The sequence below is a fragment of the Rutilus rutilus genome, assembly GCF_951802725.1.
Source record: "Rutilus rutilus genome assembly, chromosome: 13".
NCBI lineage: Eukaryota > Metazoa > Chordata > Actinopteri > Cypriniformes > Leuciscidae > Rutilus > Rutilus rutilus.
The window spans coordinates 21,304,825-21,593,182 of NC_140218.1; the positions used below are offsets into that span (position 1 = coordinate 21,304,825).

At 39.4% G+C, this 288,358-nt stretch overlaps 6 protein-coding genes and 1 long non-coding RNA gene across 14 annotated transcripts in view; 2 read left to right on the top strand and 5 right to left on the bottom strand.

The window, feature by feature from the left end:
* Positions 1-7,236, bottom strand: part of samd11 (sterile alpha motif domain containing 11) — a 59,197-nt gene extending 51,961 nt beyond the window's left edge. Inside the window, exons 1-2 of one of the 2 annotated variants that reach the window (XM_084428349.1) lie at positions 6,049-7,236; positions 4,653-4,744 (exon numbers count right to left, since the gene is read on the bottom strand). In XM_084428349.1, coding sequence (XP_084284475.1) covers positions 4,653-4,744; positions 6,049-6,505 — 549 coding nt within the window. In that variant the 5' untranslated portion in view covers positions 6,506-7,236. Of the gene's footprint in view, positions 1-4,652; positions 4,745-5,809 lie in introns of both variants that reach the window. The other variant, XM_084428350.1, reaches the window with a different exon arrangement.
* Positions 7,237-69,627: 62,391 nt separating this feature from the next.
* On the bottom strand, positions 69,628-178,565 carry rerea (arginine-glutamic acid dipeptide (RE) repeats a). 4 transcript variants are annotated; one of them, XM_084428748.1, is made up of 22 exons: positions 177,950-178,565; positions 152,307-152,778; positions 139,567-139,637; positions 113,729-113,834; positions 112,774-112,870; positions 110,930-111,034; positions 103,913-103,961; positions 102,254-102,378; positions 102,063-102,162; positions 94,782-94,880; positions 87,687-87,767; positions 79,076-79,238; positions 78,659-78,751; positions 77,497-77,696; positions 77,228-77,389; positions 77,019-77,132; positions 74,956-76,340; positions 73,847-74,069; positions 73,015-73,735; positions 72,135-72,275; positions 71,881-72,049; positions 69,628-71,788 (listed from the first exon to the last, which is right to left on the bottom strand). In XM_084428748.1, exons 2-22 carry the CDS (start codon positions 152,632-152,634, stop codon positions 71,755-71,757), a joined length of 4,566 nt encoding a protein of 1,521 aa, XP_084284874.1. In that variant the 5' UTR covers positions 152,635-152,778; positions 177,950-178,565; the 3' UTR covers positions 69,628-71,754. The 4 variants fall into 4 exon arrangements, with proteins under 4 accessions (XP_084284874.1, XP_084284873.1, XP_084284876.1 ...); XM_084428747.1 differs by having other exon boundaries at positions 72,135-72,305; XM_084428750.1 differs by lacking the exons at positions 110,930-111,034; positions 112,774-112,870; positions 113,729-113,834; ... (1 more) ...; positions 152,307-152,778; positions 177,950-178,565 and adding an exon at positions 106,823-107,049.
* LOC311302723 lies at positions 91,604-97,198 on the top strand. The gene is made up of 3 exons (XR_014629658.1): positions 91,604-92,195; positions 94,389-94,447; positions 94,621-97,198. It is a non-coding gene; the product is annotated as an uncharacterized lncRNA (long non-coding RNA).
* A 58,001-nt stretch (positions 178,566-236,566) lies between the features above and the next one.
* On the bottom strand, positions 236,567-247,199 carry eno1a (enolase 1a, (alpha)). 2 transcript variants are annotated; one of them, XM_084428034.1, is made up of 12 exons: positions 247,069-247,199; positions 245,143-245,237; positions 243,126-243,221; positions 242,084-242,142; positions 241,662-241,731; positions 241,372-241,505; positions 240,260-240,482; positions 239,096-239,293; positions 237,910-238,111; positions 237,682-237,790; positions 237,535-237,593; positions 236,567-237,042 (listed from the first exon to the last, which is right to left on the bottom strand). In XM_084428034.1, exons 2-12 carry the CDS (start codon positions 245,225-245,227, stop codon positions 236,979-236,981), a joined length of 1,299 nt encoding a protein of 432 aa, XP_084284160.1. In that variant the 5' UTR covers positions 245,228-245,237; positions 247,069-247,199; the 3' UTR covers positions 236,567-236,978. The 2 variants fall into 2 exon arrangements, with proteins under 2 accessions (XP_084284160.1, XP_084284161.1); XM_084428035.1 differs by lacking the exon at positions 242,084-242,142 and adding an exon at positions 242,384-242,442.
* Positions 247,200-251,868: 4,669 nt separating this feature from the next.
* Positions 251,869-257,440, top strand: ca6 (carbonic anhydrase VI). Of its 3 annotated transcripts, none has more exons than XM_084428057.1 (10): positions 252,031-252,213; positions 252,513-252,692; positions 252,969-253,117; positions 253,493-253,588; positions 255,004-255,070; positions 255,182-255,339; positions 255,417-255,543; positions 255,646-255,735; positions 256,612-256,632; positions 256,768-257,440. In XM_084428057.1, the coding sequence occupies exons 1-10, from the start codon at positions 252,129-252,131 to the stop codon at positions 257,379-257,381; spliced, it is 1,587 nt and encodes a 528-aa protein (XP_084284183.1). In that variant the 5' UTR covers positions 252,031-252,128; the 3' UTR covers positions 257,382-257,440. The 3 variants fall into 3 exon arrangements, with proteins under 3 accessions (XP_084284185.1, XP_084284183.1, XP_084284184.1); XM_084428058.1 differs by having other exon boundaries at positions 255,646-255,727; positions 256,610-256,632; XM_084428059.1 differs by lacking the exon at positions 256,612-256,632 and having other exon boundaries at positions 251,869-252,213.
* slc2a5 (solute carrier family 2 member 5) lies at positions 256,131-269,167 on the bottom strand. Its single transcript, XM_084428060.1, has 13 exons — positions 269,107-269,167; positions 267,087-267,219; positions 266,769-266,867; positions 266,518-266,675; positions 266,297-266,421; positions 266,063-266,215; positions 265,785-265,910; positions 262,041-262,228; positions 260,933-261,043; positions 260,732-260,833; positions 259,622-259,697; positions 259,178-259,305; positions 256,131-259,029 (listed from the first exon to the last, which is right to left on the bottom strand). Exons 2-13 carry the CDS (start codon positions 267,114-267,116, stop codon positions 258,802-258,804), a joined length of 1,524 nt encoding a protein of 507 aa, XP_084284186.1. The 5' UTR covers positions 267,117-267,219; positions 269,107-269,167; the 3' UTR covers positions 256,131-258,801.
* Positions 269,168-276,730: 7,563 nt separating this feature from the next.
* gpr157 (G protein-coupled receptor 157) lies at positions 276,731-281,626 on the bottom strand. Its single transcript, XM_084428064.1, has 4 exons — positions 280,629-281,626; positions 279,300-279,513; positions 277,969-278,163; positions 276,731-277,791 (listed from the first exon to the last, which is right to left on the bottom strand). Exons 1-4 carry the CDS (start codon positions 281,003-281,005, stop codon positions 277,573-277,575), a joined length of 1,005 nt encoding a protein of 334 aa, XP_084284190.1. The 5' UTR covers positions 281,006-281,626; the 3' UTR covers positions 276,731-277,572.
* Positions 281,627-288,358: the final 6,732 nt, after the last annotated feature.

The window sequence follows — 288,358 nt, forward strand, 5'->3', positions numbered from 1 at the left end:
GAGTGGAAGATCTGGAATAGAAGAACAAAACTTAAATAAAGGGTTATAGGTCACTTAAACTGGACAATCCTGTCATTATGTACTCACTCTCATGCTGTTCTAAACCTGTAGGACTTTTTCTCTTCTATGGAACACAAAAGAAGATATTTTGAGAAATGGTTCAGTTTTTAATTTTTTTCATCTGGACGTTAATGGTAACCAAAGCTGTTAAATTCTTCAAATCTTCTTCTTTTGTGGTTCGCAGAAGAATGTATGTCATACTCATTAAAAACGACATGAGGGTGAGTAAATGATGACAGAATTTAAATTTCTTTAAAGACGTATGCCAAACTTCTCCCATCATTTAGTCCACTTAAACCCCATCCCTCCATAATCAACTAAAAGCTCGCATTCATGTTTGAGTGCAAAGGCCACATCTCACAATCCAATCAACAACCGATGCATAGAACCAAGTTCCTGTCCTACATTTTTTCTTTTCCGACAATCTGTTAAACTCAGATGTACTGTATGTCAAAACGCAGAAGAAAAGGTCTGTCACTACTTTCGTTTCATTGCGACTTTAAGCCGTTTTTTTCAGTACAACGCTCCAAAAATGTTAATATACAAGCCTCATCAGACAGGAAGATTATCCACGAATAACGACTTAAATTTCAGTCTGTTTCGGTCTGTTCAGTTTCACATAAAACTATAGGAACACGTTTTCCATGTTTATAACACTTTTATATAGAAACAATAAAGAAAAAAACAATCGGTGAAATTAGATACTAGTAACCCTTCCGTGGATATTCCATATCATAGCAAGCAAAGCGTCTCAACTAAAAAAAAGTTGTGCTGCCAAAAACGCTCTCAAGCGCCCACAGCTAGGCGTTTTCTGCAGAGCGACTAGCGTTTTCAGCTGCCTAAAAATGCTTGGGCGAACACGCGGCCTAAATATGAAAGAATAACATAATTAACATTTTTGGGTGGACTATTCCTTTCATGTTCAGTTACAGTACTTCTTGCCTCAGAAGGCTGTGTACTAGGAGTGCAATAAATGCATCAATAACTGCTAAGATTGTTCTCTTTGAAGAACCAACTCTGAAAGGTTTAGACTGCGACATCACTGTCCTCCATGTTTTTTTAACCAGCCTTGTTCCCAACCCCCCAGTGACAACTTTTTCTTGACCCGGGACGCAGCCGGGAGAAGCTCAGATTCTAAGAGATATTTACGAGACGGAGCGGAGTGTAATTTCCTGCCAGCATCCACTAGTTCCGCTGACAAAACAGGGGAAAGGAAGCACATTTCTCCTGGGAGACAACAGCCAGGCCAACTGAATGACTCTGTCTCTTAAAGCAACAACAACACGTGACCATCCATCCGTCTGCACAGAAACATGCAAACAATGGTTCTATGTCAGCGAGCACACTTCATTAGGACATATCTACACATAATTTATTAGCAGGAGGACAATAAACCACAACAACTCAAAGGTCTACGACCTACATATCGCACCTAAGCTAACTGTTATGATGAACTTATGAACTTGAAGAGAAAACTTTTCACCGCAGTGCAGGTCTTGCCTCTGATATGGCCATTGAGGGTAGAAAAAAACGGTTAAATATGCGGTTACCGAGTAATTAAAGTAATGAATGGAACTGAGCTGTTTAGAATGACTCCACCATGATTCAAAGGATCAGTCATAAAACAATGTAATGAAGAAAACTGTCATCCTCTCAGAGACCATGAACGCCAGCACAGAGCATGTTGCCATATTCATTTGCATCAAGCTTGACAGGACCTGTTGTTTTGTACATGTTCTTGTCTTTACATTTAATCGTGCGGGAGCTGTGGATGCCAATTCACAAAAGCTTCTTTCAAACAGAAGCGCGCATGTGCTAAATACGGTTCATACACAGTTCAGTTATGAAAGTGACTGTATTCTATAGTCAAAGTGATTGTCCATCTTCAGGGCTTACAGCTGAATTGAGAGCAAATTTGGTTGATGCGTGCAACAGCAACCATGTCATCAATCATTGATATATGTATATGGCATGAGGCATGCACTTCACAAAACTTGTTCTTTTCTGTCAACTAAAAGCCATCATGTTAGCATATAGTTGACAATCTCAAAAACGTATGTAAAGACACTAAAAACCAATATACTATTGTACTTAAACAAAAAAACAACATGAGAAACATAAGATATAATAAGCAGGTCAACCATTTGAGAGCACTTTAGAAGTAATCCAACTGCTGTTAGAAAGCATGACGAGTTCTTGACAGTCTTTGAGTACAGTGGAAGAGAGAGTGTGTGTTACATTCAAAAACGAGAGTGAACAAAACTAATATAGAGGTGTTAATTGTATTCTCAACATTTAGTATTTCTTTCATATGAAAGCATTAACATGTGTGAAGATTTATATCATGTGTGAAAGTGAGTGTTTTATGATAAAGTGTGTATGTACTGTGTCACTATTTGACTGGTTGTAGAGTGAAGGAGTTGTGGCTACTTTCTCATTTCCCAACTACTACACAATCTGTAAAGTCTCTGAAAAGTGTTAATACTCTGGTTCTTTTAATGTTGTTCTGTTTATTTGAGCGATTCAACACAGCAGCATTGACTCCAACCAGTGGGGTGAGTTTGGGGCATGGCTACCTATTTGACAGACCGATGGCAGTGTTTGGGAAAGCTTTTTCCTTATAAGCTGAAGTGTGTCATTTTTGCACCACTAATGGCACCAAAACGAATTTGGTGCTGCTAAACAGAATTTTGCAATTCTGTTTGGTGCCACTAGTGGTGCTAAACTTGCACATTTCAGCTTTAAGGGAAAAACAGAAGAGAGGCCAGAATGTCCACATCTTCAAAAAGCAGTAGCATCAAAATGAGGAATGAATCGACATGGAACATTTTAACAACTTCAACGATAAATGAATGAATGAACTGCAATGCCGGATATTACTCAAACAGCATACAAAAGTGGGTGACCAGATTTGAAGATAACTGTGACAGTTCTTCATCACATACATGGTGTATCAAAAAAAAAGGTTGAGTAAATAGTGCACACCAAAGATCAAGTATAACAGTCATCTTCCAAGTAGTAAGATCCAAAAATCTTCAGATGAAATCACATCACTTAAAAGAAAATGTATATGTGTGATTCAAAACAATCAGATGGAAGCTGGTTAAACCAATTAAAAAGCAAGACCATTTTAGTCAGGGTCTGATTCATCTGAACACTATCAGATGATACAGCACCACAGAACCCTTCCACTTGGGGAATGATAAGACAACAATCAGATATTGCCAGTCACAAGCCTACTCGACTTCATCTTCAAAATCAGCCTCCATGAGATTCTAACGCCCTCAGTGAGAGGTAATATAAGGGCCCAAAACAACTAAGCCATTAAGTTTTTATCTCCTCTGGCTCTGGCTCTGGCTCTGGCTCAGGCCCTCCTCAGTAGTTTACCTGCATCACTCAAACACCTCCAGCTTATCTGAAGCGCCTTCGCTTTGCGTGCCGCAGCCTCAGTAATCACCGGTAGCTACGTTCAGTAGCTCAGTAAGCTTCTTATGCCCTTCCCCTCCAGATTAACCGTTAGAGGCGGCAACAGACGCGCTCAGTTCAGATAAAACACAGCACCTGTGTGGACAAATACTGCAAGCAGCCAATCACTAGCCAGCTTGGTGCATGCACACACACGCTCACACACACAATGCACAAAGCAGCACAGAGGTGGGAGATATCACAGAGTGAGAATAAAGAGATATGAAAGTCCATACATCAGCTATTAATATTACTGATTAACTTCAAGATATGATCGCTGTCCGTGACATTGCCATGTCACAGAAACAGAGCAAAAAATCTGTAAAAATACCTTCTAGAGAGATGAATCTTTCAACTACTCCCAATTTCTTTCTGACCTTCATGAACACACTGAACTAGTTTTGTCGTCTACATGATCGATGAAGCATCCTAGAAAAGTGAAAGGAGCGTGTGGCATATTTTGCTCGAACATCTGCTACAGACAATCTGTGACCTTACATTGCCGCTCGGAGTCCAACAAACCAAAACAATCAATTCCAACCATTTCACATTTCCTTGTACTTGGTCTTTATTTACTTTCTGAGAAACAACCGTGACAGCACTAACAGCAAGTCACTGTCCTTAACATCTCTAATGCAATTCAGAGAAAAATGCATCAAACTGTGTAGGCTAATTCAGCAGCAGCAGCGTCATCCACCGCTTAACATTTCACTGAATAACGTTTGCTTTATGCTTTGCATGCGGGACCATTTCAATATGCGATAGCATACAATGTACAAACTTGGTCTTCCTGTAATGTTAATGAAACCTTTAAAGTGATAGTTCATCCAAAAGTGATAGTTTTATTATCATTTAGTCTCTCTTGTTAGATCTTATGCACAGTCTCAGTCACCACTGACTTTCACTGTATGGAAAAATGAAGCAATGAAAGTGAATGGTGACTGAGCTGCTAACATCTCCTTTTGAAAGAGAGAAAGTCATACAGATATGGAACAACATGACTGAATAAAAGACAGAATTTTCATTTCTGAGTGAACTATACCTTTATATATATAAGAACAAGTTATATCAATATGTTTAAAATACACATTAATGCCAAAATAGACCAAATTGAATTGCAAACTTACCACAGGAGATGAAATTCTACAGCCAGGGCAGTCGCAGATTGGAGGATGTACCTGTAAGATTCCTTTGGACATAAGTGTCTTCAGACTTTTCCCTAAAAAATAAAACCCCAATCAGTAACCTTTTAGATTCCTGCAAATGTATGCCTGCATGGAGTACGAAACAATTCACTCACTTGTTCATTCGACAAAATCATTTTTTTAAATCGTCATTCAGAAATGGACCTGCATCGTATCACTGTATCAAACTGTATCAAATGCCATACATCTGTCAAGCTCATTTGTGACTCACTATCACTGTGCCCCAAAAGTGTCTTAAAAAGACATTCATTTAATTTAGTGACCAATAGTGATACCAAGAGTGCACATGTATAAAATTAGTCTGTTAACCAAAATAAACTGTTGTCTGAAAGGAGACCTGAAAATAAACTCAAGTAACCATATAAAATACTTCAGATGAGCAGGTACATCATCACAAAGTTATTGCACATACTGTAACATATCAAAATATGGTGTTTTTCTACTTTAAATCTTTGTAAACACAAGCTGTTTGTATAATAATGTGCCGCTGTATCCTAATCCTGATGTACTGCACTTAATAAAAAAATAATAAAAAAACTCAATATGTACTTCACTACCTGAACAATATATTGACAATGATTATAAAATAAAAACTATAATGTAGCAACCCATTAAAACTGAAAAGCTTCATATCAGACTTAAAAATGGTTAAGTAAAATCAGTGATAACCTAAAGAGTTAAGTTCATTGCACTTTTCGACCACAAACTGATAAAGAAAAATTGCGTTGAAACACTGTAAAATAGGCTAAATAGAAATGACAAATGAACGTGGCAAACTGAACGGATGCAAATAAACATGTTATTACGACACAATGAAGAAGAAAAAAAGAAAAAAACGAAACAAAACACTTTAGATGAGCAGCTAGTACAGAGTAACTACACATATAACATCTTTTAAGTTTGGTTTGTTATACCTCAGAAAAGTCTACCGGTTAAAATCTTAGTAAACAAGTTGCTTAATCCATAACTGTTTGATAATGTACCACGGTGTCATAATCCTGATCTACTCTACTTTATGTAGACGTGCACTTCAGTTTGAAAAGTTTTAAAATCCAAGTAAAAATCTATTTCGTCAATACCTGTTCAATCCACGTGCGTAAAAAAGACCTTTCTCCTTTTTTCCCAAAAGTGCGAATCCAAAGCCGTTCGACTCAAAGCACAGCGCGCTCTTCTCAGTGCAATAAAGTAGTTACTGTTAAGTAACCCATATTTTTTATCCCCCCAAAAGCGGTTCTGTTAATTCAAGAACACGATGGAGGCTAAATGAACCCGTATTCCAAAAGTAATATCCACTCGGCTGCACACGCCATTGACTTACCTTTGTGCCTAATACTCCGTTTCCAGTCTTTGGCTGTCTCTCTTCCACTCACGAACTGGAACTCGTTTGGGGTGAGCCACTCAGCCCGGTATTTGATGGAGGGCCCTTTGCTGCCCTGGCACAGTTTGTTAATGTATAGTAGTGCTTTGTTTTCCCCGCATTCCACTTCGATACAAGGCTCCCCGTTGTCGAAAAACGGCTGAAAGTCCGGGATAGACGAGAAGCTCTCTAGCATGAAGTCGTCCGGGTGGTGGTGAAGGTGCTGCTGATGCAGCGCGGTGTCGCGAAAGCCCAAGTACGCGCGCTGATGATGGGCGAAAATGTGATCGTACGGCGGCGGATGAGGGGTCACCACGGGGATAGCGGTGGCATTTAAAGGGGCCAGGTATTCGGGCTGGTTGAAGGCGGCTAATGCCATGTCTTCTCCATCCAGTCTCTCCTTTTTGATGGCAGGCATGTTACCCGAAGCGGAGCGCCGGTAACGTGTGATTAGCAGTTCATGCGTCCCAACTTGTGTCCCTCTTCGTGGAGTTCCAGGCGCACCGGTGTGTTTACGCACGACTCCCGCGTCGCTGGCTGACAGCAGAGCGCTTAAGTTCAGCCATTCACCACTTCACTCTTCTCCTCAGTGCACTGCTCGCATGACGGGTCTCCCCGCGCTCCTGCCCACCACATCTAATCGGACTAATGCCTGACATCTCCGCCAGATATTAACGCTGAGCGTGCTCAGTGCCTAATGATTGTTTATCCCGCGTTTCCTTTAAAATAATCACTATGGCAACTTCGCTATGCTTATTTCCTGCATCAACTCCAGTGATAAGTTTATTTTCGTCCTGAAAGTAATGAGGACACCATACACCTACGATGTTTTAACGCATTATAAGGCGTGTATATGTAGTGCAGATCACGTAAAAGTTCAGTAGTACATGCACAGTGGGTGAGCCAAACTGGCTCGGAGCATTTTCATATCTGACGAGGATAGAAATAATTAAGCTATCTATGCGCGCCTTTTCGATTGCAAATGATGCCTGGCGCTAATGGGACTTTAGTGGGGGTTTTTTTTCTCTCTATCTCTCTCCCTCGTTCTTTCTTTTAACCCCTAATACGTCGCTGAAGTCACGCTTTAGTTCACAGACCCAGACCAAACAAGATTTGCACTCTCCGCCGCTTCTCAAACTTGGCCCATTTAAACAGCGGAGGCAGCGCGAGCGCACTGAAGGGGGTCCGCGACGGCCGAGGTTGCGTCACGGTTTCCAGTCACTGCATAAAGTTCACAGAAATCATTTGATTTAGGTTTTATTTTCCATTGTCAAACAGCAATGTGGTTACCTTTAATCTGTTATGGTGAATTTTTGATTTACCAAAAGACGACTTGTTGACTCTAAATAGCCTACAATATACCATAGCCTATACATACAAAGGAAAATAATGTTAATATGCAACAGAAAAAAAGATTACTGTAAGTTATTGAACATGCAGTGTTCAGTAAAAAAAAAGTACTTTAAAAATACAATATATTTTAAAATAAACATAATTTTAATGTTGTTTATTTTTTGTCAGTTTAGCCTATATACAGTGGAGTGTTGTTTTGCATGTTATTTACCGTTTACTGCATTATTTCAGTCTTATATGTCAACTTGTTTTTCTCTGGGTGACATTTTGTTTTTATTGGTGACAGTTGCTGGAAATGCCAAGTTTGAGTCTTTAATCTGATATAATCTTGAACTTTAAGTCATCAGGCCTTGTTGCAAAATAATTGAGGCAGTGGTTGCCAGAACTCTACAGAAAAAATACATCGACAAAGTTACAGAAGTAACAGTGTGGCTGTAAAAATTTTTACTGCTGGAACAGTCAGTGTATTTTTATTCTAATGTAAATTTAACAAAAATAAACTGCCACTTAAGCTGAAGTTTTCTATTTTCTTTGAGAGATTAGTAGATTCAGCTTTCAGTGGCACTTTATTTTTGTTAAATTCACACACACACACACACACACACACACGCAAATCAAAAGGACTTTTTTATTGTTGATAAATATATATACATATCAAAAAGACTAGTAATTACTTTTATTGGCTATGACATCCAACATGGCCATTTATTTACTAAAATGTACAATCTGAAAAAAGTAAAGTGTAAAATGAATACATATCCAACAACAAATTATCTAATAATCATTGTGACACTATTTTGTTCAGGTTTATGGCCTTTGTGCATTGTGATATGTAAACAATGCTTGATATGTAAACAATGCTCAAAAGTAGCTATAGTTATGAATATATATATACATATATTATATATATATATATATATAATCAGATTACAAACAAAAATCAAAAAGACTAATCTTACAGTTATTGACTATTACATACAATATTTCTGTTTATTTACACATTTACAACATTTTTTTTGTTTTGGCCTAATTGTTATAGATAGAAGTTTATATGTACAAGTCTATCAAATTATTCTCTAGGTGTTGTCGAATACAGTCCAGGTGGCTGTTAAATTCTGTAGCAGTCTTTGTTATTTAACACAAATAAATAATGTCACAAAGCTGCCACTGAATGCTTTAGCAGCAACAACCTGTTAAAAACATTTTTTGCATCCAGTCTAATCTCTCAAACAAAATGATTCTCTTGGTGTTGTTGAATACTGTACTCTCCAGCCCGGAGGTGCACAAGCAGATCCTGGTTTCAGTGTTAGAAGAACAACAGTCAATAATAATAAAAACATATTTTAAAATGTAATTTCTATTTATTTTAAACTGCCTAAATATTTGAAGGAAAAGATCATCATTATTGTTATTGTTGATAAATCTGCTCAGTCTTCGTGAAAACAAACAAAGCTTATTGGAATAAAAGAAGCTTGATTACTAATCACAAAGTGTTTTATAAACACTGTTGTTTGACTATATAGCCTGGGAGACTTTAGACTTTCTATGCACCATTTAGACCCACAAAGACATATCACAAGAAAACTGGAAACAATCTAAAGGTCAAAGGTTCTCAAGAGACCTCAGGAGATCCCTGAAACCCCAAGTGTGAGGATCCCCCACGGGGATACCCTGCCCCCTCACCCCCACCCCCACTCTCTTCTTCATTATAACCACTGATGACTCATGAGGGACTCACAGTGCACTATTTATGAAGGAGGGGTTCCCCTAACTTTACAGATGACAACCTATATAGGATCTGCCCACAGTTTGGGTTCAGGACGGCTTCCCCTGAACTTTCAGCCCCCACATTATCGACAGTTCAGCAGAACAAGTCCTGTGGCATCCTCTTCTTGCTCATCAAAATGAAAGTGCCACCCACTCACACAGTGCATGAAATGGTTTCACATTTCACAACACGCACCAAGCAACTTCTCTGTTTTTTTATTGTATAAAGTTTACATAAAATCTCACACATGCTTATGACTACAGAGTAATAAAATGTACAAGCTGAAAAAAGTAAAGTGTAAAATGAATACATATTCAACAACAAATGATCTAATATTCATTGTGACACTATTTTGTTCAAGTTTATGGCCTTTGTGCATTGTGATATGTAAACAATGCTTGATATGTAAACAATGCTCAAAAGTAGCTATAGTTATGAATAAGGTGGGAGTTGTTTATCCAGTTGATATTACAAATATTGGTAAACAAGTAATTAATAACTTTTCCATTCATCTATTCTTTAGCTTTTCAAACTATAAACTCCAAGTTATATTTAGGAGGCCTTAATATTGCTATAAGACTATTGTTTAATACTTCCTCAAATCATTTCACATTTTATAAATGACAACATACATACACACAGTAGGCCCATCTTTAATGCAGATCTGACCTTAACACTGTTTGAAACTTAAGTATATGCAGTAGACATTTGGTACATGAACAAAAAAACTAAATAAAGCAAGAACATGCGAATATCTAAAAAATATTTACATTTACTAATTAAAAGCTGTTTTACTTCCAGTAAAATGCTGATTTTTCTGTTGGTCTGCTTATTATTAAACCGATTCCTCAGTGTAATACATGTCAATAACTTTGTTTTCTCCGTATTCTCTCAGTGTATGTCGATGCCCAGAGTCCTGTCGGATGTAGAGAACCCCCTTGCAGTCGTCCCCGCCTCCGCGCCGTTGTTGGCAGCGGCCCCGGAGCCACAGCGCTGCCGGCGGGGGAGAGAGGTAATAAATAACCCGGGGAGAGGAGCGGAGACCGCCGGGCGGTGCACAGTCTGACCTGACAAATACTCACTGGAAAACCATCAGAGAGCTAGAGCCCACCCCTAATGCTTGGAGCCAGCCTTTCAGACATGAGCAGAAAAATATATAGGCCTGCCCATATTGGAAAAAAACAGCGTCTCTCTTCCCCATCACCATTAAAACAGTGAAAAATGCTGTGAGAGTAATTAAAGGTTTACTCAATATAATTCTCATTAAAAATGTCTTACAAATAAAGAAATAACAGCGCTTTTGAGAAATACCATTAAATGATGTACGTTTACATGAGATGAAGACTAAATACAAGTTTTCTACATGTAGCAGGTTTCCCACTCTAGATGTTTCATGCAATTGACTGAGCTACTACAAATCAATCAATCAATCAAGAATGAGATGAGAAAACTTTGTTGTGAAGCAGCAGCTACTAAATACATTTCATGCATCCAGGCCAACAAGTGTCAGGATAAAGTCTGAAACAACTGGGTACTGAATTATTTACACATTTTACATAAGATTATTAGTATTACACCAAGTTATATCATCTGTCAAAATAGTATTCTGTCAACTATATACCGTAGCCTAATGTTTTTCCTTCATTTGCTTTTTCTACAGGTTCTCATAAAACTTCTATTGGATATTAAATGGACTCTCCAGAGGGACTTTCGGGATCACAGTTGCCAGCTCATGCAGCGCCGGTAAAGTGATGCTGTGTAATGTAAAACCCTGAGCGTCTCCTCAGGTTTGTGCTGTGGTGCCGGCGCCCTCCGCTGCTCTCTGGAGATCTAGAAGCCATGGAGGCAGTCTGTGATCCCAGCCGGCAGCCCAAGCTACCACATGGGATTTATTTCCTAGCTGAGTGGGTGGGCGGCCAGGGAGGATACTGATTTTAGCCCAGTATCTAAAGCTGTCAACACCATCAGAAGCAACGAAACCTCATCTCTTTTCCTTCCCTGAACACTACACTTTACCTTTACAAATATGCATCCATACACTACAGTTCAAAAGACTGGGATCTGTAAGATTTTTGTGCTCAGCTCACCCATGCTGTATTTATTTGATAAAAAATACAGTAAAAACAGTAACAAAAGTTTGTTACAATTTAAAAGAACTATTTTAAAATGTAATTTATTCTTGTGATGAAAAAGCTGAATTTTTATCATCATTCCTCCAGTCTTCAGTGTCATAAGATCCTTCATAAATCATTCTAATATGTTGATTTTCTGCTCAAGAAACATTTCTTATTAATATCAATGTTGAAAACAGTTTTATTTTTTGATTTTAACAATTTTATATTTGATTAAATGCTGATCCTTTCAACTTTCTATTTATCAAAAAAAAAATTAAATAGAATTTTACATAGATATTATCTTTTATAGCATTATAAATGTCTTAACTGTTACTTTATACATCCTTGCTGAAATATAAATATCTTACTGATTATTGAACGGCATTGTACATATACATACCAAACACCAGTTTTGTTTTCAAGGATGCTAGGACTATTATTGTCTAATTCTACCATTGCTCTATGCATGACATCACATTATACACATGGTCTGTACTTGTGACTTATTTAAACTGTAAATACTCACAGATAATGTCATGACTTTGATTCCAAAGCTAGTAGGTCAGTGATAGTCAAATATTCAGCTGCATAGCTTGAATACATCCCTGCCATGATAATCATGCTGTAAATAGAAAGAAAAAAAGAGTTTGCGTTATTGACAACAGTGCCATACTGTTTATGCCAAGCTGTGGAAGGAACATAAATTATTCCTTATCTCATCTGCAATCCATTTTACAAAAGGTCCAACAATATGTGGAGGGCATCAAAGAAAGCTAACAGTTAGCCCTCCACAAAATTGCATTTATAGGCCATTTGTTTAGGCCACACCAACAGCTGAAATGTGCAGGATTATTTTGAGATAACCAGTGGAATAAGATTTAAGATAAATCTGCTGTTTCATATAACACACAAAAGAATTGCAGGAATAATACAGTATATACTATTATGATTTATAATGATATTTAAGATTTATATTCTGCAAAACAGAAATATTTCTTGAATGAAGATCTAAAAAGTCTCTGTATTGCTCAGATAGGACTATTATTTTGCCGGTTAGCCTATCTGTATGCTGTATACAGCAAGAGTTAAACCTGCAAAGAGTAGTTCCTGATCTCTCAGGCCGTATTGATTTTTCCCTCCATGATCTGAAACCAGCAATCAGCATTGTGGTTTGAAATAGCCCTGAAACAAGAGCCAAGACGTCAATGAGTCGCCGACACGTTTCAATTAGCGCGCCGCCCAGGCCGATTTGTCCCCCGGGGCACATTGGCTCCACAGGCTGGTCACGCCAGGAGAGATGTTCCATAGAGTTACGTGATATTGGGAAATTATTATATCAGTAAGGGGCAATGCAGGTAAATCTGTGCATTAACTCACAATGTGTACGAGATGTTTTGGTCTTGCCACACAGATGACAGTGAGGTAATTCGGTTTCTAGTCAACTCAATCACTTCTCCCTCTTTAATTAAATTGCTGAAGAGGGTAATGGAGGAATAGCAGACTCCACAATACAGAGTCCTAACGTCTGGAGTCTGGACATAAGGTCTATCACACATAGTGACTTCATAACTGAATATCTATCATATTAATGCAATGCTCAATGTGTTAGAGCATCTGCACAAACTAAGGGATGCACAATATAACAGTACTATATCGGTCACTGGACAATATTAGAGTTTTTATCGGTCTTGATTAGTATTGAATTGCAGTATTAATCAGCATTTAATTATACATGGTAATTTCCTTTATTTTTACATTAAAATTGGCATGAATGTAATCTTTAGCTCTCAAAATTAAATTGTTTTTACAATGATTTTACCATTTATCTTAATTGTACATTGACGTCAAAGACTGCGAGCCCCAATCTTTCTAGTCTTAAACGTAAACTAACATCTATACTAACTTTAAAGATTCTTCTAAAATGTAAAAGAACTATGTTATGTTTTTGATTGGGGAATTAAGTCATTATGTTACAATTCACAAAACTAGGACAGTATCATTGACCTGTGAAGAGAGGTGAAATTCATCAAAACAAACATTAGCCTATTCTGGATAATAGTTTTAACTCATGCTCAGTGGTCCGTCACATATTTTGGACCATTTAACTAGTCTTGCCTGTGAACTTGTGAAATAAAGTGACTCATATTTCAAGACTTTTACCCAACTTGGGTTCTAGCTAGTCTGTGTTTTGAGTATGTGGGCACAGCATCCCTAAAGTCAGCGGTTTCTCTGACCTTCAGCCACTAAGCTCCGCTCCAACAGTTCTCATCAGCAACACTACACTGCACACTCTGAAGCCCTGTGGAAGTAGACTATAGTGGTAGAGAGAGAGAGAGAGAAGAGGGGGTTTGATGCCCCCCAGATCCCTCCTCATCTGCCCTTAGAGGTCCTAAGAACCCCTCCAGTTCTCCTCTCACTCTTCAGCAGCTCAGCCTCACTTCCACCGCAGGTCATCCTCCCCCCAGAACCCGATCGATAGCGCTCTTCTGCTTTCATCGGACCAGCATTGTGGAGAAGCTGCACTTCCTGAAGAAACACCAATCCAGCCTTGAGTGAGCTGCATACGGATCTCTCACAGACAGGCCGGCTGCCCGCCAGACTCCACTCATTAGAGGCAGTCTGCTTTTTTTGGCTGCTTTAATAGATGCAGATAAAGAATGACACAAAATGAGGAAATGTCACTTATTTGAACTTGAGTTGCCTGCGTGAACAGCACAGATCCATGTGTTAGAGAATCTGCGCAAATCACTGAGAAATGCACAATATATCTTTATACTACGGGGCAGTTGAATGGTGGAATCTGATTGGTTTACAAACATTCTAAGGTGACCAATTATTTTCAGGGAAACGCACGGCTAAAGTAGTTAAAGGCAGGTCTTGACCGCATTACAGTTCTACCAATAAGACTCGGGAGGATTCTCGTATGAATGAATTGTATTTAGTAAATAAATAAGTAAACCCTCCACAAGCTCCGTCTCAAAGTTCTTTGGCGTAGGCCCCGTCCTTCGTCCAGGTCTTGAAGTTAACTGGTAGGTCCTGCCTGATGATAGAGGCAGGGGCGGAGCCTACCCCCGGACGAGTGGACGGGAGCCATCCTGGTTGTGGTGGGGAGGATGGAGGGGAACTTCGCTACGACACCTACAGGCAGCAAAATAGGAGGGTAAGATCTGTCTTTTTATATTTGATGTCAAGCTGTGATTGGCTGCGCAAGATTATAAATGAATGACGTGGCAGTGGAGTCTTTCTGTAGAACTTACGCTTTCATTTCCATATCACTTCGCCAAATGATTCCAGTTATTTACAACAGCAAAATAACCTAAACCCACCGAGACACCGACCAAGCAAATAAATATAGTAAACAATAGGATAAAAATGACAAATTATTTCCATGTTTTTTTTGCCACAAAATTACGTTTTATTATGTATTATGTATGTATTATTTATTAAAGAAAAGCACATATTCTTTCTCCCGCTCTCTCTCCCCAGTCAAATGCACACACATACAGTACGGACACACACTTGCACAGAAACATGTTGTCAGCGATGCTCTGACGATTTTATAAATAAAATAGTTTAACGACTTAAAAGCTACATGACATTTCTCACTAGCGAGGTAATAACGGCGCTGTTCTTGAAGCAGATAAACTTACAGTAGATACACTGCTGCCAAACACTGTTGAGAGACGCACAAACTCACGTAATTCACACACACCTAATCTCTCTCTCTCTCTAATAACTGCATTAGTCTGCTATCAATGGCTCTAGCCTCCATTACAAGCTCTAAAATGACGTTTTGGAATTAGCAACGGAGGCATGGGATGAGATGCGTAAGAAATTAGTCCTTAGAGATTAGAAATTAGAAATTCGAGATTTTTAAGGACAAAAACCTGACAAACGTAATGAAGTACATAACCATAGTATAAGTGGAATAATTGACGCCGGGCCCTTGAATTATTGAAAAATAATTTTCAATAATTGCCCATCGTCAATTTTTCCTTATGTACTATATTGGTTACCGGCCGATATTAAAGATTTTTTTTTTTTTTTTATCGGTATTGATCAGTAGTGAATATTTAATTGTGAATGCGCATTTTCTTCATTTTTTCAATGCTTAGTTAATCTTTAAACACTAATAATTTGATAACACTTCAAATATTTAACAAATATCAAATTGAAAATCCACTTTTTATATTGTACATTATAATGTTGTAGCATTTACAACACTTGATTAGTTTCTGTGGGCTTTATTTTTAATGTATTTAGACAAAACATTTTATAATTGTAATATCTGCCATTTATCTTTTATTGGCAATAATATGAAAATAATTATCAGCTTATTGATATCATTTAATAACCCTTTAATGTTGTTGTTGGCATCCTTCTGTCTCTAGAGACAATGGAGTCTGCACCTTAGTTGAGAAGTGTTTACTGAGTTGTGGAGCTGCATCGCCGGCTGTGGCTGAATAATCCAATGCGGGAGCTGCAGTTCCTACCACACTTGCTACAAGTGTGGTCATTGGTAGGGGCCATAGGGGAAGCAGTCGCAGGCTGGGTATTCTGCTGTTTACAGCTCTTCCTTTCCCTACGCTTGATCTCTCTCTTCTCCTCGGCCTGCTTAATGCCAGTTTTGACATCTGCACGCCAGCTAGAGCGGTCGGAGGTTGCTGTCGCAAGATCTGCTGGGTTAATGCTGCATGACTTCAAATCCCTCTTGCAGACATCCTTGTAGCGCAGGGCAGGTCGTCCGTTTGACCGTGTTCCTGTGGCTAGCTCGCCATAGAGGATATCCTTTGGGATGCGGCCATCGTCCATCCTGCATACGTGTCCAAGCCAGCGCAGGCGCCTCTGGGTGAGGATGGCGAACATGCTTAACATGCCTGCCTGGGCCAAAACGCCTGCGTTGGAGACGCGATCCTGCCAGGTGATGCCGAGGAGTCGTCTGAGGTTGCGCATGTGGAAGGCGTTCAGTCTTCGCTCTTGGTGCGTGAACAGGGTCCAAGCCTCACTGCCGTACAGAAGGGTGCTCAGCACGCACGCTTGGTACGCCTTCATCTTTGTGTTGAGGGTCAACATGGGGTTGTCCCACACACGCTTCGCTAGGCGGGCCATGGCGGTTGCTGCTTTGCCTATCCTTACGTTAAGCTCGGCGTCAAAGGATAGGTTGCTGGAGACTGTGGAGCCGAGGTATGTGAACTTGTCCACCACCTCCAGGATGTGGTCGCCAATGGTAATTGTGGGAGTGGTGCTGACATCCTGTCCCATGATGATGGTCTTCTTGAGGCTGATGGTAAGGCCAAACTCTGTGCATGCCTCAGCGAAACGAGTGATGAGTCGCTGAAGGGCAGCTTCAGTGTGAGCAGTGAGGGCGGCATCATCAGCAAAGAGCATTTCCCGTATGAGGACCTTGCGCACCTTGGTCTTCGCTCTGAGGCGAGCGAGATTAAAGAGGTTCCCGTCACTCCGTGTGTGGAGGAAGATGCCATCTTCGGACTCGCTGAATGCGTAGCGCAGGAGCAGGGAGAAGAATATGCCGAACAGTGTCGGGGCCAGGACACACCCTTGTTTCACGCCGCTCTTGATTGGGAAGGGGTCCGATGCTGATCCGTCGTACTGTACTGTGCCAGACATGTTGTCGTGGAACGACTCGACCAACTTCAGAAGCTTGGGGGGGCATCCAATCTTGTGGAGGAGGGCGAAGAGGCCAGACCGACTGACTAAGTCAAACGCCTTGGTCAGGTCGATGAAGGCGAGGAACAAGGGACGTCGCTGTTCACGGCACTTTTCCTGCAGCTGCCTGAGGGAGAACACCATGTCGATGGTTGAGCGCTTGGCCCGGAACCCACACTGCGACTCAGGATACACACGGTCAGCAATCGCCTGCAGGCGGTTGAGGACTACCCTGGCGAAGGCTTTTCCCACGGTGCTGAGGAGAGAGATCCCGCGATAGTTGTTGCAATCGCTCCGGTTGCCCTTGTTCTTGTAGAGCGTGACGATCTTCGCATCCCGCATGTCTTGGGGTATTGTTCCCTCTTTCCAGCACTGGAGCAAAAGCTCATGGAGATGTCCAAGGAGAGAGCTCTCTTTTACTGCCTTCACAACCTCTGATGGGATTCCGTCGCTGCCTGGTGCTTTCCCACAGGACAGCGAGTCAATGGCCTTGCTGAGCTCCTCGATGGTGGGTGGGGAGTCGAGTTTTTCCATGGTGGGTAGTAGGGTGGTGTTTTCCATGGCTGTGTCGGTGACGACGTTCTCCCTGGAGTACAGCTCCCCATAGTGCTCAACCCATCTCTCCATCTGCTCGCCACGGTCCTTGATGATATTGCCGGAGGTGGACTTGAGGGGTGCGATCTTGGTGACACTTGGTCCAAATGCTTTCTTCATCCCCTCGTACATGACGCGGGTGTTTCCGCAGTCCGCAGAGGTCTGGATGTCGCTGCAAAGCTTCAGCCAGTAATCATTGGCGCACCTGCGGGCGACCCTCTTGGCGTTATTGCGGGCTTCTCTGTAGGCGACCAGTGTCTTCTTGGAGGGCTTCCTCTTGTACTCCAGAAGCGCAGCACCCTTGGCGGTTATGGCAGGCTCCATCTCTTCAATCCCAGCCTCAAACCAGTCCTCGTTTTTCCTGACTCTCCTCCCGAAGGTGTCTGAAGCGGCTTGGTATATGGCATCGCGGATGAAGTCCCAGCGAGCTGTGGCGCAGTCTGTGGGGCAGTCTTTCAGGGCTTTGTCGATGGCCTCAGCGAAGCATTCACGCAGCTCAGGTTTTGAAGTTCTGGCTGTATCGATGCGGGGCCGGCCCTTCTGCTTAGAGCGGTGGGTCTGCCTGGGTCGGAGACGTACCATGCTGCCGACCAGAGAATGGTCGGTGTCGCAGTCGGCGCTATGATAGCTGCGCGTGCGGAGCACGTGGTTCAGCATGGGTCTCCTGGTGATGACGAGGTCCAGCTGGTGCCAGTGCTTTGACCTGGGATGTCGCCAGGACACTCTATGGTGGGGCTTGGTGGGGTAGAAGGTGTTGGTGATAGCGAGGTCATGGAGGGAGCAGAGCTCAAGTAGCCGCTGACCGTTCTCATTCAATTTGCCAACTCCAAAGTGACCGATGCAACGTGGCCAGGAGGTGTGGGTTGTGCCTACCCGTGCGTTGAAGTCTCCGAGCAGGAACAGGTTGTCCTTCGCTGGGATCTCTCTGATCCTTGCCTCGAGCTCCTCATAGAATGCATCTTTAGCCTCGGCTGTGGAGCTGAGTGTGGGGGCGTAGACACTAAGGATGTGTGTAGGTCCCGAGGAGGTAGTGAGGCGGAGTGAGAGGATGCGCTCAGTTCCCTGAGAAGGAGGTTCGACTGTCGATAGGAGGATGTTGCGGACTGCAAAGCCAACGCCATGGAGTCGGCGCTCGTCTGACTCCAGGCCTTGCCAGAAGAACGTGTAATCCTTCTCCTTGAGACTGCCACTGGAGGCGAGGCGTGTCTCCTGGAGGGCCGCGATGTCAATGTTCCGCTTGGCCAGCTCGCGGTCGATGATGGCAGTTTTCCTGGCGTCGTCAACTTGCTTGAGGTCGTCAGAGAGGCCAGGGCACATTGTTCTGACGTTCCAGGTAGCCAGCCGTAGGGCTGGCGGTTTCTGTTCCTTTTTCTTTCTGTGTTTGCCTGGTGCTCGATTTTACAACAAGCCTGTCGATTTTGTCTAAGCTTCACGCACCCGATGAAGCAAGCAAGTTGTGGCGGGGTAGTACCTTATTGCCCGGGGGCTGCCCGGGTTGGGGCGGGCGGTAACTTCCCAATGGAGTCAGGGGACTCCTCCCACCGTCGAGAGCAACCCCTAGCGCCCGGCTCTACGCCAAACGAGCCTGGGCTTATCACTGGTGTCTGCTGCTCCCCGTGTTGGATCAACGCTGAGACAGCGAAGCTGGAGTGACCTCTCCAGGTGCAGGCCTGGGCAGGTGGTAAGAAGGTCCTGGAGTGCCCAGTGCCAGGACCCCCTCTCGGCGTTGCTGGCAGAGTCCGGCGGAAAGGCAAGCCGATACGGCCGGTGCCAGCGCAGCTGCAGGAGATGCCAGAAGGCATCGCAGAGCTCAGCCAACTGCCTACGGGTCTCCGTACCGGATTTTTTATCTGGGTTTACTTCCCATAGCCTTTGGCCAGCCAAGGCCAACCTGCAAGGCAGCAGGAAACTCGTGGAGGGCGGGGTCGTTCATTTCCCGTGCAGATGCAAAGCATCCGCCCACTGCCCACAACCCTTTAATAAATGTAATCTATTTAATCTATATCAGGCATTACATACAAATAAATAAATAAATAAATAAATAAAGCATCATTTCACCCTGCATTATTTTTTTACGTGAAACGAAAACAGCACAGGAGTCTGAGAGAGACAATCACCAAGGATGAAGAGACATGATCATAACATCCTAAAATACTGGATAATAATCTTTACCGTATAACATAGACTACAGAAAGACAAACATTGTTTGAGACGTTTAGCTCAGATTTAGACATATCTTATTCACTCAGGTGACAGCTGATCCAACTGTACATTTTCCATCATCTTCAGCCAAAGTAAAAAAAAACAGGTGTCCGTAACTAAAAGTTCACTGGAATCTATTTTGTTGATTTAAGATGACAAGGAAGTAATATATCGGAAAAGAAGAGGCAGTTTGGCAAGTTAGTTAACAGTTCCTTCCAGGAAGACATTCTTTTGAGTATTTACCATTTAACTTAATTTTGGAAGATGATCCAAGGTCTTTGTAACCATAAATCGAATGAGCTTCTCTTTCTCCTGCCTGCGAATAGGCAAACGTTAGCACGCTAGAATTAACCTTTAAGGATTCTCAAAACTTTATCCGGGGTAAATCTGTCCTGTGACAAATTACTCCAGTTACGCTTTTAATGTGTAGTTTCCAGTGTTGGTTGAAACCCAATCCGTTTCCCACAACACCCAAAACAGGACAATCAAAATGTCGTCCAAACAGACTTTCAATCTGTCCAGGCTGAACCACAGCATCTCGTTTTATTGGAGGCCTGAATCACAGCCTTTTCTGGAAACTGTCGGGGTGCCGGCAAACGTGTACGTATTTTCCACTCTTCACGTGACGTTTGAGACAGGATGACCGCGGGAGAGCACGGCAGGATCCGGCGGCAGCTGCCAAGCCAAGGGGACAAATCTGAACTGCGCAAACACAGTCATGTCAGCGGCAGCCCAGCTACGCTTGCCCTGGAATGGCACCCTTTCACATATTTAGACAACGTCTGAGCCTCTGACTCACCCTGAAATACAGAGGAGGAAGCACTGACAAAACGAGAGACAGTGTCTTTAACATTTCCAGACGATCCAAAATAGATACAGATTTTACCAGACTGATTGTAACTAAATGGTGAATTGAGAGAGGGTAGCACTTCGCAGAACACTTTCAGTCTTGTGTCTCTAAAATAACACGATCTATACAGTATTTATGAGGAAACGAAAATGGCCAAACCTCATAAATATATGTAATGAGGTTGTTTACTGGATGGCTGTTGAATTGGGAATGGGAATTTTGTGTGTGTCTCATGAGACATTTGTGAATGAATATGAATAGTAACAGTGAATGTACATGTAACAACCAACCATTTGAAGCAATACATTTAGTTTGTGTCAATAACAATGCATTTGTTTTGGAGCTATTTATTAACATTTTAAAAGATATATATTTAAAAAATGCAATTCATACATAAAACCAGAAATTATATAATAGAAAGGACACTTGCAGATCCTCATGATTGTGTGTCAAGGTCAATAAGGCTCTTAAAACATCTGATAATAAAAATAAATAAAAATTGTCAAGATTAGATCCAATTGTAAAATGTCATGTGGTAATATTTATAAAAAATAATAATTCAAAACGTAAAAATTAGGATGTGTGGACTCGCATGTATTCAAGGTCATAAGGTGTAAGGAATCTTTTAATGATGGTCAAGCCACGTGACATTTTTGGAGTCTTAAATGTAGCCTACACTTTTGTAAATAAAAGTTTTTCAAAACCATATGAAACCAACATGAAAACAAAGAGTACATACTAAGAACTTGACACAGGTTTTAAACTAGATTTTTAAAAGATTACTTTACTTTGTCATCTTATATGTCATTAACTCATTTTTAAGAATGAGTTCATCAAGATCTACTGAGTGAGTAACGAGAGAAGCAAAGAACTACGTCACGTTAGCATTCCTGTAAGTTAGCATTGTTGAGAGTAAATGTGGAAAGATGGAGTGTGAATTAAGGACACTAATATTCCCTGTGGTCTCTGATGGGGGGTGAGGCGGAGGAATGCTCGGCGGAGCAATCCCGCTTGGCAGGTAGATGAACTGCAGATCATACGGGCAGGCAAGTGGTGATTAATGGGAGCGGGAAGGCGCTGGAAGGAAAACAACGCCATAAATCAACGTCGCGACGATGGTAATTGTAATTGAAATGAATTTGTCTGCCAGGAGCCAGGCATTGCAATTGATATTGACCAAAGCCCTGGTGGTCCATAGAAAATGAAATTGAGAAAATGTATTCAGAGTATCCACAGTAAGATCTATACATCACAGTATGAAACAATAACTGTAGGCCAATAAGAAGAGGGAGAAAAGCTAAAGCCGGTGTGCGTGTCAGATGCTACTGAGCCATCGTATCCGCAAGGTGGATGTTGTAGATTTATGAGAAAATCTTGAATGTGATGTCAATGAAAAATACTAGGGCTGGGACAATACACCTATATCTCCCGATTCGATACTTGGGTGCCGATACGATATATAATGCGATTTCTTTTAAGAATTGCGATTCTACAAGTATTGCGATTCGATATTGATATTTTTTTTAACACTAGACCATAGGGAAAAGTCAACACAGCTTTGAATGTTGCGATATGACTTTGTCAAAGTTTAATAGACAGACGAATTGAAAGATCGCGTGGGTGTTTGAATCGAGATCAGTCTTTTAAAGATGAATCATGCAGCTCTATTGTCTTATCTCTCTCTCAGCATATGAGTAGCGCGAGGGCTTTTCAGTGCTTTCAGTCTCACGTCTCTTCCACGCGTCCACTTGGGATATTACGTCACTCAACACTCATAGACAAAGACACATTTCATCCTCTGTTGGAACGAAAGTGGCTAACTTCTGGCAACCTCATCTACAAGCAAGGACAAAAATAAAGCAATTGAATTTGAATTAATATCGAATCTGAAAAAAAATCATCTATTTTAGAATCGTTAAAAACAATTGTTGTCCTATTGTTAGTTTAACTGCTGCTATTGTTCTCATTTGCAAGTCACTTTGGATAAAAGTGTCTGCTAAATGAATAAATGTAAATGTAAATGCAATATGATTTTAAATATAATTACAATTTAAAAAAAAAATCTTATTTTAAATTGTAATTTATTCCTGTGAAGGGAAAGCAGCCATTACTCCAGTCTTCAGTGTCACATGATCCTTTATTCTAATATGTTGATTTGGTGATCAAGAAACATTTCTTATTATCAATATTGAAAATGTTGTGCTGCTTAATATTTTTGTGGAAATCTTACTGACCCCAAACTTTTCAACGTTAGTGTAGATATAATAGCCTTAAACTTTTTGTTTGCCAAGTCTCATTAAATACTTTCTTAATTTTTAAAATGTTGAAATGGTAAATTGCCCCATTATGCTATTTTAAAGGTTCCTTGTTTTGTTTCCGAGGTATCCCACAATAGCTTTACATGCATCTAGTGCCTATAACTTTTCACAGTACTGTAGTTTTGCAGGTAGGTTTCTTCAAGCATCTTGGATATGTTTTTCTGGATTTAGTCTGTCTCAGACATGAAAAAAAATAGAAAAACTGAGACAGACTAAATCCAGAAAAAGTTAATGTAATCACAGACTCGATGATGGTGAGATCAGAACTCCGTGTGGAGCAGACTGGCTGTTGTCAGACTGATATAAACTGAAATATATTTATATAAATAGATATAAACCATTTTTTGGGTGAAAATACTAGCGTGCCTAAGACTTTTTCACAGTGTCTAAAACGGTCCAGTCTCTCTAAACCCCTCATTTTTGCGAGCCTACTCTGCTCTGATTGGTCTGATGGCCCAGTCTGTTGTGATTGGTAAACCACCAACAGCGGGTGTCGGAAACAAAATAGTAAATTCCATATATATGAAATTCAGCTCCGGAGGCTTCCTCAACACTTGTATACACAGTGATATGAACAGTAACGATGCCGCTTTTTCCATATCATTTCAAGCGCGAGTCCTCATCCATCCTCATCCAATGTGGTTTTGCAGCGCAGAAAACAGCGTCTTCTCGACATATAGACAACACAAACCAAACTCTTCCAGGCCTACAACTACAGTGTTTGGAGGGCGGGTCATAGTAGACATTGTTGAGGGCAGCTAATGAACACCATGGGCTAGCTTTATGCAAATTTGTTACAAACCTACGTAGGTTCGAGCAGGTAGTGATACTGGAAATACTGTTGACTCGTTTCAGGCAGTTCAGAATCGGTTCTTTCTATTGGGAGACAATAACATTTATCATGAATTTTTATCTTTGAAACGTTGCAAATATTTTACATTCAAAAACAGCTATTTAACACACTACATGAAAGGTAATATATGAACAAGCATAATAGGGGCACTTTAAATTTGATGGAATTTCTCTATGCTTTGATATGATATGATATGATATATGTATAAAAAGTGGGGGGGAAAGAGAAAAATGTCACTTTTTGCACTTTTTTCAAAGAACTTTAAATTTTTGTGTATAATTTGTACTTTTTTGTACAGTGACTGTACTAACAGTGTTTGGCGTCATGCAGGAGCATTTGTAGCCAAACTACGTTGGCTTCTGGAGAGTTTGCTTTACCAGCACATTACATTGGCGTACTGTAATTCGAACAGAGCCAGTGGTGATTCAGTTCCCAGGTCTACGGAGAGGCTCGGAGGAATATCTCGGCTGGAGGGGCCCATGCAGGAAGAACACACAGCTGAACACAATGTGGGATCGGCTACGAGCTAATTGTACCACTTAAAAAACCCTGACGCTACTTTACAATAAAGTCTGTATTGTTTCGGTTTTGCAATCTTGCCCTTCTGTTAAGCAGAATTATGAGCAAGCAAAGTGCATAATGCAGGGCCGCTTGTTTTCTAACCTCAGACTAATAGTTCCGGGAGGTTTTCATGTGCACTTTTTGCACAGATATAGAAGAAATCTATATTTCATAAGTGTGCTGTGTAGCTACAGCACCCAATTATCAGCAGATAAGACGGAGGGAAGCCCCGGAGCATCAAGACAGATATTTAGACCAAGGGAATCAGGCTTGCAGGGACCAAAACCCCAGGGGCACTACAGCCTCACCAAGCTTTTCCCCCCTCTTTTTCTTTCCTTCGACTACCTCCCTCCATCATTACTTCACCTACGGGGTTCAATTAGTGGTGACAGCAGCTCGCACCATGAGCCTGTAGCAGGAAACAGGGCGAGTCTAAATCACCACACCACACTAGAGAGGCCTACAGCACACACACAAACATGACAAAACACTCATCCGCTCACATCACTGGTGCTCGGGTCCTAACAAATGTCGTTGAACTGCCAGAAAAACACTGATTTTTTTCCCCCAGTTGTTCGGCTTAGCACCATAACATGCAGCGTTCTGTGGGTAAGCACACTCACTATACTCCACCAGTCAGAATTAGTGCACTTTTACCCACACAAACATGTATTGTTACACTGACCTCAGCCAACAAATACTGTTCTGCACCATCTATGTAATCGATACAGCTTCAACACACGGTAAGGTCACTTACAGGTCAAGCATAACTCATGGTAGGCAGATGAATATTGATCTAGAGGGACCAGGGACTGTTCACAGGGCAGGCGGCCCACAGATCAGCCTTGGGCAGAGGAAACAGAGGTCACGGGCTAGAGCGAGCACAGTTCATACACACTGAACTTTTAACACCTCAGAAAACTCTATAGGGTTAGCCACTTGATGACCAAAATTTTACTATACACTAACTAGTATACAGTAAAGCTGTACACACCGCCCACAATGCACAAATGTCAGTATAATTATTTACAGTAGAGGAGTCTTTGGAAATGCCCTTTATAAATGAATAAATACAGAACCATATTACAACAAAATACAGTTACTGCTGTTTATAAAAACTTTTTTTATATATCCTTTGATAATCCTTTAGGAAAACCCTTAGAAAATAAAACAAAAATATTTTTTATATTTATAATAAAAAAATTATATTTAAAAAAATAAAATAAAATAAATATAATACACATAATTACCACATTCTACAACAAAATATACAAATAGTTATTGCAGTTTATATATATAAGCTAATATTGGATCATAATAATACAAAAAGGTTTTTTTTTTAGTTTTTTTTTTTATGGTGGCTAACACCAAATTATAATTAAACCCCCATGAAATCACATTTTATGTCCTGTGTTTACAATTTCTAAATAAGAAGTTAGAACAAAATATGAACGTCTCTTTAAATGGCAAACATGCTATTTATATCACAGCCATGAAGCATGATTTGCTACTTGCTAATCTGTAAAAAGTTTATTGAAATGTATTTTTTTTTAAAGGTGATTAAAAAAATAAAAGTTGGTATTAGTGGGAAAGACATTTTACAGTGTTTTTAATGTTTTAACAAATGTAGTAACTATACTATCTTGTTGGTAACTATGGTCACCATGGTAAATTCTTGAATGATTAGCGTAATTTAAGATTGTATAGTAATATTCTATTAAAACTTGCCTCGTCTAAATTTTACATATTGCCTCAACATTTAATCATGGCTGTGCCGAAATGCAAAGCTTCCTGGTGGCCTTAATTCTGAGAAACTGCATTGCAGGACATTAGAGAAGCTAAGGGAGGTTGGCAGCATGGAGAGGCTGAAAGCAAGGACACAGTTGGCAGCATGCCTGTGCTCGGCTGTGCATGCAGTCAGGCGGAGTGGAGGCAGGCCATGCCTTGGGGCATTGAGAGGAGGCCAATTCACTGCACAACTAGCCAGGCCCACAGAGAGAGAAAGCGATAGAGAAATTAAAACTGGAAGAATATGTAGAAACATCCAAAAATGACCAAAAAGGAAATGGCAGTGTTGAGTAAACTGAATTATCATTAAAAATCAGAAACACTCTCAAAAGTGGGGGAGGGGCAAACTATAAACCTTATCAGCACATGTCTTGAATATTAATTAGGACGCAAAAGCATTTATGGGTAAGTGGGTGTAGCCATTTTAAGATTACCGTTTGCCGATTACACAAACTTTACATCCCTTAATTAATATTCATAAGCCAGGTTGATAAGGTTTAGAATTCTATCAACTGAATTCTATCGACAGGTTGGAAGAAGCTTCTGCTTGGCCCTAAAAATGTTGTTTGACATAGCCCACAGCACTACATTTAGTTTCTTCACTCTCTCACAAAAACACTTATTAAATGATTACATGCTTAAAGTGTCCTTATTATGGTTTTTCAAATGTTCCCATTCATGCAGTGTGTAATATAGCTGTTTGTAAATGTAAACATTCTGCAAAGTTGTAAGTGGAAAGTCGAAAGTGCATGATAAATAAAGTTATTGTCTCCCAAAAGAAAAAATCGACTCTGAACCGCCTAAACGAAATGATTCGTTTTTCATTCGAATCCCACTACTTTACGGTTATACGTCACTAGAATACACATTTGCATAACGCCCGCCTATGTTGTACTTTGTCCGCCTGCGAACAACTTGACCCGCCCTCAAACACCTCATTTTACTGACAATAGGCTCGATGCACGTTCGCTTCCGCGTTTTGTTCCCAGTTACATCCGGTGCTGCGTCGGAAGCCGTTTTTGCATTCGGTGGAGATAATGGCAAATTACACTCGCTGTTTACAAGAACTTCCAGCGGTTAACGTGAATGATGTTAACAATATTGTGAGGCAGTTAGCTGTCACACCTAAGAGTAAGAAAGAGAAGGGCGTTAAATGATATATTTCGAGCTACATCGACAACTTTGAGGGTGAGTATTCTATCATATCATGCGAAACCCGACTATCGAATCGGTTTCTAAAATCGTTGTATCCGTTTCTGAGAAAATGAATTTTATGAACGTTTTGCCGCTAGTACACTTCGCTATAGAACGCGCTATGCGGAAGTAAAGACGCTGGCTGAGATTCTACTGGAAATACGTCAGCAGCGTTCGTGCATAGAGCGTATTGCTTCTCAAATCTCGGAGTTCAATGTGGGATTCGCAAAATGCTTGCTCGTGAAAGGTGGGTCAGTACCTAGTTTATTTGGACCAGCTTGCTCCTCAGAATCACAACCTGTAAGTATAGTTAACATCAATAATAATTATGACCGCCGCTAGCGTAGCTAGCGAAAGCGGTCATATAGGGATTGTCAAAGTTTTTTTTTTTTTTTTTTTTCGTCACCTTACTGAATTTTTCGTCAACGATACCAGGGACACCGAAGCACCGGGGAACATGAAATTTGGTGGGCATGTAGCCCCACTAGACTTCTAAGGAAAAATTTCGTTTGGTCCCCGGGGGCCACTCCCCCCCCGCGCTGGGCCCCCCCAAACCCCCCAAAATGCAGTTTTTCCTAAATAACTACCTGAACCGTGGCACCGAGGATGAAGACATTTTTATGGTATGTTGGTCTACTAGACTTTTACGGAAAAATTTCGTTTGGTCCGCGGGGGCCACTTCCCCCCCCTAGCTGGGCCCCCGTAAATTTTTCGTCAACGATACCAGGGACACCGAAGCACCGGGGAACATGAAATTTGGTGGGCATGTAGCCCCACTAGACTTCTACGGAAAAATTTCGTTTGGTCCCCGGGGGCCACTCCCCCCCCGCGCTGGGCCCCCCCAAACCCAAAAAAATGCAGTTTTTCCTAAATAACTACCTGAACCGTGGCACCGAGGATGAAGAAATTTTTATGGTATGTTGGTCTACTAGACTTTTACGGAAAAATTTCGTTTGGTCCCCGGAGGCCACTTCCCCCCCCCCGCGCTGGGGCCCCCGCAAATTTTTCGTCAACGATACCAGGGACACCGAAACACCGGGGAACATGAAATTTGGTGGGCATGTAGCCCCACTAGACCCCCCCCCCCCCCACGCTGGGCCCCCCCAAACCCAAAAAAATGCAGTTTTTCATAAATAACTACCTGAACCGTGGCACAGAGGATGAAGAAATTTTTATGGTATGTTGCTCTTAAGGGCCCACATCAACCTAGCCCATAATCACTCATTTGTGATTTGCGCCCCTCCCATAAAAAATGAAAATGCAATATTATTCTGCTTTAATCGCCCCTATCTTCAGTGGAGATGTTCAGAACTGCACCATATTTCATGTGTATGATTAACTTGACATCCTCTGGGGGTATCCTCTGCTAAGTTTTGTAGAATTTCATCCATGGGGGGGTATAAAATAAATTCATTTATGTGCACATTTAGTGACTGTACACTCATCGGCCTGTAGATGGTGCTGTTGAGCGAAGGGTTGCTGGTTTAGGATGATACTGTCACACACACACATGCAGGAATACAAACAAACGCAAGCATGCACACACACTGACATCCACACGCACAGACACACACCCATACACACACATACAAATCCACATGCACAGACACACACACACAAACACACACGCGCACACATGTACGCACACATACATACACGCACAGACACACACACACACACACACACACAGACACACACATACACAAACACACACACATACACACACACACACACACAGACAGACATGCACATACTATTACTTTTTTTAGGTATATACATAAACACGCAATACAGCCAAATTACTCCACGTCATTTATTTTTGTGGAAAGCCAGTGCAGGCCTGAGCGGCGGTCATATTTTGTCCCGCGATGCGGTACATCTAGTTGTAATACGTAGTTTTTTATATCGTGTAAGTTTCCGGCCTAACTCACGTTATTACTGTCTAACTGAAATACTTCTGCTGATCAGCTGTGGGCCACTATTACCTAAAACTGTGTCTATTAATGCAGATTGTCTGTTGTTCTTACTACTTTGAGTAAAGAAGAGGATGGAGCAAGATTTGTCAGTCATTCACGTTAGTGCTCAGCTAACATATGCACTGTTATTGATACAGTTCCCACATGTTCACCGCAATAAATTAGAAATACACATCGGTATGTTGAAGAACAAACACTTGTTAAAACTGATGGTGAGAAATTGCAGTTGCAACATCTCATAATGTACCTCAAACTGAGTAGTGTATCACAAAGAAATGTCCTGCTCAAGTCATCCTTGCGATGGAGGTTCGGGTTGAATATCTAGTTCCAATGTTTAATCTTCAGACTCGCGCTCAGATTGATATGGTAAAATCAACGTCATCGTTCGTTACTGTCTTTAGTTTACAGGGTTTACAATCGCAGAGCTGTAGGAAGTCTCCGGATGGAGCTGAAGTTATTATGGTAATGGCCGTTTTTGTTTCTGACAGGTGCTGTAAGACTGGGCCATCACAACAGACTGCGCCATCTGGCCAATCAGAGCAGAGTAGCTCGCGGAAAGAAGGGATTTACAGAGACTGATTCATCCATCGAGTTCTTTGAGTATCACTGAAAAATGTGGTGATGTGCAGTGCAATGTATATTATGAGGAAATGAAACCATGTAAACCTGTTGTAGGAGACCTCCAAAACAAAATTAGGAGACTTTAAAATAGCATAATAGGGGCACTTTAAAGATTTGAGTGGATGAACTTGTACAGGTATGAGTTTAATGATTGCTCTGTCCCTGTTAAAAAATAATAAATCATGCCTGATGTATTTCTCCTGCTGTCCCCGCTCACCTTCTCCTGCCTGGTGTGTCTACAAATGATACAAGTAAATAATTTAAATCAAGTGTCAGGTGCTTGGTGCCCATGGTCCATTAGGAGCCAGGCACATTAGTTTCCGAGTTAACAAAGTTAAGGTACTTTAACAGTCTGTTCCTGGTTTGGTTCTCCCTTACCCCATCTTGCTTTATCTCTCTACTTCCTGCTGAATCTAGATGTGGTAGTGTCTGTCAACTTCTAGTGATCAATCAGCACCCAAACAAGCAGGGTCTTTGATGCTTGCAGAGAAAAAAAGAAAAGAAATAGAGAGCGAGAGAGAGAGAGAGGAGGAGAGAAAAGTTTCCTTTTGACGAGCATGTTCCATTGTGAGAATCCCCAACAGCCTCTGACATCTGGTTCCAGTTAGCACCATGACGCGTTTCCTGCCCGCCTGGGCCACGGTTCACAAGTCAAACGCCACACTGAAGATTGAGGAGAAAAACAGACACGCACGGTTACTCCAATATTATCTACATGTGTGTGGAAGTCCTGAACCACCTGTGAAGATTCATCTTGTTAATTCTCATTAAATGTATTAACTATATTAAAAATATGTATTTTATTTTTACATATTTTTTATTATTACATATTTTATTTTCTATAAAATGATACATAGCCTATATATAAAAATATGTATACATTTTTAATATAGCTGCATTTTTAATATATACATATATTAGTGAATCTCCTTACATTTATGTTATGGCAATACATTTTACATACTATGAGCATTTCAAATGTTTCATACTGAAGTAAAATGGCTTTTATTATGTGTTTAACTAGTAGTGAATGTGAAGCCACTTTTCATATCCCTCTTCTTATATGAATGCAAGTGCATTTGCTCTGGTTGTTGCAACTACAGTTGTCATTGAGCAATCACGCTTCTGTGCGAAGAGGTACCCGAGCGATAAGCAATGGAAAAGTGTGACCCTCGAGACCGTGGGGCGTGGAATGCAAAATGTGCGCTTCACCTACACACACTCTGGAGGGAAACCCTAGTCTGTGGGTGCATTTACAGACACAAAAACATGCATACACACACACATACATGCATGCACCATGACTGGGGCTTGTGGGTAACGAAAGTGAGAATGAGGAGGAGCGATGAGCGTAAAAGTGAAAATGTCAGGAGTGTAGATATAGAACACGAGCCGACCACAGAAGGGCTTGCCTGCGTCGGTGGCGACGCTAAACGCCCCCATGTATGTGCTGCACTCGGCTTTGATCGCTCAGGAGCCAGTTTTCTGCCTGGCTCAAGCGAGCAGTCGTTTTATCATACACACAGAGATCTTCATCGGTACATGGAAAATCAGGTTGCAACCCACACCTACGTCGTAAAGGACAAAACAAAGAATACAAACACTCAGAAATGACTCAATGGCCACACAGACCACTCCTCCCACAGATCCACATGATTTCCACAATCAATATTTTTTATTTTATTTGCCATAGACCGCTATTCAAAAAGCACTCCGTGGGCCGCATACGACCCTCGTGTTTTTTCTGAGGCCTGTGTGATGTTGTCATCATCTTGGCAACCAGAAACTGCAATAAACACAATTATTCTACTTACCAATTTTATATTAAAAAAATGATTATCATGTAATCATTTTAATCAACCGGTATAGATCCTGCTATGCTGCTTACACTACAGAATATTGGCACACATATGTCAGATTGATCTCACCAGCGTAATTTATAGAGTGAACCTAATCCAAATTGAGTAGCAATCCAAACTCTTATACAGACTCCCTCAGATGAAGATGTTGTTGTGTAAAGCAAAAGAAACCTTTCTAAAGACAACTTTGAAATCTTAGCATGGCTGAGTTAGCACCTGCTGGTGGAGACTACTGTTCAAAAGTCAGTAAGGAATTTTTTTTAAAGTCAATTTTTTTTAAGTTTACTCTTTTAAAAGGCTGCATTTATTTATTTCAAATCACTTTTCTATTTTAAAGTCACCATGAAATCAAAATGGACCATTTTTATTTTTTATGGAATATTGCAGTACTTATTATAAATGATTTATCCGTGCATTTTCTTTTAAATTCATGTTCCCTCATAATGTTTAATCAAAATAACTTCTCCCTCCCTCTTGCTGCAACATCTCTTCTCTTCATTGATGACATGTTTACTGGCGCGAGTAATAGCAAACCACAACGATCCAATCAATGTCCGATAGACAAAATCAAGCCCCGCCCTATATTTCTTCTTGTTGGAGGAGCCGTTTCTCCTTGGATATGTCAGAGTAGGGAAGAAAAAGTATATATAGATATAGATTTACGATATATATATATATATATATATATATATATATATATATATATATATATATATATATTTATATATACATATTATATATACATACATACATATATATATATATACACACATACATATATGCACACACATATATATATACATATATATATACACATATATACATACACACATATATATATACACACATATATACATACATATATATATATATACACATATATATATACACATATATATATACACATATATGTGTATATGTGTATATATATGTATATATATATATATATATATATATATACACACACATATATATATGTACATATATACATATATATACATATATATATATATATATATATATATATATATATATATATATATATATATAAATGTTTATTAAAACGTTTCACACAAAAATATACCTTTTGTGTGCCAGTGCAACAAGAGACTGTTTCAAAAACATTTTTTGTTGTAGTACAAGTTACAGCAGATGTACAAGCGTCAACAAATAGTTTTTTGTTCATGTTTTTGCCATTATCAGTTCCAATGATGAAAATAAATCAAGCCTTTGCTTTCCTCCTTCCCCAGAAAGAAGGCAGAAAACAGGCAAACAGGGAACCATGAAAATTTAAGCTGGGGTTATTGATTGGTGGGGTAGTCAGGGAAAGGTCAACCCCATCTGAACATCAACAAGCAGAACGCTGCAAGCAGCTCCGTAGCACCAATCCTCACCCAACCTGCAGCCTTACAGCGCTCTGTCTGATCTCCGGCTGTAGTACCACTACTCTCTGCCACGCATTCTGCTCCAACACATTAACATCTACTAACCTAAATATGACGTGTCAACCATCAAGTTAACAGCATAAGCCTTACTTTTCTTGGTGCTGCTTCTCTATCTCTTATTCCTCAGACAAATACACATGCGCACACGCAGGAATGGCACAAGGTAGTAACCCCCCTCCAGCGATGTTCATATCCTGCAGGAGCCCTCGGGTTCTAACCTGTCAATATCGTGCGGAGTGGCAGGGCGGCTCTCCTCCCCTCAGTGGATCAGTTAACCTCCTCACTGGCTGGGACAGCACTGCAGATCCTGCTCCACACACACTTGACCTTCAGCACAGTGTGAGAGACACGGCTTAATGCATTCTCTGAATACATATTCATTCAAATGCTTTTAATCATGTTTATTTAGCCACTTCATGGTCTGATAAGACGTTATGTAGAATCAGATACCGTGTATAGGGAGGAACCAGTCCACTCATAGAAAAACGAATGCAGGAAATACTTGCATAAGTGCTGAACACTGAATCAGACAGCATTGCTTTCAGATTTGTCACAGTAAGATATGTTATTGTAATTTAATTATGAATAATTCATATTTAATTAATGAATTAATTTATTATTATTTATTAAAATATTTATCTTTTTTTTAAATATAATTTCCAGCCTTTCCCACTTCAACAGATACACTTGCATACTAGAAACAGAAAGAAACTGCAAAGGTGCATTGATCAGATGTTCACCGAGTGAACTGACTTACTTCAAAAGGTCGTTTGTTATACAATATTTTATTCCCCTTAGACCCCAAAGTGAATCCATTGGTTGAACCTTCTCTTTTTGTAATGGGTACTCTATTTGTTGATACATGCAGCCTTGGTCTTCTTTGAAAGTGTCCTTTCAAATATATATATATTTTTTTTTTTATCACACAGACCCCAAACTATGGAACGGTAGTGTATTTGGTACTGTGCATGCTGTAGCGATGATTTCTTGTCTTAAATGATACATGTAAGAGTGAACATGCCCAGGCACGGCACGCACAGATGCTCTTACTGCGAGACGCTGGCAGCATATACTTATATCTCTGGTTTCTCCTGTGTATGCATGTGTGTGGCGGACTATATTAAATCCCTCTCGCAGTGGAGGTGTCATGTTGCGGCTGCTGCTTTATAGCTGGTGCCGGGGCAGACTGGTGGTGAGGAGTGCCGGCATTATCCGCATGCTGAGGAATGTCTCATCCCCCACCATTCCCAGCAACTTCAGGTACAGCAGCATTTAAAACCCCAGCGAGGTGCTAAACCACCTGCGATACACACCTCTAGGGCAATTACAACTTATTACGGGTCTGGCACCATATTGTGTTGCTTTGGCCTATGCTCACCCATGATCACCCATGAAGTTGTATTTCCACTTGTGGTGTAAACTAAATTGTCAAAAAAAGAGAAATAAAGACTACTGGTTATGCGTTTGAGTTCACATTGAAGCCTCACCCCAGATTTAACAAACAAAATTAGCCTTTTTGTGGAAAATAAGTTGTCCTAGAGCAGATTTGGGGTGAGGAACGTTGTCATTGAATTTTAGGGCTACAATTAGGATGTAAAACAATTAAATTCATGTTAACAGTCATTATTTTGTAGTAACCTACTGGGTGTCCAATCAAATTACATTTTATGTACAGTCAAAGTTGGGGTCATTGACAGATGAGCGCCCCCGCAGGTAGGTGACAGAAAAACAACAAATGGTGACAAAGACTGGCACACAACATACATGTATGAATGATTAACATTGACATCTGCCACTACTAAATTATAGATAGACCCAAGTCAAACATATGGGCACAGACTCCCATGTGTTAGAGGTACAAAATGCCTCTTGTTATGGCATTAACTGAAAACTCACTGACCATGTTTACATGCACATCATTTTTCAAATAAGGTCCATATTCTGGTTAAGGCTTTAATCTGAAAAAAATAAGGGTGCCATGAATTAAAGCATGTCCAGTAGGTCATGAAACTCTTACAATTAAAGACCATGTTTCTTTTATTTCACTCAGAAATGAAAATTCAGTCATTATTTATTCATTATTCATCCTCATGTCATTCTAGACCGGTATGACTTTTTCATTTGAAGAACACCAAGTAATATATTTTAAAGAATGTGTCTTGCATACAACACAAGTCAACAACACAGAATCCCATTGACTTTCAATATATAGACAAAGAAAAAAGCCAGTCAAACAGGTTTGGAATGACTTGAGCGTCAGAAAATGGTCACAGAAAGAATGTTCTGTTACAGTGGATATTCCAAATATGACCCAAAATTCTGACTATACAACATAGTCTTATTTACATTTCTAGAAACTGGAATATTGGCCAAATCTGGTTATGGCGATCAGAATATTTTATTAGTTACATTACATTTAGTTAATACTGATATGACTGGAGTCTTAATCTCATGTGAGTGTACATGATTTTGAACATATTTTTAAAAAGTAATAATTATTGTGTGTAAAACTTCTTGTTAACACAGACAAAAGATACAGAGCAAACCTTAAAGGATCCAGCCGCCCTCATATTATCTCAGGCTGTTAAAGGCTGCCTCTGTGCCATTTCTCTAAATCCTACTCTTTTGGAGGAGAGAATGTACTTCCAGCTGAGCGTATGGAGAACAGTTCGATCTCAGCCTTACTTCAGAGGATTAGCCTCTTATCAAGCTCCTAAAAGCTGCTGTAAGGACTGTCTCTAATTACCCTATCTTTAATTAACCAACACGTCAGCCCAGCCACCCAGGAGCTGCCGGCTCCTCACCGATACAGTGCCTGCCTTCAATTCACCTGATATAATAGAAAGTGTGTTATTTCTGTATTTATTCAGGCCTCTAATGCTGCTAAGGTAAGTTACCAAGACCAGACTAACTGGACTTCTGAATTGAAGAGGAAAAGCTCTGCATTTTTTAGTCTATTGTTTATTACAAACTACTGTAAGTCAAAACCTCTCATTAAGTTTATGCATTGGTTTACATTGCTTCAAATATAATAATACAATAATCATAGATCACAGTCACAGATATAGAGGTGGTCACTAAAAACCTGCTTATTTAAGTTTCATTTCATGTTTTGAAGGGATAGTTCACCAAAAGAATTACGCTCATGTCATTACAAACCCGTATGAATTTCTTCAGAACACAAAATATATTTTGAAGAATGTTGGTAGCCAAACAGTTTTGGTTACCATTAGTGATTTAATAAAAATTTAGACATATCTCAAATTTGTCTGTAACAGGCAAAAAAATGTGGGCAAAAGACTCCCTCTGAAGCTTTATATCCTGGTTTCGCTATTGGAGTGCGTTATTTCAGGAAAAAATATTTGATCTCATATTTTGAAGTATTTGTTTTGTTTTGTTTTATTTTTGCACTGTCGATAATTCCTCATTCTACTGCACTGAAACAAGCACCGCCTCCTCTGAGAAAATGCCCCTGGCCCAAACCCACCATGGCAAATCTCAGAGGGAACCCTCCCACGGCCCAAACACAGTCCACACCTACTGCTTTTCCATGCTTTTGCAAACTGCTGATAATCATCTGCAATGGAAAGTGTGTGGGGGCTTGCAGGAAACCCTTCAACTACTGTGCCAGGTAGCCTAAACCTGAAACACACACATTAAAAACTGCACAAAGCAATTAGTCAACGCTTAAACAAAAAGACCCCTGCAAATGCATAAAGAAACATGACAGTTAAGAGCATGAGATGCTGCGTTTATCTCATGAATAGAAATCAAATCGGTCAGGTGGCAGTGGGGAACGCCGGTGTCTCGCTATGTTCCTGCCATCGAAATGAAGGGGTGAGGATCGCGGAGCCCTGCAGTCACACCACCTCGGTTCTCCTCAAGCCAGCCGGAGGTCGGCCAGAGTGCACATACATTAATGGCCTTCCACACTAATTGCTTCTCACTTAGACAAATCTCTGCAAATCACGGGGCGAGCCGGCAGCGCTGCTGATGCCCCCCGGGAGAGGAGACGGCAGGCAGGCGGGCGGGAGAGAGCAAGGGGCGAGGGGGAGGAGGGAAGCGCCGCCAGGAGCGTGTGCGGTGTGGGCGCCTCTGAAAGGCGAGGGGGGGGAAGCGATCCCTTGAGGGAGAGGGAGTAAGAAACAGAGAGAGAGAAAGAGAATAGATACATACATTGGCCTGTACGCACACACACACACACATTTGCTCGGAGAGATTGGTCCAGGCTAGGCAGACCTTGCCAGCCTCAGCCCCCCCGATCCCCTGCAAACATGCTCAGATCTCCCCCCGCCTCCTCCAGCTCCCTATCTCGACGCTCAAACACCAGCCAAGGGAGGGGAAAGATGAAAAAAAGAAAAATCAATAGCACAGATGGATAGCCGGATAACAGGGTCCGGCATGCTCCGGCAGTGAGGCAATCCAGAGGGTGCCCTCACAACTTCCACAAGCAAAAAGAAGAACAACATGAGCCCGTTCGAGATAGAAATGGGGGGAGAGAGAGAGAGAGAGAGAGAGAGAGAGAGAGAGAGAGAGAGAGAGAGAGAGAGAGAGAGAGAGAGAGAGAGAGAGAGAGAGAGAATTTGCCCTGAGAGCCTAATCACACCCCCACACCTGTGTTCAGCCCTCATTTATCCAGCCTTCCCACACACACCAACTAAAACACTCGTTTATTTTCCGACCTCTGTCCTCCCTTCCTGTGTTTTTTACTTATCTTCATTAGGCCTTCAACACTAAACTTCAGGAAATCAGATCATCTGTAGAGCTGACCAGGTTCATCAACATCAATAACTTAAAGTTTAGTACAGTCCAAATATTCATTGATGCTCATCAGAAGAACACATTTAATAACAATTTACTAATGATATGATGTTTGGGTGATTGAGTTGCTTTAAAGCATTTCACAATTTTTGGAGCTAAAGACTTATATATATATATATAGGGTATTAACAATATTATCAATATTATTATTAGTAATATATAATAATTAAATTTGTATTTTGATTAAGATGAGTAAATTAACCTTTAATAAAAAATTAACTTTTATCATTGGTAGTAGTACGAATCAGATAGATAGATAGATAGATAGATAGAAATTTTGGATTTTACAATAAAACACTACACTACCCATAATCCTGAAGAATCATGCCCATGAAAACAGGAGTCTGTCTCCCGCACTTAAAAAAAAAAAAAAAAAAAAGGAGCAGTAGCATTTAACTATGGAGTTTTTGTATATTTCCTAATAAACGTCTTTATTAATAGTTATACTTGAAGTAGTACTACCGACTTACAGTCAGTATTTTTTAATAGTGTACCATCAACATTGGTAACATTTTACCATCACAAAATTCAGGAATTTTCCACAGACCCCAATTTGAGAAACACTATGGATTGAACTGTTGTAAGTAAAAAAGTTCACTACTGTATATCAGAACCAAACTGGTAACAGCTTGTCATCTTGTAGATATATGGCAAAGGACTGCACTTGTTAGATATTGTATAGTCCAGGAAACACACTTCACAAGGTCCTCACCTCAGCACTACTACAACCATTTCCTGCATGAACATAACAATTAATGTCAAGGACCGTCATGACTGTACTGATGTCTGGCAAATTATCAGCTGTAATGAGTTAAATGAACACTAAGTGTTGTAATCAGAGAAAAGAGAGCCAGCATCATTTAGACACTGATGTGTGTCATTCATAATAATGTCACATTGATGAAGCTCTTTGTAGATTGGGAGACAATGCATGCATCTTTAGCACCACCTAGCGATAAAAGTTATGATATAATTTTGTGGTTAAGAAAGGCCAACTTTGACTGACAGAACAACAAGTCTTTATACAGACATACAAATGTTTAAAAAAAATCAAAAAAAAAATCACATTTGTATAACTAAAAAATATATTTTTTATTAAACTGGGAATAAAAAGAACTGTGTCCTGAATGGTCACATAAAAAAAAAAAAAAAAAGTGTATATATATATATATATATATATATTACACTATCCCCCAGTTTCACAGACAAGGCTTAAGCCTAGTCCTGGTATAAAATGCACGTTTGAGCTGTTTTAACTGAAAGCAACTTATATATCTTAAAATATGTTAGTCAGTTCGATTGTTTTGTCTCAAGATGCACACCAGTAATATTTTTTATTAAGGCACATTGATTAAAGCTACCTAGATTTCCTAATTAAACTAAGGCCTAATCCTGGTTTAATCTAAGCCCTGTCTGTTAACCCTCTGAGGTCGGCAAACGCGCCCGCGCGTTTTGCTGGATTTTCTTCACATCGTAGCACTTTAAACTTAAATTACTCCGTCATTTATGGTCATACAGAAAAAATAAATATAAAAAAAGAATCTGTGATATTTCTACTTTTGTATGTGTCCACTTACAATCAAATCAAAACATTGTGCTTTTGAAAAATAAAGAAAATAAACAGGGTGTGCGTTCTGCCTCTCCGTCGCGGTGAACTTTTTTTTCTTGAGCACGTCTATAAACTGAAACAAAACTCAGCGAATACTTGTCACACATTTATGAGCCATATACCTTTATAAACATTTAAGTGTGTACTTTTAAATGATCGGATTCAAACTGAAAACAAATATTCTGTTTAAGTAATTTGTATAAAACCAACAAGATGTCCAGCTTCTCAAACGCTTCCTAATTAGTTTTAATTTGACCACGCCTACTCGCGCAAAAGATATTCACATGCAAATCTCCACATGGAATGCAAACATAATGTTGTCCCAGTACTTATTACTTATTACTATCACACCAGGCCTAAAGTGATAGTAATAAGTAATAAGTACTGGGACAACATTATACTCCAAATGCACAAGACTCTTGGTAAGAAAAGTGAGAGGAAGTGGAGAGTGAGTGCAGGTCAGAGTGCAGATGAGGACAGCAGCACATTTGCGGTCAACAGAAGTTGTCTCTGAGGTGAGGTGAGGTGAGGTGAGGTGAACACCTCTGACAGATATTTCCTCTGCTACTCTTTGGATATGATGCCTTCTGGTGGTCATACTGGGGCATAACAGACAAACAAAACCAGCTCCCTACTTAGAAGGGAACATGCAGAACATGCAAAACCAGCAATAACGACTTTATGAGAGAGAAAGGGAGTTGCTATGAAAAGATGAACATTTTCTTTTTCATAATATAAACAGAACTGTATAGGTATACAAATGAAATCCAAAACACAGTTGATTTCACGCTCCATTGACTTCTATTCATAATCATGTGAACAAAGGCGATTGGAAACTAAAGTTTGAAAATTTGTCTTCCACTTTCCAAAGTTCAGGTTTTTTAAAACTATGGCCTACAAATCCACAAAAAAAAAAAAAAAAAAAAAAATCTGGCCAATAGAGGATCTAGCTCATAAAAAAGATTATTCAGCTAGTTTATATTTAAATCAGCTGAGATAGGGAGTTATGTTAGAAATACTACAACATTGTGTAATTCATTTGTTGGGCAGGTCGGTGAAAAAAACAATAACAAACTGTAATGGTTTCACGCAATTTACTATATTTGATAGTTAATAGCCTACTTTTTTCATTATTTGTGACGGGAAATTAAAATCATAATAATTTTCGATTTAGAGCCATTTTAACAGTAAGAAATAAAAATCAAATATGGTTATAAATATAGAAATACTAAGAAAAAAAACCTCTCATTATAAAGTAAATATCTTCCAGACCATATTTTAAATAGTTTTAGCTTTAGTACAGCAACAATATTAAATTTAAAAATATATTAGTATTATAAAAGTTTAAATTATTATCATTGATATTATTAACAATAATAATAATAATATAAACAACAACAACAGCAAAAGCAATAATAGTTAAAGATACACTGGATACACTATGTAACTTTTGGCCCTCTAGCGGTTAAAAACCAAACTGCATGCATTTTGTGGAAGAACATTGTTTTGGTTGTGCTTTGGCTCTGTGTGTCTCTGTGCTGATGAATATGGTTCTTTCACAAGAAGAGAGATTATCCTACTGCTCATAAAACATTCACTATAGGCTTAAGATATTCAACCAGTTTAGATGGAAAGGATCTACTAGCTGAATACGTTACACCCATTAACAGACACTGTACTTCCTTGAAAATAAATTCCAGCACAGCTCTTCAACAACCCATAATGAAATGACCCTTGGCCTTCACAATAGATAATGCTTTACAAAGAACTCTGTTAGAGAGCTAAGCCAGCATATGGCAATTTTTCTGTTCAATATTAGGCTACTCACCTATTGAGTAATAAAAACGCCATCTCTGCTTTGCCATTTCAAATCCCCCAGTTCTCGCTATCTCAGCTGATGTTGATTCTCGTTTTATTTTGTGCTGTGAATGTTGCGTTCGCTTCTTGCCAGCAGACTCTCCTCTGTTCAGCGATTTTTTTATCGAGTGATCCCTCGAAGGTTCGCAATTTCGCGTGCTCCATGTCTTCAGAGAAACACGTGATCAATGAAAAACGATCGCCTCACTTTCTTTCCAGTCACGTGAATGCTTCACTTTGCATGTCGGAATGTTTGAATCCAGACCACTACTCTACCGTTTTTTTTTATAAATATGCTACATGATCATATATTCTGCCATAAAAACAGCAACGAAATGACAACCATTTACTTGCATCAAGCTGGTAAGTCCCGCCCCCTTCGCTAACCCCGCTGGACCTCTAGGTTGAAAAATCGTCAATGCAAGTGAATGGGAGAAAATAATTATTTTCTGGTCCCGTTTGAATTGTGCCATGAATGTGAACATATGTTGTCTGTGAATTTTTTATATAATCTTTCGTGTGAAGAATGCTACAATTTAGCGGGTAGAAGTTTGATGCGGTTAGACTTTGTGTGAGAGCACTTTGTGGACTACAACTTTTAGTTGCTTTCGACGCGCTTGGAACGTCACCACCATTCGCACACGGACACTAGCTCACGGATCCCGCTAAACATGACTGTGTCTTTGGTGCACTTCACCGCCTTCTTTCAGGGAGAGGACAAAATCGTTGAGGTTGGCGAAAACCACGGGTAAGTCAACTTTATGGGGTGACGTCACATAGGCGACATGTAGTCTTTCTCGTTATGTCTTTTCCACAACTGCTAGCCGAAGAATCATACCATATACTGTCAAACTCGTAACATGAAAGATTATATAAAAAATTCACAGACAACATATGTTCACATTCATGGCACAATTCAAACGGGACCAGAAAATAATTATTTTCTCCCATTCACTTGCATTGACGATTTTTCAACCTAGAGGTCCAGCGGGGTTTTACGGAAGGGGCGGGACTTACCAGCTCGTATTAATATATAGCCTAATTGTTACATTTAATTTATTGCCACACTTTAATATGTGAATTATATTATCAGAAAACTGAACACTTAGCGTTGTCAGGCTTTTATTTGTGCTTAATAGATGACGCTGATAAAATAGATAAAACAAAGACGCTGGCTGCTGTAAATTTGACCTGCCACAAGATGGCGCTGTTTTCAATACTCTTAATGCTTCGAATCTTCACCACACCAGAACAATTAGGGGAAAGCCTCAGGAGTGCTTCATGGACTTCATTTGCCCATCCCAGAGCTCCCTAATGTAATGTCAACCATTCATGCTAGTTGTGTGCATAGACAGTAAAAGAAATGGACACAGCAACCCCATTGGATTCAACGGAGAAAAGTGAAGTCAATCAGAAGATCTCACTTCCTGATGGATGAGCGTACTGCGCAGACTCAAACTGAGCTTGACGACGTAGATGTGACGTGAGCAAACCGTCTGTCTTCTAGTAGCTGTGCCAAGAGAAATCTGAATCATTCCCTTCCGAAACTTGCAGAGACGGAGAGTGTGAGTAGGAGGTGTCCATGAGCTAGGAGCAGGAGAAACTGTTGCTAAGTATTCTGATTAATTATTTAGTCATTTTGCCTCCACGTCCCCCCGATTGCATGCAAGCTTCTCCTCCTATCCATACGGTAATTTCTCTACTGTGCGACAGAGAGTCGCGTGGTTATGACGCAATCGTTAGCCTATTTTTACAAAAACTGCTTCTACGGGGCCATAACGTAAGATACAAGGTAATGGGGCCTTTTATACATTTTCGTGTTTCTTTAGAAATAAATAATGGACAAATGGAGTCTTTAAACGCCTCAGATGTGAAGTTATTCGCTGTCAAAGTGACGCCAAAATGAATGGGAGTCAATGGAATGCTAACAGCAGGTGATGGTCTGCTAATCAATGGCGGCCCCCGGGGAAGCTTCCGTTTTTTTCTGAAAGATTACCCCCTTGGTTGTGTGTGACATACATGCGCCAAAGCAGCTTGAGCAACTTTTCTCTATTTACGGATATGACGACGAGAAACGCGCGGGCAAGTGACGTATGTGTAGTGGGTTTGTATATACGCAATTTCCCCCGAAAAACATAATAATAATATGAACACTAATTACCAGGGTAAGACTATAAATAAAACACTTTTAAAGAAGAATTGATGATATATTAACTCATTAATTAAATTTAGTTAATTTTGAATAAAAGGTTGCATAGTGTAGCCTACCTTTAATAATGTAATAAATTATAATATCCTGATTATTATTAGTAGTATTATACACACACACATTTTCTTTCATATTCAGGAGATCATTGGGGGTCTGTGGCATTAAAAAGTTTGAAAATAAACATATGCCTTCAGCCAAAGGCCCAAAATCCTCACTGCCTCTATTTATACAGACAAAACACAGTCAAGCAGAATCTCCTCCAGCATATATCTATATAGCCAATCTAAATGAAACAGCCTTATATGTCGACCATAAAAACATAAAGCCCATGTCCCTCCACTCCACAGCTAGAGTCATCATCACAGCACATACGGATGAACGGGCTGTCATACACACGGAGAGACAGTGAGGCAGGGAGGATTGTGGCACAGCAGGAATCGGTTCCTCTCCGGGTTTTGCAGGGAGTCGTGTCGTCTAGGGAACGCAGGGAGCACAGGCCTCATTAAATGTGCTGAAGAGACCCATCAGGAGCAGTTTTACAGAGCCGACCCATACCACTTTCTCATTACAAACCCTATCCTCCCCCAAGCACTCTGCTCACACAGCACAAACCCTCCAATATCAAATCAAATCAGCCAGCCAGGGAAATAACCCAGTAAAAACACACTCACGTCACACATTCACACACTCCCACTGACACACAAACACACACACAGACACACACGGGGACATACAGCATGTGAAGCACGTCCTATCTTCTTTTCCCTGGCTGAGACTCAATGTAAACACACAGAGTGGCACAGAGATATGCACATAAACAAAATCATACCACATATACTGTATAACGCAAAGATAAATATATTACACCTTATGGAAAGCAAGTAAATGTGCATGTGCATCTTTTTTTTCTTCCGGTAAGAACGTCTCATTCAAAATGGAGGACTGTTTTCCTTAACCTCCCACATAGAGATGTGCTGAGCAGAGGTAAATGATGACTGACCACAGAGTACACACATCTCCACTCTGTTTGCTCAATGTCTAGTCGGCCGAGAAGCCATTATCAGTGTTTACACAAGCAGCTTTAAACGGTCTGATTCAGCAACATGAGCTTCATCTCTTATGTTTCTATAGAGGTTTAATGTGTTTGTGAATGCATAGTATTTTTGTTAGCAAATGACACGTGTTTGTTTGTTGCAGAACTAGAGAAAACAATATGGTATTCTTTTGAGTGGAAAACTATTGTCTTCAGTTCCTGTGGTACGGGGAGAAAACAGCTAAAGCAAATTCCTCTGCAGCCTTTGTTCATTCAATATTGACACACCTGCCTTCAAAGACTAGATGTAACGTGAGTGAGTTGGATTAATACTGTTTACACAGTGCTAACGTCCACACAAAATCTTGAAAGGCACATTCTGAACCAGGTCCTTCCAAAAACACATATATGAAAGTGCTTTACACCATCCCTGCTGTGCAATAAGATGATAAAACAAAACATCAATAAGAAATGTATTTTGAAATAAAATAAAATGTAAAAGATAAAAATTGTAAGATTAAAAAATATCAAAGGAAATTGAATAAAACATAATATAATAAAAAAATGAAAAAAGTTAAATTTAAAAGTTAACCCAATTCAAAATAGCTAAATTAAATAAGATTTTAATTAAATAAAATACCATTTTATTGGGTGACCAGATAAAACAAAACCAGTTAACGTAATGATCTCTATGTCAGTTGTATTGTTATCCACTAGAGGGCGTACTCAGTCCAATTTCAATCCAGTCACGTGACGTGTCTAAAAGAATGGAGTCATATCACGTTACAAACACATTACAGGAGACTCTTGATTCAAAAGGGGGGCATAAACCAAATGGCAGCATTTATGCCACTTTGTAGATTAAATGAGTAGGCCTACTGCTACTCTAATATGTTAAGTTTTCTGTCAGGGATATTGTGTGGTACGCGCTCATATTTCAGCAGACAAAAGAAGTGTCAATTCACATTCCTCACAGTCGTTAAGCGCATTAAACAGGAAGAGATCAATTTTAACACGTGACATAGGTCCTCGAGCGGCCTCCAGAGGGCGCTGAAATCAATACTTCGGTTCTATGGTCTGAACCGAACACCAAAGCTGTAACTTTCCAGACATCGATTTGAAAGGAAAATTCTGTCATCACTCGATCAACAACCATGTTGTTCATGTCTTTATTTGAACACAAAATGTGTCAGGTAGAATAACAGTCCCAGTCACCATTCATTTTTACAGTATAGGAAAAAATATATAAGATTTAAAAAACGCAAATTATGATCATTTTGGCATTTAAATTTGTTGTTGTTTGGTGGGGTGTTAACTAAAACTGAAACTGTTTCACAGTTATGGCTGCTATAGTAAAACCCTGGTAAATTGGTGAGGGTTGGAGAGCTACACTGCAGATTATCCTGATTCTTGATTATTGTGGCCTTTGTTATCTCATTACCCGTCTCTCCATGATAGGAAATCTGCTCCTGAGTGGATTTCATCTGAATCATCTCAGTAAGAAATGATATTCTCTGCAGGCTGTACACAGCTCAGTTCATATGAAAAGCAGACGTTTCCTCTCTCTTTATGCACACAGAGGAAAGCTGTGGAGATTTGACTCGCATGTCTTCTGGGGTTTTCAGTGCGGTGCGGCCACATATCCGCTATACTGAGGCAGTGAAAAAACCCTCATCTAAGGGATTAAACATCACATCTGATCACTATAACACTGTCATCTCTAATCCAAGGATATGGTTATTAAACTGGAATACTGTCTTGCATTAGAGAGCACTTGCAGTATTAAGTGTTGTTAGCTGATATCACATATGGCCTAATAATATTTCTGAAAGAGTGAGATTACATGCCAAAACCACCTACTCTGAAATGAAATGAAGCACTTCTATGAGCTTACAGTAACTATATGTGAACACATATCTTATAAATAAATATTTCCAAACTGCATAATTCCATAACACTAAGCATTCACAGCGCCCATTTCGATTTTACTTGAAGACAGCTGGTGGCCTTTGGCTCAATCTACCAGATCATCACTGACAGGCTAACACACATCTGTGACCCAGGTGGTCTATAATACCTGTATATGTTAGAATTCCCATTCATCTCAAATTCAGCTGCTATCACAGAACCATTTTGCTTTGTTCATGGATGCTCAGATCTTCAGCCGATCACCTAAGCTGCAAATGCTGTGCAATTAATCAATCTGGAGCCAAAGGACAATGTAAACAACGTGCCTCCAAATAATTGTATTCTGTCAGAAGACATGGCTTTTTTCGATGTATGTCACATGATAAAGATGTTTTTTTTTTTTCATGATGACATCCAAGAGAAGGGCTAACCAGTAAAAAAAAAAAAAAAAGAAGAAAAGAAAAAAACGTAAAAAAATGTCGCTCATGCTCTCTGCAAGAAAATACACTTGACTATGATTAAAAAAACATCACAGTTTGCAAAATATATCCAAAATGTACACTATTGTCAACATTTTGGGGTCAGTAATATTTTTATTTTTGAAAGAAGACATTTATGTTACAAATTTTTTTTATTTCGAATAATGCTGTTCTTTTGAACATTCTATTCATTAAAGAATAAAAAAACAAAACAAAAAAAAAAAAATTTAAAATCAGCATATTAGAATGATTTAGAAGGATCATGTGACACTGAAGAAGAGTAATGATCCTGAAATTTCAGCATTGCATAACAGGAATAGAATACATTTTAATATATATTTATAGATAACAGTTATTTTAAATTGTAATAATATTTCACAATATTCTCTTATTTCAAACTTCTTCTATACATCTTGAAATGTCACTCTCATTTTTTAGCATGCAACAGAAACAAGCAAAAATAAAAAATAAAAAAAAATAACTGCTTCATACAAACTTTTCAAGGATTCTCTTACATACAGTACACTGCACACAAAGACAAGAGTCCCAGTGAAAACCACCCGTCCAACTGCTGAGCAACAAGTGCTTCTGAGGAAGTTTTTTGTGTGTGTGTGCGTGTTTATTAAAAGTTTAAACAACATATCCTTGAGCTTAATTGTATGTTCTGCTTTATCTTAAGAGTTATGTCCATGAAAACATCTGTGGCCTACTTATTGTATGGGCAGAAATCCAGAACCCAAGGTCAACGCATATTTTTTTTCTACCAATTTCTTTAGTGTTGCCTTCACAACCTTCACAACAAGTCCGTTTATCTATTTGGTATTACTAATTTCTGCTTTATCGAATGTCAGGTAAAAAAAAAAAAAAAAAAAACCTTCAACCCCCATCAACCATTGCTTGATAAACATTGAGCTCCGCCCAAAATCTTATGACATTGGTTGAGGCGGAGGTTGACATGACGCTCAAAGAAACAGCTAGCCGCAAAGTTTACACGCTTCTGTAACATCAACCTTTTCTAATGTTTTACAGTTGAATCGGCACAAGGCTTAGTAACTTTAAATATTCCACGTAATTCAATTTAAAGTACGACCCAAAAATATTGATAAATGAATGGAGAGCCCCATTCAATCTAACATCTACTCACCTACGTGCAACGAAACGCATCCTCCATTCTTTTATTATTGATTGAGAACCCTTCATAATTCAGATTTCACCTACATTTTTTGACTGAAAATCTTTGAATGAAAGTTACTCTGCATTTGTTGTGTTAACAACAAACAAGACAGCGCAGTTAAGACTGGACCGACTTAATATTTGGGCCTCAAAGGTAGGCTAAAAACACGACAGGATCCCAGCAATATGCTGTAGGCTACTTATAAAATGATGTTTTTTTGTTTGTTTTTTACTTTTATTGTGTAATTTAATGTTTTATTGCCATGTTTCAACTTATTTAAAAAAAGAAGTGGGCTTCATTTGTTTTCCACCCTGCAGCCAACATCATGCTCAAGAATTTTGGAGTGGAAAAATAAAATAAAAGTATTTAAATTTGTTTATGCATTTGTTTTTGTATTTAGCCAAAATTATTTTTGAAAGGATTTAGAAATACATATTAACAGAAATGGGGTGTTTGATAATCAGTCAAAAATCTGAAATCCGTCTTTGATGTGCTTTTTTATTTTCAAAATGACATTCAATGCATTATCCGATTATTTGTTTTATTAGGAAAATACCATATATACTACATAAAAAGAGGTGGGCTCTTTGCAAACCAGATGTCTTATATTTTATAAATAACTTTAAATTGTATTTCCATTTGAAAAAAGTCTAAAAACAAAAAAAGTGCTGAGAACACGTAAAGTCATCAAAGTTAATTTTATCATTTCAGATGTTGCGTTTATTTAGAGTTAATTTTCGAGGAGACTCAGCCTCCCATTACATCCTGATTTTATGAAGCTTGCCTTTTTATGAAGCAAGAAATCATGGCTTAAGTTCCACAGTTTGTTGCCACTGTTAATGCAAAACATGCAATTGGCAATTCAGCAGATCAACATTCCTTTTTTAAATCAATGATGCAAGATTACTGCTGGTGAAATTCTAGCTTTAAAATATTTTGAAACCAAAATGAACCTTTCTCAGTGGAGCATAGATAAATAATACCCTGGGCTTTGTCCAGAATACAAGGTGAAAAAAGCCAACAGAGCTATGCATTTTAACATCTTCTTTCTTATTTCAGCAGGCCGTGGTGTATTTACCCCTGGCGTGTGAGTTTATCACCTACCGGCTCGAGAGGTGTCTGCTATGCTGGAGTCAGACATGGAGATGGACTCGGAGAAGATTAATTGCACTGTGGAGGTGTGAAGAAAAACAAAGAACAATCTATCTGTGTCTGGGAAATCGGACAGCCCCACAGAGAGGCGAGTGAGCGCATTGGCACAGCGATCTATCACAGGACGCTCATTACACACAAGGTCAGGGTGCTCCCTGTCTCTATGGCCCCAGAGAACACCTAGTTCCTGCATGTGGTTTCACCTGAAGCCCTCTGGGCAACCACAGGCCAACATCTTAACAGTATGGGTTTAACATCTGAGTGTGCTTTCATTAGGGGCATGATGAACATGAAGAGCTTACGTATTCATATTCAAGCTGTGTCGCTGTGCATCTCAAAATGTTCAGCACACCTTAGAGCAATCAGTTCTGTTGGAAGCAGATAATTACTGTCTCTCTCAAGTTGAAATAATGACCCAGCACTAATTCACACAGGCTTTTAGTAAGATTACGGTTTCATCAAGAAAATTAGAAGAAACACATCCACACTTACTCTAAGTTTCCAAATTCCCTCCCCAGTACAAGTCAAGTGTAAAAACATAAGACAGATGAATACATCATCACATTTATATGAAGCAATGCCTGTTTGGTGTTTAGATACCTGGCCTATAGGTATTATGTAAGGAAGATGTAGGATATATCTGACAAAAGAAACTGACAAAACTCACAAGTAAGCCAGTTGCAATCTAAATTATTAAATGTATTGCAAATCATGTTATTGGCCAAATTTTCAGACTTTCAGCTGTTTTCAATGAACAAATCAAACAAAAGCAATTGAAATAGCTCAACACAACAAATGTTTCAAGTGATTTCCCCAAATTCAACTAAAAATGCAACTTTTAATGACTTCTGGAGTCTCAAAATTATACAACCCCTTCATGGCAAGCATCTTTAGTACTTAGAACACCCTTTTTCTGTCATGACCCGCTGCAAACGAGATGTATAACCAGACACCAGCTTCTAGCAGCGTTTCTGAGGAAACTTAACCCATTCCACATGAGCAATGGCCTTCAGTTCAGTAATATTCTTGGGTTTGTGTGCAGCAACCGCCGCCTTCAAATCCCACCAGAGATTTTCTATGGGGTTCAAGTCAGTGACTGTGTGACTGTGGTGGCCACTGTAGAATCTTCCAGGACTTCTTCTGCAACCAAACCTTGGTGGAATTTGAGGTATGCTTGGGATCATTGTCCTGTTAGAAGGTCCCATGACGCCCAAGCTTCAGTTTCCTCACTGAGGGCATGACGTTTTCTAGTAGGATTTCCTGATTTATTTCAATGAATCCATCTTGCCTTCCACACTCTGCAGGTTTCCAGAGCCAGAGGATGCAAAGCAGCCACAGAGCATCACCGAGCACCACCATCAGGGTCCGAAATTAACACCCGCCAAGCGCCAAATGCAGGTAGATTTTCCGTTTTGCGAGTAAATCTTAAAAGGCAATCCGCCACACTGGCGGGTGAATGTTCATACCAAAATATGAAATATTCAGCGCGCCCTTTTCAGCGCGCACGCGCTCTTCTGCTCTTCACGCTCTTCTACGCTCTCATCTGTTGACGGCGCTGAGGAAAAAGGATATGTGAAGCTCCCACCACTGGAAGAAGCGGTCGCTGCCCATTTGTGTCCTCTCTGCTGCTGGCAGTTGGAGAGCAAAGGAGAGCAAAGGTCGCACACCCATCTAGCCGTGCAGAACGTCTTCAGCACTCACGGATCGGGCATACTCCGCCGCTGGCCAGGCTGCTTCACACCATGGCCGTTCTTTTCTCGAGAAAAGGAGTTTTCTCATAGCGTTTGCAATGCAATACTCGTTACCTTATCTCTCAGGGAACCGAGGTTACGTAAGTAACCGAGTACGTTCTGCCTTCCCTTCCACATGAGTCAGGTAACAAAACTGACAAAAAATTTTTTATTTCACCCCAATGATAGTAATATTTCATATATTTCTCTCATTTTTATCAATATATAGATTTTTTTTATTATACATTTCAAATTTTTGCTCTGGACAATTTTTTATGTTTGTATTCAACATAATACCTTATTACCTCAATTAAATGTACTGAAATGAATGTATATGTGACAAAAAAAGGCTGTTTATTATTTTGGCCGGTAAAAAATATGCTTGGCTGGTGGATTTTTTCATCTACCAGTCCCCGTGGCAGGTGAGCCAAAAAGTTAATTTCGGACCCTGACCACCATGCTTAACTGTAGGCAGTGTCCTTTTCAGTGTATGCTTCATTCTTCTTCCTCCAAACATACCGCTGATCCATAGGGCCGAAAAGTTCAAATTTTTTTCCTATCACTCCACAGAATAGAATCCCAAAACTTCTGTGGATTATTTATATGAGCAAATTGGAGTAGACTTTTCTTGTGCTTTTGGTGACACAACAAACCTAGCCATTTCAGATATTTCTTGTGTTCTTGCTCAAGCACACCTGGTGCCACTAATGAAGCCCTTGATTAGTTGCATCTAGTGTGCTTAAGATGACACCTTTTTTTGCAGATCTGTGCTGTTGTGAGGGATTCTATTCAGGGGGTTGAATAATTTTTTGCATTTTCAGTTGAATTTGGGGAAACCGCTTGAAATATTTGTTGTGTTGAGCTATTTCAATTATCACAAACAATGTTAACATTACATTTACATCAGGAAAGCTATTAAATGACCAAAACTCATTAGTGAACTAGAAAAAAATAACCCTAGAAAGGAGTTTTTGATAAATATATGCATGAGATTACATATTAACCTGATTTCTTCATTATTTAATGTAGGCTATGTTTAAATAGGCCTATATATGTAATTAAAATAAGTTTGGCTATTACTGTCGTCATTTAAATGTTTATATTTCACCAACAAATTGTAAAAACATAATTGTTATTAAAATTTTTATATAAAAACGTCTAGGTTACTACTGTAACTTCTGTTCCCTGAGAACAGGGAACGAGACACTGCGTCGATGGCGCTATGGGGAAGCCCTCCACGTGAACCAGTGTCCTAAAAGCTATCCAATCATGGCAAACGATATTGACCGGCTATGACCGTCAAATTTACTGACGTAGTCTTGCCAACAACCTGTCTGTTTCCTAAATAGAATCTCTCACAAAATCCAATAGGGAGAAACTGCAATTAATGGCAGTAGTTCACTCACAAACCGGATCATAGAGACGGGCATCCTGCAGAGTAGATCTCAGCATAGCGCTTTATAACCCTTGCAAATGAGGGGAGTAACTCTACTCAATCCTGGATCTACACAGTGCTTCAAAGCCCTGTGGAGGCTGGGCACTCTAAAGGGACCCTAATAAGGGGGGCGCCTCCAGCTCTTGGGCTGATCTAACAGGGAGGCCTCGTGAGATTCCTTCGAACTTCCGACCAGACTTATGGAGTTCAGTATTCAAACAGAGCAATCCTCAGATAGATTCTGGAACACTGTGCTCAACCTAATAAGTACTGACCAGGCTCTGGGCTAAAATCAGGGAGGCTCCATAGGGCCTGCAATGTGATACTTAATGCCTTTGCAATGCTAAGCATCCAACTCGTTGGGGAGCCACCTTCAAGGAGGCCTGTTAAGGCCTAACTACTTGATAGCAAGGATGTTAGCAGAGCCAGCCTTCAGAAGCTTAGGTTCTCTCACAGACATGTCTGTGGGCCTGGTTATACTTATTTAAAGGGATACTTCACTTCTGGAAAGATGAATGTGTATTTAAAATGGGTCATTTATGTAGAAGAAATGTGAAATTATTTTTGAATTTGGAGCTTTCTAGACTGAGAAAAGTGCACTCTCAGAATGCACTTGCTTCGCTGCCCTAGGAGGCCACTCCCAAGCCACGCCTACCGGTAAGAGAGCGCAGCAGTTAAACAACAAGGCTTAGCTACTAGTGAGTCTCCGTGACGACTTGAGTCTGCCCGGGATTTCGAGATCGCCCAAAATGTCCGGGATTCGGCTTTTGCGTTCTACAGTTGCCATTCATTATGTTTACTGTTTACCTCAGCAGGACGAGACTGAGGGCCGTGGGAGAACGACGCGAGGCCGATGGCGTGATTACTGATGAGCGGCACCTGTGAGACGCACCGGTCTCGTATCTCTCACGGAGGAGCGGGAATTTTCTTAGCAATGTTAAAATGCACATCAACCGATCACTTGTTTAGCGTTCATGTAAACACTACATTCAGATTCAACCATACAGAATGAATTCAGTTAGATTGAAACAAAAGGTGTGCATGTAAACAATGAATGGCGACTGCAGAAAGCAAAAGCCGAATCCCGGACATTTTGGACGATCTCGACGACCGGACACTCAAAAAGAGGATGGTAACCCCTACTACTCAGCTTTCTCCAACTACTCAGCTTTCTCCACAGAACAAGAGCCTGCTAGCTTAGCTTCCAAAGAAAGACGGCTGACACTATGTGTACATTCTGTGAGTGAGATCACACCCTCTATGGGCGGGTTGAAAACATGCGGGACAGCCCCTACTACTGGCTGTAGTCTTTAGCCTCTGGCCAAAAAATCCTCTGATGACACAAAATGACGATTTTTGCGTCATCGGAGGATTTTTTCCAGACAAAAAATACATAAATCTCTCGTCTCAGGGGGATATGAGGGTAGAAAGCTTGGTAATTCGAAAATACTACAGGTTTTCTACTAATACAAAGCTTAATGCTAAATCCTGAAGTATCCCTTTAACATTGCCAACAGGCAGTGTACTCAGCAGAAGTACTATCGATCCTTTAAAGCAAGGAGAGTACAATCTTACGCTACCGGAGTATCGAGGAGGCCTACTGTAAGGCCTACAGCTTCGAATGTCATGGGCGTCAGCCCGGGCAGTGCTTTGGCTCTAAGGGAGCATACTCAACCATCCCAAGTGGGAGGGAGTAACTAATCTCTCTCTACTTGAGCCTGGGTGGTGAAAGGTGATAACATATGAGATATGGGTAGCAAAGTACTCTAATTAATGACCCTAACAAGGGGAGCACTACCAACATAACCCTGAAGGATGTATCAGGGTCGAGCCCTATTATCTTGTAATTTTACAAGACAGATTTTATATTCTTTACTAAACCCAAGGGAATGGAGGGCTCAGTAAGTGGCCAACGACATTCAACCTTATGACTTGAATTCTTATATTTAAGGGGCTCAGAAGAAAAATCCACTTTAACTTAAGGCCTTGCTGCCAGCTACTACACTTGATGCTGTAAAGGGCGGAGGCCTGAGCACACTGCTTCTTACTCTCTAGAGAGAGAGACCTGACAACGCCCATAGATATCTGCATGAGAGGCTTTTCAAAGGTAGCCTGCTACCGATACTGCTATCTACCCTGTTACACCACTAGCATTTACACCTTATGCAAAAGGCGGACTTGGCCAGACGAAGTAAGAGGGGGCAAGTACTAGGAAAAACTAGATTTATAGGAATAAAATCTCCTGATGGTCAAAGGAACCTACACTCAGATACTGAGAGGCTCGAGGCGAGAATGTTTAGCAGACCGCCACCAAAAATCCTAGATACTAAGCCTAAGCCAGATATCGAGGCTGCCACATGAGGGCCAACACACAAATAATATATGTCTGAAGTTCAGAGCTATAATCTCAAAACGACTCACTAAAGTGAGAGGAGAACTACTGCTCTAGTATAAGGTGGCTAAAAGTGGCAGGTGGCCTGACGAGGGCCAACGCTTGGTTTTGTAGTTTTATCTGGAGCTTGAGAGCTTGAGGTGGGCTCAGTACAAAAACTCCTGATAGGGAGGAAGCCATCTCACACAGAAATGTCTGTTTGATGCTCGGATGAACGGTGGCCTGACTACAAATTTTTCATATAATAAGGTCAACCTGTTCACTACAACAGATTGGCAATACCCACTATATAAGCCTGACGACTCTAAATCAGAGGAGGCCTATGGGAAGGGTATGCAAAGCCTACCTATCAGAGCCGGACAGTAACGGAGTACATTTACTTGAGTACAGTACTTAAGTACAATTTTGAGGGATCTGTACTTTACTCGAGTATAATTTTTGGGGAGTACTCATGACTTTATTCAAGTACATTTGGGAGGCAAATATTGTACTCTTTACCCCGCTACATTTCTATCCATAACCGTGAGTACCCGCTACTTCTTCTAAAAAAAAAAAAAAAAAAAAGGAAAAAAGAAAAATCTCAGAAACCCTCAATTTGTTGTTTCCCTCTCAAACGTGATTGGATTGTGCAGGCGCCACTGATTGGGACAGCCTATCAGCAATCACCTTCAGCTTTCCGCCAAAGTCAACTCCATGGTCAGATTTAGATAAGAGACGAAACCATGGACAAAACAATGGATGAAGACGCAGCAGGTCCATCCCGGGAATGTGCCAACCCGTGGCCCCACCTCGCCAGACTATTTCAATTTTCTGAACAAGTTAATGTAAGCACTGTGGCAGTAGTAATGCAATATTTAGAAAATGTACTCTTGTACTCTTGATACTCAAGTACTTTTAAAAACAAGTACTTAAGTACTTTTACTTAAGTAGACATCTGACTGTAGTACTTTTACTTGTACTTGAGTAAAATTTAGCAAGGGGTATCTGTACTTTTACTCAAGTAATGAAGCTGTGTACTCTGTCCGCCTCTGCTACCTATATATGGGAACTTCAGGGCCCTAGTTCTACTCCTATTAAAACCCTACCTAACACATCCCTTAATACTTTCTAACAGGGAACCGAGGTCTACTGTTCAACCTTACTAAAAAAACTCTCAAAAAGGGAGGAGACCTACAGAGGTCAACTCAACCTGCTACCGTAGAGTGAGGACCTAAACGACATTCACAAAATGGAGGCCTATCACCATAAAGAGCTTGAAAGAGTGCACTTACTACCAAACCTTCACAGGTCCAGCCTCAGGGCTGAAGCACCTGGGGTGTAGGAAGTGTGCAGATTCGGACCACAGTGTTATGCCAGATTTAATACAGCCGAGCGTACCTTCGCCTCTCTGAACTTTCCCATCACCGTCTCAATGGAGGTGCCGAAAAGTTCAGAAGGCGACACTAATGCATCGAGAAGAAAAGCTTTCTTTCTCCTCAATGTCATCCAAGTTCAACCACAGATGCCTATCCCTGGCCGACATCGAGTTAGTCCGATCGTGGCGGCTGTTTGTTTGGTGGCTCGGAGAGCTAATCTGTAGTGCGGCGTAGCTTGTTTTCAATGTGTCTGGGGAAAGACCCCGACCATGGTCCAAATCTTTCAGCAGATCAGCGTGATATGCTTGCAGCATAGCGTGTGCAAGGCATCACCAGCCAAACCATTTAAACGCAATGTTTGTTTAAAAGGCAGGGCCAGAGCACTTGGTGTCGATGCCTCTCCAACCGCGAGATAGTTCGCAAACCTCTCGCCAATTGAGGCATCAACACATACCCGTGTTCGCGCATCCCCTCAACATCAGCGTAGTTTGCTCACTGATGGCGATGGATGCACGCTGAACACGGGTTCTTCCATGCCTTTTCGATCTCATTGTATAGATCGGGCAGGAATGGAAGGCTCACCAGAAATCGTTAAAATCATAGAGAAATCGTTTGTAAAGTCTGCCACGAGCGGTCTCTTCCCTCACGCGCTCCTACGGCAGCAAAGCCTCGCTGAGCGTCCATAACACTCACAACTCATCATACGTGGGGCAGGATGGCTGTGAGGGTTCGGGTTGTAAATCCTCTTCACCCTCATCAGCCATCTCCTGCTTTCTTGGGCTGCCAGCAGAGTACTCGCTGTCAGATCAGAGGATGTTAGTGACAACACACCCTCATCCGGCAGCTCAAACTCGTGAGCCTCCGAGGTGGGTGAGAGATAAACAACTCTCTCATACTCCTCGGGCGAGCTCCCTCTGAAACCCCACAATTCTAGTCCTTGCTCTGCCTCAGTGCGAGTGGGACCTGAATTGCCTGGCACAGATGTCTGTCCCTCTTCCCTCGAGAAGAGGGCCAGACGACAGCGAAGTTTTCTCAAGGGAAAAAACTCACAGTTGGCACAAGCAGTTCCCTCAAGAACTGATCGTGCTTGCTTTGAGTCAAAACAGTAAACGCACAAGTTGTGTGTGTCATCAAGTGTCCATATCTTAGACAAGGATCCACACACTTCATGAAGCGTTTTTCACAAGTTTTTTTTTTTCCATGATTAGCTTTTGAAGTTTTCAGGTTGAAGCTTACAAACAAAACAGTCCCTGAAGACAAAAAGAGGATGAAATGTTCTCTAGGCGCCCCTTTTATACTTCCGGGTCGCACTAGTAGTGACGTCATAGGCTGTCGCCGGTCAATTTCGTTTGCCGTGATTGGATAGCTTTTCAGACACCGGTTCATGTGGAGGGCATTCCCCATAGTGTCATTGACGCAGTGCGAGTTCCCTTTCGAAAGGGAACTGCCATATGTGTAATTTAAATGTTTATTCAATTATGTATTATTTGAGTGTTGATTATTAAATAAACTTTATTTTTGGTTTTTGGCCGTGTGCATCCTGAATTCTCATTTTGGTGCATCACTCATATAAATGTATTTACACAAGAATTACAAATGCAGGAAACATGAATATATATATATATATATTTTTTTTTTTTTACAGTTCTTTCCTAAACAATGTGCCTTATGTGTAAGAAAATCTAAATTAACTGGTTTCATGCAAATCAAAATGTAATTTAATCTGCATATTATACTTGACAAATTGCTTAAAAGAAATTAAAGTATAGCTTAATTTATAGAACTACTTTTTGTGGGTTAGACAAAGAGGTCTGAATATCTAGAGTGGTCTTTAACGAGCCGAAGAGAGCACACGTCACTCCTCTCCTCACAAAATTGCACTGGTTGCCAGTTGCCGCTCGCATCAAATTCAAGTTGCTGACTTTTGCCTACAGAACAACCACTGTCTCTGCTCCCTCCTACCTAAACTCATTACTTCACTTACGTGCCATTCAGAAACTTGCGCTCTGCAAGTGAACGGCGTCTTGTGGTGCCATCTCAAAGAGGCACAAAATCTCTTTCTCTGACTTTTTTCTGGTCTGTTCCATGCTGGTAGAATGTCCTGCCCAACTCAACCAGAGCTGCTGAGTCCATGGCCATTTTCAAGAAACGGATGAAGACGCATCTTTTTCGGTCTTTAGTAAACTTGATCCATTAAAACTAACACTTTATCTTCTAATCTATATATATTATCTTTATAAAAATAAAAAATGTAAAAGTACACGTACTGCATTAGATTGAATTGCTTCTATTGTTCTCATTTGTAAGTCGCTTTGGATAAAAGCATCTGCTAATTGAATAAATGTAAATGTAAATGTATGCTGAAATTAATGCAGGTTACCACTTTTTTCCCCATATATGTTTTAGTGTGCCACCCTAGGATTTTTACTGTACCCCTCTGGCCACCCCATTAAAAAATATCCAGAAAACGAGTGCACTTTGGAAGATTACTCTTCAAAGTTAGGCATTCATTATAATGGCATCATATATTAAAGTCGAAAAACCATAATAAAATACAATAATTGAAAATGCTGCAAATCATTTTTATCTAGGGCCGTCGCTAGCGGGGCGAAAGGTGGTGAAGATTCTAGGGGCCTTAGGGGGGGTTACTACCAGTAGCGGCTCCTAGCCATAATTTTAATTTTAGGTAGGGCAAATTATGGGTCTAAAGCTAGTTTATGATAAAAAAATGTGCTATATAAAAATAAACTTGCCTAAACATCTTGTAAGCTTTATATTCTATTCGCATCTGACATTCATTTTGTCAGTCAAAAAATAGCCGATCTCCGTAACAAGGAGGAGTGTAAAGATGGAAAGCTTAGTTCAATATAAATTCATGGATAATTTGTTGTTTTCTCGTTAGTGAAAATCAATATTGACCTTGTATTTGAAAAAGGATCCTCACATAAGAAACAATACTAAAATTCAGAGTCAGTTCATTCGCATTCGGAAATCGACTATTTTTGACTGTCAAAATGCCGGCGGACACAGCTACAGTGAGTTGTTCAAAATCGTCCTTTTTAGTAAACTCTGTGTACACAAACAATGTTCTCAATGCTCGAGTTCATGTGTAGAGCCCCTGGTGATACTTTGAGCAAAGTTTCATGTTGTATCGAGCCTCCTTAGTGTTTTAAAAAAAGTGATTTTTGATGCTATCATAAAAGTGCCCCATTCACTCCCATTCACAAGGCATGGGAGTGCCTTGTGAATGGGAACGAAAATACGGTCAAACTTAAAAGTGGCGTTTCCATTCTAATTATGCTTTTAAACTAAAGTTTGCCTCGGGTAGATTAACAAAAAGAGCCTAGATTGCATTTTGGCGAGAGTTAGGCTACCCTTTAACAATAAATGCCTCTGAAGTAAGGGAACGAATATTCAGCAACCCGAGCTTTAGCCTATCATTTGTTCATCTGTATTATATGTGTTTTTTGTTTGTTGAACATCAATTAAATTATTTCCCTTTAATGGGTTTGGGAGTTTTTTGTATTTCCTAATTCGGGGAACAGACACAGTCTCTATATGATGATATCTAGGTAAAGAGTCTCTATGTGAAGGAATCTATCTGACCTAAGTGACGTGAGACAGCTAGCAGACAGTCGGTTTAGGCAGTCTGTCTGCTTCCTGACCTGAGCCCCAATTCATGTTTGAGCTCTAAGACTATGTGCCATATTACTAGAGAGAAGAGCAGCACCATCCCTGGAGGGATGAATACCATCTCTTTTCAACAGGTCAGGTCCCAAAAACCCCCAAAAACTATTCCAATTGTCTATGAATTCTATATTATTTTGTGGGACACCACTTAGACAGCCAGCCATTGAGTAAGGACAATCTACTAAGCATCTCATCACTCCGGCGAACAGGAAGGGGGCCAGAGCAAATTACTGTGCCTGACATCGTACTTACGAGTTCACACACCTCTTTAACGTTAATTTTGGTGATCTCCGACTGGCGAAGTCAAACATCATTAGTGCCAACGTGAATAATAATCTTCAAGACTTTACGATTAGCATTAGCCAGCACTTTTAAATTTGCTTTGATGTCAGGCGCTCTGGCTCCCAGCAAACATGTGACTATGGTGGCTGGTGTCTCTATTTTCATGTTCCGTGTAATAGAATCGCCAATAACTAGGGCACATTCAACAGGATTCTCAGGGGGTGTTTCACTGAGTGGGGAGAACCTGTTTAATGTTGTTATCGGAACGGAAGAGCAGTGTTTTGTCCCGCGACTACAGCGTCTCACGGTCACCCAGTTGCCCTGCTGCACAGGCTTTACAGCCGGAACCGAACAATGTACAGAGCTAGTCGCATCCAAAGCAGTATCTAAAGCCCTTGCATTCTTACTATCCTCAATTAAAGTTTGGATGCGTGTCTCTAGTTCTGACGTCTTCTCCGTCAGCCTGACTATCTCCCTGCATTTATCACATGTAACTTTAACTTAAATCCTGTGCTGACAGAGAAGGCTATGCTATACATGTGAAATGAAGTGCAAGTGACAATAAGAGGAGAAGACATGACTCACCGTGTTTGTTGACTGATCCTACTCACCACAGTTGTTAGATGGACTCAAAAATAAATAAATAAATAAATAAATAAAGACGGCAGGCACGGATGGCACGTTAAAAGGCTAGCGAATTATTAGCGTGTTGTGCTAGCGATAACGATTTAGATTGAAGCTAGCGATGTCAGGTTAATATGTGGTGATGAGTAAGTTATATTTAGCAATATAAACAACAAGGAATGATGGTAAATAAAGATTCAAAACAGAAAGCTATTCGAAACATACAGACGCAAACCACTCTGCAGCAAAGCAGACAGGAGCAATCGATCAGCAGAGCAGACAGGAGCAATCTAATGAGGTCGATATTGCCTTCGAATGTTGCTTTAGATTAGAATGTTTCAAGTTAGGAATTCCAGTGAGGAAAGCAAAGTCATGTCTATTCTCAGGACAAACATAAAACAAGCACAACAGAGCTACTGTATATAAAGGCTATTCACATGAGCACGTTTAAACTAAAGGGTTTATACTTGATAATTTGATACGCTACTCCACATAGGAAGAACAGACTAGATAATGACCTGATGCAGACACATAGCTGAAGCGGACTGATAGCGTCTTGTTCTGGAGTAAGGTTAACAAAAGGTCATGTGAAAATCTGAGGTCAGCCAGAAATCTGCCCCAATGGCTCTCTATGAGAGTGCGCTGCAGTTCCATTTTTCACCACAGATTTACGTTGGAAAACTCTGGGGCACTAGTCGAGTCCCAAAATAGATAAATAGCCCTGGATAAGATGCAGTAGGCATTTTTGAGGAAAAGTACTTCAAGTGTTGTTTCTATATGATTTTTAGGTGCTGAATCCATTTCTGCCGTATAACAAGTTGTAAACATCACTGTTTTGGCATAAACAATAAAAACAAAATGGCTGCCAAAAAAAAAAAAAAAACGTTTTAATGCATTTATTGCAGTTTAAACATTCAACATTATAACTAAACTATGCATTCTCAGAATATTTTAACATGTAAACAATGAAAAAACAACATTAACATGAAAGGGACAGTTTTTAATGGCTGCTGGAATTATGCCAAGGTACCAAGGTTCACTGGGAAGCATATATCAGTGGAAATATGCAATTATGCCCAGCCCGAAGGGGGGAACTTGGAATACACATGACCCCAGGGGGCTGCATATTAAGAATCACTGGGGTGTCCAGCCGCAGGTGGAATATTTCAAACCCAGGGGTGGCAAGGTGGCTTGCCGAGGGAAAGACACATGCTCAGAGAGGCTTACAGTGGACTACACACGTGGGGGTCGCCCAGAGGCCGTGTTAGGTGTCGCCCAGCCTGCAGCTCTACAGATGTCTGTTAGCGAGGCGCCATGCGCTAGAGCCCAAGAGGATGCCACACTCCGGGTGGAGTGGGCCGTCACACCAAGGGGGCATGGTCGACCTTGCTGCTGGTAAGCCAAAGCAATGGCGTCCACTATCCAGTGAGACAACCTTTGCTTGGAGAGAGCCTTTCCCTTCAGCTTCCCACCATGACAGACAAAGAGCTGGTCTGAAGTCCTGAAACACTGCGTTCTGTCTACGTAAGCATGGAGGGTGCGTACTGGACAGAGCAGTGCCAAGGCTGGGTCTGCCTCCTCCGAGGGCAGCGCTTGCAGGTTCACCACCTGGTCTCGAAAGGGTGTGGTGGGAACCTTGGGCACATATCCAGGCCGGGGTCTCAGGATCACGTAAGAGTTAGCCGGTCCAAATTCCAGGCACGCTTCGTCAACCGAAAATGCCTGCAGGTCCCCTACCCTCTTGATGGAGGCCAATGCAACCAGGAGCACGGTCTTCATTGACAGGAACTTAAGCTCCACTGATTGCAGAGGCTCAAAGGGAGCACTCTGCAGAGCAGTTAAAACCACTGAGAGGTCCCAAGAGGGAACGAGAGGAGGGCGAGGAGGATTCAGTCTCCTCGCTCCTCTCAGGAAACTGATGATCAGGTCGTGCTTTCCAATGGACTTACCATCAACTGCATCATGATGTGTGGCAATGGCGGCACCATACACTTTCAGGGTGGAGGGAGACAGCCTTCGCTCCAACCCTTCTTGCAGGAAGGAAAGCACGACACTGATCGAATAACTGATCGAATTCTTGAAGTTTAGAAGAACACCAGTTGACGAAGAGGTTCCACTTCAACGCATAGGCATGTCTCGTGGACGATGCTCTAGCGGAAGTGATGGTAGCCACCACCGCTGGTGGTAGGGTACTCAAACCTGCCTCGTCCCGTCCAGGAACCACACATGGAGATTTCAAAGATCGGGACGAGGGTGCCATAGGGTGCCCCGTCCCTGAGAAAGCAGGTTCTTTCTTAGAGGAATTGGCCAGGGAGGTGCTGTCGCAAGGAGTACTAGTTCTTGGAACCAGGTGCGGTTGTGCCAATACAGGGCAACCAAAATGACCTGCTCCTCGTCCTCCCTGATCTTGCGCAAAGTCTGCGCAAGAAGGCTCACTGGGGGAAACGCATACTTGCAGAGGCCCCGCGGCCAGCTGTGCGCCAGTGCATCCGTGCCGAGCGTGCCCTCGGTCAGAAAATAAAACAGGTCGCAGTGGGACGAGTCGTGGGAGGCAAACAGATCTACCTGTGCGTCCCCGAACTGATCCCAAATCAGCTGAACCGACTGGGGATGGAGTCTCCATTCTCCAGCGAGAGGCCGAAACCGAGACAGATCGGCTGCACGGTTCAGGTCTCCCGGGATATAAATGGCTCGAAGCGACCTCAGATGCTTCTGACTCCATATGAGGAGGTGGCGGGCGAGTTGCGACATACGACGGGAGCGCAGACCACCTTGTCGGTTGATGTACGCTACGGCACTCCAGCCCATAGAAAACTGAGGTTCGTCCATGGGGTGAAGGTCTGACGGCAGGTCGAAGTCACTGGGACTCGGAGCGTGCCGTGTTGCCATGCCCACCTCGGGACTTGATCGCGAAGCGGTCTCATATGAAGCAAACCGAGCGACGTTACTGCGGCTGCGGATGCCATATGCCCCAGGAGCCTCTGAAATAGTTTCAGTGGAACCGCACTCTTGCCCTCGAACTGACGAAGGCAAGTTAGCAGTGACTGCGCGCGCTCGCTCGTAAGCTGCGCGCACATGGCGACCGAGTCGATTTCCATACCGAGAAAAGAGATCCTCTGCACGGAGCAGAGTTTGCTCTTCTCCCAGTTGACCCGAAGGCCCAGACAAGCTAGGTCCCGGAGCACTAGGTCCCTGTGTTCGCAAACCTTGTCTCGAGAGTGAGCTAGGATCAGCCAGTCGTCGAGAGGAACAAGGGCTGCCTCGACAACCTTCGTGAAGACGCGAGGAGACAGGGCTAGCCCGAAAGGGAGAACCGCGTACTGGTATGCCTGCCCCTCGAATTATATATATATATATATATATATACTGGTATGCCTCATTTGCATATGTAAACATGACATTTCAGTGCATTTCAGTTAATGTGTTATTAATTCAGTGCATAAAGAGGTCTATGTTTGGATGAATATTTTGGTGGGGCTCTGCCCCACCTGCCCATACAGACGAGCCGCGGCCTAAACACCTGGAAAATAAATGTTAACAGAAAATACACAAAAAGTCATTATGATGTTATGTGATGCAGCTACAGCTCTGTGTATTCTTCTGAACAGTCCCTATGAAAAGGTATGGAAAGAGCAGCTGAAGTTAATTTCAATCATGCCAGCTCTCCAAATAGAATTAAACAGTGTTTATTGATAAGAATGGAATGTATAGGAATAATTTTGGCAGACTAGATCTGCTGCTGCTGCATGAGTGAAGGCTAATGCCAAAACATGCACATAAATACAGTGAGCTGCTGCAAGGAAATTAGGGAGAATCCCCTAGCAGATTTAGGCAGGTGGTGCTGGGGAAGGTGGAGGGCTATAGGAAAAGTTACAAATAAATAGGTTACGTGGATAGAAGAAAAAGATTGATTGGGCAGAGCAGCCAGCTTTAAGTCTAATCAGAACAGTTTGTGCAGCACATTTCAGTGTGGATTGCATTGTGATCCTCTCACAATGTAATACAGCCTTTGCAAAGCGGCTTTTATTGAAGGACGGAGCTACACAAAGTATAATGCACCAACAGCAAACCTTCAGCAGAGTGCTATTACTCGTTTCATGAAAAGAGAACATTTACATAGAAGTTCACAGAAGGAACAGGAGCAAAAATAGCATATTTTATAGGCTACTTAAATAACAATTGTTACTTGTGCAAAAAAAAAAAAAAAAAACTGAAAAGTGGACCTTAGACGGAAAAATGTTATAATGAAAAATGATTACCCCTCAGGAATACTTTTAATTAGGCTACTTGGTTCTCTAGTGCATAATATAATTATTATTATTATTTTACCAAGGTTTAACTAATTTAATGCAGTCAAATATATTGAAATTACTGTAATGATTTACTCCTAATGTAACAGATATAAAACATATTTTTACTATTAGTTCACAAGATCATAATGTTCATTATACATATGACAGCCTGCAGGTGGCCCAAAGAGGCTTAAGTTATTACTGACACTATCACAAAGTAAATGTTTGAGTATCTGGACAGCTGCCACAGAGAATAAGTGTGAAATGGAGATTTCATATATCTCAGAGGATAACAATGTTTTCCAACAAAGAGACAGAGAGCATCATGGACAGAAAAAGGGAGGATCAGACGAAAGATTTCGAAAGAGAGAGAGAAAGTGCACACGGTTGGCGTAGAGTGGGTGTGGAATGCATAGGACCGGCCAAATGTGAATCTAGTCCCGCAGAGCACATGAGGGAATTGAGATCTGCTATGACAGGAATGTGAGAGTGGGATATCATTAAGCGGGGGGAGCAGCACTTTCGTCCACACACGGCAACTAACACCACAGGGACGTACAACAACAACAGCTGCCTAATAATACTCACTGAACGACTGCACACTAGTTTCAAAAAAAGGACCAGCCAACCGCAGGGAGAGGACAGAAATCATTACTGTGTGTTTCTGTATCCTTCAAGATGGCCTCTTTGAAGAGGAAGCACTTCCAAGTTTTCTCTTCACACTGAAACGCTCATCCCCTCAAGCAATCCAGACAGAAACAGTAACGAATTGCAGACGCACTGACAGATTTTAAAATTGTGCTGCAAGACCTTTACGTTCACTGTGAGGATGCGTTTATTCACTGCACTGTGTGAATAAAATTGCAAGTGACATGTAATATGCAAAAGCACTGTGAAAGGCAGGCACAAAATATATTCATGTTGCATTTCCCTTCCTAATATGACAGAGGTCTGTGTGTGTGTGTGTATATATACATACATACATATACATATATATACACATATACACATATACATATATATATATATATATATATATATATACACATATATATATATACAGTGAGGAAAATAAGTATTTGAACACCCTGCTATTTTGCAAGTTCTCCCACTTAGAAATCATGGAGGGGTCTGAAATTGTCATCGTAGGTGCATGTCCACTGTGAGAGACATAATCTAAAAAAAAAAAAATCCAGAAATCACAATGTATGATTTTTTAACTATTTATTTGTATGATACAGCTGCAAATAAGTATTTGAACACCTGAGAAAATCAATGTTAATATTTGGTACAGTAGCCTTTGTTTGCAATTACAGAGGTCAAACGTTTCCTGTAGTTTTTCACCAGGTTTGCACACACTGCAGGAGGGATTTTGGCCCACTCCTCCACACAGATCTTCTCTAGATCAGTCAGGTTTCTGGGCTGTCGCTGAGAAACACGGAGTTTGAGCTCCCTCCAAAGATTCTCTATTGGGTTTAGGTCTGGAGACTGGCTAGGCCACGCCAGAACCTTGATATGCTTCTTACAGAGCCACTCCTTGGTTAATCCTGGCTGTGTGCTTCGGGTCATTGTCATGTTAGAAGACTCAGCCTCGACCCATCTTCAATGCTCTAACTGAGGGAAGGAGGTTGTTCCCCAAAATCTCGCAATACATGGCCCCGGTCATCCTCTCCTTAATACAGTGCAGTCGCCCTGTCCCATGTGCAGAAATACACCCCCAAAGCATGATGCTACCACCCCCATGCTTCACAGTAGGGATGGTGTTCTTGGGATGGTACTCATCATTCTTCTTCCTCCAAACACGTTTAGTGGAATTATGACCAAAAAGTTCTATTTTGGTCTCATCTGACCACATGACTTTCTTCCATGACTCCTCTGGATCATCCAAATGGTCATTGGCAAACTTAAGACGGGCCTTGACATGTGCTGGTTTAAGCAGGGGAACCTTCCGTGCCATGCATGATTTCAAACCATGACGTCTTAGTGTATTACCAACAGTAACCTTGGAAACTGTGGTCCCAGCTCTTTTCAGGTCATTGACCAGCTCCTCCCGTGTAGTTCTGGGCTGATTTCTCACCTTTCTTAGGATCATTGAGACCCCACGAGGTGAGATCTTGCATGGAGCCCCAGTCCGAGGGAGATTGACAGTCATGTTTAGCTTCTTCCATTTTCTAATGATTGCTCCAACACTGGACCTTTTTTCACCAAGCTGCTTGTCAATTTCTCCGTAGCCCTTTCCAGCCTTGTGGAGGTGTACAATTTTGTCTCTAGTGTCTTTGGACAGCTCTTTGGTCTTGGCCATGTTAGTAGTTGGATTCTTACTGATTGTATGGGGTGGACAGGTGTCTTTATGCAGCTAACGACCTCAAACAGGTGCATCTAATTTAGGATAATAAACGGAGTGGAGGTGGACATTTTAAAGGCAGACTAACAGGTCTTTGAGGGTCAGAATTCTAGCTGATAGACAGGTGTTCAAATACTTATTTGCAGCTGTATCATACAAATAAATAGTTAAAAAATCATATATTGTGATTTCTGGATTTTTTTTTTTTTAGATTATGTCTCTCACAGTGGACATGCACCTACGATGACAATTTCAGACCCCTCCATGATTTCCAAGTGGGAGAACTTGCAAAATAGCAGGGTGTTCAAATACTCATTTTCCTCACTGTATATATATATATATATATATATATATATGAATGAGACCAAACTGATCTTAAATGTATGAGTATATTTACAAATATGAATTCATATTTACAAATAAGAATATATACAATTCCAAATTTCATTAATATATATAGGGTGTGACTGACGGTTTGGTTTTTATCCCGGTTTTAGGGTCACGGTTTCGGTACGGTTCGGTATTTGCTATGTTCAGGGAAAAAAGGACTACTGTCAAATAAAAATAAAGAGAATAAAAATAAATAATAAAACTACAAGCAACAGCACAAATAAATACAATAGAGCAAAAATACAAATAAAATAAACAGTACTTTTCAGATTTTTCAGGTATCTATAGTTTTCCAGTACAGAAATTGAATAAAGTAATCAAATGTAAAACAATATTGCATATAATTTTCAATGAATACATTAAAGATTCATCGTTTTAAAGTTACAAAAGCAACTCAGTGAAGAGCAATGAGTGATTTCAATGTCTTTTGTTGTTGATAAACATTAATTAAGAGTATATGCAAAAGCCTCTAAGTGCCATCTGAAATTTTCTTCTAGAATGATAATTTTTATCAAGCTCGTATATTTAAGTTCAGTAAACTTAATAGGACATGTACTCACTTTTGTTGCCAGCTATTTTGACAATAATGGCTGTATATTGAGTTATTTTCAGAGGACAGTAAATATATACTGCTATACAAGCAGCACATTGACTACTCTAAAATATTTCCAAAATATTTCCAAGTTTCATTTCTATAGTATTGTCCCTTGAGAAGAAACACTTTTGTGAGATACTACATGGAATATGAAGCGTTTAACTATATATATTCTGACATTTGTACTCATAAATTGAATGTCTGTTTTATACATACACAAATACATTTAATTATGCGGGTGGGGGGGAAGAGCATAACCAAACATTATTATAAAAATTGTTCTTTAAATGTTTTATGTCCTAATTTTATGAAAAATGCAAGCAAAAGCAACCAGCTTTGAGATAAAATCCACAAATGCGCACAACCTTAACTTTACTTACCAAATACATCTTGTGAAATCAGCACCTGGAAAGTTCATACACATTTTTTGTACCTGCATGTGGAGAAATCTCTTTTTGTTTAGTGAAAATTTAAATGTAGTCAATAGTATATATATTTTTTTATTGTATATAATTTAAGCTGTTTATGGATTGAGGAGAAATAAAAGACAAGAGTGACCACACAAAGTAATGTTCTGATTTTGTCTTGGTTTTAGTTTGTATTGAAAATGTTCAATTGGTTTTAGTGCTTGGTGACTGAATGGGCAGCATTCTTGTGGATTAGAAACCTTTCTTGGTCTGCCATTTATTGCTACTTGGGGACCCATTCTCAGAATTCACTTTATGAGCTCATTTCCCAGAATGATAGTGCTTGTAAAATGATGGACAACAGTATTACTTTAGAACTGCTTGCTTTGATGTGGTTGACACAACACACTTACTATGAGCATACATTTTTATAGTCACTAGTATAAATCAGTCAATCAACCCATTTTTAGTAGAAAATCTGAATTAACCTGGAAAAGACAGAAAACAAAGACTTTAACCCAGAATTTTTCAGCATGAACATTTACTTTTGCCATGTCATATAACAAAAAGTGATATTAACTAGAAATCAAGTTTCCATGTGGTGTAACTTAGTTTTATTTTAATTCCACAAATTTGTCAAAAAAATTACAAAATACTCAAATGGGGAGAACACAGGACTCACAATCTGCCTTAATTATCTCTACTTTTTGTTTACACTGTGTCATCCCATTGCGACTACTAATATATACAATAAGCTTCAAGATACCAGTATATATAAATCTTAGCAGTCAGAATGTACATTCTGCTATTGCCGCTTTGAAACAAGAAGCTAAACCATTGACAACACTCAACATCAAAGGTTTAAGACACAAAAAGAGGGACAAAAGGAGAAAATGCTTAAAACAAAAGTAAAATGCTGTATACATCTTAGACAGAATAAAAGATACATGACAGTCCAATTACAGAAAGTGTTCAGCTTTGGGTGTATACTGCTAAAAACGGGCTTCTATGCATACTCTTCAAAGGATGCACAATGGCTTTTTTAAAAACAAAAGGGGAGAATTAAAAACAGTACTATGAGCTTTTACTGTACTTTGAACTTTAAGCTCAAAAAAGGCCCATACACAATCTCACCAGAGGTAAAAACGATTTTTTTAGCATTTGTCATTTCAAATAATGAACGTTAATTCTGATGGATCTGGAAAAGACAAACAAAACGAACAAAAATTCTGCATGTAACAGTCTATGATTGCTATCAAACAGCCTGAACATGATGGAGAGCAACTAAAGAGGCATCATGCATCATAGGTAATGCGGTGTCAGGAATGCAGAGAGAAGCTCAAGCACAGTCATCATCTCCTCTACTGTGAACACATGCACACACAGGTACACAATCCAAGCTCGACGTCGTCTCTGCCAACATCTTCCCCCTGGCTTCACAGTGAGAATGGTTTTATGAATCTGTACAGTAGGTCGGGAAACTGACTGCGCGAGTAGCTCGTAAGAGGACTTCAGGAGACAAACCTGGGGGGGGGGGGGGGGGGGCATTGCTATCTTTTCCAGCACCCTTTGACAATGTGTAAATCTAAAAGTAAAAAAATGTGCATCAAGATGTCATATCGTTACTTAAAAAAAGGTTTTGCAATCTCTAAGCACTGAGGAAAATGCCGTTCAACTTTGGTACACAGAAAACAGAGCGAAACGGCTTTCGAAATGCACTCGCTCGCACTTAAGTCACAGGAAAGCCAATTATTGTATATATAATAAAAATAAAAAAAACTGAGGTTAATCAGTGCAATATTCTTCTTTCCAAATGGGCTACTTGCCCCAATACTCACGAGGCATCGCACCTCCTCCTTCAAGTGTTTTGAACGTCTAACTCGGTATGAGTTCAGCAATGAAATTAAAAATATGGTCATGATGTCATGAGTGTTTGTCAAACACTGTCATATATGAAACAAATCAAATGAACGAACAAAAATAAAAAAAGGCGTCATCTGAGCTTTGACCTCTAGAGGTGTTTGGATTAAAATCCGGTACCATTCTACCCAGCAAACCCCGTTTACATGGACCGAACCATCTGACATGGTTACCTGCTCTGACGGTGCCATCTCCTTCCCCTCTGAAACAAGGGATGGCACTTCAGAAAATTATTATTTCGGAGGTCTAACGTATCTGTTAGGAATCCACACCTAATAATAATTATTATGATAATAGTAATAATTATATATGTATATATATATATATATATTTATATACTATTTACAGACTCAAAAAATGCCATGCTGCAGCTTTTCTTAACATTATGAAAACCTCCTACAATGTATTAAAATAAACATTGAATTTAAGATAGCACTTTTCAGATATAATGGCCCGACTGTTCTGTTCCTCTGTTTTCCCCCCAATTAGCACAGTGACAAAGTATCTGGTTTTCTAGCACCTACAAAAGACGTCAGGGAAGCTTCTCAGAGTATGTTCATGCAGGAAAGTCACAATCAGTCTTGAGGACGCTGTCACTACTTGAACGATATATAACCCCCCGAAAAAGTCAATGTCTTAAAAAAGTCCGGAATAGTGAAGAAAGCTGACAACAGAAAGAAGTTTCCTCAGACGATCCTCGTCGCTTCGGCGAACTAAAAACGTTCCTAGAACACGCGAGTTCCCGTGTGTAACTGTTCTGCTGTGACCTCCTGTGTCCTGCTGATCCTCTGGGAACCCTCGGCTGATCACAGCTGTTTGTCGCTTTCCTTCTTCAACCGGCTGAAACATAGCGAGAAGAGACACGTATGGTATTATCACGGATGTTTGAGGCACACAAACTTTCTAGAAAAAGGTGTGACTGGGGGACTGACCTGTAATAGTCCTCCTGTCCTGGCAGAGGGCCTCCGTGCATGTGGTGATGACCGTGTAGCCACTGCTGCTCCATGGCCAATCTCTGTAGCTCTGCAGACTGTGCATGCATGGCCTGCAGCTGGTGTGCCGCTGACATGGGTGGTGGGAGATCTCTGGGGTATGGAGCGCCTAGGGATCACACAGCAAGATTCATGAGTTAATGCTTGGATAAAGAGCTGGAAAGATTGAAATGCTGCTTATGTATGCGTCTTACCGAACATAGGGTGCCGGAGCATCTCGTGTTCATGCGGGGGCTGTCCGAGCAGGGGGTTGGGGATGGCTCCAGGTGGGTAGGGGAATCGGGCGAGGTGCGGTCCGCCGGCCAGTGGGTCTACGAGCGGATGTGCCCCAGAACCTGGGGGACACACAAGACATTCACCACCACCTTCGCCGTGTCAGAAGCTTTTTGTAATGGTACATAGTCAATATAATACAGAAACACACATATTTACTACTAACAGCACTGATATTCAAAATGAACATCATGCAAAAAATGACAAGCATAAAATAACAATATTAAACAGCAGGGATGCATGATATAATCGGTATTATATTGGTTATTGGCCGATATCGGAGATGTTTTTTAAATGCATCGGCATGAGCTAATGTTACATATTTGCATATTTACAAAAAAAAAATTTATTTGCACATGCACAAGTTTTTTCCATTTATTTAGACAAAATATTATATTAAATCGCCCTTTATCAGTCATAATACAAAAATAATTATGGGCTTATTGCTATCGGCCAGAATTTTAACATCAGAGACAGCATCATTTCATAGAATCTACATAAAAAAATTAAGCCATGCCATTTCTACAATTCTTAAGAAGGCCCAGATGGAATCTGCGGACATTTTTCACATTTTCTGGACAAGAAAATTGGCGGAATTCTGTGAAATGGACTCAAACCTTTATATTCTCGTAGCTGAGAGTACTGCACTCTAATTGGCAGCCAAACACAATCAAACTAAATCAAACCTCATAAACACACAATGGATGTGTAGAAGTTTGTGAATGAGATCTGGGCACGCAGATTCCGTGTGGGCCTACTACAACTATCCAGCACACAACAGTAGAGTGAAACGTCTCTCACCTTGGTGCAGAGGGTCCTGTTGGTGCAGGTGTAGGTGTGAATGGATGTGCGAGTGCTGATGGTGGTGTGGCGTCACGTTGAACATCTGCAGCCGTGCGATGGGGTCGTTAGCTACAGAAGCCATCCTCTCAACATGTAGCCTCTCGGCCAGCCGCTCAGGGTAGGTCATCTCAGGCCGTAGCTGAGGCCCGGCCAGCGCCAGCCGTTCCCGCTCCAGTGGATTCAGGCCCGGGTGGAAGGAGGCGAACGGATGATGGCCAGCCATGTGTTGGAGACCAATAGGCCCGTGCCGTGCAAAGTGCTCCATGGGGTTAGCGGAAGGATGCAGGCTGTCCAATTCTGGAGGTTTGACCTCGAAGCCCGGCTTCATCCTCTCCATTCTCATCTCCCTCTCTCGAATCTCCCTCTCCCGCATCTCTCGCTCCCGCAGCTCACGCTCACGCATGCCGGGGTCTGCGTTGTACAGGCCGGGCATGTGGTAGGCCAGGAGTGGGTCTGCGGGGTTGAGTGAGACGAAGAAAGGATGGTTGCGGTTGGTGGGGGACATGACGTGGGGCCGAGCGTATTCACTGAGCGTGCGCAGGGCGGGTGTGTCAGGGCCGATATAAGGGGGCACAGTGGCGATGGTGGTGGGTGGTGGATCAAAAGAGGTCCGCATATGAGCCGATCCCGCCATCTGGGGTTCACCCATGCGACCCTCATGAGAAGAACTGGAAGCTTTCTATAAACACAGAGCAGATATTTAGGAGCAAGAAATCGATAATGAAAATTGTTTTGCAGAAATTACCAGATACAAATAGCATTTAATGCAACACATTAGACCAAAACTTACAGCAGCTCTCTCAGCCTCTTTCTCTCTCTCCCGTTCCCGTTCTCTTTCTTTTTCTCGTTCCCTCTCCTTTTCTTTTTCTTCTCGTGCTTTCTGCTCTGCTTCCCTCTTGGCTTTCTCCAGCACCTCCTCCCGCTTTTTTGCCAGTTTCGACGAGGCCAGTGGTGTGAAGTAGAAGTCTGTTCTGGCACATGTGTTGTAACCTCTGTCCAGATGCTTGTAGAACCTATAAACAGGATGGATAGACAGAATAATCAGAATAATCTTTAAAGTTACCACTGTCCGCATCATTTTTCTGTGTGAAACCTTTCTTCTTTAATGACAGACATAAGCTGTGGAAGAGCAGAAATATTTCCACAGGCTGATTTTGCAGCCAGATTAAAACAAATGCAATTACTTTGTGTCAAATAAATAACCTGTAGCATGTCCTCTCGCTTATACTATACTAGAGCTACTCAATCTTTTTTATCTCCAGTGCCATAATGAGCTGCTCTCTCTGTGCATTAGTGAGCTTATTGCTATTCACTGCAAGGGAGTGCGAGACAAGGCCACAGCAGCTCTACAAAGACACGCTCATGTTCTGATGGTATGATGCAGTCATTAATCTGTGCCCTGTCCACGCTTGATGACTGCAGAGGAGCTGAAACTAAGGGAGGTTTAGTTAGACTGCTACATTGATAGTACTATTTAACGTAACTTTTAAACTTATTGTAACTTAATGAAATCATTTTTTATTACATTTGAATAAATGCAATAAAGTGACAAATGATTATTGTTTTTATTTTTTGTTTTTATCATTTGTTTATAACAAATATTAATTAATATACCATTTTAATAAAAAAATTATTATCTACTACACTTATTATTATTATAAAAATACTATTCAAAACATTCAAACAAATAAAATAAAATAAAAATGTACTAAACGTTATTGTTTTTATAATAGATTGTTTTAGTATGTTTTATCATTTTTGAATATTATAATATAAATATTAATTCATGTTTTTATTGTAGTTATTACTATGATTTAGTAATTGTCAAAAAGTAAAAAATCAATTCTGCACATTAGCACTTAAAGACAATTCTATCGATCATGATAAAAATAAATGTACCGTGCAGACTGGCTGGCGTGACTGGGAGTGTTGACAATGGTGGGTGGAGGTGAAGGGCTCCTCTGTGGTGGTGGAGGACTCTCTGGCTCCTCAGCTTCATCAAGTGGCTCTTCTTTAATCTGTACAGGTGGCACAGTGGAGGGTCCTGGGCAGGGCGCACTGACCGATGCAGGCAGGGGCATGGATATGGAGGAGGGTGGCTGTTGCAGCATAGTCATTGAGCTCGCCACAGAGGAAGAGACGGTGGAGGGTGACAGGACGGGCGAGCTGCCTGGCATGAAGGAATGAGGAGGGAAGGGTGGCTGGGAAGGCGCCGAGTGTGAGGCAGAGGAAGAGGAAGGGAGCGGAGGAGCCGGTGGGGGCGCTTGACTTCCTGTTGCCGGAAGGTTTTGGGACTGGGTGAGCACTGGAGGTTGCACTGGTGGAGGTTGTAGCTGCTGGTTTTGAGACATAAGCTGAAGGGGTGGCGGATGGGCGGAGGGAGGGTGGTGCGTGGATAGAGAGCTGAGGGGCTTCAAGGCGGGTGGTGGGGGCAGGTTGGAAGGCATCTGTGGGAATGGGGGGTGGCTGGGATGCTTGTGTGACTGAGGGTTTGGCATTTGTGGTATAGGGGTGGTAGGCGGAGGTTTGATGTGAGGCATAGGCAATGGTGCTGATGGCAGAGGCTGCTCTCTGGGAGGCTGGCTGCCGCTCTGTGAGGAGGATTGCGACTGGGATGGAGGGGAGTGAGGTCGCTGTTGTTGAGACAGGGAGGCAACTTGGGATTGACCCGGGAGAGGTGAAGGGGGGACCTGAGACTGACCGATTGGGAAGGACTGAGCAGGTATAGCATGAGGGTGAGGCATGTGTGACGGCCCCGCCTGCAGAGGGTGGCCCATGGGCGGCATGGGGCAATGTAGTGGAGGCTGCAGGGACTGAGGGCCGGTCTGAGTAGGTGGAGGAGGCTGAGTTATGCCCTGCAGTGGGGAATGGGGTGAGGGCAGCCTCTGCGCCCCTGACTGGATGAGAGACAGCGGACCTGCTGGAGGTGTCTGCTGAGGAGGCATGGAGGTAGGGGGGATGGAGGGGGACGACTGGGATGACAGCGAAGGTGTGCCTGTGGAGGGTGGTGTGGAGGCTGCAGCTGCGGAAGGAGGGGCCGGGGGTAAAGCCCCCGTCTGGCACTGGATGACTGGAGGGTGCTGACCCTGGAGGATCTGTTGCTGCGCTGAGGAGTCTGAGTCACTCTCGTTGTCACGTGGGCTGGGGATGCTGGGAGAGGAGCTGCGGTTGTCCTGGTCAATATCCTTGGGATCGCTGCTGCCCTCATCATTCACACTGCGACCGTCCGAGCTCTCACCCTCACCCTCTCCCTCACACTCCGAGGGCGAGTCCGGCCGAAGTTCCTGCAGAAGATGGAAGGAAGGGTCAGTAAATTTGGCCACACCGACATTTACTGATGACCGAATAATGGGTACAGTCACGATCAAGAACAAATAACCTTTGCATATCACAGTCATTGAGATGTAATGTGAACTAATGACATTTAAAGGATGTGAAATCACACTGTTACCATAGGTAACAGCAAAAAAATACAACTGTAAATCTAGTGTCTAGTGTCGTTGGACTGAGTCAAATAGAGCTGGCACAAACCCTTCAGTGAACTTTAGTATAAGTTTATTAATGTCTGTTGGATTAATGGAGAGCTATTCTTCCAAGTAAACCTCTAGTTGATCATTTTTCTCCCAAACACATCCCACATTTCCATGCTAACAATAATTTAGCCACATTATCACATATCTTTAGCAGTACTCATCAAACTGCCATCTTTAATGCAGCAGCATGAATTGCAGAACTATACATTGATATGAAGCACAGGTTAAAAGAAAACAAATCTAAGCCGTTTCTGTTTAGAGTTCTATTTCCTATTCTTTTTGAGATATGAAAAACTTTTAATAAAGATATTTCTAAAACTGTATTTCCTACAGACTAAAAATGTAGAAACTACTAATTTCTGGTTAAAGCTATTCTTCATTTTCTCTTTGAGATGTATTGAGATGCTTGTTTAGTAGGAGTTCACTCACCTGCGTTTTAGACTTCTTGGCGCTTGCCCTCTCAGACTCCTCTGTGTCAGAGGCTCCTTTTTCTCTCTGACGTTTGGCACTCTTCATAGGCGATGGCGCCTCTTCCTTTGTCTTCTGTTTTGACAAAATGAAAACATGTTTCCTCTGAAAACAAATTCCTGTGATGCTCAGTGTGATTTCGATGAATAGTCTGTGCACATGGGTCGTACCTTGCTGGGTTTCTTCATCGAGTCAGTCTTGCTGTCAGTGCTGGAGGTGCTGGCTGCACTGGGTGAGGTACGCCCGCTGGAGCGCAGATCCTCATTGGTTGGTGAGGCTCTACCATCTGGGCTGGCGGTTTGCTTCTTGCGGCCACTTCGTAGCGTTGACATCTGAACCGAAAAAAAAAAAAAACTGATGTAACAAATGGCTAATGCTGCTTAAACACATTAAATGAAGTTAAAATGGCACTAAAAGGTAGCAAAGTTAGGTGTCTTACTGAGCCGCGGTTCCGTCGAGTCCTCATGCTATGCTTCCCACTGAGTCCATCTTCTTCCTCTTTGACAGGTTTGAACATAAACGGTGGCGGGTCTACAGGCTTCTCGATGGGGGGTAGTTCGCCGTACTTCTTAAAATGGATCCGGCAGTCGGTGCACAGCAGGATGTTCTCGCGACCCCCGTGGTGCCAGTCCTTGGAGGCTGTAAACACAAATTTCAATTCAGCTGAGCTCTGCTTAATAAACATTACACTAACAGGAAATGCTCTAAAGCTAGCCAAACACTTCATGGACATGCTAAGGTCAAATAAGTTGTTTTCATATCAGACTTGAATGCGATATGAATGCCAACTGCATCAACAGGTCAGAGCATTTAATGAGACAAAAAACAAATGAGTAACTGTCAGATTGGATAAAATTAGAAATGACACGCTCTGATGTCCATCTGCCAGATGAGGTACGGGGCCGAGCATCAGAGCACTCTCAAACTGGGAGTAATTACAGGCCTGCAGAGGGGATTATTACAGTCTCCCGAAGAGTCACCTGTCTCATGGTATCACTCTATTAGGTTAATACTTCCAACACTTCACCTTGGGAACAACTGAAGGACTGAGAAAAAAATGATTGTTTGTTGTTTGTAACACTGTTTGGTCACTCGGCAAATCAGAAAGAATATGGGCAAAATTCTACAACAATTAGCGCCAGGCCTCTAATTTGATTGGACAAGCAGCGTTCCCAGTACGAAACTTTATATTCATGGCATGAACTTAAAATGAAAATGACAAACGTTAAATAAACTCTGACAAAAGAAACAATAAATATATTTAAAAATTTTTTTAATAAAGATATTTAAGTGTCTAAATGTAAATGATTGAACAACTGAACTGTTGAATTAAAGCAGCATCACACTCGCAGTCATTCTGTTGGTCTGAATATCAGCATGGTGTGTGATATTGCTTAATTTGATAAAAAATACATAAATATAAAAATAAAGAATTGTATAAATATAAAAACATTTTTTATGCTTTCTAAAATGCAAGTTACACATTAACATATTGAGCTGCTGCAAAAAAACTGCATCACACTCACAGTCATGCTGTTGGTCTAAATATCAGCATGATATTATGATGTGATATTTAATTTGATAATACATTTTGCACTCACTGGTAGAGAAACAGTGGCGGCAGGCGTAGCCCTTCAGTTCCTGTTCACTGTCTTCACTGTCAAAGTCATCTTCGCTGGCTGAACTCAAGTCCACTGGAAAATAGAAAGAGAGGATGATAAAGATAGGAGACTGTAGTTGTCAAATGATGTTTAAGACAAAACAGAGGCCTGTTACACTTAATACATTATCAGTGGCTTTTTTCAGGAGACAAGGATAGTACACATAATTAGAGCGATACCTCCCTGTTCCATCTATTATCGGATATGAGATTTCAGCTGTTTACTTTGAAGAATCACAGAGGGGGATCTGTGCTCTGAAAAGCCATATTAGTCCTGGGAGTTTCAGGGATGTCATGTTTAGCTGTGACAAGAGTCTGTTCTCTGTCTCTAGGGGGAAGAGAGGCAGATTGCACTTACAGAACTCGCTGGAAGGTGGGCGGGAGGGAGTGTTGACGGGAGTGGAGGCAGTGCGGGTCTTGATCCGGCGGAAGACGGGTTGTCTGCGGTGCCTGCGGTGGGCTCTGCAACTAGCAGCCTCTGGGGTTTTCTTCCAATAATAGTAAAAGGTGATCAGCTCCCCCTATGAGATAGCAAACACAAAAACAATCTCATGAGCCAGGAGTTTTAACAAACATTTAGGCAGTCTTACTGTATAAAATTGATCAAAGAAACTCCAAATACTATACAAAAATATTGGTGATCTGTTGGATGTGATGTGAATATGGCTTGATAAGCGAAATAATAGACCACAAATGGCAAAATGATAAGGCAGCTGCACTGACATACATCAGGAGTTGGTTGATGAAACCATTTTATTTTTGATAGTAGAAAGAAAGGAAGGGAGAAGGTATAGAGTCCTGGACAAAGAATCCATGCCAGGTTTGCCAGCAGACCGGCTTGTTGTTCTCTGGCCGTGTCTGTCCCAGGATTAGGCAGTGAAGCTCTCTGAATGCTGGGATATTAGGATCAGTACATTGGTGGCTGCCTGGGTGGCAGGCGTTTGAATGGAAACAAAGGAACATGTCAGGGAGAGCTTTGGCGCTACAAATAGGGAGTAAAATGGCTCCAAGCCCCTGCGCTAGAAGAGTCAATTGAACTTTAATCAAACATTCAGAGGGCGCGTTTGCCAGGGAGTAAGGCATATAAATCCCGAGCACAAAAGCCAGCCAGGAAATCAATACCCTACTGAAACATTAACACATGCAATCATGGATCAGAAGACGCTTTGCTTAGGCAGCCTGCACAAATTAACTGTCGTTTTCCGGACACATTCAAAATAATACACATGCCCTAAAACTGTTGTCTGGTGGAAAAGCAATTACGAATTTTTCCTGTGGTAGTTCCTCTTGTTTCTCTCTTGTACCTTTCGGTTTCTTTCCAATTGAATCATTTGGCTGATTCTGGATATTAATTTCTAGACATTGCATGGGAGTGGCTTGCATGTCAACGGCTGAGCTTTTAACATGCTTTAATGTGTTCATGTTGCAGGAATGAGTGAAGAGGACAGACATGGGGTCTGACAGGGTCTGTTAAACTCAGGCTGAATAGGGCTTGGGTGTCTTTAATGCGTATTGATTGCTTTCCCTCTTTGCTTCGGCTGTTCTTCTTGACATAAATTGGTCATTAAAATGCTGCTCTCCCCAACACATTAACAGCTTTACGGCAAACACTTCAAACTATTCTTGGCAGCAGTGGAAAAACACGTACTTTGAATCCTATCAAGACTATTCATAGGCTATTTTATTGCTTGAGTGAATTTTACTGAACCATATAGATTTGCTTTGGATGCCTGCACTTGAGCATATGAATTACATTTACATAAATCACAAAAAATGAAAACGGTCTGATGGAAAGGCTATAAAACTGAGGCTAGCTCAACCGAAGCTAGCATGTCTGACATGGGCAAACACATAAGTCAGATAAGTCTCACACTTACATGTTCTCATATAACATGTTCCCCCTAAAAAAGTAATCAAGGTACAGCATAAACACCAAAACAATGGTGTGATCTGAAGAGAAAAAAAAAAAAAAAAAAAAATGTACAAATCACAGTTGAAGGACTGAAAAAAAGCACATTGAGCAGTAGAGAAGTTCTCAAAATGTTTCCACATGCATCAAACTCAGAGCAGCCCATTTTTGAGTGGCCTGATGGACACACGCAAGAGAAATATCAATTATCACAATTACATCAATTACTTGTGGGTGGTACAAATGCTTGCCAAATAAGAAACACAAGGCTGACAAGCTCAACTTAAAGAATCCCAGCCCAGCTCCTGTGGGTTATTTATCCGATATGATGAGTGGAACATGCAATGGCGAAAGGCCCAGGCCCGCGTCTGAGAGCAAAAGGCTTTTTGGCGGGGTCGGTCAGGGCGCAGGTGCAGGCCAAAGGATGGCAGGCTTCCTGATGTGAAATTTAATTGAAATGTGCAGATCAAAACTGTTCAGCAGGACAGCGGGCAGGCTTTCTTCACAGCCTAATGACTGTTCAGCACCGCATCCCCCTCCTCATGGTTGCCCCTTACTTTTTATTTTCCCTCCCTCTATTTGATGTGAGCTTTGAAGCATGAAACCTCAACTTAATGCTACAGAAGATAAAAAGAAAAGGTCATTTTAGCCCTCAACAATTTTGCCAGAGCACTTTATAGCTCTTAAACATCCTAGAGGAAGGCAGACGAAAAAAATTTAGCTCTGGTTCAGCGTAATAACACTGTGAAAGGAATCACTGTGGTCATTCAAAAGTAATTTAGTCCATAGGCTATCAAGACAGGTGTCAAGGTTGGGAAAGAGCTGACAACCACGGGCGAAGATAACGCAGCGATGTTTAATGCAATCTGCTGAAGCAATATGTAGAGAAGTAGGGGAACCAGGATGAAAAGAGTGATGAAATGTTTTGAGAGGATCATCTGTGATGATGACAAATTTCCTCGATGGAGAGCTATAGAAAAATCCCCTTTCAAGCTGGAGGAGAGGAGATGGAAGAGGAAATATGATTTCATTTGAAGCATGGAGGGGCTTGTGCCAAGTCACGGCTCTGGGTTTGTCTCTCATCCCTCACTCGTTTCAGTGCTGGCCATTCTTTCTGACAAAATGTTGCTGGATTGTTCGCCACAAAAACCCCCAATATTTTTCAAGATGCAGCACAGAAACATAGGACAGGCAAAGAAGCTATTTAGTATTTTTAAAGGGAGATGTCCTACTGTGAAGTAAAATAAAAGATGACATCTGGGGGAGGAAATGTCTCCTGTGAGTTTCAGTTTGTTGTGAAGGTCTATGAAGCTGGATGCACATAGTGAGTTAGTGTCAAGTGCTTAGACTGACAGCTTGAATAAAGCCAGGACTTGTGTGTCAAGGTAGGTTTGTTGGAAGCAAAAGTGAGATTTCTCTCTGCTATCTGTAGTGAGCATCAAAATGTCAAATTTAAGCATTTCCTTGTTTCTTTACACACTAATGTGCAAAACATTATGGCAAGGCAAAAAAGCAAAAATAATGTTTTTAAAGATATGGCTGACCCATAAAGAAATAAAAAATTAAGGCCTCATGCTGTTCCACACCTGTGTAACAAAATATGTGAAACAAAAAAAATAAAAATACATTTTTTATTTACTCCCCCGTAAATTTGACGTCAATGTGCACATCGTTTGGACCCCATTGACTTTCATTGTTTTGACAAAAACTGTTGAAACATTCTTCAAAATATCATACTAATTTGTTTGAATGTGAGGGTGATTAAATGACGATAATTTTCATTTTTGGGTGAACTCTCTCTTTAAGGGTGTGTAACATTTTTTAAATGATTTGTGGTACAAACAGCACAAATACTCAAACTAAAATATATACATTTTCCCGAATAGCTTGTCCACCCCAGACCAGGATAAATGCGTACAGCTATTAGTGTATGTGGAATTTCCTCCATTAGCCCCGAATCTTTAAGAAGAAGAGTGTGTGCCAGGGAGCGGGAGATACTGACAACGTAAGCTTGGAATTATGAGGCATTTCAGAATGCTTCCATCTGCAGAATTTTTCTGGAGGGTGGATTATCTGACAAGGAAGGGGCTTACCTCCTATCACGGCACAGAGAAACGCTTTTCCACTCTGATTTCACCTCGAGAAAACCACCGATGTGGGAGCATGCAAGCACAGACTGTAATTTCCAACAGATTACACTTTTTTTTTTCCTCATTGCAGCGGACCATTCGGGAGAAACCATAGCTGGACCTTCTGGTCATGTGTGCGTCTGTGTGTAGGACGGGTGTGAGGCCTAAACTCCTGTATTTATACACTCATCCGCACTCAGGCCTGGACTTGAACAGATGGTTTCTGTTTTTCCTGGCAGATTTGTGACGAAGCCACAAAAGGCCCCTGCTTTGACAGTGAGCCAAACGGTTAAGGCTGTAGCTGACAAATACAGGGGAAGGAGAGCAGCAGAGAATGCAAGGGAGGGCAGCGAGAGGGGAGAGAAAATGGAAGATAGCAACAGACAATCAAACCCGCCTGAAAAAAACCTCAAGAGCATTTGCTTGGTTAAACAATACAAAAAATTTGATATGAGAACATTTGGTCACTAGGTACAGACAGGCAATGTGCAGCTGTAAACATTAATTAGTTGAGTTGGCCCGTGTGCTTTCTGGTTCTTACATGGAACCGACTGTGCCCAAGTACATGCAGGAGGGAGAGACATGCAGTGGTAATGACAAATTCAATCCTCTGTCACAAAAAAAAGAAAGCTGAAAGAAGTTCGACTCTCTTGTGGCACTGTACTTTATAGCCTTTTAAATACTGGATACTTACAATGTTGTCTTCAACAATTTAATACAGTACAATATACTTTTTGTACATTATACAAAATATCAGCATTTTCGCACTCATTTTTTGTTTAAAAAAACGTTACTACAGAGTATATTTACTGTAACCACTAAGATTTCAGTTGATCGCTTGGCATTTAAAAAAAAAAGCCTTGCCACCAATTTTTACTCCCACTCCAGGCACTCCATATTGACGGTCAAAATAAATGCTGCTGTTATACTGTCTGAGAAGAGCCCTGAAAAATCACATTGAGAGGAGATGTCTATTACTGTAACCTTGCTCCAAAGTCAACAAAACAATGTAGCACACTGTAAAAACAGGCTCCATTCAAACACCATTGCCCAACCTTTTGGTTAAATCAGGCAAAATTCGAGAGAAAAAAAATGTGCACTACAATGGCCTTGGCTGATAGAGCGGGGTATAAAAGGATGTTAAATAGACAGCGAATCCCTGCTGCGCTGTCGCTTTCTGTTGGAAAAGAAATAAGCCGTGTGCGCTTGCAGGTCAACGAGGCACAAGCAGAGGAATCAGCAGTTGTGTTTCCCTGCTTTAAGCGCTTTCAGTCAATGGAGGCAAAAGTACGCCACAGCAAGACTTTTTGATGGGGGTCGATCTCTTTAATCCAAAAGATCAAGTTGTGCAGCCACAGCTTTGTTCAGAAAGCCAGACAACAAACAACACACAGGCTATGCATGCCCACTTTTCATACACACTAAACAGAAATAATTATAATTTATTTGTATAGCCGATCTGGAGGAAGTCTAAACCATAAAAAAATGGCCAAGTACACTAAGATCAAAAACATTTCCAAAAACAACATTTACCAAACCAAGCAGACAATTTTATCACGACTGGACAGCTGCTGGCGATCGAGCAGGCCGCCAGTTTTAGCCATTTTAATTAGTGCCCAACCCTCAATACCTCTAATCACACAAGCGCCTCTCTAGGGCACTGGCTGCAGGGCTAACATCTTTGCAATGAATTCAATTTGACATTTATACAGATCGCACCAGGGCAAACATCTGCTACAAGGTTGTACCGAGAACAGTTCTATAATCTTGGCCATCTTAGCTTGAAAATTACAGGGCCCGAGGGCCAGGGCTGCCTCCTTACACAATTGGATCTTCTGCAACGGCAGCAATGCAGCTGGATTACACCATGGCTGCTTTACGGTATGGCTGTTTTTCCAACATGATGGAAAATGTCCCTTATACATCTCTGCCCACATTACAGAGTCTCTATTGTGCAACCTAATGCTCCTTCTTCCTGCAGGTGCAATTTAATCAAGCTTTGGAGTGTTACCAGTTAGTCTGCACCCTCCTAAAACAAGGGTCTACCTAGCATTCAAAAGCCAGGGGCAGATTTCCAAAAGGTTAAAGCACACAGACTGTTGTCACAAAGTGCTGCAATCATACCAAAATTTCAGATTTACCAGAGACAGACCAATGTGCCCTTTAATATGAAAAGCATCTGGAAATCTTCCAAAAAACCCTACATAAAAATATTAATAATTACTTAAATTAAAAAAAAAATAAAGTTGTCAAATACAAACAAACAAACAAACAAACAAATAAACAAATAAAAATAAAATAAAATAAAATAAAATAAAATAAAATAAAATAAAATAAAGGAACACACTTTTGGGCATTTAAAATGCATTAAAAATTATCACAAAAACAATCTGCAATAGTTTGTTTCGAATTAGATCATTTGCATCTTAAATTTATGTTGCTGTGCTTACTGGTTTGATTTGTAAGCAATAATTTAAAACAAATAGGTCTAAACCACTACAGAAAACTATCAGAAGAGTACAAAGTACAAAAAATCTTTCTGGGACAGCACCCGGGCAGAACTGCAAAGACGTGTTATCTGTGATCTGTAGACACATCATGCCGGGTTTGTTTGGGAACATTTCTTACACCAGAACACAAATAATTCCATGACGTTGTCTTTCAAGTGGAGGAAATGGTGGCAGCGAAAAGAGCAGAGACAGTAAGACGACACACCCACTTCCCCAACTTCCTCTTTTATTTGACTTCATATAAAAGCATTCCAAAGAGCTAGTCAGGCCTGGTGTGTTTGCACAGCAGTGGGTGCTTAGCCTTGGCACCGGCTCTTTATGACAAACCCAGCTCATAAGTGCTGAGGGGGAAAATGGGGAGAGGCAGAAAAGCTGCACTGTATCACCCTCCACGGCCCTGGGCATTTAAAAACGCTACGGTCATATCAAATCCTGGACCAGATGACCTGGAAGAAATTCACAGGAAAGATTCTTCAGCAGAAAGGCTGGCATTTGAGTAGCAGGAAAGGTTTTCATCTTGGATGGATGAAGGAAGGAAGGAGTTTCAGAATATGCTCAGAGTCCCACAAAAAAGAAAGATTTGGGAAAAGAAATGGGAGAGAGGGAGAAAGACTGTAGAGAAAATAAATCAAGCTTTCCGCAGGGTATTGACTGGCACTTACACATAGAGCTGGCTTTTAGCACAAAAGCAACTTCAATCTTAAGCAAAGTAGGGCTTTTTAGAGAACACTCGCTGTTCTTATTGTATATTGAACTAACCCCTCAACCCTGCCCTTCAGCAAGACTGTTGTGCCTCCATGTCGTCTTTTTCCATCATTCTTTCTTCATGTCCTGGTTTTTAGAGGCTGGCTTGTTTATGCATGCATGTACATTATTAAATAAATGGAACAAATGTCTCCATTAGAATGGGAATTGATATTAATACAATATCAAATCAAATAATTTTCAAAAGTCCTGTCGAGGGTTACAAATTTATATATAAAAAAAAAATTTAGGCAAAAAAAACAAAAACAAAAAAAACAACAGACAATTGCAAAACCATTATTTCTTCTGAATACTGCCAGTCATAAAAGAAAATAAAGAAATAGCCAAACTATTTTAGTATTCGGTCAATGCTAAAGATGTTAAGATGTTAATTCGCAGAATTACAGGATTGTTAAAGCCTTCAATTATTCTTTCCTTGTTTCAGTTCAACATAAAAATCAACGAGTAACAAATTTCAGGTATTTGGGAGTGTACACACACAGAGTTATTTACGCTGTATTTCACTTTGTTCTTTCATCAACAGGGTCATACACAATTAACTCATTAAAATGTGCTCATTTAAAATATGTATTTACAGCCAGAGGAATACGTGTTGTTGCATGAAGAGCGAAACTATCAATGACTGTGGTACTTTAAGGGTGACAGGCCTTTACACAGATTCCCTTCTGCTAGCAGGGATCCTCTTTATTGACTAATCATTGAGCTAAGTCAATACCCCATAAAACATGCACTTGATAACCAGCCTATTAGCCAGAGATTGTGTTTTAGTCTATCTGACATGACACTGAGGACACCAGTAAAGCTAACAGCTGATCTGATAAAACATTGATAAAAACATGTTTGGTAAACAATTCATACTGTACTTAAGTATGCTATAAGAATGTTAAAGAAGTGTTGAACTTTTATCAACCCTAAAAAACACAAAAATAATTTTTTTTATAAATCAAAATTAATAAATAACATTTAAAATGTATATAAGATGTCAAATTTATTTACAGTACAAGTTTTTAATGGTAAACAGTTAATGAAAAACAATCTAGATATCTTCTAAATATGTTCATGTCAACAAGCTCCTCATGTCATGTTGAACTAAACAGAGGAATCCTAAACTTTACTCATGCAGTGGTGAGACTATCAGCCATGACCTTAATACACTTTAATGAAAACAATAAAAACTTAATCATCTATGAATACTGTGAAATGCAAAGTAACATGCATTTACACATTTTATTTCACCAATTAATTTAAAAATGCGTAGTCAAAAAAAAAAAAAAAACTAATAAAAAAAAGGTAAAATGACATTTCTCCATTTATTACTTGCACTGTGCATAGAAAACAAGAGTTTAACAAATAATGCTTTGCGCTTAAAATAAGTTTGTAGCTGTACAGAGCTTTAACTAGATGTTATATAAACAGTCATGTTTCTGTTTTGACTGAACACATGTCTCAGGGCCCCTCTACAAGCACCTAACATGCACAGTTAAATCTAATATTCAGGCACTCAAGATCATTCAATCATTTTCTCAACCTCACCGTTTTCGAAACCACTAAGACATAGCTTCAGTTTCAAAACATGAAAAACCACAGTGAAAAGGAGTTAACTTGTTTTAGTGTCCAACCATGAAAAATGTTTTCAATAGGAAAAAAATGACTTACCGTCTCCTTGTTAGGGAGCAATTCTTTCCGAATCCTAAAAAAGTTCTTCCCGTACTGCCTTAAACCCTTTATGAATCGTTTCTGTTGAGAAAAGAAATGAGAAAAACATTTAAAATTACATTTTTAAAAGCACCCGTAACAATTGACATTGAAGCACTTCACATACATTACATTGTGAACTGCAAGGGGAAGAAAACAATGTTGTGATCTTAATCTGAAAATCTCTGCTTGTGCTAGCACAGCTTTGCTACAGTGAAAAAAATGAGGGGAAATGACAACAAAAGCAGGAATAGAAGCTGAGATTAAACCACAGCGGAGTCGAAACGCGATGGCAGCTCGTCTAAATCTTAGTGAAAGTTCAGCAAGGTGATATGCATATGAGGGTCGCACAACACTGAAGTTCAAAGCTGAAACTGAACTTCAATAAGTTGCGACGAATCACAACACACTTCTCTCTGATCTTACAATTTGCACGCTCGCACTTCAAACAGCTGCCTGAGTCCTGCGCAAAGTACTAGAATTACAAACCCATTTGCTTACAGTTACTGCAAACAAACAGAACTTAAGCTAACAGTGTTAAAATAACCAGGTTTGTGAATGTGAAAAATGACTGAAGCTTTAAACAAGTACAGATATCAAATAAAACATTCACTTAATAAAACAATGAGAAAACAACTTTTACAACACAAACCGAAGAGTAACTTCAAAAATAAAAGGTGTTGACACAGACTGCTGTAATATAAAAGTAGAATGTGTAGCTTGAATGCTTTTCTATTCCTTTAAGAGCCACAGACTGTGTGAGCCATAAAAAGCGGAGGCAGAAACATTCATAACCAGCGAAGCAGACAACCAGCAGATTTACTTTCTTGTTCCAGCGGCGAGCCCCGCTCCACAGTAATCTCAGTCAACGGTCCTCAACAACCAAACTGTTCGGAAAGCCTGGGAAAAGTCCACTCGGCACACGACCCAAATCTCTACGTCCACTCATAGGCAGTAAAAAAAATAGAGCTGCAAATCCACAGAGTCTCCGAAGGTACGTCGTTTTTTTTTTACGAGCAAGAGATAGCTTGTCACTCTCTGCTCTTCCACTACAAAGGGGAAGGCTTTACATGTGATCTTTCTGCTAGAGAGCCTCTGGTCTGCGGCTGGCTGGAAAACCTGGAGCGGAGTCATGCGATGCATGGCGGATCGCAGCAGTTGTGTCACACATGCATTTTCTGAGAGCTCTTTTTCAGTGTGTGCGCGGTATGTACATCACCTCTACGTCTGCGCTTCTCATTACTCAAACTCCAACCCCCTTATGGTGGCTTTTACAAGGGAACCATACGGTATCACAAAGCACAAACTAGTGAGAAAAATTGAAGGCAATCTTCGTAGAGGTTTTAGATGTGGTTAAACGATACAAGTCGTTTGCAAAACCAGTCGTGGATTTCAGCTGGCATTCTCAGCCAACTTCTCAAATGCATACTAGTTATGTAACCAGGAACTGTTTACACATGGCGTTTAAAAGAACAATCTGCGGTGAGAAGGGAGGGAGTATTACTTGTTTGTCTTAAGATTTATGCCTCAAAGCTCTGAAAACTTGCAATAAATTAGATGTTTGAGTATAATGAAATTCCTAATCCTGCACATTAAAACTACAAGCCTTTTAAAGTAGATCTAGCCTTGTCAGGGCAACCATAACGGGTCGAGATACGCAAGCATTAGAAACAAAATGACCACAGACACTTTTCATCTGGTGTGGTAAAGAGGCGGATGATTAACCAGCAGGTGGTGCAATGTGCAAAACGAGCCTGTGATGATCTTTAAATGCACCAATGACTAAAGTACTAGTTATGAGTTAGGGCATGTCAGACTCTCCAAGTATAAAAAGTTATTTTACTCAATGTTTTCAAGGGCTTAACATTGAGGCAAGCAAAATAACAGGACCAGGGGGAGAAAAAAAGTTAAGGAGATAAATTAGACTCAAAATCTACAAAGTCTATGTTTATCTAGCTATGTTTACACCCTGGTGACCCAGACCAGGACCATCATTTGGCACTGGGACCACGGGCAACAACAACCACTTAACCACAACAATTTTAATCTCACACTGGTGAGTATCTAACAGTCTCATGTGTTAATCAATCCCCAGCCTGGTGACTACAGGTCTAAGGTGTGAACATGTTCATTTTGTTGAACACATTAAGCGTTAAAGGCATCCGAGTGCGCCTTCATTATCTGAGGTCCCGGATCCTGACCGGCAGGACAAAAATCAATTACACCTACCAGAGCGGCACACGTTAGCAGCCTGATTATGTCACCTTAATTATGTTTCCACTACTGTAATATTTACAGTGCACTGCAGGCAGGAGTCTACGTGCGCGGTTGTCTCGTTCGTTGCATGTCGGCTCCACTTTAAGGCTCCATTTCAGCTGCCTGGGCTCGCTGCACTCTGAGCGCAACTAATAAATCATCCACCAATCTGCTCCCTGAATTGCTCTGCCTCTGCTACGATTGCTCCGGCCCGCCGTTGCTAGGCAACAGGGCAGATAACGGGAGGGGCTGGAGAGCGAGGGGAGAGTGGAGGAGGGGTGAGAGGGGGAGGCGAACGCTACCGAGTCACCAGCAGCCCGCTCTGTCGAAACAACAGGCTTCTTTCTGTCAAAAATTGTTCCAGTGCGCTGGCTCTGCTTTCTGCCTCTCTCTCTCTCTTTCGGCTCGACAGTGCTCTATTGTAAAAGAGAGCGGTGAGAAGGGAATACAACTGAAAAGGCTATTGTGATGCGTGCGCACTTCCTGCCTAAATCATAATTGTTAAAAGCTGTAAAACTGGTTAAGATCATTCAAGCATGTACAAACAGATGGTGTCAGAACACTCTATACAAAACACACTACGTGGGTCCAACACACACTCGTACACACACACACGCACTCTTCAAATACCAAGAATGCCTAACATTTAGCTCTATGGCACAAAGACACGAGGGTCTTATGAAACCAGTGTGCTTGGCCTTTCGCTGAGGCTGACCTGCTATGGGCGAAGACGAATGAGCAGAGTATACAATTACAGTCACAGACAGCACAGCACACAAATATGACTTGACATGACAGCAATGATGATGGCATTTTCACACACAAAGCAACCACAAAGAGGGATGAGAGCCAGCCCACATCCTGTCCATTTCGACCTTACATAACATCAAAGCCACAACAGAAAAGAAGAGAGACATGGGGGAAAACTATCATAGGACCAGCCGTAGTATCAGTCCTATTAATACGAGCCTCTAAATCAGGCCACCGCTGCCGCCACTTAAGCATTTGCTTAGCGCTCGAGTCTATAAATATGCATAGATTTAGCTTAACCACAGCTTTTCTTGTGTACTGTGTAAAACCAAAGGTGACAGGAAATTCTCCAACACACCCTTCCTGCCTGCGCAAGTCTCATGGCAATAAAACGGTCTTTAAATCTGAGCGCTAGTGACTCCACTTCAAACATAACTGAAATAGTCCAGTGACAGAAAATATCTCCAACCATCTCAGTGGTTGTCAACTAGTGGGTCACATGAATTATTTAATATAATAAATTGTATTTTTTATAATAAAATTATAATATGTTATATATTTTTGCATATAGTGCTTCACTGAATTTCGATCTGTTTTTAGTCTGAAAACACTTGCATATGCAGTTAGTGTTTTATTTGTACTTTTTTCATTACAAAAATATGTACTTTACTATACTATTTTATTCCGTATAACATAATATTTATATTTCATAATATAATAATAATATAATTATTCATACAAGTATATTTCAAAGCTGGATTTTAAGGACATTTTTGTTAATTTTTGTACTGTGTTGTGTCATCACTTGATGTCCCATGTAAATTCTGGGTCCTGAAGCAAAACCAGTTTAAAACCACTGAACTATACAAACATGTAACCTTCCATGTGGGTGGCCCGCAGGAAAAAGTCATAATCTGCTGTACTGGGGGTATTCTTCCCTTCTCCAGAGACTCACCTCCCTTTATTACTGTGCAATGAGATTAATATTAAGGAGTAGGGAGGTGTTTTTTTTGGAGAAATTGTGCAGGCTTCTTAGATCACCACTGGGGGGCTACAATCTTGCCAGGTTGCCCGCTGCCGCACAGAGCATTTCAACTATCTGGAGCTTGACGCTGTCATTTGTCAACTTGTGACAAGCTCAAGATAATACACAGCAGGGCAGAGCAGCAGATAGCAGTCCTCACTGTGCTCATATATCAGACACCCTGAAACAGCACTCAGTGCTCTTTACTGGCTGTTTCTCAAAACACAGTGAGCTGCATTTTTGGGCATCACAGGCACATTCAAGCTCAGCCTCTCTTAAAAGGGATAGTTCACTCAAAAATTATTTACTCACCTTAATGTAATTCCAAACCTGTATGACTTTTTGTTCTTCGGAACGACTTGAGGTAAAAATTACGAAGATCAGATTATGACCGAGTTTTTGAACTATCTACCCTCTATGTTACCATTCAAAAGTTTCAGGTCAGTAAGATTTTTTAAATATTTTAAAATCTCTGTTGTCTCTAATGTTTTTAGTCTCATGTTTACCAAGGATGCATTATTTTCTGATAAAATTGTCAAAATATAGTGAAATATTACTACAATTTAAAACAGCTCTGTTCTATTCAAAGCTGAAATCCCAGCAGCCATTACTCCAGTCTTCAGTGGTACATTCATTCTAATATGCTGATTTGGAGAAGAAACACTTCTTACCAATGTTGGACAAATTTGAATAGAAAGTTCAGCATTTATTTGAAAAAATATTTTTTGTAAAACTGCAAGTCTTTACTGTTTACCTTTTGATAAATTTACTTCAGCGTATTCGAGTAGTTGAGCTCATCCTTAGAGAAAATACAGAAAAAAAAAAAACTCACAAGGGGGCTAATATTTCTTACACTGCATTACTAAAATGGCTTACAAGATTAAAGGGTGTTACATATGACATGCCATTTTAGAGCATTACCGCGGAAAAGAATTCTCCCGATAAACTGTGGCACGGGAAAAGAAATAAAATGGCACTCTCTTCCTCTCTGCGGCTGAAAGCGCTGCAGGCTAGTTGAGAAGAGAGGCTCCGAGGGCCGGGTCGAGCGGCTGAGGGAGACGGGTGACAAGTGACCCTGAAGAGGGGATGATTCTGTCATTTCTGAGACAGTCACTGTCACTTTTATTCACATTTCAAAAAGGAGCGATGGAAAAAGAGCAGGAATAATGAGGCCGTGGACCTGCAGGCAGAGAGAGAGAGGGAAAGCGAGGGATAATAAATAAATGAGGAGCAGCGGGGCTGGTGCAAGCGTCCAAGGTCAGGGGTACATTTACACCTGTCCCTCAAGGCTGCAGGGCTGCAAAAGCACAACTTGAAATCAGATCAGGGGGAGCGGTGTCCTTGACAGTGCAGTGGTGGCCTGGCTGGGTTACAGACGGGGAGGAGGGGGCAGCTTGCCTGCCCCAAACAGCCTCCTGAGGGGTGCGCGCACGCCACAGAGAAAAATACCAACAGTGGTGTAATCGAGGCCTGCGCTCATGCAGTATTTATTCAGCATCTCTATTATTCATCTCAGACAGACTGTTATACAGTTCGCTTCACACACGCGTGCGTCTCTGCGTACATTAAAAAACAGGCCCACACTCAGTTAAACATGCCGATGCAAATCGATACACACAGCTAATTTATCTTTTTTAATGGGCTTGCTGGCGCCATTAACATGACCACTACTTTTAAAATTCAGCCTTGTAGCTTTTATTGAGTGTGTACATATGTACATATACACACACACAACATGAGTATTGATTTAATAAAAAAAGCCGCAGCATACTAAAGCCTGTTGGGATGGAAATAACCTAATAAACATTTAGGAGACTTCTTGAAAGTGTGTGTTGCTGAAAGTACGTTTAAATGAAATCTAGTTTATTAGATGACAACTATGAATGGAGTGAGTTTGAATTTGAGTGAATTAGGGCGACCAGATTTCTCATGGTGGAATATGGGACAAGGCGGAATTATTTCTCATATAAATTATTTTGTGATAACGATATACATCTGGTAAGGCCTAGTTATTTTATTTTTGTTATTTAAAAAAAGATACATATTATAAACTATAGGACAAAGATATATAAATTAAACTATGTTTTTCAGGTACATGTTTATTTAACATGTATAATTGGCCTATATTTATTTAACATCTTTTGTTGTTTGATTAAACAGGTATTTTAGGCTGCTGTGACTTTAAGACCCCCAACAACTTACTGGGCATTATATCTTGATAAACTCTTTTTGAAGATCCTCGTTAAATGTACACATTCTTCTTTGACATCCTTATGTCTGACTAGGCACTCTCTAATATCCCGCCTTCTAACTGCAAGTTAATCGAAAACAAATTGTTATTGGATTTCTCCAAAATATACTATGACGAGATTGTTACCTTTGATTAGGCTATTCTCACATGACAGAAGACTACTACTCACTTTTATGATCACCTAACAAAGACCTTAGGAAAGAAGAAATACAGGACAAAACATGATTTTTTTCATTATAAGTCGGGACACTAATAATAGAGCTGAAATACAGGACTGTCCCTGGGAAAACGGGACGTCTGGTCACCCTAGTATGAAAGGAGTTTTGGCAATGGGGGCAGACCATGAAAATGTTTTACGGTCTTTTATTTTTATAAATAAAAGGTTTACCCTGGGATTCTACACTAGATGCCTATGTCAAACCCTTCATGGACTGTTTAAAGGTAAATGTATAATTGCTTTTCAGGCTATTATCGACACAACAGATCTCTTTCCACCTTTTTTCCTTATACTATAAAGCACAATTGAAAGCACAAATTGCTTTCAGGTACACAGATCAAGACTAACACAAGCTGACCAAGACTTTGTTTCCCCCTCCTTTGCTTCTCCCTCACAGGGAAGATTTATTCCACAGGCCATAAACAGGATGCAGCTGCCCTGTTCTGCTGGAGGAGCTGGAATCCTGAGTGCTTTTCAGCGGACGACAAAGAGCCAGCAATGCAGCGAAATCCGGCCTTCCCTCTCCACATAATGAAGAAAGTTAACTCGTTCACTCACCACTTCGTCTTCCGACCAGCACTTCTCAATCAGCTTGGGCACTGGTTTCTTCACCAACCGCTGCAGGGCTTTCCCGGCATCATAGCTGCTCTCATGAAGCTGTGTGAACGAAGACAGAACATATTAAATGTTAGCCCTTTTGGAAATGTATCATAACAAGCTACTCATTACTTGCAAGCTAATCAATCTGTATGAATCTCAGCTAGAGTGACAATAGTACACTTACAATAATGTTTATTAAGTGTTATTACTAAATGCTAATACAAGTTTTAAAGCATTGAAAACACCAAATACAAGTGAACACTAATTTAACCTTTACTTGAGTCAAAAATACTAAAATCTAATAAAATTAGAAAACATCCTAATTTAACTATTGTCAAACAGCAGCATTTAATTAACTATTCGACTATAAAAAAAATGTGTCATGAAAAACAGCAATGCTACTTTTCCAAGACACACACACACAAAAAAAAAGACTTACTGGAAAAGGGACTAACAACTATTTGAAAACAGCTAACAACAACTAATCACACTACTGCAAAACAGTGAAGTTAGTAGTGCTGCAACTTTTAGTTAGTTACTCCACAGTTCATTGTTACAATGTGGGGTAACTGTCATATGTGATTGCAATCGACTCATTTTTCCCAGTGTAAGGGCAGCCTGAACACTTTAACAGTGATTGGATCTCTATAAAAGTGACAGATAGGGTGAGTTTGGACAGCTGGACTAGAAATCTGAAAGCCATTAAGTATTGAGCAGGCAGATGAGCGTGAACTCAAATAACCTAAAATATACTGCCAGAAAAGCAGCCACGCAAGCCTCACGGATGATGCAGAAAAACACTTTAATATGACTCAGAACGTCCAGACAAGCTGCTTATTATAACTAGCAGTTAACAATGGAGCGTTTTGTCTCAAAATGATGTCACTTACTATTTAAAGGCTTAAAGTTTCACACATCAAGTCTGTTTACAAAAATATTTGAATGCAGAACAATATCTGGTTGAAGTGAAGTGCTAAATCCTTTTTCCTGTACCACTGGAGACTTTGGCCGGATCAAAATACACAATTCGACATCAGCGATCATTACTAATATGGCTACAACAAAGCAGCTCGTCAAAGGCAAACTGAGGCATGAGGCAGTTCACGCCGAAAGCACATTGGAATTGCAGATGAGTGGAAAAAGGTCAAGAAACTGTGAACCTCAGCTCACATTAATTCTCAGCTTATCCACTTCTAAGTTAAAATGGAAAATTCATGTTTATTGCATTTCAGGTTCATTTGTCAAATGTTTTTTTTTAAGGATAGGAGACAAACAGAGGAATTGGTTTCATAAACGCATAAATGCTATATGCTCAGTACTTGATCGGGCAACCTGACCGTCTAGGAGCTGGTAAATTCAGCTTTGCAAAAAAAGCTCAGCTGTCAGCGACCACTGTGCATTAATGAAGCCATGAATTACACCCCTCTTGTTCAGACATCTTACAATCGCAGACATCACTGAGGAGCTCTTCAACGCCAATTTACTAGCGTGTTTTGAAGGCCCCTGGTGCCTGTGTCTTTCCCGAGGCGAGGCTGTGTTCAGAGAGCGGCAGCCTGTGGTGCACCGCTGAGAAGGTGAACAAATGTGAGTGAAAACGCTGAGGGATTTTTTTGTTCATCTTTTGACAATTAGGCATGAAGCCTGCTAGGGACATCTTACTTCACTGTGTCTCTCTGGTGCTGGGCGCTTAATTGGCCAAGACAAATTGGGTTTTAGCTGCTGCACTGAGCAAGTAGAGGAGAATTAGATGCACAGAAGAGTCTACCGTATAAAGATGACACATACAGGCAGATGTGTCACACTTAAGTTACTTTGAAGGTCAGGAAAATGTGTCAAGACCACACACCAAACAATTAATTAAACTGGGAAGTAAATCGAGCCACAAAACCCCTGTAATAATCTATTTTAGAAATAGGGTTGTTAAAACTTTCTCCTCATGAGTGATTAGTTATATAGAAAACGGCTCTTACTGAAACGTGTGGTCTCTCTGTTAAATCACTCTACTGCCTGGACCTCTTTTTGGTTTTGACATTATGACATGAGTAATGTGACTGGATTAATTTCTCTTTGTGTTGTCTAAATAGCTCCACAGTAAAATGACAATAAATACTGGTAATTGCATAACAAAAATGCACTTGGACTGAATCACCACTTACAAAGCAGCAGATCAGAGTCTGAAAAGGCACTCCGTTCAGCAGCAACGTTTTATTGAAGAACCTACATTGCTGTTTATTTGCATTGCAAAAGTGACCAGATGATAAAAAATAAATAAATCAAGACTGAATAGAACAACAAGTTTTACCATGGACCAAATAAAGTACCATTTTAAGTGTCAACACTGCTACACGATTACGATAAATTCAATGATGACTGCTGTTGTTTGTATCATTGATATGTGATGTGTGTACAGCACTTTGATAAACACTTGCTGTTTTTGATAAACACTGCTTTGACTTTGCTAAAAGCAATTACCCATGCAAGAGACAAAATTATTTCTTAGTATTAATACCACATTTTTGTTTAGTGTGTGTTTAAACCTTACTGTATTATTTAATAATAATGTAGCAACTCAATGTAATAAATGCACATAATGTAAAAGTATTACATTATTATTGTAATAAAATGTTCATAATGTAATAATTTGTACATTATGAGAAATGTATTAATTACAAACTCACCAAAAACTATTGTCATACTATCATAATTGTAATAGCTTTTACAAAAATATAAAAATAAATATTAGTATTCCTTTACAGTGCATTAAAAAAAATCTAAATACAGTCTTAAACTACCTGCGAAATGCAACAGATTTAAATATGCGTTCAATTATTATTGCTATATTTTTATTAAAGCATTGGTATTCCTTTACAGTACATTTTAAACATCTAAATCCAGTCTTGGCCTATCTACAAAATCCACCAGATTACTGATACTACTATTACTACTACTTATATACATAAGGTATTCATACTGTTAAATGACAAACAGTGTTAAATACCAACACTGTGTCAAAATGTTGTACAAAAAATCTCACAGTATCAATATAGCAATGAGGTGTGTGTGTGTGCTTCAGCCAATGGCAGCATGGAGTGTAAGTTAAGCAAACATTGCTTCAACTTTAATACAAGTTACAGCAAAACAAAGCCTGAGTGTACATCAGAGGGCATATGTTGAAAAATACAGTACAACATTAAATCATGTACAGTAGTTATAAAAGAAGTCTATACACCCCTGTTAAAACAGTTTGGTTTTGTGACGTAAAAAAGAAAGATAAAAAAAATCTGAACTTTTGCACATTTAATGTGAAATTACAACCTATGCAATGCCACTAAAAACTCCACGCTCCAACCAATCACGCTCACTTGTAATAGTATACGCCTGTATTCACCTGAAGTGACTCTGAAGTGACAAGAACAGCAGAGATTTATTTGATGTTCAGAAAGATTTTTTTTTACATCTTGGTTGCATGCTACTAAAAGAGCCATGGACCACAAAGAGCTTACAAGCATCAACGGAATCTTATTTTTGAAAGGTATCACTAAGGTGAGGGGCTGCAAAAAATGTCCAAGGCATTAGATGTACCACAGTCATCAACAAGTAGAGAAAGCATGAATAGGGCTAGGTGTCGTAAAAATTTTTTCCATTTCGATACCGGTTCCTGAACGATACTTTTTTCTATACCAATTTTATGAAATCAGTTTTAACAAGATTACATTACATATTACCTAAAAAACCCCATTATTTTTTCAGTTTGTTGGCTTTTTTTTAATAGACTCAAAGACTCTTTTAGGCCACTGGGGGGCGGAATATATGTCTCGCGCTCAAGTGCACGCATAAAGCTTGCCGCAAAGCACTGGAAAAAGTAGCTTGGATTATGAATGTGTAGGGAAAAAATAGCAAGGAGACATTTTTAATTGTTTATTAATATCCTAGTGTTTTCTGAGTCAGTGTTGACTATAAAGATGAAGTTGACGTTGCTGACTCGTCATCTCCGCAGTATAGTGAATGCCCATGCACCTATAGAGAGAAATGCACCTTTCATTTGGATTACATAATCGGAGATTATTTGTTTTCGATTCTAATTGGTTTGTTTAAAAGTAGACATTTCAAGCTTTCTATATGCCTATTTCTCAAGTCTGTGAGGAAAGTAGCCTATACGTAGCCTGGCAAGCCAGACCTACATCAAGATGTTAGGTCTGGAAACTCACCATAGACACGGCTCAATCCGAGGGGCGGGATAAACGGCTGTCTTTCAAATTCCCTCTGCACGCAATAGGACAGCGCTACAACCAACCAGAGCGTTTTCCCAACAGCTGAGCTAACGTTAGATGATAGATTCAACTTTTGCCATATCTGACAGGCAAAAAAAAGCATTTCTAAACAAACATGTCGTGAATACTTCACCTTTGGCTTATAGTCAGAAGTTACGCTGTTTGCGTAGATCACGGAGCACGCAGTGACAACCGCGCCCACTACGGTCACATATTATGACGGTCACAGAATCTGGTGTAACACCGGCAAAACTACGAACACATCTTCCTTTTTAAAGAATGACTTAAGTGCCGTTCTTTGCTCTTTTCTCAAAGAAAAACTTAACTCCAAGTCCTCCAGAGTCGCGGCCAAAGCCGATTCGAAAGACTGTTCGCCAGCAGCCATTCTTTGTTTTCAAGACAGGGAACCGTCACATCTCTGTCGTCATTATGTTAAGCCCGCCCCGCCTACTCTATACGCGTTGTGATTGGCCTGACCCAATTTGGGTTTTTGCAGCTAGAAGGTCTATTGAGAGTGTCTAGACCCACCTGGCTGCAAAATACATTTTGCTGCCGCTAGGGTGCGTCTAGATTTCTAGGCTAGCCTATACGCTGAGTTTCGGTTCATTTGTGACGCGTTCCAGTTCCTCTTGCAGTCGAAGACAGAGCAACTTTCTGCTCTTTAAGTTTATTTCGTGCACTGCCAAGTGCTTCATCAGATTTGTCGTGTTGCTGGTCTTGGCAGCAATTATCCTGTCGCAAATATTGCATCGCTAGCTGTTTGCATCGAGCCTGGTGAAACGTAGCCACACTTTTTATATTTTCCACATCTTTTACATCTATGGGGGTTGGGATGCTTACACACTAAAGCCTCACGTGTGAGCCACGTCTCTGGCCGTAACCTTGATGCCTCGCCACAGCCAATCATGCTGCATGCTTATTAGCTCACTGACGTTGACGAGATTAACCCCTTAGGTATAAAAATTTGGTACCGAACGACAAGACATTTTTTGATACTCGATGGTATCGAGGCAATTAGGTAGGTGCCTATAAAGTATCGAAATCGATACCCAGCCCTAAGCATGACAAATAATGACAATTGTCAAGAACATTTTCCCTCCAAAATTGATGAGAAGACAGAGAAAAATGGTCAGGAAGGCTGTCAGGAGGCCTTAAGAGTTGCAGCTCTTTCTGGCAAGTACGGGTTGCTCCCTACATGTGACAACTATCCCATTTTCTCCATCTGTCTGGGCTTTGAGATACAAGACTAAAAAATATCCAAGCATAGTAAACTTTGCAAAAACATATATTCAGTCTCCAAAAGCATGTGGAAATATGTGTTATGGTCTGACATAAGACCAAGATTGAACTTTTTGGCCAAATTCTTAAAAGGAATGGTTGGCACAAAAACAACAGCACATCAGCAAAAGAACACCATACCCATGGTAAAGCATGGTAGCACAGCATCATACTTTGGGGCTGCTTTTCTTCAGCTGGGACTGGGGATTTAGTGAAGGTGGAAGGAATCATGAATAGCTCCAAGTACAGTATCAGTCGATTTTGGAACAGAACCTTCTGACGTTGGCTAGAAAGCTGAAAATTAACAGAACTTTCAGCATGACAATGAGTGGGACAATATATCTAAGTCGAGATGTGCCAAGCTGAGATGTGACTCCTATCCAAACAAGCTGAGTGCTGTAATAAAATCAAAGGGTGCCTCAGCTAAGTATTAGTTCAGGGGTGTGAACACTATGCAGTTAGTGATTCCAAGTTTATTTTCTATGTGTCACTTTGGCTTTCAGTGCATTGCATAACCCAATAATGTCTTTATAGAGATGCTTTAAATTTTTCTAGATGACTAATACATAAACAATAATGAACTAAAGAATCACACAGTTGTCAGGTTTATGCTTTGGTTCTAGTTTCATTTTGATTTTAGTTAGATATTTCTAGGTCCTTATTCGTTCCCATGGTTTCTAATTAGTTCTACACTTGATCTCAGTTCTATTAATTGTGTCCCTCATGTATTTAAGCTCTTAGTTCTCCCCAGTTCTTTGTCTTGCGGAAATGTGACGTAACAAAACGTTGTATGTTTGGTTTGTGTTTGATCTTCCTTGTTCCTGTACTGTGAGTATTTTTGGATGTAAATTAAAGACTTCTAAATTGAAGACAATTTTGTCTTGTTTACTGACCAGCAGTACGTGACAATAGCTAAAATTAATGAATTTAAAAGAAATTGTAGAATAAACAAGTTATTTGAATCACTATATCTCAAACATGATTATAAAACTTATAATTACAATAACTGAAAGCATTGAAAGCATAAACTTCAATTTTATTTTATTATTAAAATGTTTTTCTTGGTTAAAGTGACTCAAAATAATGGAGCATGTCAATCACAAAAATGAATGAAACTGTTGTTCACAATGTAGCTTCATTAGCCTACTTTTAATGCAATAGCTTATTTTACATAAATCTATTAATACCTTTTGTGCTCAAATTTATTACATTGAAATAATTACTATATTGTAAACATTGTTTCACTTATACATTGTGCTGGTATTACCTTATGAATTGTGATTACATCATAAGTTTCCACAGTGTGTTCATAATGCAATACATTTATCATACAATAACCTATTACATTGTGAACATTTATTATTATACTGGAAAATCGTTATTACATTATGAGCTCAAGATTTTATTACATCTTGACAAAAATTATTATAAACATTTTATTACATTAATAATGTAATACCCATTACATAATGTGTAGCTATTACATTATACTTTGTTATTACTTTATGAGTTGCTACACAGCTTCTAAATAAAACACATCACTAACCCTCCAGATGCATTGATTTTCCATTTTCCATTTTCAGTTGTATGTTACTCAATGCTAATTTTACTGTTAGCAAAAAGAGCACCTGTAATTTTAAATCTGGAATAAGGGTCAGTTACATTGTGAACAGTGTGTGTGTGAACTTACAGTGTTTAATGCGTTAAGTGTAGTGTCGTCTCGTGAGGCGGCGAGGCAGCCGTCTTCTGTTGACCCCCCATCACACATCCCTGCAAACGCTGCCATGCTCCTGCCAACCAGAGAGAGGGAATATTGATGAAGTCCAAGCTAACAACACATTGTATAACACGACTAAAATGCGGGGTGAAGGTAGGGCTTACCTGGCTGCCCGCAGGTACATGAGTAGGTCACAGTCGTTGACCCCAGGCATCCAGACCAGCTCCTCATTCTCTGTCACTGTCTGACCTCCAGGAGAGGGAAAGGGCTGGAGCTCTGGCAGCTTGGCCTAATTTGGCAAAGCGCAGAGGGGACAGACAGCTGCGGTCACAACACAAATAGCACTAGTGATGAGTGCTAAATATCAATTTTCAAAATCATTTAATCTCTGTATGCATCCAGCCGACGGAGGGGTGCGAACAATCACGGGTGATTAAATGACCTCGCTTGAATCAAAGAGGCAACTGAACATTTAGCTTCCCCTTGTGTGTATAAATATGACGTTTAGACTTTTGAAGGTGATATTGACGCAAGATGTAGGCGGTTACCAGGGCGCTGCTAAGAGTGGTTTTTAGTTGGTTATTAGGAGGTCGTTGGAGGCCACTTGTATGAGCAAGCATAACTAATAGAAATACACTACCATTTTGTTTGGGGTCAACAACATGGGTTTGTAAGAATTTTTTTATGCTTTTGAAAGAGGTATCTTATGCTCACAAAGGCTGCAATTATTTAATTAAAAAATACAGTAAAAAAAAACAATTATTTTGTGACATTACTATTTAAAATAACTTTCTTCTATGTAGTCACATGAACCTTCAGAAATTCTAATATGCTGATTTGATTATTTTTAATCAACAGCACCCTTTATTTGAAATAGAAATCATTTGCAACATTATAAAATAATTTTTAGAAAAAGACTTTAGATCAATTGAATGCATACTTGCTGAATAAAAGTATTTTCTTTAAAAAAAAAAAAAAGTTACTGACCCCAAACTTTTGAACGCTAGTGTATATTCACAAAAACAAAAACAAAAAAAAAACCTTGGAGATGGCTTTGATTAGTGTTAGCATATTTTTACCCATGTTTCTTGAACACTGTGTCCTGAAATCCTTGACTAAATCCCTTCAGTAGAATGTTGCCAGAGTTAAATACAAAAATCATGTGCTCAAATAAATCTTAGTGCAAAACCTCAAAAGTAATTTCCTAACATATAACTAGCATTCAGATCCGTCCCGGGTTGGATCAATATCCATGGTGCGCTAGCCTGTAATAGCCGGCCCTGTAGAGCTTTATTACCGAACTTCATCTAAAGTCATTTGAAGTAACCCTGAGCAGAGGTCCTGCCACGGGTTCCACTCCACATGATAACTCGAACGGATCTCTGGGAGAATATACACTATAAAATCTCTGACATTAATTGCTGGTGGTGCTCTGTCTTTTTCATCGTGTGCCATCATCTTTAGCGATCTTCCTTTTGGCTTTTCAATTTCAGACCACTGTGACCGTTCCTAATTCCCATAAAACACTGCTGAATGTTTCTAATAAATCCCACATACACCGAGCAGCCAATTTCCAAACACACTATTCCATATGAGCGCTGCACTGCATGAAAAATCCATTAAGCATCTTCCTGAATGCGCTATGAGGACATGTTCAAGTTAAGTATGCAGGTGACACAAGACCAGCAGTAATATCCTTGAGCTTGTCAATCAAGTCACTGCTTAATATGAGCTTTGGATATCTCTGTTCAATCAACACCACAAGAAATGTCAGGGAAGACAAGGTTTCAGATAACATCCTAAGGATTTGTAAAGAAACATACCTGGTGACTGGGACCGACTCGAATCTCCCCTTGTGTACTGTTTAATCGCCTGAGAGAAAAGGAGAGAGAATGAAAGAAAAATTAATTGGTTGTGTGGTTTATGAAATGTCATACACTGTGTTTAGCTATTTTCTGTGTCGTAGAGTATAGAAAATGTGTCTGAAGTGAAGTGTTGTGCTTCATACATTGGAGATTGACATCTGTAGTTAGTACTCAAATTGTATTAGCCCAGATTGTTAACCTTCAGGCTATAACAGCCTTTTAGCAGCTTTCTTTACAGGTTTTTACCTCTCGAAAAACGTTTTCAATGCTCTTATGGTGCTTTTGGGGTATTACATGGCTTTAGCAGCACATAAAAATAAATCACATTAATGCAAGATTCACATTAATGCACAATAAAGCCTAAGAGGAAATGACCGAACAAAGGCGGCGAACAGCGCAGTTGACGTTTCTCATTGTTTTTGTGGAGGTACACTACAAAAGCCCCCAAAAGCCCAGATGATAAGCAGGGGGAGAGGAGCCCTGAAATGGCTGCTGTTGCAAACCCATGGCAGTAACCATGGCAACTACAATTTAATAATAGTGTTCCGATCTCCAGCTGCAGTGGATTAAAGAAAATGACAAGATGTTCCTTTTGAAAAGCCTTCCCCGCTCTGTTGCCACGGCAACAGCACTGATTTTCATATAGCCAGGCACAGAGCGGGGCCCAGAAACTGTCACTATGATTTGCGTCCAGGGTAGCTCTCACTCCACCGCCGGGCTGGCTGCCCGAACCTGGCTGCAAAGTGAGGAGAGGTTAGGGCCTCAAATCATATCCCTCCTTCATCTGGGTACATTTCATAAACAACCCCTCTCTCTCACTCCAGCATGATCCACTAAAAACACAAGCTCTGTCAATGGAGGAAATTCCACACTGAAGCAAATATGGCAGACAGATGAAGAAAAAGCAGACAGGCCTTCATTAAAAGCTTTTCAGCATTGAGCTGTTTAACGTTTTAAGAGTCTGATTCTAATGCTCATGACTCCTAGTGAAAGACAAATCCACATGAAATAAATTGCAAGGCAAGCATTAATGCGCTCTTGTCTGAAACTGAATCTGCTGCGAGATGATGGCGATAGCGGAGGGGAGAAATCACTCGGCCGGGTTCCTAAACATTCTGCAGGCTCTGCATTTTTGGAAGGTCTGAATTAGGCAGCAAAGCACACAAGAGCCTTGATCAGCCTTGACAGTGATCTGAGAGCTGCCACGCCACAGTTAGATCGCAAACAGCACGTATTGCAAAGAAAAATCTCTCCAAAATGCGTCAAGAAAATATGAAAAATGTAGCCAGTGGAGGACAACAAAATTTTTTTTCTCTATAGAATTATTACATCTGAATGATTAAATTCAAAATAAAGTTACAAAATATAGGTTACAAGAGGATGCATTAAGATTAATGCTACAACATGTAAATAATGTATAAACAATTATATTTAAAAATGACCATTTTACAGGATCAAGGTTTGTCAATATTTAAAAACCTGTTCCATTAAGTTTTTAAATTCCAGAACTTTAAAATGATATAATTATATGTATTTAAACTTAAAAAATTGCCAGTGTCTGCTAAATGCATGAATTTTATTGTTTGACCTACAGGAATATTTTAATTTGACTAATATAAAATTTAATAATATTAATAAAATGTATTATATACACATACACACTCACATACACACTCCACGAAATGTTTAATTGGTTTACTATTAGCACAGGCAAATATTAACTTGGATTCATGATTAATAAAAAAATAGAGAATCTGTATTTTAATGAGCCATGTCCTTTTCGCAGGTGTAACTAGGACTCCCGTGCAAGCCTGACATGTCAAATATAAACGTATACACTTTGTAACAAACTATTTTGTAAATTCCTTTTGCACTTAGTGGGTATTCTGTTGAAGAACTGAAAAAACTCTTTGACCAGATGATGAAGTATAGAGTTCATCTGAAGCGACAAACTAAAATTCAAACTTAAATAAAACAGCAACATGTGTGAACACTTATGCAGCGATGCTTCCTGGGCTTGACATCCTTTGAATCAAAAGGTCAGAAAATTGCACTGGAAGGGCAAATGAAAAATATCAGCATGATATTCCTTAGTCACATGCTTTAAAACATTTAAGATCAAAATCTCAGATCAACGCTTTTTAACTTGGATAGAATAAACAGTTTATAAACTAATGTTTGTGAAATAAAACAAACAAGAAACAACTCCCAAATACACTTATACACTACATCTTTAATTACAACAGTATCTCCAGCACATGAAGCGCTGTCAACACAAGCACAACATCCTGCATACTTTGACTCGACCACGAGCACAGCAATCAAGCCTAGCCCCGCCCCCTCCATCAATATCCTCCAATCACCGCACGATTTAGGGACGCTCATAACACATTGAATAAATACAGCGAGCGCCTCAACTTTATTTACACACCGACTAAACCCCTTTAAAACAACGGAGGCTTTGCATTATACATTTGAAACTCTACCCTACGCCATGGCATTACCACTGTAGTCACAACACAGCGTACTGCCAAGTCATAATAGGACGATTTCATATTCAAGTCTAAAACAAATTAAAGTTAAATATCTTATGTCGGACAATTCGCACTAGCGTGCGTGCAAACTCGCTTTATTCCACCCGCTCAAAGCACTAATGATGAAAGCACACAGCGTTGACATTAGCACAGACGGCTAATGCTAATGACAGCAACACAAACAACCGGACAGCACTGTCAACGCGATTTAAAGCACGGACAGCTGTTTTCAAGACAAACACGTATATAGCATTACAACAGGCGCGCGAGGCGGGTACGTCCAGAATGACGCACGCCGATATCTTAACAGGTGAAGACGAGCATGCTAACGTACCTGCGCGGACTGAACAGGTCGTCCATGTCGGAGCCAGAGCTGCGGTTTGATTTTGACTGAGTGAGGAGGAATAAAGTGTCCTCTCGCACCTATTTGTGTAGGTACTCAAAATGGAGGCTCAGGCATTCAGTCAGCTTTTACACTGAGCTTGTGCCGTGACCGACAGACAGCACTGAGCATGTGCCGCGACCTCACACACACACACGCAGAGGAATCACAGCCCATCTCTCCTGCTCACACACACCATGCTGCTGCTGCATACCAAACAAGCGGGAGGAGGGAGTGGAGAGGGCGATAGACTGTGATTGAGTGGGGGACCCGTGAAGGGGGCTCCCAACCAGCAACAGTACACCATTGCTCCTGTTTATCCGCCACAGCATCTTATATCCCTCAAATATCCCCTTTCTTCTCCCCGGGCTCCTAATGCACCCCATTATTGGAGCATCACATGACTATGGTAATGGGTCCTAATGTAATCCTGCTTTTTCCCTGACACAACAGCATACAGGCTATGATTGTTATGCACAAAGGAATAGGGGATTTAACTATTCATTCCCATTACGCTTGAACATTTAATATAGATGTCACATTAGAAGCGTGAAACAGATTTTTTTTTTTTTGTCAATATCGCATGTTTAAATATAATTATTGCACATCATCTGCAAATGAAAGCATTTTATCACCCCCCCAAAAAAAGAAAAACAGAGGAGCACACAGGTTTGGAACAGCATTAGGGTACATATAAATAAATAAAGGCAAATAAATAATGACTTGGTAAATAATCATTTTTATTACATTTTTGGGTGAATGATTCCTTTAAGATTAAATCTGGAGACGAAAATATTTGCAGTACTCTTGAGTCTGATGTAGCATTTCATATTTACACTATCCTAATTAAAATTCATTTGCAGATGTGGTTTGGATTTCAAATGTTTAAATAATCTTTGTTTGCTTAAATACATCTCAGATTACACTGGTTTTAAATTTGAGCGTCTACATTTTTATTCAAAAATAAGTAGCCCATTATTTACAAAAAGACAAACAGCCATTACAAAAGACAAGTCTTGTCCTTTAAAACACAGTAGCGCGAGTGCACCACACAGAGACAAGGCCGTAAAACATTCAATGGACATTCTTTGAGCAAAACCGGGATTGCTACAGTAAGCAATAAACTGTGAGAGGTGTCTTAAGTTACATTGTTAATACTAGAAAGAATGTGACTAGCATTTCAAACATCATAGCAGTGAAAACCATCATACAAAATCCATTTCCTGTCCTTTCAGCTGTATTGGTATTTTAATTCATCATAACATGCACCTGTGAGTAAGTTAGGGCTGCACGATATTGAAGAAAAATGCGAAATGCGATAAACTCATTAAATAATGCGTTATTCGATATGATAATGCTTAAAGTGTGTAAAATAAACATGAAATTATCTTTCAAATATATTTAAAATGATATAACCTACATATGTGTTTCCCATTCTTTTTGCACAAGTAAAAGTCATTGTAGCATAATAAGTGTTATTTTAACATCAGTGTAAACCACGGGGTTCAGGGTATTTAACAACAGAAATGGAATAATCAATTGTAAAAAATAAAACGCTGCCTTGTTTTCACTGTATGAATGAAATATATACTGATTCTTATTAAAGCTACAAAAGTTATTCAGCCAAGAGCAGTGAGTGATTTTCTCTTCGTCTTTTGTTCATGACCCCAGTTAGTGCAAGCCGTTGGGATATGCATATACATTTGCGATATTTTGATAATTTCTATATTTTGTGCAGCCCTAGAGAAAATGATGTCAAAGAACAAACATAGCGTAAAAAACAACAACTAATTTCTTCTTAAAGCAAGCAAGCTTAAAATCAGACTCCAAGAACAACAGAATATTATATTTTAATGCTATTAAATAAATATTATGGTTAAATATATATACAGTGAGGAAAATAAGTATTTGAACACCCTGCTATTTTGCAAGTTCTCCCACTTGGAAATCATGGAGGGGTCTGAAATTGTCATCGTAGGTGCATGTCCACTGTGAGAGACATAATAAATAAATAAAAATCCAGAAATCACAATATATGATTTTTTAACTATTTATTTGTATGATACAGCTGCAAATAAGTATTTGAACACCAGTCTATCAGATAGAATTCTGACCCTCAAAGACCTGTTAGTCTGCCTTTAAAATGTCCACCTCCACTCCATTTATTATCCTAAATTAGATGCACCTGTTTGAGGTCGTTAGCTGCATAAAGACACCTGTCCACTCCATACAATCAGTAAGAATCCAACTACTAACATGGCCAAGACCAAAGAGCTGTCCAAAGACACTATAGACAAAATTGTACACCTCCACAAGGCTGGAAAGGGCTACGGGGAAATTGCCAAGCAGCTTGGTGAAAAAAGGTCCACTGTTGGAGCAATCATTAGAAAATGGAAGAAGCTAAACATGACTGTCAATCTCCCTCGGACTGGGGCTCCATGCAAGATCTCACCTCGTGGGGTCTCAATGATCCTAAGAAAGGTGAGAAATCAGCCCAGAACTACACGGGAGGAGCTGGTCAATGACCTGAAAAGAGCTGGGACCACAGTTTCCAAGGTTACTGTTGGTAATACACTAAGACGTCATGGTTTGAAATCATGCATGGCACGGAAGGTTCCCCTGCTTAAACCAGCACATGTCAAGGCCCGTCTTAAGTTTGCCAATGACCATTTGGATGATCCAGAGGAGTCATGGGAGAAAGTCATGTGGTCAGATGAGACCAAAATAGAACTTTTTGGTCATAATTCCACTAAACGTGTTTGGAGGAAGAAGAATGATGAGTACCATCCCAAGAACACCATCCCTACTGTGAAGCATGGGGGTGGTAGCATCATGCTTTGGGGGTGTTTTTCTGCACATGGGACAGGGCGACTGCACTGTATTAAGTAGAGGATGACCGGGGCCATGTATTGCGAGATTTTGGGGAACAACCTCCTTCCCTCAGTTAGAGCATTGAAGATGGGTCGAGGCTGGGTCTTCCAACACGACAATGACCCGAAGCACAGAGCCAGGATAACCAAGGAGTGGCTCTGTAAGAAGCATATCAAGGTTCTGGCGTGGCCTAGCCAGTCTCCAGACCTAAACCCAATAGAGAATCTTTGGAGGGAGCTCAAACTCCGCGTTTCTCAGCGACAGCCCAGAAACCTGACTGATCTAGAGAAGATCTGTGTGGAGTGGGCCAAAATCCCTCCTGCAGTGTGTGCAAACCTGGTGAAAAACTACAGGAAACGTTTGACCTCTGTAATTGCAAACAAAGGCTACTGTACCAAATATTAACATTGATTTTCTCAGGTGTTCAAATACTTATTTGCAGCTGTATCATACAAATAAATAGTTAAAAAATCATACATTGTGATTTCTGGATTTTTATTTTTAGATTATGTCTCTCACAGTGGACATGCACCTACGATGACAATTTCAGACCCCTCCATGATTTCTAAGTGGGAGAACTTGCAAAATAGCAGGGTGTTCAAATACTTATTTTCCTCACTGTATATTAAAAAAACATTTATGATTCTTAAATATAGTTTTTATAATATACACTACCATTCAAAAGTTTGGGGTCAGTAGGATTTTGTTTTTTATAGAAATAAATTATTAAGTAAGGACGCAAAAGTGACATTAAAGACATTTATAATGTTACAAAAGATTAACATTTCAAATAAATGCTGTTTTCAACACTGGTAATAAGAAATATGACTTAAGCACCAAATAGAATGATTTCTGAAGGATCAAACATAAACCCCAAACTTTGTATTTATGTTCCCAATATAATGGAAAATTAAAGCATGATAAAATTCCCCAAAACGCTGGAGATGGAAAATAAAACTCTACATGCTTCTCAAAGACAGGCTATAAAACAGATGCCAGTGTCCTTGATTTAATCTATTCACAACTGCCTTTATGCATTATAGGACAATTTAGAGTGAATACAACAAAACCAGACACTGCATACCTGATATGAATCATAAAATCTCTATTTGTAAAATACTGCAACAGAGGATCTGAAGACAGACCATGCCTGAGGAGGACTGATTATTGAAGTCAGTAAAGGCTTACCTGGTTTCTGGGTTATATCCTAAGATGTAGAAGAAAGAGTCGATTCGTGCTTTGAACTCCCTTGCAGCAAATATGTCAGAAAAGTGTGAAATGTTACATTTCCCCCTGCAAAGAAATAGAGCAAACAAATCAGTGTCACGGTGCAAATACATTTCCAGGTTTACTTAAAGGTAAGTTCACTCAAAACTCAAAAATGAATATTTGCCATTATTACTTACTAATAACCCTTTTATTTATTGAATACACCCAAATGCTGTTCCAAACCCATATGCTGTTTTGTCATCATTTTCCTCCCACCTTTCTGTAAATAATAATCATTTTTATTTTGGGGTGAACTATGTCTTTAAGAGACAGTGTCTGAATACCGACATGTCTCGTCTAAGCTATTGCTATAGGTTTGTAAGTGCGGGTAATCTTGCGGGTTACAGTATTCCTGTATAGTTGTTTTATTAATGCCCTTTCCCTTCATCCTGTTAGACAAAAAAAAGATACCGGACACCACAGGATTTTCAAGCAATGCAGAGCGAACAAAATCTATGAATTGTGACATTTTTACAATGCCCCCCTTCTGCACTTTACATTTTCGACATCAGGGGCCATCAAAATAATAGGCATTAGTGTGTTTGCACTGGTTCAATACCTTCCCCATAAGATGAAAGGAACATGAGGTTTGGAGCAGGAATTACGACATGCTAGCGGAATTCACTGAGTTTATCTAAAGCCCTGTAATAAGTCAAATCAAAGGGGTCTCTGTGCAGCAGAAGTTACAGCTAATTTGCCCTGAAATCAGTGGTTCAGAGCTGTGGCTGTGCGCTGCCTCCAGATGGTTTCAGTTAAGAGAGAGGAAAGGAAAGGAGGGAGGAAGAGAAAGAGAGAGGGGAAAATACATCACTTGGGTAAAGACAGACTGAAAAGGTCTGGTTTCTTGACAATAAGCATGCCTGTGCTCTTTTTTTCCTAAGCCATTTTCTCATCGCAAAAAAACATCATTGCTTTCAGTAATGCTTTGCATGCAGAATCGCTGTGAAATGGTTGTCTGTACTGAGACGGCCATTCCCGTAGTGAACTGAGAGGATCAAAATGTCTGTTTACAGCTCTTAAATACTCAAGTCTTAGATCCCAGAGCATCTGTACCTGCCAGAGGTTTCTTTAATGACCATAAATCATCAGAGCTAGTACTGGATTTTAAAAGGAATATTCACAATTTATTGGTGTAATCATTAGGCTAGTTTTAGAAGTTGCCAGTATGAGTGTGACACAGAGTATGAATGCCAGTAAAAGACATGTTTAATTAATTAATGTTGATATAAAAAAATATTAAAAAAAATGTAATTGCAAGTTTGATTTCCACGAATCAGTTCAAACTGCTTTTTTAACTGAATAATTTCAAAACTCAAAGTAGCTACTTGTTTGCACTATCCAAAAAGACCCTGTGCAGGGTGTTTCATATATTTAAAAATTAAATATAAATATAATTATTATTATTGTTGTAATTCAAAAAGGACACTATGAAGGATTTTTGCATATTTATATAAAAAAAATAATCTATGTTGTCTTCATTTAGTAAAAAAGACTTTCACTTCCAGTAAACATTTTGAATCTAATTGACTACACTTGATGGAATATTACAGTTCTTTTGATTGGAAAAAATTAAACACATAAATATTGATATAATCGTCAAAAGGCAAACAAATAATAGAGATTTTGTTTTCCTTTATTAAGTGAACGTGCTGATACTACTGTGGATAAATGATTGAATTCCTGACCACAGTTGAATTTAACTCTGTGTGTGTGTGTGTGTGTGTGTGTGTGTGTGTGTGTGTGTGTGTGTGTGTGTGTATTACCTGAGGGCAGCAGCATGATAAGTGTCCACATAGTCTGAGATGAAAAGCTCTCTGCTCTTAACCACGGGATCAGTAATAACCAGCTCACGACCAGAGTCTGGAGAAAGAGACAGAAAGCAGACACGGAGCGTGAGAGGCATCCAGACTGTCGCTAATAAAAACACGCACACATAATAAACGCATGCGCGACACAAAAGAAACCAGACAGATGCACAGACACTTGTGCGGCTATGAAATATTACAGCTATAGACTTATAGACAATGACAGTAACAGTACAGTAGCTCTTGGAAATAAACAATAAAACTGAATAAAATTAAACAATGGGTTTCAGTTCATCAACAAAAAAACATTTAATGCAAATGGAAAAGCAAATGGAAATGCATTAGATGCTAAACTGTATATTTATGGCTTTTCAGGTAAATATTTCCAATGACAAATGTCACAAAGATCCATACAGACAGTGTTGGATGAACATTTGTCTTCAGATGGCATTAGCACAAATAACAATGGCCGCCATGTCAGACTAGTCAGTGGTGCAGCAGGTGGTGGCTGCTGCTCTCCAGAAGGCTGGCAATAATGCAGGCCTTCTTAATGCTTTATTAGAGTGTGGTGTGAATCAAAGTGCCAAAGACCCAGCCCGGCAGACCCCCTCAGCCTGTTATTACTGCCTGATGTGTGTATCAAGCTCAGATTTGCTGCTGATAGTCGAGAGAATGAGAGCTCCGAGGGCACATTACACTGAAAGTTATTTGCACTTCATGGCACCGCTGTCGCTCTTGAGGGAGCGTTACCAGGGAAACAAGGGCAGGAGGGTGGTATTTTTTTCTGAATCCTCATTTATTTGAGATGCCGTTCTCTATGAAACTTCACAAACCAATAACCAGGGGTGGTTACATAAATGAGAAGGACTCTTCAAACAAAGTTCTTTGTTTTTTTCGACCATCACACACATACCGTTCTCATTGTTGCGGTCCTGCACCAGGTGCTGGTAGACGGAGTCAGGTACCTCAGACTGGCGGTAATACCATTTCACATTCATTAACAGATGGTCCCGTTTACTCTGAAAGAGAAAAATAAACATTCTGTAAAATAAACAGATATTGTTTGTTTGTTCACAGCGTCTCAAATTTGGCTCTTGGCAAACGTGAGTTTGTGCCACCACTGGGTTTATAGTTCTAGTCGTCCCGTGCCAAAAGCCCTTGGTGGAACAAAGTCAATTAAAAAGGGATTGAAGGCATTTCATTCTTTAATAAAGTAAATGGCTCCATGACCATGTGTGGGAGGGTGGTGAAGAAACATGGATGGGGCATATTTAGGTAACTAAAAAAATCTGAGCAAAAAAAAAAAAAAAAACGAGGCCAGCTTTGTCTAGCTAAACACATCAGTTGCCGCTCCCCTCTTTTCCACAGCTGCACTTTGAACTCTGCCACCCGCTGTCTATCCAAGGGACTGCACACAGTGCCAGTTTGCTTCAGTACCGCATGATGACCAGCAAGTGGCAGCACTGAGTCATGTCCAGACCTCCCAGAGGCACTTCCAAGAGGGGCCAGAGAGGGAGAAGAAAAGGGCAAAGCACTGTTTTTATTCCCTGACATGAAATATTTATTATCCTCTCACACGAAGCCAACTGACCATTCAAATGGTTTAAAAGGACATTAAAGAAACCACAGCTCAGCAGACACTGGCGACAAGACCCCCGGAGCAGCGGCCAGAAATCACAGTCATCTTTAACATGACTACAGATTACCACATTCCCCACAAAAGGCCGAGTGTGTGCCACCGCGCCAGCCTAGTGGGAAAAAAAACATCCAGGGTGGATCAGAGAGCCAAGGGTCTTTTTTTATTGAAAGCCTGATTCACTTCATGCAGCTCTGGCTTCTAAAAGGGGGTGGGGGAGTGGGGGGCTGAGCTCATTGTAGAGATATTTCAAGACTCCTACCTTTTCTGAGATCACTGGAAAATACTAGGAGAGCAGAAATTAAAATACAGAAATGTTCAAACAGAATGCCATCTTTTCAAATTGCCCACTAAACAAGGTAAAAGTAAAAGAATCCTTGGCATTAAAGACCACGAGTAAGAGTAATCTAGGCTAAATTAAAATGTGTGCTGATGTGGTATTGTTGAGATGGTTACAACCCAATTTAAATGAGATTAAAGGCGCTCTCTGTAACTGGGCCACTTGTATGTGTCATCAGAGGTGTTGTCAGTGCTTATTACACCGCAGATGGGGAGACAACCTGTGCTCCTCCAGGGTATTTCAGAGCTTTCAGTGCCTTGGTTCAGCTCCTGCATTAACATTAAACCTATAAAACACTGAGTTCAAACATGAATAAACACTTAAGGCTTTGAGAACAAATGCATACTGTTTGATAAGATGTTTGTGCTGTCCAAACAGATCCCTGTGGCCGAATCGTGCAACCTTTCCTGTCGCTCTAGAGCTGGAAATTACTGTTTCATTATCAGACCCTAATTATGTTTGCATGTTACACTGAACAGATCACTGTGCAGAATCAAATTATCAAGATAAGCACTCTGAGGCGGAGAGAGGCAGCCAAACTGAGGCAGCGGTGAGGAGCCTATTACAATTACAATGCTGAATTGATTAGTGACATTCCACACAGCATTCCCTTCCTTCCCCGAGTTGCTCCTCATCCGGCTGATCCCAGCACAGCTTAAAGCCACCTCTCCAAACACATGACTGAATTAAGACTGCTCGAGGGGCCTGCCAGCTCACTTATAAACTAGGTCTCAGTCAGTGATGGAGACACTAAAGGGAGAGATTTCCCCTCCATCAGAGGAGCGAGGCATACCACAGGAGAACGGAGGGGGTAGTGGTGGTCTGCCCGCTCTCTCCTTCAGTCTATAATGGCTGTGCGGCTTCCTTTGTCTGTTCGTTGAGCTCTAAACCTGGGAGTCTGTCTGTCTATTCAATCATCTATCTATCTCCATGTAAATGGAGCAAAATGCACAAGAGAAACCCAGATCCAATCCAAACATGCCTATTGTAACGCCCAACACCACATTCATGATATAAGCACGACCTAAAGAGGGCAGAAGAGAGAAGTGAGAAATGTTAGAAGCATGGGGGATGTAGGGCGAGACAAACAGCGCGGGCAGCACTAATTACAGCACAGCCAGTGTAAGAGTCCAGTGAGAGTGCTATAAGAGGCTGAAGCTGGACTTTATGAGGTCTGGCCAGAGGGGGAACAGAGCAGGGTGGAGTCTACCAGGGGTGTTAAGCAGACTCCACCGGCACGCCAACAGCTGGGCTTTCCACAGGGAGCTACTGTGCTAATAATAACCTGATGTGTGGCACACATCACAGAGAAAAGATGTGTGAGGACTATTCATTAGTGATGTGAGAATTAAAGAGCTGCACACAGAAGCGGGCTCTTGAGCCATGCTTGGACAGAGAACCGAGGTGGTAATGAGAGGAAAATTACACGAAGCGAATGCTTGCGCACACGCCGTTTGAATTAGTCACGGTTTATTACATGCTATTGCTGAAGGTACCAACTCGGATACAACCACCGTGGCATAACCTCCCACCCCCTGTGACCTGACGCTGCGTGTTGGCGGCTGACGTTTTGTCTGTTTAGCGTAATCATTAAATATGGCGGCAGCTGCAGCAGCGGTGGCAGGTCTTATCTGCAGCTTGAAGCGGTCACATGGCTCCCACATTAACAAGAGAGGGTAAAACAACCACAGCCCAGGCCCTCGCACTCTCTTCTCACATAACCAACCCGCAGCTAAGCAAAGCCAGACCCTGAAGCTCTCCACCTAGAGCACATTAACAGGAAATGTGTGTTTATTTTCAATTTCAACGTTGTGCTTTTCTGTCATCCGGCACCAAAACTCTCCCTGGTTTTCTCAACCAAACCGGGCTCAGACTGCAGTGGAACCGAAGAAAAGCAGGGGTTTTCACACTTCCTGGAGAAGGTGGTTGTGGAAAATGGTTTCTTGAAGGCTTTGGCCCGTGATCATGTTGCAGGAAAGGTATGCAAATAATCCAAATGGCTTGAGTGCAGAAATTCAGGCTTGTTTTCCCGGCATGCATACATGTTGGTGGCATCAAGGGGGACAGATCTATGCTCAACAAAACGTAATATGATTAGTGAGGAGCAGGCAGACAGGAAGGGCTCACTCTCTCAAGCATGATGGATGTGCACACAGAGACCGTTTCCGCCCATAAGCTTGCTCTCTCTTTAACTGCCTCTCAGACATAGACCAGACGCAGCTCTCTCCATATACACACACAAGCACTTCCATCTGGACCTCAGCTCACAGCTGTATGTGCCTGAGTGACAAAGAGAGGAAAAACACGTAGTTGTAGGCCCCAAAACAGCACAGTGAACAAAAAAGTCCTATGTGAACAAAGACATGTAGCATGCTCTTGCCTTTTTTAATAAATAAAAGTGTCTCAAGTAGACTCCTTTCGGCTCGAGCAGTTGAAGAACAAATGTGCTGCCCTGCCACAGTCAGACTGAAACTAATAATGGTAAACAAGTGCTGATGACATGTTTCTCCCCTGCAAAAGCCTGTGTACAGATTACTCCTCCGCCTGTCTACAAGCACAAATGGAGGGAGGGAGAGAGTCACAGCTGTGATGTCGGCACAGTCAGGACCTTTATGCTGCTAAACACCGGGCCCCTCTCTCTCCCTCTGCTGTTTAGATATTAAATCTCGACTCGCTTTGAACAAAGTCTGCCCATCTGTCAGCCACTCTCTATATTGGATTTGATGAGCATTAGGCAGTTCAAAGGGGGAGATTTTTAGTGTAACAAAACCAGGATAAAACTGCACCCCCCCAACCTTGTGACACCAATCCACTCATGTTAGCTCTGCTCCAAAACCTAGTGAAGCGGTCTAGGTAACATTTCAAGGCATGTTGTCAACACAAAGGCAGACAGCACCATTATGCAACCTTACTAAGACGTCATTTTAGCCTAATTCTAAAAGTCGGTCCCAGAACCTAGTGAGCTGCCTCACTGTCCACCGCCTAGATTAGAGCTTTCTAACCGAAATGGAACCTCAATAGTAACCGTTTGGGAACAAATCTACATTGGAAGCTTGTCATAGAAAGCATTGCCCAAACAAAGAGCACAAGAATAAAGGCAATGTGATTGGAATGACATTGTACTTTAATGTAAACTACTGTTTGGACGGTAAGATTTTTTTTTTTTTTTTTGCTCACAAAGGCTGCATTTATTTAACCAAAAAATACAATAAAATCATTCTGAAAAAATATGACAATTTAAAAGGCAGCCTTTTTTTTAGCAGCCTTAACTCCAGCCTTCAGTGTCACATAACACTGATTTCTTATTATTATCATCATCATCAATGTTGAAAACAGTTGTGCTGCTTAATATTTTTGTGGAAACATGATACATGATTTTTTTTTTTTTTTTTCAGGATTCTTTGAATAGAAAGTTCAAAAACAGAAATGATATGAAATAGAATGCTTCCTACTGAGGCTGCGCACTCATTTGGCGGTGGCTAGAGTCGTGCTGGGTGTACAAATAATAACGCTAATTAAGATCTCACTGCTACTGCTGCATCCATTACACCAGACTCAACAGCACAGCAACACCTATAACACTCAACTCTCTGCACTTCACATAATCTCCCTGTCTCTATTTCCTCGCCCTGATTCTTGATCTCACAGGCTATTTCCTGTAGCTGGCCGTTGGGCGATATCACATCAGGTGTGTTTGATATAAAGAGGCAGTGGCTGTGATGTGTATCACAGCGTGTGTTGGGTTGCTACACACAGCAGGTGTGACCGGCTCATATCCCTTCCCCCCTTTTCCTCTTTCAAAACTCAACCCCTCACTCAACCCCCCACCTGGTACTCAAACTCTTCAGTTACTGACTGAATGCTGGGGGCTGGACATGAAAGGAGGGGGTGTTTCCTGAGATATGATTGACAGCAGTCTCCAGGCAAACAATGGGTGGAAAGACAACGTTAATATTTAAAAGGTTGTTATTGTATTGCAAATGAAGGAACACTTTTTCCTTCACGAGACAATGATGGTACAGCTCTATTGTTCTCATAATGTTTTGTTGTGGGAGACATTAAAAGATGCAAACCAAACCAGAGGCATTTTTCAATATGCTTAAAACAATGTACCATAAAAATGAATGCTTTTATCTGTAAGAAACAATCTGAAAAACATGTTTGCAGACTGATAAGATACCCGCATAGTTTCTAAAATACCTAAATACAGACAACTCTTTCTTCCTTCAGTCATGGTTGTTTTTGAGTGATCCAGACAATAGAAGGAAATGAAGTGCTCTGAATACAGCTATCGATAACAGGCCAAATCATACAGCTTTGCACACACACAAACATTCTATGTCGCTGCTCAATCGACAGCGCCCAGACAAAATTAATTAAATTAATCACATGTGAATTTGCAGCCTGAACTAAATTTAATTGTATTATTTTGCTGTATCCAGTCCCATCCAACACAATAAATAGACATAACGCCTTACTATTGTATAGTACGCCCCTGTAGGCACTCGACAAACAGTCTGATTCATAAACGACTCTTATGAGCAGGTTCTTTTAATTAAGTGGTTAAAAAGATTCACAAACTCTTAAAAATGACTTATTACATACTTACAGAATGCTTATTGAATTAAGTTTTGACTTGCTTACTGACTGAAAACGTATACATAAGTTATAACATTCAAGTGTTTTGCTGTAATGTAAATGTAAAAAAATATTACAAAAGTTCTTTTACATTAAGGAAAATGTGTAAATTAGGTAAAAAAAAATGAAATGTATTAAAAATATATATTTAATATGCAATTAAGACCAGTTTTGGAGGGTAATCATTTAGCAGCCTATTCAAAGTCTACTGTTACCATTGGCGAATTCATTTTCCTCGGATTTGACCTCTTCCTTCGTCTTGGGTAACATCTTATCTAAAACCTGACTGTGCCAGCCCTAAATGGCTGCTGACAGCATAGATTTATGGACTGAAGCAGTGCGACTTGGAGGAGAATGCCTGCGAGCTCAGGGGACGCCGGATCTGTGTTCCTGACCTCAATGGTCACTGTCGTAGTATAGAGTTACTCCATAATTCTACAGCTCCCTGACACAACCTTGTCACACGGCCGGTGAGATAATGTACTACAAGAGCACAAGCCTGGCGAACAGCCTCCCAGAAATGTGAAACATCTCAAAACATTTGAGCACAAAGGCAAAACACATGAGCCTGTGAGCTTATCCAGTCCTGAAATCTGTAGAGAGCGACGGCGGATCAGTCGCACAAGCAGCGGACTCAGTTTAGCCTTGAGTCCCTGCTCATGTCTCTGCACTTCCTGAATGAAAGCAGAGAGAGACACAATGCGCTGCCTTGTTAGTGTGGCCTAATGACTGGGTCGTTTCACTTGCCGGGGAGGGGAGCAGCCATGCATTCATAGATAAACACAGACAGGATCATGGTAGGGTGAAAAGGGCTGAAGCACAGGCATTGGTTGCAGCAAGATTTAAACGAAGAAATAGCATGTTTACGAGACTGACGTATGAATGAAGCACAAGCTGTGGGGCCTTTTTGTTAGGATACAGATCACAGAGAGAGAAAAACATGCCGTGTATGTGTTTAAATGTGAACCATGCCTGGTTGGCTGGTTAATCCCAGCATTGAGGCTGCAGCATGGGCCGCTGAGCAGTGCCGGGTGTGATGGAGCGCGGTAATGGAAGGCAGGAAATGAGAAGTCTTGGTTAAGCCACGGCTAATCGATCAGTGTGTTTGGGCTAGAGCGAGCCAAGCTGATGCAGGGAAAGCGGCTTGTGGTAACAGGCGCTGCGCAAACCCTTCCTCTCTCTTCTGCGCAGCTATACTCTAGCACAATGGTCTTTGTTCTGCTCTAGCTCTAATTGCTCCGTTGATTCACTTGGGTTTTGATTATTTGATTGGGCTGATTACAGCGTTCACCTTTCATTGGCCAGTCGAAGATTGCGGACTGAGCACAAGAGCAGGTTTTGTATATTTGTGAAGCTGTTTGGGTTTAGGTGAAATAAAGAGAGAGAGAGAGAGAGAGAGAGAGAGAGAGAGAGAGAGAGAGAGAGAGAGAGAGAGAGAGAGAGAGAGAGAGAGAGAGAGAGAGAGAGAGAGAGAGAGAGAGAGAGAGAGAGAGAGAGAGAGAGAGAGAGAGAAAGAAAGAGAGCAAAAGAGACTGATTTAACTCTGCCATCTCCCCCGCTGACTCGGCTAACAGCAGCTGATGGAAATATTTATAAAACTCTAGCTGTTCCAAAACCTAGTCTGCTGTCTAGCAAGATGGCATTTAAATTAAAATACTGTCATCCTTTACTCACCTTTATGTCATTGTAAATCTATATGACTGTCAGTGGATCACAAAAGAAGAATTAAAGAACCGTTTTTTGCCCATTGAATTAAAGTCAATGGTATCCAAAACAACACTAGAACCCATTTATTTCATTGCATTGACCAAAGAAAGAAAGAAAACGACAAGTGAGTAAATAAAGAATTTTATTTTTATTTTTGGGTGGCTATCCCTTAAAGGTATCATAAGCACCTCCCGCTATAACAGCTGTTCTAAAAGGTATGCAGCAACTTCATGCTGCCTTCTAAGACTACTTGTTTTGTTCAGATTCTAAGGCAGCATGAATGCTTTGCAGAAAAGCTGATCCCAGAATTCACTGCAACAAGCTCAGTGTTCATATTTCATAAAAAAAAAGAAAAAAAGAAAAAATTATATTATATTATATTATATTATATATGTATATATATATATATATAAATTAATTGTTTTATCTATTTATTGTTATACCAACAATAAGACTAGATTGTGCTGAGAATTTTTTATTTTTTTTAAATGATACCAGACAGTGCATTAACAGCCCTAAAATACAAATACATAAAAAAATAAAAATAAAAATAAATCACTGATAGAGTAAAAATACTGAAAAAGTGGCATTAAAATTCAAAACCATAATATCTCTGCTTATGAGGTTTCATTTCAGTTTGTATGCTGCTTTAGAAGGCAGTTTCCTACGCAGACGGTAGACAGCAATGTATATCACTAGATGTGTCACAGAGCTATCATTTTTAAAAATGAAGATATAAAGAAAGAGAAAAAAAAAATGCTGATTCTTACAAATCCTGACTGCCTGACAATGATACTCAGCGGGAAGTAGTCTTTACCAAGTACACTCTAGTGGAAGAAGAATCAGGAAAATAAGGAAGGACAAGAGCACAATTCCCATCCGCACTTGCGATTCATCACACACTCCTTTTACCCAGCATCCTCCCACACTGGGTTTTCTTTCAAACATCAACCTCTGCAAATATTTAGTCTCTAATATCTTTCAAATAAAGGAGCCAAAGCATTAAACAGGATGGCAGAGGGACAGATCCGCATACTGATCCAGCTCACGCATCCTAAGAGGTGGGCAAACGCTCAACGATCTAGGAGGACCGTGGCGCAAGGTCCTTAGGATGAGTCGGGGAGCGTGTGTGTGCAAAGACAGACGGAAAACTAACTGGCCTGCGACATGCCAGCTGGAGCACCGCCCTCTGGCTCGACGGGCGGTGCTGTACCCGGTGGCCGAGGGAAATTATCGCTGACAAATATTCATACAAACACGACATAGATACAGGAAATACATCTGAATGACAACGCACTTCCTCATGTAGACAGACAGGCGCACATGTAGCCTCATTCCCTATACGTTTAGATTTTAATGAGCATGTGTGCATGGCTGAAAGAGCTCCCTACAGTGCGGAGGGGGAGAAATAAAGAGGAGCGCCACAGGAAGCTGCTTATCTGTGCTCCAGACTGTCAATCTGCCACAGGAGCCCTGCACTACAGGCATGAGGAGAGATCATCTGCCTTCTCCAATCCCTCTGTCCTCTTTAATTACACACCCGCACCACGTACAAACACACACACACGCGGGACCGCGCATGCGCACAACTTCACAGCGACAAAGAAGAAACAATGCAGATCTCCTTGTCGAGTCTGGCACACCGGCTTCAGCTCCGCATCAAGGAGAAGACGAAATTAATATCTCTCATAGGGATGAGGAGAAAGGCTGCTGGAGTTGAAGGGTCATATGGCTGACACGGTCACACTCCCAGCATGCATCTTTCAGCTGTATTTCAACCCTTACTCAGTTGCAACAAAAGCAAACACATCTCTACCGGCAGCCACCAAGTCCGTTCTTTGTTTTAGAGTGCCTACACAGCCTTGCCAGATAAGAGCTGAGGTCAATCTAATTAGACGTAATGGGTGGCAGCGCACTCACACACACACAAACACACGAACGCACGCACACAGAGGCAGGCATGCAACCACGCAGACAATTTCCCATGCGCTAAAATGTGAGCATATGGTCGGGGGAGGGCTGCAGAGACATCAGCCATTTGACATTTTCATCAAGTACCGTAGTACACTTGGAGTAAACTGATATCTCAATAAGCAGAGCGAGGTATCGGCCTCCACTGCCGAATTCATGTCAAATCAAGCCTCTACTAGATTAAAATGAAAAGAAGAGGAGAAACGTCTGCGTGCGTTAACGTCTGCCGAGATGAAGGACGACGCAAAGTGGGGGTGACAGCTCAATGTGGTCTTCAGTCTATGAGTGTGTGTTGTGAAGGGGGTGTGGTTATTGATGGCACCCGGCTCAGTGTTATTAGTGCAGCGGTCGGTAAATTTTCCCTCCAGCCTTTTGCAAAAGGTCCGCCCACACACTAGCCAATGAACTTCAAGCTGGATGACTGACAGCCCTAAACAGCCAGTGGCGGAGAGGCAGAGAGAGACCATGAGGTGATAAAGCGCTATCAGAGCCGTTTTGTGTATGATGACTGAAAAGCACTGTTTGTTTGCAAGCCTGCTGAGATTTACAACCATTTGCACTGCCCCTCCCTGCATGTTTTTCTTTCTTGCTGTATTTTTTTCCCATCCTCACTTTCTCTCTCTCTTTGCCTGCGTAGAGTGCTGCGTGCACGGAGGACATTTTCCAGCCCACTGTGATGATATTGATTGCAGAGCCTCCCCTGATTGCAGCCCTGAAGTATTGACCAGCCAGCTCTCCTAGAAGCAAACAAACATGCATGCAACCTACACAAAGTGTGTGCGTGTGAGTGATTACACACTGTCAAGCCCCATGTCGAAACGCTCCACAAGGAGAGTGTAAAAGCCCAGAGCTCCTGTGCTCTTTTGCTTATTGGTTCCAGTGACAGCCAGTGGGCAATGGGTGTCTGCTGTTTTTCTTATTACCATCTTACTTTTGCAACAATTTTACCCTTTTTAAAAGGACTGCATTCTGGGAAAGCCATCAAGAAAGCAGCATTGAGACAGAAATATCATTCTCATCACTCATCTAATCCAACTCACAGGCTCTCCACAATGACCCTGATCTAACAGCTCACACTCTACCCTAATGCACTAGCACTGCCATTACCCATAATCCCACAATACAGCTCTCTAATTAGACCTGCATTTCTGTGCGATTTCCACGGAAAAGAGTGCACGCTCCTGCACACAGGTGATGTGCATTAAGAAAATTTTAAAGCTAAAAATATACAAATTCTTCCTTTTTAGCACAACAATAAGCATGCACAATACAGGCAAAGCAAGCAAAATGGAGTGACAGAAAATAATGGAAGTATAAAATATGACATGACATCAAAAGTTTACTGTATTTACTGTAGTAGACATTCCTGGTTTTACTGTGCGTTATATATTACACTTTTTCTTACCAAAAAATAAATAAAATAATTTTTACTCAGCAAGGATGATTTAAATTGATCGAAAGTGACAAACATTTATAATGCTTATAATAGATTTCTATATCAAATAAATGCTGTTGTTTTGAACTTTCGATTCATCAAAGAATCCTGATTTTATTTGTATTTTTTCAGTTTTTACAAGAATATTAAGCAGCACAACTATTCAACTTTGATAATAATAAGAAATCTTGGGCATCAAATCCGCATATTAGAATTATTTCTGAAGGACCAAGTGTCACTGAAGACTGGGAGTAATGATGCTGAAAATAGAGCTTTGCAACCACGGAGAAAAAATACATTTTAAAATATATTCAAATAGAAAGCAATCATTTTAAATTAAATGTTTCACAATATTACAGTTTTTGCTGTATATTTCATCAATTCCAAATCCAGCCATGGTAGACAAACTTTTCAAAAACTTTTGAACGGTAGTGTGCATCCTATTTCATATATACATCAAAATGTAATAACTTGATGTCATGCCTTTACTACTGATGTCACCTACAGCACACAAATATTATTTTAACAAAACTGCATTCATGTCTCACTCTATTAAATGAAATGACCACTTTTCACAATCCAACAATCAATTTCCAATGGATAAATTTGAATCCCACTACATTTTCCTCACAGAACATTGTTTCACTCTAAAAACTATCAAAATTTGCCTGTAAAATGGCTTTAGACTTCTGAAGCAGAAGTTCTCCCTGGGCAAATGAAGAACAACATATCATACAATTAAGTATGTCAAGAGCTGTCAGAGATTGCTCTTACTACATGAAACGCATAATGTGATATTACATATTTGGTGACTGGCATGATTTGAATGCCTCAGTGTATAAATCAGTCATGTCGTAGAATATAAAGACGGTATTTGCCAAGAATATGTGCGACTGCATGATATAATTCTCACGTCTTGCCTGTAATTCTTAAAATTTTCATGCCTAAATGTCAACCTCCCACACACAGTTCTCTAATGGCTGCCGGTGAGAGTGGTTTGACAGCGCTGGCTTATGATCGTTACAGTGTGTCGATGCCCTAGATCACGAGAGACTGTAGAGCTCAAACCACTTCCACTCACTCCTCTCTATACCCCCTCTCTTCTTCGTAAACCTTTATATACACTAAATCCCTTCCATCCATCCAGCCATGGTTGGAAAGAAAGAGTAAAATAAAGAAAAAAAGGCAAGGTTGAAGCCATAAACCCCTGATATTATGCCTGCTCTGGCTACCACTTGGCATTTAAATGCCATTTGTGGCAGCAAACAGTTCACACTTAATTACAGCGAGCAAGCAGCTGTAGCGGCCAGCCTTTCCACACTGAAGCAAGCTGGGCAGCCAGCACCAGCCCTTTCAACTTCCCATGCCGCTAAAAGAGAGCTCACCTTTTAAATACTAAATTGGCCCACTGCTCAGAACATCTCAGCGAGGGTTTCCCGGCTTCTGAGATGTTGGCCAGCGCCTCGGTTCTTCAAACACTCCACCATCAGCCTGTCCTGCTGCCCCAGCGGTGCCTATAATCAATTGGCCTTTATACAGCACCATAAGCTCTGCCTTTGCTTTAGTGTGACACACACACACACACACACACACAGACAGACACACACACACAGATAGAGGCCTCCCCTGCACTCTAAACCTGCTTGGATGATGTGTTGCAAAGAGATGTTACAAAGGCGTCTCTGCCACTATCACACTGAATCGACCTTGGAAAGGGAAAAGGAAAAGGGAAAAAAATTTTTTTTTAAAAAGATTTAAGAGCCGTTCCATTTTTACCACTGTAAAAATTCCAGTTTACCCCTGTAGGTGACTCGCAAAGATCTCATGCAATGAATTAATGTCACCGACATACATACCAATTACATCTATTTAAAGCAATTCATCTCAGTGTTTTTTTGTAAATATGCATGTAAATATGTTCACTACAAGTTGTCATATAAATAGACTTATTTAAGTGTCATGTAACTTAAGTAGGTTGTGGCCGAATAACTTAGAATTAGGGGTGTTGCAATATACAACCCTAATTGGGTGTATATTGCAGTATTGGCAAAAACTGTATTATTTCGAATGAAATGAATATTTTCATAAGGATTATGTACATTTATAATGCAACGCCAATCGACACAGCCTTGTTTATAACACTTAAAAATAATATAATTTCTTTTTAATTTCTATTTGACTCATATTATTATTATTATTATTTTATTTTTTTTGGATTTCTAAAGATATCACAATATATCGTTATTGTGAATCCTTTTGGCCACGATAACAGTGTAGTGAAAAACCTGATACTGTGACAGCCCTACTTACAATGCAATACATTATATTTCACAACACAACATATTCTAAGACAATATCATAACTAGACTGATTAAAACTCTGCATCTCATATGGGTCTCATTACGTATTTCCTATTAATGCCTTGACATAATATTTGCCCAACTGATTGGCTGAAAGGCAATCAGTTCAAGGTCTAAAATACATTTCAGTACATTAAGCTAAATACATTTTTGAAATATACCATTTAAATTTGGGGAAAAAAAGTTGCAGGGTGCACCTACCAACATAAGTGCCCTGGCTTTTCTCTATATCAGCAGCTAATCCAGGACTTGCATTGTGCTTGGTATTTCCTAACACGTGACCAAGCTCAACCTGTTTGCTCCTAAAACATCAGGCCAGAGGAACAGACAGTTCAAGACCAAAGTAGGAGGAAGAAACACTTCACCTGTGAGAGACGAACCGAGGACAGATATTGTGTCGGAGCGTCACACGGATGTGCAGCTCACATATTTCTGAGTGGCACTGGGAACGTCAGAGAGCATGTGTGTCACACCAGGGAAACATACAAAGACAGACTGGGGTCTTAATCGGTCTCAGCTAGTTACACAAACACCTTCCAGGCAGGTCTACACATTAAATCAGCCCATTTCATCTTCAGAGGTAGGGAAGAGTTTTGTGCATCTCCTCGACAGCATGGATCAGCCTCGGACGTGTGTCCGGCACACGAAGGACATTATAAATGGAGAGCATGGCCTCGTCTTCTAACATGCCCGCAGGCACACATTTATCAGTATCACCAGTCAGCGGCAGAGCCTCTTCCAAGAAATGAGAAAGAAAAAAGAAAACAAACATTCTCAACATGTAAGTGTGCAGAAAATTATCTGGTGCTCTTTCTCTCTCTATCTCATTACTTTTTCTTAAAGCTATAAAGAGCTATTCTGCTACAAATGGCTCAGGCATAACGGCAATCTATAAATGGGATGTTAAGTTCAATAGCCCAAGGTTAGAGGCTGAGAGAGCGAGAGCACTTCATTGCACTCTGCATTGTTCTTTCAAGAGTTCAGATGAGTCTGGTCTCAGCACACGGCTGAAGCATCAAGCACTATTTATGAACTTCGTCCTGGCATGAAGGTGAAGAGAAAAATAGAAAAGAATAATAATAAAACATTCTGTCCATGATAGGAATCCATATCTGGCTCTTTTGGTATCACACTCTTTCTGGAATCTGCCGCGATTGATTTGAATTAATTTTGACAAATAAACAGATTTGGAAAATACAGAGCTTGTGGGTTCAGCTGTGAGAGAGTCAGCAAAGGTGTATTATATTTGGGAAATAGGCAGTAATAACAGCAAAAACCTCAAAGTATACATAATTTTTTCCATGTACACTAAGGATGTGTATAGTGTGTGGTACATTTAATCATTAGCATAGTGCACTTGTACTGTATGTGCAGCCAGACTAAATACGCTCATCTCACACATGAGCGAGATGTTTTTCTTGAATTATAATTTTTTTTTACTTTTTTTTTTTTTGGTTGGTCATAAGGTGGTAACACTGTCCTGGGTTGTTTCACAATCAAACAAGAAACTAAAGAGACAGAGCAACTACTCAAGACGCAACAAAAATGGACTGCGTTGACAAGTACTTGTGTGAGGGGGTTAAGAGATTTCAAAAACTGTGCGCAAAAACACGCCGTAGCTCAATTATGACTGTCATGTAAATGTTATTCATATAAAATACTTCAGCAGCCTCGGTCGTTCACAGCAAGCCTGCTGCACAAAAACAAGCTCTGAAACGTGTCTGAGATGTGTGACAATTAGCCCACAGGTAATACGACAACATAAAGATGCTAATTTTTTTTTTAAAAATAATTCACCTTTCAAGCATTCACACAAACACTACTAGGCATAAAACAGACATCTTTAAAGCCATTGTGATGAAACAAGAGGGAGAATGCATACAGAAAAGAAGGGGAATGAATAACATGAGGGGCGTGAAGATGGAGGACTGGAATTTTCAAGCGCCTTATATTTCCCATCCTCCCCAGGCCAAAAAGCCCTCCCACTCTCCCCTCTAGAATTTTTTTCGTCTTCAGCGAGAGCTAATTTGCAACATGTGTTCTTTAATGGAGAGAGCCACCCGATGGAAGCATGTGAACTCGATACCACTGTAAATCTCCACTTCCACAGCTTTTTTTATTGGCATGTCACACTTTGGACAAGCTGGAAATTACACTCGGTGAACTGAGAAGCAGTGCCGAGACACTCTAGAAAGGCGGGGAAGAAAAGGAGAGGAAAAGAGACAGATGAGAAGGAAGCGGCGTAAGGTGCTGCGAGTCAGAGAGAGGACCGCTAGTCGTGTCAGGAAGGGAGGATCCAATTACACTGCAGCCAGGCAAAGCACATGTGTTTGGAGAACAGGATTGTTGCAATAAATATTGGCCATGCAAAGACTGCATAACACACTTGGCTGATACACAACATGAAGCAAATTACTTGGAGGCAAATATCAATGACAATGTTTCAGTTAACAAGAACCGGAAATCTAACTGGGGAATAAAAATTTTAGGGAGGGGGGGTTGGATAATTTCAATCTCAATTGTTGAGAGAGAAAAAACTATTTGAAAACATCAAGGCCAATTTTCAATTGTAATTAAAATGCTGAGGATTACACTAGTACAATAGTTGTTTTATCACAGTGTGATTGGGAAAGTGTAAACATTGCCTCCATGTTGGTATTTTTGTCAATTTATTTCTCTTTGACATCAAAGTGGACGAGATAGAGAAGCCTGCCTTTCCTTTTTTTAAGATGAAACAGTTGGGTTGAATGCCAGGGCTCAGCGTTCCCAGCTTCAGATGCTAGTAAAGACATCAGAAGAGGGAATTTGCCTGTGATGTGCCAAAAAACAGCATTGTGTCTCTGTGGCAGATTCCGGCAATCCGAGATGAGCAGAACGAAATTAACATAGCCGTTCCACCGAGACCCAAATGATTTCTAATGCATAAAAATACTTGACAAATACCCACCTCGCCACCAGCAAAGCAACGGCGGTAGTGCGGGATGGGAAAGCCGCGATAATGAAACGTGGCGAGAAAGGCTCTGTTTAATAATTTAGCCTCGCCGTCAAGGATCTGCTATTGATTGTGCTTTCAGGTGTCTTATGAAAATGTTATCTCCAGCCTCGTAGTCTCTCGGCTCCATCTGGCAATGTAATCACCACTCCATACCCCATTGTTGACCCCACACACCTCCATTTTGATTTTACCCCTTGTTCTTGCTCTTCCTCCTCCCTCTATCCCTCTTTCTATCCCTTTGGCCACACAGCTGGTTTCCATAGTAGCGTTTACTGAAAGCACAGAGCTGTTAAAAGCATAAGAGGGAAAGAAAGAGAGAGGGAGGTGCGATAAAAAAAAAAAAGAATAAGGTTCTTGATCTTTTTCGAATTGGGTGATAACACAAGTTGATTATTCTCCCTTCCTTTATCTTATTTGGCTACTGTCAAGGTAGAATGTCAAAAGCACTGGTATTTAAGTATGAAAAAATTTATCTAAATAATGACATAAAATACAAAATAAATTTAAAATAAGATGTCCAATTATCAGCTCTGTGCAGTAAATGCAGCCTAATAGGTCTGTCTTAATGCTATTGCTAAAATGAATCAAATTGGAATATTAACAAGACAAACCTTTAAATAAAAGGAGTCCATTCAGTACCACATTATTCTTTCCTGTGTTATTGAAATTGGTATCAAGAAACGTGAAATTACACTGATAATGGTATCGACTACTAAAATTAGTATTGTGACAACCCTATCAATTATGTATTGATTTGTTTTTTTATTTATCTAAATGGCTTCATTTTGGAGATGAACTAGAAAATGTGTTTTTCAAAAAAGCACCAAAAACAAACTGATACAAACAGAGCTTCAATTGGTTTTGGAGAGAGGCCCATTTGGAAGCAGTGCAGCATGGGCTGTGTGTATTTTGCACAGTGCTAAGTACTAATGTCATTACCACCAGCAGCATTAATGCTTCCTTTAGTGGAATTTTAAGTGTACAGGAGGGAGAAAAAAAAAAGAAAAAAAGTCACACACTTCATTCAAGAACATTAATCAAAATGGCCATTAACTTGCAGCATTTCACAGCAGATTTACTTACACAGGTCTCGCGCTTAAAGGGCTTTACAGTCAGGTTTTGGGGAGGTGCAACGTCAGGACAATGAAAAGCCAATTCACAAAAAAAAACAAAGACAAAAAAAAAACAATTGGCTCAAAAAATATGGCGGAAATAAAAACACTATTTAACTAACATTACAGCCCCCCACAGGAAAATGCATGTTTTAGCATGTTGCTGCTTCTGCTGCTGAATTTAGCATGGTGCGTGATGTCATCCTGCTTGCTTGACAAAAAGTGCACCCCCTCCTACAGCGCTCCCTCAGCGCCCGACACTCGCTGCTAGACCTGTAGCCGCTCTGTAATTCTGCCCTACTCTAAACACGCAACCCTGCAGACAAAGTGCAAGCAGGGATATTTCAATCACACGCTCCCGAGCAGAGATGCAGCGGAGGCTCTCTGGCTGCCAGCAGAGCCCACATTGCCAGAGGTGCTTTTTCAGAGCCGCACACAATAAGGGCACAACAAAAACCTGGGGGCCACTTGTGAGAAACGCACCTTTACATATTTATACATGCAAATGTGCCGGCTCATTTTCAGCGGCTGAGCGGGCAGAGGAGTGGCGGGCAGAGGAGTGACGGGCGGGGGGGGGGGGGGGGAGGGCGCGAACACGTCGAGTGTAACGCTGGGAGACATAGAAAAAGCACAGCCACCCGTCCACACAGAGCCTCTTAATGACTGCAGGCTCCCTGATGTAAAGATGGCAGCGGCTGCCGCTCCACTCAATAAATATTAACAAGAACTGCGACTGATGGCGCTGCTCACTGATCCATAATTGCATTTCAAAATGTTGGAGCTTGTGTGTATGGGGGGGGGCACAAGGGCTCCAACATCCTGATGAGGCAACCTACGCAACTCCCACCCCCAGGCCGGATGAGGATTTAATCAGAGGTGCAGAGGGCAATTTATAGAGACACAGGCCATCATTACACTTTTAAAGGGACAGGTCATCCAGAAAATAAAATTCTCATTTACTCACCCTCATGTTGTTCCAAAACCGTGAGATAATTTTCTGTGGAACAAATATTTCGGAATGCGTCTCAATATTTTTTGTGCATACAATGAAAGTCAATGGTAGCAAATGCTGCTTTGGGTGCCATTGACTTTCAAAAAATTTGTTTTGCAGACAAAAGGCAGACAAAAGTCATACAAGGTTTGACCGGCCTGAGGGTGAGTAAATGACAATTCTCATTGTTGTGTGAATGAATTCCTTTAATGTTATGTTCAATCTATTTCCTGCTTGCAAGGACGAATATGTTTGTAAGAGTATTTTCGCTGATTTTTCATCTAATCGTTAACGTTCATTTTTTGTGGCGCGTAGGCAACCTTACGGTTTGTAAAAATATGCACGGGGGCATTGCACGCACACATCTCTTCCTAAACCCACTTTTATGATCATTCATGCATGTATGCACATATATTTGCATCTTCATGAAAGCGTTTTAATTAAAGCTTTGAATCATTAGCTTTTGAGGGCGCAGAGATAAGCACAAAAACCATCAGGAGTGAATTACACTGGGAGTTTATTTGCATTCCATGAACGCAGGATCCAATGCATTAGGTTGAGCTGGCAGCGGGCTTATCAAACACTCAAACCGCATGCCCTAATCAACAATATCCGCATTGCCAATAATCAATAGTCTGTTAATTGCCATTTCACAGCTAGAGTGCAGATGCATGGGTCAATGCAGGGCCAGTTCAGCTTGCGGTGTCCTTGCCATCCACCAAGCTATTGTTTCAAATGAATCATTAGGGGTCTATGTATAGCTCGGCTCAATGAGCAAGCCATGTCTGGAATAATGGCGCTTTAGCAGGCTGACAGATGAAACATGGTTTTCACGTTTTCAGATTTGGAGGGAAAATCTAAATGGATTTAAAAACGGTCAAATGTGTTAAACAGAGCTGACAGTAATATAACTGAACAAATCAAAGTAAAAAAATAAAATAATGTATAGAACTGTGAAAGATGGGCATTCTAATGTCTCAGAAATCTGTCATGTCAAGACTTGCACAAATCTTCAAGATCTCATTCTCACAAGCTAGATAGAAAAACAACCTCAAGATAAAAGCCTGTCTGTGATTTCATTAGCATGTGAGTTAAATAGCTGGATTTCTACCCAAATGTTTCACATAAAAATTTCTAAAAGTTTGACTAAAGAGATTTAGGCAAAACATTGCTGCATTGTGCAGATTATCAAAATTGCACATTAGGCAGGTTTTGCATTAACTTCTCATATATTAAAATACTAAAAGGTAAAGTAAATATGAATATATAAGCTAATATAGGGCATATATTTAATGAAATGCTCCCCTCTAGAGTTCATTTCTCTGGTGAACTAACATGCTGTGGACACTAAATAACCTGCCTGAGGTAAATGTAACGCTACGTGAGATATTATTCTCACTTGAATATTTGAATTCTCACTTATTATTAACAGTTTGATGCGTCTGAAATACTGATTGAGAGATTACACATGAACATATCATTGCATAGATCGTCTCCTGTGGTTTTCCTGTTGTGGCGGTTTAGCAAACAGCGTTACTGCATGCGCCCCCTTCTGGATTGGAGTGTGGATCGCCAGTGACTGACTGTTTTTGTCGCCCGAACGTCAGGGTACCGTTACACCCCTACTTAATGCGTGTAGTATTTTAGCCAAAACTCCAGAAAAACCACCACAACCTGAACTTATTAACCTGTAAACTTATGCTTTATGCACATGTGAGTTTATTATCATATGAAGTGCTTTAATTCAAGGTTTCTTAAAAGGATAGGTCACCCACAATTTTTAATTGTCATTTACACCCTCATGTCTTTCCAAACCTGCATGTCTTAATCATTTGCATTACACACAAATACAGATACTTTAAAGAATGCTTTGACTGTCCATACAATGAGACATTTTTCAAAATATATTTTACTTTCCACAGAAGAAAAAGTCATACAGGTTTGGAACGACATTACGTTGTAAATGACAAATTGCATTTCAGCAAAAACTGGACCACAATGAATAACAACCTGTCTTTTTGCTCCGTCCTGCTGCCGTGCTTCATTGGAAATCATGAGTTCTTTTTGATAATTGTATTGTACATCACACCTAATTAAATGTCCATAAGCACCAATACAGCGAGAAGAGCAGGGCATTTCTGCTTGCGCCCGAGCCCCCAGAGGCAAGCAGCAATCACTCCATTAGAGGCAGCGCTGTGCTGCAGCTGAGCTGGCCAATATCAGCAAATTAGTTTAGCCACGGGGATGGGGGAAGGGTGCCACGGCAACACACACCGACAACAACAGTGTCAGTCATCGGGCATATGCAGCCGGCCCAAATTAACAGGAGGAACAAGTGAGGGAGGCAGACAGAGACAAAGAGGTTAGAGCTGGAGACTGTGATTGACTTGAGGATAAAGGCTTGTGGTGTTTATGATCGATTCGGTGCTGAATTGTCTGTGTCTGAGCAACCCCTGAGAGATCTTTCTCTTTCTGTCTTACCTCTTCTCCTCAAAGGCGACAACGTCTCAAGGCTGTTTCCAGCCAATAGTGTGTCAACAGGACTCGCTGCATAGCTGCTTTTCCTATTAGCAACAGATACTTAACTGAATGTGTCACCCCCATCACATTAATACAGCATATGTCTTATGCACAGCACTAATGGGCTGAGGCCGTAAAATAAATACACAGAGGCTGTCCGTGTCCTTGAAATCAGTATGCACCGCTGGCTTTTAGACACACAAAATGGTGCTGAGCTAACAGCGGCCCAGTATCATACCTGAACTGATTGTACCTGTTCTCTATTTGAGAAAGACAAATCTTCAAAATTACATGAGATTATGTTTAAAGTGAACAATATGTTTTAAAAGAGCAATAAAAGCTTACTATGGTATCATGAATGTTACTGTTTTAGCTCAAAACTCTCACTCACACACATAAAAAAAAACACAAATTATTCTGGTTCAGCTATAACAGTTACCTCCCATTCACCTCAAAAGACTCAACCAAGCCAGTTGTAGTTAAATCACAACACTACAAACTTTGAAGCAAGAAGGTATAAAAAAAATATGACAAAAAGACACAAGGTAAAAGACTCTTCCCACAAAGGTTCATGGGATTGAACACAATCAAATAAGAAAAATAACGGTACAATATAAAATATTAAATTCTAAATCAGGCATCATTAAAATAAAATACTCAAATTTATTCCTGTGTTTTTTTATTTTATTTTTATTTTAATAAAATAAATTTATTTTCAGCAGCCGCACTCTAGTCTTCAGTGTCACATGATCTTTCAGAAACCATTCTAATATGCTGATTTGGTTCTCAAGAAACATTTATATCAATGTAGAAAAATAAGTTGCTGCATTATACTTTTGTGGAAAGTGACTCCCCCAGGATTCTTTGATGAATATGAATATTTGGAATAGAAATGATACATTTTGCACTCAAATTCATGGGGCTTTCATTCCAACTAAGACAAGTGTGCGCTTGCGTGAATGTAAAAGATGGCGAGACGGACAGAAGAGATACATATGGCAGCTACTTATTCCCACCCCTTTTTACCCCAGCTAATCTCTTTTATTCTGTCTTTACCACAGAAATGTTTACACAAGCTGAGGAGAGCTCAGTCAGCTGTGCCTTAATCACAGTGTGTGTGTGTGTGTGTGTGTGTGTGTGAAGGAGTGACTGTGTGCGCTCACAAACAAGGGTGGAGGCACCTGTCTTTGTACATCTTTAAGCCCGTTTAAGCAGGAGGCTCATTCAGAATATCAATATGATTGAGGGGGAAAAGGAAAAGGTTGAGTGAAAAGCGTGTCAATTAAGGGTTTAATTTGGACTGAGTGAAGGGTGGAAACATCTCTGTGACAGTGTGAAGGTCTGTGGGTGTGTGTGCATCAAGATACAAGCGCACACACGGCACAAAAAAATATATATTGCTCAAAGAGGGCGGAGAGATCGATTGCAGCATGCAGGTTTTCTCTGCGGTGCTAACTGGATTCCCAAGTCATTAGATAAAGTACATGGGGTGACGTTGTTCAACCCTTAAGACTAGAGGAGAACCATATTAATGAGGTTGTTTTGCCAGAAGCGAGGCAATTTCCTCACCTCGCGGCGGAAGAGGGTTGCTGAGAGGGAGGCTCACGTGACGCTGCAAGAAACAGAAGCTCTCGAACACACGATAGCAAAAATACGGCTAAAGCAGCGTGTGAGACGGCCGCAGAAACCGATCCTCCAGAGAGCCATGATTGTTACGCATGTAATGAATTCACTTTATGATGTAGAACCACTCAGTAAATCCGCTAATGCTGGAACCTTTCCGATATCCTCATTTACCATTGTGGCCCGCTATCCCTATCTGCCCTGCTCAATACAAGTGAATGAATCAACCCAGTGTTAAAAGCTAAGAAAGGGAGAGAATGCATAAGAAGGGGGTGAGGGGTCAGGGCAATTGACCTTAAGGCTTTTCTAACATTTCAGTGGACAGATGCTCGCATCCCAATTAAGAGGAGAGGGGTGACAGCAGGTGATCAGAGGTGAGCATCTGAGCTGTAGCTGCACATCCATTACAGTTGTTTCAACTGAACTGAACATTGCCACAGCCATGAAACACTCCTATTCTACACGTTAACAAAAACTAAAACGCAGTGCATTTACAAACATTTAGGAGCATTTAGAACTAAACTTTAATACATTTAATTTTAAATTTAAATTGAATAAACACTAGTAAATACTAAAAGCACATCAAGTAGTGTACTTAAGTTACAATAACGCTCTCACACACACACTGTAATTGTTAAAATAGTGGATGCCTTTTTTATTACTAGCTTTTGTGTTTGCCTCCCTTCGCCATTTTACGCTAGCGAGGCAAGCGCGTATGTGACAAATGACTTCAGAGAAACGGCTATAATCAATTATGGTCTGTGGGTGGTCTGCATCAATGCAGAATGATCCATGTCTGCAATGCAATGTATCGTAGAAACAATTATAAAATGCAGTCACTCCAACTAGCCACTTTGGCGGGTTCAATTTTATATATATATATATATATATATATATATATATATATACACACATTTTTCAATTGTAGTCTTTTAAAAAGGCATCTGAAATAATAAACTAAGTGCAATGCGGTTTTGTCAAAAATTACGATTTTCGATACATATTTATGCTGGAATATCTGAAACGCTTCCAATACTCATGTTCCACCAAATAGATACTCGATACCAGCTGCGTTTCCCCACTCTCTCGTGGGCTGTGTCCGAAATCGCATACTCTCGAGTAGGTACTTATATTGAATTAATGAATTACTTCATGACTGCTAACAAAAGTACATTCTATATAGTATCACTGTGTGTAGTAAGACTGTTATCCAGACGTACTATATAAGCCATGTTGTCATTATCATGTGACCTACCAGCGTCAGTTGTCGCTTCACTGCCATTCACAAATCATCTCCCGTGGCCTCATGGGATTGTAAAGTGTCCATAGTATGCACACTTCAGAATGTCGCTGGAAATAGTAGGTCATCCGGGTACTTAATTTTTGGATGAACTAACTCTTTAAGGGGAATTCCCATGATAGTACTAGTTAATGCATTTGAAAGTTGTGTCTTGTTTACAACCTTGTTTCAGTCCCTCCTTTTCAATATAAAAGTCTTTGCTACCGACTCACTCATAGAGACAGTCTTTGCTGCCATAATAACGTAGCTAACTTTCACTGAAGTCGACATCACAATCACTAACGGACCCTTTCTCAATACCAAATATGGTTATTTATATAAAATAATATTTATCGAAAAATAATATTTAAATAAGCCATTATAAAAATAGAATAACTTTGTAAAATAGGAAATAAACAAGCAAACACAAGAAGTACAAAAGCAGAGCTAGTTATAGTTCAGTTAAATAAAAATATAAAGTTATGAAACTTAACTTTGCCCTTAGCCAAATCGATTTGCTCAGAAACAAGTAATAGATTAGCAAGACAAAAGATTGCACGCTTGATATACTCAATGAATTGGATATACTCAACGCTATTTAAATATAAGTCGCATATTTGAGGTCTAAATTGCCAAAAAAAATAAATTAAAACTACATTTCGTGACAATATCTATCTATCCATCCATCCATCTATTAATAATATTAATTAATAAGACATCACAAACTAGTTGACCTCACTAATCGACCACTCAACAATATGACTCGTTTATCATCACAACCTAATTACATGACAAACCAGTATCCAATCAACTTCACAGGCAACAACATGGATGAGCATCGACTAATAAGATGGATTAAGGTGGTAAAAGCTAGAAAGGAGGGCCAGTGAGGTCTTGTAACATTTCCAGCCATCAGACAAAGACCCCTAGATCTGCACTTAATCAAGGTGAAGATAATCACGAAACATACTATATGTTATTCTTGGCAAGAGCAAGATTCTGCTGCCCTCAGCACTCTTCCGAGCAATCCGATTACAGGCTGCTTGGATGCCCGAGCTCTGGCACACTCTCCCCTACCTACCCTCCCTTCCTCTGCACATCATTCTAACTCATCCAGCCAGCCCTGAACCCCCCACTTCAGCTCCTGCGGCTGTCATAAGCCATTCTGCCCCGTGTCCACCCCCTCCCATCAGCACCTTAGCTGTTCAGTACCATTAACAAAGCCTCATGGGTCTTCCTCCACACACTCTACAAGGGGGGGTGGCGGGTAAAGCCAAAGGACCTCTTGGCTAATTGTGTCCTGCTGTGGGGAAATAGCCATTAGAAAAGCCATAATGTGCTTATTTACTTGTGACATAACGTTATCTCAACATGGTGACCATCAAATGAGGCACCCATAGCAAAAAAAAAAAAAACTGCAGCTGTCTGCGGTTGCTGGGGGAAATAAATCACGGAAATATTGGCCTAATAAAGCAGACTGAATCTAAGGTGGTTTTGCACTCTGATCAATGTGTCCTTTGAAGATTAAATCTTTTTAAGAAGCTGATTAATAATCTATATAAAAAGCATCAGCAACGAGCGGATCAAGTAGCGAGAACTACGATCTGGAAAAGGAGTTTCTCTTTCCCTTTCTCTCGCTTTTTTTTTAATTGATCAATTAACGGCATGTAAAACCAAGCTGGCGCTACAACGTAAACATGTGTGAGCTAGACAGGGCTTTGTAGAGAATATCTGGTGCTCCGCTTCACACAAGCTAATTAAACTTGTAAATCTCAGTGTGTTGCAGGCTGATTTTCCTATAGAGTAAAAAAAACAGCATTAAAAGTAGAAAAAAGCCAACTGTCAGCACAATTCATTTCCAAAAAAAACCCTCATAAGCCTGGTTAACCAAGTGTAAAGGAAAATCTAAACGTATGAAACTTAATTTTCAAAAATGTAGCAGAATTGCTCCTGGACATCAACAGCAACTGGCCATCTCATTGCAAAAACCATACTGAAATTAAAGCAATTACCAACATCAAACGCCCATGTTTGATATTGTTTCTGACGTATAGAAAAAGAAAACAAATGAAACACAATGGCAACACAGTTACATAAGGGCGAGTGGAGAGTGAGCCTTGATCTGAAAAGCCGAGTCAACTCACCAGCTTGAAGTCCTGAATGCTACAGATGAAGTAGGGCGTGTTCGGCCGTCGGCTCTCTATGTACACACAATCTGTGAGGATGACAAAAAAAAGAAAAAAAGAGAGAGTGTTACCAACATCATCTAGACTGTCAGATAAGATCTCAATTATTTGAATTTCTCAAACCTGCACAAAATCTGTTTCCCTTTGTAAAACACAACTGGAATGCGAGTAATAGGATTAAATAGCTTTTGGATGCAGGACTGTCCTCCCTTTCCAGAACAAACATCAAGGGGAGTCTGAGAAAGAAGGTCAGTATTGTTCCAACAATTATGTGATGGCAGGGTTTTTTGTAGAGAAGAAAACACAATAACCCAACACAAGAGACAAAGTGAAGCTGATACGATGCAAAACGTATCCTAAATTACACAAAAATGATGTAACGTTTTCTCCTCTGAAGTGAAGCTGAGCAGAGGGCCTCTGTGTTTAAATTAAATGTGACTGGTGGTATGGCCAGGTCATGAACCTTCGTCTCCTTAACAAAAACATTCACACTGCACAGCCCCAACAAGAGAAAGCAGCTTTAGCTAAGGAGACACACATACACGCGTACACATACTTCCTTCCTCTGCGGTCAATCTGCCAAACATTTGTAGAGTGCGGGGGATGAAAAGATCACCCTCTTGTTCCACCCGCTTCTCCGCAGAGAGACAATCTGAGGCGCTCTTGAAATGGAAAATACTTCAGCGCTGTGCTGTACCGACATCAAAATTACTGTGAGGTTTTTTTTGGGGGGGGGTGGGTGGGCTGGGAAACGATGTCTGTTTAAAAGAAAGGGAGTGTTCAAGCTGTTTGCTAGATAAGAATCTTATTTACACCTCTAGTTTGAAGACAAGCATTCTTTGATAGTTCAAATGTGTTGAAAACACAAAGACTGCTGTGCTCGGATGCTTGGATCACCCTCTGTCAGACTCTGAGGTGCCAGCCGCTGCTCCATTCAAAACATTCATTATATTACAATACTATTTCACTATACAAATCCATTTTACACTGGCATCCAAGCCGGTATTTATGTTACCTACACCTGCACCGTTCAGCTTGAGATGAGGTGATGGGGTTGCTGTGGTTTCAAGTCAACATGAAATCAAAACGGACCTTTTTTACTTTAACCCTAAAAAGGGCAAAACCATAGAGAGACATCAGAAAATACTTTAGTGCTATTTTCCATTTCTGTTCAATTTCTATTTTCTTATTAGGACACAAATAATACAATTTCAGGATTTTTTTTCTTTAAAACATGACTTGTTTTAATTTTTATATCCCCCAGGATACATCACCCCTTTGGGGGTTTAAATTCATTGGGGGAAAAAATGCTTGTTTGGCAAAAATGTATTACGTTTGCAAAAACGTTAAAGTAAACATTATTTAACATAATTTTACAAAGAATAGCCTAAGTACAGGCTAATGCCCATTTATGCATATACTATTAGCCAACTATATCATATTTAATATGCAAATTTATAGGGCCTATAAATTATCAGCAACCAAAACTTTCCTGAAAAACATGTTGTACACAATCTAGTTCATGCTTTCAGTCCTCTTATTGATAGTACATACTTTGTTTTTATCAAGTACAGACTTTTTTGCTGTGAAATCTTTAATGGTTTTTATAAAGTAAATGTAAGATGAACATTTACTGGACTGAAGCAACTTGGGTTTACTTGAATATTCATGCATCATTGTTTTTAATGTTAAAAATAAAAGATAATTTTTAAATGTTTTCATGTTAATGTAAATGTTAAACAGGCTAAGGGGGAACATTTATTTGTCCATTTATCAATTATCATTGAATTGCATATATGAGCCATAAAAGCCTGATGTATGAATATGATACTCGACAAAAACACACACACGAGCTGGCAAAATGAGTCGGAATGCGCACGGGATAATTACGAGCTACAGGCATAACAAGTGAAAAAACAAGTCAATTTTTGGTTGCATTTAAGGTTTTCACAAAAATGAGTTCAATAAGACCTCGTCTAACGATCCCATTGCTCCAAATAACAATTAAACATCTAAAAGTATCTTTATTTGTACGTTTTCTGAGAGTACCACCTTTTGTCCATGAAAAATGCAGTTTTTCTCAGCTAGCTTCTCAACGACTGGTGCTTCCCCTGGAAAGCGCAGCATTCCAACTTTGTGAATATTCATAGGGAATTCTCGAGGGCATGAGTCTGAACCAACGAAATGGGATTTTCAAACTCATGCTGATGTAAACGAAACGATCTTACATAGACTGACAATCCGAAGTGTGAGCAAAGACAGCTCAGACAGCGTGCGATCCCCTATATACACTTACACACAGAATTGCAGTATTTCAAAATATCTGTCTTGGCAAGTATTCATGCAAACATTATCTGTTATGTCTTAGAATGTTTGGTAAACTGTTGTGGAAAAAAATCTGATGTGTAATATTATATTGCATCCGTGCGGCACAGTAGGTTAATATATAGGCTGTCTGTTTTGTTAATGTTAATCAAACAATTGTGGTATCATGCGATAAAGTTGAATAGTTTTCCTATAGATATTTGGGTTTGACTTGGTGTGTGCCAAATTTGGTGTTATTACCAGGGATATTAAGGTATGGTTGCTAGGTGGTTGACTTCAAAATTGACTTTGCTGAAAATTGTCCTGACTGACTCAATCGCCATCAAACAGGTGTAGCTCAGGCATTTTTTGTCTCATTCCAACAAATCAAACATCATTTTGAATGTTGTTTAATAAAGAATGGGAAAATAATGTGTTAATAATTTGTAAAAAATGTGTTCATTGCGACTCGTTGTGCCAGCACGGGTCACATACATACACACACACAATATTTGTTTTGTATAAGTTGCCAGAGCCCATAGCTTCATTGGAGGGGGGGCTCAAAGCCCCAGGAGGAAAAACTACTGCCTGACACTGTCCCTTCCTTCTGCCATAGAAAGTGTTGACAAATTGCCTGAAAAAATCCATGTATTGTTGATCTAAAACTGATTTCAGTATAGCTAACTAAATGACTATTAATGACTAAATGACTGAATATAATTTTTCATTTAAGAGTATTAAGTATTGAACTGATTTTCTAAAATCTTGGGGGATAGAAAACATTTACATACAGATGTAAAAAAAAAAAAAAACATAAAATTTCAACAAATGTAATAAGCTAACACTTAAAAACAACTTTTTGTCCCCTCCAAATATTGTAAATGTGTGAAATATATAAACTTTTATCTGAAGGCGAGTAGATTTCCCACTACAGGTGGTTATGTTGTTTTTAAATGCTGCCCGTGAGCTAAAAGAATGAATGAACAAAGTCACCAGATCTAAATATTCACAACAAACACCCTTTCAACATGAAACCAAGAAATGAGACCTACACTTTCACTGCCTCTTCCCACAGCCTCTCACATGTTTGTATCCCCCAGGATACAAAAACCTTTTTAAGGTTCATAGATATTCCTAGTGCCAAATTTGTCCATTCACATTATTCTAATAACAAATGTAATCAAAACGTAATAACTTGCTCCACCTCTGAAATGACTTTAGTTTTCTGATGACATCACCTAGGCCATCCGGTCTATTAGATAATGTTAAACAACAGCCGACTAGCTATTTTGCATTCAAGCCCAGCTAAATTTGTGCTGGGACCTGTCACTATTCACAATCCAATCAACTTCTAGATCTTACCATTACATTTTTTCTCATTGAATATACTATTTCAGTCAAAAGTCACTGTACAAAACTAAAACGGTTCACGAATGTCATTTCATGTTGACTTTAACCTACAAATAATTAATGCATAATGACCTAGGTGACGTCATCAGAGGCGGAGCAAGTTATTAAATTGCTTTTCTGATGACATCACCTTGGCCAAGTAGCTATTTCACATTCAAGCCTTGCTAAATTCAGGTAGGGACTGCCCACATTTCATGATCCAATCACCTTCTGGTCACAAATGCCATTTCATGTTGACTTTTAAAAGCAATTTAAAAATGTAAAACAGTTGACTTAAACACAATTTAAAAATGTAAAAGCAGAGATCAAACATCAGCTCTCAGGTCACATCATACGTTAACACATAATGCTAAAATACAAATAAACATTCATTTTACAGCTAAAGTCAATAAAGAGTTAGCTAATAGCAAGCAAGATGTTAAAAAGTTGCTTATCAGAAAGCTGAATTCAAAAATCATTACAGATTCCTGAACCCATGATTCAGTCACACTTCCTGGCTCATAAACAAAGGCCATGGCGCGTGTTAAAAACACAAGTTGTGCATTAACAAGCAAGTGCGACTCCACCATCTTGTCTCCAGTTTCCTAAAGTCGTAAGCAACGCTCGTGTGTGTTGATGAAGGGGTTGAGCCTCACAGTTACCCGGCAGCCATATCTGAACACACAGCTTCTGGAGCGTGGCACAAACACACTCTCACACCATAGCGAGGGATAGAAGCCTGTGTGAGTGTGTGTCATTGCTCTAAGCACAGATCTGGAGATGCTAGAAGTCTTTGTGTCTCCGTAGTGCTAAAACTGCAAGGAGATAAATGTTTATCTGAACACTTCAGTATTCCAGGGATGAATCCACGTAGCATGGGCTGAGGCGGCTAAAAGCTACTACTAACAAAAGGAGAGTGATTCTGTTCCAGCCTTCTTAGTGCACATCTTTTATTTATTTGTTTTGCCTGGTGCTGTTATTGATCTTGTTGCGTTTATCTGTTCAATGCAGCAGGCGGAATAAAGATATTTAATAGTCTGAGCACATTGTAAACCATTTGTTGGGAGTGTGTGTATGTGTGTGTGTGTTAAGAATGCAAGGGGGCCATTTTGAGTGGGTTGCATGTGTGACAGGAAAGGCTCGTTATCAGAGCTGGTCCGCACAGGGTATTCTAAGGCTCTATAGCGTGTTAGTGGGGTGGGCTGAGCTCTGTCCGACTGTTTCTACCTATGCTCATCTTCTCATTTACAAGATAACGTAAGTGATATCTATCAGTACTGTGACTGACAGCCTTCCATGGAGGGGGAGGGGAGGCTGAAGAACAAAAGAGACAAATCTCAATGAAATGAGATGACATGTTTCAGAACATCCCAGGCGGCGTTGAGAGGGATTTACCTTTGAGAACTGCGGCTTATAGTCTCTTAACCCGGCTGGTAGATTCATTTAGAGGAAATGGATTCCCAACATTCTGACAAGGCAATAGATGTCTGTGCTGTGAGCCGTAAGGAAAATACTGAGGTATAAAGATCTGGTTTAAAATGCTTCCTAGGGTAAATGAAACTGTAAACATGACTTTAGCCTATTTCTATGGAATAAAGCCACAAAAAATTTTCACTATTTATGTATTTTTCAAAAAAATTCAAGGGATAGTTTACCCAAAATATTTTGAAGAATATGGGTAATCAAACAGCTGATGACTTCCATAGTATGGAAGAAAGAAAAAAAAGACTATGGAAGTCCACAGTCCACCAACTGTTTGGTTACTGACATTCTTCAAAATATCTTCTCTTGTGTTCAACAGAAGAAAGAAATTCATTCAGGTTTGGAACAACTTGAGGGTGAGTAAATGACAATGTCAATTTTCATTTTTGGGTGAATTATCTCTTTAATTATATTTAATCATTTTTATTTAATTACTCCAATATTAAATAAAATTAAATAAATTACAACAATTCTTTGATTATTACAATTATATCAAAAACAACATGTATCATTGTTCAGCTTATTTTTCCAGTCATTTCAATAGGAATCCACATGATTGGGAGTTTCACGTGAGGGAAAAAGATTTCCCCATGCAGATTTTGCATCGTGTTCAGCTTGGTCACACAGATTCGCTAAATTGGCCAATAGAAAGCTGCTTGGTTTGAAAGTGAGCTGTGCTTCATACATCTATACCACTGACATTAAATAATGGACCTTTTATGCCCTCAACATTTAGCTAATGTGGACCCACATTAACATTATGACAAGTTTAAATCAAAGATGTTATTAATGCCACCATTTGCGGTCTCGAAATGTAACGAGAAATATGCTGGCCAAATAATAAAGCAATTGTGACATCGATATTTTTAAAAAAGACCGAAAAATCATTGCTAAATCTGCAAAAAAAACAGCCAAGAAAATGTGTTTTTAAAACAACCCAAAAGGTACTTTTCCCACCCATCTGTGAAACTCGTTTCCAAACAAAAGGACCTCGGGAGATAAATTGTATTTAATATTTTACAATAATGACACTCCTCCCTGGCCGTGAAGAGTTGCGAGGCTGTAATTTGCTTTGTACTTTGAGAGCGGACCTTTAAGACTCCAATCTGTTCAGCTGCGTTCCAGCCATTTTGTGTTTTTAGAGAAGCCCCTCTCCATCAGAGAGTGAGCAGGCAGAGAATAAAGGGAAAGAGACCAAAAGAAAAAGAGAGAGAGGAGGGTCTGGGGGAGGGGTGTATAGGATTTGAGGGGATATGTGCAGTTCTAGGGGCTTTGTGGACTCCCAAATGCCTCCCACAGGCCACAGGTCCCAGCTCTCTCTCTCTCTCCCCGTCTCTCACACAGTCTCTTTACCTGACTCTCTCACTCTCTCTCTTAGTGGCCTGAAGAGAACAGAAGGGTGGGGGCTTTGCAAACAGCACAGATCCATTATCGACCACTCCACTGAAGCAGCCTGGCCTCATCCTAAGATTGAGATTTATTGAGCTGAAGAAATAGTCCATCACACGCCGAGATGCGTTCACACACACGCGCACCCGTACTTAAAGAAACTGACAAAACACCCTAGCGGATGTTAGAAGTTGATCTGTTTGCAGCTATTATTTCTTAATGTATTGTCATCCGTCACTTAGCAACATGAATATTCATGCAGAAAGGGAAGAGGGGTAGCACTCATCCAATCGTCCTCCTTTTCCGCCGAGGCTTATTGTTCACTCAGCCATTCTTCTAAACCGGTAAAGCGTGGCTAATTTAAAACACACCTTTACCGATGAAAGAAACCTGCCCTGCTTTCCGTGTCAATCCAGTTGCTGTTTTAATCCACTCCACCTCCAAGGAGAAAGGTTGAGACACAAAAAGGCTAAAGTAAAATATTAATATTTCACAAGCACTCAAGCTGTTTCCTTCAAAAGATTGCCGGTGTTACCTTCGATAATACCTTCTGCTAGGTGACGTCTTGGCTCATTGTTAAATGCAGACACTCGCTGTGGTCATGCTTATCTTGAAATTAAAGTAGCCAGAGCAATGCAATAACGAAACGGTAGGGGGTTTGGACAAGGTACTGACTTCACACTCCACGCGTCACATTCACACCCCTCTTCCTACATGACCGACAAGCAGCGAAGTGTCGACCTACGCCACTCGTGTCACATCGTACTGGGAAGCACTTCAGTGCAGGTGCTTCAGCTGGCACCAATGCCCCGTGTCAGGAGGAACAGGCCGGTCTTAACCCTGCTCATCCAATTTACACTGCTGCTCATATCCTTCGCCTTGAGATCTGCAGCTTCAAACATACTCACAAAACTTATTCTGCTCTTCTCCCATATCCACCATTTCAAGTTTGTACATTTTTGCCCCATCTCATAGCAGGAGATTAATACCTTCAGCCTGAATTATCAAACCTTATGCAGCTTTGCCCTCAGAGTAGCAGGCAGGAAAAAGCTGACTCCCTCTGGGCCGGGAACAGAAGCCGTTTGACAAGTGTGGTACACTTAGTCTGTAGCAGCTTTCTAATTTGTAATTGGCAGGTGGTTCAATTTCACAAAAGCCTCTACAGTCTCCCTGTCATACAATGCTACATGGGGGGAAATTTCAGAATAGATCTGGCTCTTTCATTTCCAGCTATCGGCTTGGTAGGAATTTCTCTGCGCACTGTTTGAAATGTTGTAAAGGAAGAATTTCAGTGACACTTAAGCCTTTTATTTTGGGAAGAATAAAACTTGACACATGGGGTTTAAAACCAAGAAACAAACAAAAGCGGCTAACGATATATGATTGTCTGTACATCTTAACGTAGATGCATTGTGTTCAACACTAGCTATTATGCGGAGTAAACCAATCATAAAAGAGTTACAAAAATATACTATTGTGTTTAAAATTAAACAAACTAAGATCAATCGTTTTAATCGCCACAAGTGAATTTAGTATGAAAAATGGATAATCATTTTGGAGATCTGCTAAAGATTACAACAGTAAAGAGTACAGTACTAAATTACGGTTTTTAAAGATTAACTTTAAGTGAGCATTAGATAGCAACTATTGGTACATCCAAATGTCTTCTATTTTTACTTTTAGATTAATACCAAAAAAAAATCTAAATAAAACTGAAATAAATCACTAAGATAAACAATGTGGTAAAGATGAATCATGCATCCCTAGTCAGAGGTTCACTAACTCAATTATGACCTTTCTGGCACAAAAATCCTTAAAATGAGGATGCTATGAGGATAAAAATAAATGCTACATGAGTATAAAATGTGGCCCTTCTAATTTCACCCATTTGATTTGATTTGATTTAAACAGCAAAGCTTCTGTTCTCCCCTTCAAGACAAGGATACGAGGGTCTCCTTGTCGCCTGCTCTGCCTCTGTCTGCTTTTCATCCCCCATCTCTCTTTCTGTCTGTCTAAATCTTGAGACAGCTGGAAGCAGAGTGGAAGACATGCATGGAAAAGTTGTCTCTCTACATGGGGTGATACTGTTGCTGTCTCCTCAGAAGAGCAACAGGGAGATGAAGACTGCTGCTTGATGACTCACTCAGGTGGTCAAATGCTGTTAGTCTCACCTCGCTGAATAATACATGACTCTAAGCCAAGAGAGAGCCTGGTTTCTCCCCCTGACAACAAACAGAGAAGTTTGTTTCAGCAATGGCCCGAATGCTCTTTGCGAAGGTGGTGCATGTCCATTTTCATCCCACCACGTCAAGTCTATTGAGTTCATTTTTGACTCTGTTCCAGGGAAAGATCGGAAGCTTTGTTCGCCTGTTAGTGTTTCTATAATCTCTCTACTGGATCCACCGACAAACATGAAACTTAGACCGAGCTGCTAATCAGGCAAAATTGCGAGCAGACAAATAACCAGTCTTGAAATGACATTAGCGAGCTGACAAGGAACCACTCAGCTCTGTATGGAGGTGAGGACGATGTGCTCAAGCTCCCGGTGGAGATTTCAGCCTTACGGAAAAGACTGCAGGCTTTGGGTGGCTCCATAATTAGGTGACAGGTGTCCAGACACCCACAGGCAGCCAGAAGAGAGAGAAATAGAGGCCACCTTCAGGGACGTACTCATCCCTACTCAGCCTTTTGTAAATTCAACATCTAGACCTCCACCTCAATCATAACCCCAACAATAAGCTCTGTTCCAAAACCTAGTAAGCTGTCTTGCCGTCTACTGTCTTCGATCCAATATTTATTAACTTATCAGCTCAGAACATGCCAAATTTCCTCCCCAAAAAAAGAAAAGAAAAAAAGAAATCACTCAACTAATGCTGTAAACTATACAGAGAATGACAGTTGGTACATCATTTTAATATTAAAATTAATTGTTTAATTATTTGTAGGCTACATATAAGGAAGTTTTTATAATAAAGTTATAATACATTTAATGATAATGTTTCTTCTAGTTTTTTAATATAAAAACATTTAAATGGTGGCTGTCATAAAATGGATTTATTCAAACATACATTTAATTTAAAGGACAGGTTAAGTAAAAATACAATGAATATGCAATAGCCTATAAGTGCTTATATTTAGCAAAAAATCTCCTCTCAAAGTAACTAGCTGACTAACGAGTTTTCGGACAATGAATGGCTTTTCTGAGGTAAATGTGACATTATTTACAAGCTGTTTTATTGACTCCTTCCTGCAGTTGAAACACTGAGCAATTACATGTGACATGATACAGATTTGTTGTAGTATCAAGTTGTAGTATCTTTCAACATACCTTCATGTTTATTTCGTGTTGTAACTAGTAAAGCGGAAGATATGATCGGTTCACAAGCACTCTGCTTGAACAGAGGCGCAACAACAAACTGTCAGGCCACAGAGCACCAAACAAGATTGCGCCAGCTCGAGAGATGTCTAAGGTCTCACTCCGGTCTATGGGAAAGTAGCCCATTTTTGATTCTTGTGAGGTTTGTGCTTGCAATTTCACCCCGAACCCCTCCCTGCCACTTTGATTTACATAAATGACATATTTATTCAAAACGGTGTATTCTGCTGAAAAGCAACTGGTTTGCAGGTATAAAACACTCACTAGGCAGGCAGCCCACTAGGTTTTGGATGAGAGTTATAATGAGCACAATAAAGCCCACCCCAACCCTCAGCCGAGCCCACTGTGGATATTCACCTCTCTTTATTGTCAGCATTCTCATCACACGGGTGGGAGTGGTACTCATCCAGCCAATCCCGCTTGATGAGCTCTCCATTTTAAAAGCCAAATGGCAGCCAGGGAGACAAATTGCCGTCACAGTACAAGGACATTGGTGTGACTGCAGGTTGTAAAGACGGACTGCAGACAGCCACGGCCAGCTCGCAGAGGCCTGAGTATTGATCTCATGTGTGTATAATCTCCCGGCTGGATCCATAAGCTGCCTCTGTGTAGCGAATATCCGCAAAGCTACAGGGAGCCTGGACACGAGAACGCCACTCAAAGGCCTGATCGATTCAGATGCTTTACTCTTCCTTCCATCCGAGTGGCCCTGTCTGCAATACAAATGCCTCTCCATCTCTCTCTCCCCATCTGTATCACACTCCACACTCACTCCTTTTCTCCTTCCTTCCTCACTCAAGCACAATCCATCTCTCCAACGACGAGACTACGTGCCTTATTTGCTTTTTTGCAGACATCCTAATAAATGCACACTAAGCTTGCTATAAAAACGTTAGTGGACAAAATGTATGAGAGAGATCTTCGTGTTGGCTTTCAATATTACTTCCTCTTATCTAGTGTCATACGTACACGCGGCCGACTCTCTCGAGCCACAAAAGCAATTATTGTCTTGTTTCAGTTCTCTCCCTTGATTACACTCTCTCTTTTTCCGTTGGCTTCTCGCCGTTTTTAATACCCACTCCAAGGGTGGGCAGTTTTACATATTGTGTGTCACTAGACAAATATAAAAGGATTTAACATTTAGTAGGGTTTAATCCAGCACAGGCTTTGTGTCTACTTAAGCCGCTCGAATCAAATCTGATTGCAATAAGGCTGCAGAAACTGACCGCAAACCGAAGGCATGCACATACAGCAAGGCCTGCACAATTAATTAATCGAAATAAACCGCAAAATGTTTACACATTAAATATATGTGTTGTGTGCCTTTTATAGGCAAGCAGCTCATGAACTAGTTTCAGAGCAGTGCGGTTCAGAGATTTTTATTTTACAGTGAAATATTACAATAGTAATATTTGTTATTATTTATATTTTACATTAATAATAATAAATAGTTGTAAATATCAATATATTTATGTATATTCACAAATTTGTCCAAACTGTAAAGCCCTACAAACAAGCACAAAAACATCATTTTAAAAATTTTGATGGAGATTTTTTTTTTGATAAATAATAAAACATGCAGTTATCCAAAACACAATGATGTCACTAAAGCATTAACAGATCAGCTGTAAGACGTCAAATGAAAGGTTCGCAGTATAAACAGCATAATGCAACAACTTAATCCTTGGATCCCTAAAACAACAAACACCATAATTGGCAGTGCAATTAAAATCCTTTTTTTTTTTTTTTTTTTTTATAGCTGCACCTTAAAAAGCGCCTTAGTTATCTTCAAAAACATGGTGACCATCCCATTCTATTCTCTACTGCAGCAGTGACAAAATCAACTAACATGCCTCAGATGTGTGTGATTCAATTCAATCTTATCTAAAGCAGACTGGCGGTACTCTCCAAAACAGAGCAGGGAAGGGGTCTGCTGGGTTATTACTGACAGAGAGCTTCAGCAACTGTGTTTTCAAGGACCTTCAGCAGATAATGCCTCCAACCCGATTCCACTGGGGCAACAGCGCGGGGAAGAGGAGGAGGAGGGGGCAACCATCACACCATTCCTCACCTTCCCCCTCCGAGCAAACACATTTCTGCTCAGCAGAAGAGATGGAGTGGAGAGATGAGATTGGAAATTACACAAATGGCTATAATTTGAAGTCTTCGCATTAAATAACTAAGCATACTGCTTGACCTTTCAGTGGCTGCTAAATAAATGAAAGACACGGCGAGGATGATTTAGAACTATGGCAGCCGTGCTTTGCCCTCTGTCGGAGTGTTGACATTTCCCCCCAGTCTCATGTACAACCAATTTCTAAACAGCAGGTGAAAGAGAGGCCATGTTTACAGCGCAGGAAAAGGTTATTGCTCTGTTCTAGGCTCAATCTCAGCGCCTAATAAAGACCTAATGTGGACCGTTTCGCTTTTTCTGCCACTCACTGAAAAATACAAATAAAAACAAGAATCTTGTGTGCTTTGGAAGGCTAAGTGTGAAAAATATGACCGTTTCAAATATCATCACTGTGATTTCTTCTGCATTTTCATCAAGAAGCAGTGAATGTATTTAGTCAAGCACAGCAGCCAATGTAAATGCATTTTTTTCATCCAAGTAGTGGATGATGTGACATGTTTATGCTACGCTGAAGCACCATTTTCAGCAACGCATACAAAATATTGCCAAATACATTTTGCTGTCCAAACAGCATGGTTATTTAATGACAAACACATCTTCAACTTGAGTAGAACCAGAACTCACCGCCAGGTCTGTAAACAATGTCATCCTCCGTAATGAAGGAAGTAATCTCGCCGTTCTCCATTCGCTCATAGCGCGACTTCTTTTTGGGCAGCTTCTTCTTATTTTTCTTGCTGCCCTCCTCGGCGTTGGCGGCCCCAGGCGTCTCGTTGTCGTCATCCTCACTGTGTTCGCTCTCAGCATAGTTCTTAGCACCGCCCTCCAGCGTGCAACTTCGCCGGGGCCGTGAGCTCTCGCACTCTCGCATTTTGTCCCGCTTCTCGCGGTCTCTGTCCCGGTCTCGGTCACGCTCGCGCTCCCTCTCCTTGTCCTTCTCTTTGTCGGCAGTCATGATTCGCCACGTGCCTTCTTCTGTCCTCTCACGGCTGGGCCTCCGTGAAAGGTAGACTGTGAGCCTGGGCTTCAGTCTTCTGAATTTACCAATCAAATCCAGGGAAAATTTGGCCACACCAACAACCCCAGTGTTTCAGAAGAGCTGAAGGGAGAGAAAAAAGAAAAGACATTGTTAGAGTAGTTAATGTGACACTTTTTTTGTTCTATTTATTAATTTATTTCAAAATGTATTTAAAAAAAGGCAAATCAACAATTACTTGAATACACCTCTTTGTAATGAATTTTGGGAATAAAATGCCACAGTGATACAACTATTCTGTTCTCATAGTGAAGTTAAAAGCCTCATTTGAAAAAATATCATAGGACCTGTGCAGACTCTCATGAGTCATCAAGTCTCTTAAAATATCAGATAATTTGACCTTTTTATGACAAGGCAAGGTTAGATGTAAAATGTAATTTGGTGCATCTTGCTCAATATTCTTTTGAAAATAATGAAGATATGTATTAAAGCCATGCGAAAAAATAGCACTTTTTACTTGATGGTTACAACATTAAACATGCTCTAAATGTGCTTTTCATGTTCCCCAACACACAGTGAGATATTTGTAAAACCAAGGGCCTGTTGATACTCATGCAATCGGTTTAATCAATCACAGCCGGCGAGCAGCGCTGTGACGTCGCACACCAAAAGGAACATCAATCGCCGTCTCTTCCACAGCAGCAGCGCATGTCCTCAGGAGAGCTCTGAGCAAAGCTATATCAAAAAAGCACAAACTTCAAGCTCCCTGCTCTATTCCCCAGCTCATTTCTGCCTGGCGATGAAAAGCGCCACTATGTTTCCCTGCACAGTGGCCTAAACAGGATTCCCCACTGCATTATCAAACAGGCTCAGCTGCACGTTTTACAGGATATTAGGCTTATATAGACGTTTGCACAACTAGCCAGCTAAGGCTATCGAGAATAGAATTTCTTACAAGTAATACATTAGACTGGAATAAGACCTAGTGCTCCCTCCAGGCCACAGTGTTTGTTGGTTGTTGGTTGTGCATGCTGGTCAGGCAACTACAGCCTGGCCAGAGGCGGCCCTACCTCAGCTAGCACAGCGATCACCCGTGGAAATCAGAACAGACAGGCATGGAGAAGAAACCTGGCAAGAGACTCAGACAGAAAACAGCTTTGGATCAAATCCTGTTTTTACAACGCTCGCTGCTACTTGCCTCTTTTAAGTCAACATTCATGAAAATAAAGATCAATCTTCCATTGGCCGAAAAGTGAGAGGTGGAAAACAAAACAAGGCCGCTAATATGAGAGCATGAAATGGCTGCGTAACAATGAAGTGCACTTGAAAGAGTCCACGCCGCTTTCCCCCTCTTCAGTTAAACGGGAAACTAAAGATTACAGCCTCTAGTGCAGCCAAACCTGACAACAGCGAGTGAATTTGGAAATGTGAGGAGCCTGCGGGAGGACAGCAGCAGGACAGAATTGGGCTGTTTGTCAGTGTGAGAGGTGTGTTTATAGAGCAGGTATAAAAATGAAGAGAAATGGCTTATGACAGGCACACTGGTGCAGTTGACAAGCAGCCCTGTCAATGACAGCCTGTCATCTTGAGTAGACGGCAACTGACGGGGCAGCTGCTCCCCTCATCAACCTCAAACACTACAGACTGATTACAGAGCTGCGCCACCACGTCACGACCCGATTAATCACCGCATGATGAGTTACCATGCTGACCACCAGCCTGAACATACAAAAACACACACACACACACACCTACATACATAAACCATAAAATCAACTAGACAGTGGGTTGCTAAAATGTCGTGTCAACTAAACGATCAGTGAAGAAGTCCTGCACAATTAGACCAGTTTTGAGTTCATCAGACACTGATCAGACATGTTTCTTAGGGGGCGTTTAAATAGGACACATTCTGGTGTTCAAATACAGCCAGTCAGAGAGCAAGATCATCAAAACACAGCACATTTTTTCACACAAAAAAACAACAACTATTGCATTATGGGCGCTTAAATACAATGAGATGTGACATGACGGCAAAACACGGTTTTACCGTGCAACTAAGGTTAAACACAGCTAAAACACAGGATGTAAGTACAGTAATTAATGCACCAATGCAAAAAAATTAAATAAATTTATCAAATCTAGACAGTCAGTCAGTCAATCTCAAATTGTTGGATGAGAAAATATAATGTATACTAGCTTTCAAAAGTTATAAATAGCTGTACATAAAATTAGAACTGTAACTGATTAAAAATGTAAACAAAAGTAAAGAATAATAAATTCTATAATACATTATCTAATAAAAAAAAAAAAAAAAAAAAAAAAAAAAAAAAAACATCACACAAGCACTACATTGTAAAAGTGTGTGGTTCTCGAATGCTTTGAACAAGCGAGTTTGAAGTCCAGCGAATAAGCCTTTATTGGAGGCAGCACCTTATGATAGCATTACAATTATTATTATTAAAAAATATATAATAATCCAGAACAGTATTACAAGACAATTAAGGTGTCATGACAATGCTCCGATACCAATAACCGATACCACACAGCGTGTGTACAGTGTTTGTGTCCAGACGAAGAAACACCAACAACAGAGAGTATAATGGGGATAAAAGGGAAGGCTGTCTATGAAGTAAATGTATCTAATTAGTGGAATATTAAACAAAATATAGTAACGCTTATATAGCTGTGGAGCGCGAGCTGATAAGCGGAAATACGAGCAGTGGATTGAACGTGCAGCAGCACAGACGCGCGAGCTGGTCGAGCGCATCCCTTTTTTCACAGATATCAGTGGAAAGTTTGTAGTTCAGTCGAATATGGAAATGAAAGTAAAACAAGGCATGTATTATTAACGTTAACTGATATGAGAGAGAGAGAGAGAACTTCTGTTGAATGCTCTTGGTTGCTGATAGTTCACTCAGCACACATGCATCATTTGGATTAGAACTAAATCATATAGGCTATGTAAGTAAAACATGAACTGCTACTTGATTTATGTATAACAAGTGGTTCCCTACATTATTACAGGAAGGAGGTACAGTAATCACAACATTTTCTGTGCGCAAACATCCGAAGCGTACACCCTGAAAGCTGGGCATCAGACACCGCGCAATTACGTCTTGTGCTTGAACGGACGAATTCAGACTAAATTATGTAAAAACGAACGTCTTGGCACGTATCCTAGTAAACATAGTCGGATATATCTTAAGTGAACGTAGACAGTTGAGAAATAAAATGTCCAACAGTATATTGGATCCATGCATTCGGCAGTCTAATAAACCTGCTGCTCTGTTTTAATGTTAACAAAACAAAGGACAAAATCACTCACTGGTCTAGACTGAATAGGGCCTAACTTTTGTAACTTTATAAAGATCCATCTATATTTAATTTATACAGTGATGATTATGCAGTGTTATTTCACATTTGATTATTTTATTCGATTTCTGTACCTGAAACCTACTGTTAGACCTACCTGAGACCCCCCAAAAACACTGTTTATTTCATTTGTAGACTTTTTGTTCTATTGTATTTGTGCTATTTGTAATTTGATTACTTGTTATTTTATTACTGACTGCTTTCTTGTCTTTAATAATGTTTAAGTTAAATTTACATTCATTATTAGGCTAGTAGTTTTTGCTGTTGTATCAAAATTGGAATAGAGAATTGTGATATTTCACTGGTATCTAGGCTAAACATTTGAACCATTGACCCAGTCCTTAGCACTGAGCCCTTCTGGATATATATTTAAAATTACAAATGCAGTGAAAATACAGGTATCGGTATCGGCAAGTACCAAAAAGGAAAGTATCAGTATCGAACTCGTTCTGGAAAAAGTGGTATCGGTGCATCCCTAATAAAAAACCTTCCTGCATCTCGACTCCATTAGACGAGCATTGCACAACCTTGTGCCGTATGATTGATAAATTACTACTGCAGAAAAGTCAGCGATCCACACCTTCTCACATGTAAAGAGTGTGTTATTTATACCAACAGGAGCATTAGCAACCGGTGATAGGCAGCGGCTGCAGTGAGGTTTACAACACTGACCAGCAACAATGCATCAGTTCATGTGGCGTCTGAATGGTGACCAGGACCAATTAAGCAATGGCGAGTACTCCCCTCAACACTACCCACAGATGAATAACGCGCTGTGGGGCAGGTGAGGCTTGAAGCCATTACACATCAATCACCAGAGCAGGACCTTTTGAAAGATACCAGCTGTCTTAATGGAAAAGGGAGGGAGAGAGGCAGGGAGGGAGAAAAATCAGCCATTTGTGAAAGCCGGTATAAAAAAAAAAAGCTTCAGGGGTCTCAGCCAACAGCACCTATTTTACCATTTCCATTACTGCAATGAAGTCAAGGGGTGTGAGCCAGGAGGTTTTAAATAAAAATACATTTCTCCTTCAGAGCAGCGGATAAATTAGACCTTCTCACCCCTCCAACCACACAGTTGCTCTGCCACTATTAACACATCACCTCACAATGGGCACACAGCAGGGCTCTATTACAAAACACACTTCTTTTTCAACATTACTCTTTCATGCTGCATGTTTTATTCATCCTAAATCACTCTCCTATTACGCCAATAGGCCGACGCATTCATCTCTGTGATTTGAGGCAAAAGCCAATAAAGGGTCAGGCAACACAAATGCTACTTCCCCAAGACACCCGTATTGCCAGGTGCTTCATTTCAGGGCTGTAACGAACAATTATTTTGATAATCGATTAATCGCTTAAAGGGACAATGTGTAGGTTTTTAGGTATTTTATTATCTAAAATCAATATTTTTATTCATAAATATGTCCTCAATGGTGTACAAATACCTCTGCTAATTATCTGACTTATCCTCATAAACGAAGAATTTATTATCTTTATATACATGGGACGGGTAGGTCCACGGAGGCTTCCATGTAGTTCCGCCATCTTGAAAAACTATAATAGCAGAGAGGGACAAAAAGTACTAGGCCAACGCGTTTTCGTTCAGAGCCAGCGTCACGTGACTGAAGCCAGCAGAAGCGGAGGAGCAGAGCAGTGAGAGACGCTTGTCACTGCCGCGGCAAGTTTAAAAGGCTGCACTGTACGGTTATTTATAATGGAGGAGTCCATACATATGCTGAGTTACAAGATAAGGAGTCCTCGTCGTCGAAAAAGTCCAACATAGACCGTAAAAGGAAACGTGACCGGAGATTACAAAAAACAAGGGTTAATGTCGGGATTGCTAATGCAGGATAAAGCTTTCAAAAGAGACGCTGAAGTTGTCTGCTTTCTTCTCGACAGGTAAGTCAATGTTACGGTCTTAATTACAAGCTTTATTTCATTGCTTGGTTGTGTACTTTATTATATAGACAGTAGAACATTTATAGTTAAAAGTTAAACAGGCTCTTTGATGAATAGCAGCTATTGAGTAAAGTAGAGAAGGCCCTAAAAACAAGGTTGTAAGTTTTGTTTGTTCAAAACTGTAACATTCGTTTGTTCGTTGTGTCAAGTTTCAGTTTGTTTGAAATAACAAACCAGTTCACCCGAAGGAAAACTCAATAAAGTGCTATTATAAGACATCCTGTCATAGCTTTTTGGTACATAACGGCTACCGTAGATGCAACACGCATTTGAAAAAGCGAGGCGCTGGAGAGCATTATTTGTTTGAATGCAAAATACAATTTCACCGTTAGATGGGAGAAATTCCTACACAATGTCCCTTTAATTGTTTTCTGATCAGCCGATTAACCCTTTAGTTAACCTACCAATAAATAACCGTAAACTGCCATTAATCTTTCCATGTTTTATTTAAACATGTTTTCCTAAAATTCTAATAAATTAAAAAAATACCAATGTAAAAAAGTGGCAAGAATTAAAAGGCATCTACCAGTAATACAAATGACCATGATGGCTGCATTCAATGTCACTGTTTGAGATTGACAGCAAGGTGAGTCTTGAAATGTTTCCTTCATTCAGCAGATTAAAGTATCAGCTTGAATACATCTGTATGAAGGAACAGCTGAAGACACAACCATATTTAGTGACAGTATTAAATGGCGATGTCCATAACACCAAGAAATGTTATCACAATTGACAGCGTTATTAAACAAATTTATGAGTCTAATCGAGCTGCGAGTTTATCCATCAGTTATTTTAAGCAACCAAAAATGATTTTTAATGCTTAGTTACAGCGTGCAGAGAGTATGTTTGAGCCACGCGCCTAAATAATTTCTCAGTCTCCGTGAGTAAACTAAACCCATCATGATTATACAGTTCAGTGTGGCTCTTACATTATATGACGTGGGAGACAACTAGTTGTCCAGTGCGGTTCCATTCATTCAGCGCGGGTTTGTCAAAAATGCGGTTGTGAGTCTTGAAAACGTGCAGGGGCCAGTACGGTTATAAAATGCGGTTATCACACTTGTAAAAAACAAAACGCTGCATGAACACAAACATATTAAGCGGCGCTGCCATACTAGCCATTAGCATTTGCTCTAGTTTTGTGTGACTGGATTAGGGATGAACGTAAAAAGTGTGACGCTTCAATGCATTCCACACAAATCATTGTATCGTTCCAACCGTAATTTATTTGCAAATTTAGTCGAAACCTGTTTATGATACATAGTCAATGAGCAGACAGCAGTGAGAGAGTGAGCGACACACTTATATGGACATTTTTTGGGAGATCCCTGATCACTGGTTTCAAACAGTGTATTACAAAATGCAGACATTTGACTGGCGAGAATTACCGAAAGCTTTCCAGATGGAAGTTGTGAAATACACGTTTGATGTAATTGTTTTCGGCGAGCGAGATTAGCCTTGGAACATATCAAACAAAACATTATCTGCAATACGAGTAACTGAGATTTATCAGACAAATGTCTCGTTCGAAGCTCATCCAAGAGAGCTACTCTGACTTCAACAAAGCTGTTTTCAATCTATTTTGCCAGAGCAAAAAGCTCAATAAATAAATAAAGAAATAAATAGACAGACATCTGAAGCAGAACTCAAAAAAACAACAACAACAAAAAACACAGAAATCCATTTGATAACTCTCCACCAGATTTTAGTTATTGTTGATGAAAGCATCACACTGACTCGGTATTGTGTGAAATTATGACTTGCAGCAGTTCAATTCTAATAGTTTCACATGATCACACAGAACAAGCATGTATAATCCGTACCGAAATTCCTGACTCACACCATCGGCCTGCTAATAACAGTCATCTTTTATCTGATGGCACACATTTATTCTGAAACGGTTCCTGCTGGAAGAGATTGTCCTGACTAAAATTTAGCATACTCTAAATCTTAATGGCCACTACTGACTATTCCCAACAATTACTCAGCGCTCCTCAATAAATGTCTACTTTATTGATATGGACGTGTAGTACGGTGGAGGGCCCTCTCCACACAGGAACTGTTTTTACTGAGTTTCAAATTGTGTAGACAGGCTGATGGATCTTTAAGCATTACCACAGCCTGTTCCATTAAGTTAAATAATAAAAGAAAAGGCCTTCCTTCAAAGCATAACTCTATAAAGACTCATATTACACACAGCCTAACTCCTATGCATTCTGTTCCTTTCAAGTTGGAATAGGTGATTCTCTACAGAATTTTTTTTTGTTATGCTGGTTGAAAGGCTCCTCATATCCTAACAGCAAGCACTATGTTAATCGGTCTAAATGTATTTGTACAAAAATATATCGTCTGTGGAAGGTGTAGGACCATAAAATGTGAACACGTGTTATCTGTCAGTCAACGGGTGTTAGCATACCACTGCACAGCCTGTTCACGCAAACATCATACGTCATCATCAGCACGTTCACATACACTGTGCAGACAGAGCGAGAATGGCAGGCAAACAGTCGTTTACGTTCGTTATTGTAGTACTGTTCCTCACTTCACTGTCCTGTTAAGTTTTCTCACCGGTGAATGACATGTGATATAATCCAATTACATTGTCTCTGGTCATCTCGCTTCTGGTCTCATGTGTTTTGGAGGAGGCATGGCTTTGGAAATCGCACGGCGATCGTATCCTTTCGATGCTAGCAGGCTAAAGTTAGCATTTCCCAGATCACCTATAGCACATTTAACGTAGCCTTCATGAACAAACAGCCTTCTGTGACTTCTGAGATCTTGTTAGCAATATCAATATGCATATAAGGCTAATACATAATATATATGCTAATAAAATAAACCCCAGAGACCTGATTTGATATGATAGCAATAACACTTTCAAATATGCACTTATACGTTTCAGGAAAATAAAATCCTCTTTAATGTTTATGTTATCTAATCAACATCTACCACTCTTCTTTAATATACTGTCGGATTAAGATCTCATGAGGGCATCTTGACACTGGCTAGGAAAACACTGGCTGGAAATTAATTTGGTGCATCTCTGTAGCATGTAACTACACACGTTGATGATTTATATACAGAAATCAAGGGGCTAATCTGAGCCCTGAGGAGTCAGTAAACCAGAGGCTGAAGGCTAGGCTCCAAGCAATCCGAGTATGTGAGTAAGTGGTTGTGTACGAGCGTGTATTCCCTCTGCACAATTCCCGTAGGGGCCGGCTCCCCATCAGCACTTGTGTCTATTATCAGCATCGTGCCTGAGAGTAACTTCATTTCACACTGTAAGCCACAAACAGTGCAAACCACACTGAGGGCTTTCAGACTAGTTTGTCCGTGTGGCAGAAGGGGTGGGGGGAATGTCTGGACAGTCCATCACTGTGCTTTTAGCCTGGTCGTGTAGCCAACGAGCATTTCTAAAAGGGAGCATCAACACTGGAGAAGTGCGAACACAAGAACAAGACAAGGGATAGTTCACAGAAAAAATAAAAATAAAATAATCACGTCACCATTTATTCACATTCATGTTGTTCCAAACCGGTATGCCTTTCTTCCTTCTGCAGAACACAAAAGATATTTTGAAGAATTTTTTTGTCCATACAATGAAAGTCAATGGGGTTCAGGTTTTGGAAACCATTGGGCTTTCATTGTATGGACAATTTTTTTTTCTTCAAAATATCTTGTGTGTTCCAGAGAAGAAAGTCACAAAGATTTGGAACGACAAGAGTCTGAATAAATGTTTTTTTACATTAACTATCCCTTTAAAATATCCTACCAGTGGCCAAATTATATAAGGTAATTATTGATATAAAGAAAGCTGTAATGTCTTTTCACATTCAATAAAAAGGGAATGAGGGTATGCAAATGAAACGATCTATATATATTTTGAGGTAGTATTTAAGGTGGGTAAACCTAGAGTAACCGCCGATCCAGCGTTTGCAGACGACGCGCTCTTGGCTTGGCCTCTCCCGAGCATATGCGATCAATACTCAATCAATGGCAGATAAACACATACGTCACTTTCTAAATCTATCCTAGATAGAGAAGATATTATCATTGCACTACACCACCTTCTCTGATATGCTTTGATTCACAATACAATGAATCTAATGCGAATGCAGCAGTTTACAAAAGCCCATTCACTGTATCAAAAGATTCAGATTGTGCAGCAACGACGCCTGTATGGCTCCCCCCCCCCAATCAAAATACAATCAGCATAATAGCTGACGTAGAAAGACTGTTAGCATGGTGTGAAGCAAGATCTATTTAATAATTTTGTAGTTAAAAGATGTAGGGCTGTCACAATTCCTCGATTAAATTTACGTACTCGATTTAAAAAAAATCCTCTATTGCAATTTACCTGTGTCGAGTAACTGGCAAAATACCGCAAAGTACCGCATCACACAGAAGAGAATCCATGAACCACATTATTACACCGTTTTCTAAGGCTGCACAATATATTAAAACAATTTAAATAACATTCTATAGCATAGTGCTATTGTGAATTCACTAAGGTTGCGATTCAATTAAATAAATATATGCCCTGCGGGTTTAATACATGTGCTTTAATTATGAACATGCGTGTAGGCTACGTGCATCTGGCCGTTGGCACCCTGGTGTTGTTCTACAAAACCATATGAGTACCTGATTACTTACTTTTGATACGCCTATTGTATACTGCATTATGTTATTACACGGCTCTCTGGAATAATTGATTCTGATTGGTCAATCGCGTCATCCAGGGGTATTTTATCCTCCGATAACAACCAGTAAAAACTGACAGCACATGCTCATCCAGGCAACTGAAGTCAGCACTATACGCTTGCTAGTAACGGGTTTTCTTCATGGAAGTTGTGTGTTTGATGAGCTAATAAAATATTAAAAATCAAATCAATATTTAGTGTACAATTATTTATGTCATCCGGGTATCTCAGAATAAACCCCTTCAGAGTGATGCAAGACCCCTCCGCTTTACGTCAGGGTTCTTATCGTCCTGTCTGGGGTTTTTCTGCGATAACCAGCTGGATGTGCATTATCCCTTACTTATTATTTATGTATTGTATTTCAAGTCATTTTAAAGGCTTAGGTCTTTGCCTAGGTCTATTTTTGTTACCACACAAAAACAATCTGATTACTCGAGTCATCGTCAAAATAATCGACCAATTACCAAAATAATCGTTAGTGACAGCCCTAAAAAGAAGATATCTAAATGTAGTCAGTTGATCAAAAGCCTCATGGCAGCTCAGCCTGAGCCTCATTCACAGTGAAAGCAGGGAGGTCTCAGGGAAGCACTGGTCCTGACAGACACCCACAGAGAGGGGGGGCTCAGCTCTGCGTCACACTCCCCAACTCCCAACTAATCATCACATGAAACACAGGGCCTGGAGGAGAAATCTCAGCTCAGGCTTATTGTTCAGGACCTCATTTATTCTCGCTGCAACGTTATTCCAAACTCATCTTCGAGAACATAAGGTTAAAGATGATGAGGCCGCAGCGGCGATGCCATTAGGTCAATGCGTCAGACCATTTTCAGACTAAATTATTTAGTTATCTAGCAGTGGCGGGGTTTTTTTTTTTTTTTTTTGAACACTGGCAACCGGCGGCAGATGGTCTCTCGAACAAGCCGGGCATTCAAAAACACGCGTAACGGCTCTGCCAAAAGCACCTCCACCCCAGATACCACAGGACGGTATTACCACTAATTAGGAGCGGCTTTTGTTTCTGGATGAGCCACCTCTCCAAACCCACAGCCTGACAGTCTTTAAGAGGCTCTAGTCTGAATAACACCCTCTTTGTTACACCACCTCTCCATTTAAGGCAACTCAGCTCAAATATAAATATAAACTTTCCAGTCCCATTTCCATTGCAAGCCACACAAAACACTGTTGTTTAAAACGGATGAAAAAAAGTCTGCCTACGGTAGTCAAACCTTTGTCATCTTTGAGAAGACAGGATGCTCAAATGTTTGGAGGAATATCAAATCACTGCTCTCTATAATACTGATGCAAGTATAGTCCAAATGTGCAGCACTGTAAAAATGATTTGAGATTGTTTCCTTGCCTTGGAGCGGCAGGCAGGAGGGGAAGTGACTGGAGGGTAATGAAAACGCTGCTGAAACAAGCAGGATCAGAGCTTCCCCTCTCCTCTCTGGACAGCTCATAAAACATGCATTGACTAGAACTATTACCATTCTGCCGTTTTAGTGCGGCGCGCAGCTCCCAGGAAGAGTGCACACTTATCAACCTATATACACACCAGACCTGCTGCTTTTTATTTTAAACATGTAGTGACGTAAAAGAGCAGCTGTTAAAAAAAAAAAAAAAAACAAGTGTTTACCAGAGGGAGGCATCTAAACAGCAGGCTGCCACTGCTCTCCGGGTTCAGGGTTGTGTTTAAAGCAGTGTACAGTGGCAGGCGGGAGATTAACTCGTAACGCATTCATGTGTGAAATGGAGACTTTATCCCTAACTGATAGTGTTACGAGGCTTCCAGAAAACACAAGCCTGATGATTTTTCATCATTTCGGAAAAACAGCCGTAATGTATTAGATTACCGCTTGCAGCATTTTGGTACCTTCGCACAACACAGACTCTTAAAACACCCCGGTGTTTTACAACAAAGCATGGTGGGAGGCGGGAGAGGAGAGCGGGGGTCTGCCGTTCATGCAACGTGGCTTTTCTAGTCGAGCAAGCGCATTTGAAGTCAAAACGTTTCACAGAGGCACCAGGTTATAGTGTGATTATTGTAAAAGAGCTGATGGATAGCTTAAAAGGGGGATTCCCAATTTTTTTTCATAAGATGAACCTCTTTGACCTAAAATATTTACTCCCTTGAGGAAATATATATACAGAGAGAGAGAGAGAGAGAGAGAGAGAGAGAGAGAGAGAGAGAGAGAGAGAGAGAGAGAGAGAGAGAGAGAGAGAGAGAGAGAGAGAGAGAGAGAGAGAGAGAGAGAGAGAGAGAGAGAGAGAGAGAGAGAGAGAGAGAGAGAGAGAGAGAGAGCAAGTCCCAATAGTTCAAATTAACATGACATCCACCGTTTGGACCAACAAAAAAAAACAATGATACATTTCAGAATATCTTCCAAGTTCCAAGAAAGAAAGCAAGTCAAGGGTTTTTTGTGTGAACTATCCCTAACAAGCCTGAGAAAATAAAAGCCCCAAATTACCTTTATTACAGCTGGAAGTAAAAAACAGTGTTACAATTTTCCAAATTAGCGAACAGGAATTCCTGCAACTTCTTTACACAGAGCCTCCATTTCCCAAGAGAGCTGAATCAGACAGTATAAAGGTACTGGAAATAGTCCATTTTATAGATTTTAACAGTGTGCAATGATCACAGTATTATTCAGCAACTCGTACACAGGTTTCGCACTATTTAGTGAGCATTACAATTCCTTCCACAGCACGGTAAGGAATAAACCTCAGGGGGAAGGTTTGTGCGGGTCCAAGTTAAAATAGCTTGCAAATGCACGAGTAAGCTCATAAACAGAGCAAGCATGTTCAGCACAGAGCCACATTCATCCAAGTGTATACACATGTGTCAATCTAAATGAGTAGTCCATTGACTGCTGAGCAACTGTATTTTCCTCCAAACTGCATACTGGGCAGAGCTAATAAAAAGCTCGGCTGAAATGAAATGTGGCCTGACCTTTTCCGATCTTTCTTTCAGCCGCTCCTTTACGTGGATGTCCAGTCCCCCTCATGCATCACGCTGTTAAATAGGTTCCTTCTACCTTGCATCCCCTTAGCTGTGCTAACAGTATGACGGAAAACAGAGCGACAACGAGACATGCTCTAAATCAAAGAGTTCTCTTTCGATATCAAGTGAAAAATTATGCATCCCATTAAAAAGGACTTTGCCTTACACAGCCATTTTTGTTTGCATTTTTTGTCTGGTTATCTTCTGAAAAAAAATTACAATCTGATGAAGATTTACTCTTTGTTACCAAGAGGAGCATCTTAATGAGCTGTTCAGCAAAGATAACACATCGCTCTATGGAGCCATCGCACGCTGTACATCTCTAACCCTCTGCAGCAACAGCAGATCAAAAATTCAATAATGAATGTGGAATTCCTGCAATTAATGTCTATGAGAATCCAAGCGGTCTGAAAAAATACATCAGTAACCTGATTAATTTTATATAGGAATAATCTGTGATCAGCATTACCAAGTGAGCCCAAAAACAAATTAGATTTGAAGCTAAGAGCCCCATTGATCAGCAGTCATCTAAACCGGCCATGAAAAGGGTTCGGTAATCCAATCCAGCCATTCGGAAGTGCCTGAGAGAGTTGCATCTCTACAATGGAAACATTCTGTCCACAATGTAATCCATTGTGTTCATTCGGCAAGCGTTTTGGAATCTGTTCGATTGCACTAAAACGGCCCAAATCATTGCGAGTATAAACAACGTGGGGAGGATCGTTTTTCAACTTGGCAACGGCTGCGCCACTCCACTTCTAATGACATTTGAATGACCCATAGAAATAGTGATGCACAACTGTCAAAACACTGCCGCTCTCCAGAACATTCCGCACAGTCTCCGTGTAATACCATGACTCAGGCAATAACTAGTTTTATTTTTTTCAAGTGAATATTTAAATGGTATCCAGAGAAGATCCCTAGTGGCCTGTGCTTCGGTTGCAAAACAAAAAACTACACAAACTAAGCTCAGTAAAAGCAGATGCCAACAACTATACTCATTAACTATTCTAGCCAATGCTGGGAATGGAAAGATTATATATTTGCTATTGAGAAACACTCAAGACTGTGAGCTGTGTCAATTGATAAATTGTTCAGACAAATATTAGGATAATCTTACAACACTTCGCTTCAAGCCTCAAGACTCTCTGCAGCCATTTTACAAGCCAGTGCCAAGGCACAATACCAAATTCCCTTTGAATATACAAGGCGATTCTCAGAAAGACAAACACGTGAATGAATCAACAGCACGTACACTAATAACCTTGGGCTATCTAACCGTTCCTTTGGTTTATGGAACTGTATAACGTATAAATAGCAGATCCATTTCTCCCCAGTCTGTTAGGGCTCTATTTCAGCTTCCCCGTCATTAAATATTTATCCTTGCGGAGTGGCGGATTGTACTGAGGTGATAAGCACTTAGGAATCCAAATTTTTCAACCCCCCACACCCCCACACATTTCCCATGTCTTTAACCCTTTATTTCCCCCTATATGCAACAGAGACGATTATTCAAACAGATTAGTGCTCCTTTAATTGACACAGGACGGGACTGAAACAGTGCCCACATTACCAAAGGAAAGGCGCTCTGCTGGTTTTATCAAGATGGAAATCTTTATTTAAATACCAAAGGGATGAAATCACTTGATTTGAGGAAGACCCCTTCCTTTGTAGAGAAAGTTAAGAGGCCGGGCCAGAGGAAGTATTCCTGACACAACAATTGAACACCCAAGCTGAAACAAAATAGGATACTTAGCTTTGCCAAATATGGAATCGCTGTTCATAGCAAATCAAACATAAATTTAAGCAGCACCTCTGCTTGTTGCTGCTGCTTGTGTGAGTGTTTGGCTCGGGTTGAATTTGGCATCTTACAGCATATAATGATGAAAAGATTTCATGCCTCAGCCTTGTGGGTGGTTGCTGTTGGGTGTGAATGCATCTCTAGTGGACCCTGCATGCTTCAAAAGCTTCTAGGGCCGACCTACAGTACTTCACAGGTATTCTTGGACGGACAAAAAAAACAAACATTTAAGGCTCAATAGGGAACGGCCTGCCAGAGGAATGGCAGATCAAATCGGACAGGCTGAATTCCAAACAGAGCCTCTACATATGGGCTAGTAGCTCTCCACAAGACAAGAAAAGATTTAATGAACTTTAGTGAATACCTTAGTTCACACACAGCCAACTACACGTGCAAAAAATAAAATTCTCTCTTTCTCTCTATAAATATGTGTATGTATGTATGTATACGTATTAGAGATGCACCGATTACAATTTTCTGGGCCGATTCCGATTTCCGATTTTCATTTTAAGTTTGACCTGCCGATACCGATTTTAGCCGATTCCGATTTAATTTTTTCTAACCACTTTACAGCACACACAAATATTTATTTTATATCTTTTCTGTAATAGAACATTTTACAATTTGCATAGTACATATTTTTTTGAACAGATAAACGCTATAAAATAGAACTATATAAATTACTCCAGGTGTGGGTAATTCACACACATCTAAAGTGCAGTGTTATAGAAGAACCATTTCCTTTTCACATTCAGTATCCAATAATTTTTTTATATATGTATTTAGCAAACTAAACGTCTGTATGAAAACAGGGAATGGCAATAAAATAATATATAAATAAAAAATAAAATAAATATAGCCTTGCAGTATAAAGATATTTCTCAAAGTACACACACACACACACACACACACACACACACACACACACACACACACACACAGGCCTATTGCAATCACTTGTACAAACTGAATAAAACAAGTTTAAATGGGTACATTTTCTATAAATATTAGTCTTCGTTTTCTTTTCTGACACAGCCTACTCCAGTTCTTGTTAAAACATGCAAATTCTGTGCATTTTGGGCACTTTTTTTGTGAAACCCTATTTAGGCTATTTTGTCCATCAAAAGTGTGCTTTCCCTTTAATTGAGCGTGAGCAGTGCAGCAAATAGACTCGGCGCCGAAACACGCGCTTCACTGCTCGCGACGCTCCTGCTTGACGCTCACGCGCTGCTCCTGCTCCCGTTGTGAATGCACTCATTGATTAACATGCACGCCGAAAAAAAATACGTGCTTGCGGTCTGAACGGACGTAATTCATGAGGTTTCCTACATGTGTGTTCCGTGTGCACGTGTGATGCTGATGTTGCGCGATGTTAATCATGCGGCGCCCGAGTGCATTTGACCGGCATAAAATCGGCATTTGTCAGACTGACCGGCCGGTCACCGGTCACGGCCGATCACGTGAAAATCGATCAATCGGTGCATCTCTAATACGTATGTATACGTATGTATGTATGTATGTATGTATGTATGTATGTATGTATGTGTGTGTGTGTGTGTGTGTGTGTGTGTGTGTGTGTGTGTGTGTGTGTGTGTGTGTGTGTGTATATGTATGTATGTATGTATGTATGTATGTATGTATGTATGTTAGGGCTGTCAAAAGATTAATCGCATCCAAAATAAAAGTTTGTGTTTACATAATATATGTGTGTGTACTGTGTATAATTATTTTGTATATATCAATACACACACATGCTTGTATATATTTAAGAAAAATTTGTAATTTATATATATAAAAAAATTATATTTATATATAATATAAATTATATATAAATATATACAGTATATGTATGCAAATATTTCTTAAATATATACATGCATGTGTGTGTATTGATATATACAAAATAATTATACACAGTACACACACATATATTATGTAAACACAAACTTTTATTTTGGATGCCATTAATCGCGATTAATCTTTTGACAGCCCTAATATATATATATATATATATATATATATATATATATATATATATATATATATATATATATATATATATATATATAGAGAGAGATAGATAGAGAGAGAGAGAGAGAGAGAGAGAGAGAGAGAGAGAGAGAGAGAGAGAGAGAGAGAGAGAGAGAGAGAGAGAGAGAGATAGAGAGAGAGAAAAGAGAGAGAGTATATCTACACACACACTTATAAACACACATACACACAATTTCTAAAGCTTTACAAAAAAAAAAGAAAGAAAAAAATCATGAATCATTCACAACTCCACCCTATTTCTCAGCATATAATCATTTACATCTTTGTATGCTTTACATATACAGCACTTAATGCACTGTGTTTTAAAACTACTATTAGGTAAACACTGCATTACTTTAAGTTAATACAGAAGAATGGCTGTAGTTTACTGTAGCAGAGCAGCCAGAACAGTGTAATCTAGTTTTTAAATGAATGGAGAGGTCACGGTGTATTTAACTGATGATGTGTCACACAGATGACTAACACTGGCCCGACGGTGAACAGCACCGTGACCCTGCGGAAGCCATGATTCTGCATAACCCTGTGGGCTCTGATGTGCAGAGACACATACACACTTTTTCCACTACAGTAAATACAGTAGAATCTATTGGTGAATGAATAACACACCATCTTAATGATTCTCACAAACATAACCAATTGAGATCTGATAAGGAAAAGAGAGTTTCAAATGTCTCTAAATGGATGCAATCACTGTCCCATCCCTGATAGAAAGCAGTGCTATCAAGTGGGAATGTAAATATGCAATAGCTCTGCTTAATGGCGAATGGAGTGGGATTGTGGTGTATTGCCACAATAGAGTATAATTTCCCTCCCGCTCTGATGGAGCCACTTCACTCTGATGAAGAACAGGAGCACTGAGCTGATTCTATGACCACAGTTTGTGTTTCCACCCCCCTGCGCTCCTTTTTGTCCTCCAATGGCACACGACACAACAAGCTTGTAATTTTCAAACGTTACCATTCAGGTCTCATTGATTTATTGTAATCGAAGATGATGTGAAAGGCTACGACAAATACGCAGCCTGCTCCAACAAGGGTAAACAAACAGCAAAGGTCTCAGTGTACGGCGAGGTTTTAACCTCGATCTGAAATCCCCCGTTCATTAATGCAGCGTTAACAGCCGGTTACGGCCAGTGAAACCGCGGTAGCAAAATCAATTACCTCAGCAAGTATTGATATGTCTCGCGGCCTGTTTACAATTTAATCTCTAACTTGTCAGAGCCATTATTTTCCTAATCACAACTCCAGCTCTTCTGCGCCTTTGTCTCTGGCTCATGTTTAAGGGAACAAAAAGGTCATAAGCTTGAGCGCTCCCCAGGGCTCAGCCTGCCACTGCTGTAATTATTCCTGAGCAAGAGATGACAAATGAAGTGGATCAAATCAAAGGTGTCAGTAGCTCTTATGACACCAGCCCAGTCGCACAGGTTAAAACAGAGGTCAAGCTAAAAGGAAAAACTAGTTAATGCCGCCCTACAATAATTATGTGCGAAGCCTCTTAAAGTGACAAACTCTTCATTATTTCTCACTAGGATAAATGTTTAGAAAATACATTCCTACATCCATTCTATTGATGGGGCATTCAACCGCAGGAGATAGATAAAACAAACGATCAAAAAAAAACTCCCAGTGACGTGTCCGTTACTCAAATTGCATCCAATCACAATAGCGGCAGAAAATATCCTCAGGAGCCGATACTAAACTAGCTAAAACGATCAGCGAGGATATCATCATCAAACTCGCCATTTGTATCTTGGCCAGTAATCATTGAGGAGCGGAGGCTGATGCATTATTTACTGGCTAATGTATAATTCAGAGCCAACAGCAGATTTAATGCATAAATAAAGCTGTGATACACCTGCTTTAAATGTTTACTCACCAAAATAAGATCTGAAACTACAAGCATGTCACGCGGTGCCTTTGAAAGTTTGAAACGTGTCACTCGTTTCTTTTTTTTTTTTCATCTCGGGTGACTAAAAGTGAAAATGGTTTGCAGGTGGCGAGACCCGCGACCTGCTTTGTTCACCTCCTAGAAACATAAACGGAGATCAAAACGAGACACTCGGATGTCTAAGCACAAAATCTCAACCACTTAATTTAAAACACAGGTCCATGTCCAAGTTACTCATTTCTGTTCCAAAGCAATTCCATTGATGATTCTTTCATATGATAATATTGTGGCAGAAAATAGAGGCTATTTTGGAAATAATTCAATTTGTTCATTCCTCTTTGCAGCTGTTTTCAAAATGTAATGGATCATGGCAGATTTCAGAGGAAAGGTTAGCAAACAATACATTATAAACAGAAAACAAGCACGTGAAATTCTTGTTAAAAGGTTAATTACGCTGCTTCAGGGAACCGATCTTTTGACGTCAAACAAGTCAGTCACAATTCCCTACAGGCCACGCTATTGACCCCCGTGCTGAGGCTGGCCTACTTAAAAGACAGTGATAAAGACAGACAATATTCCAACAGCATCTAAAACACCCTGTGGATTAATCAAGACAAAAACACATCGTCGTGATAATGTTGGATGTTTCCTATTTTGCCCTGTTTGCACTTTATTGGAAGATACACATGCAAATAGATGTCCGAAAAACATACTATTATTCCAAAGCAACACACAACATACACTGTATCATTCAAATGTTTGGGGTTGGTAAGATGTCTTAACGGTTCTGAAAGACGTCTCTTATGCTCACCAAGGCTGCATTTATTTGATTAAAAATGTAGTATACAGTTATATTGCGAAATTCTTTTAAACTGAAATATATTTGAAAACTTTTTTTTCTATATGTGGTCGACAAAACAAGGCCACGTGATTGTCATCATATGGTCTTTCATTACAGGCATATAACTTCATTCTTAACCTTTTCCCTCATGCACTCATATTTCTCTAGATGAGGTAATTATTTTCACAGCCGCAAACGTTTCTGGACACATAGCCTACATTCAACTACTTGATAATGAAACTATTTATACACTAACAGGATGAGTCAAGGACTGAAATCTAGAGTGCTGTTTTCTTCTGCCAGCCGTTAGATTTGACTAAAGGTTTATTTGATCTCACAGAGATATAGTTTGATCCATCAAAGCAATCATTATTCAACAACAACAGGCCTGGCTTATAAAGAACAATATGCATATTGTGTCACACAAAGACAACTCATCACCTGGAAGAAAAAAAAAAGAAATGACCAAAACAAATCCCCTGCCCTGGAACAGCCGATGTAACTGAAAAGTACAAAATGGCTGATTAGTCCATTGTTAATTAAAAATACTTTAAAATGAAATATTCTTCTAAAGAAATCAACATGCCTGACTTCTGAATACAGATTGCAGCATTCCCATGTATCTTTTGTCTGTGCCTATAGTTTTTTTAGATAGATGTGGTTCAACTGGACCTTACTGACAGTGTAGCATGACTAACAGAGATCTTGAGTGCTTGTCCACCACAATTTATCACAGTATTGTGATAGTCTGAAAATCAGAAATTAAATTCTATGATACTTTGGTATTTTTGAGCTTGGCATTTAAAAAACGCATCAATTTTCATTGTATGGACAAACTGCCTTAGGCCATTCTGCTTCCCTTTGTGTTTCATGTAAGAAAGATAACAATACTGAGTAGGAATGGCATGACGATGAGTAAAATAATGAAAGAATTTCCATAACACACATATTGCAAAAAAAATGAGGATATTTATGAATCGTTGCAGGACAGATTGTGCTCCATTCCAGCAGTCTAAGAAATTTATATCCTTTCTAAGTGAGAAATGCTTCAACTCAACATACTTTTCAAGATGAAAGCACTTGAGTGAGGACTGCATTTTTATAATATGTTTATCACCACAGAGAGTGTTTCTCTACAAGGACAAGGACAGAGTGAATACTAGCAAGGGTGTGCAGGCATAAAAGACTCCATCTGACATCCCTAACAGAGCAGGAAAACAGTGGGGCCTATGGGACCCCCAACCTCACTTTATGACCATGTGCTGAATTAACAGGTCCAGATGTCCCCTCTCACTTAACATGTGCGAGACATCTCGAGCAAAGGGCTCAGCTGCTTTAGGGCTTATTAAAAAAATATCAATTTCAATTATACCCATTAACTTCTCGCGCTCCTCAGGTTTACATTTATTTGACATCAACAAGGCCACTTCTCACCCAAGATGTATGTTTAATGCACAAACCGACCGATCCAAGTTTATCAGGTTAAATTCATCATCTACAAATCAACCACCTGGGCATGGGTCGAATAAACGGAGGAATGAACAACAAATAAGACAAAGAGAGTGTCGCTGAAACGCCATACCGTGTACCCGTGAAGCCCGAGGAATGAGTCAAACAAAGACGAGCCTATTACCAGACAGATATCAATCTGCTCTTAGTACTTGCTGCTGTGGAAGCATTCAGACAACTCAGCTGCTTGGGCTGTTTATAGTTTGACAGTGTCAGGTCTCTTTGTCACTAGGGCTATGAGCAAGGCGCCTGTGGTTACTGTATCTATTATCAAGGGGAAAGTGCCAACACATTCTTGTAAACAAAGGAGAGTCTACCTACAAGTTCACCGAGACAAAGCCCAACCTGAAAATGCTCGAGGCAATCATTCAAAACAATCTGAGCTGTTCTCAAATCTCTTTCAGAAACAAATTTAGACTAATAATAAGCTTTCAGTCAATCACGCATTTTGCTAAAGGTTTTCCCACGATGCAATGCAAAACGTGATGTTAATTACCTCTGCCCTTTCTCCAATTCATTAAGCATAACATTGCATAGATCGGCCTGCGTTACTGTCGAGGCCTCTCTCAGCAGACGGAGGAGAAATGTGCGACGTAACAACAGCCAATTCTATCATGCGAGCAGATTAAATAACATGCCTACCCAAGCCCCGTCAAACATTCAGCAGCCACCGCGCGCCAACTGATCTGCTACAACACACTCTATGAAGAAACCCCTCCGTCAGCCCTGCCACACCGCCTTTGATCCGAGTATCGCCCCGTTTGATGCTTTTAAGGTGGAGGATAACACAGAACGCATCTCGAAGATGTGAGTAATTCAATTTAACGCAAAAGGATGAACTATCTTTTTTTGCAGGGAAAACACACAGGCTAAATGTCATTGTGCGCTTAGGCATTAAACATTTAGTAGTCATTCTCGGCTGCTCAAGCAAAGAGGCAAGCAGTTGTTAAGGGAGAAGAATGACACAGTTAATCATACACCCACACGCTGTAAATGAAGGCCCGGCACTAAGATGTATAACGGACATGAAAACATACAGCATTCACCAGTCATTTAAAAAGAGCAAGAGAACTCAGTCATTCAGCACATTTACATACACACCGATATGCTGATAACTTCAAAAAAATCTGCTTAATTAATCAGCTGAATTAACATGATGTCCCAGCTTAAATGCAAACCAATACCCAGCAATGCCAAAAACAGGTTATTACCCAGTAGTGACGTCAAAACCTAATCTTTTGTGCATCTGATTCCAAGTACTTAAATAAATAGGCAGTGCAAGCAGAAAGAGTCTGAGTTTGCAATATATTATATGCGCTTGCATCCGTAGTAAGTACACTTTGTTACATCACATACGCGCCCTTGAATAATATGTAATGTGTAAACCGGGCGAAATCGAAGTAAGGGCCAAAAATCGAGCTGTGACACTCAGTTTATGACATTTGTGACCCAACTCTGATAAAGGAGTCTTTTACATGACCACATGCATTGTCAGCTTATTTAACATAATTGGGTTAAGAATAGGGATGTTTTTCCCTATAACCCGTAGTGTCTGTGACCCATTAAAAATAACTATTTGTTTTCCTGGGGTAAAGCTTTACAAGCGCAAATGGCAGCATAAAGAACATGAGGATTTACACATCGTCACATCAAACACCAGCAGCGAGAAAAATAGAATAGAATCATATGCAAAATATTTTCACTTAAACAATTTACAGATTAACAAAATGAAAGAAAATAAACTGCGACTAGTATTATTTGCCGAGTTCCGTTCCAAAAACAAGATCACAGAAAGGAAACTGAGACGCCACAAAGCGCCATCCTGTTGGCTTTCTCTATTTTACAAAAGCACAATTTTGTTTTTATTGTGGGTGTGCACAAATTAAAGTAACTTTACAGTTTTGAATGATGTCTTACTCTTCTGTATGACCATAAATGAGAGTTTCCAAGTTGTTTCCACTGTTACAAGGAAACAATTCAAGTGATTGCGCAGACGTGCACACACACAACCTATCAGTTCTAGCATTGCTCGACATCGCAGCCAGTTCATTATCAAAATAAAATAGTCAACCAAACATATAAAAAGCTGCACTACTCAATTTAAAGAGTCTGTAGTACAATCTGTGCCGTTCAGCGTGGGCCGCTTTTTCTCTCAAAAACTATTTTTAACCATGCAGCAAAAGTTTTCAAAATATCTTAAAAAATAAGCCTACTTTAAAAATGACTTTTTAAGCCGTTTAACCAATATTATTAATCTGTCAATATTCTTACTGTCGGTTAACCAGTTAATTACGAGCATCCCTAGTTAAGAACCTGCGTGTAAACACACTCATTCACTAGAGATCACAAGGAGGAAAATCACATAATGCCACCTAATTAGCAGTATTCAAAACTCAACCCTTAAAAAAAAAAAAAAATGGCGGATGAGTGCTACACACATACAGGCTGCTTTCAAATATTAAACTTGCCATCCGTGCATTTTAAAGTAAACTAGCTCAAACAGGTTTCCCTGAATGTAACAAAAGACAATGAAAACATTCTGTTCCTTGATGTAGTCTTTAGTTCCTCTGCAGGAGACGCTTCACTAAATGTTTGATTTCTTTCACCTCAGGCTACCCTCAAAGCCATGGCATGTGTAACGGGGGTTTATAAAAGCTTTTCTTCTCTCTCTCGCTCTCCATTTTCTATGAACCAAAGGATTAGGACAGATACTCTGTACATAGATGTTATGATTACAGATTATTGATGTCTGTGTGTCTCCAGACTGGTCAACTCCATCTTTTAGCAAATGTTTAATCCTAATCTTTGTGTTTTTGGTGTGACCACTAATCTCTGATGTTGGGTTTCTAATTTTGGGTAACCTACAAAACTACTTGTACATTGTGATTGACCACCTCTAAGCTTTAAATACACCAATTACAATGTTGCTGCACAACTGGGGAGGAAAAACATCCCAGTGTGGGGGATGATTACTTTTGGCCACAAAAGAGTGGGCCCTTCTTAGCACAAATAGCTACATCTCTTACATATGCAAAGTGAGAAAAAAAAGTGGCATGGATCCTTTAAAGCCAGCTAACCCTAGGAACTGAACGTAGTCACGTGTTCTTTCAAGTATCCAATACTCCAAAAGGACAAGATGCTACCACCACATGCACAGCATGGAGAACGAGATCAGATAAGGCAAGCTGCGACTTTTCAACCTTCACTCTTAAAAATAAATATCCTTGACATCTACTATGGTAGCTCCATAAAGAACATTAAATATCCATAGAACCTTTCCATTGTTCAAAACGTTCTTCATGATAGGAAAAGGTTTTTAGATTATTGAAATGTTTATCACACCAACGTTTATTTTATGAACTGATCACTGAAAGGTTCTTTGGGGAACCTAAATTGTTCTTCTATGACACTACTGTGAAAACCTTGTGGAACCGCTGTTCCAAAAGTACAACCCCTCTTCACCAACACCACATCACTATGAGCTTGGGAGGACCATAACAGGCCATATTTGTTCCCATGACAGGCCATGGTTCATGAGTTTCAATTTAACAAAGGGAAGTTAGGCAGACTTGGCTGTCCCACAGTAGACTCCAACTGGTCAGGCAGGTCTACCAAAAGCTCTCCTCCCCTGCTCCCAGGGTTTTCAGTAAACAAAAGGTCCCTTCCAACATGTGAAGGAAAGCACAGGGTTGGGGTCATAGAAAGCACACTGTAGTGATGGTGTTTGATAATACTAAACACTGAGATAAACAGCATGCTTATGTATTGAAGATCCTCATTCCTCAGCACCTCCAACTTTAAATGCACCATTTATGCTGCTACCAGAGCATTAATAATTCACTTAATGCTTGAGTTCCTCACTTAATAAAATGGAAACAAACAGAAGAACTATACACAGAAGATGCAAGTTAGAAGGCTGAAACTTGAGTACTTACTAGAAAGTCATAAAACATCCTAAAAAGATTACACACTGCTTGTCTCTTTCAACAGCGAGAGCAAAAGTGAAACATGCAATAAAAAAACAGGCTGCTGCTTTCAACTTCTGAGCCTGTAGCAATTGCCAACATTCCATCTCTATCCCCCCATGTACCTTCCCACCCACTCAAGACCTCTAAACTCCCTCTGTCTTCTTTCTTTTTGTACATAGCCAATGTCGCCAAAGCACTACTCACCCGCCAGTATGATGATCTAAGTTCCTATTGGGCTGCTGCAAACAACTTCAAACACAATTCCACGTCTGTTCGTTGAAAATGACCCAGCCGAACTTCTCGGCCTGGGCCAAAATCCAAGAAGCCGAGGGCTGAGCACTATCACGTAGATACTTTATCCTGAGAGAGCCGCTGTCCATACAGAGGAGAAACGGGGCAAATGCCTCAACAAAAGACGACCTCGCTTTACTAATTTATTCGCATTCGGACCGCCCGGGGACTCGTTTTCTGAACGTATGCGGTCCCCCCTCCTCCTTTTCGCTGTGTAATAACTCCAAAAGCTTGAGTTTGTGGAGGGTAGGAAATCAGTGAGTTCGGCGTTTACAGACTCCGCTTCCTTTTTCACACACGCGCGCGCTCACACTCACGCGCTCCCTCGCTCTCTCCTCGCGCTTTCTTTCATATGCACACACAGCACGTTCGCTCTTTCTATCTCACTCTCTTTCTGTAGAACCCCCTCCTCCTCCTCTTCAGCTGTTCAACAGACGCATCCACATGGCTGACCTAGTCTTTCTTTATCCAGACACTAGTGAAGGAGAATTACCCCCCTCCCCTCCACCACACACATACACATACACATACACATACACACACACATACACACCACTTCTAAAAAGCGAGCAAAACAAAAACACGGACTGGATTCGTATGATTAGCGGCGACATATGATCGGACGGGAGTCGTGATTGATCTTAAACCGTGGGGGTACGGTAGAGAAACTGCATCGGTAAGCAAGACGTTGAATCCTGATTCACACGGCTGCTGTAAGGAATATTAATGTCCATGCTGACGACTCCACCTTATGTAGCACTAATAACAACAAATAGATAATCATAGAAAACACACGCCAATCCTACCGTTCAAATAAGCCACAGATTCCGGCTATTGATTTTCAGTGTCCACTGTCCAATAATGAACGCCCCGTTTTTATTGCCGTGCTTCGCTGCCAAAATGATTGGGACTGAGAACAAAACAACCAGTGAAAATTACACATACATTGTGCGTTGGTGCTCTCATTCTCATTTGCATATTCACATAATGAATTAATTACTCCGATTCCCTCCGCCCAACGTGGAAGCAGCATGTATTCACAATTGTGCATTTAAAAAGAAACGTGCATTCTTTGTTGCCGATTTTGTTTCCATGCAGAATCCAAATTATTTAACAATTGTGATAGCAGAATGGCTAAAAGGATGCCAGAGATTTCAAACATTCAAAAATCCATGTATTCCACTCTCTACAAAATTTGATTTAATGATTCTGAAAATGTCAAGTGGTCTGATCAAGTAATCAAATATTTTCCTTACACTTTGAATATATATATTGGAATAAGGTTTCAAACTTAAAAATAAAAAATAAATCACCTTTTAATTAGAACAAATCAATGTGATATAAAAAATAAGCAACCTTGTTTAAATAAAATAAATCTGTAAATAAATGTATAATATAATGTATAAATAAACAAATGACCTCAGTCACGTGGGTCTAAAGCAGTCCACTGTTTTCGTATCACAGGACAGATAAGTAACTTCCTGCATATTTGTTCACCCACTTTTTTCTTTTTTTGTCCTCTCTCTCTATCTCTTAAATCTGAGCAGTAACACCAACAAGACATGTTTGACTTCAGGCCTCCACAAAACAAGTGAATAAAATGGCTTTTAATTCAGAAATGGTAAACATGTTCATATAGCAGATACTAATGACATGTTTTATGTTGTAGAATATCTCACTATCTAATAAACCAACACGCACGCACACACACACACACAGAGAAAACAGTAAGAATAATTTTCTCTCCACCAACATTATATTTGCGGAGGCAGCTAAGATCAATAGGAAGTGAGTTTGGTGTACTGCAGGCCCTTTATTGTGCTGCAAACCATGTAGCCTGTCAGGTTTTCAAAAGGAGGAGGTGTCCCTAGTGATCCCAGTGCTGGCAAACGCTTTCCAGCTCCAGGGGAGCCAGAGACAGTGTGACTTCTGTTTCTCCTGACAATCCTTAGCTCTGCCATGCACCCACACGTACACTCTTACACACACACACACTCACTCACACCCCAGCAGGCTACCTCCTCCCCTCTTGGAAAGCGTTTGAGCTTCACATTCAGGCGTATTTATTACATTTACTCAAGTGCATCCATATTTATCTCCCCGAGCCGCCCTGATAGCACTTACATTGTGCCCAACAGGAAACCTGAGTCACTTGCTTATGCGAGATCCTCTCTGTGCACAGGGAAGATATTTAGAGAATGCAGTTTTCAAAGAGATACCAATCACTGCTATCAGCCAATGGGAGATTAGCTACTGGCTCATGAGAAAAAAAAAACACAACAATGAATTTGACACGGTGGCACACAGTTAATTAGTGCTCAGAAATGAATCACGACGGAAGGTGCGTGTTTGTGAGCCGTGCGGGGAATGCCGGAACAATGTATAGATCTTGTTCATTCGAGGAATATTAAATCATCATTATGTTATGTGCAAACAAACATTTCATCTGGATGACTGACATTCATGATCGGCATGGTAAAGCAAATATGCATACGCATTCGACTGGTATTTCACAAAATGCACTCAGTAACATAATCAAAACCACCCTGATGGCTCTAATAAATTCTCAACTAATGCATGCTGTAAAGTGCTCAGCATTCTGACAGATATATCGAGCAGCGCGGAAAACAAGCCAGGCGTTTGGGAGAAATGTAAGCCGTTCGGAGTCGCTTTACGAGACTGAAAAGGGAACCAAAATTGTGAATGCTTTGCATTTCATGCACTCAGATGGCTGTTCCGCAGGCATTCGCAACAGCAGATGAGATCCCATTATCAGGCAGACGAGAACTCCACCTCCAGGATTTCACAGCTCCTCTGTTTATCACATGGCCCTGTCAAGTTGGGCACCATTAACCGATAATGAAAGGAGACAACCGGTGCAGTTACAAGCAAAGCATTCTGCATTCTACAGGCCTAAGCATGTATCTGGGAAGCTGACTGTGTCTATTCAGTTCTTCTCTGCATTCAATACCCATCACAATGCCTCAGCTACTGTACCCTGACCCCTTCACACCACTGTATTATTGAAGACTTTAGCTTGAGAGGACAAGAATTCAAGGAATATTACAGGTTCAAAATGAGGTAAGCTCAATCTACAGCGTTTGTGGCATGAAAAATTTATTTTGACCTGTACTTTCTTTTCTTTAAAAAAAAAAAAAAGATTGCAGTGAGCCACATACAACAGAAATGATTGGGGCCAATCTATAAACACTAACATACTCACTGTTTCAATAGTATCGCTACACAATGTAAACTATATTTGTATTAACATGATTTTAGTGTAAAAAAAAAAAACCAAAAAAAAAATTCACTTAAACTTTTTGGAGTAAAGTTATACACAATTTAAATTTGTTGCCATGATAACATAACACCTAAAACTCTAAATCAAGTCAACCATTTAAGTATTGGGAAATACAGAAAATTCTAATTTTCCACAGAATGCTATTAACTTGTATTGAACATGGAATATTCCTTTAGGAATTAATAGCTTGATAATATGCTAAACATAGGGAAAGATATAAAAGTCCTTTATTGTAACCAATAAAGATTCCTCCTTACTGATTTGATGAATTTGAACAAAAGAATTAGATGTACATGAATGATTTATTATGCTTCCTCTTGCCTGATTGTCTTTCAATGAAGGTATTTGAAGACTTGAAATGCCCTGCCATACTAATAAGTCAGCCAGTAGCTGAAAAGTAAAAGACGACGAGAAAGAAAAGATGACATGGTTGAGTGAGCCAAGCTTCTGAGCGCCTTGGCAAGCCTGGGAGGCCCTGGCCCCTTAAGCACTCATATCTAGTAACTTCATTTAATGCATTCACCAGGGATCAGCAGACAAGCGGAAGGGAGACAGAAAAAAGAAAAACATTCAAAGCAAATATTCCCTGGTATGAGGTTCGGCAAGTTATCGAGCAGTAAAAACAGCATGAAGAAATTAAGCATAATCTTTCACACCATTTCAGAGATAAACAGGATTTATTCCACTACTACTACAAAAAAAACGCGTTCTTCCCTGTGTCTGAGGAAACGAGACCGCCTGAAACAGCCCATTTCAAAGTGGTACAAAATAACAGTAGTCCAGAGTGCCTGAAAGTAGAGGTTGATCTCAGCAGCCGTTGCCTTTTCTTTTCTCGCCCACTTTTTTTCCACCAGAGGTCATATTCACACTCTGATGCCTGCCATCGGGAACAAACACTCGTGCTTCCCTTCAACAAAACTTCCACCCCCATTTACTTTTCCTGCAGACACACACACACACTCCATCAGCTGACAGCCTCTCTATACTAGCAGACGAAAATACCTTGACTTCAATTTGCCGGCTGCCATTTTAGCATTCTGCCACTTTCAGGATGAGACTATTTTACAAGTTTTGAGACTTGAGGGACAGACTTGTGGGGTGAAAACAAGCAGAAATCACACAATGTATGTAACCAAACCCTCTTTGACTGTAAAAAAAAAATGAAGTAGCTGAATTTAAATGTATTTTACAAGATGTACTGCTTCATCCTATTGAACAAAGGAAATGTAATGGTTTGGATTGAGGTTTGGATTGAGGTTTGGATCAGTTCATAGTGCACGTACACCACATAAACATCTTTTATCATCTCATCAAAGGATTCCAGAGTAATCTGTGCTTTTTGACAAGCACGAGATACTAAAACATTACAAGCATCTACTTTTAAACAGTAGTTAGAGATAACTGCATTCCAACCCATTATTTAACATTATAAACAGCACAAGAAAAAAAGCCAAAGTCTTTTGATGTGAGGCAGGAACGCTCAATTTCATTGTGGCAAGCCCTGCATAGTTATATTGTTTACTTTACCATTCATCCATATTTGGCAGGCTGGCGAAACCTCAAACCCTGCGACACTTCGGCAAGGTTATTTATCGTATTGCCAAGCTACACAAACTCATAAACATCCATCTTTCAAGGGACAGTTAGATTCAAAAACCATCACATTAAGAAAAAGCAACATAAGCATCCACAATTCCAGATGTGTTGCTGTCACCCGGCAAACAAATTAGATCAGGGAATGTGAAGGGGAGGTCTATGTGTCTTTCTTCTCACGTAATTACACACAGCGCAGAGCTCGCTGAGAGACGAGTGGCAAACCACCCTGACAGGCTGACTAGTTTTCAGCTTCATGCGTAAACTCGTACTCAGATCTAAATGAGTGGTTACTTCTGAAAATAAACACAAGCGTTTGGCCGGATTCATACACGAGTGTTTGCCGATTTGTAAATAGCTGTGAAGCTCCCGTGTGGACGCCTTGAATTTTCTCTTTGTTTGCCGGTGGTAAATAGTCCATCAGGGCAGCAACCCCTCCCTTCGCTGCTCTCTCTAACTCTCTTGCTCAAGACAGAGATATAAACACACACACACACACACTCAAGCCTCCCCAGGTGCTACTTCACTCACCCCCTGATTGTACATATATTAAGAGCACTCACTAGAGCTGTCTCAGGGAAAGAGCTGGCATGCATTTGTCTAAGTTAACAAAAAAATGTCTTATTAAAATATTTAAAACCTGGCATAAAAATGAAAAGACTTGTTTTAATCCAATTAAATATAAATAAAAAAATATAAACAAAAATAAATATAAAAAGTACAATATTTTAATCAATTAAACAATTAAATAAAAAGAAAAACTCAGTTACGAAAAGTTAAAAGACTTGATATATCCATTTAAATATAATTATATAAAAATACAAAATATATATATAAAAAAAAAATTAACAAATAAAAAGCAAAAAATCTAAATTATATACAAATAAAAAAAAAGGTAAAAAAAAAAAAAAGGTCAACTTTACAAAACGTATTGAATTTATCCATTTAATATAAATGAATTTATATAAATATAAATCAATTTATAAACATTTCTTTAAATATTTAAATAAAAAACCTTACAAATTCACACTTGGAGACCTTTCTGGGATGCCACTGATTCTAAAGGGTAAAACAAAAGGGAAGTGAATGGAGGATGTTGCTTTAAGCTTCTCTGTCCAGACCCATTAGATCAAGCCGCTAATGTCTGCCATGTGAGAAGGCACGTTCACACGACTGGAGTCTCTCACTCTGCCACCCAATGGACAGTATGAGGAATCGCACCAATGTTCCCGTCTCAGAGAAAAAAAAGAAAAAAAAAGACACAAAAATCGCCCTGAGGTTAAAAAAGTAGTAAAGAGCATTCATATTGAGCTGGAATGTGGAGTTTGATGACTTTTACAGCAGTGGGAAATTCTGAAACTGCTGTTGGTGATTCATTGTTTACTTCTCACTCCAGACACCAGTGCCAAGTTGCTACCATCAGCCATACCCAAAACAGAACAAGATGGTTTGGGTGACTAACAAACCACATATATAGCAGCCACATAATGTACAGCGGACGGAAATTTTCAATAGATTGCGAAGTAATTAGCAGTCTGTAAGATTGTAAATATTTTCTTGGAAATCCAAAAAAGAGAGGAAAGGGGGAAAAAAACGAACATATTCCTCCGCTGTATTAACATCTTAAAGCTGAAGAGCTTAAAGCAAAGCATTAAGGCTATTGTCACACAGTAAATGCTCTCAGCAGTATCTCACACTGTTGTTTCAGCAGTCATCATGCCCTAGGCTGTGCTTACCAGCTGGAAAACCATTCAAATGCAGATGAGATCATACTCAATTGGAAAGGTGTTATTTTCACACTTCTCTCGCCCCGTCCTAAGATCTCACTGTCAGGTTTGCACCCTCCACGCGCCCTCGTATCGCTCTTCACAGGAGAACGACAAGGAATGACAACAAAACGGGTTCATCTTAGATGTAGTGGCCCAAAACGCTCACATGAAGTACAGAGGGAGCATTGTTTTCTCCCTTTACATCAGGTACATTCTTCCAGATGGTGGAAAACAAACCCCACAATACCAGCTACACAAGCCTGGCTGAGTGAAACGGTGTCACAGTCACTCCGCTGGGGCACTGAATCATCCTGAACGCTGACATCTTTCCAGCGACGTTCTCAACGCTGAAGTCAGCATGCATTTAGGGCAGTTGTGTGTGTGGGCTCGTGAACGATTGTGAAAATCTCAAGCAAAGACATCGTGACAGTTGTCTCCGTAGCCTGTCTTCGTGTCACAACAGATTTCTCACATATCTGCATGCTATCGGTTAAGAAATTACATGCAATGGGGCCTTCTTCAGCACAGATGTTAGAGAAGACTCGGAGAAGCTGTCTTAAATTCACTTCAAAAGAAGACAGTTAAAGGGATAGTTCACTCTCAAATTAAAAGTCTGTCATCATTTATTATTTCTCATGTTGTTGCAAACCTGTATGACTTTCTTCTGTGGAACACAAAAGAACATTTGAACTTTTTCTCCCTATAATTAAAGTCTATGGGGTCCAAAACAGAATTGGAACCCACTGGCTTTCTTTGAGAGAAAAAAAATATATATATCTTTTTGTGTTCTGCAGAAGAAAGTCATACAGGTTTGCAATGAGCGGAGGGCAAGTGAATGATGACAGCATTCATTTTTGGGTGAACTATCCCTTTAAATTTACCGTCCTTCAAAATCTAGTCATTTCAATATTCCCCTCCAGCAACTGCGAATTTTGTGTGGGGGTGAAAGATTTCCCCATGCAGATTTTGCATCGGGTTTAAGTTGGACACGAGTGTTTGCCTCGATGACCAACATAAAGCTGCTTGTTTGAATGTGACTTCAGTGTAAACGGTACTTCAAACGTCGCTACACTAGTATTGACAATAGACAAATGGACTTTTTTTGCCCACAAAATTTTACCAAAAATAGTAACGCAGCTTAAAAGGTACACAGTATGTAACTTTTGGCCCTCTAGCGGTAAACAAAAAACAAAATTGCATGCATTTTGTAGAACAACATTGTTTTGATTGTGCTTCGGCTTTGCATGTCTGTGCGGACGAATATGGTTCTTTCTCATATCTAAAAAAGACAGAGATTATCCTACTGCTCATAAAACATTCACTATAGGCTTAAGAGATTTAACCAGTTTAGATTGAAAGGATCTCAAGCTGACTAGCTGAAGACGTTACACCCATTAACAGACACGGTACTTCTAGAAAATAAATTCCAGCCCAGCTTCAACAACCCATAATGAAATGACCCTTCACAATAGATAATGCTTTACAATGAACTCTGTTCAATAAAATACCTTGTTAAGAAATAGCCATCTCCATGTCGCCTTTACAACATTTCAAATCCCTCAGTTCTCGATATCTCAGCCAATGTTGATTCTCATTTTATTATGAACTCCATTGCATTCTCTTTTTGCCAGCAGACTTTCCTCTGTCAAACGGAGGTTCGAGAATTAGCGTCCTCCATGAATTAGCGTAACAACTAGTCTAAGCCGGTCCAATTTTTCTCTATTTGCAGATGAGACGCATATATACAATTTCCAGCGAAAACTATCCCCTCAGGTCTAAATTATAAACACTTATAATAGGCTTACCATAGTGAATCAGGGTAAGACAAAACCCTGTTTTGGAGGAAGGATTGGTGGTGTATTAACAAAAAAAAAGTGATATAGTGTACCTTTAAAAAGGGAGGTGAATTTTGGTCATTTTGAAAGCTTGGGTACTCGAGTATTTAAAGTATTTTGTTCCATTCAGTTGCCCATCCCTACAATGAAGCACAGCAAAAGCTAAAGAGAAGGAGAAACAGAGAGAAAGAGAGGGAGGTGTAACGAGAAAAAGGGAGACGTAGTCAGTAGAAAGCCAATTATCAAACTCATTAAGTAAGCCGCTCTGGTGCTTTAAGAGGCACTGCCTCAATATCATTGCTGGATTTATTACCGTCATTTGCATCCTCTGATGCAGCCCGTCACTTTTTCAACGAGCTAACAGGAGGGGTCACACCAAAACAATCACATGCATCACACACACTGGGTCGGCATGCAATGTGGGTGGCATTGAGAACGGACAACAGTGGTACGGTTGTGTTTGTCATGCTAAACAGGGTGGAGTCGTTCAAACATTATTACAAGGACACTGTTATTACACAGTATTACAAGTCACTGTTAGAACAATATATGATGAGGTTTAAAGCAGTGATTCCCAACCAGGGCTACCACATTGGGTACAGGCTCAAGTCACTACCGAGAAAAGATTTTGCTTTAACCGATAAAACAGTATTTGGCTCAATGACACGATGCTCTTTTTTATTTTCTGGATCTTTTAATTTATTCTAAAATATATTAAAATTGCAATTTATACACCTATTATGTACGAGCTATTTTTAGGGACAAAAAGTAAAAAAATTCAAGGTGATACAACTTTCCTTATTTCATAATGATAAAAAAAATGCATTACAAATATTAGAAACAAATGTGACACAAACACACACTTTGTGTGACCACTATGCAGAAAAAAGCAGGGGGGAAAATGTATGACTTTAAAATAAGAAAGCAAAAAAACAAAAAATAACGCTAAATGATATCTAGTATAATATGAATGTAAATTCATTCATAAAAAAAACAAAAACACCAGTATAATATGATTAAAAGGAGCATGTTTTTGGCTTGGTGTCGATGAAGAGGTGCTTGAGCCCTGATGGGGCTCAAGACGAATAGCGATTGGAAAACACTGCTTTATAGGATGATGAGCAGATCGTATGTGGTAATTGATTCAAACAAAGGGGAGTACTGGGAAGCATCATATACGTGTGCTGATGGCATTGGAGGTGGAAAACAAGAAGATGTTAGAAAAGGAACAGGTGGATTTACAGCTGTAATGCTGACTAACCTCGACTGTGTCTCCAAGGACCTGCAGCCCTCTTACAGGCATTCACAGTCCCACACTCTGGGGGAAGCGGGGAAGCGAAAAATAGACAAAAGAAAAGAAAGGAAGGAAATAAATCATGAATGCATGAGTGAGCAAGTGAATAAAAGCAGGCAATAAATGAAGAAACAGCACCCAGCCATCGGGGCTTTATGCACACGAGGAAACAAACTGAAGATTAATGCGTCACCTGGTATTAACGCTGATGATTTATTTAAAATGGCAACTGCTGTCATAAACAATGAGGGGGGGAAATGGAAGAAAAAGAACAGTATGCAAGTTAAGCAATGGCTGCTTTTCACAACCACTTGATTTGCGCTTTAGAAATGAATCCAAACATGAACTCCCTTTGGAGACTCGATTTGCCTCCCCCCTCTGCCACCTTAAAAACACACACACACAGATTTCTATCCCTCCTCCACGCGCCTTTAACTCCTATCCTGCTTCTTAAGCAGCTCTCCCTCCCAGCCAGCGCTGTGGAAATAAAAACATCAGGACCTTGCCTCACAGCACCTGTTCAAAAACATTGACATTTTACATTCGGCATTGTCACTCGGTGGAGCATCCGTGCACTCGCAAGCCTTTCAAAGAGAAAACAGAAAGCAGCTGGAAGGGCTGATTTATGAGGACTAAAACACACTTACTGCTAATCCCAAGCATTTCACACAGGAGAGACAGAGTTCCCTTTATCTGTGTGTGTGTGTGTATGTATTGTGCTAAGGTAATATTTAGCAAGCCCTTGACCAAAAGTGGGAGGAAAACAACATTCACCGGTTGCGTATGCTTTGGATTTGTCGTGTGTGTCCGAGCATATGGTCTGCTTTATTTAATACAGTTAAAAAAAAATAAAGCGCTGTTTCCCCAACACACGCCTGTGACATGGCCGTTGGTCTGCTGAACAGTCTCTGAGCCTCTGGGACATCTGTTCCACAGAATTAGAGCATTTAGCCGGCTGCAATTACTACAGATAAAGGTTATTAACTCACAGGATTAGATCACTGTATTAAAACATTGGGCTTTTTCCTCATAAACAGCTGCATGCTCAAGTCTGTCCATTTGTGTGTTTCTATCTCAAGGAATAGTAAATTTAAAGGGATGGTTCACCCTAAATTCATTTTTTACTCACCCTCACATCACTCCAAACCTGTATTACTGACTGACTTTCTTCCGTGGAACAGGTTTTTTTTCGGTCTGTACAACATGTAAATAGGGTCTTAAACTGTTAGGTTACCAATATTCTTCAAAATTTCTTCTTTTATTTTCCACAGAAGAAAGGTTTAGAACGACATGAGTGTGTACATTTTTTTTGGTTTTAATTTTTGGATGACACCACCATACTAAATGGTAAAGTATGTAGCATGTAGAATATGCACAGTATGCACATTTTCAGTATGCATTGAATATCCAATGACCTACTTTTGTAAAAAAAGAAAAAAAAAGTGCACAGTGCACTACAAAGCATATTCTGTGGAAAACTATCCATGGTGCAGTGTTCTTGACTTGACTATTTAATTTGGGTCATCGCACTTCCAAAGCAATAGATGAACCAAAAGTAACTAATTACCAAATGTTAAGACATATTTACTAACAAATCTAAAAGACATTTTTTCATAAAATTAAAAAAAAATTAAAGATAACAATCATGAGAAAAACAGGTTATATGACGACAACATGCTGTAGCGTACTACTGTTTATTGTTTAAAATCATGGATGGAGTAATGTTTACTGTTTCACTTACTATTTGTAAAAAACAGCAGTAAAGGTTATACTGTGCAGTATTCAGTAGTGAGCTTGTATTCAATTCTGAACACAACCTCAGTCTTCCTCCAGCCATCACTTGATATTGATCCACAGCAACATGGCCGTCGAACACAGCCATGCACACAGAAAATGGAAAATAACCTGACTGAGAGAGACTGAGCTTGGAAGGATGCTTCAGCCTTGATTTGAGTGGGTCATATTTTTATAATGAGTAATTCATCACTGGTTTGTTTTTGTTCAGCCTCAGTCATTGATTTGTTATGGAAGGAGCAAAAAAAAAAATGATCGACTCAATATGAAGCAACATCCACATCACATTTACCCTCTGTGTTGTGATGTATTTGAATACAGAATATTCAGTGTAAAACCATTCTCGCACACATTGACGCATAAATTAAATGCGACACTTTATGCAAAAATGGTTTTACAATTGATTTGTACCGAAATTCACTGGTTTGTATTTCATCATGAGGTCCAATGAGACCAAGGAGATTTATTAAAGGAAAAGTTCACCCCCATGTTTCAAATCCGTATAACACAAAAATCTTTTTTTTTTTACTCACGTGATCTGACACAGATCGGAATTTGTTGCACAAGTGTAAACACAAAAATCGGTACAAAATTGGCATCCGTTCTGAGCCACTTCCAAATGTGGTTTTAAATCAGATACATATCTGACATCTGACCTAAGTCTAAACACGTATCTGATTCCCCTTGGAATACCAAGCCACCATAAGGCAAGGATGACATGTTTGCCCACAAAGATGGCTTTTGTATTATGAGGCAGACATGCCTGTATGAGCTCACACTAAAACTCACAGCTTTATTTATTGAGATGGAAACTTTATAGTAAAGAAATTACACACACAGAAACAATCAGGAGCATAGAAACCGGTTTTCAACCTCTGCCCCATGAATTTTATAAATAAAACAGCTTCGCTACTGTAAGCTACATTATATTTCCCAGCAACGAGGTGATAACTTTGCTGTTTTTGTAAATAATCTAACAAGCTTCACTATTACATAAGACGCACACACACTCACAATCTCTCCCTCTCTCTCTGATCTGATCATGCAGATGAGTTTTGTGAACCATTTAATTGAAAAGATCTGACTCAAAAGAATTATTCATTTATGAATCATGACGCTGCGTCATGGGCATGCCAAGAAGAGCTGCGATGGGCATCAATATTTTCAATAGAATAACAACTGGTCTGTTTCTCACATGACTTAAAGCTATACGACTTAAAAAGACTTGGAATGTAGCGTACAAGTCATACAAACCACTTTTATGATGCTTCTGAAGCTTTAAAACTCCAATCTTTTTTTTTTATATATATATAATTGCCGTCTTTAAAATTTCTCCGTTTGTGTTCAGAATGAAAGTCATACAGGTTTGTGGCATCATAAGGGTGAGTAAATGATGACAGAATTTTTGGGAGAACTACAAAAGGAGATAGTCAGTAGAAATGCCTGAAAACACTGATGAATTAAAGCTCAAAAGTGCTGCGAGTCTGTGAATGACTACAAATGGCTGAAAACAACTGACCTTTTTTTAAAGCAGCTTCAATCTCATTATGCAACTCATCTCCCTTTTTCTCTCTAAACTGTCTCTTTTACTTCCTCTTCAGAATCAGCTTTAGAAATTCTTCACCTCCCTGCCTGCCACGGCCTCTGCTTCTCTGGCTGATTTCAAACTCTACTGACAGCTTTCATGACTAAGACTCTCATGTCAAACACCATTATATCAGCCATCCATTCATTCCCGTAACACTGCTTTAGTGACATTTTCAAGCACTTAGCAGTGCTGCAGTACTGTCTCTTGTGCTACCTCTTATTTCAACCCACCAGCCACCTACTTTATTAAAAAATGCAATCTAGATTGTACTTTAAAAAAAGCTTTGCTTCCTTTTCCAGGCTGGTGGCTGGGATTATAGGTTTAAATGCTCCTGCTTTAACTAGATCAGCGTGATTTAATGTTAATGCTCTCGGAAAAAAGCTTCTGCCGGCTTTTTTAGACCACAGCCAGTGGTCTCAGTTTGCCCACAGGTTGCAGAGCATCTAGAGAGTTTGTCAGCCCAATAGAAACGTAACCCTGACAACAATGATATAACCTTATATTGGAAAATGAGAATTTCCAATCCTCTGCACTGAGATGTGGACTTTGGTCACTGTTGAGCAGGGAGAATATAAAGGAAAGAAAACAGATTACCTGCTGATTAGCCTGTATTATGGGGCAGCTCTAACCTTTGTGAAACAGACTGCCAGTTCTGTGCTAAGCCAAGCATGGCTCCTCATCTTTCCCAGCTGAGAGAGAGAGAGAAGTGCCACAACAAGCCTACCGCTCCCTATTAAGTAAGCGCTCTGAGCAGTGAGCCTTGCACATCCATCAGCACACAATGACACACAGTCATGCCATCCACCAGCCTCCCTCTTCTTCTTCTTTTTTTTTTTTTTCGGAGAAAGAGGTGTCGTGTTCGCTTAGTTCTTTGGCCTTAGATGGTGACAGGAAATTATTCATAATTTTGAGTGCTGGTGGCTGAGAGGCTGTGAAATGATAATCCAACACTCGAAAACACAAATAAGCACTGATGACAGACAAAACTGAGCATGTCAATACTCAATGATACTTCAAAAACAAAACGTATGCAAATAATAAAAGGTCTTTAAAGTCCCCCTGTAGTCAATAATTATATCCCTAAAAACTCATCTTTGATCACCAAAATGACATATTTAAAAAAAATTGTTTTAAATAGCTTGAATGTAACTCTACACCCTTGTCTCATTTAGTATACGCGGTACTATGAATATGCAAATTAGTCCCACCTCAGTTCGTGACGTCAGAAACACCAACGATTTCAAACCGCATTTTTGAGACTGTCTTTGGTTCACTGCAGTTTTAAGGAGAAAATACTCAGCAATGGTGTTGATTTATGAATTTGCACAAGGTTTGTCTTAAAGCACATTAGAACCACCACATAAGCACATTAATAACATTAAAAGCTGTATTTTCACCACAGGGGAACTTTAAAAGGTTTTAGATGCTAACTTCTCACACAGCAAAAAACACTCTCCCCTCTCAGAACTGGCAAGAGACTTATTAAAAAGCAGTAGAGCAACACTTATGTTAACTGCAACACTTATGTTAGGGTGTGGGTGGTTTCCAAGGCGTTGTTATGTGGTTACTAAGGCGTTCTAAGCGATTTCAGCATATTGTTAGGGTGTTCTGGGCAGTTGCTTACTGGCCCCATTTTAAAATAGTCCCTCAAGTCTCTATGACATACTGATTCTTGAGTGTGGTATATTTTATTTTACTGTACTATTTTTATTTATTGTATTATTATTATAATTATTACATACTGTAATTTTTAATTAATAATAAAAATATATAACTCATGTAATGTAGTTAATAAAAAAAAATACAATATATATATTATATTATTCAACAATATAATTTATAAAAATATGATTATTATTATTATTATTCTACACTCTCAGAAAAGAAAAGGTACAGAAGTTGTCAGTGGGGCGGTACCCTTTCAAAACGTACACATTTGTACCTAAAGAGTGCTCATCAATACCTTAAAGGTACATATTGGTACCAAAAGTGTACATATTAGTGCCTAAATGGTACATATTAGAACCTTTTTAAAGGGTACAGTCCCAGTGACTGCTTTTGTATCTTTTTTTCTGGGAGTGTAGAAACCATAAATGTGAATAAAAAAAATATAGTGAGAACTGAGAACCAAACTGAAGTGAGATTCAATTAAACCAGCGGTCAGGAACCTATGGCTTGCAAACTGTAAGTGGCTCTTTGACAAAAAAATCATGTGGCTCACGAGGTCTCGCACCCTTTACCAATTAATGATTGATCAATTAAAAATGAAACATCAATAGATCAGTTTCCTAGCTTTCAAGTTGTACTGGCCAAAGTGCCTTCAGTGCTGTTCGCGAGTGTCACGACAGCAATCCTAGAGCTCAAACAGCTACATAGCTTGTTTGTGGTAATGGAAAAACGATTTTTTTAATAGCAGTGAACATGTAAAAGTAGGCTATATAAAAAAAGTGACTGGACTGAAACATATCCTTTTATTGAAACTGGTGCCGTGCTGTGCCAAGAGACATTTCAAAACATTTTACAGGACACTTTCGCTTTTGCCGCAGAGACACATAAATGTGTCGTATTTCTGATAATACGCGCAGTTTTCAGTGGACAATACTGTTTTAAGTTATTAATAACAAAACAAGGATGAATGAGATAGTAAAGAGCGGGATGTGCTTGATATTAAAAATAAATATTAAAAGCGCAATAAGCCGCGAAAGAGAACTGAATCTTTTACTGACAGGATGCTTTCTGTGCGCACGTTCAGAGCGGAACGCGGACAAGCATAGTAGCCACAGAATATGTCAAAAGGCCCACCTGGTGAGTATTCACGTAAACACATTCGACATAAGCACTGTGTGTTGTTCCTCCATCCCTCACACACACACACACACACACACACACACACACACACACACACACACACACACACACACACAAGAAGATGATGATTTATGCGACTCAGGTGGTAACTCAACCTCGCAGTGAAAGCCCTGCACAATTAATTCCATATTGCTTATTTATTTATGGGGATATACATACACATACACATACACATACACATACACATACACATACACATACACATACACATACACATACACATACACATACACATACACATATTATTTTTTGCTGTGTGTCTTTTGGAAAAATCTAATTTAATCATTAAATCAAAAATGAAAACATGGCTCTTTGGTCAAAAAAGGTTCCTGACCTCTGAATTAGACCATAACAGGAACAATGTGTGTGAATGCAAGGAGTTGGATGTAGTATAACTGTAATATTCAATTATACTTAAGTGTGAGCAATAGCAAGTAGCCTTAGTTGCAAGTTGCCTTAGTAAGTACCACTAAAAGAAATTGTCTGCAATAAAAATTACCTATTTTTTGCTAAATGACAATTAGATGAAGGCCTATATGACTACTATTTATGCCATATGTCATCAAATTCAAATCATTCCCTTTCTATTACAGAAGCTGAGCAGAACAGAGTGCACTTATCGTGTACAGTCTTGTCCATTTAATTTAATACCGCGATGACAGATGGCGTCCAATTTTCCATTTGACAATTACAAATTGGCCTTAAAAATAAACAGACAAAAGACGAGACAGGCAAGAACTGTTCCAAGTCATTCAAACACAGTTCCACTGCCCACAGAGCCTGACCCTCTCCTACACAGTGCCTCGCGCTGCAAATAAATTCAAATCATTGCTCGGGCCGATGCTTATTCAATCCAGGCTAATATCAGTGCTCTACCACACTGGCCCAATGGCTGACATTTAACATTCCTTGGCAGCAGAGACGGAGGGGGAAGAAATGAACCCGCTTATGCGCCTTGACACGGTGCCCTCTGCAGGAAAATAAAAACATGGCTTTCACTTACTGCCAGCCTGTGCGCTGAGCCTATACATCACCCCGGCTACAGAGGAGACTGATCCAAGGTCAGCTCCATTTCCTCACCGTGCTATTTTTCTATCACAATCACAGAGCGAGGCCCGGAAGAGACGCGCTAACACAATCATCTGCACAGAGACGGTACGGACTGCAAACCACTCCAGACTCTTATGCAAGCTATTGACTCGGCTGTATAAAAGGAAATAGGGTTAGCATGCAAACGAACACTGCGCTAAACAGACTACAGGTTGTGTAGATTTCAATCTGAGCACGGCTGAATTTGCAGTAAACATTTTAAATGCTACAAGAATTTTACCCAACACGACTTTATGAGGGACCGTAGTCCACTCGAATCTCACAAGCAAACATCATTAATGCTGAGCAGTATGCGTGCTGATTGCTTGGCTGAGCAGTTGGTGTGCGTTTGAATGTGTGTGGGTAAGGCTCTGGGAGTCATCACAGTACTTCACGGTAGGTTAACACTCAAAGTGCCTTGGGAAATAACATTTAGGCTACATAACGCTTACTTTACACAACTTGGGTTACTCATACCAAAGCCAGCGTTTCTGTGGTCCAAAGTGTAAGTGACTAGAGCAAAAGCCAGATAAAGCAAAGCTCTGATGATCATAATGTATATATTTTTTTTTTTGCAGTAGGAAGAGATGGGAGGATGGCGAAAAGGAAATATTATGTATGATGAAGAGAACTAACTTGATTTTAGGTTGGATCACACTTTGCGAAATGCAAAGAATACGAGGTGCTCTTTTCAAGAAATGTATGCAAGATATACCAATAAGCCGATAACTGTATACTGTAATATGCAAAAAATCTATACTATTAAGTCTAAATAAATTTCAAATAAAACCATAAAAACAGACATCAATCATTTTGAATGCTACAAGGGAATTTAGGCATCATTAAAATGTATGAAAAATGGAAATTCATTCTGAGATTTGATAAAGATTATATTTAAAAGTGTTATTAAATGATTAGGCATTTTTATAGGTGAACTTCAAGTGACCATTAGATGACAGCAAAGGTAATCATAAGGTAAAAATAGGGTAATTAAATATTCAATATCAATACCAGTAATTAAATAAAATTGAATATCAACCGATAACCGATATGGTGTAACAGGTCACATGAACTGTATCACAGACCACTTTTACAAGCAGATCTGAGTGTAGCTCACTGTTGTGCACCCATACTTGGGGATAAAAAAAAAAAAAAAATGAAAAAATTGAAAGAAAAAAAACACTTTTGCATGTGGATTTTAGTGCAGTTCTTTAGTAAAATAAAAAATAATGTTCAATTTCATTTTCAGTTCACAAATAGTTTGCATTATTATTTTACAGCATTTAAGCAGTAAACTTACATGACATTTAAGTTTTAAAAAACAATGATGCATTGAACATACGCACATCCTCCATTTTAAAATAAACAGCAAGGCACCAGTGCTGACACTCTTCATCCTCTTGATGAAGGCACAATGATTTAATCTGATTGTCTGATCAGGAAAAGCTCTAACAAAACATCCCCAAAAATACTTCCATTCAGTCGCCCTTTCTCTGCCGGTTCTGTCACTCTCTTTTCACTTTACAGCTTTGGCCCTTGTACCTCCCTCCTCTTATTCTCTCTTGTAGACGAGAGCTGTGGCCTTCCTCCCTCCCCCATCAGCCATCTCTTAGGGTGAAGCACAGTGGCAGATGGGGAACATACTGCAGCTGGCTAATTAAAGGAATCTGAATCTTCAATTAAATATCCAAAAACACTGGACCTGTCACCTCTGTGGAATTCTCTCTGAACACAGGCTCCAACATGCTTTGTGTAACATAAGCCTATTTAGCGTAATCCAGCATAGGGATGAGAGCTAGAGAGAGATTATGAATGAAATGGCTCTAAATGCAGAGAGGAATTCCTCACTATGACCTCAACCCTCTGGCTTTTTCCTCTAAAGAGCATTCCTTCATAAATTATCTACTTAAAACACATGTCCTTTTGTACCATATGTCTTCACCTATTATACTGATACCCAAACCTCAGTGCTGAGAAAATGTGTTGTTTTTTTAAAGATATGTACCAAATTAGAAGGTAAAACAGTAATAAAAATCTTTCAACTGAGTCGTCTTTAAAAGCTGCATGCAAAACCAAACATGCAACGTGAGCAGTGTAGTCCGATTCACAAACAAATGACTCTTCTGAGCCAATTCTTTGTAGTGAATCAAAAACATACAGAGCAACCCGTGTAACCTAATTCCTGAAACAAAAGACTCTTAACAAGCGGTTCGTTTAAGTGAATTAAAAAGATACGACGCAACTAATGTAGTCATATTGACGAAAAATGCCTCTTATGAACTGACTTGAAATCAACCCCCCGCCCCAATTCTTGAAAAATTACAGATATTTTTTTACATGTAAGAGTATGCAAGCTAAATAGAAATTACAACTGAAATATTTCAAAATGAATCAGAATCTATTTAATTGGACTCAAATCAAGCTTGAGAATCAGAGAAAGATCAGAAAATATAAATCAATACACAACTCTTCTCAACTTTAGTTGCACTGCCAACAATCTGTCTCTCACATTGCCTCAACAACTTTTGTTGAAATTAAATGACTTCTGGTCGCTTTGTCTTTGTTTGCTGTGTGAACATCCCTGAAGTAATAACAGTGACTGCAGGAAGAAATAATTCGCTGTTTAATTATCAGCTCATCAAAGTGTTTTCAAAAACATCCTCGTCTGCACATACAGGGAGCGATGCGAATAAAATATGGTGTGTGTATTTACCCTTTCCTTGGGGGTTAACCATATGAGCACACCATCAATCCCATGAACACTTATGCTTTCTCTTCAGCACCTCGATATCCCTGCAACTGACACCTAATCTGCCACTCTCCGGTGGGATGCTGAGATAGCCGCGGCCCGAGGCCGATACCCGCAGGACCCGCTTGATTAAACACAGCAGTTGGGGTTATGACAAAGAATATAGCACCTGTCACGACACCTCCCATCATCACTCATTTAGCTGCTAAATATAAAACTTCCGCAACGCTAGTGATTACGGCAAACGTAATTGGCGTCGAGAGAAGGAATAATATTGTTACATTCTACGTAATTTAGATCAATATTGAGACCACAGCGAAAAGAGCACACAGCCGAACGTCAATATTTTCAGAGGGTTTGTTCAGGTATCAGGCAGGCAGCTGGCAACAAACACCCTGTGGACCAATGAGAGCTCTGCCCCTTCCTGCCCTGTACTCCAATGTCTGTTTTCTCTCTTTCCACCTAAACAATGGGTGTCAAAACCTTCTGTCCGCTGTCCTCCCCCATCCCCTCCCTCCATTACTCTTTTCAGATGTTTGCTGTCTCTCTCTGTGATAACTGCACTAACACATCTATTTTAGAATGGCTCCAGAGCTGGGTTTCCAGACAGGCTCAGGTAAAGATGATCAAGATAACATAAAGGAGAGGAAGGAGCCCAACTTAATAAATTTCCTTTTCGGTCCCCTCAGTGGCCTTCAGGAGCTTTATTTCTAACAGGATTCAGCGAACAAGAGCCCGTGTCAAGGGAGCTTACCCTCAATTAAGCCCAGGTAAAATAATGCTTGTTCTGGGAGTGGTTGTGAATACATTACACCCTCCTGTCACCCTTTTGGCAAAGTGGTCCTCTGCATATTGGATGGAAGGGACCTTTTTTTCTCCCCTTTTCAAAACTGCAGGTGTAAAATTACACTTCTACCAACTGCTGTGCTTAAACATGTCGGAGAGTGATTTTTCTCCATTAAGCTTGAGGGCTAAGCCAAATGCATCACCTGAATTCTCCAACAACCCGCTGAAATTACAGGTTCATCCGTGGCGCTATTTTAGAACACTTATTAGTTTCTCTCAATGGACAAATAAAGTACTTCAAGTTTTTAATCTTTCCTACCCTCCCTCACTGTAACTGTGGTTGTTTTCCTTGGTTTAAAACCTGACTTGCACTAGCCATGGATGTGCGAAATGGTTTATGAAGCCCTATATAATTAATACTGATGAAATATACAAATTCTGCCTGATATGTTAAGCCAATAATTATTTTCATGTTATGGCTAAAATTCGTTACTATTTTGTCTAAAGCCAGGTTTAATCCTAAAACATACCGCGGATCCAGGGCCCAAATCTGAAGTCTTTGATCATTAGTTTGACATGTTCACCGACAGCCGATTAATGACCGTTGCGCTAGGGATGCACGATGATATCGGCACAACATCGGTATCGGCCGCTAAAAGCTTTAAATGACCATCATCGGCATCGGCCGATATGCCTTGCCGATAGGGTGGCGTGTTTCCTATGTGCATGTGACGACCGTGCATGAGGGCCAGCGACTTAACATGTGGAGGCATTTCGAGCATGGGCGTCAGTTTGGTTTGAAATGTGCTGGGGACAGAGACGCATTCGCAAGTGCATTTTCAGAAGTGCTGGGTACAATGACGCAGTAATTTTTTTTTTCTCTTTCGTGCAGGTCATGTTTTGAAAGACGATGTCCTGTAGCTTACTAATGTAAACTCTCCAAGCTACTATGCTCTCCACAGAGCATAAAAAAATCTTTTTATTTTATTTTTCGTGTTCGCATTTATGAGAAAAACAGTGACAGTTCTCGGTTACGGACGTGAGCGACTGCTTTAAAACTTCCACAGAGACCTCAAACAGAAAGCACAAAGCCTATCTAAGTGAATTTCGTTTTGTATTAATTGTATCTTAATTTTAATCAATGTTTCATCAACCAATTGCCTGGATTTAATAAATAATAAGTAAAGCAGATAATAGATAATAGATATCACGACACGGAGGCGCCCGTGATTGAACTGGAGCTAGTCTCATAAATGAAACGAAACTCAGCATAGCCTACTTGCCTCACAGACCTGAGAAATATATCTATTATCTACAGAACGCTTGAAATCATATTTTTAAACAGAACAATTCAAAACGAAAGAAAACTGTGCATTTCTCTCTGGCGCGTTCACTACTGCGAAGATCGCGAGTCATCGTCAACTTCATCTTTGCAGCCGACACAGAAAACACTTGTTTATTAATAAACAATTAAAATGTCTCCTTGCTATATTTGACATATTCATAATCATTACTTTTGCGGTTCGTTGTGACAGCTTTTAGTTGCTTTATTGGCAGCGCCACCCTTACATGTTACATGAACGGGTCGCCACTGCATCAGCACCGAAAACAGGGGAGCATTTGGTAGACCTGTTCAAGTAGATGATGTACATTTTTTATTTATTTTTATTTATTTTACTCCTAAGGACTGAAGTTTGAAGTCTGAACTTAAAAATAAAATGTGGCACTGGCATATCATTTATTCTCCAAGTTAAATAATTTGCCTATTTTTCAGGGGTGACTGTCTGTCTACATTTGTCAAATTATACATTTATGGTAGAATCAAATGTTGTTTTGTTTGTCTTGTGTATTGCCTTATCTACAACACATGAGTGTAATACGGTAAAGGTAGTACAGGAGAGAGACTTGGATTTCTCTTCAGTAAAATTAAAGTGTAAATATATCAGGGGGAAAATGTGTATATATATCGGTATCGGCATCGGACAAAATTAGTGTGAAAATATCGCCATATCGAATATCGGCCAAAATGCAATATCGTGCATCCCTAGATTTTACCTCCAACGAATTTCTGGCAGATCTTCTCAGAAGATTTAACAGATAGTCCTGTAGTGTGGCTTCTCCTACGACAACTGACAAATCAAAAACCAATAGAAACGCCAAACCTGACGATGCAATTAGTGAAACAACAACAAACCACCACTTGCTCCACGCCAGACTTCGTTTTTTCCGTTTTCTTTTCTAGAGAAAATCAAAGCTAACACTAGAGATTGTTTGTTTTTGTTTGCTAGCCACCATTTATATCCCGCCTGTAAATGCAGCTCACAGTCGCCGAACGTGTCATGAAACTCCGTTCATAAAGCACCTTGACTGCCTTACAGTCTGACATTAATGACAACTGAGATCCTACAGTGTGACATGGCTTACAGCGAGGATCATGTTCATACAGTCTGACAAGCAACAGTCTAAATAGACAACTGTTTTTAAAAATTATAAATCATACAGTGTGCACCCAGCTTAATGTAAATGTAATGTAGAAATATTAGTATTGTAATTTTAAAGTGTTAATGTTTTATCATATTACAGTAGAAAATATTTTCTTATTTTTACAGTAAAAAAAAAAAAGATAACCAATATGGTACTGATATTTCTCTAATGGTTAGGCTGGCTTCAGGATCACTCACTTCACCAACTATTCAACCAACCATCAACTATTGACACCCATTGACACTAGCTCATCATAAAATCAAGAAATCATCACGTGTACCTTCTGCTAACACCACAACAGGAGACTAAATGTTTGGATAAATATATTCAGAAGATGATGCAAGGATAATTAAATGATCCAAGTGTGATGAGTACTTCACTCTGATGACAGGTCACGTTCAGAAATTTGACTACATTGGGCTGAGGCAGGATTAACACATACACATACTTGCACTTCATATGAGTCATCCACTTCTCTGTTGATAAGAATCCAGGAGAGATGGAGATGTCCTGCCCTCTGCTCAAACTCTTGTCTCTCGCCCCCTCTTGTCGCGCTCTCTTCCCTAGCAGTGCACAGTATGACAGACGAGTAAACACAGATGCTGAGCAGCAAACTAGAGGAGACCGTTTCATCAGCGTTGACAGTCCTGCCTGCTGTAGGAATCAAACAAACAGCACAGGCAACTACTTGGCTGTAATAAACTGACAGGGATAAAAATGGAGAGGAAACAGTGGAATGGACATATTGAAGAGAGTCGATGCTTCCAGACATTAAGATATTATGCTGCTTGTGTAAGTTTAGACCTAATAAAAATCAAGAATTGTTACTGTGGTTTATGACTTTAAGGCTCAGTGTAAGTTAAGACAGTGTAGTTACTGACTGGTTGTCAAAAATGAATAAACTGTCAATTTAAATCTATGTAAACGAAATATATGTATGTGTGGTCCAGGTATTCCTTACAAGATAGTAGACAATATATATATATATATATATATATATATATGTATATATATATATATATATATATGTAGTGGGGAGAAATAAAATATTTTGCACAATAAAATATTTGTATAAAATATTGTGCAAAAATCTCATCTCGTTTTATGAACCCAATCTCGTGTCTCGACTCGTGAGATAAGTGTCTTGTCACACCTCTAAAATATATATATATATATTTGAAAATGTAAAAATGCACGTTTTCTGTAAGGGTTATGTATTTTTCTGATTTGTTTAGTTAAAATCCGAAATGATTTTATAAATATTTCTACCTCAAAAACACAAAGCATTAATGGAATCAGAATCAGAATCACTAAATTCAGCACAATTCCAATCCCTACAGGAAACAAAATCACTGCACCTACTAGAAGACATGAGAGCCTATTACTTACATGGATACTGTGGTTTGCCCCGCCCAGAACGCCGTGTCACCGGGCCGCCTGCAGACACCTCGCCACGTCCTGTCCAATAGAGTCAAAGCCAATTAATTACCTTCCCCTCTTAATATCACTGATTAAGATAAAGAGATAAATAAATGCATCAATCTCCGAGCCCCAAGAGGATCCTCGGCTGAACGGCATCATGACAGCTGAAAGGCCCTGCCACCCCCCAGTGCTACAGATGTGACACTGTGTGTGAAGGAAGGGGGCAGGGCTCATGCTCAGAAAAGAAGGAAGCTATTTGTTCGGAGCCTACACAGCTGTCACTAGCAGAGTCCGGTTCAGTCATAGTCGTGTATGCAACCATCTCACCACCCACCATGAACAAACCACACACAAATGTAATTCAAACGCAGAGGTTAGACAGGACGACCACTGCCCCTCGGGGCTGTGCTGCATTCATGACCACATGACGCGGGCAGTCACAGTGAAAAAAGGCGGAAGGGGTCACTGCACCTGGTCAAACTCTGTTTTTTCCACCGCTGTTTGGCAAAAAAACACATCAGAATCAATTACATCCGCTCACCTCTAAAGCCAGCTAATCCACTTGTGTGCCATAAGCTTCCATGTAAATCCAGTTTTATACTGCGTAGCCTGTGCCCCCATTAATCACTGCTGGCACGGTCAAAAAACGGGCCGCTCTGAAGGGACAGCCTGCGAAATACCAGAGTGGAAGAGGTCGCAGTTAAGGCTGCTGACACTATTGTTGGAAAAAACAAAACAAATGCAAACTGCAAAAAGCCTTCTATTAGCATTGCAATAACAGCTTATGAACTCGAGATCACACAGGATAATTATTATACACAATAATTTGGTTGAGTGGGAAGCGTGTTTGTTGCATGCTTCATTTTTTCCATGCAAAACAAGCCAAAATGCATCTATTATACTTCCAAGTAATTATTTAAATGCCAAGCTACAGAACATTTTTCAAATGAGGGGTCATATTAAATGAGTCTGGCCTAACACTATTCATAAAAAATGCATTCTCCTGCATTTACATCCCAAAAACTTATTCTGGTTTCAATTTATGTTTTTACTTACATAATAATAATTATAAAAAAAAAAAAAAAACAGTGAGGGACTTACAATTTACAACTTACAACTTTCTTCTGTTCAGTTGTTTTCATAATTTTTTGTCATTTTAGGGGTTTATGTGTTAGGTTGTCATGGCAGCAAAGTAAAACTAGATATAACTACACCGAAAAGGTTGTAAAGCATTTTTTTTTTCACACTAAAATCATGTTACCACACACATTGTTTATGTACTGTGGCTATACTATTGAAACATTGAGTATTTTAACATGTACAATCCATTATAGCCCAAATTCACTTCCATTGTCAGTGCTTGAGTGTAACAGTGTCAAGTCAAAATATTTTTTTTGTAATTAACATTATGTCATGCTGTTAGTTGAGCCTTTTTGAAAAATGTTTTGTTTTGGGTTTTTTTGTCCATACAATGGAAGTTTTGGTTACCAAAATTCTTCAAAAAATATCTTCTTTTGTGTTCCACAGAAGAAAGAAAATCCTACATGAGGGTGGACTATCCCTTTAAATATGATTAAAAGTGTTAGCTGCACAAACTGGCACAAAAATATAATTTGACACACAACGCATGTCTACTTTACAAGTAGACCAATTACTCACAATAAAATCACATCATACCATGGTTCCTGAACCAGCACGATGCTATTTGAAAGTTAAAAAGCATGAGTCAGTGGCAGACACAGACACGCATTAATAAATGATAAAATAGCTGCTCTAATCCCCTTGTGCAGAGCCAAGTACTTTTTCCTCATCAGCGAGTGTGATATTTACACAGAAACTGGAGCGTACTCCTGAGACGAGACAGGAGAGAGATGTACATTCTTTATTTGCTCAGGTTTTAACAATCTGCTCCCTTATAAAGTGGTGAAACTGCTTATTTGTTACCGTTGCAGCTTGCCGTGAGCATCAGCTTATAATATACTTTCACACTAGCTTTTCTCTTCCCTTCCTCCCTCTTATTCTCTCTCTGTGACAGATGTAGACACCACCATTGACCTAAATCACTCTTTTCCAGCACATTAACCCCGGTGCCTGTCCAAACACCTCGCAGAAACGCAACACCACAAGAGGCACGTCGCCGCTGCCGCCACCATTTTAAACAGAGCCCCGTCTCTCACCTGCGCTAATTGTTAAAATGTCTTCTCATTACACGTGGGTGGCTGATGATGGAGCCTGCCAACACAGCTACCGAACACAAAATGAAGCCGTGATAGACCAAATTAATTGATTAAATGAGAAGAAGCTAGAGAGCAAAAAAAAAAGAAAAAAAGAAAAGGAGTGTCAATCAACCCCGGAGAGAAACAGCGGGGAGCGGGACGGGCGAAACTGCTAAGATAAAATCGAGCTTGGTGCTTCCCAGCGCGGATCAATACGATTTGAATTTTTTAAAGCTCTGTTTATGAAATGCAATAATCTCTTATTAAAAATGCAGACGGCACGTGTGATGTAAATGATTCATGGTTTGATATAATAGGCTCCTCTAGGTGAGGCTTGCACTGCAGCACCGGCCAACGTGATAAAAAATAAACCATCTCACGGATGAAAGCGGTTCGGTGCAAACTCAGGGACACACAGGTGCAAGATTTGCCTCACTTAATGGAACAAAACATCACATATTTCTTCCCCTTCCCATTTTTTTTATTAAACACCGGGACACCCCAGATCTCTCAGTGTGAAACACTAACCGCACAGACTACCCAAGCTCATCTAATGCCAGATGATTTACTATCTCTCCTTCAGACACCATTTTTCCCCTGATTTCCTCTATCCTCTCGTTCGGCCCCTCCCTCGCTCGTTGATTCTCTCCGCAGCGCCGGCTCCCTGTGAGAAAATGAAGAGATTAAGGCAGTAGCATGTGCCTGACTTTGATTTAGGGGAAACTGGCTAATCATAACATAGACAGTTTAGTGCAATCTTGCATAATGAAACGCTCTGCACTAACCACCTAATGCATACTAATTTGAAACAATCCACTCCTGGGACTGGAAAAGCATGAAGGGACTGGCCTGAGAGAAGCGAGGCGCTCATCAACACTAACAGCCAGGAACGACGTCGATGACACACATACACACAAACAAACAGATTTTTTTGGCCTCGGACTACAGGCACGAATAAAGATTCGCTGCAGAGGGGTGTGAATGCTCAGAGGCAGACTTGAATGGAAAGGTCAAGCATCATTATCAAACAACTAAATAAACAGCACTGCAGCTGTTAGGTGGCAACATCATGGTGCTGCTACTGTGTTTGCGTCCACCTAAATCCTCTATATTTATCCTTTTCTCCAGCTCAGACATCACATTAGGACTGTCATATCCTGTATTGATCCTTTTCCAGACAAGGCTTTATTGCTCCTCTTCTACCTAGTCACATGGATAAAGCTATGCTGGCATTCTTCGGTTCAGAGTGCATTAATATTAACTGCGTCCACATCCACTGATAGCACAGAATTTGGAATTAACATCGGCAGCATCAAGCGGGAGGTTGGGTTGTAAAAAACAAAACAAAAAACACGAAATTATTTAATTGAGAGAAACCATGTACACCCTCATCACTATACCAATTAGTCTCTCTCTCTCTCTCTCTCTCTCTCTCTATATATATATATATTAGGGCTGCACGTTTTCAAGTTTTTCATTAACCGTTAACCGAGGCCCTTAGCGGTTAATACTCGGTTAACCATAGTGTGCGCGCCGCAACCCCGAGATAGGCGTAATTTGCGGGTGAGACATCCCCACCACTATTTTCTAAGGTCGATATTGTATTGTCCCCACCACTTTTGAAACATCTCGCGGCAGGTATAGGCTACCAATACAAATAAACAAAACATCTCCAGTTAACTAGCAGAGCATTCATTTCGTTCGTTTATTTTTTAGGCGATCTAGCGCTGAAATGTTTTGTTTTTTAAATCAAGTGATCAAAGTGCTCGTTGCCGCTGCGATCGAGAAGGGCCTTGTAAAACGTGCTGAGGTATTATTAATTCGTGGCCACGAAACAATTCACCTGAATATTCACCAGTTCACACCAGACTGTAAAAAATACACACACCAAAAAAAGGAATAAAAAGCTGTACGAGAATAGTCGGCCTTCACTGAAGAGCTATCTTCACAGGTAAGAAAAACAGTTTAATAATTATTATTAATTCGTGGCCACGAAATAATTCACCTGAATATTCACCAATTCACAAAAAATAGGTCTTTAGCATTCACTAATTATTATCAAACTGTTTTTGGCCACGTTGTAATTCGTTAAATCAAAATGAGGGAGGGAATTTGTTCAACGTGTCCACGATTTATTGAAACGAGGGAACAAATAAGTCGTCGTAACAACTAATTATTTAGATCAGTGGACAGGGAGCATAAGAACAAACAGTGAGAGAGCCCCGGCCGCGCGCGCGCACTCTCACCGCCTTCAAACAACACGAGCGCTGTATTGCTCTCTCTCCCTCGCGCATATCAACACAATAGTAAAAGGTCGGAAGACCGATTGTGTTTTATAGATTAATAGTTTGTTCAGATAAAGTGATTGATTAGCAAGTACATGTTTAGGAAATGCATAATACAAATTGTATGGGTTAATGTAACGGTAAACGGACTCTGCGGGTAAATCTGTTGTGATGAAATTGCATGCTCGAGGTAAAACTGCTGGGGTAAAGCTGTGGCTCTGCGGCTCTGCATACAGATATTATTGTGCTGCCATCAGTGGCGCGGATACTATGTTTGTTTCTGGCTCGCGCACAGCCTTCACTCTCGCACAGCCTTCACTCTCGGACGCGCGCTTTCTTTGCCCGCTTCATATTAGAAAACTGGTCTAGCGGTCTCTGGTGGTGCAAAAATGTATTACAACTAAATTCAGTGCACGCCATTGACGCCACTTAACCGAGCAAAATGTTTCACTCGGTTGCGCAATTTTTAACGGTTAATCGGTTAATCGGTTAACCATGGACACCCCTAATATATATATATAAAATATTATATTATATAATATATATATATATATATATATATATATATATATATATATATATATATATATATATATATATATATATATATATATATATATACAGTGCAATGCATAAGTGAATACACCCATGCTAAAGTTGACTAAAAAGAGGAATAAAAAATCATATTTTGGAAATTGAACTTATTGCCTTAATTTAAAAAATTAGGAAAAATCCAACCTTTAAGGACACCAATTTTCTTTGTGAATGAATAATGTATCGTAAATAAATAAATGTTCTTCCTTAAAATACATGGTGCATAAGTGAGTACACCCCTATGTTAAATTCCCATAGAGGAAAGATTTTTATTTTTAAGTATTTTTTTTATTTTATTTTTAGGATACTATGCATCCTGATAAAGTTCCCTTGGCCTTTGGAATTAAAATAGCCCCACATCATCACATAGCCTTCACCATACCTAGAGATTGGCATGGGGTACTTTCCATAAGATCATCTCTCAATGCAAATCAAACTAGCTTTTAGGCTAACTGAAATAAAACCATGCCAATCTCTAGGTATGGTGAAGGCTATGTGATGATGTGGGGCTATTTTAATTTTAATTAAATATTATTTTTATATAATAAAAAATAAGTAATTTAATTTAAATTTATTTTTATTATTAAATATTAATTTATTAAATATTATACTATTTTAATTCCACACACTATTGTGAATGAATGAATTACATTTTAAAAAGTGACAGTAAAGACATTTATAATGCTAAAAAATATATATATTTTGCTTTCTTTACATCATATTAAGCAGGAAAATAATAATAAATGTTTTTGAGCACCAAATCAGATATTATTAAAATATTACAAAATACATATTAGAATGATTTCTTAAAGAAAATTCTGCTTTGCCATCACAGAAATAAATGACATTTGAAAATATATTGAAAAACTAGAGTTATTTTTAAATTGTAATAATAATTCATCATATTACTGTTTTAAATGCAGCATCGATGAGCATAAGAAACTTTGTTTTAAGATGTTTGAAAAGATAAAAAATGTTTTTCAAAACCGTATAAAACCAACATGAATCTAAAGAGTATCTTTCCAAAACCTTGACAACATGCGTTTTAAACTAAATGTTTAAAGGAATTTTCCTTCTTCTTTTTTTTATCGTGGACACTCTTATTTGTCATTGACCTATAAACTAAGTGTTGGAAATTGACTATACCTAATCTTTAAGTTAATTACCTTTAGTCAAGGCCAATACCCTCGTCCTCAGGAAACTACTGTGCTTGTGAGATTGAGTGCAAAGAAAGGCCACAGCACCAATAAAACTGTGCTCTTAAAAACCATCAGAGGAATTAATAGCTTGGCCTTATTTCCACTCTCAGCTTTCATCCCTCCAGAACATATTCAATATTCTCTCACCACAATGTTTTAAACAGTGAAAGTGTTTCCTTTCTCTGATGTGGCCTAATCATTTCTCAAGGAGAGATCTAGCATTGCAGAAACACATTATGAGTTTAGAGTTGACATCGGTGCCAATCAAAACCTTTTAGCCGGCGCATTCACGTCCGTCAGGAGAGGCGGGCGGCGACGGGCATGTGCACTTGACAGCTATATCGCTCTCCTTGCCCTCTCCTCCTTTTTCCTCTCACTCCATTCTCTCTCTTTATCAGCGGCTGAGAGAGAAATGACAGCATATTTAACATTGCAGTTTTGCAGCACATTTGTGCTCCTCTGGCCGATTTCCCCCCAGACTCATCAATGCCGCATTACCAAGTCAAATCAGGTGGTGCTGCAGAGCTCGCCTCACACCAACACATAACAGCCAGCACTGTGAGCATCACCATCACAGCCTGGGAGAGAATATAAAACACTCTGCTCTCATGGCTCGCCCCCTCCGCCGCTCTCAGATCTCTGCAGCCTGAGATTATAATCTCACAGGCCAACTGTTACCCTGTTATGGTTTCTCTGGACCATTTCCAAACTCAACATTTTTCTCCCTTTTAAGTGACACGCTCTTTGGAATCGAATACTAGCTTCTCAATTACTTGCTGAATAATAGGTATATGAAAACAGCAGCTACTGTTTCTTAAAGACAGTTAGTAAAACTGTCCTTGTTATATGAGACAGCAGCTACATTGTTGTCACTTGACTTTATCACTCCGCATGCTTAATTTATCAAGTGGCGTCCCTTATATTGGAATTAAAAATGGTTATTTTTAGGGTTGGCAATTAAGCAGAGTGATTTAGTGTGATTAATTGTAAACGGCCCCTAAATCTACCATAGGCTGTTCAATTAAATAGTCCGAAAAATGAACATTACACAATCACTAAAACCACTTTTGTGATACCTATTACAAAATCTGCCACAATATCAGTTAAAGTCTTTGAATTATCTTCACTGAGGGGCTTTTCTCAGCAAATACATATACACACACACACACAAACACACACACTCTGTATGCAGAGAGAAAATGTGCATGCTCTGCACAATATACATACTACATTCCACGTTCAGTAGTGAGAGGAGTATGGCAGTATGTTTTCCCAAACATATCCACATTCTCTACCTCTCCCCTGCTCTCCATTTCCCGCTTCTGACCATCGTTCTATCAGAGGAAAGGTCACACTCACTGCCCCCTTTCATCATTCTTATCACCATACTGCCATTTACAAGGCAGACAAGCTCTCTGCTGGCACAAGCTCAAGAAGGTAGGTTAGAAGGGACAATGAAATGAATCTGCCATTTATTTTCCCCTGTTTTTTTGTTGTTGTTTCCACGGCTGCAGAGGCAAGACAAAATGCTCTAGGGAGGAGGAAGAGAGAAAGAGAGAGACTGTATGCACGAGTGAGAGGAAGCATTGTGTATTGTTTACTCTGTAATTCACAGCGCATGGCGTTGATTAGCAGAGCAGACTGCGACACTGAGCCTTGGTGAGGCACTGAAGGAATAATGCTGTTCCACAACTATCTCTCTCTCTCTTTCTCTTTTACTCTAGGGCACACTGTGGAGTGACTGATGGCTGCAATGTGAAAAAAGCTGCCTGGGTGAGGAGTGAAATTTAAACTGCTGCTGTCAGGAGCATTATTTGGCTTTTATTACGACGTGCTGCTCCGGTTGCCTGAGACAAGCCCGTCTCTACGTGAGGCAAATGAGGCAACACCGCCTCACCTCCCTTTTATTAATTCATGTTTGCAATGAGCTCGTACATGATAATTGTTGACAGAAAACCCGCTTTGTGCGCTGACAGTCGACACAGAGGTGAGAGATGACAACATGGACAAACGCAACGGATGGGCATCTAATAATATCCCATATGTTGGTTGTAAGCTGCGTGGCGAAGATATATAGAAAAAAATAATAATGCTATATTTTGTATCAATTGGTTTAAAAATGCAATTCATACAACTTCAAACTATCCTGAAAGCATCATCAAAAATGAAAAAGAAATTCATTACAGTGTGTCAAGGTCAATATGTCTTTTAAAAATGTCAGATAATTTGACCTTTTATTGGCACACTACATTCCACATTCAGTAGTCGCCGAGTTGGCACCAAGCGTGCCGCACAAGCCCTGAAAAGTGAAGCCAAAACGTCTCGATCGCCCCCCGGTGACTGGTCCTAGTATAGGTCATAAACCCCGCCTCCCCGTGTTATTCAACGGGACGTGAGACCAACTAAACAATTAAATTACACTTCAAATATCTTTTTTCCAAAGGTGGTTTCTTTCATTTGCTGTCGTTTTTATCAAGGTGATGTAAGTTCAAGTGTCTGTTTCAAAAATAAGTTGGTTTTTAGTTAGTTACGTGATGCGGTGGTGTAACGTCATGATTGACAGCTGTGATTGACAGGTTCTCGAGCGATGTAGTCACTGAAGCACCAACGGACATTTTTTTCGGGATCTTCGGAGGACTGAGGAGATTGTATTTACTTTATTTTATCAAGCCTCTTGTCGTACTGCAAAACATTTTTTTAAAAGTGTGCAGAATCCACTCATTCTGCGAGAGTGAGGGCGGAGCGTTGATTTCGCGGCTTTACTTCTTGCTCACTACTGCGCAGGTCTGGTCCCGAGATCGCTACTGCGCAGACTCAAGTTCCAATATGTCAGCGCCATATCGGGACCAGGGGGGCAGCGTTTCATATTATGTTGAAGCTTCCCCGGGCGCCGCCATTGGCTATCAGACCATCACCTGCTGTTAGCATCCCATTGACTCCCATTCATTTTGGCGTCACTTTGACAGCGAATAACTTTACATCTGAGGCGTTTAAAGACTCCATTTGTCCATTATTTATTTCTAAAGAAACACGAAAATGTATAAAAGGCTCCATTACCTTGTATCTTACGTTATGGCCCCGTAGAAGCAGTTTTTGTAAAAATAGGCTAACGATTGCGTCATACCAACGCGACTCTCTGTCGCACAGTAGAGAGATTACCGTATGGACAGGAGGAGAAGCTCGCGCGCAATCGGGGGGACGTGGAGGCAAAATGGCAAAGTAATTAATCAGAATACTTAGCAAAAGTTTCTCCTGCTCCTAGCTCATGGACACCTCCTACTCACACTCTCCGTCTCTGCAAGTTTCGGAAGGGAATGATTCAGATTTCTCTTGGCACAGCCACTAGAAGACAGATGGGTTGCTCACGTCACATCTACGTCGTCAAGCTCAGTGTGAGTCTGCGCAGTACGCTCGACCATCAGGAAGTTAGTGCTTCTAATTGACTTCACTTGCCTCCGTTGAATCCAATGGGGTCGCTGTGTCCAGTTTATATATACTGTCTATGATCGGGACTCTGGCGGCTTCAGTTCTCATCAATGGAAGAGAGCGAAGGGGCGTCGTCCATCTTTTTTTACAGTCTATGGTTGGCACAAAAAAAACCCCAGCAAATCAGTGATATTGTTCAATATTATTACAATTTGAAATAACTGTTTTCTATTTTGATACATTTTAAAATGTAATTTATTCCTGTAATGGCAAAACTGAATTTTTAGCAGCCATTACTTCAGTCTTCAGTGTCACATGATCCTTCAGAAATCATTGTGATTTGCTGCTCAAGAAACATTTATTACTATAAATGTCAAAAACAAGTTTTGCTGTTTATATTTATATTCTTTTTTTTTTATAAATGTATATATGCCAATATATTTGTCAACCAAAACAGGCATAAAGCTCCACAGCAGATTAGCAGTACTATCAAGCATTACCGGGAGGATTTTTTTTTTTTTTTCAAGCAATAAACTGATTGTGCTGGAGAATACACAGGCCTCCTGCTGCTCAGTGTAGATGAATGAGACTGAGAGAAATTTAATTCCCCGCTAATTAGCATTCTGCTCAGAGGAGCATGTGGTCTCTCTGTGGGTTACACCCAGGTCAGGTGACAGTGGGCGACTCGGCAGCAGTCGCCGGGTTGGCAGCAGTGAACGCTCTCAGGGGAAAGTAGGTGGCAGAGCCCCTCTTCTGCTCTCCAGTCTGTCCCCTAGGCCTAGAGCTACTGGAGTCTTTCACAAAACAAAGAGCAATGCTGGTATTGGGGAGGTGCTGTGCTCATCTCCTCCTCCAAAGGCAGATAAAAACAGGATTACAGGTAAATACCAAAAGAAGAGGCAGCCTGGAAACACATGGTCTAAAGCCCTTCTCCAAAAGGAACCACAGCCCCTCAGAAATAAATGGCACTCATTGGCGAAGCACGAACGTACGACCCCTGTGTAATTTGCTTTAGAAGTGAGAAATGATTGCCTGTGACAAGACAATAATTAATCTCGCCACTGAGAGAAAAAAAAAAAAAAGGTTACGGAGCCGCTTCAATTACGAGACGATTCCGCCTTCGCTAACAGACAAGGTTGGATTCAAAGAACACTAGCGATGACTAAAAGGAGAGACAATTCTAGTGTCATCAGAAATAGGCAGCGATGTGGGAAATCAATGGCGAGATCAATCGCGCCTGCCTCCCTCTCTAGAACAGCGGGGGAACAGAGCACTTTACATAAGCACTGATAACCATCAGGGAGGCCAGCTTCAGCTCACTGATTTACTGCGACGGACCCCCGAGACACCTTCAGGAGGCAGAGCGGCTCTCTTTCGCAATCACAGTAACCTTCTCAAGCACATCTTCAAAGACACACAGTCAGGGGGAGAAAGCATCATATATACTCCATTTAAGCAGTAAGGTTCGGGAGGTTGTGCTGTGTGATGAATAAACTCAAGAAAATGTGTTGTTAGGCGTAGTTAAACATTTACTACGTTTGTACACTAGAGATGCACCGGCCGACCGGCCAGGTGCATCTGCACAAACCTATATTGCTGCAGCACATTGTGCCTAAAAACACATTTGTTGAGTTTATTCATCACACCTCCAGAACCGTACTGCTTAAATGGAGCATATTTGATGCTTTCTCCCCCTGACTGTGTCTTTGAAGATGCGTTTTATTTTGATGTGATTTTAGATACGTTTCTCTATTCTGGACTTGCACACAAAATGCATTGCAATTTCCAAAATGTAATTTGTGTGGAAATATTACGAAGTCTGTAAACAGGACGTTAACAGAGGCCAGAGACGAGACACGCAAAAAGGAAAGGAGAGCACAGATGCACCAGCAGAGAAAAAAACTGTACCAGGCACAGCAAGCTCATGAAATATAGGCCTAGGTAGAGAAATATAAATATTGAATTGGGGTGGGGGTTTATATGGCTATCTCTGGAAGAAACTGACTGTCTGTTTTAATGGCATTTTCTTTTCCTCTTCCCTCGTATAAAGCAGTGTTTATAAGCGCAGCACTGCTTTGTGTACAGCTGTAACCAAAGAAACAGCTGCTGTTCCATAAGCGCCACCTACTGTCAGAGTGTGAATTTTTATTTTCATTCAGTCTGTCTGCTGTTTTTGCTTATGTAGCATAATTTCAGAAATCTGAAGTTAGGCCATTCTGTTTTTCTTTTAATCTTGAAATTTAAAAACAACTGCTATTGCTATGTGTGGGGCAACTTTGTTTGGATCGGGATTAAGATGCAGTGGTTGCGTCTAATTCCAAATGGCTACAAATATTTTTTGAGTAAGGCCAGTTTCATTAAAGAAAATTAATGAAATTTGAGAGAATTTTGTCAGATTTATAAGTAATTGTAATTTTTTATATAGCCTTTCAAGCGATTTTATTCCAAATTTAGTGAAAACTATGAAAAATAAATATAAATTTCATTGCAGCATGTTATTTGCTATGTTTAAAAGAAGTTCCATGATGTCAGGGTTATCAGCCATCAAAAAAAATCTACACCAGTCAACTACTAATCAGTGGTTATGTTCACTCTGCAGCTGCATGTGGCCTAACTTTTGTGTGCTCATGTGAAACGGGTCTGATATTTAAACATTGTGAACAAGTTCAAAGTGCATTGGATCTGATTCCAATTTGGACATAAATATGCACATGATTTTATTGCATCTTTCATTTCTGTCCAGTAATTTCACACTTCATCAGGATTGCAACGATTCCCTACATTTACTTATGCTAGGTGTTTTGAATGTATTACACATGCAAGTTTGCGGTAAAAACTAATTCGGGCCACATTCAGCTGCAGTGTGAACAGAGTGCTAGAACAGGGGTCTTTAACAAGGAGATGATGAAAAATAAAAAATATGAGGGAAAAAATTTAATATTTATAGGTAGGGTAGGCACTTTTTGTTATCTAGGTAAAAAAAGTATTTAGCTTCATAGCGGTTAGAAATATCACGCATGGATGGATTGCTGTACTGACCAATCAGCATCAAGGGATCACTTATTTAAACAGTGGAAATCAGATATGGGAAGCAATTAGGAGGTCGATGGTAGAGAGGTTGCAGCAGCAGTCTGTGCTTAGGTGTTTTCATTAGAGAACGAGAAGCAGTAGCTGAAAATACGCAGGGTGTTTTCGGCCGATCAGTTAATTAGGATTTTTGCTGCTTCATTTTGCGTGAGAAAGGCAGGAAGTGGAAGCTTGATTGCCTTTTATTATCAGTCTAGCAGCTTCAGCACTCCCTCCTTCTTTACTGCAGATTGTACAGATGTGGAGCGTCTCGGCAAAAACATCAATTCCAATAATTACAAGAAAGTGCAAGTGAGAGCACGAGCCATCGCTCATTTGCGCTCACCCGCAGCCGTTTGTACCGTGACGTTCCCCTTGATGACAACATGTGACGGGACTGTTTAAAAAGCGCATGGGAACACGCACGTCGTTCTTCAAATTGGAGGATGAATGGAGGAGGAGAGCTGCTCTCCAAGTAAAGAGGAATACTGTAATAACTGCAATAAGCAAAAGGGAGGTGTGTAAACATGATAAGAGGGCCCTTAAGAGTTTGTTGTGAAAAATAAAGCTAAAAACGAACACTGTCAGCGTAATGTGTGAACGTAACACCTCTGAGCAAAGTGTGCATCTGTCTGAACAGAGAATTACTCACTTAACAGTTCAATTTGGCAGAAGCTCAAATTACACGCCCTAGAAATCAAAGCAGACAAAATACTTGGTTTAATAGCTTTGCATTTGCAAGGAAAAGAAACATCCGTGTAGAACTAAAAATGCAGAAAAATACAATGATGAAATCATAAGCCAATCAAGGTGTTCATGCAATAATAACACAAGGTTTAACAGAAGGAAAACTGATATGAAGACAGTGCGTCGGCTTGTCGATCCACACAGATATTTTAAGGTCCCTAATGATCACTGATACACAGAAAATTAATTCCAGATCTTTTCCTACACAACAATCCTGCACCAATTTCCTATCTTCATCCACAGAGAATGCAACAGTTTCATAATATGCAGTGTTAAATATTAAAACAGAGTAGGAATATTACATTGTTTTTTTTTTTTTAAAGAAAATACTACTTTTATTCAGCAAGCACACATTAAATTGATAAAAAATGAGAGTAAAGTCTGTTACAAAAAAAAACTATTTTAAATAAATGTTTTTTTTTACTGTCTATATACAGCAAGGAAACCAGAAAGAAGCCCCACGGTTTCCATAAAATATTATGCAGCACAAGTGTTTTTAATATTGATAATAAGAAATGTTTCTTGAGTATCATTAGAATGATTTCTGAAGGATCACGTGACAATGAAGACTGGAGTAATGGCTAAAAATTAAGCTTTGCCGTTACAGGAATAAATAACATTTTAAAATTCACAATTATTATTATATACATTTATTTAAAAATAAAACCAAAAAGTATAATTGAAAAGAAATTAACAGTGTGTATATATATATATATATATATATATATATATATATATATATATATTTTTTTTTTTTTTTTTTTTAACTAGCCGTCTTTCCTCTAAATAGCTAAAATGTCACTACAAGCTCCTGAACACCCTAAAGATTTATGGGTGCTGGCTGAACTAACCCCCTTACTCGTTTCCACTTATTACTGAGGCTAATACTTCCATTTAAATAAAATCAATATTTCTGTTGACTTAGACTTTAAAGCACTTCTCGTCTAATTTCTCCGGAATGTTTTTTTTTTTTTTCTTCATGAGGCAGCGCCCCGTGACACGTTTGTGCCGTGTGAAACCCCAGGAGTATAAAATGGTGGGTGTCGAATTAGCCCGTCACCGCTCTCAAAACAGCCACTGTCGCCACTTACGCTTTCCCATTTTATGAAGAAATATTGGGGTGACTATCTCAAGCACTCAATTTTGAGTAGACACCATCAATGTTATGGCTTTTCAGTATAATAAAAACAGATAGAACTGCTAGCTCGCTCTAAAAACACAGAACGACGACTGAAATCATTACAGGCGCTCAAAGAGGTGGATGATTTTAAAATCAATCCATCTGCAACGTGTATTTATTTGCCATTTCAAAAGAGCCTCATCTGCCCAGTCCAATCAAAGCCCCTAAATGCAAATGATGCAACCAGAGAAGAAAAGAACATACGGGCTGGCACAGAACGATAGCGTGAGAGCTCCAGGGTAACACTTCAATGATAAAAGAGAGAAAATCTTGTTTTGATAAGTGAATTACTGGCCTTCACTACATTTTCCAGCATTCCCGAACCAGTGGGTTCATTAAATGCATTGATATTTCTGTCAACCTCGTCCGAGCTGCCGTGCTCAGGATGGAGAAATGCAGTCACCTTTGCAAGGGCTGAATCTCTCAACAGCTCGAGGCAACAGATTTATTACAAATTGATCCATTAGATAGCGCTGCCGTGGTTTATTGTTTACGCCGTTCCTCTCTCCACTGCTTGTCTTCGCCACAATAGCGGCATGTAATAAGGAGGAAAACTACAGGTGCAAACTCATCGTCATGCACCACTCTACGGCAAACCAGAGCGAAGAAGAGTATCTGAGAGAAGGGGAAAAAAGGGATGCTGTCTAACAGACACCAATAAGTGGTCATGCCGTGAAGAGGAAGTGGTCGTGGTGCAAGGGCAAATGAAGGGCAGAGGAGAGGAGAGTCTTAGCGCCGCTCTCTGATGAGTCAGGACTGATTAGAGCACACAAAGACAGCGGACCACCCCCTCCCTTTTCAAGCACATAATTCACACCTTCAGATCCTCACATATTCCCCATTAAAACATCAAACGGAACTCTGCGTTGTGCGGGTGCTGCAGTAAAACCCTAGCCAATATAAATGACTATACAACCTGCTTTATGACCGAGACATGAACCATGTCAGGCTTTTATGTCAGCATCTGATGGTGGCCTCTCTCCTGATTTGAAGATTAATCGAAGACCAAGACTGAGACAAGCATTCAAGCAAATAGAAAGAAAGAAAGAAAGAAAGAAAGAAAGATTCGGGCCTATAATGTTACAGTGATGATCTCCACCGGACTGATATGACCTGGACATGCAGCTGCACATATATCGTTTTCATCCATTACTGCCTATGGGACCAGTCGATTGTGTATACAAGCCTGACTCAATAGTGTAAGGAGGTCAGCCACAAGCATAACCGATGAATATTGATTATCTTTACCTCGACGTGTCTGGGTGAAAATATAAACAAAGGGTGAACCTACCATTAAACGGCAACTCTCTCTAACATGTGCTGCCCAAGGTACAGAGAAAAAAAAATCCTACAAGACAGTATTTTCAGGGCTTAACAATGTCTGTTGGCTTGGGGTCGGTGTGAGAGCTTGTTGTAAATTCTGCTGAAGACAGTACCGTTCAAAAGTTTGGGGTGGGGAATTTATTTATGTTTTTGAAAGAAGAGTCTTATACTCACCAAGACTGCATTAATTTAATAAAAAATACAGTAAAAACAGCAATATTGTGAAATCTGATTATAGTTTTAATATTTTTACTGCGGTCTTCAGTACATTTCCATGCAAGGATCGCTTCAAAGTGGTTACGCCATTTTAGGAAATGCTATTTATCGACAACTTATCAAGTATCGACAAAATCTTTTTCTGTTTAACTTTAGCACATACATTCTATAGCGAGAAAAAAGAGGTTTAACAAATAAATATGTCTGATATTTCCTAATTTAATAATATTATTTGTGAAAAAAACATCTCATTACTCTCTGTATTTGACAAATATGAGATGTGAAAGATACAATATAATTTGCGATATGCATGAAATTATGTATGGAAACGGCATATAAACATTGATCAGCCAGTCCTTCCAGAAAAATGCTGAGTTTTTTTGTGATTGTTGCGGGCAAAAATCCTTGATTATGCGGCACGTTTTCTTAAAAAATGCGATGGAATATGCGGGATATTTATGCAATTTTATGCGATGAAATTGCGGGAACTTGCAAAAATTGCGGTTTGATGAAAAAGAGAAATAAAAGTGATTCCCCCAAAACCCTGTTCTCACTAGGCTACTACCTTAATGTAAAGAGTCATTTCTTATTACTTCCTATAAGCAAGGATACTACATCACATAAAGTGCTGGGAATATTTAAGTTCTCATCTTGTTTTATTTCAGACCTTATAAACACATGGCTCAAACTTACAAAACATTGATGAGTCAAACAAGTTCTGTAGCTTTACAAAAGTAATATGCTACAACTTCTGTAAAAATGAATAAATAAAATATAAAAAAATAAAATGTATGCTTCCTGTTTTACAGAGGTAGCTATACAAAACAGACATCTTCTGTTAAAATAAGTGTTTCCAATGCACAAAGTGCAATCTCTTACTGTAACGTAAATGTACATACTACTAATATACTTACAACTGTAATAACGTCACTTCATAACGTTCCCATGGCAACAGGGGAAAATGGCTGCTCTTGTGTGAAGTAAACGCAACATTTTTCAACTTTCTGCTAAGATATATGTGACTTTTTTGCAACGAAAATGCGGGTATTATGAAATCATGCAAGCCCCGCATATTTTGCGCGCGGAAATCAGCAATTAATGCGGCGAAAGTGCGGCGTATTTGAAAAAATGCGGCCCCCGCATAAATATGTGGACTTTGGCTGATTATGCATTGAATTATGCGATCGCATAATCGCGTTTTTCTGGAGGGACTGATCAGCAAACATAGCTCAACCGAACTTGCTTGACGTGTGAGAACAAACCTCTTGCGGAAGCATAACACACAAGTATGAAACAAACATACTTGAGCTTCTGTTTACCACAAAAGATGTGCGAGTTGATGAATGTTTATATGTGAATAAAAGCCTAAATTCAATCCGTTCATAATGCAAAGCGATCGTGTCTGTTCAGAAATTTTTTATGGATTTATGGATTCTCAATTCATATGGATTAGTTTTGCGATCTCTTTATGAACTTTTTGAAGCATCAAACTGGTAGTTGCATAGCAGTCAACAGAGGAAAAAGCTCTCAGAATTCATCAAAAGATTAAAATTTGTGTTCTGAAGATGAACAAAAGTCTTCCGGGTTTGGAATGACATGAGGATGAGTAATTAATGAAAGAATTGTAATTTTTGGGTGAACTATCCCTTTAAGAATAAATATAACAACAATATCATAATAAAATAATAGAACAAAACAATAATAATATTTTTATTTTACGAAAAACTGAAGGGTTACTGTTAACATGCAGGCAGCCTATATGACTATAAATCGTTACAAACAAAGGTCTAAGGATTTAAAGCTGAAACTCGAAAAATTTGAATATCATGATTATGGCTTACAGCTTATGAAAACCCTAAATTCAAAATCTCAGAAATGAAGAACATTTTCAAAAGCTGTAAGCCATAATCATCAAAATTATAACAAATAAAGGCTTGAAATATCTCACTTTGCATGAAATGAGTCTATATAATATATTAGTTTCACCTTTTAAGTTGAATTACAGAAATAAATGCACTTTTGCACGGTATTAAACATTTTCAAGTTTCACCTGTATTATAAAATACTATATTATTATGATAGAAATCTGTGACAATCATTTCTTAATCAAGATTTCTGTTTAATTTTGATTAATCATGCAGCCCTACAAAACAGGTAGTTTAAGAATCAATGTATTTAGCTAGGTGCTCTAGGGTTAAGATGATTCAGATGCTCAAGTCTTGCTAAACAAGCTGGTTCAATATTTAAAAGCGATGGTTAATGGGCCAGCAGGTTTATAAGGGATGTTACTAAAAGGCACATGTCAAACACAGTGCAAAAGCCTGGGCTCTCCTCCCCCGGCCCGTGCTAATGCATCTGAGAAAATTGTATGGCTTTGCTAATACATCCTCTCCTCTCCACCTCTCTCGTTCCTCACACTAATGCACTTACAAATGGACAAACCAGACTGGAAACAGACTCAGAGTGTCAAGGAAAACAGTGGCTGTCTATGTGCATGTGGGGATGTGTGTATCTGCACTTCCCTTGACTGTACTCCTCTGAAAATGGGCACTATCAAATGATAGTACAATAGTCCATGAGGCTCTAGTCTACATAAACAGCTCAAGGGAGCTACAGGAGCGAAGCAATAAAGCACCGGTATGCAGAGACTGTTTTTGTGTGCGATGTTCACTCTATGTGGCGTCATTACAGCAGCCAATCTTTTACCTAATCAGCAGTGTGACTCTTCAGTCAACAGGGACGGACCAATATGGCTCCATTCTCCTACAAGATGCCATCTTATTTTCCACCCTCTCTGCTGACAGCAGTCATGCAGCCAAGTGGTTCACTCTCAAAACAGTTTGTTAATGCTCCCCACACCCCGTCCTGCTCTCGGTATACGTCATGGAAGCCTATAGTAAGCCTTTCGTACTTTCATTTCCCAACATCTGCTTTGGCTTTGCTTTAAAATCATGAACGTCTCTTCCCCCCTCCCCAATTCCACAGAATGACTCCCATAGTACAGTTCTGTCTGATCTGGGAGGACATCTTGGAGCAATCTGGCGAAGGGTCCCATAATTCTTCAGCATGTTACGTTAAGCTGCTCGCTGGCAGGAAGTTCCATCAGCAGGCCTGATGGTGTCTGGTCACAGTTACATGGTGAAATACAGCAACACACTCTGCATTACAAAGGCAAATGTCAAAGCTTGACTGCTTTTGACTCTTGACCTTTTTTATGCCATTATGAACCGCTGATTATAGCTTTTCATAACTGTGCGAATACTACAGGAACTGGCCTGTTATTCATCAATACATTTAATGGATAATGAACAGATAGCTGGTCGTTATTGCAAATTAAAACCCTGGTGGGGTTATCAAGACCCAAATATGAAGCAGAGGGATGTTGTATCACCCCAAACGGGTTTATTTTGCGATAATGATGGCTGAATTTACATTATCCCAATTATTACATGGCTACTTACCAAATAAATAAATGTGTGTATATATAAATACAAGTAAATATATATAAATATATCAAATAAAATATGTATATTTAATAATCCCACTTGTATATTATTAAAACATCCCTAAAACCACATAAAACAAAGCAAAAACAGCAATATCACAACATATTTTTTATTATTATTATTATTATTTTAACCATAATCCTAACATTAATAATAATATTAATAATGATAATAATAATAATATAAAACATTTTGCTGCAGTCAATGTTTTTTTTTTTTTTCTCTAGGTATTAATAAATGTTTTTTCTTAACGGATGTTTAAAAGTAATTCCCAAGTGGGATAATTCAATATTTATATTATTTTAGAATTTTCTCCTCAAGATTGTTAAATTGTCTTTCATCCTGCTGTCTTTGCATTTCCTAGCAGTTCTTTGAGTTTTCATTTTATGGCTTTAACTGGGATCTTGTAAGTGTTCCATAGAGCCGTGTACAATACATAACATCTGTGCAATGATCACATACCTATTACCTTTGCCGAAATTATTAGCCTACAAAAAGTATCTGCAGCTACACAGTTTGCAGCACAACCGCAGCATGTCTTACTGCTTGTTTTTCTATCCTCTTAGACTCAACAAGAAAAATGATGTACAATACATTTGCATGACTCTCTCGCAAACTGTCAAGAAACAAGGAAATCAGCCCTGCTCAAGACACAGAGCCTCTCGGTGTCAGAGAGGAAGAAAGGAGGCCTGTCTCATTTCTGCCAGGCTGCCCTGAGTGTCAGCCTAATATCTTAAAACAACAGATGCAGAAAGCACTGCTGCAGCCAATTACCCGCTTTTGGCATTTGTGCTACACACACACACACACACCAGAAAACATCTTTTAAGAAGAATGAAAGAGCTGGATTGTTATGCATGCTGTCAGAGTGTGTGTTGTCAGACTGTTAAATTTAATGAGTACACAGAATTTGAATGGCCCATCAAGAGCTCTTCGGAAGAAGCATGACAGCATTGTCCAGGGTATCAGATCTTTCAAGGAGGAATCATGGATTTCCAACAAACAAGGGTGATTTGCAGTTGCGCTGTCTTTGCAAATCAAAGCAGACCTTACAGTTGAACAACAGCGGCATAAAGAATGACCTACTTGGCTATACAGATGGCAGCCAGCAGTTACACACTATAAAGAAAAGAAGAGGTGCGATTTATGACCAGCAAGGTAAGAGTTACATTAACCAGAGGACGCCTCTTTAGACAAATGATGAGATAATCTAGGGACTAACTTTCCCCTGAATGCTTTAAAAGAATGTTCTGGGTTCACTTAAGGTCAGTAGAAAGTAAGGGATCACCGATTACTGATCACTGGAGGCATGCTTACTGCAGTATTGGCCGATACTGATCACCAAAATAAATAATAGGCCAACTATTTATTTATTTTTGTGATTTTTGCCTTTATTGTGATAGGGTAGTATAGAGTGGACAGGAAGCGAGGTGGGAGAGAGACGGGGGACGGGATCGGGAAAGGTCCACGAGCCGGGATTCGAACTCGGGTCACCCGAAGCACAACGGCGCCATATGTCAGCGCGCTGCCCATGAGGCTATGGGTGCCGACAGGCCAACTATTTTTAGAGCTTCACAAAAATAGTCTTCCTGTGATATAGGCTAAATAATTATAACAATAAAAATTAAAAAGACAGAACAGTCTTCAAATGTAATCAAATGTAAAACAACACTGCATCTTCACTGTATAATTTAAATATAGATTAATCCTACTAAATCTACTAAAGAGCAGTGAGTGATTTTTTCTTTGTCTTTTTTATTTTATTAACATTAATGACACAGACGGCAGCAGAAATATTAGGCTGATGTCACTTTAAGACCGAATGCACGGATCCAGTATACTGTTCCACATGCAACTTATTTCCCAACTGTTTTTTTATGTTCACTTAATACACAACCGACGGTGTTTAAGCGAATACTCACCAAGCCGGGCATTTTGACACATTTCTGTGTGTATTTAACCATTTAGGCGTGTGCAACCGGTCCTACCCGACCCGCTCTGAGCGGGATTCGAACCGGGGTCTCCGGTGTGGGAGGCGGGCGAGGTAACAAGGATGTTAAATACTGTAGCCTCTAGCGTCATTTGCTATCGCATCTCTTGAGGCCAGGGGAGTGAGGTTTACACACACAGCTCTTACTGGCCTACGTCCGTTACACGTGAACCCGAAGCTCGAAGTTCACATTGGAACCGTATCTCTTTCGTGGCTTAACGCAGTTTTATTAACTCTTTTTATTAATCGAGCACATCCTACAGTTTAGCAAACAGTAGGCTGTATTTTACGACAATAACTAATTTAATATTTGGATGTTAAGTCTGGCCTTTTAGGAAGGAACGAAATGCACTAAAAATCGCACAGCCACAGTTTCTGGCTGTCATTGCTGTAGGGTCGCTGTTGTTGCAATGTCTCAGCTCTCCGCAAAGACGTTGCAAGTTTATTTTCCTTTTCGGACACCTGGTTGAACTGCAAAACCGGTGAATGTAGTGAAGCTATTTTAGCTGCGCATAAAAAAAATGTCTCGCGAGTTTTGCGTCATCTGATCGGCCTTTATAGAGACCGATCTCACTAAACCACCGATCAGACTATAAAGCTATTATTGGCCAATAACGATCGCCGACCGATCAATCGGAGCACCCTTAGTAGAAAGCATTTGTGGCATAATGTTGATTGCAACAATAAATCATTTCAAAAGGATTTAAAACCAGAAATGTGAAGTTTACACATTTATAATAGCACCTTATTAAAGAGTTTACAACGCTGTGTCATCATGGCAACAAAGTTGTAAAATTGGATATAATTACACACAAAGTGATTTTACACTAAAATTGTATTATGGTTTATGTCCTGTGGCTATACTACTGAAAAAGAGTATTTTACAATTCCACAGGCCCATTCGCTTCCATTGTAAGTGCCTTAGATTTTTTTGCAGTAATCAGCATTATAACAAATACTCTTGATTAAGCTTAATTAGACTATTCCGTTAACTGATGATCCTTTTGCCCCTTCTGAATAAACAAAGACTATAGTTTAAGTCACTGCAGCAAAATCTACCTTATCGTTTGCCTCCATTTCTCCTATAGCACCAAATGTCACTGCACTGTAATACATATCCAAGTCTGTGCCGAGCCACACGCCAGGTCATTCAACTATCTGACACGAATCAAGGCTCGGATCAAAAGGAACAGTGTGTCAGTGTGATGGAGCATTATGTAAATGCTGCCTCTCCCTGCCTAAATATTGACAAATCAGCTCGGAGAAGCGAGGCAGTGAGAGCACACCAGCATCCACATGGGATCTCCCCTCCAGTCGTCTGACTGACACTTCATAGGAAATGTCTTCCATTTACAACCCATTATTTACTGCTCTCCCCATGATTGCTTCACACTGGCCCTGGCAGCAGCTTCCCCAAATTGCCCTCTTGGGTGGATTCTGAGCACACTCTTGCTCAAAAGATGGATTCACGCCATGCCAAAAACGCTAACCAGATTACTTCTGTTGTCACCGATCCCCAGATTGCTGGCTCTATCCTAAAAGAGTACAAGATTCTAGGACTGCGCAAGACAGCTTGACTGATAATACAGTGAAGTGTCTCCAACTGTGATGTTCAGCTTTAAACTACTAATAAACGAGAATCGCTTCTCCTTCACACCAAGAACGCTAACTATAACAATAACTATATTTACAGTCTAAACAAATGGACGATAAAGTTCTGTTTATTATGAGCGTGCATTGCAGTTATGTTGTCTACCACTGTAAATGCTCAAGCTCTTTGAAAACAAATGTATTCTGATTGACCGTCTATGTTTTTATTGTTCATCAGCTAGAACGATTTGTTGAATAAAAACACACAGATGGCGATTAAAGGGGCAGGGACTAATTTTACTAAATATATGCATTGTATTACATGTTCATTGTATTTTTTACTTAACCTGTTAAGTGATGTCTACATTGGTTTATTGTTGTTTAAATGTTTATATTTCACCAACAAACTGGAATAGAAAGAATTCTGCTATCAAAAAGTTGATTTAAAACTATTTATCTAATAAGTTTGATTAAATAATTTGTTTAGTTTCTGCAGAATTTCCATTTCAGTGCATTGACTTCATTGTTACAGTTCTCGTATTTTGGTACGAACATGCCTTTAGCATTGTGATTGTTGAGCTATTCATCCAAGACAACCCTCTCTGCTGTTAAAATCCAAGAACTACTCAACATCACCATTTATCTTCTTTACTATTATGGTGAAATATGAAAATGACAGGTGCTGTGTTCGGGGGAAACAACATTCAAAAGTCAGGATGTGGCTGAATTGAGCGCTGCTTTTGCAATGAGAAGGATTTGCTGGGCTATAACCTGTTTTCAAAAGCTGAGCAAGCCCTATATGTACAGCAAATACAATAGGCCGTCGCCTTTAGGGGTGAAAAATGAGCACAGCTGTGAGTCAGTGTGACACTGATTTTGTTCAACAGTTTACATAGCTGCTCTGTGATACCCTTGAGAGTACTCTCATGCCCTTTGGCCAGCAGAGAATGATTACTAATAGCTTTCTCCTACACAGTTAAGACTCCCACACACTCTTTTTGTAGCATGACGCTGAAATAACAAGATCATCAGAGAATAGCAAATTGAGAGTTATTCAATCTGCTTGCAAGTCTCTGACAACTGCACGAATACATCAGCAACAAACCAGAACCTGTGGTCATGTCAGTGTTATGCATTCTTCATTAAAAGGCATATTGTGGGTCTGAGTGTTTTGTTAAATGGGCGGCATCAGCTTTGATGCCCGTGTACGACCAAATGCTCATGTGATAATCCCAGCTTGTTTGATTCTCTTTTACTTTCTCTCAGCCTACTAGATAAGCACATAACCCAAGGCAGATGGTGCTGAGAATCACTGTTAAGGAGACACCATAAAGCTAAGCCATTGTGCTTAAGATAAGTCTATTTGTGAGGAGAATGTGCCTTAATGTCAGAATTCTGCTAAATAATTAAATTGCCAACTATGGCTCAGTTGCATCTAGTGCAAGATCACAAAGTATCACTACAAACAATGGTTCAGATAACAAGCAGGGCTCAACAATAAAGATTTTTCCTGATGGCCAAGTCGTTCAGATTTTCACTGGCCCCACTGAAAAAAGGGAATGATCAATTTGTATTTTTATATCTGCTATAACTACTATATTAATTGTATACATGTATATTATTATTTTTAGAATTACAATATACTATCATTACAATTACTATAAGTAATATATTTTAAGTAAACTTTTTTTTCTACACATTTTTGCTCGTATTCCGCTAGAATGTAGATCCATTTCATTCATAAAAACCCTTTTGCAGGACAACAACAATGAAAAATTTGCAACACATTCTTACTGATGTCTTTAAGATTAGCACAACAAGTCAAGTCGTTTTTGCAATTTTGGCAAACCTTTTAACCAGCTAGATTCTCAGTAACAAATCAACAGAACTTTCAACAACGACGCAGAACACACCACAGAAAACCAAACATTTGAGTTTGCATAGCATAAAAATGGATGTAAATCCAACTGCAATAGCATTGGCCCAAAAAAGGGCAAGTGACTGTTCTGTAAACTGGCCCCAAACCCTCACACACTGGCCTCAGTCCAGCCATCCTTATTGAACCCTGACAAACAGAAGAAAAATGCCATCTATACTAACAAGTGAAAGAGCATAAAATAACAGTTTTACACATTAATTCATTTTAGCAAAACAGAACTGATCGGCTGAGTACTGTACGAAGGATTATCTAACGCATTGGAGGAAAACTGACCACAACAAAATACACTTCTGCCTCCTCCAATCACAAGCTGTTGAGAGTGCCATTTGGTCTTAGTGCAACACAGTGGCAGGTGGCCGTACAATTCAGCCTGTGTTTACTGCATGCTGAATGGACAAGAAAACAATGCAGTGATTATGATATTATTCAGTATATTTCCAATTAAGTGTGACTAGCCAGCTCTATTTCAACATCCTAGAATGTCAAATCTTTATAACTATGGCTACACTTCACCTAAATCTAATTAGACAGTGGAAACCATCCTAATGAAAACCAGTTGCATCTATAAAAAAAACATTAGTCATTTTTCAATGCCAAGCAAACATGAGGGTGTTTAGGTGCGGCTCACAACCTGGGCCTCACATTTGATTCATTAGCTGGTTTATTGATTCCCCATGTGTAAGCTTGATAATTTAATGTTTAAACACCAGCCAGCATAATCAGGCCACACAACTTTCAAAGTGGTATCATCTACATAAACATTATTCTTTCTGGTTCTTTAAGACCAAACCAACTGAAGTGCAAATGCTTGTTTTTATACATTTATTGTAATGCATATGGGGTATAGCCTATATAGTGAACATTTTGTTCATTTCAACTTCTCTCATTTGTTCTGTATTCATTTAATTATACGTGGTAGACTTTGATTGCTGTACGGTTTTACCTGTCTGGCTGCTGTGCTAATGAAGAGTTTATCTGTGTATCTATCAAATCATTTACAGTGTTCAAACATACATTCACAAAATAGAAATGTAAACAGGTGGTTTACACTGATTGAATCTTTTTCATATGTGTTTTTTATCAATGCATGTCTTTTCAAACAAACAAAGAACAAATTATCACTGTGAAAACTGTTTAGATAGCAAGTTCTAGCAATAAAAACTACAGATACAAATGCCCAGCTGAACCTTGATGACAACAACCACTATAAAAACAGTGGACTGATCTTTCAAAGCACATCTTTGACAAGCCAGACACAGAGCAAACATGGTGTAGATACTGTCACCTGACCTCTCAGGACACATTTGACAATAAAACTATGTGGTCTGGTAACCAGGTTTTGAGTTAGACATCAGAAGACAGGCGAGACTAATTCGTCTGGGTAACCTCGCAATCTTGCAATGACACTATCTCAGCAGATCAAAATTAGGGTAAGTGCAATTAAAGCCTGCACCGTGAACGAGATGCATGCGTGCCTGTGCGCGCACACAAGTTGCCAACAAAGCGTTCGTGACTCGGGTGCAAGACATAAAACAACAAGCGAAACTATCAAGTTCAATCCTGTCAAAACTCTCCAATAACCCATCTGACGGGTCCACTGTCCTTCCGATGACTTAATGTCACGGCGTTATGATTATATCAGCGCATTAACAAAAACAAAATATGTATCTTTCGTTGGAACATACACACACTGATGATGAGGAGGATGCTGTTGATAATTATGCTAGCCTGCTAGCTAATGTCTCCTGTATTAATAAAGCATAACACCCCCTCAATGGCAGCTTACAGTGGCTGTGATTAACACAAGGAGCTAATTGCAAGAGCCATAAGCTAATCAGATCATCTTCCGTATGCTCGAGAAGACGAAGGCGGAACTTACCTGAAATCCTTCTCTACAACATCAGATTTTGCGTTTTGAGATGTTGTTGTAACTGAGCAGCGGCGGTTAGCGGATGAGAGTCAAGTGCCGCTTCAAGTGTTTTGGAGTCGTTTTACACCCCTAGCACACCGATATTAATGATATGGCTGTCACTTATCAATATTTATGGTGGTGAGGAGTGTTGGTAACGGGTCAGTGTTGGGACACAGTGTTGTCTTTCTCTTTCTCTCTCTCTCTCTCTCTCTCTCTCTCTCTCTTTCTCTCTCTCTCTCTCTCTCTGTTTTCTATAAGAAAGAACCCCCCCCTCGTTTGAAAGCGGCTCTTCCTGCGAGAAGAATAATGTGCGCTTGAAAACGCTCTGCCCACTTTCCAGTGTCGCGCGCTGCGATTGGTTGAACCCGCACAGAGCGTAAGACGCGGACCAATCAGGCTGGTCATTTTGTGATTTAAAAACGCGCGTGTGTGTATGTGTGTGCGCGAGTAGTTCTGTGTATGACTGTCTAAACATTGGTTGCTAGTATTATGGTGGACAATTTGAATCACACCAGCAAATCGTTTTTTTTTTTTTTATATCCGTGTAACAGATTCCTTCAGTGAATCTATCGGGAGGTTGCATGGGCCGTTCACACACAATGCGTTTTGTGTTTAATTGCACTTTTGAAACTTTTTTTTCTTTTTTTTCTATTTAATTTCCACTTCTTTTTATCATATTTAAACATGTGCCAGACTAGACAGACGTATTTGAACATCTCGTATTGCTGCTTTTCGGCGTTTCACGCATGAGCATTTGGCGCTTTCGAACTTTATAAGATAGTTTAGATGAGTGAGTCGGCGTCAGATTTGCGTTTACAAATGCAGCAGTAATTATGTCCTAAATAAAAAAATTAAATAAAAAGCATGCCCTAACGCTATTTTATAGTAATTTTACACATTACTAATACCAAGTTTCGGCTCCTTTCCCTCTCTCATTGTTATGAACAACATTCGTATGAAGTTATTCTTCCAAACTGAACAATGCCGCTTTTGCTTTCAGTCGGTCTAGACTGGTTCCTTCAGCACGTCTGTTCGTTTCGTTCACAACGATGACACGTACGGTTCTGCTGGGGACACGCTTATTAACGACCAGCTGAAACGTTTTAAGACTGCAGCAGATTTTAAACAACGACTGGACGCGACTCGGCGCGTTTGGGCATGATCAGTCGTAAGTATCAAATTACATTCATAATCGGCCTTACAGTCGTTAAGTGAACACCCGTCTCGCTTTAGATTAAAAATAACAATAATACTTGTTCACTTAAGTGGTCACTATTCGCTCAGTTGGACCAACCAAATCAAATGCTGTTTTATATTGCTAATTTTTGACTACACAAGTCGAACCAGAACGATTTTGGTTGCCTTGTACGTGTGCCATAATTTCATCTTTCTCATTAATATTGATTACGAATATAGACACACTTTATATTACTATAACTGTCTAAGATCGGCAATAATGTAATTTTTTTTTTATTTTTATTTTTTTTATACATATTTATATTTTTAAGTATAAAAAAATCAACACATAGTTTTGAACACAATTTTTTTAACTACATTTGTGCAGTAAAATTAGCTGCACATATTTATTTAATGTATTTTATTTAATGTATTTTATTTATTTATTTTGTGCCATGCTTGAGTGGATCTGTCACCTGGTGGAAAACAAACACGAAATTACTACTATAACCAGTAGATGGCACCAGAGGAGCACTCTTTAGCTCATTTGCCATTTCCACTTGCCTTAATAGTTCTTTTCGCATGTTTTGCTTTTGGATTTATTATAAAATGAATATTATAACAAATTTTACTGCACTAAAGTATGAAGTCGGCTATAGCAAGAGTAAAGTCTCATGTCATTTAGATGAAAGAAATTTCATATAAATAAACCCAGAGTTTACAGTGGATGGGAAACCACCTTTAATTGTTCCCCCATCATATTATACACAGATGCAGATATCATAACAATCTATCAATAAATGCACACACATTGTCCTCTGCTGCTGACGCTGAAGCTGCACTTTGCGGACTGAAGAACACGCCGAATAACACAAAATGTGACAAAACCAGTCACATGGGTCAATTATTTGAGGTTGATGTATGGTTTGTTAGGATAGGACAATATTTGGCTGAGATACAACTATTTGAAAAATCTGGAATCTGAGGGTGCAAAAAAATCGAAACACTGAGAAAATCGCCTTTAAAGTTGTCCATATATGTTCGTGATTTATGTTTTATATATTTATGGTTGGAAATTTCCAAAATATCTAAATGGAACATGATCTTTAATTAATAGCCTAATGATTTTTGGCATAAAAGAAAAAGTGATAATTTTTACCCATGTAATGTATTTTTGGCTATTGCCACAAATATACCCGTGCGACTTGTGTCTGTTTTGTGATCCAGGGTCACAAATAAGGGGATGAGCCGAGGCCTGTCGTCGGTTTAACTTGAGTTTTAAAGGGAAGCGATCACGAATTACTATACATTTTACGGAGTTAATCACAAATTTTTAAGGGGGCTGGGTGTAATTTAGGGAGGGCTTATAGTGATGCCCTTGAACCTAAATATAATCTAGTTAAAGTAGCCCATTCATAATATATATATATATAAAAAAAGATTATTAGTTTGCCCCTATGCTCAGATTCTTCACAAATTACATGCACGTTTTCAGATACATAAAATGTTGTCGTTTTTTTTAAGCATAAATCTGTTTATTTGTCTATGAGCATCATGACCTATACCTATTTCCAGGATTCCCAAGCTAAACACCTGGCTGAGGAGGGACCACATTATTTTTGCAATGCTCTTTTTAGAACGTTGTTCTCCAGTGTGCTTTATAAGCACATACAGTGTGTGGCACCCTGCTGTGGAAATGATTGGTTTATAGTGTAGTCTTCCACACTTCATGTTTCTCTCTCTCTCTGAAATGATGCTTCAGTCAGTCCCAGAGGATTCATTCAGCAGTGGGTCATTGAACATGACCGCTGAGCCCTGAATGCTCTACTTAACCTTCTGCTGTTCTGTCATGAATGTAATCACACAAAAACAACATCATATCATTTTACATTCAAATTTTTTTTTTTTTTTTTTTTCAGTAGCCATGTATATTTTTAGTATGGAGCCTACAATCTTGCAGTGCGTTTAACAACATTGGTAATCTATTAATGATGCTCTGGAATAACTGGCACAATCCTGTTTTGCATTTTAATAGGGAAATGAACCGGATCCAGATCTTATCTCATTCTCTATTAGGCAGTCATTCAAACTGAACCAGATTGCAACGAGAAAAATAGTGATGCACGATAATGGTGTGGATTTTGATTCATCCCAGCGATTTGAATCTTTATATCTACTGGTTACGTCGGTAGGTGGCGACTCCCCTGAGCGAGTCATTGAATCAACTGAATAAAAAAGAAAAAAGCAAATCGACAGAAATTGTTGTGCGTGTATGTGTGTATATATATATATATATAATGGAGAATAATTATTATTAGCCTATTTATTTTGTCAGCCCATTCAAATATACCCTTTGAGATGGCTGAAGTTTGCAGAGCCATTTCCTTAGTATTTGATTCATAGATTAGATTTCAGGGGCTGTGGGTGTTGCCACCTGCTATATTAAGTGCAGCATTGTCTAACAAAGAAAAGGAAGCTGGGAAAATGATAAATGGACATGCCGTGGCATCGTGCTGGAGAAAGAAAAAAAACCAGACTGAAGTCTAACTGTTTTGTGTTACGGTGTAATGATCACAGCTGGCTGTTTTCTCCTCTCATTATGATAAAGGTATCAAGAGGCTCGCGCAGAGGTATTGTGAGGGAAACGGATGGCTTGTTATTCTATTGTGACATGACAGGCCGAATGAACAATAAAAATGGGGGAAGAGAGAGAATTTTGTCGGAGGGCCTTGATTGGAGGAGAAGGTGCACGCCGTGATTGATTTCAGCAGGAGAGGGAGAGGAAGGAAAGTGGATTCAGGAGGTGTCTGTAATCAGAGAGACAAAGCCAAACGTACAAGTGCGGTTAAGAGACAAGTTTTGTGTAAGGAAAAAAAAAACAGCACACGTGACACCTCTCCTTCTCTTTGTAATTTGAAATGCTCTTGATGCAGAATACCATACCTCGATCATTCCTGCCAGCACAAGACAGATGGCCTGAATCTCATTTCCACTGCAGTGCTAACCTTGTCTTGGCAGCTCATCTGAAACTCTGCTATTAGTAATCCCTTACATACTGTGTGTGTCAAGGTATAATGTACATTACAGGTTTTATAGCAACTTTAATCTGGCAAATTCCCTGTTTTTTAAATCAAAGAACTGGCACTGAATGAAGGCGCGGGTTAGTGTGTTGTGGGAGCTTTGAGGATTGAAATATAATGAGGATCTGGATTACAGGAGACAATAAAGCACAGTGTGATTTGATTGTTATCGAATTGTGGGCGGATTCATGCTCCCAGTGGAACGGTGAAAATAACATAGAATGTGCACTTGCATGCATGTTTTCTTCTATGCCGATGAGAATGATTCATTAATACATCGTAATCACCTAAAATGATAATCACAGTGCATTCAAATCCCAAGCCATAATGTTTCATCTTCTATCATACCTGAGCATTCGGGAGGGTTTTTTAAATGTATTTTTCCTTTTTACAAAAATGTAGTGTAGTCAAAGCCACGCATTAATTAACTAACCAACCCTGTTGCTGGTGATTTTGTATATTAATATGTACTAAAAGTTGATCAGAATATGTATTAGTGAATTTTGCTTTGAGTGTGTTTGTAAACACTCAAATAAACTACTGGTTTAATCAGTAAAAGGTCTGGTAGTAATTGAACTTTGCTTTAAAGGACTGTTAAAAACAGAGGAGCATTTATGTGAAATATATATATATATATATATATTTGGAGAAACCAATAAATGCTGTTTCAGCAGAGTTATTTTCCGGTAGCACAAGAGAGACTCATGGCAGCAAAAAAAAAAAAAAAAAAAAAAAAAACATTGGCCAAGATTGCGCATTACACTAAAACAACAGCAGAGGGCAGTGTGGAATAACACACACTCTCTACACGGCAGTTGCAGTGGTAGAACTATACAAAGAAAGGTTGCTTTCTCGAAATATTTGAATTATGCATGTCTACCGAAAGAGCAAAGTCGCCTCAGGAGAAAATCAATCAGTCGTGGAAACAGGAGATGGCAATTCCGAGCTCAAGTGCACAAACCCGTGTCTGTCAGCCTGTTCACTCAGCAATACTGATTACACTGCTTTATGACATACATCCACTGGGTGGCGCTAACGACAGCCGCTATCTTGTCGCATTTTATTTATTTTTACCTTTGAAAATGGTAACGCTTTACAATAAGGTCCATTAGTTAACATTAGTTAATGTATTAACTAACAATGATAAATACATTTGTTACTGTATTAGTTCATCTTTGTTAACGTTAGTTAATAAAAATACAGCTGTTCATGTTAGTTCACAGTGCATTAACTAATGTTAACAAATACAACCTTTGATTTTAATAATGTATTAGTAAATGTTGAAATTAATATTAACTAAGATTAATAAATGCCGTAGAAGTATTGTTCATTCTTAGTTCATGTTAACTATGGTACTTAACTAATGAACCTTATAATTGTTACCCTGAAAATACTTGCGATACGTTGATGAAAAACACCTTTCAATTAATTTCAAAGACTTTTCTGTAAGATTTTAAGATTCTATTGTTTGTTTTGCTAAAAGCAAGAGGGGAGACTGAGTCTGCAGTCAGACATAACCTCACCCAGCCTCACCCTCTGCTAATGGATTTGAAAGGGCTTTCCAATTCACTTTCACTATATAATTAATAATTCATTTATATTTTATTGTATTAACTGATCATGTACGTAAGTATTGTAATTTAGCCAACTATTTTTATTTTACTATGTATATTTACATTTTATATATTAGTGCTGTTAATCACATCTAACATACAAGTTTGTTGTTATATGTGTATATATATATATATATGAAGAGTTCAGATTCAAAAGCCTCTAGTGCCATCTGAAATTTTCTTCTAGAATGATCTTTTTTATCAAGCTTGTATATTTAAATTCAGTAATTTCACTTAAATGGCAATGAAAATGACCTATTAATTGTCATTTAAGTGAAATTACTGAACTTAAATATACAAGCTTGATAAAAATGATCATTCTATAAGATTTCAGATGGCACTTAGAGGCTTTTGCATCTGAACTCTTCATATATATATATATATATATATATATATATATATATATATATTTGTATGTGTGTGTGTATATATAATATATATGTATGTGTATATACAAATACAGATATGCACACACACATATATAAAATAATATATATATATATATATACATAAACATATATAAACAAACTTTTATGTTAGATCGATTTAAAAGTACTATGTGTGTGCATGTGTATATATATATATATATATATATATAAATTGCAAATAACAATGTGTATGATTTAATATATTATTTGCATTTATATATTATATAATTATATTGTATCATATAATTAAAATAAATTTCATATATACACACTCACATTCACATTATTGCAAATGATAAGTAAATAATTTAAGACATTTGAATTTGTTTATATATATAGATATAGAGAGATATATATATATATATATATATATATATATATTGCTAATTAATAATAATATCGTTTTTTTTATATACATATATAAAATACAATTATATTATTTAATAAATAAATATAAACTTCACCCACGCTCTTCCTTTTTAATAGGGATAATTTATTTGTTATGCCACACATATAGAACTAACACTTTTCAAAAGCAACACAATACACATACTCGTGCTGCACACTGCGGCACAGTGAACAACTTCAACTCTTTCGTAAAATACTCAGTGGAGCTCCAGAATCACAACAACTCACAAGAAGCTAAACAAAGATCTCTTACACACAGACACAATTAAAGGACTGATGCTATTTGGATACCAAAGCATGGATGGGGGCAGGGGCCGTAACGGAGAGCAGTGTACTGTGCCATAGACTACAGATCTGGACCTTCGAATACAGCTTTTCCGTCTAGTCTCCATTCTACAGGAGCTGGCTTTGCGTGGCGTTTTGTGTAGGAGAGTAAAGCACGATGAGCACACTAAGACCGGTGACGGGCCGCCGCTTCAGATGGGCTTCCTGAAGTTCTTTCCAGCGAAACGAGCCTTGTCACCAAGCTCCTCCTCAATCCTGCAGATGTCAAACATTATCAGAATCAATCTGGGAATTTCACTCAGTTTAAACAAATTAAGAAGTACAGACTGGGACTTAACGCTAGTTATTATAGTTGCTTTAGTAAGACAAAGCAATTCAGAAACAAGTAATCACAAAAAGAGAAAACAAAAGTTTGAGGACGGTAAATTTTTACAAATGTTTTTGAAGGAATTCTCTTGTTCACCAAGGTTGCATTTATTTGATAAAAAAAATTCTGATAAAAATGTATTTGAAATAGTATGATTTTTTAACATTATAAATGTCTTTACTGTCAATCAATTTAATTGAATAAAAGGATTAATTTCTTTGAAAAAATCTTACTGACCCCAAATCTTTGAAAGGTAGGAAAGGTATTTTACTATGCAAAAATATTTTACTGCATAATGCAGCGATTGACCAATCAGAATCAAGTATTCAGTCAGAGACCATTTAAGAGTGCAATAATGATACATAAACGCAAAAGCTCACCTCAGCAGCTGATTGTACTTGGCCAGGCGCTCAGACCGGCAGGGAGCACCAGTCTTGATCTGAGGGGAAAATGAGACAATTTACTTTTTGATCCCATACACAGCATTGGCCGGCCATAGATAAGAGGGTGTTTGGCAAACCATGTACCTGGCCAGTGCAGAGTCCGACCACAAGGTCAGCGATGAAGGTGTCCTCTGTCTCTCCAGAACGGTGGCTGACCATTACACCCCATCCATTAGACTGGGCCATCTTACAGCTAAACAATGGAAAACCGAAACAAAAGACATTACATACAAGATCAAATGTAGTTAAATTTGAGTTAGTTCTTATTTAAAAATATCCACAACCATAGCGTGAGATATTAGAAACACTCACGCCTGAAGGGACTCGGTGACTGAGCCGATCTGGTTGACTTTGAGCAGCAGGCAGTTGCAGGCTTTATCAGACACAGCTTTGGCGATGCGCTTGGGGTTGGTCACGGTGAGGTCATCACCCACCACCTGGATGCTAGTGCTGGCAGTGAAGTTGCTCCAGGCCTCCCAGTCATCCTGGTCAAATGGATCCTCAATGGAGACCACTGAAAAGCAAAGATGAGACTTGATTGATTTGGGCTGGAGCTTAAGTGACCACCTGGCACATATCAATCACACAATCTACATATTTGTTTGGAAATGTAAACAGGCGGGGATTATTTTTTGAGATGTCAAAATATTGGCTCTATTAGGTCTTGCCGTGTAAATCCAAGTAAAGAGATCTGTGCAATGTTTACTTTAAAATATTTCAGATATGCTTTCAAAGTAATTAAAGCCATTATTTTTAATACATAAATATTTCTATTTCTATTAAACTTGTTAAATAAAGGATTTTTGCAGTTTTGCAAAACTGGTAAAGAGTCATGAAATGGTACTGGTAATTAACTACTGAAATTTTGAAATTGTGACAAACCTCTTATGCTTAGGCTGCATCAAAAATACAGTAAGAAGTATTATTGTGAAATATTATCACAATTTCTTTTGTAATATATTTTAAAATGTAATTTATTCAAGTGATTATTATAATCTAAATAAAAGTATTCATTTCTTAATAGAAGTAATAAAACCTTACTGACCAAAAACTTTTGAATGTACCCTGCAATACAATTGTTTAATGAATATAGACCTACTACAGCTAATGCTGTATCCCGGGAACTGGTCTCAAGGGGGTTAAATCACCCCTGCCGAGACACCCCTTCAGCACGGTCTATGTCATTCACTGCTGGATCTTTTTTTAGAAGATCTAAAGATACCCAACATGCATGAGGGAGGAATTTGTGTTTGGGTAAACATACTTAGGCAAGTAAAACGTGTGTTTTTGGTAACACTTTACATAAGGTTTAACATAAGATCCTTAACTAACAATTCATATTTTTATATATTAAAATTTGTTAATGTTAATCTATATACTAATTTATCACAAAACTTGTCTTCAGGTCTGCACAAAGCAGTTGTCACTGGCCAGCTAAGGATTACAGTGGAGTATCACACTCTCACACATAGTATCACTAAAGATCAGGGCAACTGACCAGGATAATCTTTAACAAAGCTCCTGTAGAGGTCAGCCAGCTGGTCAGGGCTGATATAACGGCTGGGGTCATCAGGTGATTTGAAGTCCAGGTCGTACTTGCCACCCTTGTAGAACTCAGAGGCGGCCACATCCATGCCGATCACAATCTTGTCGGTGTAGCCGGCTTTGCTAATGGCATTCTTCAGCAGCTCCAGAGCTGAAAAAGAAACATTTTAGGTTAAAATGTTATATGAATGTATAAAGCAAAGTTTATGTTTAGGGTTTCTCATACAGGAATAAAAACTACATGTGTACAGCACGTCATACTGCAGACTGTTAACTTCCCAAAGGTGTTTCACGTCAAATTCCCATTTACAACTTTAAGTACTCATAACAAATTATTATCAACGAGTTCAGGCACTGATTTGTTCTTTTATTTAAACTCGAGGATATACTGTATTTCATGGTGCTAACTTTTGGATTCCTGACTAATATTTTAAGACAACTAAATAAACATTGAGATAAAAAATAAAAATACTGGTAAAGAAGAGGATAAATATTTACACATTCAAAGAGCAAGTAATTCAGTTAAATGTGAAGAACTTTTCTCTTAGATGGGCAGATGGTATGACTGATTCGCAGACAGCACAAAGGTCATGAGCATTCCCAGAATTCCCCAGAGACTGAGCCACAGCTGCATAACTTCACTAGTTTCAATTCAACTATAGCAATGCACAAGATCTTAAAATAAAAACATTCTTTTTTTAAAGGAAATAAATAAGTTTTGAAGTATAAGTTTAGGTAATGATTCACAGTAACTCAAGGATTTTGTTGTTCAAATGATCATGTTTGTAAACTCACTTATCTATCACCAAGATAACAGTAATCTCTGACTCCTCAAGTTATCTCTGTGTTATCTACAATCAGTCTATATTATACCACATTGTTTATCAGTACATATCTGTACTAGTTTGCTTGCCAGAGGCTAACAGGATGAATTGATTTTAAATGTATGTATTTTCTTATATAGTTACCTTTAATTCCCCAAATTTGTTTTTACCATGAATATGTTTTATATTTATGGTGTTGTTCTGTGTAAAAATATGGGCTATTTTACATCAATTCATAGTCCTGCAGCATTTACATCCTTAAAAATCTGCTCCATAAAACTCCAGAATCTCACCTTCTTTGTTCTCAAGGATGTTGGGGGCAAAGCCACCTTCATCGCCCACATTGGTGGCATCTTTGCCGTACTTCTCCTTGATGACATTCTTCAGATTGTGATAGACCTCAGCACCAATGCGCATGGCTTCTTTGAAGTTGCTGGCACCGATGGGCAGGATCATGAACTCCTGCATGGCCAGCTTGTTGCCGGCGTGGGAGCCGCCGTTGATAACGTTGAAGGCCTTTGAAAACAGACAGTCTATTTATATTGTGCCAGAGTTTGCATACTTCAGTATTGTTTATGTTACATGGGAAATTTATTCCAGACCTGAACAATCAAGCATGCACTAATTCAGCAATTTTGGCTGGCATAAGCTGAATGTATTTCAACTGAAGCAATATAGAATTTTAGCCATGTTTCCATCCATGCTGAACTGGGAAAAAAAACCCAATTTGTTTAAAAATTTTTTTTTTTATAAAGCGTGACAAAATAGTGCAAAAGAGAAATGGAAGTTCTAGCCACTATGACTCTTTAATTGAAAGTAGCTATGTTTCCATCCAAAGTTGCATAATTCAACTTATGCGCAAAATGGGAATATCACACAAAACACATCGCACATTCAAGCAATTTTAAACCATTCCAGCTCAAGTATATTGGATCCGTGTATTAGCTCTTAAAGTGACAGCAGCAGTAGTCCATTTATCCAATCACATCCACTGTTGAGGCAAATTCACGTAGGGATTTATTCGGTAAATGTGTTTACATCGTAGGCTATGCACATGTCGTCTTATCGGATAAAAAAAAATTATTCGCCATCAATTGACCGCATGTTTTTTATGCACATTTTTTTAATTTATGCTTTTTTTGGCATCTCCATCCAGCATTAATGCAATATCCCAAAATGCGCACAAAATTAGGTGGATGGAAACATAGTTAGTGATAACTAATTAGTGGTTTAGAGTGTGCAGACAGACGCTTTGATAAACTAATACAAAAATTCCTTTAGGTTTACTTAACAAAAAAGTGATATCCAAACATTTGCATAAAATAGGTGGATGGAAATATCAAAACATTGTAATGTAGAGCAGGAAAGACTAATAATTATTCTGTTTATTCTTCTGAGCACGTACAGGGACTGGGAGAATGACTTCTGGGTTGCCAGCGAGGTCTGCGATGTGGCGGTAGAGGGGGACGCCCTTCTCTGCAGCACCAGCCTTGCACACAGCCAGGGAAACGCCCAGGATGGCATTTGCACCAAACTTTGCTGTGGATTCAAGTGAGCACATTCATTAAAATAATGGATGCATATTTCAGAGTCTTTATAAAATAGCTGTGATAAATAACACTTTCATTTCATAAATACATTCTGTTATGGCAACTAAAGGAATTGTAATGATTAAAATCATATTAATATGCTTACACTTGTTGTCTGTGCCATCCATATCAAGCATCAGCTTATCGATCTTCTCCTGCTCCAAGACTGAAACGCTCTGTTTAAGCACAAGAGATTAATTAATGACAATATTAATCATTCTACAAGGAGTATCATGTCCACACAAACTTAATTTAGCATAGAACAAATGCAACGTTATGGCATTCACAGCATTGTGAGATTAGGGGGAGGGCTTTGTCTTTATAACTGTCTTTAGAAATGACTAAATTCTAATAGTCTATCAAACATTAGTTAGTGTTCACAACAAGACACTTACCACTTCAAATAATGGTCCCAAACTTATCTAATTCTCTCAAATAATCTTACAGTACTTGTCTTGTATATTACGAATAACCACAGCTCAACAACAGTACACATTATCATGTTAGTCAAAGAACAAATATTCCTACCTGGCTAACCAGAGCAGGTGCAATTGATTTATTGATATGCTCAACAGCTTTTGAGACACCTGCAGGGACACAAGCAGACCATCACTGACCCAGGCCAAGGAGTGGATGAACATGCAGAGCAGACATGACTAGATGATCACAGAGCAGGTAAGTGCTGTACTGTCAATGAAAACATCTGTGATCACCTACAAATACCTGCCGTGGTTAGTCATCAAAGCAAACCCAAACGCTCATGCTGCTTCTGTGCTATATCAAAAGGGGTTAAGTTCCTCACTTCAGTTAATACACACGCTAATTTACCTGATTACACAAAGCAGGGGCCAAGAACTCATTTACATATTTAACAGCTCTTTTCACCCCTGACAGAGGAGAAAAGACGGCAGAAGAAACAGAGGATGAGAGAAGAGGAATAAACTGCAGTGCCAATGGAAAGACCAATGAAAAAAACTGTGAGGGAATTATATATTTCAAAAAAATTAAGAAATGAATGTTGAAAAAAAATAAAAGTATATTCTGAATTTCATTCAGATTTTTACTGGATGGTTATTATGATATATGAAATAAACATTATATTATGCACATTTGTATAATATTACAAAATGAGTTTCACAAAGAAAATTAAATTAGATTTTTATAGGCACACTAATTTTCACATTTATTATTATTAATGTCAAAAAAGGTTGTGCTGTTTAATATTTTTCTGGATTCTTTAATGAATAGAAAGTTCAAAGAACAGAATTTATTTGAAATGGAAATCTTTTGTAACATTATAAATGTCTTTACTGTCACTTTCGATCAATTTAATGTGTCCTTGCTAAATGAATATTAATTTCATTCTTACTGAATAGTTTTGTGTATATTTCATTATTTATATTTTAATCTAATGCATTTCAAAAACCCTTAACAATATACAATGCAATAACAATGCAATAATGTTCAAAAACTCCTCAAACATTAAAACTTGAATCATTTTTTTTATACTGTAAAGGATAGAGATGCTTTGAAATACAACATCTACAAACTGAATATCTGAAATACAAACCTTTGCCCAGATAACGTGTCTTGTCATTGTCACGGAGTTCAAGGGCTTCATAGATGCCAGTAGATGCGCCGCTGGGCACTGCAGCTCTGAAGAGGCCTGTTGAACAATAAATATGTATAACCATTCACAGGTTTCCTCATTCAATGTACATGTACAAACAACTCTGCTGATTTTGCTCAAATAAATCCGTTTCCAGAATTCCCTACTAGAAACACTGAGGTACCATCAGGGTACCATATAAGGAATGAAAGGACACACCTCCTCACTGCAGAAGCAGAATCACAATGTATAGAATCTCTGCATACCGCCAGCGGATTACTCATATATATATAGTGCTTAAAAGAAAACAAAACTAATTGATAAAAAACATGACGCCTCAAGCCTATTTTTTATCAACTAAACTCAATGTAGGAAGTGTTGTAGAGGGGGTTTCCTCTTGTGATGTAACCGACTGAGAGAAAGGTTGAGGTTGGCACATGTGCACTTCATGATGGCACATTTCAACTCCAAGTGTGGCAAATCTGCACATCCATATTCAATCAGCTCGGCATGCCAGAGCGAGCAGACGAGTCGACTGCCAGAGCGTGCAGATGAAAACGGATTTAAAGCTTAACCAGAAAAAAAAAAAAATCAACTATTACATAGCGATTTTGTACCCAACCAATCATTTCCACCAAGCCACAGTAGAGTACCCAAACATACAAAATAAGAAAACTGAGTAGAATAATACCTAGTTCTGATCTTTGTAGCATATCTGTGTTAATACACTGATCCAGTCATTATCATATCAAATGATTTGCCAAATTCTTAAAAATTGTGCACTATTAAAACAACTCTAAGCTATACTTTAGGCTGTATTTTTCCAGCCCGACCTCACACTGTTTAATCAAAACACATTCATTAAGCTGCGCTCAAATACACACAGACACATTAGATCTGGGTGAGTTGTCTGCACTTCATCTGGGACAGAGAGTAGTACAGGAACGTTGGCAAAGGATGAATATACATTTACCACCTTCATCTTACACAGTGAAGTATCTACTAGCTTGGCAGTGTATGCCAACTCCCTCTCTCTCTTCAATACAATCTGGCAGGAGAGACATTCTACATATTTGCTCACTTGCCAGCCTCAATCTTTCAAAATGGTCACTGAATATAATTAAAACTCTGGGCATAATATGTTTGAGTTAGACTAGAGTGCAGGGCACTAGACAAAAAGCAAGTTCTAAAATCATGTAAATACTTGAATGTTGTTGTGAATGAGCAAAACATTAATATGAGAATAATGGCAAAGTCTAAATGTACACTACCGTTAAATTTTTTTTTTTATGTTTTTGAACGAAGTCTCTTATGCTCACCAAGGCTGCATATATTTTATCGAAATTACAGTAAAATCAATAATATTGTGAAATATTATTACAATTTAAAATATATAGTCTACTGTCACTTTTCATCAATTTAATGCATCCATGCTAAATAAATTCATTTCTTTTAAAAAGAAATCCTGTGTTCATGTGCAAAGCACCACCATACAGCAGCAATGCAATCCAAGTGGTATGTATTACTTTGGCTATTTATAACCACCTACCACCTGATATGTCGACTCTGGGCTATTGGACTCCAACATGAGGGCCTGAATAGGCAGGGAGCCGTTCAGAAGCTCACCCATGTGAAACTGCCACCGCATTCAGACTCTACGCCCCAATAACATCGCATACAATGTCAATTACTGTCGCTTTGTATTGATGTTGGACATGTAATGGACTGTTCTGCACAGCAGTTGAAGAGACAGTTTGTGGGCAATGCATTTTATCTCTGAAATGGTCTCAGTTTTATATTTGCATGTCAACCTTGCAAAATGGATGAATGGATTAAACGTCCTGAAAGAAGGGTCAGATCAATGTATAATATATATAATTAATTATTTTGTGAGTATTAAAAAACTATCTGTGGTAAATAATACAATGCAAAACGCTCGAAAATGTTAAAAGTGCTTGATAATTTGATTATTACAAACCTTTCTTAGTGTAGAGATCAACCTCCACAGTGGGGTTTCCACGGGAGTCAAAGATTTCACGAGCGTGGATCTTCAGGATAGACATGGTGCAGTTTCTGAGAAGAAAATAACATGTTAAGAACATGAGGAGCTGATAGAGACATCAGACAATCACAAAATAACACAAATAAGGCTGAAGATGCACTATATACCGGTACCATACTGGTTCATCATATCGATATCCATATCAAGTCATTTTATATTTAGGTTAGATTTAAATTTTAAACTTTAAAAACACTAATACTTTTAATATAACTAACACATTTTAATATAGCCTAATAATTAGCAAAAAATCTTTTTTTTTAATTATGTACACTAATGTTGTGATGCCTAAGTTCACTTCACAGTACTTTATTTTTATTATAAATAGTATTCATATTTAATACAATTAGTTTATTCTATATATTGCACATTTGGTCAAAGCTAATCCCACTGAAGGCCTTATGGTGATTTCCCCACTAGGAAATTATTACTCTACTCCAAATTGAGTCAAAGATGAAGAAGGTACTGTTTCACTATCAGCATAAACTATGGTGATTTCCCCACTAGGAAATTATTACTCTACTCCAAATTGAGTCAAATGTGAAGAAGGTACCGTTTCACCATCAGCATAAACTCCTTTTATGATTTGGAGTTTCAGTTGATGCAGTCACTAGAGGACTTACAGATTCAAACTGAGTAATCAACCCCTTTTTGACAGTCAACATGAGCAACAGGCAGCAAGATTTGAGAATAAACTAACTTAATGACATGCAGTTGACTAGCTCCCTCTCCAGCCAAGAAAAGCTGAGCCTTTCAGCTGTCAGCACCTGTTCACCTAAAAATGCAGCTGTACTGGACATTTGGAAATATGAAGTAACACTTGAATCAGCTCAAGCATGATGCCGTTGAAGGTTTCAATTAATCCGGGATAACTAATCATCCATCAAATGAATTAATTACTTGATCTTCTTTAAAATAATTAGTTTTCTGAATCTGTTGTGTCCTCAAACAAAGGATTTATTTTACTCATGTAGGCAAACATTAATACATAAAAAAACTATATTTTCATTGTCAGACCAGGATGTCACAAGAAAACCCTTTCCCATGAATATCACAAGACTCATTTCCTCATCATCACCATTTCCTGCCCAGTCAACATGGTGTGCTAACATATAAAACCACTTCATTTGGACCAATGGAAAATCCTGTAGCCTTAAATGTCTGTGGAAACTTCCCACTGGCCACAACACAGTGGGTTGGGTTATCTGAGACAGACAGTAACAAGTGCCAGGCCTCCTGTCTGCTTGCTATGGGTCGAGAATGTGTTGCTATCAATTTTAAGACTGATAATGAGAATTACATTCAGTTTAGCTTCAAATTCTGGACTTCAAACATGGTAATGACCATTAAAATGGGTTTGGTGATCTGTCACTACATTTCATTCAGTCTAAAATAAATCTATTTGCAACCTTCAAAATAAATAACAGCAATGTCTCCCGTTTAAAAGCCTTTCAGATATCCGATGTCAAACTGGGACTCGTTTTTGCTTGCTGTCAAAATACCGGTTAGACCAGCTGTAACCTAAGACGAACTACTTCCAACATAAAATAGCCTTTTATCATTTTGAATGAACCTTTTTAATTTAACCTAGGCTAGATCACAGCTGTATCTATTCTTAACAAGAACTCACATGTGTGTGGCATAAATGTTGCAATGTTAAATTTAGATAACAGTAACTGAATACTGAGATTCTAGAGGACGTCACCGCACGACAGCATCACCTTCAATATTGCATAACTCGGTCGAACATCACGACCCCTGATTTGGCACATCTTAATTATCATGGCAAATGTTTCTAACTGCTAAAATATAGAAGCTACAACAAACGCCCTTTATTCTCCTTACCTTATCTGGCCTAACCAGTGCAAGGGAAGTCGAATGCTGACCGTGGTGCAAAGCAGAGAAGGCAGAAGGCTGATGGAGTTGCGCACTGTTAAATGTTGAGCATCAGGAAGCGGTCAGATCGCGCTGTGATTGGTCAGACGCGCATCACGCGGCACGATAATGAGATTGCATGGTAAAAGGCACGTTTTCAACCGGCAAGACTCCGCCTTCGACAGGGATGCGGAAATTTTAATTCATTGATTAAAAGCTTTTATTTATTTTATCTAAAGGCTATGGATTAAATGTACTTGACGTTATGGGGGATATAAGTTGTGGATGTTGTGTTTGAAGCTTTTTGCATCGAGTATTCTCGTGTTTTATGGTGGAAACTGGTGCATTGTGGAGTACGTGCAGGGCATCACCTACTTCAGTGATGCGTCATTGTGAGCGTGCACATGAGAGAGCAGAAACTGATTGGACATGGCAGCTTTTATGTCATTTTGAGCTCAGTTTACATTGTGATTTATAAAATTATGTACATTCGATTGCACGCTAGTTTCACCCACGCGAGCAAGGGTGTTGTTTAAATGATAGCCTACTATAATTCATTTGATAGCTGAGATTTTTTTGTTTTTTTATTTTACTTAGTCAAAGCAATTATCTTTGTAAAATAGAAAATAAACTTCATTCATTTTCTCAATCATCTTATTTTTTAAGTGTATTTATATTATTACTTTCTATTTTATGTATTCAATAGGCTAACATGTCATAATATATGAAGGGCACAGTGTGTAAGAATTATCATTTACAACCAGACTCTCGTAATATTTTCAATGTCATCTCCCCCTCTCAAACGCACACGATGGACCAAGTGATGCTGTGCGATTTCTAGCTTCAACTATGGCAGCCTCGTTCATTGAATGACCTTGAGCAACATTACTACTGCGCCATCTTCTGGCTGCTGATAGGACATTCAAACGGAATAAGCAGTACAATTGTGAGAGTTTGTATGAGTTTTCAGCTTTTTATATATATATTGTGACAAAATCCACACTACTGTTCTAAAGTTTGGAGTCTGTAAGATTTTTATCAAAAATACAGAGAAAACAGTAATATTGTGAAATATTATTACATTATTTCTATTTTAATAAAGCTGAATTTTCAGCATAATTACTCCAGAGAGTCACATGATTCCTCAGAAATCATATGATGATTTGGTGCTCAAGAAACATTTCTTATTATTATCAGTGTTAAAAACAGATGGGCTCCTTAATATTTTTGTGGAAACCCATGAATAGAAAGTTAAAAGAAAAAGGCACTTATGATATAGAAATATTTAGTAACATTATTTGAATTTACTGTCACTTTTGATCAATTTAAAGGGGTGGTAAAATGCCCTTTTCACAAGATGTAAAATATATCTATGATGTCCCCAGAGTGTGTGTGTGTGTGAAGTTTTAGCGCAAAATACCCCACAGATATTTTTATATAGCAAGTTAAAGTTGTCACTTTTTGAAGGTTTGCAAAAACGCACCGTTTTGTGCCTGGCCCTTTAAATGCAAATGAGCTGCTGCAGAGGTCGGGCATACTCTTTGGTCGGGGTTTCAAGAGCGGGGTTGTGTTAGCTTAGCAGCTGCTATTACCTCACACACTAAAGAAACTGTTCTGCCTTTAATGTTAAAACGGAGTCAGACAAAGATGGAGAGACTCAAGAAGAAGTAACAACATGTAGAATGCAACAGGACGTCTCTGAATGGTTATCTGATGAATTTATGTTGCTGATGTGGAGTTAAATATCTTCAATTAGGATATTCTATTATGATAAATCTATAAATCGCTCGTATTAAGAACTGTTGTGAGATGCACACAGAGTGACTTTCTATTGCATGTGAAAAGATGGATGCTAAAGTTTGACCTGACTCACAAATGTACTCTTATAGCCTACAACAACTTTTCCTCTTCTCAACATGGACTGCGTGTTCCCGGGGGCGGGGTTTATGTAAATTCTAGGGTTAGTGATGTCACTAACCCGGGAGGAATGTCGTGTAGTCCCAACCAGCCTGTAGTCCTTTTCTTTAAAAGCAATAATCTTCCTTTGCTTTGAACTTTGAGTATTGTAACTTTGCAGATGTTGTTTATGCTCAAACAGCAACATTACACACTAACTAAAGTTAGAAAAGTGAAATCATACTCAACCACCCCTTTAATGCATCCTTTGCTGAATAAGAGTACTAATGTATTTAATAATTAAAAAAACTTCCCTGAAACTGCCCTGAAATAAAGGATTTGGGTGCTTGCTTGTCATTGTGTTTGGGAGTCCCATTATCTGTGACTAGATTTATTTGCATTAGTCAGACCCCTAACCAATTCTCTCATTACCCTGAGTTACAGATCTAACACTGAAATTTAGTTTTTATTTCAAACCACTGAAGACTGACAAGGCTTGAGGCAATAGAACAAAAAAACAAACATCTGTTGTCTTATAAGTGCTGTAAAATACTGCAATAGCCACTTTCTAAATTCTCCTTTCAATTATGCACCAGGCAACTGACAAAAAAATCACATTGGCATTTGGATAATGTACCAGTTTTTCACTTTATGTCTTTCACTGAATGTTCTTAAGGAGAGCAACATTCATCAACATTTTTATCTCTGCACCTTTATCTGTTTGTACACCCTTATTCTCCCGTACCCCTTGCTAGATTTATAGATTTGGATGAATGCTGTCTTTTTGCTGTTCTAATTTAAGAACTGCCAGGTTTGATGTCTTGTATAATATCCCTATGTTCCCTTGCTGCTATAATAAAAAAATAAAAACTGGAAATTGCTTCACAAATACAGAAAAATACCACATCTGACTGTCAGTTAGATTGAGTAACATTGATGTTAAAAGCATGTCACATTTAAATATATAAAAAAAGCAACAATGTCAGATTAAGATCAGAATTTTTTTAACCTTTTTGATCTGACAAAACCCAGTCCCACAGCAGTGGATTTCTACACCTCATTTCACTTTGTATTTAGGTAAAAGGTACATCTTGATCACAACATGTTTTCCCTCATTGCAAATATGCTACTATTATGGCTTTTGCAAACTCCATACATGTTTCCACAGAGGTCTATGAGTAATGGACAGTATACGAGGAGCTCTTGACATGACTGACTGGAGCACCTTTACTTCATTATCAGCTACTAAACTCTAGAGTCTTCAAAGTAACCTTTGACCTCTCTCACTCACGAGTACCTCGTTTAATCACTGCCTGGCCTCTTTGAAGTGGATTCCACATCCGATAATTAAAATAACAGTGTTGGGACATCCAAATACTTTTGTCTACCAGATTTTTTTATTTGTGTATTTGTTTTACTTCATCTTTAGAAACAGCATATTTCCACTGTTACTTCTGTTAAAGTATGTTCAGTAGGTTCAGTGCTTTGAAATAAAAATGTCACAATGTTAGTTTTATAATAATATTTTTAAAGCACTGTTTAATGTATTGTTTGTCACTGCAGTCTCTCTTAGGTTATTTTGTCTCCAGTTTCTCCACTTCCCTGGAACAACTTGTAAAAACATGTCTTGACAGCTGTCATCAACACACCGTTGTCTGTTAAACATCTTTATTAATGAGTAAAACATATTTGCTCTTCATTCAGGATAAAACATAGGGTTACACTTTATTTTAAGGTGTCTGTGTTACAGTGTAATTAAGCATTTAAGTACTGTGTAATAATAATTAACATGTACTTAGGGTTGGGGTTTGGTTGCATGTAATCATGCATAATTTATAGTTATTACTATGTAAATTCATGTAACATGTAACAATAACACTGCAAAATAAAGAGTTACCAGACGTTTGATTTAGCAAGAAACTTGACAAAAGTTCGAGTGATGAGAGTCTGCTACCAGCTGCCCTGTTATCGGTTTTCTTTTCTCTAAATACAAAGCAGCTCTGCCCATGCTTGCCATAGTTTTGATATTATAAAAAAAAACACCTGAAATGTGATTGTGACGGATTATTGCCTAAACCTACAGTAGAAGCTTATCTGATAAACCGAAATAGTCACACTTGTGTAGTACTGATTTACATGAAATGATTTCTGCAACTGCTTAGGCCTACTATTAATTCCCATGGTTGTTATTATTATTTTATGATCTAAAATAAATCAGCTTTTATTAGGCTACTGATATATTCATCTCATGTGAGCATATTTTAAATAGATTTTAAATAGATGTAAGGGTAACCCTTTCTAAGAAAAAAAAGAAAAAAAGAAATATATATAGGCTATATATATATATATAGCAAGAAACTTGACAAAAGTTCGAGTGATGAGAGTCTGCTACCAGCTGCCCTGTTATCGGTTTTCTTTTCTCTAAATACAAAGCAGCTCTGCCCATGCTTGCCATAGTTTTGATATTATAAAAAAAAAACACCTGAAATGCAATTGTGACTGATTATTGCCTAAACCTACAGTAGAAGCTTATCTGCTAAAATGAAAGTCACACTTGTGTAATACTGATTTACATGAAATTATTTCTGCAACTGCTTAGGCCTAGGCTACTATTAATTCCCATGGTTGTTTTTATTATTTTACGATCTAAAATAAATCAGCTTTTATTAGGCTACTGATATATTCATCTCATGTGAGCATATTTTAAATAGATTTTAAATAGATGTAAGGGTAACCCTTTCTAAGAAAAAAAAAAAGAAAAAAAGAAATATATATAGGCTATATATAGGCTATATATAGCAAGAAACTTGACAAAAGTTCGAGTGATGAGAGTCTGAGAGCCTATATATAGGCTATATTTACCATTAATAGCCTACGATTAAGAGTAAACATGAAAAGGGGAAAGAGGAAACCAATGAACAAAACCAGACTGACCTGTTGGTGTTTCTGAGAATTAACTGCCTGTCTGCCTCAAACATTATTTGCCAATACGTCAAAGCTTCTGTAAATGGCCATGTTACTACACGCCTTTGGCATTCTGGGTGTAAACCGTTGCAATCGATGTCACTCTCAGGCAGAAGTAGCACCTCTTTAAAGCAACGAGGGAACAGCCTGAGACTGAGTGCACTTTCAGCATGGAGCTGTTTGTAGTCCTGTTATACGCCGGTTTGGTGAATTTCGCATCGGCTGGAATAGATGGAGAAAAGTGGACATATTCAGGCAAGTGCTCGCTTACTTTTTTCTCTTTTTTTGTGTGACAAATATTCACACCATCAACCTTACGAGTAGCCTACTGATGCCCACATAAAAGGTCAATATTGTCGTACAACTCAACGAATGTTCTTTCTGGGGTATTAACTATTTTTTACCAGGTGAAGTATAAAACATTTCTGCGTTTTAAAAATCTGATAACATATTATAGGCTAAAAGCGGTAATTTTTGGAATGCAATCTGTCAAGTAATGCCCCCCGCCCCCTGTCGTAGCACACTATGTTTAAATGACTCACTTTTTCATACAGAAGGAGAACTGGATCAGAAGCACTGGGCAGAAAAGTTTCACGTGTGCGGCGGCATTAAACAGTCTCCCATTGACATCCAGCGGCGCAAAGTGCGTTACAATCCGCGAATGCAACAGCTCGAACTGAAAGGGTATGAGGACATGTACGGCAGCTTTCTCATGAAGAACAATGGACATTCTGGTATGAATTCTTGAATTAAAAACACCTCTTTTGAATGGGAGATTTAGGCTACTCTTTTTATTTATTTACTTTTAAATCAGTATAGGCTCTACACCACCTGCAACTGCCTACACTTTAAGCTTTGTCGCCATCTCGTGTCAAAAAATACTTAGGCCTATCTATTTTGTATATATCTCTGTATATAATACATGCTTCCCTCTTACTCTATCTAATCTTCACAGGTTAGGTTAGCTTTTCATGAATATTATAGCCTACAATCCTGTTTGTTTTTGACAGTGGAGATTCAGCTGCCACGGACTATGATGATTACCGAGGGGTTTCCAGACCGCTACACTGCTGTCCAAATGCATCTGCACTGGGGAGGCTGGGACTTGGAGGCCAGTGGATCAGAGCACACAATGGACGGCATCCGCTACATGGCAGAAGTACATCGTTCATTTAGGCCTGACACATTAAATAACATTTGGAGATGTCCTAGTTGTAAATATAGCAGTGGTGTATTTTTAAGGCATTGTTTTCTTTAGTGACTGTTGGGCTGGGGACTTATCCATTCAAGTGCTGCTGGACATGTGCCTGAAATTTTAATATGTTGGGATCTATTTTAGACAAATATGCAGTTATCATTGTTCTAACTGAATTAGAAGTAGTATTCCTGGCTGTATTTAACTTGCTCAAGAATTTGAGAAACCTTAGTATAGCAATACGGAAGGGCTTGTTTGTGTAACATACATTTGAACTTCTCATTACTCAATTTGCATTGCAGCTTCTACCACTTTTCTCTTTGACTTCTTGTGTCACAGCTCCACGTGGTCCACTACAACTCTGAAAAGTACAGTAGCTTCCAAGAGGCCATAGATAAACCAGATGGTCTTGCAGTTTTAGCCTTTTTTTATGAGGTAAGATTGGCTATATATGATTTTTCATCTTGTTGGAAAGTGGAATAATGTTTTTATTTATTTATTTATTTATTTATTTATTTTGGTGCAATGCTGCCATCTAATGGAAATAAGGGAAAGCAAATTATCTGCAAATAACTACAGAAAAAAACTAAACTAAAATGTACATTTTTGTCTGTGTGAATCCTCTTTTAAGAGCTGGGCTGTGCACCATATTACCCTACATTGCCTGTAGCACACAGCTTGAGTAAAGTTAGGCATCTGCGTTCTCTGAACTAAATGGGTTAATTGATCAGACCGCTGTGTGGTGGCCTACTGCCTGACATTCTGTTCCCACAAGATTGTGTGCAGGTCACAAGCTCCCACTTCCATTAAATGGGGGAGGTCATTGTTTTAGTAACACAACTATTGGCATTCTAGTATTCTGCAATATGTAGTTCAGTAGCATGTCTTCCTCTGCAATCGCTTGGGTAATAGCTGGGCTTTTAATAAAGATCAATAGTGTGCTCATGAAACCACTACATAATGTTTTATCCGAATGTTTACACCTGAATGGCTTAAGCAACTTCACATATACATAGTTTAATAGCAATTAACAACATGGCACTAGTTTAATAAGTAAATAATGTTATTTTATGTACTATTTAGTTTTCAACACTATATTCAGTTTCAACTAATTGTAAAAATTGTAAAAAATATAAATATATATTTAATGTTATATTAATATTAAAGTACATTTATATATTTATAAATATAACATATATTTTGATATATTACAAATATGTAAATATACTTAAATATTAATAAAATATATAAAAAAATCTATAATATTATAATTTTACACTATATTTTTACAGTAATGATAACATTATATATATATATATATATACATATATATATATATATACAGTATATATATATAGACATATATGATCGCCATGATTTTGCCAAGTAAGACATGTTCCTGGATCATGTTTTGTTGATCCTGGAACAACATTCCTGTCCAAAAACATAGTCCTAATGCTATTCCTACCCCTAAACCTACTTATCCCTAAAATCAGAGATAAATAATAGGTGAATAAGAATGTGTATAAGCCCCTAAGCCTTGTTGCAAGCCTAAACTTGACATTAACTGTAAACCTATCCCTCAAACCTGATTGGTTGATTGGAATGTTATTCCAGGATCAATAAGGATGTTGATCATATATATATATATATATATATATATATATATATATATATATATAGAATATATTTGTTTATACATATATATATATAATTGTGTAATATATATATATATATATATATATATATATATATATATATATATATATATATATATAAAATATATATAAAATCAAATATAGTGTTTTGCATGTAGCGGTATATTTGATATATGGATACTTTGTGTTTAGGATGGGCATTTTGAGAACACGTACTACAGTGATTTTATTGCAAACCTGGCAAACATCAAGTATGCAGGTAATGCAAAACATTTTGGATGAGCATCTCAAAATACAATTTTATTTTATGTGGCTCATGCGTCTCGTCTATGCACTTCTTTTCTATATTTTTTTCTCTTGCTCTTTGCAGGTCAGGCCATGAATATCACTAACTTGAATGTACGCTCCATGCTCCCAGAGAACCTCAGTCACTTTTTCAGATATGAGGGCTCTCTCACCACACCGCCGTGCCATGAGAGCATTCTGTGGACAGTATTTGAAACGCCTATCACCCTCTCTCACAATCAGGTGCCTTAAAAAGTTCACATGAAATAGTTTTCGATCTTTTTAGCTGTTTCCTTAACTTTTAATGCGATGACCTTCAGATCAGGAAATTGGAGAGCACATTAATGGACTATGAAAATAAGACCCTGTGGAATGACTACCGCATGGCCCAGCCTCTGAATGACAGAGTTGTGGAGTCCTCTTTCCTCCCACGCCTGGGCAAAGGAGGTTAGGGCAGAGCTTCATCCTTTCCAGCAGTTAGGAAAAAACTCTTTGTTAGGTCTGCAGTGCCTGAGTATGTTTCTCTCTCTCTTCTTTGGTTTCTTGCAGGATTTTGCCGTCAAGAGGAGATTGAGTCTAAGCTTAAAAGGATTGAGAGCCTTATTGTGTCACTGGACAAAAAAACGGTTCCACTTCCAGGTATAACTTTTCATGAGAAATGTCAAGATTACAGGTAATCTTAAAGGGATAGTCCACCAAAAAATAAAAATAAATCTTCATGTCTTTCAAAACTAATATGACATTCTATCTTCAGTGAAACAAAAAAGGAGTGATTTGTTGCAGAATGTACAAGCTGCTCTTTTACATACAATGAAAGTGAATGGTGACCAAAGCTGTCAAGCAGCGAATAACGACTTAAATTTGTGTGACTGTTCCTCACACAAATCTACCATATGGCTATAAAAGCTGTGTTATATTAGTATTATTTATATACTATTATAGTGTTTTTATCCATATTTTGAATTAGCTTTTATTTTTATATTTAAGTTTTTGTAATTTTGTTAAGTGCTGTTGTCATTTTTATTATTATTTAAATATATATATATATATTTCTATTTCAGTTTTAGCTTTAATAATCATAGTATCATAGTTGGTTCAGGTAGTTTTAATTTGAGTTTTTTAGGTTTAAGTTTTTCAAATAAACAATTTTTAAATCGTTTTATAGTTTTAATAAATAACGACACTTTTCAGAATACTTGGAATATAGAGTATGAGTCGTGGACTACTTTTATGATGCTTTTATATTTCATCCTTTTTGGATCTTGACAGCCCCTGATCACCGTCCACTTTCATTGCATGAAACATATTCAGATACTCTGCAAAAACCTGTTTCATGGAAGATCAAAAGTCATACAGGTTTGCAATGACACAAGAGTGAGTAAATAATGACAGAATTTTCATTTTTGGGTGAACTGTCCCTTTAAATGTGAGGTTTGTGGTTCTCAATATACATTAATCATCTGTTTCTGAGTTAAAATGAGCTTTGTCATTGATATTTGGTGTATCCTTTTCAAGGACCTTCGTCTACACGTACAGGTGAGTATCTTTCGCAATGGGTGCAACTGTAGTTTTAGAACCAGTAGCCATTCAATTATACCATGACAACAAATGTAACCAAGTGAGATTTCAAATTGATCAACTTGCGAAGTTACGTTACCTTTTCTTCTCAAGGCCAGCGACCTCTATCACCACTGGTCCTGTACTTCCCAACAAAGAATTTGGAGAGCTACGCCATGGTGAACTTATCCCACCCCATGAACCTCCAATCCTTCACAGCCTGCATGAACGTCCGTATACCACCCATACAAGACCTCACTGTGCTGTCTTACTCCACTTCACATGACAATGAGCTCATGATCACTTTGGGCTCTGAAGTGGGTCTCTGGATCGGGGATGAGTTTGTTAATTTACCATTTGAACGTCAATCCCATGACTGGACAAACTACTGCTTTACCTGGGCGTCACATAACGGAGGGGCTGAACTGTGGGTGAACGGACTGGTCGGGGAAGAACGCTACATTCGGAGAGGGTACACCATTGCAGCTGGAGGAACCCTCATTCTGGGAAAGGACCAGGATGGCTTTTTGGGGATCTCAGATACCGATGCTTTTGTAGGCTACATGACCGATGTAAATGTATGGGATTATGTGCTGACTGCGGCAGACATTGGTGAGCAAATGTTGTGTGATAATGGCAAGGTGAAAGGGAATGTCCTGAGCTGGGGAATCACTCAGCTCAGTCTGTATGGAGGAGTTCAGCTGCAGGCTGAGCAGGTTTGCCACTGAGTGAGAGAAAGAGAGAAAGAAAGAAAGAAAGAAAGAAAGAAAGAAAGAAAGAAAAAGAGCGCCACAGGCTCAGAACTTTTTTAAACGAATGTCAATATCAGCACTATTAGCTCTGCCAACTTGAACTGTATACGCTCTCCCAGGGGAATAACGGCAATTTAAAGGGACAGTTCACCCAAAAATGAAAGTTCTGTCTCACCCTAAAGTTATTCCAAACCTGTATGAATTTCTTCTGCTGAACGCAAAAGAAGATAGTTTGAAGAATATGGGTAATCATTGGTAAACAGTTAACTGGCCCCAAATAGTATGGGGGTAAAATACTATGGATGTCAATAGGGCCCATCAACTCTTTTGTTACTGACATTCTTCAAAATATCTTATTTTGTGTTCAGCAGAAGAAAGAAATTCATACAGGTTTGAAACAACTTTAGGGTGAGACAGAATTTTCATTTTTGGGTGAACTGTCCCTTTAAAGCTGAAAGATATATACTATTCTATTCACTGTATTCTATTCAGTATTTTCGATAAAAGCATTTCAATGTATTTTTACCCAGTTGAATAATGTGAATCATATCTGAAGAATTTCAATGAACAGCATTTGTTTTATAAAAACAGAATGTTTTATACACAATAAATGGTCAAATGAAATCTATATGTCTGAATCTATTTCAAAATATGTTCAAATTCATTCAAAATATCTCCATATTTATACAAAATGTACTTACAATAACTTTGAATATCAATGAAGCACCTGTATCTAATTTCTGAAATAAAATTCGGAAAAAAATCTTAATATAAAATATGTTTTTATTATATTCCTTAGAAAAGGGAAAAAAAGCAGTTAAGTCATATGATGCAATGAACGTGCAGAAACATACAGAGGGGGAAAAAAACACATAAAACTGATAATTATAGAGGATCCCTGCAGACCCTCAAGGTTTGTATAAAAGATCAGATCATTTGTCCTTTATGACATGCAAGGTTAGTTCAGACTGTAAAAAATGCAAGACTTTTTACCATAAATGTAAAAACCTTTGTTATATATTACTTTTTGTCTACTTCATGGTTACATCACATTATTCCATTTAAACTTTTATTGAAATTGGCATAAATGTTTTACAAAAATATGAAAAAACAAAACTGAAATACAAAGAGTACATTTCTAAGAATCTGGAGCATTTTAACCCTGATTTTTAATAAAAGATACATTTCTTTCTAGATCATTCTTATTTGTCATTAACACAAATACAGAGTGCAATGAAAAGGCACAATATTACCTTTTAGTGCTTCAATACAGGACCTGTTTTTGAGTTAAAAAATCCAGGCATGAGACACTGAAAAGTAAAAGTGTGTCAAAACAATTTCAAAGCATTGCAGACGAACGCGGGAGTGTGTCCTGTGTGATTGACCCCCTACCCATTCAGAAAAATGAGCTTTTCATTTCCTGTCCGCTGCTTTGCCCTTCCGTCTCTTTGATCTCAGAGTCTTCACCCTCCAACACATTTCTCACCTTGTTTCTCTTAGCAAAAAGCTGGCTGGTCTCCAGAAAGGTCTTGTTTTTGGTCTCTGGAATGACTATCCAGATGTAGATAAGTGTGGCGAGACAGATGCAGGCAAAAATGATGAAGCTGTATGCGCCCAGGCCTTTCTGTAGACACAAATAAGGAATACATTTTGTTTTTTTTTGTTATTTGATGATCCAAAAGTTTCATAACAGTAATTTAGGATTTGATTAATAAGTTAACAACTTGGTGCAGTACTGTGAATGTTTGTTAGTGTTGCATTTGACCTCTGACCTCAAGAAAAGGGAAGATCAGGCCGACGGTGAAGTTTGAGAGCCAGTGAACCGAGCCGCCCACCATAAAGGCTGCTGGTCTAGAAGACTGCCGGAACATCTCTGTGGTGATTACAGTAGGAATAGGACCTGCGAAGGGATGCAGCAAAAGCTGTCAAAACTAGACGGTCTATCGTCAAACACTTCATCTTTCTAAAGGCAGCGAGAAAAGAGATTGCTTGAAGCACTTTGCTGCGTTTACAATGTGTTTTACAGCCACTTTAAAGCACTTCTCTTACATTCACTCCGGGGTTTTAATGTAAAATCCAAGAAACTGCAGCATAAATATATTGCCATTCCCCACCAAGGAATACAATAAAATGAAAGGAAGGGAGTGAATTTATTGAGATGCAGCGAGCCCCCCGTGCATCTGCAATACGCCCCGACGGGATTGGCGTGAACTCACTTGGGCCAATAGCATGTCCGATGACGTAAACAATGACACAAACGATGCTGATATAGGGTATCCAGTCCATAGTATTCTGTGGGTGGAATGTGCAGCAGTTATTCAACCACATTTATAGCCTTGCATTTCACATAGACCCAAGAGGCAAATTTGTCAGGCCAGCACATTCATGGCTCTAAAATTAAGATCTCTGTTGGGACTGAGCTTTTACAGCCATCTGTCTATAAACAAGAATTTATTACAATCATAATAGGCCACATAAGGAAACTCACTAATTCAGTTAAAGGGAATTTGATTAGTCATAATAATGAGCCTATCTGAACCCTTTGCAAGTGTATTAGGGGTGGACTGAAATTAAAATTCTGATCGATACAGATAATATGCAATGGACAATATCCAATAAAAGATTAAAATATTACTATTAAATTATTTAGACAATACTGTTTTAAGTTTAAATATATTTTAATATTAAAATATTATGTCTAAATAATATTAAAATATTGAACTATTTAAACAATAACATTAAAATTTATGTCTAAGTAATGGCATAATACTATTAAAATATTACTTGGACATTATTTAGACAATAACATTTTGTTTTTTATTTATATTTTAATATTAAAATATTATGTCTAAATAATGTCATAACAATATTAAAATATTACTCTGACATTATTTAGGCAATAATATTTTAATTTTAATAATATTTTTATATAAAAATATTGTGTCAAAATAAACTATCATTTTGTCTAAATAAAACCCCCCCACTAAAATCTTAAAAATGTTAAACACATCACAACATTACAATGATGTACAGTATGAAAAATCTAAATTCATTTTGATATTTGCTAAAAATTACATTTAGAGCATTATTTTATTATTAACTTTAATCTTTAATCTAAATGTAAAATCAGGGCAGGGCAAACACAAACACAGAGCATGCAGTCATGCACAATTAAATATACAATACTGGCATATATATATATATATATATATATATATATATATATATATATGTATATATCCAATTTAGTTTCTAAAAATGCCTAATATTGGCCGATAAATCATGCATTCCTAGTTTGTATTGGAGTAAGTACAGAATTGTTATACCTGGAAGTAGAGCGCTATGGTCAGGACAACACAGGCTGCACAGCAGATGCCAAAGCCGATCAGTAACAACAACCTTCTGCCAGATTTCTCCACTATGAACACCTACAGAAAATCCCATTTTTTACACATGTTTCTTTTTTATGTAAATGAGGGGTATCAAAAGGGGGTATCAAATTATGAAGAGCACCAAAAGTGGCTTACAGCTGCTATTGTCATGAAGACATTAACAGCTCCTGTTCCGAGTGTCACATACTGAACGTGATCTTCACTCACTCCTGCTGAGCTATAGATGCTGTCAGCATAGTAATAAATCTGAAGATGGGGTTAAAGTTAGGATTTAGTTAAGCAAAACATATTTGAAATACAGACCCTTTCCAAAAAATTTGAATATCATGGAAAAGTTTATTTATTTCCATAATTCCATTCAAAACGTTAAACTTCCATAGCTTATAGATTCAGGGCCCACAACTTAAACGGTTTCAAGTATTTAGTTGTTTATTTGTACAGAATTTGGGCTTCCAGCTCATAAAACCCACCAAAACAGGATTTCAAAAAATGTGAATATTACATGAAATCACACAGTAATTATACAGTGATACCATGGTCATTGAACCAGGTTTTGGTTATTTTGGCAGTGTGGGCAGGTGCAAATCCTGCTGGAAAATGAAGGAAGCATGAAGTGCTCTGAAAATGTCCTGGTAGACGGCTGCGTTGAGTGGACAGCACAGTGGACCAACACCAGCCGATGACCAACACAGACTGTGGAAACTTCACACTGGACTTCAAGGATCTTGGATTGTGTGCCTCTCCATTCTTCCTCCAGACTCTGGGACCAGATGCAAAATTTGCTCTCATCAGAAAAGAGGACTTTGGTCCACTGTGCTTTATTAAATCCAGAGTCAACGCAGCCGTCTACCAGGACATTTTCAGAGCACTTCATGCTTCCTTCATTTTCCAGCAGGATTTGCACCTGCCCACACTGCCAAAATAACCAAAACCTGTTTCAATGACCATGGTATCACTGTGTAATTACTGTGTGATTTCATGTAATATTCTTGGATTCTTGAATTTTTGGAAATCCTGTTTTCGTGGGTTTTATGAGCTGGAAGCCCAAATTATGTACAAATAAACAACTAAATACTTGAAATCGTTTAAGTTGTGGGCCCTGAATCTATAAGCTATGGAAGTTTAATGTTTTGAATGGAATTATGGAAATAAATAAACTTTTCCATGATATTCAAATTTTTTGGAAAGGGTCTGTATATGCTTAAAAATGATTATCTGTGTGCTGTTTCAAAGCGGTGCTTACGGCATTAACTCCTGACAGTTGTTGACCCATGTTCATGAAGATTACAGACAGCAGCTGCCAGCGCAGTGAGCGGAAGGTGAAGAGGTTTAGCAGAGAGAGTCGACCTTCTGCTCGCTCTGACTGATCCTCAACATGCATCTCACACAGCTCCTCATCCACATCCTCCCATCCCCGCAGCCGCTGCAGGTCTAAAACACAGCGCAACATAGTGTTCGTTTAAGCAGTATCACACGAGCAATAACACAATATGTGAATATCGAATATCAACACTGCTTTGTTGATATTCAGACCAACAGCACGGTCGCTAGTGAGATATTGCTTTTACTACAGTTCAGTGAACAAGAGTAACAATTTTGTCGGTTACGTCGTCTATTTTTGCTCTGACAACAAAATCCAAAATCGAAACTAAGCTGAAGCAGAATGAGCCATTGCGTCTCCGAGTTACATTATTGGTGTTGCGTCCTTATTGAATCAGTGTTTTTGAATGTACACTCACCTAAAGGATTATTAGGAACACCATACTAATACTGTGTTTGACCCCCTTTTGCCTTCAGAACTGCCTTAATTCTACGTGGCATTGATTCAACAAGGTGCTGAAAGCATTCTTTAGAAATGTTGACCCATATTGATAGGATAGCATCTTGCAGTTGATGGAGATTTGTGGGATGCACATCCAGGGCACGAAGCTCCCGTTCCACCACATCCCAAAGATGCTCTATTGGGTTGAGATCTGGTGACTGTGGGGGCCATTTTAGTTCAGTGAACTCCTTGTCATGTTCAAGAAACCAATTTGAAATGATTCGAGCTTTGTGACATGGTGCATTATCCTGCTGGAAGTAGCCATCAGAGGATGGGTACATGGTGGTCATAAAGGGATGGACATGGTCAGAAACAATGCTCAGGTAGGCCGTGGCATTAAACGATGCCCAATTGGCACTAAGGGGCCTACAGTGTGCCAAGAAAACATCACCCACACCATTACACCACCACCACCAGCCTGCACAGTGGTAACAAGGCATGATGGATCCATGTTCTCATTCTGTTTACACCAAATTCTGACTCTACCATCTGAATGTCTCAACAGAAATCGAGACTCATCAGACCAGGCAACATTTTTCCAGTCTTCAACTGTCCAATTTTGGTGAGCTCGTGCAAATTGTAGCCTCTTTTTCCTATTTGTAGTGGAGATGAGTGGTACCCGGTGGGGTCTTCTGCTGTTGTAGCCCATCCGCCTCAAGGTTGTGCGTGTTGTGGCTTCACAAATGCTTTGCTGCATACCTCGGTTGTAACGAGTGGTTATTTCAGTCAAAGTTGCTCTTCTATCAGCTTGAATCAGTCGGCCCATTCTCCTCTGACCTCTAGCATCAACAAGGCATTTTCACCCACAGGACTGCCGCATACTGGATGTTTTTCCCTTTTCACACCATTCTTTGTAAACCCTAGAAATGGTTGTGCGTGAAAATCCCAGTAATTGAGCAGATTGTGAAATACTCAGACCGGCCCGTCTGGCACCAACAACCATGCCACGCTCAAAATTGCTTAAATCACCTTTCTTTCCCATTCTGACATTCAGTTTGGAGTTCAGGAGATTGTCTTGACCAGGACCACATCCCTAAATGCAGTGTTGGGGAAGCTACTCTGAAACTGTAGTTTGACAAGCTACAAGCTACTCGTAAGTTAAAGTAGTTAAACTACAGTCAAGCTACCCTTTTGGAAAAGTAGTTAGCTACACTACAAGTTACTATCAAAAAGTAGCTAGCTACATTGAAACTACTTTTGATTTTTTTGAACAACGTATATTATAAATAACTGAATAAGTGTCTGAGGAATGTTTTAAGTAAAATATTTAGTGTTTAAAACAATGCAATACAATTATGATTTCAAAGAGTATTGTTTTATTACACACAACACTCAAATATCGTCTTGCTCCATCATGGATAATATGGGTGTGTCAACCCACTTCTGTACGTCAGTGAACCGTTAGCCGCAAGATGCGTGATTAAACAACAGGTGGCGGTAATGGCAAAAAAAATGTTTGTAATCTAACAAGAAGAAGAATATCCTTGCATCGCGCTGATTCGCGCTGGCTCGACAACAAAACGCAATGTAGCTTTTGCTCGCGCTACACCGCTACTTGCTGCAAAAAGTAGTTAGCTACTGGAAAAGCTACACTGTTTAAAAAGCAACTGAGCTACTGCCAAGCTACTGAAAAATGTAGTTAAGTTAGTAGCGTCGCTACTTGTAGTTAACTACTCCCCAACACTGCCTAAATGCATTGAAGCAACTGCCATGTGATTGGTTGATTAGATAATTGCATTAATGAGAAATTGAACATGTGTTCCTAATAATCCTTTACGTGAGTGTATAGGTTAAAGGTGAACTAAGTAACTTTTTTTACCTTAACTGAACAGCTTCGGAGTCATTGGAATGGTTATGTTACTTATTTCGGGTTGAATGGTGGTCGTTTCGCACCCCCCTGGTGCCCGTGAGCGGAAAATTCGCACTTGCAACTTTGAGACGGCGGGCCGCCGGCAGCCGCGGCAGGAAGTATCGCGTGATATCAGGTCTCGCGATGTAAACAATTGCTTTACGGCCAAAAGAAATCTGCTCAAATACTGTCATTATTGCGCTCCCTCACGCTGTCCGAACCCAAAGGAAGAAGACGTTTTAAAGAATGTCCCATCTGCTTTGATGTCGTTGATCTACTAGCCTCTGGTGTCTGAGAATCACCAAAGAGTTTTTACAACAGTGTTGTCAAATATCTATTCCGAAGCTGTGGGGGGAGCTCTAGAGAGAAACCTGCGAGCAAAAAGCGAGAATACAGCGAAGAAATCCCGAAGCTACTGAGTGCTGCTTTAAATAAATGTGAATGATAATAATGCATTCATAAAGAGAGTCACTTGCTTAGTTCATAAAGAATCAGTGTTTTTGAATGAATCAGTTGGATAAATGTGAATGATTCAATGACGCATTCATTAAACCAGTCAATTGTTTAGTTCTTGAATGAATCAGTGTTTTTGAACGAATCTGTTGAACTAATGTTAATGATAATGATGCACTCATAAAGCCAGTCACTTGTTTCCTTCCTCGATGATTCAGTGTTTTTAAATTAATCTGATGAATGAATGTGAATGATTAAATCATGACCTCATAAAGACAGCTTCTTGCTTTGTTCCTGAATGAATCAGTGTTTCTGAATGAATCGGTTGAATGAATTTAAATGATTCAATGACGTTCTCCTAAAGACAGCCACTTGCTTTGTTCCTGAATGAATTAGTGTTTTTAAAAAGAATCGATTGAATGAATGTGAATGATTCAATGGCACACTCAAGACAGTCTGTGTATAAAGCATATTCTAACATTACTAAAACACTAAAACTCAGAATAGTATGGGATGACATTGATGTAGCCATTTACATCAATCGAATAATATTTAAAAAATAATACCAAAAACAAATGATTAGAAAGTGTCTGCATGTATTCACACTATATATATAGAAAAAAAAGGACAAAAATAAATTTGTCAGGGTACACAAGACCTTGAGGTGTAACAAGGAACAAACAAGTTGAGTGTCCAAATGTTGTAAACTCTTAACATAAAAAATAAACTTGATAAAGCCAGCCCTACTCCATCATAAAACCTCTGCAATCTTGATGAGTTCATCGTTGGTGCACATCCCGCTGTGAAACGGACATTTTCTTTGTGTGCTCTGACATGGGAGACCAAAATAACCCCTTCTGTACCTTTCTTGGCAGTTATTTCATCCCCCTTCTGTATGAGCATGTAGCGTGGACTCTCGGGAAAGAAAGGCAGAAGCAGCAGCTGAATGGCAGCTGGAATCCCTGTGAAACTCAACATGATGGGCCAGCCTAAAGAGAGAACATTACACATCACCATGAGCAACAGGGGCACGCTTTTTCCAACTGCACTCAGAAACAGCACAGCAATAGTGGCAATTTTTGCACTGTATAGTCCGAAGGAAAAAAAAAAATCAGCAAACATCCCATGCACACTGCATTACCTTCTTTATTTCCTAGGATATTGCGAACGCCGAACACTTGGGCGACAAGGATGCCAACGGTGATGAAAAGCTGTGGCACTATCCCAACGGCCCCCCTGTAATTCTTGGGAGCGATCTCTCCCAAATACATAGGCACCACATTGGAGGACAGGCCTGGAGAACACGGTCACACACTGTCATGCTAACACATACAGTATAGCTGATCCATACTGACAAGTGGAATATTCTTCTGACCTGCACAAATGCCAACTAAAAAGCGTGCAACAATGATGATCTCAAATGACCCCGCCATTTCACTCACACCCATCATTATAGCAGGAACAATAGAGAAGATGTTGTTGAACAGGAGTGTGCCTTTTCTGTAAGCAAATGACCTCAGTTAGGGCGAATGATGATTGGGATTCAATGCAATTTATTGGCAAAAACAACTAATTTCTTTTTACAACCTCAATTACCTTCCGAATTTGTTCACCAATGGGCCTACCATGAGAGATCCGAAAAACCCACCCAGTGGGTACATGGACACAGTAACGGACCACAGGAGGGTCAGGAGACCGTCTGACATTGGACCATAACGAGTCTCATATATTTGGGTGTAGAAAAGCTTCATCACCTTTTATCAGAATATCAGAGTAAAGTTCAGCAGAGGTGAATGTTTAAATATGCAATAACTATAATATAATATAATATAATATAAAGTCAGTACCAGGGCAGGTGAGTTGATCACAGCCACATTGTATCCATACTGAAAAGATGAACCAAACCCGGCAATCAAAGAAGCTGCAGCCAGGATCAGCGTCACCCTCTGCAAATTTGCATGAAGTTCAAAAAATATGTAAATGCTACCAAAATTCTAGTTTAAACATTTTAAGTCATGGAAGCTGCTGCAGCATATTGGAAGACAAACAATTCAGTTAATTGTTGTCTGTCTGTTAGCTATTCAAAATGGGAGTATCGTAACGTAGAACAAGTGCTTTAATTTCATTTGTTTCAGAAATATAATATTTAGTAAAAAAGTACTCACCCCCTTCCTCTCATGGTTCTCCATGTTCATCGCTTCCTTTATGCTTTACATCTACAGTATGTTTAGAAAGAACACCAGCGAAAAGAAATCACTGCTGTTTCTGTCTAATGTACTTTGGACATTGGAGCCAACCCTGAAAACCAAGGTGAAAGTTGTTTAGTATTAAAACAACAGATAAAAAGTGATAAAAGTAAACTGGCTATATTCCTATCTGCACCTGTAAAGGAAACCGCATGACATTAATTATGTAATTTATTGGAGTGCTAGTACTATTCATGTATAATGTAGACTCCAATTAAAACTTTTATTTAAAATTTAAAATTATAGGGTATTTGAGGGTAGTTTGTCTGCTTTCTTTAGAATTTAGAAGACTAAAAAAGAAAACCATATAATATCTTTGGAGAACATTTGCACCCCTTATAGGTGAAAACTGTTTATGCAAGTGTACATGACAAGTAGTTTTTGCCTTTACTCAAAATATGTAACTCACACTTTCCCATGCCATGTAAAATAAAAACAGGTAAATTATCATTTTTATATTTAACATGAATTATGATAGATTCTCATAAATAAAGATGAAAATCCTTTGAAGATTAATCCGAAACGAATGTGTTTTCAGGTCTCACTGCTGGTTGTCCTCCAAAAGACCCCCATACTCGATTCAGGACTTCATGCACAACCTGCAAATTAGCATATTTTAATTAAGACCCTATTTATAATTGCGATCTCTGGTTTACACCTGAGTTAAGAAAATAATGGTAAATCTCTGTGCTTAAAAATGAAAAATTCTGGAGTTAGTAATTGAATAATTACTCAATGTCAGGTGCTAAAGAAAAAACATTATAGTCAGGAATAAAAGGATTTCCATAACACTTCGAAAAGGAATATTCATATATAATTCTCTCAGTCCCACTACGGCTGAGTTGATCAAATAAGTTGGGGGAAAAAATGCAGAATTCTATGTGCCAAATGAATGTGGTATTTTTGCTCAGCATTTTTTATCAGTATAACAGGGTCTTAAACCAATTAAAGTCTGAAGAAGTCCAATCTCTAAATGTCCTTCCCAGCAAAGGACAATCATAATTTGCACTATTTCAGGAGAAAATATCTTCTATTGCTATGCAATTAAATAGACAATGTGCAATTCAGGAATATTTATTGAACATTTCTAGGTTGGTAGCAATAGTATAAAATTATAAATCCTAAATACAGAAGGTGAAATAGATTAAATAGACTGACAAAGTTAAATAAAAGACTATCAAGACTGCCCAATATACAGTGTAAAATTGAAAATGCAACACTAACTTTTATTGCACTGAATGCATGCACAGCATATTTAGGCTATTTATATCATTATTTTACATGAATACACAATTTAAATCAAAACAAACATCTAAACCATGACATTTCAGTTTTATTATTTTGTTTGGTTTCATTATCGTCTCCAAACAGCACAGAATCAGTGATAAACTTACTTTGGCACCAGTGTTGGGGAAGATACTTTAAAAATGCAGCTTTCCAAGCTAACAAGCTAACAACTACAAGGCCAGCTCCCTTTAATTATTAGATTTAATAATAATAATAATTTAAATATGCTGTTCCCTTGTTTCTCAACAACCATCTCTTCTCAGATATTAAAAATGGGTGATGTATCTGGAGATGGTTTATTATTTTGTGACGTATTACCCCCTGCAGGAATAAAACTTTAGCCTGTCAGGTGTTATGTGATTGTCTACACCTACAAAAGCACGTGTTTTGAAAAAGCATTTTTCTTTTTTTTTAATAACATCTTGTTCAGAAGAATCCGAACTTTGAAACCATATTCATGTGTAGGCTACAGTGTTTGCACCATCGGCTACTACAGTTGTTATACATGATGAAAAAAACTCCTGTATGGAGTTTTTCACAAGCTGGTGATCTGAAAGAATTTAGGATTTTTAGTGGATTTTAGCTAAATATTCCACTTTATCCAGCGCTCTTTTTGTTCTATAACTATGCCTTATAAAGTAAGTAAGCCTACCTACAAACGATTCGGTGCTGAGATCGAACCGATTTGGATCGTTGTGCTTAACGTTAGCCTACATTTGACGCATTCTGGAAAAACAAAACAAAAAACAACTCAAATGAGCGAATCTGCATAGCGATGATTTTAAAATAAATTCTTTACCAAATTTTTCGAAATAGCGTCGCTACTACTTTGGCACTTATCTTAAATGATCTAAGCACATGCTCAAGGGACATGATCCAGACACATGATAAAGGAACATGATGACTCATGGGACACGAGCAAGAGACATGATCCGGGGTATTTCCTGATGGGCTGCCAGATTGATAATAAACAATATAAAACAATTACTTGGAAATTTCAAAATTAATAATTTACTACTGACGCCAATTGTGCAGTTGATGAGATTTCACTGTAAAACTAGGTCACAGTATAATTTAAGTTTTTGTTAAACAGTTGCAGCTTTCATTAACTTGACTTCTTCACCTCCTGGCTGCAACTCTACATTTGAGACTACATTTGAAAAACATCAAACAAATAATGAAATTAAACAATCATTTTACTTTCCAACTGAGTAGCCTATAGTATACAATCGATCAGATCTATTCTTTAAAATGTATTTCAGGCCTACAGAACCACTTTTGAGAAAAAGCAGCGTCCCCAAACACTGATCAGTGTCACACGGACAGCAGGGGTCTCTGTCTGACCAGTATCCGCTCCCTCCTGCAGTGCAGCACTGCAGATTCTCTCATTCCTATTCCTCCTTCAGCAACTCATTAATCAAATTGATTGGACCTCATCAACTTAAACAGAGATCCTCAGCTGTTTATTTCAGCAGGTCGAGGGCTGAACACCCCACTGGGGATTGTGGTGAGGTGTGTGTCCTTTACAGTCAGGTCTGTGCGGGTTTAAAAATGCTCTCATTTAGGCTGTCCTCTGCAGTGGTACGCAGTCATTGCAGATGCCAACATTGGGCTCTAACATTCCCAAGCGACGGACACTAAAGTGAACTATACCAAAATCAGCCATAAACCAGAAAATCCCAGACCACAAAATAACATTATTTTAATCTGAAAATGTATCTTTGAAAATACATCAGGTCTATAAACTCAGAAGAATATTTCAGTCTTTTACGATTCCAGATATGACGTCTTAAATTGTATGACAAATTATCAAATTGAGTCATCTTTAAATAATGTAAATATAATAATGAATCAAATAAAACATTTAAATACATGTTTATTCTGAATTCAAAGTATGAACTCTTAAAGGAAAACAAAATACTCAAAAGGCAAAGCAGCTACATTTGCTTACAGATTCATTTTTATACATAGCAAATTATGCATATTTATACAAATCTAAGTTAAACCATTAATATTAACACACACACACACACACACACACACACACACACACACATTGGGTTTGCATGTTTTATGGGCACTTTCCATAGACATAATTTATTTTTATACTATACAAACTGTATATTCTAATGTAGGCTATATTCTAATCCATCACATGAAAATTGTTTACATTTTCAGAAACATCCTCATGGGGATATATATATATATATATATATATGAAATATACATTTTGCGTGTCTGAGATGTATCTGAGCTTCTTGAAATATTTGATAATACATGCTGTATAAGAGTGTCCATGCCAGTTTCACAGTTAGGATATACCTTCTCCATTATCTCAGCACATTTAAGATACACCAGATAACAAAATACAGAATATGTATTGGATTCACATATAGTGGTAAATCTGTCTTCTAAATGATACTTTTATTGATAATATGCTTAAGTGACAATTAAGCCCCTAAAATGACTGAACAAAATCAAGTGATTTTTAGCTTGCCAGTAAAACATTAAATTGCATAGGTGTATACATGTCAAAATTAATGGTACATGTTTCAAAAATGACTGTTGAACTGTTTCCAGTTTCCACTCTGTCAATAAACTGTTATTATGAGCTACTCAAGACTGGCTTGTCAACTGACTCTGCTTTAGCATTAGCGATACCAGAGTAGGTAGGCAATCAACATCCGCTTCCCTCAGCCCACATGACCAATCAACAAAAGATCTGCCATTGTTGTGTTCAGCTTGTGCCCTTTTCCCAGCTATCCTCAGAATAGTTCCTCTTCTTGCTAACTGAAAGCAGATCTGGTATCATGCTGAGATAATGGAGAAGTCGCTGGTATATCCTAACTGTGAAACTGCATGGACCGAATCTCTTATACAGCATGTATTATCAAATATTTCAGGAAGCTCAGATACAGCTCAGGCATGCAAAATGTATATTAGCTAACGTCAAGAGAGATCCGCACTGACTCAAGATGAATGTTGAGGATTGTGTGAAAATGCTTGCGCAATCATTTAATTTTTTTTTACAAATACTTAACACATAGATTCTCTCCATACAGACATTATGGTCAAGAAAGAGCTTACAGTGATTGACACCTCTGATTTTTTAGCAGACGTGGAGCTGCCAACATAAGTGCAATACTTTTAAAAAATAAACTCGGTCATGAAATATTGATGTCAGTAACTGCAGCATAGACTACTATCTTAAAGTTGACATGAAATAAAAATTCGCCCTATCTATTTTCCAAATATATGTTATTGATCTTTTTGTGAATGATTCTTTCTTCTTCCTTTTACCTCATAATGTTTAATCAAAAATCAATGGACCTTCAGGTAAAAAATACATTACACTCGAATATGTCACAATATGGAAGAAAAGACTTCTTCCATTTCATTGTGACTTTAAAGGGTCTGCTAAGAAATAAAATAGTCCATTAGAATGTATAAAATTGTAATAGCAAAAAAATTATACATTAATATTAGTATACAGTACACAATAATTTATACAACAAATACAGTCATTTTCACTATAAATGATAACCAAGATGCAAGATGGTGCCAGTTGCATATCCACCTTATTTTGCAACTCTAGTAAAGTAAGCTATTTTCTGTGAATGTGTGTGAACTTCTGATTCATTAGCTGCTATATGTAAATAAATGGAAGAATAACAAAATGCAGCAAATGGTAATTTGGTACGATGGTACATTTTGAGGTGCATTGTGGGATGGAATGAGTGCACTCGATAATGTCCAGGGATGCCCAGTATGGTTTCAAACATCACTACAACCCTTTGAGGCATTACAACTTTGAGGCATACCCTACAACATTAAAAGTGCTCTAAGCAATGTTGGGTGACATCACTTGTTGACGTACGCGTATGATCACACCGGTGTGATCAGTCCAGGCTGGTCCCTTGAGTGTACGATCACACCGGTGTGATAAGAATATTCAGTGCATCATACAGGCTATATAAATGACGGGTTTTATTCATATCAGATACACATTGTGTAGGAATTAGGTAACTATAAAATTTACTCTATTCTTTTCCCACTTCACCGGTTACATTCATGTATTTCGGGAGAGGTGAATTAAATTAAATTACATTCACATTTATTTGTATAGCGCTTTCCACAATACATATTGTTTCAAAGCAGCTTTACAGAAAATGCATTTCTACCTTACAATTTAAAGTGACCTGTTATCAGAGGTGACTGTGTCCAAGTTATGTATTTCAGAAATGTATATATACAAATCACACATTTGGCTAATAATGTATTAATTTAAACAATGTTTTAATTTAAGGCAGAAACAATGAGCTTGTTGAAGCAATGAATACTTGTTTGTTATAACAAATGATTAGGATAGAAAAATGTAGCATTGGTGCATGTTGACTCCTCGCAGGAGTTGGCGCTCTCTCTTCACAGGTGTTGGGGCATCTGAAGTCTTCATAAGAGGCTGGATTTAAACTGGAGCTGACATACCTCTTTAGTTACCTCAGGATGGGCATCCCAAGATAAAACAGAAAAGCAAATGGAAAATAATTAGCGTAGCTGCTGTTCATTACATTAAAGGTGCTCTAAGCAATTCGTTCGAACGTTCGAAGTATTGCAAAACAAAACGGAGGCTAGCTCGACCCTCCCTCCTCCTCATCCCGTCCCCTCCCTTCCTTCTCTTTTCCCTCTTCTTTGATATTTGTTTATCGGAACGTTGTCTCTTTGGTCGTGTTTCGGCCATGTCAAAATTCAAGAAAATACAATTCTAACGTTAGTCGTTGTCATTGTCTAGGACATCTCTCCTCTAGCTAACTTCCCTCTTCATGCTTCTCTCTCCTCCACTCCCCACACCCCCCTTCATGTGCACATGCACTAACCCCCCAACCCCCACCCTAAATCATTCTGGTCGGTTATTGGCTGGAACACTGTTTATGTTTCGTGGTACAGGTTGGCTCAGTTTGTTTTTGTTGCCGTTTGTGGAGCCTGGGCTGTCTACAGAGACCACGTTTTTTTACAGTCTGTTCAGGGGACAGGCAACTAGCGGATAGTGACCAAAAATGTTTCAGCCTAAAAAACGCGTGAAATCGCTTAGAGCACCTTTAAGCAAAGATAATCATGTGCATTTGATCTGATATAACTGGAGTATACGGTTATGAGATGCATTATGTGAATGCTTGGCTAAAGAGATGGCTTTAATCTAGATTTAAACTGGAGAGTGAGTCTGAGCCCCGAATGAATTGACACGTTATAAATAAACTTCCGCCCAGCTAAGCGCTGGCCGTTTCCCAAGCACCGGGGACCTCACCCTAGGTTGGATCCCGAGCAGCCCTGATGTTTCGGGCACAAGGAGGAGGAGGCTAAGTCTGGACTACGTGACCATGTGATCACCGCCCAACCCCCTGTTCAGTTCCGGGCATTGGAGGCGCTGTGTCTGTTGTTGGTACAGGGTCTGCCCCACCAGTGGTATGCGCGCCCAGACTTCCTTCCACTGTTATAGCAAATCAAATCAAAAACAAACAAAAAGAGCATTCCTCCTCTTCATTATCCTAATGCAAGCGTCAGCCTCCCTGCCACAGTCAAGCCCATCAAGCGACTCTTCAAGCCCATCACCGCCCGGAGCCAGGATTGGAAATCTATTCCCCTTGTGTTGGTTTGGGATTTAGAAATAATCAAACAGGGTTTGATTATCTCGCTTCAGTTCAAACTCGCTCCAGTTCACTCACAGACCAATTCAGGGGCGTGATTCACATTTCAGTCTTGGACGTCGATGCTCACGTCCTCTGAGCCGAAGTACAAGCTCTACTAGTGAAGGGCACTGTGGAAAAAGTTCCCACAGCCCTCAGTGAGTCAGGCTTTTACAGCCGCTACTTCCTCGTTCCAAAGAAGGATGGCGGCCTCCAGCCCATCCTCGATTTGAGATGTTTGAACTGTGCTCTGATAAGACGGCCGTTCAGAATGCTAACTTTAAAACAAATCCACTCACAGATTTGCCCAGGGCATTGGTTTTTATCAGTGAATTTATCAGTGGATCTGATCTTTCATTCCAAGATAGCCCCTCATCACAGACCATTCTTGAGATTCACGTTCAAAGGGGTGGCTTACCAATATACAGTCCTACCATTCGGACTGTCCCTAGCTCTGCACACTTTTGCGAAATGCGTGGATGTGGCCCTCTCCCTACTGAGACAGTTGGGAGTACTCATCCTGAATTACCTCGATGATTGGCTGCTCTTAGCCCAATCGATGGAGGAACTATGCAGGAGGAAGGAGGATGAAGGAGGAACTTAGCCCAATCGAAGGAGGAACTATGCAGATCTAAGGAGGAACTATACAGATCTTTGCTCCTTAGCCACTTGGAAAGTCTAGGGTTCAGGATCAATCTAAGCAAAAGCTCACTGTCCCCCAGCCAACACATCTAATTTCCAGGGGTAGTCTTTGACTCGGCACAAATGCGGGCCTGGATTTCACTGGAGCGCAATCTGAAAATTCAGAGGCTAGTCATTCAGAATTGGGGACGGCTCATCTGTATCAGTTAGGGGTAGAACTGGGCTCTGTTTCCAGAAGAAAAGTAGTCATGGTGGATGCCTCAAAGACTGTTTGGGGCGCCCTATGCAACGACAGACCTGGCTTCGGCTCCTAGAAGGAGCCGATGATGAACTGGCACACCTAGAGATGATGGCAGTGCTACAAGGAGTTCCAATCAGAACTCAGGGCACCATGTCCTGGTCTGATCGGACAGCATGACAGTGGTAGCCCATATAAATCACCAAGGGGGTCTCAGGTCTCGTCTGCTAAACAAGCTGGCGGGCCGCCTCCTTCTGTGGGTTCAGTACAATCTTCGCTTATTGAGAGCGGTACACATACCAGGCTCCATGAACACGGGAGCAGATATGCTGTCCCGGAATGGACCATCTCCAGGGGAATGGAGATCAGCCCGGGATGTAGACCTTCTATCATACGAGATCGCTTCAATACTCTCATTTCCACATGAGCTGCTGGTCGGCAGATGCACCCCGTCCATGCTCAAGGTATACAGGGCATTTATTGCAGCGTACCACACTCCTATAGCTGGCCAGTAAGTTGGGGAAAAAACAACAACTTGACAGTCAAGTTTCTCAGATGGCCAGGAGGCTGAACGGGCCTCGCCCTGTCGAAAGTCCTTAGGGCACTTCAAGGCCCTCTGTTTGAGCCACTCATAACAGCCGACCTTCGGCCTCTCTCGCTAAAGACTGCCCTTCTGCTGGCTCTGACATCTGTCAAGTGAGTTGGGGATCTGCAGGCTCTTTCAGTGGATGCATCCTGCCACGAGTTTGGGCCTAATGACAGTAAAGTTAAAGGCCTTTACGTGCCTTTCCACACCCTTTAGAGCACAGGTCATAACGCTCTCTGCTCTCCCCTCCACTGAGGATGAGCAGACACCATACCCACTTTTTCCGGTCCGGGTCTGGGTGTATATTGAGCGCTATGGCCAGTTCCGACAGTCAGAGCAGTATGTGTCGGAGGCCGCTCACAGGGGCTGCCAGTTATGAAGCAGAGACTTCATTGGATAGTGGATGGAATAGCTAGCTTGGGCTTGCAGTGCCCTATTGGGGTGAAGACCCACTTCACCAGGGGAATGGCCTCCTCTTGTGCTTGGGCTTGGTCTTGGTCATGCCGACATTTGTGCGGAGGCCAGCTGGTCCTCGCCATCCACCTTTGTTCTACAAATTAGACGTCCCTGCTTTTCAGGTGCAGATATTGTCTCTGGGTTTTTTCCGGTGGTGTCATGTCCCACGGGCTTCAGCTCCTGACCTGAGCTCGCACTTGATATTGTCCAGGGCTGCCCAGTATTGTTTCGAACACCACTACAAATGGCTGTCCCTTCAAATAGTGCACCATACAGTATAAGGGTATAGAATGGCGACTGCTGAATGCCACGATTGACCAATCAGAAGTCTGGATTCCAGAGAGCTGTGTAATGTTTATTAAATAATTATATATCTCACACAATAATCTGCCCAGGGTTAACATTAACTACAACTACTACAAACCTTTTTGTAATATGAATTAAAGCTGACATAAAAAAAAAAAAAAAATGATTGAAAATTAGAAGTGTTGCATTGGCAACTAAAATCAAAGCACTAAATCTATTAACTAAATAATTAAAAACAAAAATTAATAAAAACATAACAAAATTTAACTAAAATTAAAATTAAAACTATAAATATAAAAATAAAAGCTAAATCTATAATATAAGGACAACTATAATAGTATATAAAAAATACTACAGTAACAATGAATCTGAAAGGTAATCACTTTATTGAATTCAGTTGATATGCTGATAAAATATAACTACATGTACAAATTGATAACTACATATGCAAAGATTAAAAGGCACTTCTTCCCCAGTGTTTCAAAGGCATTGTGTGAAGTAACAATAAATGTGCATTTTGTGGCCTGTGCCCTGAATGCAAATTTTGCCCAGCTAGGTGCATGTATCTATATACAGAGAAAAAGTGAATACAATTAAATGAGATTGGCATAATACATACATACATACAGGGAAAAAATTACTATAATAGAAATACTATAAGTTTATACATATCAGTACAGTATATTATCCATATAAATCATGCTTTAAAAATCCATAATAGATGTAATGTACAGTATTAACTTTGCATTAAGAACACGTGCTTTGTTGGGAGAAAGAGGAAAAAAATCCCTTGTAAAAACACTTCACAGTACATTTGCCATTTTGGTCACTAGATAATAAACTGCTGTATCCTCGCTTCCCCTGAGCTACAGATCTCATTTCTATTTAAATGAACATGAGATATCTGCGGCAGCAAAATGAAAACAGATTTGGAAGACAGAAAGCCTTTCGCCTAAAGTGCTGAGCTAAACCGGTAACAGAAAGTGCATTTGTGTTCCATGCTCTGTGGGTTTTGTGCATGTGACCACAGTCCCCTGTAATCCGTGAAGGCGCTTGGTCAAACAAGAAGGCTGAGCATAAGGCTCTGATGTAAGTCGAACAACCACAGCAAAGAGCCATAAAGTCGAGCTTTCACTCTTGGCATCATCCAGCCTTGTGCGTTTAAACAGAGTTAAATGTTCAGGAGCAGATGCCGGATCTTAGTAGCTCTTACTCCACACTGTTCTCCAAGGTTTGGGGGCTGGTGTTTTCCTCCCTGTGTGAAGGCGTATATGCATTTGCTGCCCTGTTCTGGGACACTGATTCTGAGCTCCAGTGTCTGTCCCAACCTTTGCAGCACAGCAGAGCCACCAGTCGTGAACGAATCGAGGGAGTGAACAGCACAAACATGATGCAGTTTGCAGCTCCTTGAAAGGTGTTTCCAATTCCCTATTAAAAATAAATAAATCAGAATCATTGGGTTGCCAAATGCAATAAGGGCAAGTAAAGATAAATGACTTGGATGAAGTACACAAATAAACAGCATGATGCTAAGGAGAATTGGACTTCAGGTAGAAGAAAATTAAGTTAATTTCAGGTTTAACTAAGTGGAACCAGGTGACTTACATGCAAGGTCACCAGTACTGGGTTGTGCCCTGCATGGGAGTCATTCAGCAGGAGCAGGAAGCGGATGGTGCTCCACACGCGGAGTATGATGAAGATGATGGGGATGAGGGTGAGCTTCCTGTCTGCCATGGAAGACAGTGAGTGAGAGACAGGGCTGCTGGTCAGGATGGGACGGTACTCAGACAGGGCTGCATGCTTAAAAACATCACAGAGAGAGAATAAAAAGAGCACAAAGAGAGATATTTAATATTAAAGTAACAGCTCACTTAAAATAAAAATTCGGACTTACACATGACTTATGCATGTGGTTGCGTACATTAACATTAAGTAATTTATTTTAAAGAAATTAATACTTTTATTCAGCAAGGATACTTTAAACTGTTCAAAAGTGACAAAATATTCCCATTTCAAATAAATGCTGTTCTTTTTAATATTCTATTCATCATAGAAAAATTCATGTTTTCTACAAAAATATTAAGTTTCAACATTGACAATAATAAGAAATGTTTCTTCAGTAGCAAATCAGCATATTAGAATGATTTCTAATGGATCATGTGACACTGAAGACTGGAGTAATGATGCTGAAAATTCAGCTTTACCATCACAGGAATAAATGACATTTTAAAACATATTAACTTAGAAAACAGCTACTTTAAATTGTAATATTTGTCACAATATTAATGTTTTACTGTATTTTTCATCAAATAAATACTTGTTTTAAAAACATTCAAAATCTTACCGACACCAACTTTTAAACAGTAGTTTAAATGATGACAGAATTTTTGTTTTTAGCTGACCTGTCAATTTAAAAGTGTATTGAAAGTGGCTGGCAAACCTAAAAACCTAAGTGATACTAAATCTTTCATATTTCCTTTGCAAGGAAACAGCATAAACATACACCCCCATCACTAAAACATGTGGTTTGCAGAATGTAGTTGTGTTACTATGACAAGAATGTCAGCGAGTCTTTAATGTTATTTGCTTATTTAATTCCAACAATGAACTTTACTGGGTTCCCACCCCTTTTTATAAGTGATTATCCATAACTTATCCAACTGATTTTTTTCTGTTTTCTCTCACAGTCACTCACAGTTTATAGACCTTGAAATATTTTATAGCTCAGCATAACTAAAGATACTTTTATGACCTTTTAAGATTTTATTAATTTCCATGACATTTCCAGGCCTAGAAATCACTATTTTATGATATTATTATATTTCCCAGATACATTAACTCGCCTATTGCACCCATTAAGAGTTTATGAAAATGTCATGCAAAACTCTGCTAAGCTGTAATGTTAAACTGTCTGTGATGAGCAGCGGTGGACTTACTGCTCTGTTAATGTGAATCTTAATAAGGATGTACAGGACTGGCAGTGTGACATAGGCAATGAACTCCCAGATCTTTCCCGTGAGCAGCATCCACAGCACATGGTCTTTAGCCTGGATGTTCACCCAGCACCAGCCTACGGACACTTCAGAGGCATCATAGCCGATCTTGTGCAGGGACAGGGCTGCCACAGTGATGGCGAAAGGAACGCCCCAGCTGACAAAAACCACAAATCACAAGATCAGACTGGAAACAGGATACACAAGTAAGTTCATGAGAGCCAGCATTCTCACACAAAATCTTCACTATAGTCTTTGTAAAGAACACTGACTGTCTAAAATCTTTTTTATTCATGAAGCTAAAGGAATAGGATTCTAAAGGCAAAATATTATAAACTGATTAGAAATAATATCTTCTCCATTCCTAAATTCCTTTAATATATAAAGGAAATAAATAATCTCCTGATTACCTGTAAATTAAATTAAAGGATAAGCATGACATATGCATATGGACGTTTTAGATTTTAGGCTATATAATGTACATATATAACTTTAAACTTCATTTTTTAAAGTACAAATATTACATATCAGAACTGAATGTATTCAATAGCCTAGTATTGCATTAAAACGTCAACTATACTCAAACTAAACTCTGAAACTGCAAAGGCAAATAAAGTATGTTAAAATTAATAATAATTGCATGTTTATTCAATATTATAAATACAAATAAGATTGAATACAAATAAATGTGTTTAATTTATGCTATAGCAACCCTCGAACGTTTTAAAGGGATTTCACATTTTCCCATACTATTAAAGTGAATGGTGACTCAGTCATTCCTCAAACATTTGCTTTTGTGTTCCACTGAATAAAAAGCCATACAGATTTGGAACATCATAATGGTGGTGATTTTTGTAATTTTATTTGGGTTAACCTTTGGTTTAAAGGGATAGGTCACCCCAAAATAAAAATTTGTCATAATTTAACGTTACTCACCCTTTTATTGTTCCAAACCTCTATGAGTTTCCTTCTTCTGCTGAACACAAAAGAAGATATTTTGAAGAATGTCTGTAATCAAACCGTTGACAGTAGCCATTGACTTCCATAGTATTTTTTTTTTTTTTTTTCCTACTATGGAAGTCAATGGCTTCCGTCAACTGTCTGGTTACCAACATTCTTCAAAATATCTTCTTTTTATTTCAACAGAAGAAAGAAACTCATACAGGTTTGGGACAACATACGGATAAGTAAATGATGACAGAATTTTCGTTTTTGGGTGAACTATCCCTTTAAGACCTTCCTGACAGTGAAGAAATGCTTCGAAATGTTTACCTGATAAGATGAAAATACAGCACCAAGTTGTCGGCCTGTCTCTGGCTGGACTTCACAATAAAAACGTACAAGTAGATGGCTATAGCCACGGTCCAGAAGAATGAGCTGGTGTTCGCGAATGTGGAAATTGCTCCTTGCGCAATACAATCCGCAGAATCAGAGTCAAAAATCCGCAAAACTCCGTAAAAGTACGAGAGTGCAGACAGAAGGTCAGACACAGACAGATACACGAGCAGTTTTCTCGGTGTAGTTCTCAAATCGAGCCAACGTAGATATGTGCATATAATTAAAAGTGACCCAAAAAACGAAAGTATACATGATGCCAGGATAACAACCTGTTCGTAAACATACACGGCGGTCCGGTTCGTCTCGGCCATAGTTTTCCCGTGAACTACTTTAAAATCTACCCGCACCGTTTGTGTGTTTATGTTTGTTAAAAGTTTGCCTTATTTGAATTATCGAGTCCAACTGTAAATAAATAGATTTCCAGTCCACTGTCCCCCTGACGAAGCATTACCCCGAAAACAAGACGAGCTTTAAGATCCAGCGATGTAAGACGCTTTTATAAACGCCAGTCAAACAGCTTCTTCACAACAGCTGAGGCAGTGAAACAATGTCTTGACAATGACAATAACAACAAATCAAAACATGTTGCAACGTGTCGCCATCTACTTATTAAACCCGATTGTCTTTATAAAACAATCCATACGTACCCCAGCCTTTAAAATCTAAGCTGACGAACTTTGTTTTTGCAGTTTCAGAAGGTGAAATCAATCACTAGTGCTGGGAACTGATTCATCAAATGATTCGAATCTTTTGAAACAATTCACTAAAATATTCATACAGAATGGTTCACTGATTCGTTTAGTGACAATTTATGTTGGTTTCACCGGCCCTGTCTCAAATGGCACACTTCACATGCACTTTCGGTCTTGTCGACTTTTCCGATGGCTGCCGCGTACGCGACCGTAGGGTGTCCGGTTGTCATTTTGGGTTTCAGAAGGGTGCTCGCGAGCGCCCTCTTTGTGGTCGATATGCGCCCTCGATGCGCACCTATGCCAAACCCGCAGGCTTCTTCCTGACAGTCAAAGCGACGTTACGTCACGAAAGTGCGGACTAGCAGAAGACCGCGAGTGCTTATGGCGCCATTTGGGACAGGACCACTGTCACATTTGCGAGTCATGGAAGGAACCATTCGTCTATAAAAAAAAATAAAAAACGCCGAATCGACAGAAACAAGTATTGTGGGAAGGAAATCTAGAGAGGATGTTTAACCATTTCCCTCACAAATGACGATGAAGCAGATCGTTGTTTTTTTTTTTTTCTCACAAGATTTGATTCATTCACGTCAAAGATTCATTCCGAAACAAGCACCAATAGAAAGCACTTATACTGTATAGGCAAAGATTCCAAACATTCTTTATTCTTTAGATCTTTAATCTTTGTCAACCAAATGTCATTCATCTAGTAATAAGCTTAAAGCTATTATTAGTGATGGTGATGGCTCTAGTTCATTTTAAACATCTGCATTCCAACATTCCAAATGGAACTGTGAGAGATTTACGCTATTAAATGTGCAAGCAATGCGGCATTGTTTCTGCAATTATTGACAATACATCTGCAATCACTATAATACACCATTAGATGGCGTAATGTGAACTTCAAGCTTCAAGATCTTGGTCATTTTTTCTTTTCTTTTCTTTTCTTTTCTTTTCTTTTCTTTTCTTTTCTTTTCTTTTCTTTTCTTTTCTTTGTGAAACATTTTTGTAATTTTTTCAAGCTTATTCTTGCATTGCATTAATTTGCATTGCATTAACCAACCAACCATTTTGTCAAAAAACAGAAGCCCATATTTCAGTTTCCAGCGATATTTTTGTTTCCACCGGTCTGTTATTTAGGCCAGGATTAAATTTAGGTAGATATATCTCCTTTCATCTCACTGTCACAAATAGAGCAATGATGTTTAAGCTCCCAGAAAACGGCAGCATTCTTTCCCAGTGTGGTGCATCATTTTATTTTAGGCAGAGAAAAAAAGAGGTGAAAAGAAAATGAAAAGCAATGTTTTGCTTGATCCTCCATTAAAGGGGACCTATTATTACATGGTGTTTGAACATAAATGTGTGTTGGCAGCGTGTGTGGTAAAAATAATGGTAAAAATCCACCAATTAACCCAATCCAATCCACCAATAATTACTTAATATTTTTTTAATACCCATAAATCATAAGCAGTCTCTTAAGACAAGCCGTTTGCAGATTGCTTTTGTGACGTCACATTGCACAGGCCCCTGCCGCAACTGCTGTCGGACCCCTCCATTAGCATAGACCCTGCCCTAAGTGAAGTGTACACATATAATCCGCCATGGCCCTGTCCTGAATGTCACACTTCATATGTACTTTTGACTTAAAATGGCTGCCGCACGTGCGTGTCCGTTAAGTCCATGTGTTTCATTTGTCATTTTAGGTTTCAAAAGAGTGCTCACGAACCACCCCCCCGGCCCTTCCCTTTGCGGAAGATATGCGCCCTCAATGTGCCCTATTACCAAGCCAGCACTGAAGCGAGCTCCGCAGCAGACTTCTCGACATTCAAAGCGGCTTTACATCACAAAAGTGCAGACTTGTAGGAAGATTGCGAGTGTTTACGGTGCACAGTCCGCCATGTGTATCTCCTCTCCAGAGCATTTAACAGCAGCATTCAAGTAAAAAATATTTTTATTAAAGCTACTATAGTTAATCAATCAAGAGCAGTGAGTGATTTTCTGTTTTTCTTTTTGTTTGATTCATATTAACAGCATATATAGCAGGTACTGTATATTACGCTGTTTTCACTTTAATACACAGATCTAATATATACACATGCGATTTCTTTACTTGCAGTTTACGTTCACAGACATTACCGACTGTCTTTGTGAACTTTCTGTTTTTGACATAACCTTGTGTGAATTTGACAGTTTAAGCGCAATAAGACGTGAAAGAACTTAGTTTAATACTCATGTGACCCATCTGACAGCTGGCTTTCTTTGCGCCTGCTTCAGATGCGTGCGCTCAAAAAAACATATATTAGAAGTTTAGACTGATATGGCTTTAAAACGCATGCAGATAATTAACTTTCATGATGATGAAGAACAGCAATGTCAGGTGAGAGTGACTGCAATAGAGATGCTAATCAACACCAAACAGATATTTTAGTTTTTGTCAGAGTATCCGAGGCACATGCTGTAAAGGCTCCGCCCTCTTCTGGAAAGTAGGGCGGGGAGCAGCAACTCATTTGCATTTAAAGATACATGCTGAAACTTCACAGACACATTCTGGGGACACCTGAGTGTTATATTAAATCTTGTAAAAGGGGATATAATAGGTCCCCTTAAAGGCAACCCTTAGTTCTACCAGAAAGACGCGGGAGGCAAAATGTAACAAAGCATTCATTTATTTACAGTCCAGCAAGCAAGTATTGTGTTATAAAGTTCGTAGCTCGCAATCCGAGGGTACAGAATCTGCATTTCCTGCCTGAAGACGAAGGCAGGGGCGCAGCCAACTCCCTGGGAGGTATGGGAAGGGACCATCCTGGTGGTGGTTGGGAGGATGGAGGTGAATGTAGGCGTCAGCATCTACGAACTCAGACGTGTAAGTACCGATGCTATTGAGTATTAGAACACGATTGGTTAGATCAGAAGGTAATAAGTGACGTAACAATTGAGTCTTCCTGGCAGAACTTACGCTAAAGCTTTCATGAGTATATGGTCAGTATAAGGTGTGAAGATACAGTCTAAAAGTGAGCAGAAATGATGAGGCTTTCTTCAAATTGCACTGTTATATTCCAAATGTGTTGAATAATATATATCACATTATAAAATATATTTTGTTGTATTGTAATCCAATGAAAAATATACTTGAGAAGGACTTTATTTTGCATTCTGATATGTGCATGAATCACATTAGGAGGTCTAACAAGGCAAGTTCAGTTTTGATCTTTCATTACAGATAATATATCCATATAAAACTACTGAAATAGACTAAAGTGATAAAGTAATATAAAATTCTAAATGCAGTCTGGGTATATTAATCATACAACAGAAACAACAGAATTTGTTTGCTAGGAGTTTGCCCCAAAAATGTGTCATTGCATAAAAATGGGATTGACAGTGTTAAACTGGCCTATTGGACAAATATCTGAGGTTATCCATAGTTAATTTGCTGTCATTGTACTTTGATATATATGGTGTCCAACACCATACCTTTTAAAGTAACATTAATATGTTTGCGATATTAAATCTGTGAAGGCTACAGTGTTGCATCTACACTGTAATCTCATTTTCAGGGTATGATTTAAAACAAAGCGCTTTAATACTTTGTGAAAGACCTTACTAAATTGATTTTCAGCTTTCCGGACAAGTTCAGACTTATTGCCACACTGATGTGATCACATCAAAAACTCAAGTGAGTTATGGCTGTTTCATTCACCTGCTCAAACCACCCTTTTGATGATCAACAACCGAAACCAAAACACTAATGAAATTCCCAGAAAATGAAACTCGACTTAATACACACGAATTGCTTTAAAGTTAATACTAAACAGAAACCAGAAATAAAGAAATAACACATGACAATAATGACGACATTTTAAAAAAACGCATTCATATATTTTTATCATAAGAATACAGTCTATTAAAAATACATTTATTACAATCAATATATGTATGTATATATATATATAAATAAATAGTTATTAAACACATTCTATATTATACAAATTTCATATATTTTTATTTTCAAAAAAATATTCTAGATATTTTTCAAACCAGAATGATTAGTATTTTCGTTCATCATTATGATGATAATGTATATTTTAGACCATTAGCAAACTTCATAATGAACATATTGCAACACAAAGTCATCTGAATATGTCATCAGACTGTAAGCTATAGGGTCAAGTATAAACATGTCACAACAATGTCATAGCAATACTGAAATCTGGTCAGCTGATTTTCACAATAACACTTGACTAAATCACTCCTGATCTAATGTAAGAGAGAAAAAAAGAAAGAATGGTTTGACAACAACGTAATGGAACAAATTACCCAAGATACTGTAAGCATGAATCAGTCTTTCACTTGAAACACTGATGAAATCAGTCGCTGTACGTGTTTACCGCTTAACAGTGACAGAAACAAAAGCTCACACTCACAATTAGAAGAAGAAAGAATGGGATGAGAAGCTTGGTAATATGTTGAGACTGAGGTTTCTCTTTTCTTGTCTCTCTCCAGGCTGTAAGTGCGTGAGTGGGGTCGGACGGATGGGCTTCCCAAGGTGATGAGTTTCTGCGGCAGTATACTTGCTGATTGCTTCGTTCTCACTCCACACAACAACCAGCTAAGACACTGCCAAAGAACCACTCACAGCAGCGCCCCTCATCCCTCACTCGCTCGCTCTCCTTCCATCACTTCAGCATCTCTCGCCCTCATCTGTCGGTGACTGTCGGTGACATGACTCTCCCGTCTTCTGCAGGTGAGCTCTGGACACTTTAATACTCTTCTCATGGAATGTCCAGAGTTTTTCTATGACAGCCAGGGACAGAGGTAGATTTCCCCTTACCGAATAAGCCTTTGTTCTGCTTTCACTTTCCAAGAGATGACGGTAGGTGAGAGGTCGCCTGAAAACACAGAAAATATCTCATATTTCCAGTTTATTACACATCACCGCTGCTGCATACGAAAACAGAACTGTGTGACATAACACAAGGGATGACGGCATTAAAAAAATTCTCAGTCAGTATTTTTGTTTTGTTTTCAAGTTAAAATTACTTACACTTATATACACTTCTTTTACAAAAAATATTGTCAAATATTATTACAATTTAAAACATCTGTTTTCTTGAGTCAAGTCAAATCAATGTTGAAAAGAGTTGTGTGATGCTTAATATTTTTTCTTTGATTTATTTAAAAAAAAAAAAAATCTTTTGTAAAATGTTTTTACTGTCATTTCTAATCAATTTAATGCATCCTTGCTGTTTAAAATCATAAAAAAAAGTCATCAAATATTAATTTTTATATTTATTACTGGAAATAAAGACAAATGCACTGATTAAGAAATAGATTTATTTTTGCAGTGCAAGTTCCAACTAACAAATTAAACCAAAATACAAAGGGACAATGATGACTGTATTAGAAAGTACCAGAAATCACAGTTCTCATATCTGTGATGTCATCTCAGCATTGCTGCGGGACTTCCAGGTTAGCATTTAATAAAAAGCTATGACAGAACCCACAACACTCACCTTCAATAATCACAAGACAGACGAAAACAAGCCCTGAGGATACACTGACGCACAGTAGCACCCTTCCAACACTTTACGAGAGTAACGCTAGCTTGCTAAGACTCCCTCCAATGTAAACAAGCCTGTAAAGCTTCCATCTGAAAGAGAAAGACTCAATCCTCAGAAAAAAAAGAGTTTGAGAGAGCGCCACACCTCAGGGAGGGGAGAGCACACCTTCCTTTATTACTTATATGAACTATGCTCACCCTCTACAACGCAAATAGAGCCGTGACTCACTTATTCTCAAATAAACGCCGAATCTAGGTTCAAAAGGGTTCAGCCTATATTTGCCTGTGAGAAACTGTGAGAACGGATGCATGTGAAAGAGCAAGATCGATCGTATGAGGGTGTAATGTTTATGAGTTAAATGACTGAGGAGTTTCAGTCCGGTGACTCCGGTCCCTGATTTGTTGTTCACCTACAGAAGCACTGTGAAGGCCCTATCTGTTGGTATTCCCTACAGTGCAGCTATTTTGGGCAGACAGCCTCTCTCTTAAGGGCTCTGCCAGAGAAGAAGGGCCTCTGCTCACTTAGCAAGAAGGCTTAGAACAGAGTGGGAGAGAGTTAGCATGTGCGTGGGAGAGCGGAAGAGTGAGGAAGAGAAAGTGGAGGCACAATTAAAGAGAAATAAAAAGTGAAAGAGAGAAAGAAAGTGATGAAAAAATGGCCGCGTGGCTGCCGGTGACAGTTAAATCAGATCAGGGTCTTGAAATGCAGTAGAAGCGCTTGCAGCATTAGATGTGCGCCACACCAGACTTAGTCACTGTCATCAGACGCTCGAAATCCCATACTCATGCAATAAGGGGCACTGTGACCCTGCAGAGGCGGGTGCTTGTCCTCTTGTGCCATTGCTTTCTTGTGCTGTTTGGTGACAAGTTATGGCAGGTAATAAAAGTCCACAGAGCTGAGTTGCCAAGCGCACGCATGCACGTTAACCCTTAAAATGAGCATTTGCCTATGAAAACAGGTTGAGGTCAAGAGAGGGCTAAGTAGCGCATGTGATATTATCTTCGTTCCCTACTCTTCAGTCCGAGCGAGAGGCACCAGTAAAGCCTTTTTACAGCAACTGCTGATACAATATTCCGTTGCGTCCGCAGCGTTATCTGAGTCTGAGCAAACACACCTGTAATTATGAGACTATTTCAGTAACAGCCCTGCGCTGACTGCTACAGTACCTCACACGAATGCTGACATCACCGCAGGATGAGGGGGGGAGGGGGGAGTTGGGGAGGGTTCAAACAGCTTCCTTTATTTCTACATTTTACCCAAACTGTTAACAAACTACAAATTAACATATATTTAGGAGGGAATTTCTTTGACTGGTTTGCAAGGAAGAACAAACAGTAAGTGGAAAGTTTCACCTAATTCCTAGATTTAAAAGCAAAAAAATAAAATAAAATAACAATCTTACACTGTAAAA

Bases quoted from the DNA above. Each gene is read 5' to 3' on its own strand.
- ca6 (XM_084428057.1), top strand. From the start codon at position 252,129: ATGGAGCTGTTTGTAGTCCTGTTATACGCCGGTTTGGTGAATTTCGCA. The intron at 255,544-255,645 runs GTTAGGGCAGAG...GGTTTCTTGCAG, and splicing joins CCCACGCCTGGGCAAAGGAG to GATTTTGCCGTCAAGAGGAG. The intron at 255,736-256,611 runs GTATAACTTTTC...ATCCTTTTCAAG, and splicing joins AAAAACGGTTCCACTTCCAG to GACCTTCGTCTACACGTACA.
- gpr157 (XM_084428064.1), bottom strand. From the start codon at position 281,005: ATGGCCGAGACGAACCGGACCGCCGTGTATGTTTACGAACAGGTTGTT. The intron at 279,514-280,628 runs GTAAACATTTCG...GGTTTTTGTCAG, and splicing joins CTGTATTTTCATCTTATCAG to CTGGGGCGTTCCTTTCGCCA. The intron at 277,792-277,968 runs GTAAGTCACCTG...TATTTTTAATAG, and splicing joins CAGTACTGGTGACCTTGCAT to GGAATTGGAAACACCTTTCA.
- eno1a (XM_084428034.1), bottom strand. From the start codon at position 245,227: ATGTCTATCCTGAAGATCCACGCTCGTGAAATCTTTGACTCCCGTGGA. The intron at 243,222-245,142 runs GTTTGTAATAAT...ATTGTTCAACAG, and splicing joins TGATCTCTACACTAAGAAAG to GCCTCTTCAGAGCTGCAGTG. The intron at 239,294-240,259 runs GTGAGATTCTGG...TTTCTTTTTCAG, and splicing joins CATCCTTGAGAACAAAGAAG to CTCTGGAGCTGCTGAAGAAT.
- rerea (XM_084428747.1), bottom strand. From the start codon at position 152,634: ATGACTGCCGACAAAGAGAAGGACAAGGAGAGGGAGCGCGAGCGTGAC. The intron at 87,768-94,781 runs GTGAGTGAACGA...TTTTCTCAACAG, and splicing joins GCTGGTCGGAAGACGAAGTG to AAACGATTCATAAAGGGTTT. The intron at 77,697-78,658 runs GTGAGTGCAAAA...TTGTGTTTACAG, and splicing joins CCGCCACTGTTTCTCTACCA to CCTCCAAGGACTGGCACCAC.
- slc2a5 (XM_084428060.1), bottom strand. From the start codon at position 267,116: ATGAACATGGAGAACCATGAGAGGAAGGGG. The intron at 266,422-266,517 runs GTAATTGAGGTT...ATTTGCTTACAG, and splicing joins TTGGTGAACAAATTCGGAAG to AAAAGGCACACTCCTGTTCA. The intron at 262,229-265,784 runs GTACAGAAGGGG...GCTGTGTTTTAG, and splicing joins TGAAATAACTGCCAAGAAAG to ACCTGCAGCGGCTGCGGGGA.